The sequence below is a fragment of the Vipera berus genome (assembly GCF_964194415.1).
Source record: "Vipera berus genome assembly, chromosome: 3".
Taxonomy (NCBI): domain Eukaryota; kingdom Metazoa; phylum Chordata; class Lepidosauria; order Squamata; family Viperidae; genus Vipera; species Vipera berus.
The window spans coordinates 167,385,112-167,606,601 of NC_138204.1; the positions used below are offsets into that span (position 1 = coordinate 167,385,112).

The 221,490-nt window shown below is 39.4% G+C and overlaps 3 protein-coding genes across 20 annotated transcripts; 1 reads left to right on the plus strand and 2 right to left on the minus strand.

Annotated features, from left to right (window-relative positions):
• Positions 1-7,441: 7,441 nt before the first annotated feature.
• LPIN2 (lipin 2) lies at positions 7,442-62,524 on the plus strand. Of its 9 annotated transcripts, XM_081325140.1 has the most exons (23): positions 7,446-7,533; positions 18,056-18,253; positions 19,921-20,016; positions 21,309-21,610; positions 26,436-26,543; positions 29,771-29,897; positions 32,426-32,762; positions 34,124-34,223; positions 35,585-35,772; positions 38,285-38,378; positions 40,418-40,487; positions 41,643-41,732; positions 42,715-42,794; positions 44,866-45,010; positions 46,231-46,379; positions 46,638-46,724; positions 49,447-49,599; positions 51,869-51,983; positions 56,216-56,319; positions 58,682-58,863; positions 59,281-59,388; positions 59,757-59,873; positions 62,332-62,524. In XM_081325140.1, the coding sequence occupies exons 2-20, from the start codon at positions 18,065-18,067 to the stop codon at positions 58,824-58,826; spliced, it is 2,679 nt and encodes an 892-aa protein (XP_081181266.1). In that variant the 5' UTR covers positions 7,446-7,533; positions 18,056-18,064; the 3' UTR covers positions 58,827-58,863; positions 59,281-59,388; positions 59,757-59,873; positions 62,332-62,524. The 9 variants fall into 9 exon arrangements, with proteins under 9 accessions (XP_081181267.1, XP_081181273.1, XP_081181266.1 ...); XM_081325141.1 differs by lacking the exon at positions 59,757-59,873 and adding an exon at positions 9,711-9,943 and having other exon boundaries at positions 7,442-7,533; positions 58,682-59,388; XM_081325142.1 differs by lacking the exon at positions 59,757-59,873.
• Positions 55,130-102,828, minus strand: EMILIN2 (elastin microfibril interfacer 2). 3 transcript variants are annotated; one of them, XM_081325138.1, is made up of 9 exons: positions 102,331-102,828; positions 97,723-97,845; positions 84,852-85,027; positions 81,567-83,441; positions 75,011-75,481; positions 70,325-70,360; positions 69,469-69,597; positions 65,332-65,556; positions 55,130-55,996 (listed from the first exon to the last, which is right to left on the minus strand). In XM_081325138.1, exons 1-9 carry the CDS (start codon positions 102,444-102,446, stop codon positions 55,983-55,985), a joined length of 3,165 nt encoding a protein of 1,054 aa, XP_081181264.1. In that variant the 5' UTR covers positions 102,447-102,828; the 3' UTR covers positions 55,130-55,982. The 3 variants fall into 3 exon arrangements, with proteins under 3 accessions (XP_081181264.1, XP_081181263.1, XP_081181262.1); XM_081325137.1 differs by lacking the exon at positions 55,130-55,996 and having other exon boundaries at positions 62,662-65,556; positions 69,469-69,594; XM_081325136.1 differs by lacking the exon at positions 55,130-55,996 and having other exon boundaries at positions 62,662-65,556.
• Positions 102,829-116,362: 13,534 nt separating this feature from the next.
• SMCHD1 (structural maintenance of chromosomes flexible hinge domain containing 1) lies at positions 116,363-220,903 on the minus strand. Of its 8 annotated transcripts, none has more exons than XM_081325132.1 (48): positions 220,702-220,903; positions 207,279-207,354; positions 204,250-204,411; positions 203,515-203,597; positions 202,941-203,071; positions 201,484-201,598; positions 200,994-201,113; positions 200,630-200,793; positions 199,623-199,716; positions 198,152-198,353; positions 196,381-196,516; positions 196,112-196,295; positions 194,735-194,932; positions 193,227-193,340; positions 191,305-191,411; positions 190,495-190,577; positions 190,239-190,352; positions 185,559-185,636; positions 185,332-185,463; positions 180,777-180,921; positions 175,696-175,792; positions 175,149-175,221; positions 172,861-173,000; positions 172,438-172,572; positions 165,605-165,832; positions 162,812-162,960; positions 160,964-161,052; positions 160,346-160,464; positions 156,615-156,782; positions 154,749-154,874; positions 153,629-153,708; positions 151,373-151,530; positions 149,690-149,787; positions 148,917-148,978; positions 148,266-148,353; positions 145,809-145,940; positions 144,253-144,405; positions 143,353-143,479; positions 142,359-142,478; positions 140,358-140,443; positions 130,154-130,276; positions 128,901-129,091; positions 125,497-125,597; positions 124,274-124,344; positions 122,080-122,251; positions 121,028-121,186; positions 118,306-118,414; positions 116,363-116,701 (listed from the first exon to the last, which is right to left on the minus strand). In XM_081325132.1, exons 1-48 carry the CDS (start codon positions 220,864-220,866, stop codon positions 116,644-116,646), a joined length of 6,015 nt encoding a protein of 2,004 aa, XP_081181258.1. In that variant the 5' UTR covers positions 220,867-220,903; the 3' UTR covers positions 116,363-116,643. The 8 variants fall into 8 exon arrangements, 5 of the variants coding, with proteins under 5 accessions (XP_081181258.1, XP_081181259.1, XP_081181257.1 ...); XM_081325133.1 differs by having other exon boundaries at positions 121,088-121,186; positions 125,497-125,600; XM_081325131.1 differs by having other exon boundaries at positions 125,497-125,600.
• Positions 220,904-221,490: the final 587 nt, after the last annotated feature.

Genomic DNA, 221,490 nt, shown 5'->3' on the forward strand with positions numbered 1-221,490 from the left:
TCTGAGGGAATATCCACACGGGCCAGCTCATCCAACATCTCCTCTGACAATCCATCCTGGAAGGCATCCACAAGCGCAGCCTCATTCCAGGTGGAATGCTAGCTAAGCAGCTGAAAATCACTGATATAACCCTGTAGGGGGCATTGACCTTGCCTCAGAGCTTTCAAGCGTCGAGTAGCGGTCTGCGTCTTTATAGGGTCCTCATACATCAGACGCATATGATCACAAAACCCCACAAAGTTGTCCAACAATGGACTAGGTTGAGCCAGCAGAGGTGTGCCCCAACGAGCTGCATCACCAGAAAGAAGGCTTAACACAAACCCCACCTTATCCCGGTCAGTGGGGAAATCACCTGCTCTCACGCTGATAAAGAGCTGGCATTGTCCCAGGAAAGCAGGAAACAGTTCTGGATTGCCATTAAATTTATCCGGCATCACAACTTGGCATTTTCTCCTGGGTGGTGGTGATGGTGGGGGTGCAGCATGGACCTGAGCTTGCAATTGAGCCACCTGAGCTGCCAACAAAGCGAGTTGCTGGGTGAGCTGGGCATTCTCAGCACGTAGCTGCTCCATAATAATAATAAGGGGTGGGAGGCTGAAGGCAAACTGTTCTGTTCCAGCCTACTGCCGGCCCTGCAGAAATGTCAGGGACAACCCCTTTTCAAAAGTCAGTAGGCTGAAAGTAAGCCAGCCAAATTTATTTACACAAAGGAAACGAAACAGATCCTAAACAGAGCAAAACAAAATACTAACCATGACTAAATCAGAAGCTGTTCAAACGGTTGCCTTCAGCAACCAGCACCACCCACACATTCCCTTTTTAAACACAGTTTCAAGGCGTGGCTTCTCTTTGCCTCCTCCCGAGGTGCCTCATTGCCTTCCTTTGTTTACTCCTGCTTGTCTGCCTCCTGCTTCGGGCATCCTTGAACAAAGCCAGCTGTGAAACACCTTCATCCAAGCTTTCAGGCTCACACAGGTGGGTCTGAGGAAGAACCAGATGGGAGGGGCCTGGCTGAGAGCTCTGCGATGCCTCAGAACTTTCCTCTGCAGGCTCTCAAAACCCCTCCTCCTCCTCCTCCTCCTCAGAACTGTCCGATTCAGCTGCCGAACCCACAGGCTGACACTGAATCACAACAATATGTTTCCTGGTAAAATACAGGGGAAAATCCCATGGGTGGAAAATTCCACTTAGGGTTAGGGTTAGGTCACCATGAACTCATACAGGAAAATGGACATTGCCAACAAACCCTGAGTGCTTGGGTATGGTTAGGAGGGCACTAACTTTTCTAGGCTGCCCTATCTATGTTTCCTGGTAAAATACATGGGAAAATCACATGGGTGGAAAATTCCACTAAGGGTTAGGGTTAGGTCACCATGAACTCATACAGGAAAATGGACATCACCGACAAACTCGAAGTGCTTGGGTATGGTTAGGAGGGCACTTACCTTTGTAGGGTGCCCTATCTATGTTTCCTGGTAAGATACATAGCAAAATCCCATTGGCAGAAATTTTCACGTAGGGTTAGGGTTAGGTCACCATGATCTCATACAAGAAAATGGACATTGCCAACAAACCCGGAGTGCTTGGGTATGGTTAGGAGGGCACTTACCTTTGTAGGCTGCCCTATCTATGTTTCCTGGTAAAATACATGGGAAAATCACATAGGCGGAAAATTCCACTTAGGGTTAGGGTTAAGTCACCATGAACTCATACAGGAAAATGGACATCACTGACAAACTCGAAGTGCTTGGGTATGGTTAGAAGGGCACTTAACTTTCTAGGGTGCCCTATCTATGTTTCCTGGTAAACTACATGGAAAAGTCCCATTGGCAGAAAATTCCACTTAGGGTTAGGGTTAGGTCACCATGAACTCATTCAGGAAAATGGACATTGCGAACAAAATCAGAGTGCTTGGGTATGGTAAGGAGGGCACATACCTTTCTAGGCTGCCCTATCCATGTTTCCTACTAAAATACATGGAAAAATATCATTGGAGGAATATTCCACTTAGAATTAGGGTTAGGTCACCATGAACTCATACATGAAAATGGACATCGCCAACAAACTCGGAGTGCTTGCATATGGTTTGGAGGGCACATACTTTTCTAGGCTGTCCTATCTATGTTTCCTGGTAAAATACATGGGAAAATCGCATTGGTGGAAAATTCCACTTAATGTTAGGGTTAGGTCACCATGAACTCATACAGGAAAATGGACATCACTGACAAACTCGAAGTGCTTGGGTATGGTTAGGAGGGCACTTACCTTTCTAAGATGCCCTATCTATGTTTCCTGGTAAAATACATGGGAACATCCCATGGGCGGAAAATTCCACTTAGGGTTAGGGTTAGGTCACCATGAAGTCATACATGAAAATGGACATCACCAACAAACACGGAGTGCTTGGGTATGGTTTGAAGGGCAAATACCTTTCTTGGCTGTCCTATCTATGTTTCCTTTTAAAATACATGGGAAAATCCCATTGGCGGAAAATTCCACTTAGGGTTAGGGTTAGGTCACCATGAACTCATACAGGAAAATGGACATCGCCAACAAACTCGGAGTGCTGACATATGGTTAGGAGGGCACATACCTTTCTAGGGTGCCCTATCTATGTTTCCTGGTAAACTACATGGAAAAATCCCATTGGCGGAAAATTCCACTTAGGGTTAGGCTTTGGTCACTATGAACTCATATAGGAAAATGGACATCATCAACAAACCTGGAGTGCTTCGGTATGGTTAGGAGGGCACCTACCTTTTTATGCTGCCCTATCTATGTTTCCTACTAAAATACATGGGAAAATCCCATTGGTGGAAAATTCCACTTAGGGTTAGGGTTAAGTCACCATGAACTCATTCAGCAAAATGGACATCGCCAACAAACCCGGAGTGCTTGGGTATGGTTAGGAGAGCAGTTACCTTTCTAGGCTTCCCTATCTATATTTCCTGGTAAAGTATATGAAAAAGTCCCATTGGAGGAAAATTCCACTTAGGGTTAAGGTTAGGTCACCATGAACTCATACAGGAATATGGACATCCCCAGCAAACCCGGAGTGCTTGGGTCTGGTTAGGAGGGCACCTACCTTTCTAGGCTGCCCTATCTATGTTTCCTGGTAAAATACATGGGAAAATCCCATAGAGGAAAATTCAACTTAGTGTTAGGGTTAGGTCAACATGAACCCATACAGGAAAATGGACATCGCTAAGAAAATCGCAGTACTTGGGTATGATTAGGAGGGCACTTACCTTTCTAGGCTGACCTATCTATATTTCCTTGTAAAATACATGGAAAAGTCCCATTGGAAGAGAATTCCAGTTAGTGTTAGGGTTAGGTCACCATGAAACCATACTGCAAAATGGAGATCACCATTTTTATTTTCTTTTTGCACACGGTGGCGGAGGCCTGAAGCAAAAAGGTTTTATAAAACCCAGCTGAAGGACTAGGATTGGGGTGACAACATGTGTGGCAATAGAGAGGGCTCTGCATGCCACCTCTGGCACACGTGACATAGGTTCACCACCATGGCCCTAGTTTCAACAGCAGCCCATTCCTTGCCAGCCAAACCACAGTTGAACCTGAGCTAGAAATAAACAGGCTCAGTGATAATGTGAGACTGTAGGGCTAACCACCGAAACCATTTGTTAAAGTGTCTATAGGGACGCGGTGGCTCAGTGGGTTAGGACGCTGAGCTTGTCGATCAGATGGTTGGCAGTTTGACGGGTGAAATCCTGAGTGCCGTGTTACAGAGTAAGCGCCTGTTACCCGTCCGAGCTTCAGCCAACCTAGCAGTTCGAAAGCATTAAAAATGCAAGTAGAAAAATAGGGACCACTACGGTGGGAAGGTAACAGCGTTTCGTGCGCCTTTGGCGTCTAGTCATGCCTGCCACATGACCATGGAGACATCCTCGGACAAGCGCTGGCTCTTCAGCTTTGAAACAGAGATGAGCAGCGGCCCCTAGAGTTGGAAACAACGAGCACACATGTGCGGAGGAACCTTTACCTTTACCTTTTAAAGTGTCTACAATATGAAGCAAATTCTCATATACTGTACTGCCTATGCTTGTTGTTTAAAAAAGGTGCTGTACATAATAGACAGTAAAAAATGAGAGGTTTTGATGCAAAATATATGCGTCTGCATGTACATGTTTGCACAAACAGTACTATCAATTTGGCAGATTTCACCAGCGCAAAGATCTGTTTTAAGCATTATGGCTGTTGTTTTTTATTGAATATCAAGGATGTAATAATACTAAAAAATTACTAACACAGGTCTTGTGTGCCACAGTCTATTTTCATTTTTTAAAAAATAAGTGCCTTGAAATAAAGTGCACATCTAATCTCCGTTCTTTTGATTTTTTTAAAGCAAGGGTACATGTATTAAAATTTCATGAGTTAAAGCTAAAATCCTGGAAAATGACATAAGTCGTAGCTTTAAACATCCAGCTTTGGCATATACATGTTTTTAATCTGCATTTGGTGTTCAGCCATTGAGGAAGGCCTCTTTCAAAAGAGTTTTCTAAATGTATGAGAGCTACAAATTTATGCAATAATATGTGAAGTGCTTTACTGGCACCAGACAAAGATCCATAAAAAAAGGCACTACAGCAGTTCAGTCAATCAGTCTCAGAACTGGTACTGTATCTTTTTGTGTCTGTCTTATGTCAATAAACAATGACTGCATCCAAGAGGCTAAATGTTTTATTCATAATGCATACTTACATTTACTGCAGTATTTGCAATTGGAGTATCCGAAATGACAGGAATCAGAGACTGAAATATTCTCTACCATTTTTTTTCCTTTTTCAAAACTTTATAATCTCAAGGGCGCAAACAAGAGATCTCTTACTTTGGGGACTCTCTGTGGTTTTAAACTACTGTACTATGGCCACCAACATGAATATCATTGGATGAAAAGTGCTTTGGAAACTTCCTCAGAATGGCTCAAGCAAGCAGTTTTCCTTAAACCACTCCAGTTTTTTTTAAAAGATCAGTAATATGAATAGCCTGCTAGTGGCTATTTCTGTGCGCAAAAATATTTCATGATTTAAAATATTTTGAATCCATTTGAAATGAATGCAACATATGAGTAATAATTTACAACATTTACTGTTCACTAGGAATCTACAGAGTTGGTCACCATAACTGCTGCCATACTGACACACCAATCACTGAACTACATGTGACTTGCTTCTTTCACTTTCCTAATCATGAGTCATGTTGCTCTTCAGATTAGCAGTTCTTATTTTGTCTCCCTGGTATCTGTTTGGCCGTCTGTAAAAGAAGCTAATATATTTAAAATGTGTCTGAAATGTGTACTGCATTTATCCATCACTTCAGGATATTGAGTTTTTCTCAAAGCAGATGAAGTCACTATAACTTGTACTATATGTAGTGGTGTAGAGAAGAAAATGGTGTCTATCTTTCTATGAGATCATTAAACAATTAATATATAGAATATACATTCTGCTAGAATATCTTACTTCACCTAAAGAAGAAAGCCCAAATGATGAAATCTCAATCCTTTACCAGCTTCTAGGTTCCCTCTAAGAGGGTGCGATGACTCAATAGTTAAACACGCTGAATTTGTCAGCTGGAAAGGTGACAGCCTGGGTTCAAGATCTGAGCACTATGCGATGGAGTGAGCTCCCATCTTTGCCCCAGCTCCTGCCCACCTAAAAAGCATGCAAATGAGAATAGATAATTAAGTACCACTTTGGTGGGAAAATAACAGTGTTCCGTGTACCTCAGCGTATAGTCATGCTGGCCACATGACCATGGAAATGTCTTTGGACAACTCTGGCTCCTTCGGCTAAGAAATGAAGATGAGCACCACGCACTAGAGTCACACACAAATGGGCTTTATCTTTAGGTTTTCTATGGAACTAAATGTATTTCACTAGAAATAAAAAAACCCAACATAGTATTTTGATTCACACTTGTCTCAAGATAAATGAATCAAAGGTGATCTTAGGGATGTTTAGCTTCTTTCAACCCAATTCAATTTCTGATTACTCTCTAAATGTACAAGCAGAATAGAGGCTAAACTGTTTAATTAAACATACACACATACACACACTCTCTCTCTCCTGATGTTACCCTGGGTGTAACAATACAAACATTATTATATGCATTACATTATTTGATCTGCTCTAGTGCTATGAAGCCAGCTTGTACATCAAGATGTTACAAGCTGTGTATGCGAAATTATGTTTTTATCTTTCTATATACCCAGATGGATGTTGTTTTATGACAAGATATGTAATGTATCTCTAGTTAAGATTTGTAAAAAGTATAGCAGATGCCCAGTTTAATCACAAGTACTATGGTGGGATGCACAGACTTGATTCTCTGTCAAGATAGTACAGGTATCTCTGAAGAAGAAGCATCTCGAGGCAGATGGCACCACAGTCTAGTCCAGGGGGTAGGCAACCTCGGCTCTTTTATGACTCATGAACTTCAACTCCCAGAATTCCTTAGTCAGCATAGCTGGGAGTTGAAGTCCATGAGTCATAAAAGAGCCGAGGTTGCCTACCCCCTGGTCTAGTCCTTACACACAAGGACTTTTGAACTATGACAGAAAATCACAGACCTATTTGTCCCAAAGGTGGTTTTTCTAAAGGCAACTGGACTTTGTTTTTCCAGTTATGGAAACACAAGGGTCCAGTTGCCTTTCGAAAAAGCACCTTTGGGACAATCCTGACCTGTATTTGTAACATAGCAGGAATGTTCATTTACATGTAACGTTTATAACGACATCTTCGAGCGGAAGGGATCCTTGAACTCATGCCAAGCTCGGTGCCATCTACCAACCCTCTGTAACCAAGAGCTCGTGAGCCAAAAGCAGGGGTAGGCAACCTCGGCTCTTTTATGACTCCTGGACTTCAACTCCCAGAATTCCTGAGCCAGCTCAGGAATTCTGGGAGTTGAAGTCCAGGAGTCATAAAAGAGCCGAGGTTGCCTACCCCTGGCCAAAAGGAACCTTTCTCGAAAAAAGAAAAAGGAAGCTCCTCCCACTGGCTGCTATCACACCCACTAATTTAGACCGTGTCGCCAGACGTCGCCTCAAACTGCGAGGGTGGGTAGGGCGAACAACGTGGCCTTTCCCCTACCGTCACGTGTGATTCACCTCCACCTCCCCCGCCTCCCTCACACTGCGAACCGCCCCGTTGCTGTTTTAGCTTAGCCCAGGGGTAGGCAACCTCGGCTCTTTTATGACTCCTGGACTTCAACTCCCAGAATTCCTGAGCCAGCCAAGCTGGCTCAGGAATTCTGGGAGTTGAAGTCCAGGAGTCATAAAAGAGCCGAGGTTGCCTACCCCTGGCTTAGCCCCAACAGGAGGGGGAGGAGCGAGAATTTCCGCAGCGTTCTGTGCGTCACGGCTGCTTCTCCCCCTTTCACCCACCCCCTGCGAGTCCCGCGCTGGCTTGCCTGGCCAGCCCATTCGCTTCCATTTCACCGCCGCTGCCGCCGCTAACGGTCGCTTGGCTGCCGCGTCTTTCCCGGTTCCGTCCGGTTGAGAGGGAGAAAAAGGTAAGGGACGGGGGAGGTCCTGCTGCCCCTTGACGGGAACGCAACCTTGTGTGAGGTGGCTGGTTAAGCTGAGCGGGCTGGAGGGGCCGCATTCCTTTCTTTTCCGTTCCTCCCTGCCGCTCCGGGTCCTGTCCTGTCCTTGTCCTCCATCCTTTTCCTTACGGGCTGCCTCTTGGTCCCTTTCCTGGGCCAGCGTTCCTGTGAACCTGGCTAACTCACCCGGACGACCGTGAAGCCCTAATTAGATGTGTTTGTGCTGCTTCGGTCGTTTGCGTGAATTCATACCCGGGAGAAGTCATTCCCGACAAGTCTCCTTCAGCCCCCTCCGCCATCCCCACAGGCCAAGCGCTGGTTTTTCAGCCCGAGCAGGGAGAAGGCTTGGGTGGGATTTTCCCTCTGGGAGTGGGGAGGTGGTGGTGGGGAATTCTCCCCTCATCAGCACTGATGATGATACCTAGTGTGGGTAATGAAACGTCTGCAAGAAAACAAGCGAGCTCGGAGAGCCCCTAAGGACCCCTCATTTCAACCCTAAGCTATAAATATTCTCCTGTATGGATTCTTCCCTCTCCGTAAGCCAACTGGGAAAACTGGTACTCCTTAAGTGCCTGATTCCAAGCATGGCATCATCATAACCAGAATAATAATAATAATGGGGGGAAAGGAGGTAGAAGAACAATTGATAGAACTAAATGGTTGAAGTGCAGTTTTAATACAAAACAGAAGGATGCTTTGGGCATATGATTGAGACATCTCCCCTGTTCATACAGTATACAATGCACCTACTGTAATTAGCTCCTTATTGTCATCAGAGCAATGTTTTATCTTGCTATTGCTAAAACTGCTATTATTAAAGTTAAAAAGAACTACTATGGCTTTTCGATTTGTAGCAGCCTTTGGTGTCATCTTGGTTTCAAACAGGATTAAATCCCTCAGGATAATGTTGCGTTTTGAGGGTTTGTTACTTTTGCTTTCATTCTTGTCATCTGTCCTCCTTGCCCAGCTAGCTTCTGGATAGCCCAGTCTTTCATTAAAACAATGATAATGGTGCCTGTTGTGCTTGAAAACAGTTATATTTCATAGTGATAGTTGGGCTTAAAGTTTTCAGGTAATGGAAATGTAGAAACTAGAAAGTTTTATAAAACCAGCCTGCTATTACATGGCTAAGGAATTTATTGAGATTGGAGTAGTTTTTGTAAGGTATTTCTAGAACATCTAGAAACTAATCCGATGCTTGCATCAGTTTAATATAAAATCTGAAAATGGGAACCTAGGCTAATATTTGAAATACCGGTATATCATAATGTTTAACATCTAGTAGGGACTTTCATTTAGCAAATGTATGCTACACTTGGGCCATATCTTTGGGTACGTTTTCAAGCTTCATTCCAATTACAGAAAATGTTTTGCAAATTCAAGCATTAATGATCTATAATTATTTTTGTTGTTAATAACCATAATTTTTGTCTGTAGAATTTTCAGTATTTTTTTCAGACTTCACTAATACATTTTTAAGTTAAACTCTTTCCAGTACAGATACAAAAATGAATTTCAGAGGGTTAGATCAGACTTTCTCAGCGAGTGGAATGGTGGCCTAGAGGTGGACCTCTTACCTCACAATCAGGAGGCTCTGAGTTTGATTCTAGCGGAGCAGATCTCTCTCTCTCTCTTTCTCTCTCTCTCTCTCTGTCTATCTATCTCTATCACTATCCAGTGTAAGATTTTTTTAAAAAAAATAAAAGCTTTTCCTGCCATTTAAAGTAAGAATTATTTCAAAATATCCATTTGGCGTAAGATATAAAATCTTTTCCTTTCCAATTTGTAGAAAGCCGAAAAATTTACTTCCTTTAGTGCCAGAAATATAGTAAGAATCCTATTACAGGTAGTGCTTACTTAACAACCATTTGTTCAGTGACTGAAAAATATAGCAGCACTAAGTGAACAATACTGATGCCTTCAGCAACCTCAGTCAGCCCCTGCCACCACTCAGTCTGTACTTTAGCTTCAGTGGCACTGGGGCCTCCACTGAGGAGTGCTGCCTCAATCCAGTACAAAGTACCAGCCACCTCTGCCGCCCCTGCTGTGCCCAACTGACCTATGCCTATATGAGGCAGTGGCTGGCCATGCCAGACCTACTCCCCAAGCTGAGCAGGCTTTCAAAATTGTGTGTGTCCTTGCAGTGCTTTGGAAGGTTTCTGAGAAGGCTGCCTGTGATTTGGAGAATGGTGGGCATGGCCGCCTTGCGAGATTCCATACGGTCTCAGAAGCATTCGAAAGCATCACAAGAAGAGCACAGTTGATCTGAAGAATAGTCTACATGCCCTTGGGAAGAAGGCCCGGAATGGCCAGCAGCTACATCACATGGAGCCAGGGCTGATGCTCCTCATCAGCAGTGGAAGGAGGAAAACTGAAGGTCAGTTGGGATGGCAGGGACAGCAGAGTGCAGGACAATGAGGATGGCTGGGGCTTTGCACTGAGGTAGCTGGCTGCAGAGCAGCCCTCCTCAATGGACCAGTGGCGCTGGGGCTGAAATAGAAACTTGGGGTGGCAGTGGCTGTCTAAAGACTGCTTCAACCCCAGGGCCACTAGTGCTGCTACCACTACCAATGAGTGCTGCTGTGCATGGCGGCCAAAATAGCAGACATGGGGGAGAGATTGGTGAGGGGGGGGGAGTTCAAGAAAAGGCAGTCTCTTTATCAAGGTTGGGGACTCGGAAGAGACCAATCAGGAATGTCTTGCATCAGGGTGAATCCTTGCCTAATACTTGCTTGGTGGGATTTGGTTAATAATAGCAAAGGGACTGCTGAGATTTCTGTCACTAAGCAATGTAGACATGTGATGTGCTTTACAACTATATTGCTTAGCAACAGAATTTCAAGTCCCAGTTACTGTCGTAACCCAAGTACTAACTTATTCCATATGGCCTAGATTTAATTTTTGGACAAAAAAAGGACATCATCATCATCATCATCATCATTATTATTTTAGAACTGTAGGAAAAGTAGTTTTTCCCTCTCTTTTATTTTCTTTCCCCTTTCTCTTCATTTCTGTTTCATAGTTTTTATTGTTTTGTTCATCTATTATTTGTAATAAATGAAATGAAATGTAGTGGTTTGGTTGGCAACTGTTATTATTTGTATTGCTTTAATTATTTTTGTATTGGTTTAATAATTAATGAAAACCAGTTTGGTATATTGATTAAGACATCAGGTTAGAAGTCAGGAGATTATGAGTCAGTTTCACTTTATGTACAAATCTAGTTTGGTGACCTTGGGCCAGTCACTTTCTCTCTTCCCTAGGAAGGAGGCAATGGCAAATCACTTCAGAAATACCTTTCCAGGAAAACTGCAGGAAGTCGTCCAGGCAATTTCCAAAAATCAGACATGATTTAAAGGAAGATAATAATAATAATAAATAATAATAATAATGATGATGATGATGATGCTTTAACATTTTTAAGAAAGATAAGGAGATTGAATAAAGCGTTTCATTATGCTAATACACTGAAGCTTGACTTCTTTGAGATATTTAAATGTGTTTCTTGTTCAATAATTAAAAATGTATATACTCAGTTCAGTCAAGCCCAAATTCTGTTTTATGTATATTTTTGGGGAACAGTAATGAAATAGATTGTCACTACTTTTTTAAATTTATAATACAAGTGTCAGTTTCAATTTACTTTAAGGGAAATTGACATTATTTGGGAGAAAAAGTAGAGTGGTCAATACCAATACAATACCAATACTTGTGGCCACATTTGTACACATGGTTGTAGACAGCCACAATATATTGGATTAGATATAGCAGTACATCCTGTGCTTAGTTATGTAAAAAATAATTAAAGTAATACTATGATATAATGAGGACAGTACTACCAAGACAGTGGCATATTTGACAGAATAGATAAGCAATACATGGAGTAGTTTCTCTCTAGGGAATGTTTTTGTGAGTTTATCATATAATGACCTTGCTTCTCAGATCTTATGCTTGTACACAGTATCTTCCTTCCAGCTTTATATACATTCCTTGACCTTCTGTTTTATGGCTGAGTTGACAGAGTTCATGGTTTCTAAGTCCCTGGGTAGGTTACAAGGAATGGGGATATTTTAATTTGTTTTTGTTGTCCTAACTGTTGCACATTTTCTCCTTTATAATGTTATAACATAACTAGTGGCAACAGAAACATTTATCAGATCTACATAAAATAGTAAAGATGTGGATTTTTTAAAAATAAAATCTTGAATAATAAATATGTTGTGAAAGCATAGAACAGAAAGATGGCGGACGTGCGGGCGGCCGTGTGAGGTTGAGCTCTGCAGGTCCGAGAAGATAGGCGCCTTAGGAGCCCCTCAGGGCTTTTTCCTTTATGCCCTGGGTTGGGGGAAGGGTGGCAGCGATGAACTTTGCAATTGTCTAGGTTTTTTTTTACCAGCGTTTCGCAGGGCTGCCGGTTTTGTTATCTGCTCAGCTGCTCAGCTGCTCAGCTGGTCGTCGGGAGTTTCCGGCTATGTCGGGCGGTCTTGGCTTCTTCGGCAGCGTTTGGAGTTCCCGGCGGCTGGCGGCGGCGGTGCTGCGGCGGCGACGGAGCTGTTTGCGAGCTGCGTGGCCCGCCTTTTCTATCGTTTTCCTTTTAACTGGTCTGCCTCTGCCTTCTGCCTGCTTTTTGCTTGCATCAACGACGCTCTGGGATATCCTAATGGCGGCGGCGGCGGCGGCGGCGACGGCGTTGTTCCCGGGCCGTTTGCGGGCCACTTTACCATCGACTATTGTGGTCTGGCCTGCTTTCACCGAACCGTTTGCCCCGCTGCCCCCTGGGCCTTTTTGGCCCGTTTTTCATCGGCGGAGGCGGTGGCTTTCCCCGGATTGTTCCCGGCCTTGGTGGCGTTCCGGTGGCTACGGTGGCTACGGGGATGGCGGCGGCGGTGTCCATAGCGGCCCAGCGGCAGCGGCTTCGATGATTCAGCGATGGCGTTATGGCCGGTTTGCCGGCCCCCCGGTTGGTTCTGCATATCCCAGATGGGTTGGCACCCCCACTGCTTCTGATGGCCCTGAAGGTTCCTGGACTAGCCGGTGGATTCCGGTGGAGCCCAGTGGAGCCTTGTGGACTTGGGCCATTTTGAAGGACTTTGGAAGACCGGCGGGGAATTTAATAGACCTGGGGGAGCCAATCTTTGTTGACCACAGTCTGGAAGGCCCCAATAATTATGGAACTGAGGGCCTATGGACTGGTGGTCAGTTACAACCTCTAGGAATGACGGGACAACGGGGGACTTGGCTTTTACCAGAATTGACTATGATGGCTTGTTTTTGTTTTTACAATCGATTGCGCATTGCCCCTTATACCCCAAAGGACAGAGAACTCTGGGTATTAGCCATTGTGAGAGGATGGCCGAATTTACATCTGCTGCCCCTAGAGGTGAGAGCTCTATGGGGCAGGCCATACCCAGTGCGGTTGCTCCAGACTTCCACCCCCCCCGAGAACTGGCTCTGTGGCCGTAGTGAGAGGACGGTGGCAGGCCTGCCCGGGGGGTTTATCCAGCTGAGTGGCAGCGGCTGGACGGAGGCCTGGGACTCCCTCTCTGAATAGATCCTCCTTATGGACTATTATCTATGGACTGCCTGCGATCCGGACTGCTATTTATGCCTTCCTTTAAATATTCTTCCACGGACTTGTGCGCCCTCAGGGGTGCTCCCCTCTCCTGGGTGCGACCCGCCTTGCCAGCCGATTATAACCTCGAGGAAGGGCCCATTTATTGGGACCCTGAGAGTTGGCTGGGCACGGGTAGGGGCCTTCGACGTAGACCTAATAAGAGGCCCCTGATTATTTTTCTTTCAAAATTTTTTAGGGGGTTAGGGAGGCGGGAGGGTTCTTTTGGTTGTTTGGATAAGGGGGGCTATCCAACTACCGCTGTTCTGGCTAGGGCCGATGGAGATCGCAGGGGGGAGGAGCGGGGGTCGGTCACCTCCGGGGCTCCAGGGCTGGTCGTGGGGCTACCTATTCCCACGACATCAGGGAATGGCAGCAGATGTAGGAGCAGAGGGCCGTATCGATCTCAGGGAAGGCCTCTCCGCTGCTTACAAGCGGTGAGGCACTCCGACCCTCTGGCTCTACCCCAAGGTCCCGGGAGTGAGGGTGTGCAGCCCCCTGAGCTCCGGCTGGTGTATTTGAATGCCAGGTCCGTCTCTAAGAAGGCTCCTCTCGTTCGTGATCTGGTCGAGGGTGAGCAGGCGGACCTGGCTTGCATCACGGAGACTTGGTTGGGCCCAGAGGGCGGGATTCCTCTGGTTGACCTTTGCCCACCAGATTTCCGGGTGCTGCACCGGCCTCGGGCTCAGGGTAGGGGTGGGGGTGTGGCTGTTGTTATGAGGGAGACCTTGTGTCCGCGGGAGGCCACTGTTCCTCAGATAGTCGGGTGTGAGTCTCTCTTTTTGAGATGCGGCCCTGGTGCGCAGTTGGGCTTGCTGCTGGTGTACCTTTCGCCTAGTCACGCAGCAGCAGCCCTGCCTGAGCTGCTCGATGTCCTCTCTGGGTTGGTGATTGAGTTCCCGAAACTTATAGTTTTGGGGGACTTCAATCTACCATCGCTGGGAGGATCATCTGAGTTGGCTCGGGAGTTCATGGCTTCCATGACGGCCATGGACCTGACGCAAGTAATTTCGGGACCGACTCATGAGGGAGGCCACACCCTTGACCTAGTTTTTTTATCTGGACGGTGGTTAGATGATCTTGGTGGGGGCTCCCCAATTATTATGCCCCTGTCATGGACCGATCATCATCTCCTGCGGCTGGTCTTCCGTTTTGCCACCCCCCGCCGTGGGTGCTTGGAACCAATTAAATGGTACCGCCCCAGACGCTTAATGGATCCCCAGAGGTTCCAGGCAGCGCTGGGGTCCCCACCTGCCTCCCTTGCTCACAGCTCGGCAGATGCCTTAGTGGAAGCCTGGGAAAGGATGGCCACTGAGGCTCTTGACCGAGTTGTACCCCTGCGGCCCCTGACCCGGTGCAGATCCCGTCGAGCTCCATGGTTCTCTGCGGAGCTTCGGGAGATGAAGCGTCGGAGACGGGGCCTAGAGAGCGGTTGGAGGTCCAGCCGATCCGAATCCGACCGATTGCGACTAAGAGCCTACATTAGGTCTTATCTCGCTGCGATAAGGGAGGCGAGGTCTAACCACTTCGCCACCCTTATCGCGTCCGCAGATAATCGCCCGGCCGCCCTGTTTAGGGTGACTCGCTCCCTCCTAAATCAGGAGGTGAGGGAGGATCCCTTGCAGGGTCGTGCCGAGGAGTTTAACCAACATCTGTCGGACAAAATCGCTCGGATTCGGACCGGTCTGGACTCTGACTGGGCAGAGTCTGACGATCAGGACACTGGCGGTCTTGTCGATATCATCTGGGAGGAGTTTGATTCTGTGACTCCGGAGGAAGTGGACAGGATCATGGGGAGGCTGAGCACCACCACGTGTTTATTGGACCCGTGCCCTTCCTGGCTGGTCTATGCAGCCCGGGAGAGGACACGCAGCTGGTTCCAGGCAGTTATATCGGCTTCTCTGAGTGAGGGTTGCTTCCCCGCCGTCTTGAAAGAGGCGGTGGTGAGGCCTCTCCTCAAGAAGCCTGCCTTGGACCCAGCTGTATTAAACAACTTTCGTCCTGTCTCCAACCTTCGCTTTCTTGCGAAGGTTGTTGAGAGTGTGGTGGCGCATCAGCTCCCTCTGGTCCTGGATGAAGCGGATTATCTAGACCCGTACCAATCGGGTTTCAGGCCCGGGCACAGCACGGAGACGGCATTGGTCGCGCTGGTGAATGATCTCTGGAGGGCTCGGGACAGGGGATATTCCTCTGTTCTAGTCCTATTAGACCTCTCGGCGGCTTTCGATACCATCGACCATGGTATCTTGCTGCGGCGTCTCAGGGGATTGGGAGTGGGAGGCACAGTTTTACAGTGGTTCTCCTCCTATCTCCGGGGACGTTCGCAGTCGGTGTTGGCAGGAGGGCAGAGGTCGACCGCGAGGTCTCTCATTTGTGGAGTTCCTCAGGGGTCGGTCCTCTCGCCTCTCCTGTTCAACATCTACATGAAACCGCTGGGTGAGATCATTCGTGGCTTTGGAGTTGGGTATCATCAGTACGCTGATGATACCCAACTTTTCCTTTCGACCCCAAACCACCCCAGTGATGCCCTCAACGTGATGTCCCGGTGCCTGGAGGCGGTTCGGGTCTGGATGGGGAGGAACAGACTCCAGCTCAACCCCGACAAGACTGAGTGGCTCTGCATACCTTCATCCCGGGTTTATTCGGATGTTCCACCTTTGGCTATGGGGGGTGAACTATTACCCCCCGTAGATAGGGCTCGCAACTTGGGAGTCCTCCTAGATTCACGGCTCACCCTGGAAGACCATATAGGAGCTGTGACTAGGGGGGCCTTCGCCCAGGTTCGCCTGGTGCGCCAGTTGCGGCCCTATCTTAGCCGGGATGATTTGTGCACGGTCACTCATGCGCTCGTGTCCTCTCGTCTAGACTACTGCAACGCTCTCTACATGGGGCTGCCCTTGAGGACCACCCGGAAGCTCCAACTGGTACAGAATGCAGCCGCGAGAGTTGTGTTGGGAGTCTCCCGATACTCCCACGTTACACCGCTGCTCCGTGAGCTGCATTGGTTGCCAGTTGTCTTCCGGGTGAGATTCAAGGTACTGGTAACAGTGTTTAAAGCCCTTCATGGCATGGGGCCGGAGTACCTTAGGGAACATCTGCTGCCGGCATCAAGCTCCCTGCGCCCTGTGCGTTCCCACAGAGAGGGCCTCCTCAGGGTGCCACCGATCAGAGAATGTCGATTGGTGGTCCCCAGGGGGAGATCCTTCTCTGTGGGCGCTCCGGAGCTGTGGAATCAGCTACCGGTAGAGCTCCGGATGGCGCCCGATCTTCGCTCCTTTCGTCGCGATCTCAAGACGTTTCTGTTTGTTCAAGCCGGCCTAGCCTGATGGGGATTGGTGGGGTTTTTAGTCTTGTGTTTTAATTTTAACTTGGTGTTTTAGAACTTGATTCCAACTGTTTTAATATGGGCAATTATTTAATCTTGTTTTAACGTTTGTATTTAGTATTTTATTCTGCCCTGTGAACCGCCCTGAGTCCTCAGGGAGAAGGGCGGTATATAAATATTATTAAATTAAATTAAATTAAACAACTTATCACGTACTTCAATATTGTATGCCTTTAAATATTAACTAAAAGGGATTTTTTTGCCTATGCTGTGACTTCCATTTATTTTTAGCTATCACTGAAATAAAGCTCTAAGAAAACCTTGGTGAGAGCAGAGTCTGGGATGTGTGGGTGGATGCTGAGAGTCTGGATTCTGTGTTTTGTGGGAATGGAGTTGGAAGAGGGGGGGTTATTGAGTGGTGGTGGTTGCATTTAGGATGGCATGGTGGCTGCAAAATTGTCCAGATTGCCAAGAGCAGCTAGTGAATTGTTGGAGGTGACTGAAAGTAAACAGAGGTTGATGGAGAAGAGAAGACATTAGTAAGAGAGCACTTTCTCCAAGCCAATGGTTCTCAACCTTTTATTCACCATGGATATCCTTTAAACACCTTTTGTGGCGATGGACCATGGTCACAGATCACCAAGACTTAACTCAGGATTTAAATCATAACATTTCTTCCAAGTCTTCTTCAAGACCCTTTGTGATGACGTCGCGGTCCCCCAGGGTTAAGAATCACTGCTCTAAGCAGACCACAAGAATGAGAGCATGAGTGGAGCTGAGGATTTAGAAAAGATTTCATTAAATCAGGGTTGTGATGGGTCTATACTGGAGGCTACATGTTAGAACTGACATAACGTAGTCAAGTTGGTCTAGCAATTAAGGCACCTGGCTAGAAAACAGGAGACTGTGAATCCCACCTTAGACAAGAAAATCAACTGGGTGACTTTGAGCCACAGTGACTTTCTCAGCCAGTGTGTCATGTCAGGCTCAGATGAAAAGCCAGTAAATCAATTCCTTTAGCAACCAAATGAATATTTGATATTAAGGCTTTTAGTTGATCCTTGCCTAAAAAGATGCACAATAGTAATTATGCACCTGTGACTAATAAGGCTAAATGTATCATGCATAAGCAGAGAACTATGATCGTCTGCAGTTTCCTTAGTTTATAAACTGAGTGTTAATTTTGAGTTTCCACTTGAATCAGGTACATATAATATGTGTTTTGTGTAACTGTAATTTTTTTTTTGTTTAGAGCCCTATACATGTATTACCATTTTGCATTTCATTATAATGGTCTTGAACTTGTAAGATTTTTCAAAATTCTTAAATAATTGAAAGTGTACTTTTGACATTTTTGACAATACACATTACTTCTTTTACTCTGAAGTTATGATTAATCTTTTACTTTCAATGTCTTTCACATATAACCATAGATCACAATTATCAGATTAAATTAAAATTAAAATTTATGATAACATGATTGTGCACGTATTTTTTTTAATTTAAACTTCATTGTATTTGGAATAATATTTTCAATCAACATTTCTTTGTAGCCTTAAAATATGAATTATGTTGGACAGCTTGCTGGACTTCTGGTTACTATGAAGGAGTTGTATAAAGGCATTAATCAAGCTACACTTTCAGGATGTATTGATGTAGTTGTAGTTCGTCAACAAGATGGTACATATATGTGCTCACCATTCCATGTCCGATTTGGAAAACTTGGTGTCTTACGTTCAAAAGAGAAAGTGGTGAGTACCATGAATGTCAGAGACTAGGGAAACAAAATATTTTTCTTTTTTTGCCACATGTATGTACTTGTATGCTGTTCTTTGTGACACATGATTTTTCCAGATTCAGTAAATACTTGTAAGGTAGGATAGGGAGGAGAGATTTGCTATACAGTAGCAAAGTTTTGTTCAGTTACTCAGAATGGCCAAATAGAGGCCTTTATTAAGTCTGACCATAGAAAGTATAACAATAATAAAGGACATTAACAATAGCTATGTAATGATGTAACTGATGTGCTCCACAATCATAGCTATTAACAACTGCATCATGAGAATTAAAAAATGAGATATGATACTAAATGCAATTAAGCATATGTACACATGAGGAATGCAATCACATATCCCCATATAAATGTATAACAAAACAACCATTCTGAGATGTATAAAATTCTGGTTCTTCCATTTCAACAAAAATTTTAAAGCACTGGAAAGAATCAAGAATAGAATAAAGTGATTCAGAAAGTGGAACACTTTCCTAAAACAGGAATTCATGTGTTTTGGGACAGTAGCATTTAAAAAGAAATATAGACATTTATAGAATTATGTGGAAAGTAGAAACAATACATGTAATATTTGTAGCAATTTTCCAAAATTAGAATTTATATATTGTGTTGGAATCACTGTTTTCTTAATGAGATGGACACTGATTTAAGAGGAATCATTTTAAGAGCAAAAATAGATGTTAAATTGGCAGGAACCCTTTATTATTATTTATTTGTTTGATCTTTATGCATGCTTCACAGGTTATGGACAACATGAAAAAATCAAATCCTAATGTGGTTCCTAGAGAATATGACATCACATTTTGCAATTAAGATAAAAAAATGATTACCTAATTGCCAAATACAAAATATTTTCCTTTATTTTATTGCCACTTCTTTCCTTTGTTCCAGAAGGGGCAGTTGATGCTTTTCTTGGCATTGATATATATTGGAGATTTACGGTGTTGCTTTCATCTACCACCTAATATACATTTAGTAGAAGTCCAGTGACATCACTTACATCATTATGTCATAATTATGTCACATTTAATTCACATCATGATATAAATGAGGTAGATTACATAGTTTGTCTCAATGGTGTTATAATATCATAATGTCACTTGCCCATCGCTTACATCCCTATAGATATCCATGCTGCTAAGTCAGATGGATGAGTTGCTTTGTTGCTTGTAACTCATAACACATTGATAATTGTTTGAAGAATGGCAAACAAAAGTGAAAATATGGCTTTGCCAGCTAGCCTCCAGATCTGATGATAGTGAGGTGGGGTGAAGCCAGCAAAATGGCTGTACTGTTAGTGAGATTGATTGCAATCTCCCACAAATTATTTTTATGGTTTAAATAGTTTTGTATTATTTTAAACTTTTAAAATCACTATTGTGGTTATTTGGGGTTATTTGGGGTTATTTTGTTGTATTATTTGTATTTTAACTTAGTGCACCACTCAGAGATGAGCAGCTCTGTAAAGTTACCAAATAAATAAATAAACATGGTATAAACATAGTATATTGGTAATTTTTTTCTTTCAGTGATTTAGGTTAAAAAAAATAATATATTGATTAAATATAAACATACATTTTGACGTGTGTTTTTATTGCAGCAAGTGTTCTGTTGTATTTTTTCTAGATTGATATTGAAATTAATGGAGAAGCAGTTGATCTTCACATGAAACTGGGTGATAATGGAGAGGCCTTCTTTGTGCAGGAAACAGAAGAAAAATTTGTAAGTCATCTAGCAAATGTAGCTTTATTCCAATTCTAATATTTCGGCAGATGTTTGTATTTTATTTAGAAGAAACTGATTTTTTGCAAGCCAATGGAATATTTCAACCTTTATCTTTTATCATTTTCTTTCCTTTTAATTCCATCTCTAGCTTAATTTTTATTTTATTTTCCCCTCTCTTATTTATTTTTGTTCCTGGATGTTTTAAGTCTTCCATATATTTTCTCTCACACGCATAAAACATCAGATAACAATCAAAGAATATGCAGGAATACTAAAGATTATAACTCAAAGCAGCAATAAAAATATTAACACAAGACAGCAATTAAAAATATTCATGAATACAAGTAAACAGTAACACAAAGAAAGACTGTATGTTTTTATCAAGCGGCAATAAGACCGTCTCAGTTTCTGTTTCTCAATATTAACTGGATTGAGGATGAGAAATATCATCCCACTCTACACATCCCACTCTATTTTTTGTCAGTTCCAAAATAATAGAATAGGAGAAACCAATTATAATGATCTTGCTTTCTATTTTTTTAAAATGCACTTCCAAATAAAGCGAAAAGCGTTTCTTTGGATTTAGCAAAGCTAATTGTAGTTGTGGTATGCAAAATTGCTGAACCTTTGTCATGTTTAGCTTATGTAAATAAGGGTAATAGATAATGAAATACAACAGTGCATATAGATGGGGTACATGCATTCATCTACCATTTTCCTGCTGCGGCATCAAGGTAAGAAGAATTTTGAAACTTTCTTCTGTTTTTGCTTTTGTTTTTTTTATTCTGAATCCTACATAGTTTAATTTTAATCCTTTGTTTTAAACAAACCTATTTCAATCAAAATTTTATAAAAGTGGCTTGTTTTACCATACCATAATAATTAATGATTATTGAGGATTTGCATATAAAACTAAACATTGGTTAGAAAAATGTTCAGAGCTTTATCTCTTAGATCTGTTAGGCAACTATACCTTTCATTATGAGAAAAGAGAAAGTTGAGTATCCAAATCTTAGTGAATGTCAATACAAAACACATCTTCATTTGAATGTGGGTATGAACAGTTAACCTATGCATGTCCATCTTCCCATCTCTTAATATACGTGAATAATAATTTTAAAATGACTATCACAACTCAAACTTAAGTTTTTGCTGGACATCATAAAATATACTTCTATATCTGGTTTTTATTGTCTTCAGTGTTAATTTATGAGTTAAATATTGTAATAATTACGGTAGGTAACATATATATAATGTACAAAATTCACATTCACCTAATTGACTTTTAGGAAAATGTTCCGGCCTATCTGGCAACATCACCGATACCTACAGAAGATCAGTTCTTCAAAGGAAATGATGTCAATTTGATGAAGTCAGGTGAAAATGAAAAAATAGATTTAAGTTCAGAAATTCCACAAATTTTAGAAACAGAGCCTTTTTTCCCCTGTGGGTCAGTGAAGAAAAAAAAACGAAGAAAGAGAAAATGTAAACAAGATGTGAAAAAAGAAGAACAATTCTCTTCTCTTGGAACTGAGGAAATCTTTGAAATGGAAATAAGTTCAGATGATGACAGGTGTATTCTGCCTTTGAGGTAATTTTTTCAAAAAGTTCTGTTTAGTCAGACTGTCACATTGTTAAATGTTCAGTAATAATATTTCTTTTATATTATATAAAATCCTAAACTAAAAAAGTAACTTTTATTTTATAAATTCAATTATTAGAATACTGTTTAGGTGTTTAACTTATCTTTCAAAGTTCATATTCAAGGTAATATCTGTAATAATGACTTTAAAAGTAGCTAGTAGAGTAAGTAATAAGCAAGATTAAATACCAGTAGGTATGTTTGCTACAAAGCAGATTTTGTAACTCTGCTATATCAAGTAAAAAAGTAAGTTTGTAAGCCGCCCTGAGTCTTCGGAGAAGGGCGGGATATAAATGGAATTAAAATAAATAAATAAATTACTTTTTTATTATAAAATAAGAAAAATGAAAAGGTAATCTTTCTGTAAGGATACAACTTTAAATAATATATCTAGTTAATATTAAGTAACCATTTGTGGAGCTTTGTAAGGATTGTAATTGAAATCTAAAATTTCTATAAAGACTTTTATATTTACAGCAGTTAAGGTATAGATAGATTTTTTCTCCATACATTTTAGGATGTATTAATAATTATTTAAAAGCAGGCATATATATAGGCTATTTTTCCAGATCCACTAAGAAAACATACGTTTAAACACAAGCCAAGTAATTATAATACCCCCAAATATACATCATTCTATAGAGATCTTGCTATATAGACTTGAATGCGTATCAGGGACCAAAGACAATTAACTACCGTATATACTTGAGTATAAGCCGAATTTTTCAGCCCACTTTTTGGGCTGAAAAAATCCACTTCGGCTTATACTCCAGTGAACAAAAAAAAAGAACTTACCGAGGACTTGCGCGCGGCCGAGGCTTCGGTGCTTCCGGGATCGCGCACACCTCTCCCAAGCCGCCGCCGTCCAGAGACCTGCCGAAGTTTGGGGATGTTTGGGGAGGTGCGCGCGCACCTCCCCAAACCTCCCCAAACGTTGGCAGGTCTCCGGACCTCCGCGCCCTGCCTGCCTGCTTCTTTCCGCTGCCTGGCTGCCCTACGATGTAACCCGCTTCATGATAGAGTGCGACGCCTGCAAGGACTGGTTTCATGGCAGGTAACACAAAGCGGGTGGATCCGCGCTCTGCAAGCCCTTTAGCAGGATTTGCCTGCATGCCGGCGGAGGCTGGATCCGCCTTGTTCTCTCGTCTCAGCGGAGACTTGTTTCGGGGGATCCAGCCTCTGTCACACACACACACACACACACACACACACACACACAAGCGGCAAAAGCGGGGGGGGAGAGAGAGAAACGCCTTGTTCTCTCATCTCAGCGGAGACTTGTTTCGGGGGATCCAGCCTCTGTCACACACACACACACACACACAAGCGGCAAAAGCGGGGGGGGGAGAGAGAAACGCCTTGTTCTCTCGTCTCAGCGGAGACTTGTTTCGGGGGATCCAGCCTCTGTCACACACACACACACACACAAGCGGCAAAAGCGGGGGGGGGAGAGAGAAACGCCTTGTTCTCTCGTCTCAGCGGAGACTTGTTTCGGGGGATCCAGCCTCTGTCACACACACACACACACACAAGCGGCAAAAGCGGGGGAGGGAGAGAGAAACGCCTTGTTCTCTCGTCTCAGCGGAGACTTGTTTTGGGGGATCCAGCCTCTGTCACACACACACACACACACACACACACAAGCGGCAAAAGCGGGGGGAGAGAGAGAGAAACGCCTTGTTCTCTCGTCTCAGCGGAGACTTGTTTCGGGGGATCCAGCCTCTGTCACTGGGCAGCTGACAGAAAGGGGCGGCAGAAGCTGCATCCCCCGAAAGAAGTCTTCGCCGAGAAAATGGGCGCCGAGATTTTCTCGGCGAAGACTCACCTTCTCCTGTTCACCTTCAGCAGCTCCGCCAGGCCCGTCCAGTGCCCTGCTAGCAGAGCTTGACAAATGCAAAAGCTGCTTTGGTTAAACACTGGAAGGTTTAGTGATTAACCCACCCCACCCGGTCTTCTTGCTGTTTCTCCCCATCCTCACTCCTACCCACAGGGGCTCTCTGCCTCTTCTACTACTTCTTTTTCTTTCTTTCTTTTTTGCTGAGGTGTGCGTGTCTCTCTCTCTCTCTCTCTCTCTCTCTCTCTCTCTCTCTCTCTCTCTCTCTCTCTCTCTCTCTCTCTCTGTGGTGTGTTATCTCGAACCAGATGGGATGGCAAAGTCAAATGCAAATGGGGATCTTGCAGATCTTGCCCTGCCTTTCCCCACACGGTTACCTTCTGTTCTTGATGAGCTCACGAGTGCTCAAGGACAAAATAGGGCTGGGCAGAGCCGGCAGTTAAAAATAGGATGCAGATAAAAGGAAAGGTAAGGAGGGGTTCAGGTTGAGAGGAGAGGCTGCGTAGCCTTAGTGTAACTCCTGTGTGGGCTGACTGGGTTGCCTCCGATGGGCTCTGACAGTGGAACAGAATGGAATAGAAAATATGGAATGGATTGGAACAGAACATAGAACAGAACAGAACAGAACAGAACAGAATAGAATAGAATAGAATAGAATAGAATAGAATAGAATAGAAATATAGAAAGTGAATAGAATAGAATAGAATAGAATAGAATAGAATAGAATAGAATAGAATAGAATAGAATAGAATAGAAAAGAAATATAGAAAGTGAATAGAATAGAATAGAATAGAATAGAATAGAATAGAATAGAATAGAATAGAAATATAGAAAGTGAATAGAATAGAATAGAATAGAAATATAGAAAGTGAATAGAATAGAATAGAATAGAATAGAATAGAATAGAATAGAATAGAATAGAATAGAATAGAAATATAGAAAGTGAATGGAATAGAACAGAATAGAATAGAAATATAGAAAGTGAATAGAATAGAATAGAATAGAATAGAATAGAATAGAATAGAATAGAATAGAATAGAGAATGGTAATAAGAATAGAATGGAATAGAATAGAATAGAATAGAATAGAATAGAATAGAATAGAATAGAATAGAATAGAATAGAATAGAGAATGGTAATAAGAATAGAATGGAATGGAATAGAATAGAATAGAATAGAATAGAATAGAATAGAATAGAATAGAATAGAATAGAATAGAAATATAGAAATAGAATAGAATAGAATAGAATAGAATAGAATAGAATAGAATAGAAATATAGAAAGTGAATGGAATAGAATAGAATAGAATAGAATAGAATAGAATAGAAATATAGAAAGTGAATAGAATAGAATAGAATAGAATAGAATAGAATAGAAATATAGAAAGTGAATGGAATAGAATAGAATAGAAATATAGAAAGTGAATAGAATAGAATAGAGAATGGTAATAAGAATAGAATGGAATAGAATAGAATAGAATAGAATAGAAATATAGAAAGTGAATGGAATAGAATAGAATAGAATAGAATAGAATAGAATAGAATAGAATAGAAATATAGAAAGTGAATAGAATAGAATAGAATAGAATAGAAATATAGAAAGTGAATAGAATAGAATAGAATAGAATAGAATAGAGTAGAGTAGAGTAGAGTAGAGTAGAGTAGAGTAGAGTAGAGTAGAATAGAATAGAATAGAATAGAATAGAATAGAATAGAGTAGAATAGAATAGAATAGAGCTGGAAGGGACCTTGGAGGTCTTCTAGTCCAGCCCCTTGCTCAAGCAGGAGGACCTATACCAGTGGTGGTGAACCTATGGCACGCCTGCCAGAGGTGGCACTCAGAGCCCTCTCTGTTGGCACGTGCGCCACCACCGCTGCCAGCAGCAGGTCCTTGTCGGTTGGTGGACTGGAAGAAAAGGGAGGGGGAAGCATTTTACATGCGTGCATGCGTGCACGGGGCCATGAGCAGGCACATGCTGCAAAGGGGGCGGGGCTAGTGCCTGCGTGATACTCACTAGCCCAGCCCCGTTCTCACGTGGTGCGGTGCCTTGTATCTGCACCCTGCGGCGCGGCGGTTGGCGTTTTTGTGCCTTGCGGTACAGTGGCCCATTTTTTGCTCCCCCTTTTTTTTCGTGCCAGAGGCGGCACTCAGAGGCGCCTCCCTGTCCCCTCCCCCGAGGGCACCAGAATGCCGATGCTGCCTTGGCACTTTGTGATAAACAAGTGGGTTTTGGCTTGCGGTTTGGGCACTCGGTCTCTAAAAGTTTCGCCACCACTGACCGATACCATCTCAGACAGGTGAATGTCCAGTCTCTTCTTAAAAACCTCCAGTGATGGAGCACTCTTGATTTCTGGTGGCAAGCTGTTCCACTGGGCAGCTGAGAGAAAGGGGCGGCAGAAGCTGCATCCCCCGAAAGAAGTCTTTGCCGAGAAAATGGGCGCTGAGACGCCTCATTCTCTCGCTCAGCGGAGACTTCTTTCGCGAGATCCAGCCTCTTCCGTGCTGCACCGAGAGAACAGCAAGCCGCCCCATTCTCTCAGCGGAGCACTCCACCGCCCCATTCTCTCGGCGGCTTGCCACCCCGTTCTCTCATCTCAGCAGAGACGTCTTTCGGGGGATCCAGCCTCCAGCTGCTGCATTTCCCAGCCTCGGCTTATACTCGAGTCAATAACTTTTTCCAGTTTTGGGGGGTAAAATTGGGGGTCTCGGCTTATACTCGAGTCGGCTTATACTCAAGTATATACGGTAATCTTTCAAGCTTTGATCTGTTAAAAATTAAAACAATAGATACTTACCTGCTGATACTGGGATGAAAGTGTTTACCAGCTTACCCTTTTCCCCATGTGAATCTATATAGTAAAACAGATTGTTACGATAGTCCTTTAATGCTGTCATTCAATACTAAATAAAAGTACATCAATACATCAATTCTGTGTTACAGAAACCCTGCAGATTCTCCACCAAAGGTTGAAGAGTATAAAGATACATTGATTTACCCTTCAAAGGATGATTACCCTTTGTCAGATGGAGATTGGTCTGTTTCAGAGAGGTAAGTCATCTTCATGTACCGTATTTTCCGGCGTATAAGACGACTTTTGTACCCCTAAAAATCACCTCTAAAGTTGGGGGGTCGTCTTATATGCCGGGTCGCCTTATACGCCAGAAAATCAGTGGGTGGCGTCTGGCGGGAGCCGGCAGGGCAGTCCTGCGCACGCGCGCGCGCGCAGGACTTCCCTGCCGGCTCCCGTCCGACGCTGTTCCCTCTTCAGCGTCCGGCTACCCGGGGGGCCGGCGGGGGGCTGCGCAACGGCCAGCCGGCCGAGAGGAGATGGAAGCAGACCGGGTGAGCGGGGGCGGGGGAAGGGCAGGCTCGGTCCCCCGGGATCGCAACTCCGGAGCCTTGAGGGTTGGGCGGGTGGGTAGGGGGCTTCAGTCCCGAGTCCCACCCGGGAACGCAGGCAAAGTGGGGTAAACCCCTCTCGGGGGGAAGGGGAGGGATCTGCCCCCCTCCCTCTCTCCCTCCCCAGGCGCTGGATGGATTTCCAGCTCTGGCGATGCCCGGTCGCTTCAGCCGCGGAGGATGGGCAGGATGGAGTCTAAGAAGGGCAATTGGAAGCTGGCTTCCAAGTGGGGAGGATGGGGGTTGGAGTTTGGTGCAGTTGCCGGCCAGAGGGAAGAAAGCTGGCTTCCAAGTGGGGAGGATGGGTCTTGGAGCCTGGCGCTGTCGCCGGCAAGGGGGAAGAGAACCTGGCTTCAACGTGGGGATGATGGGACCTGGAGCCCTGCGCCGAAAGGGACTGCCGAATGCCAGGCAGACGCAAGCCCGGGCTCTGGAGAAGCAACGGAGGAGGAGGGAGGGGAGGAAGCCCCCCCTTCCCCGCCCCGGGTCTCGGCTGGGCTGGAAGGCTCCTGGCCTCGCTTGCCCCGCAAGACGAGCGCAGAGCTCTAGGGCGCGCTTCGCAAGCGCGGGGAGCGGACGGATTTCCCACCCACCCACCCCGGACCCGCCGCTGAGTCCCACGGCTTTCCTGGCACCGGCTTTCGGGCTAAGAGCGCCTGGCGAGCCTCTGGAGCGGAGGAGGAGAGATCGCGCTTAAAAGACTTACCGTAACAAGAACTTTCCACGACGGCTGCAAAGGGTTGCCGAGGACCGGGGCTGGGACGCCTTCTTTCCCCCCCCCTCCGGCGCCCTCCGGAGAGTTAGGACTACACGCGCGCACACGTAGGACTTCCCTGCCGGCTCCCGTCCGACGGGAGCCGGCAGGGAAGTCCTGCTCCCGTCCAATGCTGCGCTTCCGCCGGGCGGTGCTGGCCGAGACGAGCCAGCAGGCAGCCGCCGTGAGCGCGGCGCTGAGGGGCAGCGGCAGGACGGCCAGCAGCCCCACGCGCAGCAGCAGCTGCCGGCTCAGCAACAGGTCCGAGCGCAGGAGCCGCACCGCCAGGCTGCCCAGGGAAAAGCAGCCACACCGAGAGGCTGCACGCCCAGTCCAGGTCCATGAGGGGCAGGGCGGGAAGCCGGCTGGGAAGAGGGACCGGGAGCCTGGGCCGAGCGCGCCTCGGCCGACAGTGAGAGGCGGCGGGCGGAGCTGCCCCGCCCTGCGCCCAATGGGAAAAGTTCAAGGCCTGGGGGGGGAAGCAGGAGGGGCGCCGGCCGTGGCGGGGTGGCGGCTGCCCTCCGGCGCTGCCTGCCGCCCGGGAAACGCTGCGCCTCAGGGGCCGGCAGAAGCACGGGAGCAGCGGGAGGGCCGGCGGGGCCAGTCGGGAGGGAGGGAGCGCCCACCCGCCGCCAGGCCGTTCCAAGTTCCAGGAACTTCCTGGGACTTCTGGCGGGCCTGGCGCCCCTCTCGCCTGCAGACCACGCAGCGGCCCTCGCCAGCCGGCCTCGGCATGGCCGCCCCAAGCCCGCCTTTCCAGCCCATGTATTTTCCGGCGTATAAGACAAAAAACCTAGAAAATCTTCTTAAAAGTGGGGGGTCGTCTTATACGCCGGGTCGTCTTATACGCCGGAAAATACGGTATCATTCTTTTACGAAAATGGTATTAAAGGTTAAATATTTTTGACATTAAATTTGTAACTGTGAGCTGCCTCAACTTTTCAGTACTGTTAGGGATCATGCATTTTGACACATTACTGTTAAGATTCTTAAGATTCATTGTAGAAACTTTTATAACAAAGCATAATTGTTGGGCTTAATTAATTTAATCTATTTTAATTTTATACTATTTTTATATTGTATTTTATGTTGCCCTGTAAACCGCCCTGAGTCCTTCGGGAATAGGGCAGTATAAAAATTTAATTAAATAAAACAAATAAATAAAGTATTTTTAAATTTTTTTGGCACTTTTCACATATCCTTAAATTCTCTTACAATTCAACTTCCCCTTATATACCTATGTGTTACATTGCAATGCAGATATGAAAGGACATAGCATGTGTTGTGATATCAAGATGCATAGTCAACATTTTTGCATCATAATTAGATTATATGATTATATTCAAACTGTAGTTAGGGCACATCTCAAGGCACATTGATCTCTCTTTACTGCCCTTTTGAAATATGTGGAGAAAAGCAGAAAAGATTAGTATTGAGGAGATTGAAAGAGAGGCTGAGCAAAAGGGTAAAAGTTAATAATAACAGGAATCTAGCCAATCTCCCATATTCCTCCCAAAATAAGTTATATTTCAGTGTAAAGTATGTGTAATTTTCAGTCATACCAGTCAAATCAGTGATTTTTTTTAAAATTGCATTTTAATCTTTTTTATGTATGAAAAAAGAGTTCTGCATGCACTGGAAGTAAACTGCCTGTAAATTGAAATGAGGCTTATCTGCCAGACACTTACAAGTCTGAACTGTTAGTTGTGCTGGTAAAAAGATGTAAACTGGTTTTGAACATTTCATTTCATATAATTGAATTAATGCTAGTACAGTAGCCCTTGGTTTGAGAGAATTCTGGCTTCTGCAGATTTTGCTAAAATTCTGTTGAATATACTGCTTTGTTTCTATTTAAATCTGTTACACAATGATATTGGCAAGCGATTGTAGATAAAGCTGTTTTGGAATTCAAATATGCTTTTAGAGCATTTAATCTGAAAAGCAGCAAAACATAATAAAAAATTGAAAAAGATAAGCGTTCACACTGTCTGCTATGATTTTAGTTTAATTTCTTAGATCAGTCTAAACATCAGCTTGGCTTTCTGCTTTGCCACTGAATGTTAATTAGAGAACATTCCTTGTATAACCTTGTACAATAAATGTCTTTCCTTTGTTTTAACAGCCCTTTTAGCCAGCCCACTTGTCCTAAAAGTGATTCAGAACTGGAAGTTAAGCCTACAGAGAACTTACTTATTAGAGGAGAATCTCACATGGAATGGACATGGGGAGGCTTTCCTGCATCTACCAAGGTAAAATTCTTTGCATATCATTCTGTTTTCTGAAAACTCTTGATAATACAGTAGGAACATGTTTATCAGTAGTAATGTTATGAATAATTTTCTGGAGAAATACACGAAAGATACTGCTTCTTGTGGTTCAGTATAGCTCATTTTATAAAATAGTCAAAACATTTAAAGGAAATGTCTGGAAAAGTGTTAAGGTCAGTGCAACAACACCTCCCTGCCCTCAACGTTTGCTTTTGTGAGCAATTTGGATAATTCTACTGGTTATTGTAATGATTCTTGTTGATCTAAACCTTGAAATTTGATATCACTGATCTTTGTGACTAAGTAAACTTTGCAAATGTTTAATATAAGTAGCCATAAGCTCAGCAAGTAAAATAGTGCTAGAAGTGCTGATTTGTTTAACTTGCAGTTTTATACAGACACAATATATACCAGTTTCAAATTTTAGAATTTTATTTAGGCTTGCAGGGAATATTTTGCTTAGTGAAGTATTAAGCAGTGGTTTAAAAGTTATTGAAGTCTAACTTCATCAATAAAGCCTATTCAGCAAACACTAGCAAAGGCTTGATTTCATTTGAATTAGAATGCTACCAGTACACAAGTGTGAGCCACCTAGAGGATTCTGTATGAATTACCTATATTTTAGTTAAAGAACATGGTTTGTCAGGATCAAGCTACATCTTACTAAAATATGCAGCTGCTTCTCTGTGTAACTATAGAGCAGGGGTGTCGAACTGTTGGAAACCGCGCCTACCCCATTGACGGCAATGGAGAAAAACCTCTGATACGTTGCGCGACGTCACATGACGTCACGCGTTTGATATGTCTGCTATAGAGTAACTATAGTTACTCATTGTACTGTGTTCTATTAGTTTTATTAGTTACTCATTGATAAATATGTAAGGAATATACTATGGTCTTCTTACAGGAAGGGTAGGATATAAATATAAGAAGTAACCAACTATAGAGTAACAAGGTGGTGTTAGGCCACATATTTTCTGTCACTATATTTTTACAAATAAAGTTTTGTGAAAATAGAAATGGGATCTTGAAAGTTTGTTGCATGTGGTATAAACAATAAACATATTTGAGCATCTTATAGAAAGAGGGAATTTAAGGTACAGAATAGCTTATAAATCAGTAAAACACCAGGATTCAACATTTTACTTTCTGTTTTTGATATGAATATTGATGATAAATTCATGTATTGTTTTATTTGTGAATGATTTTTTTCTCATATAAATTGATGATATATAGATATTATATAAAAACTGTAAAACAAGTTAATGTAAACATTAAAATAATGTCTATATGGGCCTAGTAATGAGAAGTTTAACCATTTAAACTTGGGCTAATTGCAGAGACTCATAATTGCTGAAGTTTTCGTGTATTTGGTTTTTCCTACTTCAAATTATAGAAAGGGGTTTTTAAAATTCAAACTGACATGTAATCAGTATTAAATATTTTTACATTTAATATTGATTAAAAACAATATTTAATATTAAAACAATCTTACTTGCTTTTTAAGACATGAGTATAGATTATACATGTAAGAAACAATGGCTTGTAAGTTTCATGAAGCTGAGTTAAAGGACAAGCAGCTTGCACATTATTGCAAGTTTTTCCACTGATTAAATTTCCCATTTGCAGTATGGGAAAGATAGTTATATTTTTATCAGTAATTTGACTCTTCATATGAGATTGCCTCCTGCTCAGCCAATGCATTACCATAATATCTATTTCTGTAGTATCTATTTCAGAATCATGAAGAGGGAGAAACCTTTACTGAAAAATATATTGAAAGTGTGGAAATAAACATCATATCCAAATTGGGACAAACAAGATGTCTATACTTTCTATAACTTATTTTATGATAGATCATAAATAGATCATAAGCTGCATTGGCTTCCAGTTTTCTTCCGGGTGAGATTCAAGGTGTTAGTAATGACCTACAAAGCCCTACATGGCATGGGTCCGGAATACCTTGGGGAGCACCTGCAGCCGGCATCAACTTCCCTCCGCCCAGTACGCTCCCACAGAGAGGGCCTCCTCAGGGTGCCACCGGTCAAAGAATGCCGACTGGTGGCCCCCAGGGGGAGGGCGTTCTCTGTGGGCGCGCCGGATTTATGGAACCATCTTCCGGTTGAGCTCCGGATGGCACCTGATCTCCGCTCCTTCTGGCGCGATCTTAAAACCTACCTCTTTGAACAAGCTGGCCAGGCCTGATGGGATGGGGTCAGGTTTTATAAATTGATCTTAACCTTTTAATCTGTATTAATTTATTACGGGCATTGCTATTTAATTACTTTTTAATTTTTGTATCTTGCTTTTTATTATGTATTGCCCTGTTCACCGCCCTGAGTCCTTCGGGAGAAGGGCGGTATACAAATTAAATTAATAAATAAATAAATAAATAGTCAAATATCCTTCAAACTTTGCTAATTTATAGGTTTGATCAGTTCACACAGTTCTGAACTGAACAACACAGATGATGAATGACCATTTTAGAAAAAGGATGCTTTCCTTTTCAGATAAGCAAGAAGGAAAAACTGGAACATCTTAGAACAGCTACCATCACTCCATCAGAGAAGACTCATTTTAGGGTTATATCTAGCAATGATATAATTGAAGATGACATTCTGATGAATGATTCAGTTTGTACAGTTTTCAAACCGGAGCCAAGAACACATCCTCTACTTAAAGAGCTAGATATCAAAGACAGACTTGCTTCTGCAGTAACAGAGCCTGTTCTGGAAATTCTTGAGCATTCTCCTGTCTTAGATACTGATATACTCCCCAGCCCACTAGTGGAGTCACCATCAGAAATTAAGCCACAAACAAAGCTTGATTCTCCATCGAAGAAAAAAGGTATACACCTTTAACTAATTGCTTTGTAACATTTTGAAATGCTTTTCATTTTTCCTAGCTTTCAGATATATAACCAGTTTTGAGAGGTAAGTAACAAATGTATATGGTAGCTTTACTCGCAACCATTCCTTTAGATTAGGATAAAGAATAATTTGTATCTCAGATATGAGTATTTTGATTTCACATATAACATAGTGTAATTGTTTTTCTATAAACATTACAGAAGAAAATATTCATCTCCTTAGCCGTGGTAGCCATCTTGGTGCTAGTTGCACTAGTGTCCCCACAAATACTCATTAGTGGCCCTGTCCATATGTTTTAAGATACTTTTAGTTATAAAAATGTAAATAGGAAGCAGACCTACTACAGAGCTCCAACTAGTAGACAGTATTATCTTTATTTATAGTTATGCCTATGACTGGGATGGTAGAGATCATCATAGGGAGCTGTTTTGCTTTTCAGTGAATGAACCTTTTGTGACTGGTAATGGCAGCCATTTTGTAAGTTACCAGCATACTCATTTTGTTAGTATACGTAGTCCTAAACTTACAATCATAATTGCAACTTTCATTGCTAAGCAATGCAGTTATTAAGTTAATCATGCCAGATTTTACAGCTTTTTGCCATAGTCATTAAATGAATCTGGCTTCCCTGTTTACTTTGTCGGAAACTCCCCAGGAATGTTGTAAAAGGTGATCATATGATCCCAGGATGCTTCAAGCATTGTAAATACATTCCAGTTGCCAACTGCCAGAATTTTAAATGTCACTGCAGAGATAGTGCAACAATCTTAAGTGCAAGGACTAGTCATAAATAACTTCAAATGGTTATTAAAGGAAGGGTCATAAATCAAGGACTACTTGTATAATATGTGCTCTTAAAATTACAAATTTTAGAATTTTGTTTATCTGCCATATCTCTATGTCTCTCTTCTTAAGAAGCCTAAATAGAAGGAAGTCAGATTCTTTTTGAACAATATGGGATAGAATGCAACAGTATTGCCAGTAGAATAGAATATATGCAGCTCAGTTTGAACTGCAGTTGTTGTTGTTTGAACTTGGTTGTTTGCTTGCAGATGTTTCATTGCTTGCGGATGTTTTGTTACCAGACTAGGTAACATCTTCAAATATCTGCAAAGAAACAATCAAACTTGGAGGACTCCATATAAGAGGGTTTTCAGAGAAAAAATACCCCAGATCACGTGGAAACATGTTGCTTAGCTTGCTGGTTAACTTCTAATTGAGAAAACTTAACGGTAAAATATTTTTTTTTCTTACAGAAGCATTTCCCTTGAATTTCTTTTCCTACTGTATTTTTTAAGATTCCTCAGTTGGTCAATATAATACTTTTTTTCTTTTTAGGGATACATAAAAGAAGTCAGCACCAAGGACCTGATGACATATATTTGGATGATCTGAAGGCTCTAGAACCTGAGGTTGCTGCTCTTTATTTTCCCAAAAGGTATTTGACAAAAATATAAAAGGTATTTGATAAAAATATAAATATTGCAGTACACATTTCAGTAATGCTGTATATTTAATATCTCTTAAGAATATGTATGGAATCAAAGAGAAGTCTATGGGGATTCTCAGTCATCCAGGTCATAGTTATCTCAAAGGTGCTTTTTCATGAGGGAACTGGTCTTTGGTTGTCCAGTTGCCTTGTGAAAAAGCATCTTTGGGATCAAAGAGAAGCTTCCAAAGGCATTGTCAACTCTGTGATGTCTTAAACTGCTTAACTGCTCTCTTGAAGTAGCAGTGTATCTTTCACCTTGTTATTTTTCTTTTCAATAATATGCATCCTTTTTATAATTACCCTAATACATATGAATAAATCTTAAGCTAGTTTGAAAAATAAATTTTTAATTCATCATAGTTCCTCAGAGAAAAATTATTAGATATGGAGGGTGGGAATGTCCTCCCTGACTTTTTAATAATTGCATAGCTGACTGTGAGACTGCTATTCAGATACAGGTGATCTTACACATCCACTTGTTCACTAACTGTCCAAAGTTAGGTTGGTGATGAATGAGGACTTATGATGGGTCCATATACTTGCATCCATTGCAGCTTCCCTGTGGTCACATGATTGTGATTTGGGTGCTAGGCAACAGGCCTGCAATTATAACATTCCAATGTCATGGTGATCACATGATCACCATTTATGACTTTCATTGCTGGATTCCAACAAGAAAAGTGAATGAGGAAGCTGGCAAGAGATTGCAAGTGGTAATCATATGACTATGAGAGGCTGAAACCATGCAGCATTCTGCTAACAATGGCAACTCGGGGTGCTGGGATTGCCATCATAAGTTGAAGCAGTCATAATTGGGATTAATTAGGATAATTAGGATTGTGTCAGTTAGCAACACTGCTAACTCTATTCAGTCCCAATTATCATTGGTAAATGAGGATTATATATAATTCTACAACTCAAATAACTGAGAAAATAAAATACAATGGCAGTCTAGGTGCCATACGTGATAGGTGAGTGGTCACTCATAGCAAGAAGAGTTTGAGCAGATCATCCTTTGTTCTAATTGCATAAAATAATTTCTATGAACTTACAATGTAATGAACATCTAAATGATCTAAAATGGCTGTATAAATAACATTTAAGGTTTTTTTTTTGTTTTAGAACCGGTGTTTTTATTGTCAGTTTTGTATATTTATATATAAATAATTTTTATTTTAACTTTCATTGATTTTATTCTAATTTCTTTTATTGTGGTGAGCAGTAGTTGAGAGTCAGGCAGCATGCAAGTTTAATGAATGATTATTATTATTGTTATTGTTGTAAAAGGCTTCTTTTATGCTCTTTAGTGATTCTGATCCAGGTACTAGACAGTGGTTGGAGTCTGACACTTTCTCTGGTTCCCAGTCTCCACAATCAGTTGGAAGTGCTGCTGCAGACAGTGGTACTGACTGTATGTCTGATTCTGCAATGGACTTGCCTGATGTTACATTATCTCTTTGTGGAGGTCTTAGTGAAAATGGAGAGATATCTAAAGGTATATTTTTATCATGCTATTACTTATATAACTTGGCAAGATGAAATGAATACAAGAATCTAGAGTATGAAGCTACAAAAGTACCGTATTTTCCGGCGTATAAGACGACTGGGCGTATAAGACGACCCCCTACATTTCCTGTTAAATTATAGGGTTTGGGCTATACTCGCCGTATAAGACTACCCCTCTTCCAACGCACACCAAATAAAAATTAAAAAACATCAGATTTGATTTTAATATGGTAATTTTAATTCAAATGCTTATGACATGCAGGTGCTTAGTAGGAAAACTGTCACATAAGGCTGTTTGTCATCAAACATGTAAACATAAAACAGTGCAAGTGGATTAAAGAAGAAGAAGAAGAAGAAGAAGAAGAAGAAGAAGAAGAAGAAGAAGAAGAAGAAGAAGAAGAAGAAGAAGAAGAAGAAGAAGAAGAAGTAGTTGGAGGGGACCTTGGAGGTCATTTAGTCCAACCCCCTGCTAAGGCAGGAAACCCTATACCATTTCAGACAAATGGCTGTCCAGTCTCTTCTTAAAAACTTCCAGTGTTGGAGCATTCACCACTTCTGGAGGCAGGTTGTTTCACTGGTTAATTGTTCTAACTGTCAGGAAGTTTCTCCTTAGTTCTAGGTTGCTTCTCTCCTTGACTAGTTTCCATCCATTGCTTCTTGTCCTGCTTTCAGGTGCTTTGGAGAATAGCTTGGCTCCCTCTGCTTTGTGGCAGCCCCTGAGATATTGGATCACTGCTATCATGTCACCCCTCACCCTTCTCTTCGTTAAGCTACACATACCCAATTCCAGCAACCGTTCCCTATTTTCCTAATTCACTTTTTCACTTTTCCTAATTCACTCTAAAGCTTTCCCTGCGCAGAGCCTTAAATAACACCAGCTGCCTGCAGTTAGTGCAGGTTCGCATCCCACCAGGCTCAAGGTTGACTCAGCTTTCCATCCTTCCAAGGTAGGTAAAATGACCCAGATTGTTGGGGGCAATAAGCTGACTTTGTAATAATGCTGCTTGGGGGTGGTGGTGAAAGCCCTAATAAACAGGCATATGCACAGAATGAAGGCTATTGCTAAGCACATTGATTTGTGCTTTAAATTGTAAGCCACCCTGAGTCTTCGGAGAAGGGCAGGATATAAATGGGATTTAAAAAAAAAAAGACCAAATGGGAGATCCACTCCAGGTTTTCCAGCCAGCCCGCCCAGTTCCTGAGTCAAATGTGTCCTTAGAGCTAAGCCGCTGCTCTGGCTGCTGCCTTCCCCACCTGCCTTTCAAGTTGGGATATACTACAGCTGCTCTTCAACTTTAGAAGGAAAGTCGCCCAGAACCCAGCCTGTAAAAAATCACAGACTGCAGCTTCTTCTCCAATTGGTCCCGCTTTCCCTGCGCAGACTAAATGGGAGATCCGCTCCAGGTTTTCCAGCCAGCCCTGTCCCTAAATTTTCAGCACCCGGCGTATAAGACGACCCCTGACTTTTGAGAAGATTTTCATGGGTTAAAAAGTAGTCTTATACGCCGGAAACTACGGTATGCTACATGTAAGATAGAAGCTTTCTTTCTGAAGATTATTTCTATTGAGATGTGCAATGTGTAAAATGTCTAATTGTATCTACTACTGGAAGTGTTTTGTGTTGTTTATTTTCCTGTGACAGAAAACTTTAGAGTATATAGAAATAGAAATTTACCGTATTTATTTTTATTTAGTTTAATTATATGTTTATCCCTAATGTTCAGGGAGAGAATCCCCCTAACATATTATCCTTGTTTTTTTACCTTGAATGTTTTAGCCCTTATAATAGAAATGAGTGTTTTGTGGATTATGTTCCTATAGTTGGTGCAATGAATTGATGAATTGATACAAACAAGCTCTGCCATATATGGACAAAAGTTATGTCTTATTTGCTGCCAAATTTTTAAACATAGTAAGGTCATGTAAATCAGCGGTCCCAACCTGTCCAGCTGCATGGGATGGGATGGTTTCATGTGCATGCACATTGCTTGTGCAAATGGAGTTTTGCATGCTTGCCTTCCGCTTGTGCAGCTGGTTCCCAATGGGCCATGGACGGTAACACTCCATGGACTGGCGATTGGGAACCTCTAATATAAATAGTTACATACAGTTGCAAGAAATATATCAGCCTTTCTTTTACTTGCAGCTTTCTTCATTATTTTTATTCATTGTTTTAAAGGGTGGCATACATACTTTAACTATTTATTGTTATTAAATTGTTTTAGGTACTTTTTAGATTTATATGGTCTTATTCCCTACTATCTCCTTGAAGTAGTTAAAATATATAATGCTATAATGGAACATATATACTTCTCCCTGTACTAGAAAGTGCATGCAGCGGGTATAGACAGAGCATGACGAATGGAAATATACTCAACGGCACAATGAGCATAAATGTGGCAAAAAGAGCATAATTATATAAGAGGAGCTAAAGGAAGAGATTGTTCGTAAAGAAGATGAAACATGTTTCGTTCAATTGATGGAATATCTTTGCATTGCAGAAAAATTCATGGAACACATAATTACTTATCATGAATTTGCTGAAAATCCAAGTCTTATAGATAATCCTAACTTGGTAATAAAGATATACAACAGGTAATATTATCTAAGTCTTCTGTTGCTAAATTATTTTATTCTAATTTTACTGTATTGACAGATAATATGACTGGGTACTTATTGGATATTTATCCTTAAAGTAATTTAAAATTAAAGTTTAATTTTACTCAGAAAAGATAATGAGGCACTGTAGCAGTCTTACACAGTTAGTCCTCGAGTTACGAGTGTAATGGAGCCTGCCCATTCCACTCGTAAATCGAAAACTCATAGAGTGAATCTCATAAATTGAACGAGATCACTCCCTTGCTCGTTAAGACGCACGCAGCTTATTAAGAGCACATGAGGTATCTCAGGGTGGGGAAGGCTATGGGGCCCCTAAGTGATGGAACAGGCCCCCAGGGCCTCGCCAACAAACTAAGAAACCTCATGCTTCCCCCTCCCTTCCTGCCACACCGGAATCACTTACCTTGCAAAATCTGTCTCCTCTCTGCCACGATTTCTTTCCTTTGAGGGAGAGGAGAAAAGCTTGCAAATGCTTTTCTTGCTGACAGTGGGTGCCGTAATATCATGTGAGTTCAAACACCCATTCTTTGCAAAAGAGATTATGGAAGCTTCCATTCTCTGGGAGAGGAGGAGTGTTTGCCTCGTTTTCATGGCTATGGGGAAAAGCGTGGAATCGGACTCAACCGGGTGCATGAACCAATACCGTCCATGGCCCGGCTGAGCGGCTCGCTTGTGTGCACCGGACTTAGTTTGAGGACAGGAACAAAGCCTTCAAATGAGTGAGGAGGCATTGTGGGGTCAGGTCCCTTGCACCCGATCCAAGCCAGCAGTGGCGGCAACCACCTGAGAGGCCATGATCTCCTTTCCCAGCCGGCCACCCACCCTGCTCAACCTAGTCTTTGCCTGGCTGGGCGGCTGGTACAAATCCTCAACACTCTTCTCCTCCTCGTCCTTCTCACTCAAGTGGCATCAGGAGCTTGGGTTTCTCGGCTACGTCTGAGTGGAGGAAAGCAGAGGCACAACAGCAAGATTGCTCTCAAACAATAAGACCTGGGTGCGCTGCTTGCTTGTGTGCGCCAGCCTTATTGGAAGCAATCCTGCTGCTGCACCTCTAGCTTTCCTCTACTCAGATGGAGCCGAGAAACCCAAACCGCTGCAGCTAATAAACTTCTTATCCAAAGGGAGACCTTGGGGAAACTGGATTCTCCTTCTCTGAGTAAATGGGGTTGTTCAGAATGAAGCAAATCGCTTCCTTTTCAAATGCCACATAGGTGCACATAGACTTCTTATCCACATTTGCTGCGTTTCCAAGGCTCTCATAGGCACTCAAACACCTTTTATCTGAACAGAGATCTTGGGGAGATGGGGAGCTCCATCTGTGTACGAATGCAACACTTGAAAACTCAGCGAATTTGCTTTTTTCTGAACTGCCCATTTGCTCATAAAGGGAGAATCCAGTTTCCCCAAGGTCTCCCTTTGGATAAGAAGTTTATGTGTGCCTATCTGATATTTGAAAACGAAGCGATTTGCTTCATTTTGAACGGCCCCGTTTGCTCAGAGAAGGAGAATCCAGTTTCCCCAAGGTCTCCCTTTGAATAAGAAGTTTATTAACGTCAGCGGCTTGGGTTTCTCGGCTCCATCTGAATGAAGAAAAGCAGAGGCACAGCAGCAGGATTGCTGTCAATAAGGCCGGCGCACACAAGCAAGCAACGCATTTGCAAGCTTTTCTCCTCTCCCTCAAAGGAAAGAAACCACGGCAGAGAGGAGACAGATTTTGCAAGGTAAGTGACTCCGGTGCAGCAGGAAGGGAGGGGGCAGCAGTTGTGAGGAGGGGGGAGGAGAATAGGGTAAATACTGCAGAGCCTCTGCGGTCACTCATAAGGGCAAACAACTGCCGTGGTGCTACAATAGTCGTAATTTTGGGACTTGCTCGTAAGCACTATGGGGCGCTGATCACGTAACTTTGAACGAGCGTTAAGTGAATGCTCGTAACTCGGGGATTACCTGTACTTGCCAGAAATCAGCAGAGACTACAAGAAATAAAACATTTTGATAAACTGTTATGTTTACAATAGGTATTATAATTGGGCATTGGCTGCTCCCATGATTCTCAGCTTGCAAGTATTCCAGAAAAGCTTACCACAGGTAATTAAATGACAGTAAATATTCCATGACTATTCGCATTGTCAGAGATGCAGAGACATATCAAAGTTTTGCAACAAGAAAGTGTTCAGGAGGGACAATCTCTGACAGAAAACACACCCAAAGAGATATTCTGTGAAGGTAAAAATGCCAACTAAACAGTACTGGTGTGCATGATGTGATTAGAGACAGGTAAGGTGGGGATGAAATGTTGAGATACGAAGGCAAAAGGCAAGGGTATGGGTTATGACATTGTCCTTCACATTTTGTCATTGTTCAACAATGCAGTTTATTGGATGCCCATGTAAACAATATATGAAAGATAACCAAGGTTCAGTTCCATATTTATCTGTGAAACCCACAAGATGAGTTGTTCTCAGTCCAGACCACTTGAGAAAATGTTGTGAGTATAAAAATCTAAGGAGGCCTCATATAACCTGCTTTGAGCTGTTGTTACCACTGAAATATTATCATCCTCAAAATTGCAATCCCTTCTTCTGATATCATTTGAAAACAGCTTTACTTATAATTTGGAACTGCATTCATACATGCGCCCTAGGGTGGGATTTAAATATGTGAACAACTGGTGGACGCTGCTTCCGGAAGTCCATTCTGGGCCTGGGCAACAAAAAATTAGCTACTGGTTCTGCCAAAGTGGTGCAAACCGGCTGAATCCCACCACTGTTGTGCGCACATTAATGAATACATGGTGGAAGGTGTATGATATATTTAAATGAAGGCCTAGTTTTGGTATTGCCGTATTCATTGATAGATCTTTGCCCATTATTTTTATGAGGTTGGATAATTTTTCCCCAAGTTCTGAGTTGTAGAAGAATTTTTTATTTTCTTTTTTTTCCAGTGAGCTGGAATAATAATAATAATATGCAAATCAGAAAACATTATGAGAAATTAGTGTACATTGATATGACAGTGTCCTGCAATATACTGAAATGTGGCCAGGCAGAGGGAGGTGTTTCTCTTTTTCTAAGAAGGAGAAGAAAATCCATGAAGGTTATACAATTGTCCCCAAATTTAAGCATGAGAAGTAGAAAGTTTAATATAATCAAATAATGACCTTAAAATATATATATGCATGTACCATGTTATGTAGTATTGCAAAAAAGATGATATTGTGAATGTACATTAAAAATTCTTTAGACAACAATTGAATCCTGGATTAAAGATAAGATGCCGAAGAAGTCTGGAAGATGGTGGTTCTGGCGAAAAAAGGACAGCTTGATTAAACAGGTAAAAGAACACATTTGCTGTAAATCTGGATTAGTTTAGAGGTTATATCGTAAGCTGTATACTTCATACTTCAGAAATGTACTGTAGGTTAAACACATTCAGGTATGGAGTGAATTTTTATTTGTATAATTCACTTTGTGTCACTTGCATCACATATTCTAATATTAATTTAATGGAGTTTATCTTTAATTTTAAACTATTTGTCATTAAATATATTGGCTGCAGAGATCTGCTAGGTTTGGGAAGGTTAGAAGACAGTGATTTTATTAGTCACTTCAAACTGCTGACAATGTGACGCTTTGCAATATTAAAATCTATGTCAAGTTTAACTGAAACTGACAATTGCAAATTAGCTCAACATCAGAAATGCTACAGTGCATCTTTATTACATTCCCCCATCAACACTGTTTACTCCACATCTTCACATGTTATTGAATTTTTTCCTTTGGTGTTAGCAGTCTACAACTGTCAAGAAGGAAACTTTCAACATAATACCAGAAAAAGTAATACATTTTGAAAATGCATAAGGAATTGCAGGCATTCTTTTCTAAAGCTCCTAGTTGGGTCTTATTCATCAATTGTATTGCTTTAATTTTGACAGGTATATTTTATTTTAATGTAATTATTAACCCTACAACCAATACTGTAAGAATGCTATTTGTAATAATTCTGTTTTAGTAATGAAATCTATTCTGCCATATTGCTCTATTTTTCATATCAAACACCTTTTTTGTGTGTCTGTAAGTGTAATTAAAAATTTGTTGTATTCATGTGTGTTATTTATAACTTTGGAGTCTGCTCTATAAATGTTGCATCCTGTTCTTGGTTTAGGAGTGATGTTAAACAAATGATTAAATACAATAATTGATGCTATTACAACTTTTTACAGCTAGATTGATACGTATTTCCGAAATGCAAGTTATCTTTCTATTCAGGTGGCAATGCAAAATGATGTGGTCCTAACATACTCTTCTGATGCTAGCTTCCAGAAACAAAGGATGGGAAATCTGAGGCTCCAAAAGACAATCAATCAACAACTATAAAGGAACAACTTGAAAACCAGTATGTCACTTTGAAAATCAATTTGTGTTTAAAGAGAGTATCTTGCCTTTCTAGAAAATTGGATTTTTTAAATCCATAATGTTGTGATATTTTGGCAAGATTGTAGGTATTGATAGTGTCTTTGATAAAAAAAAGATTTTACCCTCAGTCTGTGGAATCTTCTAATAACACTTTTAAAATCCCTGTCCTGAACTCTGAAATGTGGTTATCAATTCTGAGCTACATAGATTAAGAAAATTTCATGACAATACTCCATCTTAATTATTTGCATTTAACAAGCATTTGACACATATCTCCCCTTGCTTCTCAGCTAACAAAGCGAGAGAGAGCCTGTGGCCTAGAGGTGAAAACAACTGCCTAATGTGCAATCAGCCCAGGTTCGAATCTCAGAAGGGTATGGCTGACTGATGAAAACTAATAAGTTTGAAATGCATATCAGTCTCCCTTACTTCTTTGTTAGCAATTTAAAATTTACACAAATATGAGCTGTCACCGGTGTGACTAAATATATATATACAGGGACGCGGTGGCTCAGTGGGTTAGGACGCTGAGCTTGTCGATCAGAAGGTCGGCAGTTTGGCGGGTCGAATCCTGAGTGCCGCGTAACAGAGTGAGCGCCTGTTACTTGTCCCAGCTTCTGCCCACCTAGCAGTTCGAAAGCACGTAAAAATGCAAGTAGAAAAATAGGGATCACTACGGTGGGAAGGTAACAGCGTTTCGTGCGCCTTTGGCGTCTAGTCATGCCGGCCACATGACCACGGAGACGTCCTCGGACAAGTGCTGGCTCTTCGGCTTTGAAACGGAGATGAGCACCGGCCCCTAGATTCGGAAACGACTAGCACGCGTGTGCGGGGGAACCTTTACCATATATATATATATATATATATATATATATATATATATATATATATATATATATATATATATATATATATATATATATATATATATATATATATATATATATATATATATATGTATGTATGTATGTATGTATGTATGTATGTATGTATGTATGTATGTATGTATGTATATAGAAGGTCGGCAGTTTGGCGGGTCGAATCCCGAGTGCCACGTAACAGAGTGAGCGCCTGTTACTCGTCCCAGCTTCTGACAACCTAGCAGTTCGAAAGCACGTAAAAATGCAAGTAGAAAAATAGGGACCACTGCGGTGGGAAGGTAACAGCGTTCCGTGCGCCTTTGGCGTCTAGTCATGCCAGCCACATGACCACGGAGACGTCCTCGGACAAGCGCTGGCTCTTCGGCTTTGAAACAGAGATGAGCACTGGCCCCTAGAGTCGGAAACGACTAGCATGCATGTGCGGGGGAACCTTTACCTTTACCTTTAACAATATATAAAAATATATAAAAATACAATAGAGCCACTGAACTCTGGGATAGAAAAATCTTTTTAATAACTATAACAGCTTTCGTCAATCCTCTGTTGACATCGTCAGAGTGGTAATCAGTGGTTAGAGAAACTTGCTTATATAGCTAGATGTTTAACGATCTAGCCATGGAGCACCGTCCACTCTCCCACAGTTGGCCATCCTATTCCTAATTGTGCCATATTGGCCGGTGTTTAACATTTTCCTTCCCCCCACCTGTCCCACCCGCCGGCTGCACTCATCCTGCCGCACCAGTGTCTTGTCCGGCATTTTCGTTAGATTGCCGTCTAGTCATATCCGGTAGCAGTCCTCCCCTGCGCATCCCATCTCGATCGTGCTGGTTTGCAGTCTTTCCCTTGATCCCGCAAAGGGCTGTGCTGGTATCCCCTTTTCTCTATTCACTGTGACCTGCCTTTCCATGGTTAAACATCCTGAATCTCCAGTGTTTCTATTCCTATTTCTCTAACCACCGATTACACTCTGATGATGTCAACAGAGGATTGACAAAAGATAAGTTACAGTTATTAAAAAGATTTTTCTATCCCAGAGTTCAATGGTTCTATTGTATTTAAATGAATATACCTAGGATTCAAGTTTTTGATACATATTACAAACTACCAGGTGCTATATTTAAATAAATCTCTGAAAGTCTGATATATCTTGGTATATCTATGTCATCTCAGGCCTCCAGATGATGAATCTTCTAGTGATGAAAGTTCCCAGGAACTGAAACAATCCTTAATGGCAGATCCCATTCCATTTGAACATTCAACCTCCGGGAACACAATGTCTTATAGAAAGTCACTTAGATTGTCTTCAGATCAAATTGTAAGTTGTTATTTTATTCCAACATTAAATATTTATTAATCTAGTTTAATAAAACCTAGCTAGAGTAGTTTTGATGAAACAAGTAGATCAGTGAAAAATTTCCACATTAGGTTACTGTTGAGATTGCAATTGAGATTTTTAAAATCTATTTGGATTTTGATCCTTAGATAGATTTGATAAGAACTATATTTCAAGCATCAATTTGTTTTTTAATTGGAAAATTTATAATAATGAATAATAGGAATTTAAAAGTATTTGGGATATTAATACATAATTAGTGGTGGGATTCAGCCGGTTTGCACCTCTTCGGCAGAACGGTAGCTAATATTTTGTTGCCCAGGCCAGAATGGACTTCTGGAAGCGACATCCACACAGAGAACCGGTTGTTCACATATTTGAATCCTACCACTGTACATAATGTATGGATTATTTTAAGGGGTGCGATGGGTCCACAGTTGAAAACACTGAGCTTGTTAGCTGGAAACCTGACAGCCCAGGTTTGAGACCCAAGTGCCACATGATGGGGTGAGCTCCCATTACTTGCCCCACCTCCTGCCCACCTAGTAGTTTGAAAGCATTCAAATACGAGTAAATAAATAGGTATCAGTTTGGTGGGAAAGTAACAATGTTCCATATGTCTCGGTATATAGTCATGTTGCCCACATGACAATGGGAATGTGTTTGACTTCCTTGGCAGGAAGATAATGGAGATAAGCACTGCCCCCTAGAGTCAGAAACAACTGGATAGGGGAAACCTTTATTATGAATTATTTCACAATATTTTAATGCTATTAATTATTACTTAATTAGTACTAATTAAGTAGTAAAATTCGCAATATCTCAATTTTGTCTCAATGTTATGCTGAGTGAATAAGTACAAAACTAGAAACAGTTTTTAAAAATATCTTGTACATCAGTCCACTTTTAATGTTCTTTTAGAGTTAAGACTGCCTTGCATCTTATTGTTCTGTTATTAAGGCTTGCACTGTTTGAAAAATAATGCTAACATAACTTCCAAAATCTTTAAAAGTTGGGTACATGTAGTCCTCATCTTACTAGGACAAAAAACATTGTAAAATGGGGCAAAACAACTGCCTCGTTTAGCAACAAATTTTGGGCTCAGTTGTGGTCATAAGTTGAGGACAATCTGAAATTTAAAATAATTTAGAAAGAAACTACGTTATTTTTAATTATCATGTTTACATCTTTTCATGTTAAAGGAGAAACTGAAGCTTAGAGATGGACCAAATGATGTTGTGTTCAGCATTACAACTCAGTATCAAGGAACTTGTCGTTGTGCTGGGACAATATATTTATGGAATTGGAATGACAAAATAATCATTTCTGATATTGATGGGACAATAACTAAGTAAGCTAAAATACAGTTTTCTTTTTGACAAAACTCTACAATGATGTTATCATTTAACTGCTTCCAAAAGATACACTTTGAATAATTGTAACTGAAAATAACTGCTTTTAAATCCTATTTTGTTTGCCCTCATTCTTTTAATTCTGTTCAAGCATTTGAAGTTACTTGACCTGCTGATTTAATCAGAAAAATAAATTCAGTTAAGAACTGGTAATATGAGTTAAGACCACTGATTGTTTTTATTTGTTTCTGGTTTAGATCTGATGCTTTAGGGCAGATTTTACCACAGCTTGGCAAAGATTGGACTCATCAGGGTATTGCAAAACTCTATCATTCTATTAATGAGTAAGTTATCCATGTTTGTAAAATAATTTGTGTTTGAGTTGTGTTGATAACCATTTCTATTCCATTTCTGTGTGCTAACATGGAAACTGAAAATTACATTTATTTATTTATTTATTTATTTATTTATTTATTTATTTATTTATTTAATACTATTTCTATACCGCCCTTCTCCCGAAGGACTCAGGGCGGTGAACAGGGCAAGAATAAAAATACAGATTACAAAAGTTAAAACAAGATTAAATAAATGCCCACATACTAAAATACATCTTTAAAACTCAATAAAATAACCATAACAACCCCCCCCCAATCCCTACATCAGGCCAGGCCAGCTTGTTCAAAAAAGTATGTTTTTAGCTCGCGGCGAAAGGAGCGAAGGTCGGGCGCCATCCGGAGCTCAACCGGTAGCTGATTCCATAGCTCCGGGGCGCCCACAGAGAAGGCTCTCCCCCTGGGGGCCACCAGTCGACATTCTCTGACCGGTGGCACCCTGAGGAGGCCCTCTCTGTGGGAACGCACAGGGCGGAGGGAAGTCGATGCCGGCAGCAGGTGTTCCCTCAGGTACTCCGGACCCCTGCCATGTAGGGCTTTGAATACCATTACTAGTACCTTGAATCTCACCCGGAAGGCAACCGGTAACCAATGCAGCTCGCGGAGCAGAGGTGTAACGTGGGAGTATCGGGAGACTCCCAACACAACTCTCGCGGCTGCATTCTGTACCAGTTGGAGCTTCCGGGTGGTCCTCAAGGGCAGCCCCATGTAGAGAGCGTTGCAGTAGTCTAGTCGAGAGGTCACGAGCGCATGAGTGACCGTGCATAGATCATCCCGGCTTAGATAGGGCCGCAACTGGCGCACCAGGTGAACCTGGGCGAAGGCCCCCCTAGTCACAGCTCCTATGTGGTCTTCCAGGGTGAGCCGTGAATCTAGGAGGACTCCCAAGTTGCGAGCCCTATCTACGGGGGGTAATAATTCGCCCCCCATAGCGAGAGGTGGAATGTCCGAATAAACCCGTGATGAAGGTATGCAAAGCCACTCGGTCTTGTCGGGGTTGAGTTGAAGTCTGTTCCTCCCCATCCAGACCCCCTAACATTTGTTGTTAGCTGTGAAGTCATGTCCGACCCATCGCGACCCTATGGACAATGTTCCTCCAAGCTTTCCTGTCCTCTACCATCTTCAAAAATTACATATGATACATTTATAATATATAAACAAGTAAATGCTACTTTGAATATCATATACCACAACATTATTGCAATATGCTGTAAAGCAGAAGTTGTCAAGACTTTTCTGATCCAGACTTCAGGGTGCAATCTCATTCATTTCATTCTTTCCTCATCCCAGAATTCTAACAATTGGAGTATCAGTATATTTTGAATGTATTTTGTAGACTTTCAGGAACTATGTTATATAGCCTTGCTGTGAATTCTGTGTGCAAGAATTTATAGCAAACATGAAAAAGAGAAGGCTTTTATATTCCTTTTTCTTTTTGAGTTAACTGGGGAGCAACATGATGTTTGATGAAAAAGTAGCTTCTGTAGAAATTTGAAAGAAAAGGCAACCTGAACAATAACAGGTTCAGTTTCTTGCAGCATTTCAGAATGAACATACATTATTTCAGAGTAAAATAAAGTAAGTAGTAGTAGTAGTAGGAAGGGACCTTGGAGGTCATCTAGTCCAACCCCTTGCTCAGGCAGGAAACCTTATACCATTTCAGGCAAATGGCTGTCCAGTCTCTTCTTAAAAACTTCCAGTGTTGGAGCATTCACCATTTCTGGAGGCAGGTTGTTCCACTGGTTAATTGTTCTGTCAGGAAGTTTCTCCTTAGCTCTAGGCTGCTTCTCTCCTTGACTAGTTTCCATCCGTTGCTTCTTGTCCTGCCTTCAGGTGCTTTGGAGAATAGCTTGACTCCCTCCTCTTTGTGGCAGCCCCTGAGATATTGGAACACTGCTATCATGTCACCCCTCACTCTTCTCTTCATTAAACTAGACATACCCAATTCCAGCAGCCGTTCCTTATATAGTTTAGTCTCCAGTCCCCTAATAATCTTTGCTTCTCTTCTCTGTACTCTTTCTAGAGTCTCAACATCTTTTTTACATCGTGGTGACCAAAACTGGATGCAGTATTCCAGGTGTGGCCTTACCAAGGCATTGTAAAGTGGTATTAATACTTCCCGTGATCTTGATCTATCCTTCTGTTAATGCAGCCTAGCACTGTGTTGGCTTTTTTGGCAGCTGCAGCACACTGCTGGCTCATATTGAAGTGATTGTCCACTAGGGCTCCAAGATCCCTCTCACAGTAACTACTATTGAGCAAAGTACCACCTATACTATACCTGTGCATTTGGTTTTTCCTGCCTAAATGTAGAACCTTACTTTTTTCACCATTGAATTTCATTTTGTTAGATAGAGCCCAGTGTTCAAGTCTGTCAAGATCCTCCTATATCTTAAGCCTATCTTCTGGAGTATTGGCTATTCCTGCCAGCTTGGTGTCGTCTGCAAATTTGATGAGTTCCCCATCTATCCCCTCATCCAAATCGTTGATGAATATGTTATTCAAAGATACCCATTTAATATAGTAAGCTAGTTTCTATATTACTGGTTAAAGGATTAAAAAAAGATTGCTTTATCTTTGCAACTACCCAATCATTACTAATCAAAGGAGGTTTTTTTTCTGGTCTACTTTATCACGTAAGATTGTCATATATTAACAAACCCTTTTTTCCTAGGAATGGCTACAAGTTTCTGTATTGTTCTGCTCGTGCAATTGGAATGGCAGATATGACAAGAGGATACTTACATTGGGTTAATGATAAAGGAACAATTTTACCCAAGGGTCCTTTGATGTTATCACCTAGCAGCTTGTTTTCTGCCTTCCATAGGTATGTAAGTGAAACACATCTTATTTCTGATCATTTACTGTTGTGCAATACAACTTTAGGAACTGCGAGAATTGCTTGTGTCATTTATCCTGGTATGAGCTTTCTGGTCTGGACTGAGGGTATTAATTGGGGTTTTAACTGGTTTTAACTAGGTTTTTTATATAGAAGGTTTAATATAATCATTTTAATTGTTTTAACTTTTGTAATTGTAGTATTGTTTCTTTTAAAAAACCTTGTGAACCGCCCTGAGTCCTACGGGAGAAGGGCGGTATATAAGTCTAATAAAACTAAACTAAACTAAACTATGATATAGTGGCATTATTTTAATGTGTGGTTTCAGTTACATATGTTGTTAGTTGCAAAGTCATGTCCAACCCATCGTGACCTCATGGACAATGTTCCTCCAGGCCTTCTTGTTCTCTACCATCCTCTGGAGTCCATTTAGTCTCACGCCTACTGCTTCAGTGACTCCATCCAGCCACCTCCTTCTCTGTCATTCAGTTGCATATACTTTATATTAAAACCCAGTTAGTCAGTCATGCTTTTAGGTTTGCAGGTAGTCCTTGACTTAATCATTCAGTGACTGTTTGAAATTACAACAGCACCGTACGAAGGAACTTACAGTCTGTGACTGAAGTTATGGCTGTTGCAGCACCCCTGCTGTTATATGATCAAAAGGAAGGTGCATGGCAGCCTTCCTGCATTTATGGCCGTAGGAGTGATGTGACTACCCCATTTCTATGCCATTTTGCCATTCTGCACTGTAGCACATCACTAATCTGCAGCACTGCCAGGGATGGGCTTAAAGTAAAGATCTGGGGTCTTCAGCAGCCTCAGCTAGCTGCCACTGCCCCTCAGGCTCCCCCGCCCCCCTGAGGTACCCGGCATTCCTTATCTGGGACTCTGGCCACTTAATAACCTGCAAAATTGCTTAGCAACCGCAAATGGGAATGCAATCATTGAATGATTGCAGTCGTTGAGCAAAACAATCACATGACATCCCACTTAATGAATGTTTCACTCAGTGATCCAGATTCTGGTCCCAATTGTGGTTGTAAGTTAGGGACTACCTGTATATTCATTTCTTTGCCTCACTTACTTACAATTGATGACTTATAAAGACTTACAGTATGTTTTAAACCATATGCTTGAAGCATATTTATTTTTTTCAGCAATCACTCTTTCCAAGGTCTTTGAATGGTTCAATAGCTTTTTTCGTATTTTCTTATTTTTCCCCATATCTATTTATTTTACTTACAAATATTTTTTCCATGAATTGCATTTATTTAGAATGTTCCATCATTTTTGCCAAACATGTGACTGATTCTTCCCTTATTACCATTCAAAGGAAAATAAGTCAGCTATCCATGTTTTCCTAATGACATCAGTTCATACTTTCTGATGTAATTTTAGTTCTTTCATTTATAATCCCATGATTCACCAATTCCATTCTACAAGCTCAAATCACCTTTAGTCAGATCAGTTGCATCCTTTCTCTTTTCTCTTAATTTATGAACAAAGCTACCATGCCAGTAGCTGACATAATAGAAGTTTGTAGATAATCATATGTTATGGGTGTCACCACAGATATTCAAATATTCTGAGTCTGAGTTACCATGGTTTCAATCTTTTGCATTATGATTAATATTGACATGGATTGGATATAGAATAGATTTCTAGGCTTAATTCTCACTTTGCTACTACTAGCATTTCCTGCTAATAACAGTACCAGTCAATTTTAGCACATTTTAGCCAGCATGCACAAACAAGAGTCAAAGTTCAATTTCATGCTAAACATGCTCATAAATAGTCTGTCCAAGCTCACATCTCTAGAGAATATCTTGGCAAGACAACATAAAATTATTTACATTTAACTAATGTACATATTTATTAATTCATTTGCCACTATTTCTGAAAGCTCTGAGCTGCTTACAAATAATATAAACTTTAAAAAATCAACAGCTAACAGTATCAACTTGAACTGTTTTGATGGATAGTAATTCTACCAACAGCATGCATTTCCATTGTTTCTGCCTTATGTTTAAATTAGTGATGCTGTTGGCTATTTTATGTGAAAAACATGCCTGTTCATTTACCATCTTTTTAAGTTACATTTATTTTCTTATAAATTTTCAAAAAATGTAAAGTGGTCCTAATATCACCTACAGAATATTTGTAACTTATTTAAAATAAAGAAAATTGTTTCTAAATTTCACAAGAAATTCTGACAGTAAATGGAACTAATCACATTTCGTATTTCTCCTTGTAGGGAAGTTATAGAAAAAAAGCCAGAGAAATTCAAAATTGAATGTTTAAATGATATTAAGAACTTATTTGCTCCATGTGAACAGCCTTTTTATGCAGCTTTTGGGAACAGACCTAATGTAAGTTACATCATCCTACAATTTGTTTCCTTTTGTATTAAACTATATTATTGAAATGAAATTATTAATTGTTATGAGACAGGTTCCTACTATGGAAGAATGCAAACTAGGCAATTTCCATTCTGTATCCAATGACTTTCCTCCGTCCTACAAATAATAATATACGAGTACCTCTCACTTAACAACCATTGTTTAGCAATTCTATGAAATTACAATGATGTTGAAAAAAGTGATATATGACTTTATTTGGACTTGTGACTATCGCTGCTTTCCATGGTCTTATGATTATCATTTGAGACCTTCCCAGCCAGCTTCCGACAAAGTCAATGGGAAAACTAGCAGAAGGTCACAAGTCTTGTCAGATGGGTGTATTTGTTTGAGGATTGCTGTCAGGACAGCTGTTGCTAAGTGAGGCTTACTGTGATTTTTTGCTTAACAACTGCTTCACTTAGTGACAGAGTTGCAGGTCACAATTAGTCTTTAATAAGTGAGGACTACCTGTAAAGTATAAGGGACGCGGTGGCTCAGTGGGTTAGGACGCTGAGCTTGTTGATCAGAAGGTTGGCAGTTTGGTGGGTCAAATCCCGAGTGCCACGTAACAGAGTGAGCGCCTGTTATTCATCCCAGCTTCTGCCAACCTAGCAGTTCGAAAGCACGTAAAAAATGCAAGTAGAAAAATAAGGACCACTATGGTGGGAAGGTAACAGCGTTCCATGCGCCTTTGGCGTCTAGTCATGCCGGCCACATGATCACGGAAACGTCCTCAGACAAGCGCTGGCTCTTCGGCTTTGAAACGGAGATAAGCACCAGCCCCTAGAGTCGGAAACGACTAGCACGCATGTGCGGGTGAACCTTTACCTTTACCTTTACTTTACCTGTAAAGTTAATTTGGTCTTAATTTTTCCATTAAATCTAGACTCTATAGCAGAGGTCATCAGCCTATGGACTGTGGCCCACTACCAGGACGTGGTTTCTTGGCCACCGAGCTGCATGAGTGGCTGGCCAGTGCATGTGTGCATGTGCTTGCCCCCCCCCTTTGTGCCACATTTGCATGTGTGCTCATGCACACATGAAGGTGCTTGTCTCTCCTTTTGCCACCGGGCCTCCAACCCAAAAAGGTTGGAGACCCCTGCTGTATAGCAATGAATTGCATCAATTCCTTATTTTTAGAACACAGATAGTTTTCAGAAATACATGACAAACTCATATTCTGGATCCATTTCTTAAAACCAGGACAGTAAGTGTTTTCTCAATTATGTAAAATTACTCTTTGCTGTGAGTTAAGTTCAATAGAACAAAAGGTTTTTATAAGATGACAAATTCCATGCTTGAAAATATAATTTAATATCACATTGAGCTGCTTAAGTATAATATTTCATTCCAAAAATGTAATGACATATATAGTAAGTTGAAGCCAAAACAAGGCTACAGCTGGACAAAATCTAATCAAATGAGCTAAAGAATCTTCAGATACTTTAAATCTATAGTATTATGTGTATTTTTTCTGTAAAATGTTTTCTTTTTGTCATGCTTATTTTATTTTAATCATGCCTAGTTTTTCTTCACTATATAGTCACTATCTTTTTTCACTGTTAATAATGTTATTTTATAAAATTAGTTACATCTGTCCTATATTTTATTTTCTGTGACTCATTAATTAAACTATATAGACACCTATCTACCAGAAGGTTCTTTTGATGGCGGACAAGAATAACATTTATAGATTATTGCAAATAAAAGTAACATTTTCTTTTTTAATTTTTTATTGATTTGTAAGAATTACAATCTTTAGTGCTTAGTAAACAACATGTCTTGGTTCAGATATTTAACATCTGTTCAGTACTACACAATCCTGTATTTTTTCCCTGATCCTCCTTCCTTCCCCATATTTTTTCCCCTCTTACAGTTACAATTTTTTGGTACTATTGATGTATACAGAGTTAGATATAAGCATCCTCATATTTTAGTAATATACAAATAACAATATCAATTCATAAATCAATATCCTTGTTAAGGCTTGATTTCCCATCAGTATTTGAAATATCTTTGTCAATTATAATTTTCTCAATATTAATTACATTTATATAGCTAAAGGTTTTATTCATACCAATCCTCTTATTTCTATATTTTCCATATCAAAAACAGAAAGAAAAAATATGCTATTTTAGTTCTAAATCTTATCTTTCATTATAAAAGACTAATTATTCCTAATGATTATTCATTCTTTTAATCTTATTCAAACAACTATTTAAACATATAATGCTTCCTCTAAAAGGTGAAATCTTCTGTTTTTTTTAAATCTGACTCTCGCTTGCTTTCTTTGCCAAGTAGCTTTCCAAGCCAGAGCAATTAGATTGCCTAGGAATTTTCTTTCTATTTTTGTGAAAATTGCTTGGCATGAGGAAGACAATTTAGGTAGGATATTTTTGGTGGGGGGAATTCTTCCCATTTATATTCCTTAACGAACACCTTAATTCTCTCTCAATTTCTCTTTTCATTCCTTGTCTCCCAAGTTGTGACATTTCCCCTAACAGCTCTATAGTCCATTTTTTAAAATCTTCTTCCTTGCCATCAGATGTATTTTGCAGACCTAAGGGGTAAAGGGTCTTTTGCATTTTCATTGTGATGGCTAAATCTTGCAGTATTTTGTTTGTATATGGTTGTTTATATTTTTCTTCTTTTATCTCTTCCGTCTCTAAACCATTTCCTCTGTTTTGTCTTCTGATTTCTGGTTTATTTGTTCATACTTTGTGGTTGTTATCTGGGAACTTTCTAGTTGTAGATTTAATTTGGAGAATTGTTTTTAGTCTCATGATTTCTTTTTATGTCCTTTTTGTACTGTATGCAACTTGTTTGGTAAATTAGTTGTAGCATAGAGTATATTTCCTTCTGAAAGGTGTTTGTTTTTCTTGAGGCATAGTTTTTGGAGATCCTCTAGTATCACGTCTCAGTAAGAGTAGATTAAAATTTCCTCTAGTTTTCTGGTCTTTATATGTAGCCTTTATAATCCAATAGATTCCAGAATATAGATTCAGTCCTGAAAGCAATATTTTATAGTGATCCTTTGTCTCAAGTATCCAAAAATTGTCAGTCAGGCAAGGTTGTAATTCACAATGTTCAAAGTGTTCAAAATGTTCAACCTCCCTGAAAACAGCTCAAAAGTCTCTCCCATCCAGACGTAGTCCAAGGTCAATTTTTTCTGTCCCACTAGCTCTTGAGGTTAAAAGTCCAAGCTCAGTAGGTATTTATAATCCAAGAAGGTTGGGGTGACAAGTATCCCAAAATATTTTCCTTTATTGCCAGCTGTTCTCCCAAGCTAGGAGTCACCAAGCAGCCAGAAAGCAAATTATAGTGATGTACACAAATTCACGACTAGATGCCATTCAAAGTCCATTTTCCACTCTTAAGTCACAGGATTGATTTTGATATTTTGCCTCATTTTTTAAAGAGAAAATCTTAATGGTTATCCTAGTTTTCAAATTTGTCAAAACTGTAGCTTTATGTAACTTCCACTTCAGTATTGTATTTTTCTGTCCCCCATAAAATTTGGAGGTTTTTAGCTTTTTGGGACCCTTTCCCAGGCAGTTCAGTTGTAAAATAGTAAAGAAAGGATCAATATTCTCACCCAGTTCCAAACATGCTGTTTACAATGTGTTAATTGGTGCTTTTTATTCTTTGGTTGTCAGCAGCTAATGGTCAGCCACAAGAATGTAGCCAGTCTTTCCCCTGCCGGTTTGGAGGGCTTTCCTTGGATCAAACGGAAAGACCACCGTCTCTCTGTGATCAACAAGGCACCCATCCTCTTCATCACCTCTTCAGGGTGACTTTAGGCTATTTTTAGCACCCCCAGCAGGGTAAAATTGGGCATGGAAGGCAGAGCCCTGCCTTCCTGCGTCCCGTCCCACCGCAACGCAAAACTGGAAGTCAAAAGTAACATTTTCCTAATCACATCCTTGTTTGGATTCAGGTCTTCAGCTGATAGTTGCTTTTCCAGTCAACTCATTTTTTCAACACTGAGCAAAGAAGATTGTCAGAAGATTGGGAGGGTAGAAATGTTAGAAATTAATATCTTTCAACAGTAATTAGTTAACTAACTTTTTTAAATTAACCAAATTTAGAACTCTGTCAAAATTATTGTGAGTGCCTATGTAATTTAGCATAATATTGATAAGTAATAAAATTGGTATCATCTCCTATGGACTGAAATACAATTAAGTTCTGTTTATCTGCAGGATGTCTATGCCTATGTGCAAGTTGGAGTTCCAGCCTGCAGAATATTTACAGTTAACCCCAAGGGTGAACTTATCCAGGAACAAACAAAAGGAAACAAGTCTTCGTAAGTATAGGATTTTAAAAACAGACTGGGCAAGATTACAATATTGTGTGAAGTCATGTTTGTTATTAAAATGTGTAATTGTAAATTGACTAATAGTTAAAGAACTGCATTTCTTTAATCTAGCGCAAAAGGGGTTATTAGAACTTTAATTTTGGAAAGTTTAATTGTCCAGGTGGATTTTAAATATGATTTTAGAATTAAATATTACAGTTATTATATCCTTCCCGTAGCAAAATGCTTTTGTCTTGATTTTATTTTTGAAAAATTACAGAACGAAGCAAAATATTCTTAACACTGAATATGTTGAAGGATATTTCTGTAGAATGGACCCAGAAGTTAATTTTAATAGTCTTTGCCTCTATGCATAATCTCAGTCTAAAAAGATATTATGGAAAAAGAACAAGTTTTACCTGGAAAAAAAATCAAGACTGAATTGAAAATGGATTTACAAATTACAGCAACAAGAATAACATGGAAAAAGATGTTACACTGGGCATACAAAAGAAATTGGCTGATGCCCTAATAACTAAAAGGGTTCTGGTTAAAACAACAAACCCAGAGAGTAACCTGGATTTTCTTATGTTGGATTTAAATTTGGGGAAAAAAGGCACAAAGAGAAAACAAAGTAGATATTCTGCCTTTGGTAATCCTTAATGGACTTTTGCTGATCAGGACTGAAATGAGACTTCAAGGATTTATTTATAGATAAGAGATTGGATATGGAAAGTACATAATTTGTTATACTTATTATTAAAATTATAATTATAAAGAGGAAAGTCATTTCCAGTCTTTTCTTAAAAACTTCCAATGTTGGAGCATTCACAGCTTCTGGAGGCAGGTTGTTCCACTGATTAATTGTTATTAACTACATGACTTTGAACCAAAAGAGATGCTTTCACCTGTGAGAAAACTAGGACATTCGTGCTTCTAATGACTGGTGCCTGGTTTGCTCAGGGTTTTTATTCTCTCTGCCCACTAGTTAGAATGTTGCTTTCCCTTTAACTCACGTCTGAACTCTTTCAGATGTTTTCTCTAAATTCACTAGATATCTGTGATAAATTTGTACATATCTACCTCATGGATGTTTCACCTTCTGATTAGCTTGAGCTCTAGGATTGTGAGCATTTGGAACTTTGGATTTGTCACGCCATGTTCATGGTGTTCACATATGTGCAAACAGACAATTCTGTTCACATACGTGCAAATAGACAATAAAATTTAACATTTGTTAGTGTTATTTTATTATGCCTGGTAGACTTGTAAAAAGCCAGAAAATGTAGGGTTGATGATGATACAAGAATTTTACAAATTGAAGTAACTATTTTTGCTGGGATTAATAACTAAACAAACAACTGGAGAAGAGCCACCGAAGAATATTATTATATATGAGTACTGCTGCAAGATTATTACAGGCACAAAATGGAAAGACTTTGAAATATAAGCAGTCCTCAACTTACAACTGTAATGGAGTTTGCCCATCAAAGTTCTGAGTCATGACAGTAGTGAAACGGGTTGGTCTGTAACTATTTTGTGTTGGTTAAGTGAATGTTATGGTTGCTAAAGCAAACCACTAGTTTGCTATGGGCATGGTTTTGCCAAAAATTGGAAATAAATGCTGGTTTTTAGCAAAACCATTGTAAAACATGGTCACGTGATCATGGGATGCTGCAAACAGTGGCTATGTTGCTGATCACCTGAAGTTTGGTCACAAGACTGTCAGAACTTTGAATCCAGGTCATAAGTATTCCAAGGTAAATAAATCTGTTGTAACTTTGAACAGTTGCTAAATGACTTGTCATAAATTGAGGACTAGCTGTACTTACAGTGGAGGAATGGTTGATGAAGATAATGAAACTAGCAAAGAAGGCAAAAGAAACTTGCTTGCTTACAGAAAATCAACTACTATTTTTCTTAGCGAATGGGCTAACATGGGCTTTTGGCTGACAAAAAGAAAAAAATAAATTTGCGATTTTTGGATTTGATCGTTAGAAAGAATAGATTATGGAAAGAAGGAAATTATGTACCCTTAGAGAAAGAGGATAAATATAAACCCATTTATAACTTCTGCTAAGAGGATTGAAAGCTGCTCTTTGTAAGTTTTCTTGTATATTTCTTCCTTTGTTTCTTCTTTTCTTTGCACTTTTTTCTTTTTCTGAGTTTTATATGTTTTTACAATTGTATTTATAACCTTCAGATGTACATTTATGAATTTAGCATTTGCTAAGTCTTGAATATCAGTGTTATCCTTTGCATAAGTACAATTAAACTTAGTGGGACAAGCTTCTTGAGAGTAAGTATATAAAATATTGTGCTATAAAATCAAGATAATGCATTAATATTTTTTAATTTGTTTTCTACACAGCTACTACAGATTAAATGAACTTGTGGAGCATTTGTTTCCACTAATTAATAAAGAACAGAGTTCTGCTTTTGTCTGCCCAGAATTCAGCTCCTTTTGCTACTGGAGAAAACTACTTCCTGAAGTGAATATGGAAGATTTAGCTTAAATAGCATTACTCATACACAGAGCTTCTTACTGGAGAGGTCATTATACCATTTTGGTACCATATGTCTTATTAAATGCAAGAAGAGCTATTGGTTGATACAAACTAGTGAAATGCAAAACTATTTCCTTTGTTCTTTACTCAAGCCCACTTTTTTTTAAAGATACTGGGAAAAATGAAGTAGCAAATTTTCAAATTCAGGAAAATGGATGAATTTAGCTTTTCATCTTCAAGTGTATATGAAATACAAAAAAATGTGGAACTCATAGCATTTCTGTTTGGTCTGCTATAAGAATTCTGGATAATACTCAAAATAGCTTTTAAGGTGTTTTAGATGCAACAACTGAGAATATCATGCAATTTTCTATGTGTGTCTTAAGAATGTAGTGGTTAATGGGTAAATCTAGAAAAATGAAATCAAAAGTAAAATGCTATTTTTAATTATGCATTTATGCAGGTTTGCCTTTAGCAGTTTGTTTAAATCCTACACAGTATGATAGACCTGCCTGAGCTTTTTACTTGCAGCACTTTCTTCTACTACCTGAAATTGAAAGTCTACAGAATGGTAAGAACTTTGCTGCAAAATGGGGGATTGTTGCCATTTCCTAATTCAGTTTAGTTTATGCATGATCGAAAAGTGACTAGGCAACACATACAGAAAATGTTCAGGAATAAACTTGTTTTCTAAATAAAAGGCAATACGTATAGTCAATTTTTAAAACTGGGACTGCTGCTTTGGTTTTCAGGACCTCTGCATCAGGGTTTTTCAATTTGATAGAAGGTGCAGGTCAGTGAATTATTTTGAAACAGCTGTAAATGTCACTTCTGATCAAATATTTTGTATTAGCTGCACAGTAAATCTAAAAAAATAACCAAAGTTCTGATTAAGTAGCAGTTGTCTTACATTCTTTCATTTGTTTTCCACTGCTGCAGGTTTTTACTCTTACATCCTAGCAAAATAATTTTAAAGACTATCAAAGTTTATCTCAGATTTTAAGAACAGATAGGCAAAACCTGTGAATGGGTGCTTTTCTCTGGACACTGAAACATGTAAATATATCAAACAATCAGGTCTGCTATTGATTTGAGTTCATGTTGCAGTAGTGTTTAGAAACAATGTTTCACAATATTAGGAGGAATGGCTTATTTTCTATTGGATTTGTATAGAAAATATATCTGGAAAAAATTGGAAATTTCAAGGTATGGCATTTTTTACTCTGTTTTAAGTGTACAGATTCTTAACACCAATGAAATAAACAGTGTTTGGGCTGCAGTGTAGTATAGTTGAAACAAATATACATCCTGTTGGAAGATTAACAATATTCTCAATGTATGCTAAAATTATATAATTCTGATTAGTCACTGCCAATTGTACTATATCAAATTCATTAGTGTATTATGTAATCACATTCATATTTGATAAAGCACTCTCTTAGATTAAAATTCAGTAAAACAGAAAAATTCCATTAACATCCTCAAAAGATGTGATATTTGTTCTACACTGCAGTGGTATTTAGTTTGCATTTTAGTAATGTTTTATAAGTTCATTTTGATAAAGTGAATCTCTAACAACATAATGAAGTCATCTGAAGTTATTTTTTTCTGTGATAAAGTGGCTGGTATGGGAAAAACCTATGGCTTATTTTTGAATATTGAGAATTGCCAAATTCCTTTTCAAGGAAGAATTCCATTACACAGTTTCATACATTCAGAATTCTGCTCTTTTCTTTGTTAAATTTATAAAGTGCTTGAGTCATCCTGATCTAAACATTACTTTTCATTGCAACAGGTATACAAGTCTTAACTTGGTGATTATTTATTATCTATTTAAATCTTTCTGGATAACATATTAGATAAGTACATATTAAGTTTGGATTTTGCCTGAGCTGGCCAGTGATTAACCTTTTCTCAGTATTCACTTTCTGATAGAGCTCATCTTTAATCTATTTCCTGGTATCAAATACTGATGAGTTGGGAAACAATCCTTGTACTGTTTCTGTTTTGGATCAGTACATGTAAGCTAATTCTTTCTGTGAAAGAAATGGACATTTATGTTTATTTACTATGTCAGTCTGTTTTTTTCAAGAGTAATTACTTTTACTTTAGGAATATAATTGCTGCACCGGTCAATTGGAATAAATTGGAATAAATAAATACTGCAATCTAAATGAGCTGAAAATCTTGATCTGAATCTCTGCAGATTTTTTTTTAAACAAACATAAAACAAGACCCAGAATGTTGGTGTTTTGTACTGTCAGACAAAGCTCAGTTTTCTTATTTATTTCTTTTCAGGCTGTCCAGAAGACAGTAAAAACGTATAAAAATGAATAGATAGGCTTTTTTAAAAAAAATGTTACTGTTAATGGTTGAAAAAATATGTCTTCATTTGGAAAATTAATATTTCACTAAAGTTCATAACTCAGAATTGGGTAACTCTAAATTCAATTCAATTAGTATGATGTATCATATATAGATTGGTTATTAGAATCTGTAAACTAAGGTCTTAAAATAATGCCAAATACAATAAAAATACCTGAAAACATAAGTTTTTTCTGACCTTGCAAGTACGAACGTTGGCAAAAATCTTGAGACTTTAAAAACAAGGTCTACATTTTATCAGTTCAGATTTTGAGAAAGAAGAAAACTTGAGAACATTCTTGTTAACTCTAGTTGGATTTTTGCTTTGATACAACATTGTTTACTTATTAATCAATAAACATTCCAGAACAGTGATTTTTGGTACAAACTGGATGTATTAGGAAAAATGTCATATCAAATTGTTTAATAAAGTTTATAGTAAAATTGCACCTAAGTGTCTTAGTGTTTCTATAGAAATGTTTATAGCATAAATAAATACATACAAATATTATGGGGATTAAAATTCAATTCTAAATGCAGGAGGAGAAACTATAGTGCCAAGTATTTTGGATAGGACAAGAGAATGAAAAATGAGTGTGTTAAAACCCATTTTGATGTTAATTTTGTTCTACTGAAGAACTAAATAAGAACAATACAGCTTTTGCCATTGTATAAAAATAGTTCACATTCTAGTGGTTGCACTTGTGGTTTGGTGCTATATTCTATAGCTTATACAGTTGTTTGGCAGTTGTAGTAATATTAGCAAAATTGTCAGTGTGCAATGGAAATATAAACACTGCCATCAGGATAAATAAAGTAATAATTTAATCCTTTGACAGTAAAACTACTGGAGGAAAGTAGGGGGGTGGGGGGAGAAGTACTGGGGAGAATCCAAAGAGCATGGTGCATACTTGGGATGCAAAATACTGAGTTGATATGAAAAAAGAATATAAGGACTAGAAATTGGAACAAAAATACTCCACCATTTCTACTGTTCTCCCACTTGAATGTTTTATTGCATATGCAATAAATATTTAGAATGTTTTTAACTGAGTCCAACAAGCATCAGTAAGAATTCAGCTATTATATGAAAATGTTTGAAAACTATGGTGAAAACCATATAAAGTGATTTGCCTTTGACCTTTCCTAGAAATGTGAACTGCATAAACCCCATAAAATATGAAGATAAACTCAAAGATGAAGCCAATTATTGGAGAAAAAAGGTGAAGTGACTGGACTTGACAAAGTTGGATGGTGAAAAAGAGATGGGAACTATTTCTTCATTAAAGTATACTGTATAATGCAGAAAATTTCCAATTGAAAATAAACACTTGATACTTAAACATTGCTCTACTTTTGAATACACTCATGGTAAAGGAACAACTGAACAATATGCAAAATCAGTTTTGTGGAAGACCAAATACAAATGGATACATTCTCATTTTGCTGAAATAGCTTATAAAATTGGAAAACATTCATGCAAAACCAAATCTGAAAATGACATACAGAATGTTGTGAATAACAATATATCAGGCACGAAAGACCAGGCCCACACATGAAGGTTCAATTAAAACTGATTTAGTGCAAAAAGCCTGTGCACAGGAATCTTGTCAACTAAGGGTTAACACCTGTTTAGTTAGATAAGGGTCAACAGCACTCAAGGGGGGATTGGATGTAGTTTTCTTGTGGTTATATAGGGATTCTAGGCAGATCACCCTTTTCACTCCACTCCAGGTCTGTCATCCCTTCTATAAGAAGTTATAGGCCCTTCTATTGAAAGCAATGATACATTAGCAGCCTGGACAAATAATACACTTTTGAGTTTTATTAACTAGTCCTAAAATGCTTGAAATATAGTTTCTAAATGTGAGAAGTAACTCCCAGGAGAGAGTTTTTCTAATTCTAAAAGCTGCTTTTTGCCTTCAAATATTAAAGAAACAAAGCACCCATTCACAATGATTAATTATAATAAAAATCTTTCTAAAATGTATAGCAATGTGGCCCTCTTAGGCCCTTATGATTGTCTGACAGCATTGTGTTATTTTTAAATAAATCTGAATAGATTAATTACTTTTTTTAGAAATTAAAATGACTAGCTTTGCATTCAAGTAGATCCAGGTGAAATGGTAAATCAAAGCAATCAAGATTGATTATGGGGTGGTGATAATTTTACTCGAGTGAACTGCAAAAGAACAATTTGGTACATGTTTTCATAAAATTCTGAAGAAAATAAGTGTTTCTAGTTTTGAGGATAGAAAACATTTTTCTGCATATCTATCAGTTCAAAAATGAGTTCATCTTTCAGGAGGAAGTTTGCTTTATGTTGCTTAGAAACATTTCTTCAGGGATGGCTCATGGAACAATGAAAGACATAACTATTTCTGAGACCTCAACAGGGAAGATTAATGAGAAATAATAAATCTAGCTCTTAGCATCATTCGTAACTTACAAAGTAGAAGAAATAAAGTGTTATTTGGCAGGCTGCTATTACCATAGTCTGCTCTAAGAGTACTCCTTACGAATGAATAATACTGTTTTGTGTTCTCTTGTGAGCTTGTAAATTATTAAAATGCTAAATAAAGAAGTCCTGGGGAAGAAAACAGTATTATAGAGATGAGACAGCTATGAAGACTGAAGTTCTTAATTTTAATCTTTCTTTTGTGTTATACTAGATATAGGCAATAAACATGTTACGATTCAAAATTGTGTTCTTTTAATTTTGTATGTTAAATAAGGCACAACTGAGCAGAGTCAGAGAAACTACTAAGCCACATTCCATTTATAATGGCTGTTTTCACATTGCAAAGCTATAAACTATAATTTACAAATTGTATGATTTGTGCAGTCATGCATGCAAACTTCTCAATTTTAGCCTTCACACGAGGGACAATACAACTCATTACACAGTTGTTGCAATGATCTAAATAGCTAACTCAGGAATAGAAAAATGGGTGTAAGCTGAATTTTAAAAGCCATCTGGAAGTATTCTGTTCACTTTCTGACAAAATACATTAAAAAAGAGAATAAGAGGTAGAAAAAAGATAGCCTTCTGCAGTTCTAGCTCTTACTGCATTCAGCATTGGGTATGGACCATGACAGATTATCCAAGATGAAGTGTCCTTGGAACAGAAATGAAGCTCCCATCCTTGAATGAGATAAGCAGCCTTCAAGCAACAGAATGCTTGTATTTTTTAAAATGCAAATGACCAAATCTTCATGAGAATTCTGGTGCATATATAAAGATTTCATGAAATGTGGCTATCACTCAAAATCTCGACCATTTTTAATTTTGGAAGGCAGTGATGGGTGCCCTTCACTAGATTTTCAGATTTTGTGATATAGCCAAGTGTCATGAAATCTGTTTGGGAATGAAGTCCCCTTTAAATCATATGCAAAGTATCCCTGTGATCTATACTACTAGTGTAAACTCCCAACAGCTAAAGGAAGCTAATAAAAATAATGCATGAGGAAGAGTTGCTAGAGACAATAAAAAGATATCAAAGATACTGTTTCATAAGAACAGTTGTATATATAAATCTGAATAAAGTTCCATTACATTATCATCATAGCTTTCTCAGATATTAGCAAATGTTGCAAAACATGTATTTTGAATATTTTGTAATGTGACTAAGTTATAGCTTCTCTTGGTATGCATATTTCTTTTCTTACATTCAGTTGTGTCCAGTTCTCAGAAATTGTTTGGATATGTGTCTGCAGTTTTCTTGGCAGGATTTTTCAGAAGTGCTTCTCCATTTCCTAGACTGGGAGAAAATGACTGGCCCAAAGTCATCCAGCTGGCTTTGTGTCTAAGATAGGAGAAGAACTCATGGTCTCCTGGTTTCTAGCCTGATGCCTTAACTACTACACCAAATTGGGTCTACACATAAATAACCATACTCTATAAATAAAAGAAATATGAGAAGGAAAATAAGATTCATATAGGGGCCAAATTATTGAAATGGAGAAAAATGGAAAGAGGAATATTAACACTTCTCAATTCATTATTTCCTTCAGGTTCAATTTTATCTATTTTCTGCTCAGGTCTAAGAAATTTCAGGGTATAGAAATACTCCACTGAATGTAGAATACATCTCATCAGAGTCTGTATAGGCTAACCTGCCCCCAGTAACTACAACGCTTACTTCTGCACCTGTTTTGAGGTGGAGAACAAGATGAAAAGCCCCAGTTCCACCACAAATCCGTTTTCCTGATCTTGGCTTGCGATATTCAGGTAGGTCCTTCTTGTAGCCAGCTGTGTGAAGCTGAGCAACACTTGAATTGGAGACCGACAGCATTGCTTCAATATATTCACCTCTCTCAGGCACTAGAACAGCTGTGATCAGATAACGACCTTCATATGGCGATGTAAAAACACCTGCAAAAAAAGTATCAGTAAATAACATCCTTTAAATCTTAAAACAGGACAAGTGCATATTTATTGGAGCATTTTTCAAGACAAAGAAACAAAACATTACAGTTTTACTGTGAAATTTTCATTGACCTACGTAGTAAAGCAGAGTTCTTCACATAATAGTTAGATTTCTTATTTATTAATTAAATAATAAATATGGCTGTCCACCTCAGAAATGACTGGGAAGCATTCAACAGTCAATCCAATAAAACAGTAAATATATAAAATGATCATTACTTAAAACATATAATTATTAAAACATTAAAACTATAAAAGAACATTAAACATTTAACATTAAAACTATAAAAGAACTATAACAAAATAATAAGATGGAGGGATGTTAAAAATGATGAGCCATCTCACAAGTTCATCCATCCCCTGATGTCCCTACACCTGCTGACATAATCTGACCTTGAGGGACTTTCAAAGGGATGAAAAGGCTGACCTCATTTCTGGAGTGAAGATTCCATGATGCAGGCACCTCTTGCCTAGAGCTCACCAAATGTAACTCCTTAGATGACAGAATGTGTAACATGTTTACTCTGTTGGATCCGATGGGATGGGCAGATTAAATCAGGAAGAAGTGTTCCCTCAAATAACTGATCTCATTTTATTTAGATCTTTAAAATACCAGACCCAGAAACAAACTGGTAACCAATGCAGCTCACACAGCAGAGGTGTAACGTGCAATCTACCAGAAGCTCACATAACTGCACACACCAGCTGCCCACTTTAAGGGCAGTCCCATCTACAGTGCATTGCAATAGTCCAACCGAGAGTTGACTTGGCATGAAGGGCTGTGAGTAGAGCCCCTTGATCCAGGAATAGATATGACTGTACAATATAAAGTTGTGTAAAGGCCCTCCTAACCATGATTGCCACCTGCTTCTTGAGCAGGAATTGTGGGTCCAGAAGATCCCTGATTGCACACAGGGTCTATTTGAGGCAATGTGATTCCATCTAGCATCAGATACTGTCTAGTCCTAAAATCAGATAGCCCCCCAAACCAAAGCCATTCAGTCTTGCTCTGTTGTTCACCATCCAGACCCTCACAGCCCCTAGACACTGGGATAGGGCATCCATAGCATCTCTTAATTCACCAGGAGCAGAGATGTACAATTGGGTATCATTAGCATATGGATGATACTTCATTCCATTGCGAGAAATGAGCTTACGCAGCAGTCTCATTTAGATGTTAAACAGGAGAGTGGAGACCACCTACTCCTGCATCACCCAACATAGGAAGGGGGCAAAGGTCAGGTCTCTTCTTCCCAATCACTACTAAATGAACTCAGCCCACAAAAAAGGTGAACAAGCACACTACCATGCCTCCCACTCCTAATCCTTTGAGTCGATGATATTGAAAGCCACTGAGAGGTCATATAAGGACGGACACCCAATCACTAGAGATCAGCCAAAAGTAGACCAATGCTGCTTGTGTTCCACATCCAGATCTGAAACCTGACTAAAAAAGATCCAGATAATCCATTTCAGTTAGGGTCCTCTGAAGTTGTTGTGCAACCACTTTCTAGACCACCTTTTCAAAAGGGAAGGTTAGATACTCGGTGAAAATCATCTGGTATTGAGGGGTTCAGCGATGGCTTCTTGAGAAGGCAGTGAACCAAGGCTTCCTTAAGAGAGGTAAAGAAACAACCCACTAGCCACCACTAGGATCCAGTCATGCAACACCCTGTGTGCTGCTTACCTCTGGTTCAACAAGTTCAAACCACTCCCAGATAACCATCCAAGATTCTATCTGAGCCATCTTTTCTGGACTTACAGTGCCAAGGTCTAACTGTGAGTGATCTGAGCAATTTTATCCAAAAGATGTTAAACAAATTGCTCTGCGCATCCTTGCAAAAAGTTCCCCAGGTCTTCTTTACTCGAGAACTTGTGTCACCTGAAACAGGGCTGTGGAACAGCAATCTATGGAAGCAATAAGGGTGCAGAAGTACTGCCATCCTTGCTGCAACAAGGTGGGCCTTAATTGTGGTTCTAATCCATGTTGGGTTGTGCTTAGTTTAGTGCCAGCAGTGCTCTACATGTCTCTTCTCCCATTTCATCTCAACTCTGCCATAAACCACAGGGAGTGATAGGATCCATGAGAATGGAGTTGTTGCATAGCATGATTCAATGCTTCAGCCATTCCTTTATTCCAAATGGCAACCAAGGTGTCAGGAGACTAAGCAGCAGATCAACAGGAATAACTTCCATCTTCTTCTGAAACCCCTCCAGGTCTATCAGTCACCAGGAGAGGATCAATCTAACGGTTCCAACCTCCCAGCAGTGGATCACAGCACCAGAGAGTCCCACAGTAATCAGGGCCTGATCTGACCATGACAAGGGGGACACTTAAAGCCCTCCCAATCAAAGGTCATGTGGAATCAATTACCGGTTGAGCTCCGGATGGCTCCTGACCTTCGCTCTTTCCGCCGTGATCTGAAAACTTACCTATTTGAACAAGCCGGCCTGGTCTAATGGGTTTGGGGTATTTTATTTAGTATTTTTAATTATTTATTGTAATGGGCTAGCTCTATTTAATCTTATTTTTAACTTTTGTATATTGTATTTTTATTGCCTGTACACCGCCCTGAGTCCTTTGGGAGAAGGGCGGTATAGAAATTAAATTAAAATAAAATAAATAAAATATTGCTCTGACAGAAACACCAGATCTAGTGTGCGATCACTGTCATGTCAGGCTCTGGAAGACATGGGGATAGGCCCTTATGATGGCCATGAACTGCTGAGCTACCTCAGACCACTCCCTGAGAAAGCAGATTGAAGACCCAAGTACATAAGTTTGGGGAACTCTATTGTCAACCCAGAGATGGAATCAAGAAGCCCAGGCAGGGAGGCTGGTACCACAGTAACAATCCCAACTGATCCCTAGAGCCCAACTGAATGTACAGGTTTCACATCCAGTGACCTGCAGAGCAGCACCTCTGAAGTTGAAAGCTGATATACACTGATGATGTTACCTAGTTTGCGTAATGAAATATCTACAAGAAAACAACCAAGCTCAAAGAGCACCAAGGACTCTTCCCTAGAGATGCAGGGTGGAAAAAGATCACCCATGTACTAAATGGAACCACAAGTACTGAATACTTCAGAACTGCTCATTCTGGCTAGTCCAGAATTTAAAATTATAGTCTTGACTTAATTTACTCTGAATTAACTTGGTTTGTTTATGCTTTGAATCCAGAAGAATTTAGGCCAATGAAACAGTACTACATGTATCAATTTGATGAGGCAAAAAAATTATACTGCACAGATACACTGCTTCTCATACTTAATGCAAATTAATTGGTTTAAATCAAGCTATTTCTGCATCACTTGCTTGTGTTATACTATATAACTGCAGACAGAAATAGAAAATATACAGCTTGAAGAAACTGAAACAGTTGAAAGTTTGTACAATAACCAATTGCATTGTAATAGCACAAATAAAATGAAAACAGAAAAAGCAGAAAATTGTTTTTCGCCCAGGAAATATTTTTCCAAACTTGGCTTAAGTCTGCTACTGATCTTTTCTGTGGAGAAAAGTTATATAAACTTGTGAAACAGCTACACCGCCCTACCCTTCAATCTGTAGCAGGCATTTGCAACAGAATAAACTTTGTGTGTAACGATATCAAAAACTAATCAGAACAGATAATGAGATGGTTTTCAGAGTCAACTGATAAGGAAACCCAAGTCAGATTCAGGCTGCAACTAGACTGCCTTGTTACTTTCTATTTTGAGTAACTTCCAGAAATATGGGAAAATATAAAGTATCAGAAAATTAAAGGTGAATAATCTAAATAATTGAAGTCTACTGTTATAATTTATTAACATTCCCAAGCAATTTCCAAGTTGTAGGCCAACCTTGTCCCTTACCTGTGTTAGGGTTATAATAATTTCCATCATTTACAAGGACTTTGTTAAAACGTATCACACCTACATCTTCAGGGAAAGGCTTCTTTGTGAGGCCAGCAGAGAACGACACCAAAGAAGTAAAAGCTCCTACTAAAATGGAAAAAATATAATTTGAATATGTTTAAGAAAAATATTAACACCAAACAGCACTGATTTTGTCTTACACCTATTTTCCCCCTAAAAATTGGAAAGTCCATAACTATATACAAACTTTGGATAATGCCAATCAAGTTTTGAGTGCCTGTTCAAGACATGAATCCAAAGATTCTAGGTACCGTCATTAGGATTAACAATGAGTTAACAAGGCTTTGATTTAGAAGATCTTGGTTTTATATGCTACACATTTCTGCACCTTTTAAAAATTCTATTTGCCGTTTTTTGCATGCTTAAACTCTCATTCACCCTTTTATGTGTGCAAAATGTATGACATACAAAAATTACATGTTTACCTATACAAAAAAAAATCACATTTTTTTTCGTTCATTCTTTCCCAAGCTGTTGTGCCACATATCCATTTTCAGCATTACTCGCTGAACTACAGGATAAAAAAGAATATTGCAAACTTTCTTTGTAAACAAAAAGGAAGCAATAAATAGGCATTTATTTTTCTCTTCACTTGCTTCCATTATCCTTAAGTAGAGTATGAGATCATTTCATATTTTGAAATTATGTTAAGAGATGATTTCTTTGTTTGTTAAGACAAGATTTCTTCAGATAAGATTTCCAAAAATACCATTTACAGTATAAATTGTTTCAAGATCTCAGCAAGTATAATTGGAAATTAGCTTCAAGAGATTAAGAGAAGCAACAACATTACCTTGTGGAGATGGAGATTTTGGTGGGTTTGGATAACCTATAAAATAAAAATAATATATATGTAAATATTTTAAAAACTATTATTCTCTTCTCTACCCATTTTACTAGTGCAGCCTTCAAATAATTTTAAGGAGTGGTCTTTTTAAACTCAGTGATTTGAGAACTGCTATCTGAAATGAAGAAGTTGGATTGCGGCAAAAATAACTTTTCCTTTTGCTCTAGAGCAGAAGTGCCCAACATTGGCAACTTTAAGACCTGTGGACTTCAATTCTGCAAATTCCCCACCTAGCCATTAAAGTTACCAAGGTTGGGTATCCTTGCTCTAAAGTAATTTCTCAGAGAAGAGAGGGGTGGGAGACAGAGTGAGAAAAATTCTATCCTTTCTCAGCAAAACAGCAATTAAGGACATAGTTAGCAGCTATTATCTTAACACCCCCACTCTAATTCCAAGACAAATGTGTCATGAATTGTTGGAAGAATTTCTGAGGTGGGGTTTTACTTCTGACTACTGAATTTCAAGTCTGGTCATTTTGTTAAGGAATTTGCACAATAATATTTAATACTTACTCTGTGAAAGCTAGTCAAATTTAGCATTAAGCCCTGCAAAAAAGTCATTTATGCAATTGAGTCCTTTGGGGTTTCAGCCGTGAATGGAAAAATAAATAAATTATAATTTATTAATACATTAATATTATAATTAGAGACCACTATTTATCCTGAACTAGTAGCAGGTAATAGCAGATTGTGTGTGCTGAAATCACGCTGCGCTTCTCTTTCTTACTGTTGATTAACCCCAAACTATCTACTTCTGAAGTACAGGAAGAATTAACTCCCTTCTTAACGGATTTAGACAAACTCCAGAATGGTATTTCAAAAACCTTAGTAATGTTCAGTCCCACTTTCTTTACATTCCATTTGTATCTATTACCTGTTTCAATCAGGGACTACAGTGATAATCTTGATAGTGAACTCAGCAGTTAAAGCTTACAAAACTGGGCTCCCAAATGATCACTAGAAAACTAGAGGGAGGATATAAGTGCCCTTAATGATCTTGAGATTTTCATATATATCCAAAAACAAATTCTTTAAATTAATAAGGTTGTTGTTGTTGTTAGCTGTAAAGTTGTGTCCGACCCATCGCAACCCCATGGACAACGTTCCACCAGGCCTTCCTGTCCTCTACCATCTTCTGGAGTCCATTTAAGCACACGCCTACTGCTTCAGTGACTCCATCCAGCCACCTCATTCTCTGTCGTCCCCTTCTTCTCTTGCCCTCAATCTTTCCCAGCATTAGGCTCTTCTCCAGTGAGTCCTTCCTTCTCATTAGATGGCCAAAGTATTTGAGTTTCAACTTCAGGATCTGGCCTTCTAAAGAGCAGACAGGGTTGATCTCCTCTAGGACTGACCGGTTTGATCGCCTTGCAGTCCAAGGGACTCGCAGGAGTCTTCTCCAGTACCATACTTCAAAGGCCTCAATTCTTTGGCGCTCAGCCTTTCTTATGGTCCAACTTTCACTGCCATACATTGCAACTGGGAAGACCATAGCCTTGACTATTCACACTTTTGTTGACAGGGTGATGTCTCTGCTTTTTAGTGTGCTGTCTAGATTTGCCATGGCTTTCCTCCCGAGGAGCAAGCATTTTTTTAATTTCTTGGCTACAGTCCCCAACTGCAGTGATCTTGGAGCCCAGGAAAATAAAATCTGTCACTACCTCCATTTCTTCCCCATCTATTTGCCAGGAATTGAGAGGGCCGGATGCCATGATCTTGGTTTTCTTAATGTTAAGTTTCAACCCAACCTTTGCACTCTCCTTCTTCACCTGCAACAAGAGGCTCTTTAGTTCCTCTTCACTTTCTGTCATTAGAGTGGTATCATCTGCATATTTTAGGTTGTTGATATTTCTTCCGGCAATCTTAATTCCAACTTTCGATTCATCTAGCCCTGCCTTTCTCACAATGTGCTCTGCATATAAGTTAAATAGGCAGGGCGACAGTATACAGCCTTGCCAGACTCCTTTCCCAATTTAGAACCAATCAGTGGTTCCGTGTCCAGTTCTCACTGTTGCTTCTTGACCCGCATATAGGTTTCTCAAGAGACAAATAAGATGGTCTGGTACTCTCATCTCTTTAAGAACTTGCCACAGTTTGTTATGATCCACACAATCAAAAGCTTTAGCATAGTCAATGAAGCAGAAGTAGATGTTTTTCTGGAACTCCCTAGCTTTCTCCATGATCCAGTGTATGTTGGCAATTTGATCTCTAGTTCCTCTGCCTCTTCGAAATCCTGCCTGTACTTCTGGTAATTCTCGATCCACATACTGCTGGAGTCTAGCTTGTAGGATTTTAAGCATAACTTTACTAGCATGTGAAATGAGTGCAATGGTGCAATAGTTTGAACATTCTTTGGCACTGCCTTTCTTTGGAATTGGAAAGGAAACTGATCTTTTCCACTGTTGAGTTTTCCAAATTTGCTGGCAAATTGAGTGTAACACTTTTACTGCATCGTCTTTTAAGATTTTGAATAGCTCAGCTGGAATACTGTCACCTCCACTAGCTTTGTTGTTGCTCAGTTTTTCTAAGGCCCACTTCACTTCACATTCTAGCATGTCTGGCTCGAGGTCAGTGACCACCTCATTGTTGATTTCAGGGATGTTAAACTCATTCTTGTATAGTTCTTCTGTGTAATTTTGCCACCTCTTCTTAATCTCTTCTGCCTCTGTTAGGTCCCTGCCATTTTGGTCCTTTATTTGCATGAAACATTCCCTTCATCTCTCCAATTTTCTTGAAGAGATCTCTGGTCCTCCCTATTCTATTGTTTTCTTCTATTTCTTTGCACTGTTCATTTAAGAAGGCATTCTTATCTCTTCTAGCTATTCTCTGGAATTCTGCATTCAATTGGGCGTATCTTTCTTTTTCTCCCTTGCCTTTCGCTTCCCTCCTTTCCTCAGCTATTTGCAAAGCTTCCTCAGCCATTTTGCTTTCTTGCATTTTTTTCTTTGGGATGGTTTTGGTTGCTACCTGTTGTACAATGTCGCGAACCTCTGTCCATAGTTCTTCAGGCACTCTGACTATCAGATCTAATTCCTTAAATCTATTTGTCACCTCTACTGTATATTCAACAGGGATATGATTTAATTCATACCTGAGTGGCCTAGTGCTTTTCCCTACTTTCTTCAGTTTAAGCCTAAATTTTGCAACGAGAAGCTCATGGTCTGAGCCACAGTCAGCTCCTGGTCTTGTTTTTACTGACTGTATAGAGCTTCTCCATCTTTGGCTGCAGAGCATATAGTCAATCTGATTTCTGTGTTGACCATCTGGTGATGTCCATGTGTAGAGCCGTCTCTTGGGTTGTTGGAAAAGAGTGTTTGCTATGACCATCGTATTCTCTTGACAAAATTCTATCAGCCTGTGCCCTGCTTCATTTTGTACTCCAAGGCCAAACTTGCCTGTTATTCTGGTTATCTTTTGGCTTCCTACTTTAGCATTCCAATCCCCCATGATGATAAGGACATCATTTTTTGGTGTTAGTTCTATAAGGTGCTGTAGGGCTTCATAGAACCAGTCAATTTCATCCTCTTCAGCAATGGTGGTTGGGGCACAGACTTGGACTACTGTGATATTGAATGGTTTGCCTTGGATTCGAACTGAGATCATTCTGTCATTTTGAGGATTGTATCCCAGTATTGCTTTTCCTACTCTTTTATTGACTATGAAGGCTATTCCATTTCTTCTGAGGGATTCTTGCCCGCAGTAGTATACCTGATGGTCATCTGAATTAAATTCACCCATTCCTGTCCATTTTAGTTCGCTGATACCTAAGATGTCGATGTTCAGTCTTGTCATCTCTTGTTTGACCACGTCCAGCTTTCCTTGATTCATGGATCTTACATTCCAGGTTCCTATGGAGAAAAAATCTTTACAGCATCGGACTTTCCTTTCACCACCAGACACATCCACAGCTGAGCGTCCTTTCGGCTTTGGCCCAGTCGCTTCATTCTTTCTGGCGCTACTAGTACTAGCCCTCTGCTCTTCCCCAGTAGCATATTGGACGCCTTCCGACCTGAGGGGCTCATCTTCCAGCGTCATATCGTTTTGCCTTTTGGTACTGTCCATAGGGTTTTCATGGCAAAGATACTGGAGTGGGTTGCCATTTCCTTCTCCAGTGGATCACGTTTTGTCAGAACTCTCTGCTATGACCTTTCCATCTTGGGTGGCCCTGCACGGCATAGCTCATAGCTTCATTGAATTATGCAACCCCCTTCGCCATGACAAGGCAGTAATCCATGAAGGGGAATTAATAAGGTAAACATCCCCAAAATGTCATAATGAGGACTGAGCTATGGAATGTTAAAAATAATTCAATATATAGCAAAGAAAAACAGAATGCAAAGCAAGCTGGCTGAAAACCTGAGTGAAAGCACTTATACTGGAAACCTTAGTCATATTACACACAAACACACACACACACACACACACACACACTTCAAGTCAAATATAAGTATGGCTTCCCATTTAACATCTTTTCTATGATAATATTGTCTATGTTTATCTATGCCTAATCAACACTGATGACATTCATTTCAATTTTTTTGTATAGTATCTGAACATCAAATTACAATGAGTATTAACTTGATTTCATCAGCGATTTGAAAGAACTGATCACAGTTAAAAATGCTGATTTCCTCACCTGGTGCCCCTGCATATCCTTCAGATACAAGCATGTTATTCTGGCCATCCTGCCCATTTATTATTTTAGGCAGTCCTTTTCTTGACCTTAGAAGTCTACCAGGAGGGCCTGCCTGTCCAGCTTCCATCAATAAACCACCTGATCCAGGCAAAGAAGAGAACCCTGGTTTTGATGGCTGCATCGGAATTCTGGAATCGGATGGCCGAAGAGGTATTCCTTGCAAGGGGGGCTGTATAATTATTTGTGGGCGTGATGGTTGCAGAGGTATTCTTAATTCTGGAATTTGTACTGATGTTTGGGGTTGTGATGGTTTCAGATACACCTCTGTTTGTGACTGTTCAGGAATCCTAGGGTGTGATGGCGCTGGAAATTTGTCTGGCTGAGATGACTGTAATGGTTTTCTTGGATCTGATTGCAGCTGAGGAATTTCTCCTTGCGGTTCCTTTGGTAGCAGCACTGATGGCTTTTCATCTAAAAATATATAGAGAATAGAAATTCTTCTGTATCAATAAAATTATAGATTATAATATTATAACAAAATCTATAACATTAACCTAATTATAATGCAGAATTGCAAGGCTGATCATATGCTTTTGTTTTATAATAAAAGGATCACATCAAGCAACCAATGAACCATATGTATTAAGCAAGAGATCTAGGATTTTTTTCAAATAGAAACCAGATACAACTGGTCCTTGGGTTGTGATGGCAATTGGGGCAGAATTAATGCCATTAAGCGATATGGTTGTAAAGTATGATGTCACATGAGCACACCAACAGCAATTCTGGCAGTCTTGGTTGCCTTCATAATCCCAGGACCATGTTTATCTTTATACAAGGACATCCCATGATCATGACATGGGAAGAGGCAGGAGTCCCAGGCTAGCAGGCTGGTAGACGAGAGCTAAGGGCAGGAACCAGAGAATATGAGTGGCTAGATGGGTGCCCCAGACAGGGGCTCGTGAGTGGGTGTATGAGTGTAGATTGGTGGGTGCATGGTAGGAGTGCAAGTGGAGAATATCTGTCAATCACAAGATCATCCATATGCTTTACAACCGGTGCAAATTTTTGCCTAAAAGCAAAGCTAATATTGTACTGTATAGAAGGTGGAAATAAAATCATAAATTATAGTCATATGATTTTTCACTTAACTACGTCGCTGTGCTTAATAACTGAAGGGGAAGTAAGGTAGTAAGCTCAGTTGTGGTCATATGATGCTTCCACTTAGTGACCACTTTGCTTAGCAACCACATTGTTGGACTGAATTGTTGGACTGAGCAAAGAGTACCTGTATGCTGCCGACATACTAATAAAAAATATCTTTAGCAGAATAGTTTCTGAACTATTCTTATAATCATCTATCAAATCTGCTCTGAGGACTCGAGGAACCTTCCTAAATAGCATTTGGGTAATGTCCAAAAGTTCAGAAAGGATATGAATAAGGAGGGCTATTAGATCAGGTTAGCAAAAATATATACCAACACTTAGATGGCAGAAATGAGTTAGTTTTCTGTATCTCTTTGTTGTCATCTATTGCAGTGATCCCCAACCTTTCTGGCATGGCAGCCCAGTGGGGGGGGAGGGAAGGGGATGGTCCTGTGTGAATGGTGGATGCTCATACACGCCTGCTGCTCACACAAATAGAGCTTCACACGTGAGTGTGAGCCCTCACCGCTCGCACAGGTGGAGGTCTGCATGAGCATGAGCGCCTGCTGCTCGTGCAAGTGGAGCTGCATGCAAGCCCCACCACTTTTGCAAGTGGAGCTGCACGCGTGTGCACACATTCACCTGCTTACGTGGCCTGATTCCAAGTGGGCCATGGCCCAGTAGTGGGTCACGGCTTGAGGGCTGGGGACTCCTGATTTATTGATCATCCAAATTTTGACAGCCCAAATATTGTAGTTCTACTAAGAAGATGCACTAGTTATTGAGGCAGAGTAATTAATGTAGTGACAGAACACAATTAATGTTGCTTGTTTCTGGGCAAGATCTGTTTAATTTGTACAAATTTTAACCTTGCATTTTATATTTAAATTTTATGTCATATAGTATGACTTATTTTAATTGTGATGCATCTGACATGAATAAACAATTATTAAGGCAACATGTAGTTATAAATTATTTTCTCTTTAAATATCTTTTTTCCTGTCTCCACTTAAATGACTTTTTTAAAGGAAGAGACATCAAGGCAAACTATTATAGATGTGTGCCCCTATTCTGTTTCTCTCACATATTTTTACTTGATTATATTTTCACCAGATCGAAGGATAACTTTTAAGTAGTCCTAAAGCTTCTCTAAGTTGTTCCAATCTTCATTATATATTCCCATTATAGACTTTGAAAGAGATACAAATTTAAAACTGCACATGCTTCCTTTGCGTCTAATACAGCAACTGGAAATTAGTTCTTATTTGTCTAATATAAGGAAAGGATGGACATGGGATGAGCTGCCATTCAATGTGCCAAGAAAAACAATCCACCCATGTGATTTTCACATCTGAAGGAAGGCATGATGTAATTCATAGCTGTGTATAAGAACAAGAGGTCAAGTCCTGCTTCCCTCAGTACAATTTCGAAAAGAAATATAAGACTTATTGAAGTAGGGAGAAAAATCTCCCAGAGTCTAGAGTAAAAGAGAGATCCATGTTACTGGTAAGCAAATGGAAAGATAAGACTCACATGATGCCAAGAAAGGAAGCTGAAGGAAAGTGAATTTTTAAAATGATATAAGTATGTTATTATATAATACTGAGGGCCAAAGTGCCTCTTAACATTACCGTTTATTTTTATCCCTCCTTTATTATTTTATAAGTAACTCAAGATGCGAACATATATACGGTAATATTCCTTCCTCTTCCTATTTTCCCCTGAACGGGTGGGCTGAGAGAGAGTGACTGTCGCAAAGTTACTCAGCTTTCCATTTTTCTTTGTACTTAGCATGTACATTATGTTCACAGGTTCATATTTACTTATTTTTATGAATTTTTAAAAGATATTTTCTTTGGCAAGGAAGAAATAAGGAAAATAAAAAGGAATCACAAATTCTTTTGTTCCAAGGATAATTACAAAATAGCATGAGTCAGGTTCCCTGGTCAGTAACAAGAAGCCTTACCAAATAGGCAGATGTATGCAGAATTATAAATATCAAATATTAAATTTAGAGATTAAATTTAAAGATGTATTTGCCTCTCCAGGAAGGATTGCTACTGACAAACAGCACTGAAAAACAGACAGGTACATACCCATCCATGCCACAACACTGCATTAAATGCTATTTTGGCCTTTTGGATGTCTAATATAGCCGCTTTATATCACACGCAGTTTCATTGAAAGGCCAAATGATAAAGCAGTCCCCATTTATAGGCAAAACATTTGCTAATAATCTAAAAAGGACAAAGCTTATTTCAGGTGTCAATCCAATTCCATAGCAAGCTCATTCTTGTGTGATGTTAAACAGCACACATCTATATGCAAAGCAGCTAGAAGTCAGTACTTACATACAAAATGCTTTATTTACACGATTAGCAGTTGATTAATACCTGTCATTCTCTACCAATTAATGCAAAATAACATTGGCTAAACAGTTAACAATTCTTTTATATAAAATATAGAAAAGCCATGATTTGTGCCTACAATTCTGAAATGAAACTTATTATAACTATCAAGGTATGCTTTCTCATGAAATGACTGATAACTTAAATACAATATATTTGTTAGGAACTGAAAACTGAAATAATACCATAAACCATATTTAAGTATCTGTAAATGTACTATGTGAACACAGCTTTTATACAAGCTTTGAGCCTAATACAGATAAAAAAATAAATATTGAGCTACACATGCCTTGTTTTCCTAGATAGGGAGGTTATATTTATACAGCTGTTTTGTATATTTGTATATTATGGGAACAACTGGAGAAATAACCATATTTAACTACATCTATCACACATTTTATATATTTTTAACATTATTTGAAAGCTGACATGATTTAATCCTTTTCTTCTGATATACTGAACATGAATTTCCATGTACAATCAGGCAACTATGGTATTGTGAATCCTTGCCATTAATTAATCCTATTTTAGTCGTTTCCCTAGCACTTTTGAGCAGAAATCCCATCTTATGGAAAATAAATTTGCTCCCAACCTAAAACTTCACATTATGAGCAGATTTTGTCATTCTAAGGATGCTTTCCATAATCAGCTGAATCATCTTTATGTGACCAAGCATCTCACTACCTTAAATGGAAGTGTTGACTAAGCAACCAAATAAGGCTTTGGTCCATGTTTTATACATACAGTCTATTCAACAATATTTATTAACTTGTCAACATATATTTGAGTTGAGTCATTTAAAATGTCCTTGGCTCTATTGTGCTTCAAATAAATAAAATAAATTATTAGAAGAACGAAATACACTTTGTAGCCTAGAGAAAAGAACTGCAGAGAATCAGAACCAGGAAGCAAGCGATGGAATTTTTTAATACAAGAAAATAAAAAAATTAAAATGTTGTACACTCACTTCTGAATATATGATATAAAAAGTATATGTAGATGGTCTGAAATACAATTTTTTAAATATTGAGTATATTATGTGATGAGAGTCAGTTTGTTGTAGTAATTAAAAGCACTTGATTAAAAGCCAGGACACTATGAGTTGTTGCCTTGCCTTATGTATGAAAGTCAACTGGATGATTATAGGCCAGTAACACACTATCAGTCCTGGGAAGAAAACAATGGTAAATCTCTTCCAAAAATGTTATCAAAATATTAGGAAGAAAATTGCACACATCTGCTCATTTAGTCTCCAAGTTCAAGACTGACTTGAAGGTACTGAAAAAATAACACACACATACACACACACACACACACTCACACACACACACACACACACACATGTTTGTTAAGCATTCAGAATACACTTGCTTTAGTCCCAGACACGGGACAAATCATATTTCCTGTTTCAGCCTAGCCCAAGGCCATCTACAGGCAGTGGCCACAGCAGTGGCAGCTCATATTTGTGTAAATTTTTTGGCTTGCTAACAAAGAATAAAGGGAGACCGATATGATCATTTCAAACTTATTTGTTCTCATCAGAAGGGTATGGCTGACTGATGAGAACAAATAAGTTTGAAATGATGATATCAGTCTCCCTTTATTCTTTGTTAGCAAGCCAAAAAATTTACATATATATATATATGTATGTATATATATATATATATATATATATATATATATATATATATATATATATATATATGTTTTCTGAGGTTTACCAACTTAATCCGAAGAGAGATACCCACAAAAACCCAAGACAGAGAACAAGAAAATGGCAAAGCCCTCCTCCCATACTTAAAAGGGACCACAGACAGAATCAGCAAGATCCTCCAAAAACACAACATCAAAACAGCATTCTACACAGACAGAAAAATATCCACCATCCTAAGAAACCCCAAAGACATAATTGGGTTAGAAAACCAAGGAGTATATGAAATCCCATGCACCACCTGCCCCACCACATACATCGGACAGACCAACAGAAGTATAAGTGCACGCATTGAAGAGTACAAAAACTCACTCAGAAAGGGAGAACAAACTTCATCCCTGGTCCAACACTTTGAAGCCACGGGACATGAAATTGATTTTTAAAAAACCAAAACTATTGCCAAAATTGAACATTTTAACAACAGAATAATCAGAGAAGCCATTGAGATAGAAAAACGCCCCCACAGCATGAACAAACGAGATGATACCTCTCGCCTAAAAACAACTGCCTAATGTGCAATCAGCCCAGGTTCGAATCTCAGAAGGGTATGGCTGACTGATGAGAACAAATAAGTTTGAAATGATCATATCGGTCTCCCTTTATTCTTTGTTAGCAAGCCAGAAAATTTACACACACACACACACACACACACATATATACATACTGTATATATAATTTATTTCTTTAGTGTTCACAAGCATTTTTGTGAGACATCTGCCCTATGATACTGATATTTATGAGACTGAACAGCTAACCGTTACTGCTTTCCAAATTTTAAGTTTTGAAGCGTATTTATAATTCTGGGCTGCAAAAATCTGTGGGAGTATTAGATGGTATCTAAGAGTTACAGTATTCTGTATCTCTCTGCTGCCATATCAAAGTCAACTGGGATTTTGCAGCTCCAGATATTTGCATTTTGTAATATATTTAAAGTTATAATGAAAACATAGTGACAGCATCTACCTAACCTTGAATTATTTGAACTACTTGGGAAGCCAAAGGTATTGCTGTGGGAAACATAAACATCTCCAAGAAGTCAATGGCAAACCGCTTCTGTATTATACTTCAAAGATTCATGTATGTAAAACAATGATATGAAATCTGGCACAAACTGGCATAATAGTGAAGGTTTGGACTTTGGCATTTATGCAAAACATAAGGGATAATTTGACATTTTGTTCTATTTCCTTTGTTTTCTAATAAAGTTGCCACTTAATTTTTAAAATATTTTAACAATATTAATTACATTTCTAATTAAAAATTAATCTACAGAAAAGGCAAGCCAACTTACGTATAGGAGGCTGAATTTTCTTCAGGTCCTGAAGGTCAATGGCAAATTTGTAGAACTGGCTATTGAACTGCTGGGTAAAATTTTTGAGGCTAAAAATATCTTTTGAATGGGATGTTACCGTTATGTTCATCTGATTGAAACAATTCCAAAGACTGGAGATGTGTCTATTTAATCCTTCCTTTATCCTTTGAAGACTGCTAGAGACAGAATCTAATTTATTGCAAGTTTTCTCAACATTTGATACTTTATCTGAGATGCCAGGTAATTTATCCCTACATTTGGTCAAATTAAAAAACTCTTCCCCATTCAACTTTTTCTTTTTGCTTAAATGATTGCAACAATTATTGTTTTGATGACTTGTTTGATTGTTCATAATTTTCTGTATTTCATCTGTTTTTCTGAGTAACTCAAGCTGTATCTTCCTATATGTAGAATTAACACCTAAAAGTTCATCTTTATAGCTGTTTAAGTCATTCTGAAGGTGTTTTACATTTTTATCAATAGCATTCAGACCAAACCGAACTATTCGCAGATCCCTATGAAGTTTATGAATGTCACGCTGAGTGCCTTTAATTAAACTGAACTTTTCACTGAAAGAGCTATTGAAAGATTTTAAAATATCAGAATTGTCTTTTGTTTTCAAAAATAATCGATCATATTTACTGTTAGCGTTTTCTATTCCTTTCTGAAGACTTTCCAAATACTGTGATAAAGACTGGCAAAAATCTTCAGTGTATTGTAATTTGTTCTTCATAAGATTAATCTCCAATACAATATGCTTATTTTCAGATTCTGAGTTGTTCCACAATCTTGATCCTTTAGTAGTATATATATCATCTGGACCGGTAACATTAGCAATATCTAGAATAGTAGAACCTAGTCTGCTTTCTATTGCTTGGAACTTTTTGTCAAATAAGTCCCTTACTTCATCTACTTTAGTAGCTATAACATTACGAAGAGTTTCCTCAATATAAAAGCAGTGTTCTTCAGCATTTTTCTCTGTAACATTAATCCTTGCTTCTATTTCCTCCCATTTTTCATCAAAGTTGTCTTCTGAATATGGAATGGAAATATGTTTTATTTCATTATCTATCCTGGCATTTAAAATTTTATTTGCTTCTGCAATTTTCTCTATCTTTTTATCCAAAGTGTTCATCTGTTCTGTAATATCATCGGTTTTAGCATCACTGCAGCATGGTTGGTTTAACGGTGCTTTGATAACATTCTGTAGATTTTGAATTTGTTTTCTTAGGTCATTTTCTTTTTCTGCAACAGATTCTCTTAGTCCTAAGAAATTGGCCTCATAATCATCACAGCGCTGTTGTATACCTATCAGCTTGTATTCACAGGAATTTTTCAGATCTGCCATTTTCTTCTCAAATCCTTCCAATATTTCCTGTCTCAGGGCTTCAAATTTGGCATCTATATATTCCTCATACAACTGATTGTTGGGCATTGTTATTACTGGTCCTTGGGCTGCTTCTTGGAGCTGTTTTAATTGCCCCTCATAGTCATTTACTTTCCCATTCTGTTGTTCCAACCTATTTATTTTGGCTTTCAAGTCATCCTTTACTTCATCTTCTTCAGATGTTAGGCTTTCTGTTCCAGATTTGTATGAGTCATTAGTGTTCAATGGATAAGTATTCGCTGTTTTTCCCTCCAAAGTACTGTCCAGCCCTGGATGGTCATGAAGATTATTCAACCAAGATATTACTCTCTCACTTGCAGATTCTTGCACGGTAACTTTTGGATTTTTATCCGTACTGATTATAGACTGAAGTTCTAGCACAGTCTGTGTAAGCCGGAATAATTCATCCTCCAGAAACTGTATTTTTTTATCTTGTAAATCTTCTTGTTTTTGCTTTGGTCTAGAATCTGTAGAGGAAAAGTGTGGCACTCTTTTAATTATATTTTTCAGTAGTGAACAATAAAAATGAGCACACTGAAAAAAATTGTTTACATACTCACATTTTTGCAACTTCAAACATTTCATTACTAAGAAACCACATAAAGAAAGGAGTCATAAGAAAATTTAAATCTATGCATCATGTTAGAAACTCAAAACCAACTAAGAGACTAATTTGAAAGGCAAAAAGAAAAATTTTCTCTTTAATAGTAACAGATTATTAATGGATATACAGAAAAATATGAGTTGAACAACACCTTATCATAGAAAACTTAATTTTTCTAAGATGGTTACATCAAAAATGCTGGGAAAATTATAAAAGACCCAGTAGAATCTTAGGAAACTGACTGAAATAAAAAAGGCAAAATAGTTATAGCTATTAAAAATAAGATATAGGTTGTCCTCACTTAATGAGTACAATTGGGATAAGCAGCTCCATCACTAAATGGCACATCATTAAGTGAAAGGTCATGTGACTGTGTTAGTTCTGCTGCAGTCATTATGTAAAGCACCTGTAGTTGTTAAGTGTGGCATCTGTGACTTGAAAGTGTACTGCTGGCTTGCTTGTAGGAAGCCGGCTGTGAAAGTTGCAAATGGCAATCACTGGACAGTGGGAATCTTGCAACCATTATAAGTTTAAGGATTGATCATAAAATACTTTTCTAGCATTGTCGTAAATTAAAACAGTTGCTGAACGCTGCAATTGTTAACCTAGAACTACCTGTATATAATCCCCAAAAGACATATACTTTCAATTTTTAAAATATTATTCAGATTTATGATATAAATTTGATAATGTATCTGATGAAAAATCTAAAGAATTTTAAAGCTAAAACTTGACCTTTCACAGCGGATACCTCATAATGTTTATTACTCTTTCTTTCGACTATGAATAAGATCAAAAGATATTTTTGAATATAAGTAATGGAATGGCTTTTCTGTGGAATGGTATAAAATATTTATTAATTCATGCCCTAAACTTAATCAGCTCTATAATCAAATTCTGTATGAATTTTGAAAATGAATTTTTTATTTCATTTAATGAAACATATATTGCAGTTATGCCAAAATCATAAAGATTATATGCCATGTGCTAATTATTGAACAATTTCATTGATTAATATAGATTTAAAAAACATAGCTACTAAATTTCAATTAGTGGTTAAGAATTGTCTATTGCCATGGGAAATGATTTTATTACATGCACAAGTAGAAATGATGTAGAAAATAACACATAAAATAATGTCGGAATAACCTACCTCACAGAGTTAACAGAACTAATAAATCTAGCTAGCATAGCAAAGCACATTAAACAATAAAAGGGTGGTGTAAAATTTAGCAAAAAGACCATGCAGATCAAGAGCTAAAGAAACATTTACCCAAGCTTGGCTTCATATCATTGGGTGGAAGTTCTGCTGGATAAGCTATTGATCTTGGCTTTTCTGCTACAGCCTCTTTGCAATCTATACCCATGTATCCAGGACAACATCTCCACTCTAATTCGGTTACCATCTTGTAGGTTAAAGTATATTTAGGCCTCAAACTTGTTCGATACCTGTAATTAATTAAAAGTAGCATGTTGAACTATCTTTACTGTTTTGTCCTTTCAGCAAACCATGTAAGCAGAATAAATACAATAATTAAAATTAAGAAACCTGAGTTTACTATCTTTTACTCATACCAAAATGTATTTATCATTCCTTAATGTAGATCAGGGGTGTCAAACTCGTAACATCACGTGACGTGTTATGACGTAGTGCAACTTTTTTGCCATTGCCGGCAATGGAGTGAGCGCGGTTTCGCTATGATGCATCCAGCCAGTGGGCTGGCAGTTTGACACCCCTGATGTAGATTGTGTAGCTTGTTTGTGGAATCAACTGCCAGAGAGCTGATGGCTTATCTTTTGCTGATTGTGTTCTTGCAAGGCCTTTATAGCCATCTGCTAGGGATGCTTTAATCTCGAGCCCTTTATTCATCAGATCTTGGACTTGATGGTTTAAATGGCCCTTCTATCTCTGTAATTATTTCAGGTGAACTCTGGCCTATGACTGCAACAAATCCATTTTCTTTCTTTTTTTGAGTGAAATGAAAATGTGAATTTTTACCACAAATGCAGTATGTATGAAGAAAATAGTGAACATAATTGTTTTCTTCAGAGACAGTGGTACACAGAGAGACACTTACACATTCATAGATGGATAGAGATAGTAGCAGCAGCATTCCAACTCATCTGAAGAGGCTCACTTAATAGAAAATAGCAAATACATTGTGATGCTGATAATGTATCACATGTTGTGCATGAACAAGCTTACAGGGATAACTGGAAACAGGAATGTGAACCTTTTAAAGGATATCAATTCCTTAACTGTTGAAAGAGTAGCCTCATTCATGTCTCCACATGTTGCAAAGGACCTGTTTGAATTATTTGTATGGATTTAAATCACACTGTTCTCAGAATACTGAACTCATGACTGGATTTTCAAACTAGCTTGACTACTGCATATGATAAAGGGATGAACACTGTCCTAAATCTTCAAAACATATGAAAAGGTTTTAAACTACTTTGTAAAATGGAAGTGGCTTGAAAGACAATTTGAATAATGAGACGTAGGATCCCATTTGACCTATATTACCCTATCAATCTAATCACTGCACATACAGGTAGTCCTCGACTAATGAACACAATTTAGCCCAACATTTCTCTTGCTAAGTGAAACATTTGTTAAGTGAGTTTTGCCCCATTCTACAACCTTTCTTGCTATAGTTGTTAAGTGAATCATTGCAATTGTTAAGTTAGCAATACGACTGTTATGTGAACCTGGCTTTCCCATTGTTTGTCAGAAGGTCATAAAAGGCGATCACATGACTGCAGGACACTGCAACTGTCATAAGTGTGAGTCAGTTGCCAAGCATCTGAATTTTGGTCATGTGACTATGGGGATGCTGCAATGGTCATGTGTGAAAAATGATTATAAATCACTTTCTTCCGTGCTGTTGTACCTTTGAACAGTCACTAAACAAACTGTTGCAAGTTGAGGACTATCTATATACTGTTTTGCAAATGTTAATGTTTACATGATCTAAGCTTATAATTTAAATATTAATATAATATTTAAAGTTGCCTTCAATATCAAATGAAACTTTTCCTTTTGAAAACTAAGGGACAAATCTTTGCAGCATTTTAGAAACAGCTTTGAACCTATGTGATTGCTAGTCGCATCGTTTTTTTCTGACTTTTCTGCATTATTTGAAAACAGGAAAATTCTATTTATGTACACTAAGCACAAGTCTTTAGTGCAAAACGCAAAAATAAATTCCAGTTATATAAAATGTTCTGTTATAAGCATTGCTAAGACATCTGAAAAACAATTTATTATTAATTAAATAAACAAATGGGGAAAATTATGTATAGAGCATGTTCATTCAGGAATAAATTCCAGTATCTGATACATACAAGACTAACTTTTAGCTGAAATGTAGAAATATGTAAACAATAGTTGTGGGGAAGGAGAACAAGGTGGAAAACCTAATATCCTGACCACCCACAGCTTTCTCCGTGTTCTCTTCTTACCCACAACATATACCCACTTATTATTGCACAAGTAATTTAGGTTACTTTTTAAAAAATTCTCTGAAGTGAATGGAATATGATGTTTGATTTAGAGGTTTAGAGAGATATCACTTACACTATTTAAGCTTGCATGGGCTTCATGCACATAAACTTGTTTCTATATTAAGACTTCGATATAAGGGATAAGAAAATTGATTAAAATTTTGTATAACGAAACTTTTAAAAAATTCAAAAAAATGTATAGTTACACTTATGCTTTAAATGATTTTTATTTTTTACATTGACTGTACAAGCGTCTACCAAAATTTGGAAAACTGATGTCTTAGTAGTATTGGGTGGTTTCCTTTTAGTGTGTTATATTAGTTCAAATGGATGGTTGGAAACTGAACTTTAAATAACTAAAAAAGCTATGAAATCCATTGTACCACTTGCTTTACCAGTGGAAAGTAACATATAATGTTGATAATGTTTCCCAAATGCTTATATTTTGATCTAAGTTTACAAATATCAATAAAACTGTTGCAATTTTAAAGTCTGTTCTTTTCATGTCTTTAACACACACACACACACTCATGAAAATCACTATCCTAACAAAACAACCTCAGTATATTTTTCTTAAGGATGATGTTTCACTCAGTACTTAGTCTACTGATTTATGGGGGTCAAAAGGTGAAATCTCTTGTTCCATGGAGGGAGGAGTCTCTTGGGGACAGGCTGGAATTGGGAGTAGTGGTAGAGTTTTCCTCATGGTCCACAGCTCCCTTGGTCCTTCCTTCCTCCAGAAAGAGGCCTACAGCTCCACAGTTCGGAGGAGGAGGAGGAGGAGGAGGAGGAGGAGGAGGAGGAGGAGGAGGAGGAGGAGGAGGCGGCTTCACCTAGGGCTCTCCTGAAGGTTGTGATGGGAGGGAAAATGGCACAAGCCTATATTTTATGTGAAAAGAGGAATGGACAGAGATGCCAGTTGGTGAGGCAGGGCTGGGTAGGAATGCCAATAATGGGAGGACCTCTTCCTCACCTGAGAGAGGGTGGAGAATAGGAAGTGGGGAGTCAGTTTTCCTTAGTTTTTTGTTCCCCCTTCCCCCAGCAAAGGCAGGAAGTTCTACAGGTCAGCTGAGGAGGAGGAGGAGGAAGAGGCTTCACTGGGACTCTCCTGAAGGTCATGAGGGGAGGGAAAATGGTGCATGCCTCTATTATATGTGGAAAGAATGACCTAATGGGCCATGGGCTATCTAATGCACACACACACACATTATTTCCTTGCATTCAGCCAAATAGCTCTACCCCTTATGGAGAAGAGAATCTTTTCCACATCAGTGCACAAATGGGCTTATTGCAGAACACAGTAGAAATGTGAAGTGTTATGTAACTGCTGAAAACAGAACCACTCCCTTATTGCTGAATCCACAGCAGTTAAAACATTCCCAAACCATGGAATCATATTTCCCATGAGATTTAACAAACTGTGTTTTTAACTATAAAGCATGAGAAACTAAAATCACACAAAGGCAAACATTGTACTATTTAAAGTGTTCCAATTATCCAGAGGATCAGGGGTACTTTTTAAAGCTTTTTTTCACAGAAGAGTTAAAGATCCCCTTTAAAGTCTATTGGGGATTTCCTAATTGTTTCCTTTAGAAACATATTGTGGTTTCTTAATTGTTAGTTTCTGTTGTGTATTTACTAATTGTTATTATAGTGAGTTAAACAGAAGTTACAAGGGCTGAGGTAAAACCGCGGCAGCTTTTGACAGCTGTCAAAAGCTGCCGGGCGAAACCGCGCAAGCGCCAACAATTGACAGTTCAACACGCGCTACAGATGACAGCTCCGAGCTGTCAAAACCGGACGGCTCCGATTGGCGGAGACTACGGCGCGGGAACAGTCTCACCCCTGATTGGTCAAGCCGCCGGCAGCTGTCAGTATAAATAGATGTCTTGTTCCCTTGTTCTTTGCCTGGTTCCGAATAAAAAGTTAAACTGTTAACTTGCTGTCTCGCCTGCTTCTTGAGTAAAGCACTGGCGACGAGGATGGGATGCTGCTTGCTTAGCTGAAGTCACTACCTAAGGGGAGAAGAGATTTTTTCCCTTAGCCGAGCTGGTCACTTGCTGAAGTCACTGGAAGTCAAACTTCCATTCAACGCAAGCAGCGGCACCTCAATTACAGACAGCATGACGAACCACGGCCACATTCGAGAATTCGATACCCGCCACCCAGAAGGCTGGGAATCGCATCTGGGCCAGGTAGAAGGGTACCTGGTAGTCAAGAAGATCACGGATGACCGGGCCAAGGCGGCCGCCCTCCTCTGGCTCAGCGGCCCCGCCGTTTATGATGCCGCTGTGGGGATCTTCACCCCGCAGCCGGTCGCCACCATCTCCTATGCAGACCTCACTGAGGGGCTGAGTAAATACTTCATGCCCCTCAAGTCAGAACTCTACTGGAGAGTGAACTTCGCTCGGAAACTCCAGCTTCCTGACGAGCCAGCAAATGACTTCATAACCAGGGTCAGACATGCCGCACGTCGGTGCCGGTTCCCGGATTTGGAAGACCGAATCCGGGACCAGATTGTCATAGGGCTCAAGGACGAACGGCTGAGGAAGAAGCTGATCGCCAAGCCTGAAATGACAATGACCGATGTGGCTAGGGAAGTCATCGCATACGAAGACTGCCACGGAGACGACCGACGGGTACCGGACAGCGGACCACGGGGGTCCGTGCACCAGGAAGACGGCAGGTTCAGCGGGTCTGAGGACGACGATGGCCCCACAGATATAGACGCGGTGCAACGGCGGTTCGAGAAACTGAGGATGCAACGCAACTACAAGGGGGGCCCTGCCAACAATCAGAGGGGGCCCAACTTCCCGACAAACAGGGCGAAGTGTGCCAGTTGCGGCGGAAGCCACCCTAGGGCAACGTGCCGGTTCCGCAGTGCCAAATGCCACGGGTGCGGGAAGACAGGCCACCTCAAAGCCGTGTGCCGCAGCCGGAGCCGGGAAAACCTGCACGACCTGGAGGTGACAGCCGAAGGTATGGCCCCATATACACTCAGAGCTAGGCACAGCCCCAGAACCCCAGTGTCTAATGTAAGGGGGAGGGCGGAGAAACATACAGTCCACAGCATTCTTAAGCCCAAAATCAAGGTGGACGTCCGGATTCATGGAATTCCCTGTGAGATGGAGGTGGACTCTGGGTCCTCCGTCTCACTAATCTCATGGCAAACGTACAGGGACATTTGTAACCGAAGTAGGAAAAGGCCCGCCCTTAGACCCACCAAACTCCGCCTAGCCGACTTCCAGAAAACGCCCATTAAACTCCGGGGAAAAGCTTCCGTCCCCGTAGAGTTCAAAAAATTTAAAGGATCCCTTCCTATTTTGGTGACCCAAGAAAACAGAATAAGCCTGCTAGGATTAGACTGGTTTGAGGCACTAGGAATAGCGTTGACAGGTGTCAACGCCATTCAGCTGTCAAAATTGGAATCCGTCTGCTGTCAATTCGCGGACGTTTTTGACAGCTCACTAGGGAAATACACGGGACCGCCCGTATCACTTAAACTGAACCCAAATGTGATGCCTGTCAGAATCAAGGCCAGAAGGGTTCCCTTCGCCTTGAGGGGAAAAATAGAAGCGGAGCTTGACAGATTAACAAACTTAGGGGTCCTCGAACCGGTAGAAGGGGCCGAGTGGGAGACACCCATAGTGACCCCTGTTAAACCAAACGGCCAAATTAGATTATGTGCCGATTATAAAGCGACCCTCAACCTCGCTTTAAACGCACATGCCTACCCGGTACCGGCTGTCAAAGACATCCTCGCGGCCATTAAGTCAGGCGCCATATTTGCCAAGTTAGACTTGGCGCAGGCGTATTTACAGTTGCCTGTCACCCCTGACACCGCTTTGGCTCAAACAATAGTCACCCACAAGGGAGCATTCAAAATTAACCGCCTTCAATTCGGCATCTCTGCAGCCCCGGGAATCTTCCAGGAAATCATGGAGAAAACACTTAAGGGAATTCCCGGGGTCTGCCCATATTTTGACGACGTCCTAATTGCAGGGGATTCAGAAAATGACCTGGCTGACAAACTAACTAAGGTACTCCTAAGGTTCAGGAAGGCCGGTCTCAAATTAAAAAGAGACAAATGCTCCATCGGGGTGCCCTCAACAGAGTTCTTAGGTTTTAAAATAGACGCTAAGGGAATTCACCCCACGGACACAAAAATTAAAGCTATCAAAACAGCACCGACCCCCAAAAACAAACAAGAACTTCAGGCTTTCTTAGGGTTAGTCAACTTTTACCACACCTTCCTACCGCATAAAGCCTCCATTGCAGAACCCTTACATAGATTATTAGACAAGGGCAAACCCTGGACGTGGACCCCTGAGCATGATAAAAGTTTTAACCTCCTAAAAAACTTACTCTCCAGCAGCACAACGGTAGCCCTGTTTAACGATCAGCTGCCCTTATGTCTCGCCTGCGATGCCTCCCCGTACGGCATCGGAGCGGTCCTAAGCCATTTAACTAAAGAAGGAATACAGACCCCTGTAGCGTTCTATTCGAGAACGCTGTCAAAACCTGAGCGGAATTACGCTCAAATCGATAAAGAGGCTCTAGCTATAGTGGCCAGCGTAAAAAAATTTCATGATTACCTGTATGGCCGACCATTTACTATTTATACTGATCATAAACCCCTGTTAGGACTCTTTACAGTAAACAGGCTAACGCCACAAATATTATCTCCCCGCATCCTGAGATGGTCTACATTTCTATCAGCCTATTCGTACAAACTAGAATACAGACCAGGGAAAACCATGGGCCATGCAGACGGCCTGAGCAGACTGCCGCAAACAACTGTTGACCCAGACCCAGCACCAGCTGGAAGAATACTGGCTATCTCTGAGCTGCCAGAATGCCCCTTATCTGTCAAAGATATCTCCGCAGCTACCGCGGCAGACAAAATCCTAGGCAGAGTCCTAGGATATGTCACAACGGGCTGGCAATATTCGCCCCAGGAACCACAATTCCAACCTTACTTCTTAAAACAAAAGGAATTATCCACCCATCAGGGATGTCTCTTATGGGGCAGCAGAGTAATCATCCCTGACAAACACAGACTTAAAGTACTACAGAGCCTCCACGAAGGGCACCCGGGCACCGTCAAAATGAAGGCTCTGGCCAGGAGCTATGTTTGGTGGCCGGGTATAGACAAACACATTGAGGCACACGTAGCTGGCTGCTATTCCTGCCAGCTAGTTAGAGCAGCCCAGCCACAGGCGTCCATACATAGATGGGAAACGACAAAGTCACCTTGGTCTCGCATTCATATAGATTATGCAGGTCCGTTCCAGGGACAATCATTCCTAATTGTCGTAGACAGCTTTTCAAAATGGCTAGAAGTGGCACCAGTAGCCAATACAACTTCCTCGGCCACTATACAAGTTTTAAGGGGATTATTCGCCACGCATGGCCTCCCTGATGTTATAGTTTCCGATAACGGCCCCCAATTTACCTCCTACGAATTCCAGAGTTTCACAACGGCGAACTCTATTAGGCACACCACCTCGGCTCCCTTTCACCCATCGTCGAACGGCTTGGCAGAGGTGATGGTAAAATCAACCAAGGAGGCACTGCGCAAGATCATCTCCGGCAACTGGCACCAAAGGCTGGCACAATTTCTTCTCTCCCAACACACCACGCCTTGCACAACTACCGGAAAGTCCCCAGCAGAGCTTCGCTGGGGCAAAAGATTGACCACCAGACTGGACCGTCTCCACCCAGACAGATCCCCTCCAGACCCAGAACTACCCCTCCATCATAGAACTCTCAACACTGGGCAAGCTGTCTGGGCTAGAAACTATGGGGGAGGGAACAAATGGACACAAGGGGTGGTCATCGAACAAACAGGCCCCTTATCATACATCATTGACATTGGACAAAATATACATATCCGCCGACACATAGACCAACTACGCCAACGCAGTCCTCAAAACATAGGGGGTAGGGGGGACGACGAAATACCGACAGAAGCACCGGCGCAAAGACTGGCACGTCAAGACTCCCCTGACCGGAACATACCATTTCAACACCCCACTCCAATCAACGCAGATCCAGCAGAGCCAAACCCCCCACCCCCGGAGCCAACCCAAGAAGCGCCAAAAGAACCAGAACATACTACCGAGACTACCCCCCGGCGCTCCGAGAGATTAAAGAAACCTCCCACATACCTGAAAGACTACGAATGGGGAAACCCAAAAAAGAAACAGTTGGGGTAAATTCAACTCAATCAGAGGGAGGGGGAAGGGGTGTTGTGTATTTACTAATTGTTATTATAGTGAGTTAAACAGAAGTTACAAGGGCTGAGGTAAAACCGCGGCAGCTTTTGACAGCTGTCAAAAGCTGCCGGGCGAAACCGCGCAAGCGCCAACAATTGACAGTTCAACACGCGCTACAGATGACAGCTCCGAGCTGTCAAAACCGGACGGCTCCGATTGGCGGAGACTACGGCGCGGGAACAGTCTCACCCCTGATTGGTCAAGCCGCCGGCAGCTGTCAGTATAAATAGATGTCTTGTTCCCTTGTTCTTTGCCTGGTTCCGAATAAAAAGTTAAACTGTTAACTTGCTGTCTCGCCTGCTTCTTGAGTAAAGCAGTTTCCTTTAGAAACATTCTGCGATAGTTTACAGGAGTGTTTGAAGTTATAACATCTACCACCTGTGTTTTTCATTGAGATCTAAGGTTTGTCTTGAAAAGATGCACTGCCTTCCTGAAATCAAATATAGTGGCATCAAGAGATGTGATAATACATATCTTGAGAACTTATCATATGAACAGAAAGTTCTGACTTTGTTTTCCAATGTATTGCTTTCTTTGTTCATTTTTTTAAAAATTGCAACATACACTAGGAGAGAAATGCTAGTAGTCAAGTTGTTGGGGAGGTTGCCTTTAATTTGGTTCCTGGGCTGGTCCCTTCAATTTTTTGGGCAAGGTTTTTGGAAAGTGGCTTGCCATTGTCTCCTTCCTTGAAATGAGAGAGTGACTGGCCCAAGGTCACCCGTTTGGGTGCATGCCTAAGGCAGGACTAGAATTCACTGTCTCCTGGCTTCTAGCCTGGTGCCTTAATTACTACACCAAGCAGGCTCTCCAGCCATTCTGTAGTATAATGAATATGTATGCTCTGTTTTTATGAACTTTGTATACTACAGTATTATAAATTATATAAAACTTATTCATAGAAAAATGTAGCTTTAAGTTTTTCAGAGGGTGTTTACAACATTACACAGTATTATCTTAGTAAAATACATGTGCCAGAATAAAAAGAAACCCATGGGGAAAAAAAACACTGGGCTCATTTTTTCTATTCTTTCTGCAATTTAGTTAAATAAGCCAATTAAATAACGTCAGGATTTATAACTGGCTTCAATCAGCTAATTTGGTCAAAACTTCCATTTCTGGCTTGTATATAATTTTAAAGCAGGAACTGACCAAAGGAAAACTGAATGTATTCACCCTTCCAGCTGCATGCAATGTGTTCAACCAACTTTCTGCCTGTGCAAGTAATGCTGTCTGCTAGTGAATTATCCTTCCTTTCTTCCAAAATAATCATGAATAAGAAGCAGAGCAATGAGCCTCTTCCTCTTCTTTGCATGCACTGAATTAACCTGAAGTTCTTTTGGGCAAGTTAACCCCTTATTCAAAAGGACACCATCTACTACATGAGAATGAGGGACCATAGCAAGCAAGTCATAAATATGCTAAAACAAAGCAGGGTCTGGAATATATATATTACATCCAGAGAGTATGGTCCATTTTTCAAAGCATATAAAGTCATATAATAAGGATTATGGGTCACCATGATGGAGAGAACATTAAGCCAGCAACACTAAGCCATTCAATTATACCGCTACATGAAGTTATTCATTGTGAAATTTTTATATTTGCACTCTATTATCATTTTAAACATTAACAGAGCATTATCCTCTTCTTTAAAACATCAAGTAACATTAAAGCTCAAATACAGATGTCTATGTTTCATTTGGACAAAAGGGAAACTAGTGTGAACTTCATGGTTAGTTGTGAATGATGCATAAGAGTATAAACCTCTGTGCAAATAAGATAAAAGAGGTGTGTTGTTGCTCTTTGTAGATAGAGATAAGTAATATTAGGTCAGAGGATGTAAGATGAAAAGTTCATTCCACCCAGCAATCTGGGATTTATAAACAAAAATCTCAAAAGACTGAAATACGTGTTTAAAATACTTTACATCTTCTGTCTTTTCAATACTTAATGCCTTAGTTACCCACCCAATGTAATTAATAAGCTAGAATATATAAAAAATCTATTCCTGGTTCTTTCTGGTACATTCTAGTACTTCTCCAACAATATTTTCTTGTGTGTATTTTAAAACATATTGGGCTATTTGAATGCATTATTAAAAATGATATAATTCTTCACCTATAAAGACAGAGATATGTTAGAAATTGATGCATACGTAATGCTGTTTGTTCAAATGTAACCCTTATCCAAGTTTGTTCATGTTCATGTAAGGCAGGGGTGTCAAACTCAATTTCATTGAGGGCCGCATCAGCATTGCGGTTGCCCTCAGGGGGCCGGGTGGGTATGGCCAGGGTGGGTGTGGCCTACTGGGTGGGCATGGCTAGAGTGCGTATGGCCTACTGGGTGGGCATGGCCAGCTCTACATCATTCGCATCAAGGGTGCCTATGGGGGCCTGGGCAGGAGTGGGACAGATCTGAGGGTCTCTGGCAGAAGGAGGGTCTCTGGGCCAAGGCAGTGGGGGCTGTTCCCTCACTGTTTCCAGGATGGCTTCGCGGGCCACATGAAACCACTTCGCGGGCCGGATCCGGCTCCCAGGCCTTGTGTTTGACATGTCTGATGTAAGGTAACATCTTAGCCTCAGGTATTCCTCCCTCCCCTTCTTTCCCTTTTATAAGCTAAAAAGGAAACTGGAGAGTTTTATTTCCACTTCTGAGTATGTAGCTTTACATTGTTTCAACCCAGTCAACAGAAAATTTCTTTTAAGTAGTACTGATTATGGTAAAAGTAATTTACAGAGGAAAAGACACAAAAGGAAAAAAAACCACAGGGAAAGAGCAGTGGTGGGATTCAGCCAGTTCGCACCAGTTCAGCAGAACCGGTAGCTAATTCTTTGTTGCCCAGGCCCAGAATGGACTTCCGGAAGCGGCATCCACACATAGAACTGGTTGTTCACATATTTGAATCCCACCCCTGGGAAAGAGTATATAATATATACCCTCCTTACATTCTTTTAGAATTCTCAAGCCGTAGTTGGACACATATTTTCGAGGTTAAAATGCACCTATGGTGATATCATGGGATTCATCAACCACAGCTGAACTTTTGTGTCTGGAGGCAGTTAGAGAAGCAAACAGGACAGTTAACACTTCTTCCCTACTTTTTCCAGGAACAACTCAGATACTTTGCCTTACCTGTTTGGCAAACAAATCCCCAAATCCTTAATTACAAGAGAGGCAACTGACATAAAGAAAAGACAGAGGGATCCTGTGCCTTCCATTAGTCACACTGCCACTTCCCTTGTCAGCAACAAGCTAGTTACAATCACATTTGCAATTCTGCTATTGCTTTAGATATAATTTTATATTTGAAATTCAGAATATTACAAAAATTGGGGTTAGTAGATTGAGAGCCAGACCAAGACTATGTACCATAGTCAAGACTCTTGGCATTGAAACAGTGTGATTTACTTGCTATACTTTCTCAAATATGGGAATAAAGTATCTTCTAAGTATTTCTCAATTTGAGAACAAAGTAATGGAATGGTTTCTGGTACTATATTTCATAGAAGATCCACTTGGACAGATGCAATGGCACCCACAGGATTATTCTGATGAAAACAATACCATGAAGTTTCACTACAAGTTCTGCCTCTTTTGAGCATGTGTTGTCACACATGCAAAAAAAGGGGGTGAGGCTTGTGTTATTATGTTGTTCACATCAGTCTGACATCCCTCCCCTGCCACTACTTCCAAATGGCTAGCTGTTGGTCAGATGGCTAGCTAAGATTTCTATTTTAACAACTCTTCCAATGGGTTTGTGGTTTCTATTTAATAAAAGTGTAACACTTTACATTCCAAAATATGTATTTCTGGATATCAAGGGAACACACATTTCAAACACAGACTAAAAATTATGGGTATATTTTGGCTTCATCCCAATTATTTCAAAGACTGCTAGTGATTTACAACAAAGTTTATGACTGCTCAGGATACCTGCAACCTGCAAATGAAAAACATAAAAGTCGAAGAATAAAATTGTTTCCACCAACAAGCGGTCACACAGATTGAACAGTAAACTGAACAAAACGCTAGGTACTAAATATGTAAACTCTGATTGAAGTATTATGAAAAAACTCTTATCTGGTATTAGTCTTAAATTAGTTATGTAATTATAACATTTGTGCAATTTCCTTCTTTAGTCTGAATAATGTAACAATAAATTGTTCAATGATTTATTGAGTCAACTTCTCTAATTTGCTTCAGCTGTCTTGGACTATAATATAAATATTTTATGCTGTAGTTTCAATTTTTTTAAAAAAAAATGGTACAGATCCTCATGATATGCTGCTTATGGCCATACTGCTTTGCTGAAAAAGATAATCAAATATTCTCCCATTCTAGATTGGTATTCTTACTTACACAGGAGCATGTGGGCAGGGTTCTTGGTTCCAAAGACATACATACTGAACTTGAACAAAACTTTCAGTGCCATCCAGCACAGAGCAGCTCACATTCTTGTTCACTACGTAGGCACACCAGTTTCTGTAGAGACAGAGAACAGAAAAGGCACACATTACAGTACATACTATTAAACTATTTGTCTAAATCAAATATGTAACATTGGTCAAATGTTTTACCCAAGAGAGAATCAAAGCAGAGAAGCAATTATTTTCTTCCACTTCCTACCACTGGTCCAACACATGAGGAACACAGAAGATCCTCTAGCTATAATGCATGTGTTCTTTTTGGATGCAAATATAGGAGTTAAATAAAATTCAGAGACTAACAGAATGTATGAGGATAAGAGCTCATTTTATGTATGTCTACTCAAATGCAAGATGAGCCATGTTCCCAGATAAGTAGACACAGAATTTGTGTTTTTGTATTTTGAGATACGGAGACATAAATCCCTCATTCCAAAATGCAAAAGAGACAGGATTCGTACACATTGTGCTAAATCATAATATGGTTTTACTTAAGGACTAATGTATTAAATAATGCAACGTTTATGTTTTATAAGCTGTGGCTGATTATCAGTGAGTCAAACAGTGTCTGTGGGGGTGAGAACAGGTGGAGTAATAATGATACAAATACATCACGATGCAAACTCTGCATGCCAAACAACTGTAGGAAACTAAATGAAAAAAGGCAAATATTTTAAGTACATAAATCAGATTTCAATACCTTTGTTTACTGTTTTGCTTGCTGGAATTAAATTTTCCTATTCTAATAGAACTCTATTCTTTTCTTTAAAGATTAAGTATTGCCATCTGTGTGGAATTTTGCTTAATAAAATTTTGAAACATTCAACTACAACAAAAAAACTTAAGTGTCAGGCTACTCTCAATAACAATAGCCCTGGAAAAAGCATGAACAGGCATTCAAGAATTCAAGTCTCCAAAACAGTAGATATATTTATTATTTTTAAAACAAATTATTTTTTGTAAACCAGGGATGTCCAGCTTTGCCAACGTTTAGACTTGTGGACTTCAGCTTTCAGAATTCCTCATCCAACTGGGAGTTGAAGTCCAAAAGTCTTGTTGTTGCCAAGATTGGACATCCCTGACTCGAACCATTGTGAAAGTTGTTAAGCAAATCACTGAGGTTGTTAAGTGAACCATGCTTCCCCTATTGACTTTGCTTGTTGGAAGTTAGCTGGGAAGATTATAAATGGTGATCATGTGACTCCAGAACAGTGCAAGTGTCATAAATACACACAAGTTGCCAAGCAAATTTTGATCACGTGACCATGGGGATGCTGCAATGGTCGTAAATGTGAAAACTGGTCATAAGTAACTTTTTTCAGTGCCATTCAGAAACTCTGAACTGTCACTAAACAAATGGTTGTAAGTAGAGGACTACATATAAATGTTATACAAAAATGGTAGGTTTCCAGTGCCTAGTAAAATGAGGACCCAGATTGTTGGGGGCAATTAAGCTGACTTTGTAATAATGCCGCTTGGGGTGTGTGTGAAAGCCCTAATAAGCAGGCATATACATAGAATGAAGGCTACTGCTAAGCTTGTAAGCCGCCCTGAGTCTTCGGAGAAGGCCGGGATATAAATGGAATTAAAATAAAAAATAAATAAATAAAGTGCTATCTAAAGTAATGTAGACTTTTCACACAACTTTTTATGTAAATGAGGAACAATAGACACAAAAGTGACATGGGGGGTAGCTCAACAATTACACCTGCCTACTTGGATGACCTCCTGCAAGAGAGACTACCAAAAAAATCTCATCCCCAACTGGAATACCATTTAGAAAGACAAAGTGAAACATAAATTTCTATTGAAATCATTACTTCAGATGTCAACACTATCTAGATGGAACGACAAAAATGTGATAAAATTAAAGAACACTTAATAAAGTCATCTAAGACAATGTTCACAAATTTGGTGTCTTTACAGTGTATGCTGTAAATCAGGCTGAGGATTATGGAAGCTATAGTTTCACATCTGGCGAATACCAAAATATGGAACACTGATATACATTTTCATTTGACTATGGGATATTAGCAAAACAGAGGCACCTAGTAAATTATGGCTTCTTCATGTAAGCATAGATAAAACATATCTTAATGCGTACAGTGTAACTGTGTACTTTTTTATCTTATACATCTGCACAGTACCATTTCCAACTGCTTTATCCTCACTCTACAACTCCCAGTAGCAAGAGGCATTCGGCTCTACTCAGGACTTTTCCCTGCTTGCACATAACCATGGCAGGACATACTCCATACTCTTTTTTCTGCTATTTTTTTGCCTATTACAAAAGAAGAGCCCTGGTGGTGCAGCAGTTAGAATGCAGGCAAACTCTGCCCACAGCCTGGAGTTCAATCCTGATGGGGCACTCAGACTTCCATCCTTCCGAGGTTGATAAAATGAGGACCTATATTTTGGGAGGCAATATCATGGCTTTGTAAACTGCTCAGAGAGTGCTGTAAAGCCCAATGGAGTGGTATATAAGCCTAAATGCCATTGATATTGCTAAATGCTAAGAGCGTATCTAGCACTCTCCATAGAAACAGTAGGAGAAAATAGACAAGTGTTTTACTGCCCTAAAACTACCTGTATATACTTGTTCCATTTGAGAATAGATACTTGCTTGAATTGTATTGTAACTTTTATTTTATTTATAATAAATACTCTTAAGAGCTCTTGGATTCTTGTTCCTTATTTCCAATCCAGATTGTAAAGAGGGAATAACAGAATAACACAGTTAGAAGGGACCTTTGAGGTCTTCTAATTCAACCCTTGCTCAAGCAGGAAACCCTATAACATTTCATACAAATGGTTGTCCAGTCTCTTCTTAAAAATTTCCAATGTTGGAGCATTCACAACTTCTGGAGGCACGTTGTTCCACTGATTATTGTTCAAACTGTCAGGAAATTTGTCCTTACTTCTAGATTGGTCCTCTCCTTGATTAGTTTCCATCCATTGCTTCTTGTCTTGCCTTCAAGTGCTTTGGAGAATAGGTTGACCCTCTCTTCTATGTGGCAGCCCCTCAAATATTGGAACACTGCTATCATATCACCCCTAGTCCTTTTTTTCATTAAACTAGAGATACACAGTTCCTGCAACTGTTCTTTGTATGTTTTATCATCTTTGTTGCTTTTCTTTGCACTCTTTCTAGAGTCTCAACATTTTCTTTATATTGTGGTGACCAAAACTGGATGCAGTACTCCAAGTGTGATAAATATTACATCCAGGGTGCTCATTCTGCTTTGGAACATGTTTAGTGCTGTCTGGGAATAGCACTAAATTCATGTTCAAAAGAACTCAAGTATTACTGATATCAATTGATGATTGGGCTCTCCTTGATTAACCAATGAAAAAAAATGCCATCTCTGGATGGCAAGATGGGTGACATATAAATTTAATAAATAAAGACAAGACACTTTGACAGCTAAACAAATAGTCTAAGCAATGTCAACATGTGTTTTCACCAAAGGGAAGACCAGCCTGATAGTATTCATACGCTATAGAAACAGCAGAGAATATTCTTTTGCTATCAGAAATAATAATCTCCAACTGACAAGAAGCACAATCTGAATTTAGATATCACATAGAGAATAAGTATTGGATTGTGTGCTGAAGAGTGCATACGCTGCATTCATTGCAATTGGTTCCACTGTTGTTTGTTTTTTGTTAGCCACTAGGGCTAAAATCATTTGTCCAGAAAATTTGGCCTGCCATAGATTGGTATGACATAAATTCATTGTATGTACATTGTATGTACATAAATTCATTGGAGCTGTCAGGTGTCAATCAATAATCCTAACCTTAAGTCATTGGTGGGCGGGCGGGGACAAAGCACAACAATGTCAAAATAAGCAGAAGTACCTGACTGGTACTGAAATTCAGTGGCAGGCGAACTGTTTTGGGTTGGCTAAAAAGGAACCAGAGCTCTAAATTCAGTCAAAGGCATGACACTGTACAAATATTCAAAAGGAAGAAATGAATCACAAAATAAACGTTGTAGAAGGAATCAGCCAATTCAAGTCGTACACGGAAACTCATGGAAGGCACGTGTGAACTCAGCCCAAGTTCTTTCAGAAGATGGCAGCTCCGGCAGGCCGTGCTTCCCAGCCCAGAAGGTGTAACTGACTACATGGATCAGGGAAGAGGTTCCCTAGGCTCGCCAATCCACCCATTCTCCATTTTGCCACCATTTGCTCCAAACTGGCAGGTTTGAGAATGTTGTGTAGTGGGTAGCTTAATACATAACAGAGAAGAGAGTATCAAACTCGCCTCTGACCTCGCCTCTTCCGACCTGTCAAGACCAGGGAGAAAAGCCGGGAGTCAGCGGGTATCCAAGAGACTGGGGAACTCCACCCGTCGACTCTGGGTTTTACATTGTTCACCCTGCAGCATTGCAAATGGCAGGGAAATAATCTGTGAGCCCCCAGAGGTCTCTGTACGCGGCCCAGAGGCAGACCTGAAATGTTCAAATAGTTTTCCCGAGGCCCGGAGAAGGGAAGGTGGATTGGGGAAAGCCGGGTCGGAGGGGCGGAAGGAGTCTTACTTGTTTCTGGCGCCCGAACGACCTGGAGCCGAGTGGGGGGAGACCAGACTGAGGCAGCCCCCGAGAGACAAGACGAGCGCCACAGCGCAGCCGAAGGGCTTCCCAAGCAGCTCCATTTCCGCTCGAACTGGCGCGCCACCCGCTCACTTGACTCGCGTGGGAAGCGACGAGGCGTGAAGATGCAGAGCCGCTGTGGTGGGATTCGCCTGCCCGCTGGCTACTCTGTTCGTCGCTTCTTACACGCCTTTTCTCTTCTCCCGCCACTTTTTTTTTTTTTTTTTTGCTTCACTTCGGTTCAGTTCTCCCGCTGAGATTTTCCACCGGCGCAAGAAATCCCACCGACTCTCCCTTCAGCCCGCTCGCTTCTTCCCTTCTTCTTCCTCCAAAGTTTCCGCCCTCCGGTTCGCACATCCTACCCGAAGGGTGGCTAGCCTCCATCTCCTCCTCCTCCTCCACCCCCCTTCTTCTCTGACCAAACAGCGTGCAACCCTTTCTCATTCTTGCTAAGCAGAAAGGCACAAATTGCTCTCGGCGTTCTTCTGAGAAGAGCGTGTGGAGAGTTGAGGAGAAACAGCGTGTGGTGGCCGTGAGAAACTAAGTGGTAGTGAAGGGTTTGAGACTGGTGCCTATTCCTGGCTCTTCGAGGAGTCACGCAAGCACCCCGGATGCCTCGCCTCCATCCCCTCGCTTACGGAGCCCTTTGTCAGGAGGCCTCTTTAATCTCTCTCTGCTGGGGAAAGCTTTGCGAGTTTCCGACCAGAAGGAGTTTTAGCTTCCAAACCGTCCCCTCCCTGGCCCTTTTCGTTCCATTCAGTTGAGGACTGGTTGAACCTTTTCCTTTTCCAAGAATACTCTTACACAATGCAGCAAACACGTCCAAAACAAGCGCTCAGTATGTTTAGGCACTTTAGTAAGCAGCTAGACAACCCCTGCCTCCTTGGGACATTGTTTCAGGATTTTGGACATATTCCGTAAGAAAGTCACTTCGAGATGCCTTGGCTCAAAAACTGTTGCCCCGTGATGCAGCATTTTCCCCATTTAAAGGTCATGAGTCATGACAATAAGTGTTTTAGTAGTACATAGATAGGCCAAAGAAAGTTCCTTATCCTTTAAAGGCATGCATATACTGCACACTTTATTTTGCTGTCATACCTTGAAGATACATCATGGTTCATTTCTTTAAAAAGTCTAATTATTGTAATAATCTGCAAACTTTTGCACAGTCACAAGACCTCTTACTTGAAGAAATCTCATTAATCATCTGCTTTTACATCAAAAACAAAGTTACTGAACAAAAGCATGCAAACTTGTCTAGCTGAATAAACTTAGAACTATATGCTTGTTGACAACAATTTGCAATAGCAATAGCAATATCACTTAGACTTATATACAAGTTCATAGTGCTTTACAGCCCTCTCTAAGCGGTTTACAGAGTCAGCATATTGCCCCCCAACAATCTGGGCCCTCATTTTACCGACCTCAGAAGGATGGAAGGCAGAATCAACCTTGAGTTGGTGAGAATTGAACTTCTGGCAGTTGGCAGAATTAGCCTGCAATATTGCATTCTAACCATTGCACCACCCTGGCTCTTCAAAACTTGAAATAAGTCATTAGTTCAGTATAACAGAACAATGTCCTTGAAGGAATGAAAATTACTACTTCGGATGTAGAAGATGTTTTGAATATAAATTAGGACACATTTGTACGTTGTGAGGAAATATTTGCTCCATGAAAAGCAATTACACATAGGCTCAATCTCAATAAATATTTGTTTTTATTAGTAATTTTAAAGCTAGTTTTTAATATACTTTGAAGAAAGAATTTAAGGTTTTCTACCAGTCATAGCAGAGAGTTCTGATAACACATGATCCACTGGAGAAGGAAATGGCAGGGACCTAACAGAGGCAGAAGAGATTAAGAAGAGATGGCAAAGTTACTCAGAACTATACAAGAATGAGCTTAACGTCCCTGATAACCACGATGAGATGGTCACTGACCTCGAGCCAGACATCCTAGAATGTGAAGTTAAGTGGGCCTTAGAAAAGCTGAGCAACAACAAAGCTAGTGGAGGTGACAGTATTCCAGCTGAGCTATTCATAATCTTAAAAGACGATGCAGTAAAAGTGTTACACTCAATTTGCCAGCAAATTTGGAAAACTCAACAGTGGCCACAGGATTGGAAAAGATCAGTTTACATTCCAATTCCAAAGAAAGGCAGTGCCAAAGAATGTTCAAACTATCACACCATTGCACTCATTTCACATGCTAGTAAAGTTATGCTTAAAATCCTACAAGCTAGACTCCAGCAGTATGTGGATTGAGAATTACCAGAAGTACAGGCAGGATTTTGAAGAGGCAGAGGAACTGGAGATCAAATTGCCAACATACGCTGGATCATGGAGAAAGCTAGGGAGTTCCAGAAAAACATCTACTTCTGCTTCATTGACTATGCTAAAGCCTTTGATTGTGTGGATCACTACAAACTGTGGCAAGTTCTTAAAGAGATGGGAGTACCAGACCATCTCATTTGTCTCTTGAGAAACCTATATGTGGGCCAAGAAGCAACAGTGAGAACTGGACACGGAAGCACTGATTGGTTCAAAATTGGGAAAGGAGTCTGGCAAGGCTGTATACTGTCGCCCTGCCTATTTAACTTATATGCAGAGCACATCATGAGAAAGGCAGGGCTAGATGAATCAAAAGTTGGAATTAAGATTGCCAGGAGAAATATCAACAACCTAAGATATGCAGATGATACCACTCTAATGGCAGAAAGTGAAGAGGAACTAAAGAGCCTCTTGTTGCGGGTGAAGAAGGAGAGTGCAAAAGTTGGGTTGAAACTTAACATTAAGAAAACCAAGATCATGGCATCCGGCCCTCTCAATTCCTGGCAAATAGATGGGGAAGAAATGGAGGTAGTGACAGATTTTATTTTCCTGGGCTCCAAGATCACTGCAGATGGGGACTGTAGCCAAGAAATGAAAAGACGCTTGCTCCACGGGAGGAAAGCCATGGCAAATCTAGACAGCACACTAAAAAGCAGAGATATCACCCTGTCAACAAAAGTGCGTATAGTCTAGGCTATGGTCTTCCCAGTTGCAATGTATGGCAGTGAAAGTTGTGTTCTGTACCAGCCTGCTACCGGCCTTGCAGAAAGGCAACCCCTGTACAAACGGCAGAGGCTGGAGAGCGTCTGAGGCTGGAAAATGTCTGCCAAGATTTATTACACAAACAAGCAACAAAACATGAAACAAGATACCGGAACTTTGATCCTCAAACGGAGCGGATGCTTTCAGCAACCAGCCCTTCCCCAAACACTCCCTTTATTAGAGTTCAGGGCGTGGCCTCCCTGTGCCTCCTTCCGAGGAGTCCCACAGCCTTTCTCTGCTTGTTCCTGCTTGACTGCCTCCTGCGTCGGGCGTCCTTGAACAGGGCCAGCTGTGGGTCATCATCATCCGCACTGTCGGGCTCGCGCAGCTGAGAAGAGGGGCCTGGCTGGGGGCTCTGCGAAGCCTCCAAGCCATCATCAGCAAGTTCGTCTTCAACACCCTCCTCCTCCCCCTCGTCTGAGTCATCCGAGTCATCCGACCCGGCTGCCGGACCCACAGGCTGACCCTGAATCACAACAAGTTGGACCATAAGAAAGGCTGAGTGCCAAAGAATTGAGGCCTTTGAACTATGGTGCTGGAGAAGACTCCTGCGAGTCCCTTGGACTGCAAGGTGATCCAACCGGTCAGTCCTAGAGGAGATCAAACCTGACTGCTCTTTAGAAGGCCAGATCCTGAAGCTAAAACTCAAATACTTTGGCCACCTAATGAGAAGGAAGGACTCACTGGAGAAGAGCCTAATGCTGGGAAAGATTGAGGGCAAGAGAAGAAGGGGACGACAGAGAATGAGGTGGCTGGATGGAGTCACTGAAGCAGTAGGCGTGAGCTTAAATGGACTCCAGAAGATGGTAGAGGATAGGAAGGCCTGGAGGAACGTTGTCCATGGGGTCGCAATGGGTCGGACACGACTTCGCAGCTAACAACAACGCCTTTAACTGAGTTAGAAGTTTTGATGAGGAAAATAGTGACAGCATAGGCTATAACAAATTGCAGAATGTGCATGTGTTTTTATTTTGAAAGGAAAAAAAATATGACAAATGTGTGAAATCTGGTAAATGGAATGGCATGCATATAATTAATAATACAATCTAGTACATCTTTAGGCAATATAATAGTATGTTCCCTAGAGTTCAATGGAGCTTACTTGATGGCAAGAATAGAACAGCATCATAGTGTCAATATGTTTTAAAATTATATCTTTAATAAATAGGAGGAAAGGAATGAGGAGTTAATGCTGATGTTACTAGCTTGAATAAGCAGTTTTCTAAAGTATTAATGTTTGAACATATGTACACAGAGCATAAACATGCTAGCCAAATTTCATAAATCATGACCAATAATACCAATACAGAATTACCAATAAGTGTAATACTGTACTTCTATTGAAGTTACATACTTGAATTCTTACTGACTTACTGACCAGTCATTCAGTGACTGTTGGGATAGTGCTGAGTGGTACATAATGCTTGTCCTTGAAGTTCCAGCCATCGCATCATCTTTGCACTCATGTGATCACTACTTGGGCTCTTGGCAAACAAAGTTAATGGGGAAATTGGCAAGGAAGGTCATAAGTCACTCAGATATGTCCCTCCAAATCTCCCAGCACATGGGCTCCACTGCACTATCCATCCCCTGGCTTCCCTGCTGCACCATCTATCACTGGTCTACCTAACCTTGGGCTTTGCTGCACCACCCATTCCCTGATCTTCCTATCCTTGCATCCCACTGAGCCATCCCCCTCCTGGCCTTCCTGTGCTTGTGCCCTGCCACAGCACCCCTCATCCCCAGCCTCACCCAACTCATGTAAGGCTTGTACCAGGGCCTCATCAATCTCCCCCCCCTGCAGCACTTCCATGCTCCTTACCTAGGCTCACTGCTGCTTCTCACTTCATGACTTGTGTGGCAACTAGCACTTGTTGCTAAGTGATACAGCTGTATGACGTTGCACTTTATGATCACACCATTTAACAATGGTAATTCCAGTCCGAATTGCCTTCAGAACCAGAAGACTACCTGATTCTTGATTCTTCAACAGCTGTATATAAACACACCTGTATTTCAAACGTCTAAATCAGACATGTCAAACACAAGGCCCGGGGGCCAGATCTGGCCTGTGAAGTGGTTTCATGTGGCCCACGAAGCCATCCTGGAAACAGTGAGGGAATGGCCCCCACTGCCTTGGCCCTGGCCCAGAGACCCCCCTCCTGCCAGAGACCCTCAGATCTGTCCCACTCCTGCCCAGGCCCCCATAGGCACCCTTGATGCCAACGATGTAGAGCTGGCCACGCCCACCCAGTAGGCCATACACACTCTAGCCATGCCCACCCAGCAGGCCACGCCCACCCTGGCCACACCCACCTGAGGGCAACTGCAATGCTGATGCGGCCCTCAATGAAATTGAGTTTGACACCCCTGGTCTAAATGGACCACAAAAAAGAGACAATGTAATTTCTCATTCCATCTTCAGATAGGAGGGTTGCATGTATGAACAGAGACACATCACAAGCTTTCACTATATAAACAAATGGGTGACATTAATTTGAGAGAGAGAGAGAGAGAGAGAGCGCTTGCAGCACCTCCTTGTACTTCTGCTGGATATAAGACCACCAGGCCTTCAAATTTGTCAAAATTTATCAGATGCCTCAGGATGAGACCATGCCTTAATAAGTTGTGTTAGATTAGCACAGGAACATTCTATTTTTAATTTACTATAATTCTCTTTTAAAGGTCCTGCAAACTATATTACTTATAACAGCTCAAAGAAATCAAGAATGAAAGGAAAGAAGGATTCTTGGTATGTTCCTTTACACATTTTTTCATCTCAGGCTGCCATTAAAAAGAACAGCTACTCGCCAAGTATGAATTTACTAGTTTTAAAACTTCTCTTTTCTTTCTCTAGCACCTCTAAAACATTACTCAGGGAAGTTTTTTTCCAGTTTCACATTTCCCTGGGATTTCTCAATGGGCTCTCATCCAAATGCTAAATAGGTCCAATCCTTCCTTAGCTTTTTTGAAATCACTCAAATGCTTCTATGACAAAGTAATTGCCAAAATAATGTGTTTGCTGAAGCTCTTTCTATGTTCAGTACTGAATGATTAAACATCAGTTGTGACTTGATCAAAATAACAGGAAATACTGTCATGCCTGTATATAGAAAACATTTGCCTTGATTTACTACCCCATCAAGTACAATCTGTTTTGAGTTGTGGTGAAAATTACATCCAAATTCCAATGATTCTAGATAGCAAGCTTTATTGTATAATCAAAATAGTAGAGAAAATTAATAGTGAAGTATCAATTTCTTTCTTGTAGTGGAAGTAATAGAGCTTTAAAACAATCAATTGTTTCATAAGGATTTTGTCCCCATTACTTAGGGCTATGAGGGAAACTAAACATTATTTTCTAAAATGTACCTATGCCCTCAACTTACGACTAATTTCTTTTCATTTCTTTGAAGTCGTCCCAAGATGTAAAAACACTTTCCATATGTAGTATAATGTTTGCTAGTTTTACTGTTACTATTGAACCAACAAGGATTTATTTGTTCCTTACAAACATAAATTTTAACATTAAAAGCTATCATGCAATTTGAGTGGAAACTTGAATTCAGAACATAATAAAATACAGATAATATTGTTAGTATTTAAATTTGTAAAACTGAGGAATACACAAAACCAAACATACTGGTAGTCCTTGTTTAGTAGCTGCATTTGTTTCAGTGACCACTCATAATTACAATTGTGCTGAAAAAGTAGCTTTATGATTAGCCCTTGCATTTATGACCTTTGCAGTTCTGTAAACCAAAGGAAAGCTGAACTTCAGGTAGTCCTCAGTTAATGAGTTGTTCAGCAACTATTCAAAGCTACAATGGTGCTAAAGGAGTGATGGTTAGCACCAGTCCTCAAGGTCTGGACATACCAACTCCTTTGCAGTCATATGATCACCATTTGGGAACTTGGGAGCTGATTCACAATGATTGCAGCATCCCGCAACGACATGATCACAACTTTTTGTTATCCTGCATTTGTTATTTTTATAAATAACTCAACAAGACGAACGTACATAATTCTACTTCCTTCTCCTATTTCCCTCTCAACAACAACCCTGTGGGTAGGTTGGGCTGAGAATGGTTGGTCCAAGATCACCCAGTTGGTTTTCATGTCTAAAGCAGGACTAGAATTTATAGTCTCCCGGTTTCTAAGCCAGCACCTTAACCAAACTTCCCTAGCACCCTCTGCACTCACACCACACCTCCCTGGCCACTTGCGCACCCTCTCCCACCTGCCACCAATCATCCCAAGACCCATTGCACTCATGCTGCACCTCCCCCATTACTTGCACACCCTCCCACCTGGTAGCAGCCACCTCAACCCCATTGTGCTTGTGCATGCCTCCCCAGCCATTCAGCAGTCCCACCTGACAGTAGTCGTTTACCTGCTTGCTGGCCTGTTTGCAGGTAACCTGGGACTTGCAGCTGGCTTGTCTGCCTGAATTTAGTTGTTGAAAACTGAGGTCTAGAGGGAGTACTTGCTTAATTTCCTACAATTTTTCACTTAATGACTGCATCGGGGACTACAGGGATTATGGATATTAAGCAATGTGGTCGGTCATCTGACATGTTGTAGTATTGCATCGGTTAGCAACAGAAATTCTGGTCCCAATTGCCATTTTAACTCCAGGACTACCTGTAAGGTCATCAGCACAACTGCAGTTCCACTTTGCGACCACTTTGCTTAACAACAGTCACTGAACATGGCATACCTCTACAGAAGAAAAACAGGAACTTTAATGGAAGACTGGGAAAAAGCTTGATACAGTAGAGCAATGTTTCTCTAAGCATGATCCAACGATATACAGGGGTTCCTCAGGATCCTCTTAAGCGTCCACAAAATCAAAATTATTTGCTAGCCTATATTAAAAAATATCTTAGAATCCCATCCATTGTGAGAAGCAGAAGTAGCAGCAAAAGCCACAACTTTAATTTTAAATATAATAATATTATTAGCTCTGGGGCGACCTCCATAATTTTTTAAAATGGGAAGTGGTTCTGAGAGAACCAAAACACCTGAAGGCTGGACAAGAAGCAATGGATGGAAACTAATCGAGGAGAGAACCAACCTAGAACTAAGAAGAAACTTCTTGACAGTTAGAACAATTAATCAGTGGAATGACTTGCCTTCAGAAGTTGTGGATGCTCCAACACTGGAGGTTTTTTTTTAAAAAAGACTGGACGACGATTTGTCTGAAATGGTATAGAGCAGGGATGTCAAACTCAATTTGAGGGCCGCATCAGAATTGCAGTTGCCCTCAAGGGGCCGGGTGGGTATGGCCAGGGTGGGCGTGGCCTACTGGGTGGGCGTGGCTAGAGTGCGTATGACCTACGCAACAAGGGTGCCTATGGGGGCCTGGGCAGGAGTGGGACAGATCTGAGGGTCTCTGGCAGAAGGAGGGTCTCTGGGCCAGGGCCAAGGCAGTGTGGGCCGTTCCCTCACTGTTTCCAGGATGGCTTCGTGGGCCACATGAAACCACTTCGCGGGCTGGATCCGGCCCCCGGGTCTTCTGTTTGACATGTCTGGTATAGAGTTTCCTGCTTGAGCAGGGGGTTGGACTAGAAGACCACCAAGATCTCTTCCAACTTTGTTACTCTGTTAAATACTTCAATAGAGCACCCTTCATAACCTTGTTAAGTTGCAGAATAGATTGCAAGCCTGGTTCCCAGAATACCAAACTGTTCTATTGTTTCTTTGTTTATATTAGCAACAGCCTCCATTTTCTATGAAATAATTAAAAAAAATAAGATGGTTACTTTGTATCTTGTCACTTTGTTATCATGCCAAGACATCGTTTTAAAGTTTTATTAAATAAAACTCAATTGTTTGTTTGTGCACTTTTTAAGCCATTATCTTTTGCTTACGAATGACTGGAATCACACAATGTGCTAATCAAATACAGTACCAAACAAATCTTAACTTATATTAACTTATAAATAAACTTATAATGGTTTATGACTTATAAACCATTCTAAGTTTCCAAATTTTATCACAAGTACCTCATTTATAGATGCAATTGCTTTAGTGGAGATACCTGCACAAATATCTGATGAAACCATATCATATATTAAGCCTTACATATTTACATAGCTGCCAAATTTCTAACTGCACTGTAAAGGAAAACACATCCATTGGCAGTAGCAAGGCTACAATAATTGCGTCATGTTGAATAGAAGTCTGGAGTATGGATTGCAGCCTTAAATGGCAAACTATCTTTGGAAAACAACTGTATCGACTTCATTACTCACCCTGAAATGTATGAGTGTTCAAAAATTTTTAGGTTTTCACTTTTAAGAATTCTCCCTCTAAATTCATATTTAATATGCCTGCTTAAAAACATTAAGTGCATTTCATGAGGAATAATAACAATGCGAAATTATAGATAGAAAACTAATATGTATAAATAGCTCCCTTTTAAGAGTTTTCCAGTAAAATTGGTCCTTTCCTGTAATCTCTGATCTGGTGGTAGAAATGATTAAAGAAAACCTATAACCTTTCTTTGAATCAATAATAATAATAATAATAATAATAATAATGATGATGATGATGATGATGATGAAGAAGAAGAAGAAGAAGAAGAAGAAGAAGAAGAAGAAGAAGAAGAAGAAGAAGAAGAAGAAGAAGAAGAAGAAGAAGAAGAAGAAGAAGAAGAAGAAGAAGAAGAAGTTGGAAGGGACCTTGGAGGTCATCTAGTCCAACCCCCTGCTCAGGCAGGAAACTCTATACCATTTCAGACAAGTGGTTGGCCAGTCTCTTCTTAAAAACTTCCAGTGTTGGAGCATTCACCACTTCTAGTATACTTCACACGCCTCAAAAAAAATCCCCTGAATTCAAAGACATATAATTCCAGATAGACGGCCTTAGTAGTACAAAAATTATTTCAACGTCGAGACTCCTACCACGATTTCTGTGTGCACTCTCAAATATTTTGCCATTTTAACTACATAATGCTTGGCTGCAATGTCTTAAACCAAAAGATTTTATTGCAGAATGTGGCCAGTATATGAATAATGTAAATTCATTCTTCCTTTAAATTAAACCAGAATCCTTCCTTGGTGTAAAAAAAAAAATCTACTGGAAGCACCAATCTTAAGCTGCTGCCTTAATGAGAGGGGGTGGCATTTAAGAGATAACAAGCATGGTCCAAAGATAGTCTTCAGACAGACAACAAAAACATGTAATTAAGTTTTTTGTTTAATGCTGCAATTTCAATCTTTAAATAAAAGAACTGCAACTTTTAAGAGCAGTTTCCTTTTTTGGTAACAGTGTTATAGTAAAAAGGTAACTTCTTCACATAAGATTCTGTGATGTGAACGCTTCACAACCAGATTTTGTGAACTGTTTTATGATTATTTAGTATTTTATATGTATTTATTATGTCTCCTTCAGTTTTTTATTTAGTATCTTAGGCTGAGGGTTTTTTTTACAATTGCAATCATTCTGATTAGATAAAAGAATAATATACAGACAAATGAATATTTATTTCAATTATCTATGGACCTCTTCTCAACCACTGAGAAAAATTAATGAGTTTTAAACAAAAGTCTTTCTTCCAAATACTCTTCAGAAAGTAGTTTGTTTCAAAAAGTTAATGAAGCAAGCAAGCAGTATATGATAATATCTCAGCCTAGCTTAATCTGTGTTGAACAAAAAGTATTTAAATTATTCTCTACATTTCAAAACCAATTATAGTTATGTTCTGAGGGAGAATAAAAAAACGGGAGGTAATTTTGTTCTGAGTTATTGAACAAGAATAGTTGTATCAGAATCAAATCAGGTCATTTTTTAAAAATTCTTTCACTTCTAGAACTGGGATTAACTAAACAATATTTTTTTCTAAAATTGTTCACTAGTTGTGAGCTTCCCAAAAACAAATAATTTTGTCATGTTAGCTGAAAAATCTCCCAACTAACTGGATAGGTGTATCATGCAAAGTCAAGTTTATTTAATCAGTTTGTTGAATAAATCATAATGTAATGTAAGTTTATGCCATAATCTATGATTTACAAAATATAATTGGCAGGCCTCATATAAATCTTCATCCAAAGCCATGTCTGAACAAGGCAATAAAGCCAAATTGTTTTTCAGTATTACTACAGACTGCATTTCTTGAGGGCAAAATTCTTAACAGTTCCTGAAGATTTTGTAGGACACATAATCAAGGGCCAAATTAGCAGAGATAACTAGCCAAATTCAGAGCCAATGTGAGTTGTTTGTGATGATTTTATGGGCTTAGAAAGCAAATCAAGATCCCAATGAAAAACCTAAACAGACATAAAAAGCCAGAGGCATTTTGAATGTTTAGGCACTACTGAAATAGTAACGTTAAGATTTTATAGAATGAAAGACTCAAAGAGTTGGAAGGGATCGTTTAGACCAGGGGTGTCAAACTCAATTTCATTGAAGGCCACATCAGCATTGCGGTTGCCCTCAGGGGGCCGGGTGGGTGTGGCCAGGGTGGGCATGACCTACTGGGTGGCCGTGGCTAGAGTGCATATGGCCTAGTGGGTGGGCGTGGCCAGCTCTACATCGTTGGCATCAAGGGTGCCTATGGGGGCCTGGGCAGGAATGGGACAGATCTGAGGGTCTCTGGCAGAAGGAGGGTCTCTGGGCCAGGGCCAAGGCAGTGGGGGCCGTTCCCTCACTGTTTCCAGGATGGCTTCACGGGCCACATGAAACCATTTCGCGGGCCGCATCTGGCCCCCGGGCCTTGTGTTTGACATGTCTGGTTTAGACGTTCTTCTGCTCAGTGCAGGAATTTTAGTCTCTAGTAGGTGTTTGAGAAGCACTACAATTTGGTTTGTTAGTTACCTCCATGTTCTGAAATGCTTTATTTCACTGAAGCAGAATTACCCAGTTTGCTTTGCCAAAACAGCCTTGGTGACTTCAGACCACCTCCTTTTAGTCTTCTCCCATATATAGTCTGTTGGCTTCCTCCTGAAGGAAAGTGCCCAGTCTGTGCTGATTCATAGGTGGAAACTTCTGTAGACAGCCTCAGAGTTATTTTCATCAATCATCAGATCAGAATGAATTGGAAAGAAGAAATCTAAGAGAATTTAGATTTCTGTAACAAACATAACATCCGGAGCAGAATATCTTTGCTGATTTCCAGGACTATTGTTCATGAATTTTTCAGAATAACACCTTTTTCTAATTTAATATGAACAAACAGTTAATATTATGATCCAATGTAGCACTGAATCCAGTCATTTTACCTCAATTTTGTACCAATTTACAGTGGTATACCACTGTATCACAGAAAATTGGTACACTTCTCAGAATTGCTAAGTGCAGTTGTAATTTCCCACTATTAAGTTCTTCAATTTAGAGTAAGGTTAATATTTGAACATTATAACTCCTGAAAAGTCAAACCAGTAATCTTTTTCATAATAATTAAATTGCCATGCAAGAGAATTCAGGGTTTTAAAGAAATATTATTAAATTTGACCTTTCCAAGGTAAGATGTTTGAAAAATATCTTTCAGCAGTAAAAGCTCAAAAACACCGATAGCATTTTCCTGTACAGTAAATCTCAAAGTTGGGGAGTACATGTGAGGTGCTGACTGAAGTGCCAATTTATGGGCTTCCCAATTGGCCAACTGTAGGGAGCGTTGTCAACTCATTAAGTTACTTGTTAGCTAGTGAAAGGACACTTGTGGGACCAAGTAAGAAGCTGTGTGGAAATTTTTCATGATTTTTGTTCTCTGCTCACATAATTATTTTTAACCCATTTTTATGTTCATATTTAGTTTCAGAAGAATACCCTCAAAGAAAGGGAAATAGGAAAATATATTCTTCCCCTGACTCAGATCAAAGCCTTAAATAGCTAGATAACTAATTTATATATTTATAGGATGCCCCAACCTGTGTGATTCTGAGTGGCCCCCCACAAACAGGAGAGCTCTTGCTGCACTAACTTCATACCAGTAAGGAACTTCTGAATCCTGTGTTTACACTTGATAACACCCCCAATCAGAAACAAAATTCAACAGTACCGGTATTTTTTTTTTAAATGCCACAATTTGTGGATGTTTTGATGAAAGACTAGGACCATAGTATTGGATACTTTACAAAATTAACTCCAAACTTTGCTGTCTGCTTTGCTTGCACAAGCTGAGTTGTACCTGAGTTGCTCTGATTGCCAAAGAAACTCTTTGGGAACCCCATACTTAATGTATTCTGTATATCTTTCTTTTTTGCATTTTCCACTTATCAGTATAAATGATAAGGATGTATTGTAACCCTAAAAAACCATAAAGTGCTTTAATTACATAATAAAAAGTTGTTTACCATAGCACTGAACAGCTGATAGAGAAAATGAGGATGAACAGACTTCAATGGCAATAGCAATAGCAGTTAGACTTATATACCGCTCCACAGTACTTTACAGCCCTCTCTAAACAGTTTACAGAGTCAGTATATTGCCCCCAACAATCTGGGCCACTTTACCGACCTCGGAAGGATGGAGGGCTGAGTCAACCTTTAGCTGATGAGAATCAAACTGCCAAACTCTGGCAATCAGCAGTCAGAATTAGCCTGCAATGCTCTATTCTAACCAATGTGCCACCAGGCTGTTCAAAAATTATTTCATTAAGTTATAAGTATTCACTAACTGGAGTCTCTTACTGCTACTGTATTAAACAATCAGTAAGGATGTAACATCAATTTCTCAATCTTAATTGCACACATAATCTTATTTCAGCATACTCTACAAATAGGAAAAGTATTTAGATGCTTTGCATGGCAGGGTATTATTACATTCAGTAATATGCTTTTTCAGTTAATAAATATCATTCCTGTATATGAATCATAATTCAGTTAAAAATGATAATTTGTTACACATTGATTAATTTAAATTATATTGTACTAGGAGAATGGTTGTCATTCCAAACTTTTATTGTCAAATTTGAAAATGTTCATATGTAGTAGAAGCATTGTTATATTTCTGTAACATATAATATGTTATATATATTATAGACTGATAAAAAACAAAGGTTATTCTGTTAAAAAATAACTCAACTCTTATTAAAAACATTTCTTTTATGAATATAAAAATATCAATGAAAGTAACATATATTTGTAGAATATACACATTTCAATATACAATTGTATTTTAACAAATATAATCTATGTCTTCTTTCTTTGGAGATAATTCATTAGTTGCTGTTTCCTATTCTTTTCTTCATAGGAGGAGCTGAATCCGATTCTTTTGAACTATGATTATATGAATAAATTAGTTTAAATATTATTAATAATTTAAATTTAGAATATTATATATGCTTTTTATAATAGAAATATAGTTTGTAAATCATAAATGCATATCATTTATGCCAATAACTATGATGAACAAATATATCTTTCAAGTTTAATCTGCAAATGACATTGATCCGATTAAACATTTTGTAAAGGAGAAAAATAAATAATAAAGTACATAAGATTTTATTTTTAAAAATAAGTAAAATTAACATGGATTCATTACATATTATTAGTCTTTATACTTTTTAGTATCTGTATATCCTACCATAGAACTTCATAGATCTAGATATAAACATACATCAAATTTGCAGGTTCACTTGTACAACCAACAAAGAATCTTAAAAAATACGAGGGCAATTCAGAAATAAATCTCCGTTTGGTTATCAATGACAGACACTCGCAGATACAGAACTTTTATTATACATATAAGAAAACTACAACATTACATTACTTTTTTACTTAATCGCCATTCAAAAATTGAGGCACTTAACGTCTTACAAAGTTTGAAATTCCTTAGTAGTAGTTGCTCGGTGCCAAATCTGGGCTATAGGGTGTGTGTGATCAAAAACATCCTAATGGAACTGCTTCAAAACCTCTTGGGTGTGTCATACTGGAAGTCAGCATGCCCTGGCGCTTGTTATGGATGGCTTGCCTGAGTTTTCGTAACATTTCACTGTAGACGTCTGAACTGAGGGTCAAACCACGCTCCATGAACTTCACTAGTGGTACTTCTTTGCCATCTTTGCATTTGGTGGGATTTTCTATGGCACCACTTCCGGTGTGGCGTTGGTTCACAATAATGCTAACCTGCACACTGCTAGATGCACCCAAGAACTTCTGAAGCAGTTCTGTTGGGATGTTTTTGATCATCCCCATATCCCAGATTTGGCGCCGAACGACTACTACTAAGGAATTTCAAAACTTGTAAGATGTTATGACAAGTGCCTCAATTTGAATGGCGATTATATCAAAAAGTAATGTAATGTTGTAGTTTTCTAATGTGTATAATAAAAGTTCTATATTTGCAAGTGTCGGTCATTGATAACCAAACAGACGTTTATTTCCGAATAAATACAGGCTGGATAAGGACTACTTCAGTACATAACTGCTGCTTTTCTAAGTTTCTAAAAAGAACATAAATTATTTTGGGGAGTCACTGTCACATATTATGAAGACTATATAGCTCTATTACAATTATCTTTTCAACATTAGAAGTTCTCGTTTACTTGTTATACTTCTGGAAGCCCATGATGGGCAAACTATGCTTTTGCATACCCATCTCAATGTCTACAAAATAATGATACAGGCAGTCCTTGACTTATGACTGCTCACTTAGAGGCCTTTTGAAGTTACCGTGGACTCTCCCCAAAAGCTGCTTGTGACCCAGTCCCAAAGTTTTGGCCCCTGCAGCATCCCCCTCAATTGTTTGCCCTTACGGGCAACTGCAGGGACAATGCAGCTCCCTTGCCTCTCTTCCCCCCATCCCCTCCACTGGATCCCCACAGGCATTGGGCCTGCTTTCCACTACCACCCAGCCCCAACCCCTGACCTGATAGACAAACCTGTATGAACGTTTTGTTTCTCTTCCTGTTTTTGAATGGCTTGGAGCCTCCGACAAATCAAGCTCTTCTGAGGGGAGTGATGATTTGTTGCATTGACTTGAGGTCATATCTATGTAGATAAAACTTACTTTTAATTTTAGAATTTATGATACTAGAGAGCTGCAAGTATCTGAGGGAGATGGGCAGTTCAAGAATAAATAGAATAGTGTGTATAAAGTTCTGCATATTCAAATATACCTGATTATGTACAACTGCACTTGATGCTAAAAGGTGGTATATTTATGTGAAACTGGCTTGGAAAATACCCCTTCATAAAATCAATCCATTACATTTATCTCTAACAACCGCGCCCAAGCTGGCCCATTCAGCTTTCTCCCTTCCCTGTCCTTTGTTCCTATTGAAATGATCATTCTGCATCATTTCATTTCCAATAAAGAAAAGATATGAGGTGGGAATTGCAGGCACCCCACTGGATCATGTAACTGTCAAGCAATAACATTAGATGTTAAGGTAAACAATGCCTCAGAGTCACTTGAAAAGCCCATACGTCGGAAACTTGACAGTAACACTTGTCAGGAAGTATTCACTTAACAATTGTTTTCAAACCGCTATCTCTTGAGTGTAAGCAGCATGGTGAATCGTAGAAATTGAAACAAGGCTTAGTTAGGCTCAAGCCCAGGCCCAGGGCACTGTCTTCCAGACTGCATGAGGAAGAGAACTGAACTTTGCCCTCTAAATTCCAATCAGCCTTGTGAATTCCCATCTCCGGTAGGCCTCGGTTCCTTATACCAGGGGTAGGCAACCTCGGCTCTTTTATGATTCGTGGACTTCAACTCCCAGAATTCCTCAGTCAGTGCTGACTGAGGAATTTTGGGAGTTGAAGTCCACGAGTCATAAAAGAGCTGAGGTTGCCTACCCCTGCCTTATACCATGCTGCTCTATCTTGCCTAGTAAGGTTTTCTGACACTGTTTGTGTTAATGTTTTACGAGTAGCCTTTGACCTTGCCAGCCTCAGAGACAGAGTGGAGGGTTAATTGTATTTTCCTTTATAACAATTTAATAGAAAAATTATATTACCCTTTTATGCATGTTTCCAGGTTAACTGTACATATACAAATAACTATGAAACTGTGACAATGACAGTTCAATATATTTGATTTCACCCAAATCCAATACATATTTTAAAGTAAATCTCTTGCACTGAAAACCCATTTTTTAAAATACAAAACTATTTTATGGATTATATGGTAAAATAATTATCTTCTAATACTACCAAAAAAGATGAACTATGGCTTTGATCCAAAGTTTTGTGGAACAAAAATAGTAAAACTATATGTTCCAGTAATTATTCTCCTCAATCTCAAAATCCTTCCACAAGTTTGGGAAAACACTCTGGCAAAAGTTAGAATATAATGGGAACTGGCAAAAAATATATTTTTTGCTTCCCTTCCTCTCCAAATATCTCCAAGGAGTCCTTAACTTATGGCAGCAATTGGGACTGGAATTTCTACTGCTGATGCAGTCATAAAATGTGACTCCATTGCTTAGTGACTGCAATCCTTGGAGTCCCAGTTGGTATTATTAATCAAATTCCATGGCTATCAGATGAACAATATCCTGTTGGTTTCCCTCAACCAAAGTTATAAAGTTATAAATCCCAAGCTGGCAGACCTGTAAATGGCTGCTATCAGGGGGTGCACGGGGATGCAGGGGAGGATTGGAGACAGTTTACAATGGTGTAGTGGAAGGACTCAGAAGAATGCAAGTGACTGTGCAGGAGGTGCAGCGCAGGTCCGAAAGGCTGCAAGGGCATGAGAGGTGCGGCTCAGGAAAAGTGCGAGAGAGTATGCAAGAGGTATGATGCAGGACGGAGACGGTATGCGAGTGGCCTGGGTGGCACAAGCACAGAGTGTCTGGGAAGGATGCATAAACTGGGAAGACTTACCCCATCACTTTCTAGGAAAGCCAGCAGGGAAGGTTGCAAATGATATTCTCATGATTATGGCATGCTACAACTAGCGATAAGTGCAAACTGGTTGCCAAGTATCCAAATCATGATCATGTGACCATGGACAGCCAGAACTTGAAGGATCAGTTGTTCAACACCACTGTTCAACAGTTGTTGAATGAATGGTTGTAGGTTGAGAACTACCTGTGATGCTCTCTTATCTAGAAGGACAGGAAGTCTTCAACTTACAACCACAAATTGGGCCCAAAATTTCTATTGCTAAAGAAATCAGTTGTTAAGTGAGTTTTGCTCCATTTTATGACATTTCTTGCCACAGTTGTTAAGTGAATCGCTGCAGTTGTTAAGTTGGTAACACAGTTGTTTATTGAATCTGGCTTTCCCATTGACTTTGCTTGTCAGACGGTCACAAAAGAGGATCCTGTGACCCTGGGACACTGCATCTGTCATAAATACATGCCAACTGCCAAGCATCCAAATTCTGATCATGTGACCATGGGATTGCTGCAACGGCCGTGTGAAAAATGATCATAAGTCACTTTATTTAGTGCTGTTGCAATTTTGAACGGTCACCAAACAAATGGCTGAGGAGTACCTATATATGAATAGAGGGTCCTTTTTGATTCATTAAAACTTGGGGCCTAATTATACATGACTTTATTATTTATGTTTAGAAATTTATACTCCATTATATTTGAAAATAAGGTGTGCCAAAATGCCTTTTAGTAATATATGTGTGTGTCAATACACACATACCTAATTTCTGCTCTATTAATGCAAGTCTCTGTTCCTGCTCAGCAAGCTCTTCTTTCTTACTCTGCGTTTCTGAAGTATTAATTGACTGTAGTTGTTCTTCAAGTTCAGTCTTTACTTTAGAATGTTGGAAAAATGCTGTACGGTACTGCTGAAGGAGTTCTAATATATAAAGAGAAAAGATTTATATGTTAATAAAATACAACACTATAATCTGTAATAGTAATTAGCAGAAACAGTGAAGTCACTATGCATTGTCGTTAAATAAAAAGTATGGAACAATGCTTGATGAATATTTTTTTTTTGCTAAATGTATACAAATTCAGTGTAAGAAAGTGCCTTATTTACCAGTGAGCTATCATGTGATGCTTGGATTCATTCTCCCCCTTCCTCCTTTAAATATAATTAAGCTAGAAATTCCTGCTTGAAGGAAGCTCATATCTTATAGGGCAGGGGTCTTCAAACTCGTCCCTTTTATGACTCATGGACTTCAACCCCCAGAATTCCTCAGCCAGGCACGCTGGCTGAGGAAAGTCCATGAGTCATAAAAGGGCTGAGTTTGAAGACCCCTGTTACAGAGAATGTGTGAAAGAGAGCAGGGTGGGGAGAGGGTGAAGTAACAATCGTAAAAACATCTTGTCCAAGACCTGGCACCTGACAAACCTTTCAACTTTAGATTTCAATAATTGTATATAATCCTTGTTGCTTTCTTAAAATGCTTTTCTAAAAGTAGAAAAAAAATCTGCTAAATTAAGAGCAGTGGACTTCTTATTCTATATCAATGCATAGCAAAAATCAAAATAATTTTGTTCACCTATGATACAATAAAATGTACATTACTCTATAATGGTTTGTTTTTTTAATAGCTGCAATGTGCGTCATACTGGAAGCCAGCTAAAAACCTCTATTTCATTAGCTTAATATATAACAAAAGTAGCAGTAATTCGTTAATCAATTTCTTAAAATCTAGCAGTAATTTTAATTGAATTCTTAAGGGAAACACTTAAGAAAATATTATGTAATAGCTGATTTCATTTATTAAACTCTGAATGCACCTATGTGTAGGTCGATAGCCTTGCAACGCGGTGGCAGAGGTGCTCCAAAAACCGTCCCCAGAAGCTTCTCTATAGGAGGGGCTTTATTCTGAAGGCCTCCAAACTTTCCATTATTGTGAATTCTGTACCCGTCTCTTGTTAATAAAGTTGGGCAACGCGTCATTTTCACAACCTATATATATATATAAAGAAAGAATCTACTATCAAAATTCAGTATTTTATTGTTCAAAAGTAACTCTGCAAGCTTTTTCTGTGATCCTGTTAGAACAAACGCAAGCTGTATTTTTTTTTTAAAAAAGAATTGCTACATAAATGATATAGGATGAAATAGGAGTCTCTGTATGAACTCACTGGGCCCTGTAAGAACTCTTCCTCTATTATATACTTTATACAAATCCTGTTTGATTTAAAAGAGAGGTGCAAAAGCATGCTCCATTACCACCAGCAGCCTTTTTCTGCATCTGCCCATTCTACAACCTTCAGAATGAGCATGACCTCCCACCCCTACCCCAAATATCAAACTTGTGGACTATATTTGAAGACAATAAGTAACCTGAACACCTTCTAACACTTTTGGTATTTGGGGAAGAAAAAATTGCCTTCCTCCTCCCACTTCTACAGTGCAGACACCTATTTTTCAGCTTCTTCCCTTCCAATCTCAGCTTCTGACAAGTCGGATTGGAAGCAGGCTATAGCTCTTTTTCCATGATCTTATCCTTTTTGTACACTAACCTTTCTGTTACATACAATGTGGAAATCTCACTCCAACTAACCAAGAGGCAAACCTATTCCTTCAGTCCTAAGCTTGGCCCTTCTCCTATAGCACATTGCAACCAGTCTAAGCACAAGGCACTTATAGTTGACAGTGAGGATAAGAATCCAAAGAATCTGAATTTCAACATGAATCCTGCATTCTTTTCAACATATTTTTATTCTTGAATTTGCTTCTCCCCTTATGCCAACTGTTTATAAAGGTTTCTCTTCAAATTTTCTGAGGAAGTGAAGCCTAGATGTACTATCTGTACTGAAAATACAAGAGCTCAACACTGGGTGGATTAAAAAATAAGCGTTTGGGAGGAAAGTTGGATGAAAAAAATGTGCTGAAAAGAACACATTTTACTGCAATAATTTATTTTAAATTAGGCTTGTTTCAGATTAGCTAAGATTCAGGTGAGCGTTTTTCTGTCAAGACTTAATTATGATAGGAACTGAAAGTCAAGTGGTCTCCCTTTTAATATCTAGGTAATCCTTGCTTAACAATGGTAATTCGGACCAGCAACTGTTGCTAAGCAATATAATTTTAAAGTGTAATGTCACATGACTATGTCAATTTATAATCTCAGTTGCTCTTTCATTAAGCAAAACCGCTTAGCCATAGCATACTATGTGATCTCTTGCTGGCTTCCCCACAGATTTTGCTTTTTGGAAGCTGGCAGTGAATATCACAAATGGTAAACGTGGGACTGCAGGGACGCTGTGACAGCTGCAACTACAAGGGCCCATCATAAGTACGCCAAGTTCAGCACCACTGTGGTCATGCAGTAAGGACAACATGTATTTGTTGATGATGCCCAATTGTACACTGTAATCCTAGAGAAGTCTTATCTCAGTATTTGATGGCTATTATTGTCTGGATAAAAAGTAAAGGTTTCCCGTCCAGTCATGTCCAACTCTAGGAAGCAGTGCTCATCTTAGTTTCTTAGCTGAGAGAACCACCGTTGTCCAAAAACATTTCCGTTGTCATGTGGCCAGCATGACTATAACTTGAGGTGCACAGAACGCCATTACCTTCCCACCAAAGTGGTACCTATTTATCTTCTTGCATTTACATGCTTTCAAACTGCTAGGTGAACAGGCGCTGAGGTAAGCAACAGGAGCTCACCCCGTCATGTGGCACTCAGGTCTCAAATCCGGGCTGTCAGTTTTCCAGCCAAGAATCTCTTTAACTACTGAGCCATCACACCCGATGGTCTTGACAGAACAGGCTTAACCTTAACAGGGAGCGTACATCATAGGAAGATCTACTACATAGTAGAAAATGGACATCACAAAATCAAACAAGCCCTTTAGGAAAGAAGGCCTTTATATGTTTGTGACTAAAATATAAATGGAGCTTGACTAACCCTTTTTCTTTTTCAGTCACTCTTATGTATATAAAGTAATAAACAAAGCACCTTACAATTGTAATACACACCTCTTTTCTGTAGTGAGTGGCAGCATTCAAATTGTCAATAATAATTGTATTACCCAAGAGCATCTCAAACACTGTAAAGATATATGAAATATTAATACAGTATTTAGAATATAAACCAATACATAAACTGGGGTTTCTATTCACACCTATTTATTGTGGAACATCAATAGTGAATACAATGTCAACATCTTGATAGTTAACAGAATTACCTCTAAATTAGAAAGAAATTTTGTCAAGATAATCCAGGGTAAGAACAACTGCACTATGTGTAATAAGCATTGGATTCGATAGAGACCCCTTTGATAAACTACAGGTATTCAGGAACTGAATATTTGTATGTAAATTGAAGGCATGCATGCATGTGTATACTCATTTTGTGCCTTGTTCTCTAGTTGCTACATTCCAAGATGTCAGCTATGCAAAATTATGTAATATTTCATGCAGAAGCGCATGTAAAAGGTCACATTTGGAAGTTTATATAAAGGAGGGGTTTTTCCCCAATTAAAGTGGGGAAAAGTGGTGCTACTAGCTATTAGGGATATGTAAGCCTCACTATAAGAGGAATGTTTCAGCAAATAAAGCCATTTCAGCAGAAGTTCAGTGGTATTAGGAAGTAAATCCTCTGAACTGGAAGGGATTTGAGGTGTTGGAAGCCTATTTGGTCTGAAATACCTTGAATCACTTCCATATTGGAAAATTTATAGGAATTGCCCATTGTCCAGAGCAACATAATCTGGAGGGGGAACAGGAAGTTTGTGCTCTGCTCTGATGTAAGCCTGAGTTAGTTTTTTTTGTTTTTCAGACTAACTTGTGTTTAAGATCTTAAGTAAAAAAAAAAAAAAGAAAAGGGAGAAGAGAATGTAATACGTTTCTTATAAGAAAGGTGGGATAAATTAAAATTATTTATTTAATGCTAAAGAGAAACTTGTCAGTAGCAGTTACTAATAGCCAGATGGCATTATTATTTGATGGAGAAGAAGACTTTCCAAAGAATCAGTTTCTTCAAGCTCTTTCAATTACCAGCCTGTCAGGTATTGAAAGTACAGAGACCCAAATTAAAGTTTACATTCAAACATGGAAACTCTCAGTTATTCAGTCTTATCCCAACCTCCCTCACAGACTTGTTTTGTGGGATTAAAATGAAGAGTGACACCCACATAAACTCATGAGCTCATAAAGAAGTGGAATAAAAACCTAACAAACATTCTTTCTATGGTATTTACCCATTTGGCAACTCTCCTTGTGCTCTGGAAATATTAGCAAGTTCCTAGCAAATACAGGATTTCCAATAGGATTGAAACAGTTTCTTTCATGAGGTAAAGGTCTGCTTAAAACAAAGATATTCTTTCGTTATTGACTTTTGTCAGATAAATACAAAAACATTTGGCAACCATTTAGATATTAGTGTTGACTGCTAGCATACTAAAGAGAAGTTTGCATTTTAAATGTTACAATATACTTTACCATGTACAGGATTTGAAACAGAATATGAGATAAATTCATTCTTTCAGAAGTAAATAACCATTAGGAACTTAGGAAAACAAATCGGCAGCTATTATTTAACTACTCAGATGTAATGGCTAAAGTCCTGAGCTAAACTGGGAGGCTATGAGTTCTAGTCCTTCCTTAGGCATGAAAGCTAGCTAGGTGACTTTTGGGAAGCCCACCCCACCCCACAGGATTGTTGTTGTCAGGGAAATTAGAAGTACAAACTATGTCTTGAGTTGACCAAAAATAAAGGCAGGGGGAAAAATCAATTAATAAATAAATAATTTTGTGCAGAGATGAAACCGAAAGTTTAGAGTTATTTGATGTACATGTAGCCCTTGAGTTACAAATGTAATGGAGCCTGCCCATTCCATTTGTAACTCAAGGATTCGTAGGAGTGAATGGCGTCCCTTGAATGCAATCACTCTGCTTTCATGCACTCATTCGTTAATCAAATGCGCAGATCATTAAGTGCAGTTAAGGTATTTCAGGGTGGGAAAGGCCATGGGAAGCTTAGTGATGGAACAGGCCCCCAAGGCCTCCTCGACCCACTGAGATACTCATACTTACCCCACTCCAATTCTGCCGTGCCGGACTCACTTTGCAAATATCTTTCTCCTCTCTGCCGTGGCCTTTGAGGGAGAGTCGGCCTGGAAATGCTTTTCGCGCCTAGAGTGAAAGGTTCTGGGGGTGGTGATGTCACACAACTTCAGCCACCCATTCTCTGCAAAAGAAGATAGTCGCCAGAAGCTTCCATTCTCTGAGGGGAAAGTGTTTGCTTCATTTGCCTGCCTGTGGGGCAAAGCGTCCCACAGGCATGCAAATGCAGCTTCCATTCTCCAGGGGAAAAGTGTTTGTGATACCTGTGTGCTGCTTCTCTCCCCACAAACTCCTTTCTGCCTCTGCCGTGGCAGCGATGCTACATGCTTGCTAAAATCCTTCTGCTGGGAATGGTGAGAGATTCCATTGGGTCCCTTCCAAGAGGTGAGATGGACGGCGCAGTCCCTGAGATCTCTCTGCCATCTCCTGTCTACCCACCCCTGCATGGGGAAGTCCCTTTCGAGGTTTCGTTCTTGCCCTCAAACAATAAGGCTGGTGCACATGAGTGAGCAGCACACCTGGGCCATGGACAACATTGGTTCCTGCACCCGGCCAATTCCGATTCCACGGCGACTCTCTGGGCTCCGGCCATGGGAGTGAGGTTATGAAAGAGCTCCGTCCCCAGTGGAAGGATTTTAGTGAGCGTGGACAGTCCCTGCCACAGTGTAAAGGAGTTTAGGAGGGAAGGAGCAGTAAACAGGCATTGCAAACACTTTCCCTCCCGGAGAATGGAAGCTTCGTTTGCTTGCCTATGGGAGACTTTGCCCCACAGGCATGCAAATGAAGCAAACACTTTTCCCTCGGAGAATGGAAGCTTCTGATGGCCATCCTCTTTTGCAGAGAATGGATGGCTGAAGCCGTGCGACATCATGGCCTGCAGAACCTTTCACTCTTGGAGCGAAAAGCTTTTGCAAGCTGGCTGGACCCTGGCAGTGACACAACTGGCTTGTAAATGCTTTTTGCGCTGGGAGGGAAATGTTCTGGGGGCCGTGATCTTGTGTGACTTCAGGTAGCCATTTTCTGCAAAAGCGGATGGGTGGCTGAAGTTGCGTTGATCACAGCCCCAGAACCTTTCACGCTTGGCGCAAAAAGCCTTCCCAGGCTGAGTCTCCTCTTCCTCAAAGGCAAATAAATCATGGCAGAGGGGAAACAGAACTTTGCAAGGCAAGTGATTCTGGCACGGCAGGATGGGAATGGGAAACAGTTGTGGGGAGGGGGATATAGGGTGAATGTTGCAGAGCCCCTGTGATCATTTGTAAGGACGAACAATGTTGTGCTGCAACATTCTTAATTTCGGGGCTTGCTTATAAACATTAAGGGGCACTTATCACGTAACTTCAAACATGCGCTAAGTGAATGTTTGTAACTTGGGGATTACCTGTATTTATAGATTTGAGGGAGTTTTAAAAGTAGGAATTTGGTTTCCACTAGGAGAGTTTTTATTGTCAAAATTCCTATGTGATAAAATGTTCAATGTAAATTTATAAAAATTATGAAATATATAGGTAATCCCCAGGTTGCAACAGCAATTAGGAATGGAATTTCTGACACTAAGCAATATAGTTGTAAAGCGCAAATATGGTATAAACATGATGTGTTTTAGGTAAAATTGTTCCCAGCTATCCTGGGATTTACATTTTAATAGCAAGTTTTTTTTAATGCACTCTGAAAGAGCCTTGTAGTGCACCCAGAAGCAAGTCCTTCATTTTATTTTCCTCTTTTTTTTCTTTTCCTGCTACACTCAAAATAAGGGACGCGGTGGCTCAGTGGGTTAGGATGCTGAGCTTGTTGATCAGAAGGTCGGCAGTTTGGCGGGTCGAATCCCGAGTGCCACATAACAGAGTGAGCACCTGTTACTCGTCCCAGCTTCTGCCAACCTAGCAGTTCAAAAGCACGTAAAAATGCAAGTAGAAAAATAGGGACCACTATGGTGGGAAGGTAACAGCGTTCTGTGCGCCTTTGGCGTCTAGTCTTGCTGGCCACATGACCAGAGAGACGTGCTCATCTCTGTGGTCATGTGGAGATGAGCACGGCCCCTAGAGTAGGAAACGACTAGCATGTATGTGTGGGGGAACTTTTACCTTTACCTTTACCCTCAAAATAACCTATATTTAAGAGGTCGAACCTGGACTGGAGAATAATACTATCTATCTTGCATTTTGTTAAGAAGTTGATTAGGCTACTAATCAATAATTCATGCTACTAAAATAAGATTTAATCATTTTTTATTATTCTAAAAACAGCCTGAAAAAGTAGAAATAAATTTCTGAGCTAGCACGCTTCCTGATCCCTTCTGACTCAGCTGTAGTTTTAAGCAAAAAAATAAACTAAAGTTGATAGAATCACAGAATTGGAAGGGACCATTTAAGCCAATCTCATTCTCAGTGCAGGAATACAAATTAATGATGTCCAATATTGTATATCACTTCCCATAACAGGGAAAAAAACTAGATAAAATAATCTAAAGATGTTAGAATTGTAATTATTACATTTGGAAGTAAAATATTAATTAAATTTGGAAAAGAAAACAAAACTTTACCTGTTCCAATCTAGAAAATCGTTCTTATAAATAGAATCAAGAGGCAACACTTGTTGTGTACCTCGAGTCTGATCAAAGATACGACATGCAGCAGCTGTTGTCAAAGTGACTATACAATCCATATGACTTGCCAAATGCCAGGAAATCACCTTTGCTACTTCATCGTCTTCAATCTCTGCTAAGTGTGAAATCTTGCACAAAAAATAAGCAATGAATTAAAAATTAAGGGTTATTTTGTATGTGTAAAAGTAAGAACTTAGCCTTCCCATGTGCTTAATCTATTTGAGAGATTATGCAATCCTGTTTTGAGGCTAAACTTTATACGCTAGATCTCCCAACATCAAGAAAGAAATCTCGGAAGCCTTTACTGAAGAAAATTCTGACTTACAACAAAAAGTTGCATTTAATAAAATGTAAAAAGAATTGGTTATTCACACTTACAATTATGCAGTTTTTACTTAAGTACTGTGAAAGAAAAGTGACATCTTTACTTATCACTTTTTCACACAAGCACACATAGAGCCTTCAAGTCAATAATGACTCCTGCAGCTGCCAGGACATCCCTACAGTTTTCTCAGCAAGATTTTGCCATTGCTTTGCTTCCTAGGGATAAGAAAGAATGACTGGCCCAGAGTCACCCAGCTGGCTTTGTACCTAAAGTAGGATTAATCTCCTGATTTCTACCCTGATGCCTCCACTAAACTGCTCGCTCCTATGATGGTATTATTACATATTAAAGCACACCTAATTAAAATATTGATAATAATACCCATTTCTGCTCTTTTCTTCATTTAGAATTGGCAGGCATGTATTATGATTCCCTAAAGCTGATAATATTGGGAAAAATAGTACTATTACTACTACTGCTACAACTACTGATAATAAAGCCTGAAAATATACAATAATGTGTATCTGAGAACAAAACCCACATCCCATACACATAGCATCACTGATGAGATTTAGATTTATCTGTATTTGTTGTTATGTTCACCAGCAACTCACTACTGCCTATTCTGTATTTGGGTTCTTATTGTATGTATTTCTATTTTTTCCAATTTCATCCATCCTGTTCTTTCAATAAAGCATTCAGATCTATGCACACACTATGCACTCTGCTTTATTGGAGGATAGGTGGGTTTGGCTGCATGTCAAGCTTCACACAGAGTAACGTGCAGTGAGGACAGAACAAAAGGAGAGAAAAATAAAAATAAAAAATATTAGTTTTTTTTAAAGAAAATTGAGAACAAACTGACCTTGCCCAAAATATCCTGATCACATTTGGGGTATTTGGAAAGTGTGCATATTCTTCTAGGTTGGTTCAATATTTCTTCCTTCTCAGCCTGCTTACGTATTATTGAGGATTGAATATGCTGCAGCTAAAAATTAAGACAGAATAACACTATGTACTATTATAGAAATGTACTTTACAACACATAGAAACAACTTACAAACATACAATTAATTTAAAGCTGTTATGACTTTTTATCTTACTTAAGCAAGCTTCCACTGGACAGTAGTAAAAATCACTGCTGTTTCTAAAAACAGCGAGGAAAAGTAGGAATTGATACTAAATATAGTTCACATTGATATTATTTTATCAACGAACTGGTAGCCATGGAATTGGGAATGTACTTCCCTTTTGCTTTTTAAACTACTCTTAGAAATTGGTTTTACATTCTGAAAATGAAATCAAAGTGTTAGATTCAATCAGATAAAGGAATTACAACAAAAAAGTCAAAAGCTGGAGCAAACCAAAATGTGCAAGGTGCATAAATAGACCATAATGAAAACAAATTACATGAGGTATTATTTATGATCTGTAAGTGAATCTAGGAATTCTTCCATCCTGGAATATAAGCAAATTACAGTATTAACACAGAAATAGGAAAGTTGCAATCTTATGTACGCTTACCTGAAACTAAACCCCACATTATATTTGACAATTATTTTTAAATTGATTTACATAGTGTACCTATTTTGATGGGTGAGTTGGTGCATTTAGGTCAGTGCTGACTTCTGCTAACTGTTTGGACAAGCCCTGCAGTTTTCTTAGCAAGTTTGTTACTGCTTGCTTCCTAGGACTGAGTGTGATTGGCCCAAACTCACCCAGCTGGCTTTGTGCATATGATGAGACTAGAACTAAGTCTCCCAGGTTCTAGCCTAATACCTTAAGCCAGGGGTCTTCAAACTTGGCAACTTTAAAGACTTGTGCACTTCAACTCCCAGAATTCTTCAGCCAGCCAGGAATTCTGGGAGTTGATATCCACAAGTCTTTTTTTTATTGAAAAGTTTTAAAATACAGTTTTCCTTTAAGAATCCCCCCTTCCCCCTCCCTCCTCCCCCCTCCCTACCTCCCCCCCTCCCCCCCTCCCCTCCTCCCCCCCTCCCCCCCTCCCCCCCGACTTCCCAGAGCTAAATACAAGGTATATATATAAAAAGCAATCATAAACAATCATATACTAACAATTATAAACTCTAAAATCCATCACTCTCTAGCTTATATAGGATAAAACAAATAATAATAATATTAGGTAAAGGTAAAGGTTCCCCCGCACATGCGTGCTAGTCGTTTCCGACTCTAGGGGCCGGTGCTCATCTCCGTTTCAAAGCCGAAGAGCCAGCGCTTGTCCGAGGACATCTCCGTGGTCATGTGGCCGGCATGACTAGACGCCAAAGGCGCACGGAACGCTGTTACCTTCCCACCGGAGTGGTCCCTATTTTTCTACTTGCATTTTTACGTGCTTTTGAACTGCTAGGTGAGCAGAAGCTGGGACGAGTAACAGGCGCTCACTCTGTTACGCGGCACTCGGGATTCGACCCGCCAAACTGCCGACCTTCTGATCGACAAGCTCAGCGTCCTAACCCACTGAGCCACCGCGTCCCTTATAATAATATTAAATATGTATAAAAAGAAACTAAGATAAGAAAAGAAAAGAAAAAAAAACGAAAGAAGACTTATTCAAATGCTACATAAAACTTCTTAACCCTATACTTGTTCTGGATAAAATCAATCCATTTTCTCCATTCCATAATATAGCGTTCTTGCGAATGATCTTTCAAATAGGCCGAAATCTTCGCCATCTCTGCCAGGTCGGAAACCTTTAAAGTCCACTCCTCTATGGTCGGCAATTCCTCTTTCTTCCAGTATTGGCCTATCAAAAGTCTTGCCGCCGTAATTAAATTCAACATCAACTTGGTGTCCACAACTGTGGCATCTGTAATTATTCCCAACAAAAAAAATTGCGGACAAAACTTTAACCTCTGTTTAAAAATCTTCTGCATGTTCCACCAGACTTTTATCCAAAAAGCCTTAACCTTTTTACAAGTCCACCACATGTGAAAATATGTTGCGTCTTCATCACCGCACCTCCAACATTTAGGCTGATAATTCGGATACATACTTGCAAGCTTTTTAGGATCTAAATGCCATCTATAAAACATTTTGTAAAAATTCTCTCTTAAATTTTGAGCTTGTGTAAATTTTACGTTCCTCACCCAAATCTTTTCCCACGTGTCCATTGTGATGACTTCCTGGATATTTTGGGCCCATTTTATCATACAATCCTTAACAAGCTCTGTTTCTGAGTCAATCTCTATCAATGCAAGATATATCCGTTTAATATGTGCTGGTCCCTGATTCCTAATTTGCTTTATCAAATTTTCATCAGTCATTGTAAATCCATTTTTCTGGTCTTCTTTCCACCTGGCCCGTAACTGAGTATATTGAAACCAATTTTGAACAACCTTCTCTTCTCGCAAGAAGCTATATGATTTCAAACACCAAACGTTTCTTTCCAAACTGAGAATCTCCTTGTACGTAGTCAGATCATGTTTAAAGCCAGCATGTATATTTTCTATTGCGTGTTTTGGAATTGCCCACAATGGTATCTTGCAACTTAACTTATGTCTGTACTTCTTCCAAACTCTCAGCAATGCCTGTCTTAAAATATGCACCCTAAACACGTTGTCTACCTTCTTATCATACAACAAATATGCATGCCAGCCAAACAACAAATCGTGGCCCTCAAGATTTAATAACCTCCCTTGCGTCAAATTAATCCAGTCACTTATTCCTACTAATGCAGCAGCTTCATAATATAATTTAAAATTAGGCAATTTAAGGCCACCTCTCTCACGAGTATCCTGCATAATCTTAAGTTTAACTCGTGGTTTTTTCCCTGCCCACACAAATTTATTGATACCTCGCTGCCATTCCTCCAGATTAGAGTTTTTCTTAAGAATCGGTATCATTTGAAATAAAAATAAAAATTTGGGCAGAACATTCATTTTTACTGCTGCAATCCGTCCCAACAAAGACAATTGCAATTTTTTCCAACTCTCCAATTCTTTTTGAATTTTCCCCCATAATTTTTCATAATTATTTTTATATAGCTTTGTATTAGAGGGCGACAAAATCACCCCCAAATATTTAACCCTTTTAACAATCTCAAATCCAGTTAATCCTTCTAAAAGGGCCTTTTGCGGTGTTGTCATATTTTTGGCCAAAATTTTTGTTTTTTGTACATTAACCTTAAATCCAGAAACCTTCCCATATTGTGTTATTATCTCCATCAGGTCCACAACAGAGTTCTCTGGCTGGGTCACTGTAACAACCAGATCGTCTGCGAATGCTCTCAATCTGTAGTCCTGATCTCCAATTTGAATCCCCTTAATTTTTTCCGAATTCCGAATTTTAACCAATAATATCTCTAATGTTAACACAAATAACAAGGGCGATAACGGACACCCTTGCCTTGTGCCCTTCTCAATATTACATACTTCTGTCAAGCTATTATTAACTATAATTCGGGCAGTTTGTTTTTGATATAATGCCCTAATCGGTTGTAAAAAATTTTCCCCAAAATCCATTTTATCTAAAACTTTCAACAAAAATTTCCAATTCAATTGATCAAAAGCTTTTTCAGCATCTAAAAAAATTAGCATCGCAGCAATCTGGTTGTTCCTTTCCAAAAACTCTAACACATCAACTATATGCCTCACATTATTTTTCATTTGCCTACCACTAATAAACCCTGTTTGATCCCCATGAATCACCTGTTGCAGAACCCTCATCAGTCTATTAGCCAAAACCTTAGCAAATATCTTGTAATCTGTGTTTAAAAGCGATATCGGTCTATAATTTTTAACTTGAGTAGCATCTTGGTCTTCCTTCGGAATCAAAGAGATAAAAGCTGTTCTCCAAGACGGTGGCACCTTTCCCCCCCTCTGGATTGTCTGGAACAGTTCCTTTAACGGTTTTATCATTTCTAATTGTAAATTTTTATAATAGGCCACAGTCAAGCCATCCGTACCTGGTGCTTTATCCACCTTCAATTCCTTAATTGCTGTAAAAATTTCTTCTTCTGTGATCAGTTGATTAATCCCTTCTTTTTGTACTTGCGTAAGAACCGGGATGCTAGCATTTTCCAAATATATATCAATGTCTTTTTCATTACCGTATATACTTGAGTATAAGCCGAATTTTTCAGCCCACTTTTTGGGCTGAAAAATTCCACTTCGGCTTATACTCCAGTCAACAAAAAAAACTTACCGAGGACTTGTGCGCGGCCGAGGTTTGGTGCTTCCGGGATCGCCCGCACCTCTCCCAAGCCACCGCCGTCCGAGACCTGCCGCAGCGGAAAGAAGCAGGCAGGCAGGGCGCGGAGGAACGGAGACTTGCCGACGTTTGGGGAGGTTTGGGCGCCTCCCCAAACCTCGGCAGGTCTCCGTTCCTCCGCGCAGACCTGCCGACGTTTGGGGAGGTTTGGGCGCCTCCCCAAACCTCCCCAAACGTCGGCAGGTCTCCGTTCCTCCTGCCGACCTTTGGGGAGGTTTGGGCGCCTCCCCAAACCTCCCCAAACCTCGGCAGGTCTCCGTTCCTCCTGCCGACCTTTGGGGAGGTTTGGGCGCCTCCCCAAACCTCGGCAGGTCTCCGTTCCTCCTGCCGACCTTTGGGGAGGTTTGGGCGCCTCCCCAAACCTCGGCAGGTCTCCGTTCCTCCTGCCGACCTTTGGGGAGGTTTGGGCGCCTCCCCAAACCTCGGCAGGTCTCCGTTCCTCCTGCCGACCTTTGGGGAGGTTTGGGCGCCTCCCCAAACCTCCCCAGGTCTCCGTTCCTCCTGCCGACCTTTGGGGAGGTTTGGGCGCCTCCCCAAACCTCGGCAGGTCTCCGTTCCTGTTTGGGGAGGTTTGGGCGCCTCCCCAAACCTCGGCAGGTCTCCGTTCCTCCGCGCAGACCTGCCGACCTTTGGGGAGGTTTGGGCGCCTCCCCAAACGTCCCCAAACCTCGGCAGGTCTCCGTTCCTGTTTGGGGAGGTTTGGGCGCCTCCCCAAACCTCCCCAAACCTCGGCAGGTCTCCGTTCCTCCGCGCAGACCTGCCGACCTTTGGGGAGGTTTGGGCGCCTCCCCAAACCTCGGCAGGTCTCCGTTCCTGTTTGGGGAGGTTTGGGCGCCTCCCCAAACCTCGGCAGGTCTCCGTTCCTCCGCGCAGACCTGCCGACCTTTGGGGAGGTTTGGGCGCCTCCCCAAACGTCCCCAAACCTCGGCAGGTCTCCGTTCCTGTTTGGGGAGGTTTGGGCGCCTCCCCAAACCTCCCCAAACCTCGGCAGGTCTCCGTTCCTCCGCGCAGACCTGCCGACCTTTGGGGAGGTTTGGGCGCCTCCCCAAACGTCCCCAAACCTCGGCAGGTCTCCGTTCCTGTTTGGGGAGGTTTGGGCGCCTCCCTAAACCTCCCCAAACCTCGGCAGGTCTCCGTTCCTCCGCGCAGACCTGCCGACCTTTGGGGAGGTTTGGGCGCCTCCCCAAACGTCCCCAAACCTCGGCAGGTCTCCGTTCCTGTTTGGGGAGGTTTGGGCGCCTCCCCAAACGTCCCCAAACCTCGGCAGGTCTCCGTTCCTCCGCGCAGACCTGCCGACCTTTGGGGAGGTTTGGGCGCCTCCCCAAACCTCCCCAAACCTCGGCAGGTCTCCGTTCTTCCTGCCGACCTTTGGGGAGGTTTGGGCGCCTCCCCAAACCTCCCCAAACGTCGGCAGGTCTGCGCGGAGGAACGGAGACCTGCCGAGGTTTGGGGAGGTTTGGGGAGGCGCCCAAACCTCCCCAAACAGGAACGGAGACCTGCCGAGGTTTGGGGAGGTTTGGGGAGGCGCCCAAACCTCCCCAAAGGTCGGCAGGTCTGCGCGGAGGAACGGAGACCTGCCGAGGTTTGGGGAGGTTTGGGGAGGCGCCCAAACCTCCCCAAACAGGAACGGAGACCTGCCGAGGTTTGGGGACGTTTGGGGAGGCGCCCAAACCTCCCCAAAGGTCGGCAGGTCTGCGCGGAGGAACGGAGACCTGCCGAGGTTTGGGGAGGTTTGGGGAGGCGCCCAAACCTCCCCAAACAGGAACGGAGACCTGCCGAGGTTTGGGGACGTTTGGGGAGGCGCCCAAACCTCCCCAAAGGTCGGCAGGTCTGCGCGGAGGAACGGAGACCTGCCGAGGTTTGGGGAGGTTTGGGGAGGCGCCCAAACCTCCCCAAACAGGAACGGAGACCTGCCGAGGTTTGGGGACGTTTGGGGAGGCGCCCAAACCTCCCCAAAGGTCGGCAGGTCTGCGCGGAGGAACGGAGACCTGCCGAGGTTTGGGGAGGTTTGGGGAGGCGCCCAAACCTCCCCAAACAGGAACGGAGACCTGCCGAGGTTTGGGGACGTTTGGGGAGGCGCCCAAACCTCCCCAAAGGTCGGCAGGTCTGCGCGGAGGAACGGAGACCTGCCGAGGTTTGGGGAGGTTTGGGGAGGCGCCCAAACCTCCCCAAACAGGAACGGAGACCTGCCGAGGTTTGGGGACGTTTGGGGAGGCGCCCAAACCTCCCCAAAGGTCGGCAGGTCTGCGCGGAGGAACGGAGACCTGCCGAGGTTTGGGGAGGTTTGGGGAGGCGCCCAAACCTCCCCAAACAGGAACGGAGACCTGCCGAGGTTTGGGGACGTTTGGGGAGGCGCCCAAACCTCCCCAAAGGTCGGCAGGTCTGCGCGGAGGAACGGAGACCTGCCGAGGTTTGGGGAGGCGCCCAAACCTCCCCAAACAGGAACGGAGACCTGCCGAGGTTTGGGGAGGTTTGGGGAGGCGCCCAAACCTCCCCAAACGTCGGCAGGTCTGCGCGGAGGAACGGAGACCTGCCGAGGTTTGGGGAGGTTTGGGGAGGCGCCCAAACCTCCCCAAACAGGAACGGAGACCTGCCGAGGTTTGGGGACGTTTGGGGAGGCGCCCAAACCTCCCCAAAGGTCGGCAGGTCTGCGCGGAGGAACGGAGACCTGCCGAGGTTTGGGGAGGTTTGGGGAGGCGCCCAAACCTCCCCAAACAGGAACGGAGACCTGCCGAGGTTTGGGGACGTTTGGGGAGGCGCCCAAACCTCCCCAAAGGTCGGCAGGTCTGCGCGGAGGAACGGAGACCTGCCGAGGTTTGGGGAGGTTTGGGGAGGCGCCCAAACCTCCCCAAACAGGAACGGAGACCTGCCGAGGTTTGGGGACGTTTGGGGAGGCGCCCAAACCTCCCCAAAGGTCGGCAGGTCTGCGCGGAGGAACGGAGACCTGCCGAGGTTTGGGGAGGTTTGGGGAGGCGCCCAAACCTCCCCAAACAGGAACGGAGACCTGCCGAGGTTTGGGGACGTTTGGGGAGGCGCCCAAACCTCCCCAAAGGTCGGCAGGTCTGCGCGGAGGAACGGAGACCTGCCGAGGTTTGGGGAGGTTTGGGGAGGCGCCCAAACCTCCCCAAACAGGAACGGAGACCTGCCGAGGTTTGGGGAGGTTTGGGGAGGCGCCCAAACCTCCCCAAACGTCGGCAGGTCTGCGCGGAGGAACGGAGACCTGCCGAGGTTTGGGGAGGTTTGGGGAGGCGCCCAAACCTCCCCAAACAGGAACGGAGACCTGCCGAGGTTTGGGGACGTTTGGGGAGGCGCCCAAACCTCCCCAAAGGTCGGCAGGTCTGCGCGGAGGAACGGAGACCTGCCGAGGTTTGGGGAGGCGCCCAAACCTCCCCAAAGGTCGGCAGGAGGAACGGAGACTTGCCGAGGTTTGGGGAGGTTTGGGGAGGTTTGGGGAGGCGCCCAAACCTCCCCAAAGGTCGGCAGGAGGAACGGAGACCTGCCGAGGTTTGGGGAGGTTTGGGGAGGCGCCCAAACCTCCCCAAAGGTCGGCAGGAGGAACGGAGACCTGCCGACGTTTGGGGAGGTTTGGGGAGGCGCCCAAACCTCCCCAAAGGTCGGCAGGAGGAACGGAGACCTGCCGACGAGCCGCGGCCACACAGGGTATTCCTGTGTATTCAGGCTTGCAGAACGGCGGATCGGCTTATACTCGAGTCAATAACTTTTTCCAGTTTTGGGGGGTGAAATTGGGGGTCTCGGCTTATACTCGAGTCGGCTTATACTCAAGTATATACGGTAATTTTCTCCTTAGCATATAATTTAGAATAAAAATCCACAAAAGCGTCCTTGATAAGGTCCTGTTGAAACACAACCCTTCCTTTATGCTCAATCTTGTCTATATTAGAAGCCCTTTGTTTTTTCCTCAATCTATAAGCTAACCATCTACCTGGTTTGTTAGCGTTACAAAAAGTATTATGCCTGGCAAACCGCAGATTGGTTGCCACTTGGTCAGCCATTAATTTATCAAATTGTCCTCTTAACAATTTAATAGCCTCCTTAGTCTTCACATCCTCTGAGTTCAAAATCAAAGCCTTTTCTTTTTCCTTTATTTCATTCTCCAGTTCTTTCCTCCTAGCTTCCACAGCACGTCTATGTTTGTTGTTCATATATATCAACACCCCTCTCATGTATGCCTTGCTAGCATCCCACACCATATCCATAGAAGTACCTTTGTTCATATTAATTTCAAAAAAATCCTTCATCCGCTGTTTGCATTCTTCCACATTTCTCTGATTTCTAAACAAATTCTCATTTACGCGCCACGAGCACCTGTCTCTTTTCTCCTTATCAATCTCTAACCACACTGGACTATGATCAGAGATAGTTCTTGCACAAATCTTCACCTTTTTAGTCCTCAAAAAAAAATCATTAGTCACCAAAATAAAATCAATCCTCGAAAAAGATTGATGTCTATCAGAATAAAAAGTATAATCCTTTTCCTGCAAGTATCTCTCGCGCCAAATATCTCGCAGTTCCAAGTCATCCTTCATTTCAAAAAAAGATTTAGGCAGTCTAGCATGACTTGGAATGCGCTTAAAAGCTCCAGCCTTATCCATCTGTACATCCATAACACCATTCCAGTCCCCCATAAAAATAAAAGATTTATAATCCAACTGGGTAAGCTTTGTATGAAGTAAACTAAAAAAGTCAGCCTGTTGTTGTTGTTGATTAGGGGCATACAGTCCAACTAGAAGCGTCTTTTTGCCTTCTAGCAGCAAGTCTATCAGTACGTATCTTCCATGCTTATCTGCTTCAATTAAGTCCGCTGTTATGGCACTTTTAATATAAACAACCACTCCATTTTTCTTATTCATTGCAGAGGCAACAAAGTGCGTACCCAGTCTTGAGTTCAATAAAAACTTTTGGTCCATAGCCCTAATATGCGTTTCTTGCAAACATATAACATCTATCTTGAATTGTTTTAAATATTGAAAAACTTTCTTTCTCTTCTGTGGTGAATTTAGTCCATTAACGTTCCAAGTCAAAAATTTAGTTGCCATGCATATCCTCCCAAAGCTCTTGAAGCACTGCTATCCACAAGTCTTAAAAAGTTGCCAAGTTTGAAGACTTCTGCCTTAAGCACTAACCAAACTGACCCTCTTGGATGAGCAGTCTAGTTTTAAAGATACAGTACTCTATCAAGGGCCAACAGACGTGCAACCTAACAGAGATAAGGTATTATGCTCTTTCCATATTCAGGTTAACTTCTTATTAAACACTGTTCTTTCATGTTAAATAATGTAAAGGTGGTCCTTAACTTTGTTGGTCCTTAGTTGAATAGTTCAAAGTTACAATGGACCTCCTTGACAGTAGTTATGATCCTGTTCTGAAGTTCCAATGGCTGGGCCCTTCCCGCAGGACCATGCCTGCACTTTGGGAGCCTGGCAACCACTTTGCATTTATGGCCATTGCAATCTCCCCAATCACATTACTGTGTTTTGTAACGTTTTTGCCCAAACCCAGTATTTATTTCCAATTTTTTGCAAACCCAGCTCATTACGAACCACTGGTTTGCTTTATGACCAGGGCATGCTTAATGACTGTGGTGGCCACTTTATGACTATGGCATTCATGTAATGACTGCTGCAAAAAAGGTCATAAAATGGGGTCGGCAATATGGGTGACGTGTCTTACAACTGTGTTGGGCAGTCAAGGACTACATGTATTAAAGTCAGGCCACTTTGTCTGTATAAAAGAACGAGAAGCCTATTATGTCTCTTCGGATATAATTACCCTACATGAAGGTTGTGATGGTTAAAAATGAATGAAAATTAAGACCATACCACATTGGCCTCAGGTATGTCAATCTGATGTGTTTTCAGTTTATGTTTGAGCTGTAACTTCTTTATTTTAGCTTCCTGTAGTTTGCCTGGAAAATAAATCAGCATAACAAGTTGGACTAAGTTGAGTTGAATTCGTTGCTTAGTGAAAGTAGCATCAGAGAAAAACTAAACTAATGTTTTTAAGCCAGAGGTTTAAAATGGAATTTTATTGCTTTTTTCAACATTAATGCAGGGACTCTTTAATCATATTTTTATTACTATTTTATTTAGATCTAAATTCATCACTTAAATGTTTTGCCCTTTATTTGCTACTTTAATGCATGCTGCAGTATGAGATGTTTATGTTGTTGGGAAATTGACCCTGAGAAATATTTCGCACATCATGGAGGCATAGCATTTAAAGTAATCACTAGAATGTAAACAGACTTAGATTAAGAAGGAGCAAATTTATAAGAAGCTGGAAAAATAACAGCCAGATATATTGTGAAAAACAGACATTTCACTCCCCCTACCCCAAAAGCTGTTTTTGTGTGTGCTTATGAGATGAACTGGCCATATCTATATTAGGTAGATGCTCAAATAAATTACACAGAGCAGCTACTGTGTTTAATAACAGTTCTAAAATTTACATGGAATATTACTACTGTGGAACTGAAGGATATTTTATTTTGTTGAATGCGAAGTTAGCCAGTGTGTCTACTGTTTTAGTTTGCATGCCCCCACTAAGAACATTTCTGAAATATTCCAGAGATGTTTTTTCAACACTGTATTTTACAAACCCTCAACTGATAATTCTTTTTCCTGGTTTGGGGGATCAACTGTGGTTCCTCAGTTAATCCAACTCCGACTTCATCATATTCAAGTAATTATCATTTTGGAATTTAAAAACAATAAATTAGCTAATTTTAGATGGTATGTGAATTTCATAAATCTAATGATATTACTTCATAACAGATCTTACTTTTGTGAAGTATTTTAAGAAGGATGAAAAAGAAAGGAATTATTTAATATTTTACTTATGGAATGTCTGTGGATTCATTATTCTGGTCTGGCATGGAAAAAGCAGCTACCAAGACTGAGCCACACAGAGCTGGGGATATTCCAGCTCTAACCTTGGATGGCAAAGCATTCCCCCTTTCTAGACTATCATGCAATCTGAAAGTCTTCCTGGATTCAGAGTTCCTACTTGAAGAGCAGGTGTCAGCTGTGGCCAGGAAGACCTTCAACTCTACCTAGTGTTCCAGTTGCGCCATTTCCTAGATTGGGGGCCCTCATGACCTAGTCACCTTACAGCTTGATTACTATTACTGCAACACATTCTATATGGGACAGTTTTTGAGGACCACCCAGAAGAAATAACTGAGTCAGACTGTTATCTATTTTTGAAAAACTTCTATAAGCATTATTAAAAAGAACTATACATATGCATCACTAATTTCAGAATAAGCAATTTTATGCAAAGAAAAAAAATAGAAGTGGTATAAATCAAACAAAACATACAGTAATATAAGTAATTTATACAAATATTATTCAGTATACCAATTCATTTATTTCTTTCCTTACTTCCACCACATCCATATACTGATTTATACATTGGTCTTCAAAAAGCCTGGTCTTTCCAAATTTGTCAAGATATTGTCTATACTTCCTAGTTGATGGGTTATGGGCAACAATATTTTGGTTTGGTAGGTGATCCTAGCTCCCATATAACTGTGTGACTGTCCTTCGGGTAAATCTGGGCTTTGGTTGCTCTTCAAGTAGGTACTATGACCAAAAACTAATGGTATCATCTTTGCAAGTAACAGATATACTGCATGTGTTGGGATATACGTAAGGGTGCAATCAACTTTAGAGCTTCTCTGTTGTACTAAAAACATATAAAAAACCTATACATAAAAATGTTCATTGATGAAACATGAAAATCAGTTACTTGAGAACAATGTGGCTTGTTTGATTTGCAAAATTATGTGTACGTGAATAGAATATCCTTATAGTACTTACATTTTATTTCAGCAATAAGCTGATCACTAACATCGAAATAATCTCTATATGTTTTTATTGACTGTGAAAGTATGTCTTTCTCTTTTGTAAGAATTGCCATCTGCTGTTGACTCTCATAATCTACAGATGAAAAAAATAATTCATTTTTTCCTTCAATAATAAACACACATACAATGAATTAACTAATGATGATAAACCTAAAGAAGATACAACAGAGTAAAAGAGTTGGAAGGGATTCAGGTGGTCTTCTAGCCTAATCCCCTGCTCAAGCAGGAGACCCTATGCCATTCTGGGCAAATTCCTCTCCAATCTCTTTTTAAAAGCCTCCAGTGATGGAACACCCACGACTTCTGAAAGCAAGTTGTCCCACTGGTTAATTGTTCTCACTGCCAGGAAATTTCTCCTTAGTTCTAAATTGGTTCTCTCCTTGATTAGTTTCCATCCATCCTGCTTTCTGGTGCTTTGGAAAATAGCTTGACCCCCTCTTCTTTGTGGCAACCCCTCAAATATTGGAACACTGCTATCATGTCATCCTTGGAACTTCTTTTCACTAGACTAGACATAACCAATCCCTGCAACCTTTCTTCATATGTTTTAGTCTCCAGCCCCTTGATCATCACTGTTGCTCTTCTCTGCACTTTTTCCAGAGTCTCAACACCCTTTTTACATTATGACGACCAAAACTGGATGCAATATTCCAAATGTGCTCTTACCAAGGCATTATAAAATGGTACTAATGCTTCACATGATCTTGATTCTATCCTTTTGTTAATGTAGCCTAGGATTGCATTGGCTTTTTTGGTGGCTGCAGTACACTGCTGGCTCATATTTAAGTGATTGACTACTAGGACTCCATCCCTCTCACAGGCACTACTATTGAGACTGGTTCCATCTACTCTATATCTGTACATTTGGTTCAGAAATAGTTTCTTAAACAGTATAGAGGAAAAAGATAAATTTTAGAAAATAAAAAGTTGGAATTAGTGAAACTCACCATTACAAAAAATAAAGGGTAAACAATAAGGTTGTAAATATTGTTTCGAAGTAGATATAACTGGCTCAAATACAAGCTTATACTTAGTTTTATGTCTTCCTGGACTATTTTCTGCTAGCACAAGATCCTGAAAAAGAACAGTGTGATCTGCATTATACATTTAAGACATATTTACCTAATATGAATATACATTTAATTAGTATATAACCCTAACCTTTATTAAATACTAACTGCAAAATGTTTTTCCAAAATAAACAGCACCTGTTATTAATAGCACGTTTTTAACAATAAGCAGCTGAAATTTATTATTACTCCCAATTTAAAAATAACCCAAAAGTAATGTCCTCAGAACCAGATATATACTATTCAGAAGAACAAAACCAAGAACCCCAAATATTGTTACAGGCAATCATTGACTGATAGGGACTGGAATTCCAATCCTAAATCATTATGGTTGTAAAGCAAATCATCCAATGATGAGAGCTGTTTTTACAAGCTTTTTCAGTGGCAATCATTCAGTAAATCATGCAGTCGGTAAGCAAATCCATTCTTCCAAATAGATAACATCATGAATTGTAACTGCAGGATATTACAACCAATCATAAATGTGACCCAGTTGCTAAGTACCCAAAATATGGTCATGTAACTGCAGGGGTGTATTGCATGATATTTTATGATGGCCCAAAGTCTTTACAGGTCATAAAGCACCCTTGCTGAGGCAGCTGTAACTCTGAATGGTGGTTAAGCAATAGAAGCATGTCCATTTACAACATTTTCTAAATTATAGAAAAATTAGGAAAAGAAAGGTAAATATTAAGAAAATAATATGCCCGTGAACATAGTAGACTGCTGATTTCCATTCCTAAACTATTAATTGGAAGATTATTTAAGGAGACTCACCTTAATTTCAACAATTCCTCCATGAAAACAAAATTCAACTGTACTTTTTTTACCCTGAAACAGGGGAATATCAATGTCTTTCTCAGTTGAACTTTCAATTTTTGCTACAATTTTTCCATGAAAATCAGTTCCGGTACGGTTTTTGTATTTATCCTTAAATTAAGAAGACACTTGAATTAGAACTGAATTTTTTAAAAAATGCTTAATACATATCTTAAAGCTCATATGAAATGTACCTACATTTGGGGTTTGTATTCAATTTGCTTATGGTACAATTTTTTGAATTTTATAGAACACCATTCAGACTGTTTGCAAAATCCTGAGTTTAACATGAAAATTATAATTTTTAAACCATTTTATTAAATTATTTAAAAGAAACAGACCAAATAAAAGAGGAGGTGGAGTTGCTCTCTCTATAAAAAATAACTACATCTCTACAGAAATAGAGCATAACAAACTGTCTTGAATGCATTTGGGTCAATATGAAAGGGGGAAAATGACATTGTCATAGGTGTATACCATAGGCCACCCAACCAAACAGAGAAAATAGATGAAGGCAAGACAAGAAGCAACGGTTGGAAATTAATCAGAGAGAAGCAACCTACAACAATTAATCAGTGAAACAACCTGCCTCCAGAATTTGTGAATGCTCCGACACTGGAAGTTTTAAAGAGACTGGACAGCCATTTTCTGAAATGGTATAGCATTTCCTGCCTGAGCAGGGGGTTGGACTGATGACCTTCAAGGTCCCTTCCAACTTTATTATTATTATTAAATATCATACTTAGAAAAATAAAAATAGAATCTAAATATAAAAAGGAAAAATAAAAAAGCAAAGCGCAGAAAAGGAAAAAAGTAGAATAAAGTAAATAACTTTCCTCTTAATCATCAAATTTACGAACAATTTTGGCAATGTACCACCATCTCTTAAAATACAACAAATGCTGTCTAGATTCCATAACTCATCTCTTAAATTTTGTAAAAAATCTTAAAGCCTCATTACTCATTCCTAGGCAGCAAAAGTCCATTTAGGACTGCAAAAATAACTGCATATTTATTTTGACCTTGATCAAATAAGCAAACTCTTCCCTGTTCTTTTAATAATCTTGGTTTTAATCCCTTTAAATAATGCCCTCGAACTTGATTTATTTTATCTTCTCTTTGTCTCCTCTCAGCAAATCCTTCAAAACTTTAACAAATCCTTTCAAATAATATTTTGCTTAAATGATGTAGGCTAACAAAAATGGATTTTTTTCTTCTTTCTCTCTATCTTGGTATCATATCTGTATGGAGCTGCAAAACAACACAACAATCTTTTTATAGAGATGTAAAATCTCTATAAAAAGCTCCTTAAAATGTCATAGTGATCATGAAGGTTTGGAAAATTCTAGTTGGTTCAGAAAGACTTGCTTAAAAACTTTTAACAAACTGACCTAGTTTGATTTTGGATTTTTCTGAATCTGATACAGATCTTGCCTGCTATTTGTATATGTGTGTGTGTGAGTGTGTGTGTGTATGTATAACTCCCATTTTAAACCACAATTCAGTTTAATCACCGTTACAATGAAAGTCAAGTTCTTGACAAGGGTCCGACTGTCAACCTCCTGAACATTAGAAACAGCAGGAGTATGTGGCAAAGTTTGTGGCTGCAACAGTGCTGGCTGATTTGGCACCACATCAATTATAATCTTGAGGGGGAAAAACACAAAATATAGAGACTTAATGTACAATATAGAAATTTATTAACAACATTAGCCTTAATTGTAGAAGTACCCATTCATATTCTTGTCATATTTCACTCCTTTCTAGTTTGGACCTATGAAGCAATTGGCAATGTATTACTACACTAGTATCACAGAATTTCTTCTCAAAAAGAGGTAATCATGCTTCAATAATATGCCTGAACTAGATCCTTTGAACTTTTAAAGTTTAATCCCACTTTGGTTAAAGGTGGTGTGGCAATTTTATGATTGTTACAATTCTATTTCATTATTGAAATTGTGCTGCTTGTTGTTTTGCTTAAAATACACTGTAACCTATTTTAGAATAAATGCTTCACAACGCTTAAGTAACTTAGTCTGAATTTATGTTTTGATTCTTTGCAGCTTTTTTAAAATCACAAAGCATATATCCCGGAAAATAGTGGCACAGTTGATTAATTCATCTCTAAATTTTATCACTGGCCATACAAAAGCAGCATGAACTAACTTCCCTCATTCAAATAATTTTCTGAGAATGTTATTAGCATTTATTCACTGTTTCACATGATAGCAATGGACTAGAAACATGCCCAGCTAAGAATTTATGACCTTCTGTGTAACTTATTGAAAACTACAGATAATCTTTGACAAGACTGGTTTCTTCGTTTAAAGTTTACAGAGTCAGCATATTGCCCTCAACAATCTGGGTCCTCATTTTACCGACCTCAGAAGGATGGAAGGCTGAGTCAACCTTGAGCAGGTGAGGATTGAACTGTTGAACTGCTGGCAACCGGCAGTCAGCAGAATTGGCCTGCAATGCTGCATTCTAACCACTGTGCTATCACGGCTCACCAAAACTACAGATTTACTTAATAGCCATTGTATTTAATTAATGCTCCAAAAAATATAACACTGGATTGATCACGAGATGATCTCTTAAGAATCGGCATGGTTACACCATAATTTGGGCCTTAACTACAGTTGTAAGTTGAGGGCTACGGTATCAACAAATAGACAAACACAGACACTAAATTATGTAAGGAATCTTATAGTGATTTCTATTTTCCCTATTCGCTTACACAGTCTTGCCCTCTGATAATGTCAACTGATAATGCTGGAAACAGGAGGACAATCCATATCAAGCCATAGAAAAATCCCAACTTCTTTACTTTGCCAGCCTAAATTCTCCAAATCCAACTGAAACAAGTCCTGATCCTTTGGCCCAGAATGCATGTGACACATATTTGCTAGAATTCAAACGTGTGCCAATAAAAGGCAGGGCCGGGAAGGGCGATAGCTGAATTAATACTTAGTGATTAAAATTAACTCTCTGCAAAACAAAAGGCCTTATTTACAAAATTAACAATCCCTATTTGCATATAGGAAATATTCTCTACACAATGAAGCTTATGGCACACCCCCTCATCACAGTATAAGAAAGGTCCAATTGGATAGTTCATGAGCAATTTTGTATTCAACTATGTGAAGCCAAGAGCCAGTAGTTCTCACAGAGCAAAGATATCAGTTATGTCAACAACTAACAACCTCTGTTTTAATATCATGTAATGCAGATAGAGAGGGAGGGGCAATAGGTTTAAACTGTTTCGAGTATAAGAGCCTTGGTGGAGCAGTGGGCTAATGCCTCCTTAAGTAACACCAGCTGCCTGCAATTAGTGCAGGTTCGCATCCCACCAGGCTCAAGGTTGACTCAGCCTTCCATCCTTCCGAGGTAGGTAAAATGAGGACCCAGATTGTTGGGGGCAATTAAGCTAACTTTGTAATAATGCCGCTTGGGGGGTGTATGAAAGCCCTAATAAGCAGGCATATACATAGAATGAAGGCTACTGCTAAGCTTGTAAGCCGCCCTGAGTCTTCGGAGAAGGGCGGGATATAAATGGAATTAAAATAAAAATAAAAAAAATAAACTGTCACTGATAGAGAACAATCAGCAGTTCTGTATGGCTTCATTACAGTTTTTGATAAAAAATTGAAACAAGTGGTACCATTGGATATCTGACAGCCAATTTTAAATCTAGCAGCCTCATTAAACAATGTAAAGTTGTTATTTATTATTATTATTATTTTTTAGCCCTGTCCTGGACCAAGAAATCTAATATCAGCAAAGATGTCAGTTGATTAGATGATTCTTCTGATACACTTTTTTAATTCTGAATCTAACAAAGATAAAATTTATTTATGCATGTTATAAAAATCAATGCAAAACTTATAGTTGGGCAAATTTTACTACATAAATAATAAAATAGAATTTTAAAAATGTAAAACACATTTTTACGTATTATTTCAAAAACTCACCTGTTTACTGTTAAGAACATTTGTTTTGTCAATTACAAATACAAAATGGATGCTGTATTTGCCCACTTTTACTGGAACTGTTTCATTCCTAAATTATAAACAGTAATGTTAGTATTTCTTTAAAATTTACAATACTTAAATTCTCAGTATTTTTCATTATTAAAGTAAAACATTGTTACTCTTTGAAACAAATGAACCAAAATCAATTTTTTGAAGTTAACTTTTTTATTATATATCTTATTCAGTCTGAAAATAAGAAATACTCAGACTGATTAGAAATAAATAAATGGAGTCCTCACATTTAATGTCTGTAATACTTGCTATACCCCATTCCTGAAATTGTCAGTTCTCAGCCCTTAAACTTTCTATTATGTCATTCGTGACATCAATATGCTTTAATTAATTAATCTCAAATAAAATTATATTTTTGCATGTATATTCTCAATTTTGAAACACTAGACACAGGTATTTAACAGACAACATATCAATACCTAGATAGGGAAAAAACATACCTGCAATATGAATTTCAACCTTAATAAAAAGAAATTATTGATATCAAACCAAACTATATTTTAAAACAAAGTTGATTATAGTTTTTTCTAAGCAACATTATATTAGAATTACTATAACACAACAACATTATTTGTTAACCTGACGGAAAAAAAGCCATCATCCTTGTCATTGCTTGCTTTGGTACATTCAAATGTTGCAAACTAAAAAAAAAGAAAAAAGATAGGGTTTTAGAGAAAGCCACATTATATATGTAGGCATTTAAAACTAATTTTATTAAATTAAGTTACTTTGAATCCCTGAAAATCTTAATAAAATGATAGACATTTTTAAAACGAGGAATCTAAAAAAAGAGTATATATAGTATAAATGAAGCTCATTGTTGTTGTTTTTACTTTTTAGCCAAAAACAAATCAAGGGACTATCTTAAAAAATCAAAGTTCAATGTTAATTATGTTGATATTTAGGTTTAAAAAAGTGTAAAATAAAATGCATACAGAACAAATCCATACAACTATTAAAATTAATGAGGATATAGCAATAGGAGAGGATAAACCATAGATACTAGTCAAACTTCTCGGTTGAATAAATTCGATAATTGGACTCCCCTACTAAAAAGTATTATATTTCAAACTCAAAAGCGCTTATAAAATTATCTCATGATCCAAGTAGATAATTGTGACGTGATTCTTCATGTAATCTCATCTCTAACCTCTTTGGGCTTTAAGTATAGTGAAACCAATGCATTGGAACCTTATGTATTACTGAACAAGGCAATAATGTGAAACATCTGATATGGTGGAAAAATAACATAGTTATCCATAAATTGATGGATGAGGTTAAATGGAACTAAATTTGCATGCTTACGTAAAGTATCTGTCTATCTGTTGCACATACTGTTTCCTGTTACTTACATCATCACTGTCTTTTTCCCTGATTTTCATACAAATCGTTCGTGGATTTATATTTTTAATATTGGTGCCATCTTCAGAAATAACACTAACCATGAAATCTGCATCAGGGAAAGAAATGTTTTTCGCACATGTTGCTAAACTTAATTTTCAAATTAAAACTCTGAAGTAAAATATTACTAGTCAGAAATACATGTCAAAGAATGTAAGAAACTAATATGGATACTATAATGATGTACATTCCATAAAATTGCATTACCATATTTCCAGACATTTAATGACATCACATCATAGCCAAGCATCTAGTGCCATAATCCAGAGTAACAATAACACTTAGACTTATATATATATGGCTTCAAAATAGCCGTCTCTAAGTGGTTTACCGAGTCATTGGTGCCAAAGCATCCAGTGGTTTAAAGCATCCAATGCCATGGCCCAGGATCATAGGACAAATACTTTTTATAGTGAACAGAAAGGAAAATACAATCAGGCTTCAAGACTGATGTCAGCACTTCAACCTAAACCAAACCATGAAACTGACTCCCCATTTTGACTGGAACTATATTTTACTGATAAAGGCTATAGCACAGGTGTCAAACTCGACTGCGTCACGTGACGTATTGTGACATATCATGACTTTTTTGCCTTTGTGGAGCCAGGGTGGGCGGAGCCTGTGCATGATGTATCCAGCCTGCAGGCCACCAGTTTGATACCCCTGGGCTATAGAAATAAAATTTTAAAGCCCATTTGCATCTTCTCTTTCTTCCCTCTTATATTCCTGAGTCAGACAATAGCCAATCTGAGTTTCTTTCTTAAGTCTTCTTTGATTTCTTGGGTTTAAAGCATACTGCTGTACAAGTTTTTGTAATTGTTGCTGAACAATTTCTCCAAAATTACCCCTGTGGTTCTCTACAAGGGATATGTTCATAAATCTTGGGCTTTGTTAGTAGCTAGTCATAAACTGGGCTACCAGTTGGATGCATAAATTCATTTGGATTGGAGATTTAGATCACTAAGAAATGACTACAGAAGCAAATAAAAACAATTGAATTGCTGAACAATTGCTGAACAAAACTGAAAAGAATAATAGTAAGTTACTTCCAAAAGTAATTAATAGACTAGAATAATTTTAACTTTGGTAGGATTACACTAAAGAAGAATGGAATATTAAGATATATTCCCAATGGAAGTATAATGGGAGAGTAATCTGTATTCTGCAAATTCAGTAAGGCAAGGTACAAATGGAGAAACAATATTCCTAATACCTACAGATAATTGCTTTTCAGAGTTTGGAGTCTTAGATTTGATATCGGATTATAAAGTGTTCTTAGCACTACTTCAATGTAGGTCTTGAAAATTCTTATTTCTTTCCATAGGCCTACCCCTAATCTTTTTATCATATTCAATACACTTTGTGCTGTGGACCAAAAAAAAAAGGTTTTTAAGCAGCCTAAATTCAGATAATTCAATATAACAGCATTTAGCACCAAGACACCAGCAGACTGCTATGTTAAGCTACAGAGAAACAGCCATTTTATAACCTAAAAATGACATAGACAGAGAAAACTATCTTTTAAAAGATGGCTCAAAATATTCTGTTGAAAAATAAATAAAAGATAAGAAAAAAGCATTCCAACTTTCTAATGGGTTATCCTTAGAAAATAAAAAAAATGTTAAAGCACTCACCAGGAAAAGTGTTTCCAGCAGTAAAGCTAGCATTCTCATCATATGTAATATTTAAACGTACAGGTTTCTCCGAGTCAGGTAAAACATTTATCTTGATCACTGGACTGCTTAGTGCACTCTCGTTATAGGAAGCCTTGAATTGCAAAGTGTATTCTCCCCTGAAATACCACAATAATTAAGCATTAATATAGTTCTACTGAACGGTTCAAAGTTTTAAATAGAAATATAGGAGTTCCAATGTACAGTAGTCTTTGATTTACAACCATTTTTTACAACTGGCACAATATTGCCATAGTCATGTGAACAATTTTTTGACACTTGGCAACTGGCATGTATTTACAATGGTAAAGGGCACCTGAATGACCTCTGCTGGGAGAGGGATGAGGCTAACTCATCATCCTTTCTTTTCTTGGCTTCTTGGCAGCCTTTGGTACCATCAACCATGGTATCATTCTGGACTGGATTCAGGGATTAGGGATAGGTGGGCCTGTATTGTGTTGATTCTCCTCTTCCTTCCCTGTGTCTGAAGCTCCTGGTCCTTGCTTTGCAGGATTCCACAGGGTTTGGTACTTTCCCCTCTCCTGTTTAACATCTACATAAAGCTGATGGGTGAGATCATTCATCACTATGGGGTAAGCGTCTTCAGTACACTGATGATATTCAGCTTAACATCTCTGTCCATAATAAACTAAAAGATGCTGTTGATGTTGTCACTTGATGACTGGAAGCTGTGAGGGTCTGGATGGGAGCAACAGGTTTCAGCTTAACTCTATTTACATTGAGTGGCTTTAGGTTTTGGGGACTTCTGGTTCTAGGGATTTATCATCTCTTGTTCTTATAATGCGGTGGCACAGCCCCAAACATTGTGTGCATTCTGGACATCCTCCTGAATTCCAGACTCCTGTTCAAAGAGGGCCTTTATGCAGTTTTGTGTTGGTTACCAGTAATACCATTTCTTGGACCAGGACACATTGTTCTCAGTCACTCACTCCCCAATTACCTACCAAATATTACTGTCACATGCGTTACATAGGACTGCCTTTAAAGTGTGTTTCCAGGTGCAATTCAAGGTGCTGAAAATGTCCTATAAAGACCTACATGGTAAGGAATCAGGGTATCTGAGGGAATTACACCTCCACTGTTATATCTACCTGTCTCACTGAATCTGAAGGAGGGGCATGTTACAGGTACTGTCTACTAAATAATTTCATCTGACAGGACTCGGAAAGAGATCCCTTTCTACCTTGCTACCTATCCTTTGAAATGTCATTCCCCAGAACTTAAGTTGGCCCCTACTCTATTGGCCCTTTTGAAAGCCCTAAAAGCATGGATATGGAACAATGTTTGAGAGTCTGGTGGCAGCGGTGAGCCTGTTTAATATACTGAATTGGATGTATTGATATTTAACCTATTGACTTTTTGTACTGAATTGAGTTTGTAATAATGATTTTAGTATGATTGTCTATTTTTTATTATACTTGCTGTTAATATATTGTGAGCTGTATTATATATGTGGTTTTGAAATGATCAAAAAGTTCAACCTGGGCTTCACATCTCACATTTTGCAACATCTGCTTTTTAAAGAAAATTTGTAAGGTTTTTAGCCATGTGATTTTATTTCTTTCAATCTTGTTTTTCTTGTGTGTTTCACTGTTGGTATTGTTCTTGTTTACCCTTATATCCCATTTATGGCATACACAGAATAATTTTTAAAATAAATACATAAATTCCTTCATAGCAGGAGTGTGTTTGTGTTTGTGTGTGTGTATTTGTTAGCAATCCAAAAAAAATTTACGCAAATAATGATTGTCGCAGTTGCGACTACCACCTGTAGACGGCCTGAGTTTGGGCTGATACAGGCAAAAAAAATTGGCCCGTATTTGGGGCAGCAAGGTGTTCAAAATACTCAAGACATATCTCCCCTGCCTCTTCCCTCCCTGATGCAGCTGACAAAGTGAGAAAGAGCCTGTGGCCTAGAGGTTAAAACAACTGCCTAATGTGCAATCAGCCCAGGTTCAAATGTCAGAAGGGTGTGGCTGACTGATGAGGACAAATAAGTTTGAAATGGCTATATCAGTCTCCCTTTAATTCTTTGTTAGCAATCCAAAAAAAGTTTACACAAATATATATATATATATATATATATATATATATATATATATATATATATATATATATATATATATATATATATATATATATATATATATATATATATAAATATATTCTGATCAATAGGAAGTTTCAGACACTTACTTAGGAGCATGAACAGTAAGACTTCCAAAGCTTGCTCTACCAGTTGTATCTGTTTCATGCAGCATATCTGGAGGAATAATCTGGAACAAATATTTTTTTATGAGAAAATATTGCTAAAGCTTACCAAATAACACTTTTTCCATATACAGTGTATTCTTAACTTCTCAGTAAAATGCAGTATTTTCGAGATGACTTGTTATGAACAAGTTCTATTGTTTTTTCCTTTATTTGTATCAGTTTTATATATTTGATATGCTCAATTGACTTAATCAATAAAGTTTTATCTATTGAGTCAAATAATTCTGCAGAAAGAAATAAGAGGTCATGGGAAATAAACTTTAGGACAATATATGGGCAATCAAACTCTATGGTTGCAGATGGAATGGGATAACTTGTCGTGGCCATCTTGTCCTGGCTGACTCACCCCAGTCAACTTGTTGCGGGACAATGTGATGCGGCCAACCCGCTTCATTGAAGAAATGGTGGAATAGAATAATTAAAGAAAGGATGATAAAGGAGGGACAAAACAAAATGTGAATGTCAAAAATTAAAATAATGTTGAAGAAACAATGGCAGATAACAGTACAGTTATCTTGTGTTATTTTGCAGCAAGTTGTGGTGAGTTGTCTGGGGTGAGACGGCTGCAGCAAGCTGGCCGTGGGGAGTCATCCTATGCCTGGTTCCAGAAGTTCCCTATTTCTGTAGAACCACAGTTTGTTGGTTCCAGCCTTTCTGTCATTAGAAGAGAGTGGAAGGACAACTAGCAACAGTATGTAAACTGAGGCTGTCAATTTCCTCCCTCTTCATTAAACTAAAGAACCTGCTGACTACAGTATAGATTGCAACAACACTATCTGGCACAATCTGGCACATATATTAATAAGAATAGTAATACAAGTATAAATTAACAATCTTCAAATGGCTATGTATCTATCCAAGGTATTCTGAATATGTTGTAAATATTTTGTATAATATTGTATGATAGGATCCCAAAATATTTAAAGCAAGTAAGAATTATTTTTAAGATAATTGTGTTTAAAGTTATAGAGTGCTCCCAAATGGAATAAAAATTCACTAAATGAATAAGGAAGTTGTAATGGGAAGACCAAGGTTCACTTACTTCTATATTCTTATCTCTTAAAAGTGTGATTTTGATATTAGATTCAGCAGATGGATTATTCCACTGATCACAGAGCTGGATTACAATAGCCTTTGGTAATTCTTTGCCATTAATTACAGATATAGGCTAGAAAAAAACCCAAAGATTATTATTTACAATTATGTAGAATACATACCGTAGATTCCGGCGTATAAGACTACTTTTTAACCCATGAAAATCTTCTCAAAAGTCAGGGGTCGTCTTATACGCCGGGTGCTGAAAATTTAGGGACAGGGCTGGCTGGAAAACCTGGAGCGGATCTTCCATTTAGTCTGCGCAGGGAAAGCGGGACCAATTGGAGTAGAAGCTGCAGTCTGTGATTTTTTACAGGCTGGGGTCTGGGCTTCTTTCCTTCTAAAGTTGAAGAGCAGCTGTAGGCAGGTGGGGAATGCAAGAGCAACTTGAAAGGCAGGTGGGGAATGCATAGCAGAGCAGCAGCTTAGATCTAAGGACACATTTGACTCAGGAACTGGGCGGGCTGGCTGGAAAACCTGGAGTGGATCTCCCATTTGGTCTTTTTTTTAAATCCCATTTATATCCCACCCTTCTCCGAAGACTCAGGGCGGCTTACAATTTAAAGCACAAATCAATGTGCTTAGCAATAGCCTTCATTCTATGTATATGCCTGCCTATTAGAGCTTTCACCCCCCCCCCCACAAGCAGCATTATTACAAAGTCAGCTTATTGCTCCCAACAATCTGAGTCCTCATTTTACCTACCTCGGAATGATGGAAGGCTGACTCAACCTTGAGCCTGGTGGGATGAGAACCTGCACTAATTGCAGGCAGCTGGGGTTACTTAAGGCTCTGCGCAGGGAAAGCTTTAGAGTGAATTAGGAAAAGTGAAAAAGTGAATTAGGAAAATAGGAAAAGGGTTGCTGGAATTGGGTACGTGTAGTTTAATGAAGAGAAGGGTGAGGGGTGACACGATAGCAGTGATCCAATATCTCAGGGGCTGCCACAAAGAAGAGGGAGCCAAGCTATTCTCCAAAGCACCTGAAAGCAGGACAAGAAGCAACGGATGGAAACTAGTCAAGGAGAGAAGCAACCTAGAACTAAGGAGAAACTTACTGACAGTTAGAACAATTAACCAGTGGAACAACCTGCCTCCAGAAGTGGTGAATGCTCCAACACTGGAAGTTTTTAAGAAGAGACTGGACAGCCATTTGTCTGAAATGGTATAGGGTTTCCTGCCTTAGCAGGGGGTTGGACTAGATGACCTCCAAGGTCCCTTCCAACAACAACTTCTTCTTCTTCTTCTTCTTCTTCTTCTTCTTCTTCTTATTATTATTATTATTATTATTATTATTATTATTATTATTATTATTATTATTATTATTATTAAGTTTAATCCACTTGCACTGTTTTATGTTTACATGTTTGATGACAAACAGCCTTATGTTTACAAGTGACAGTTTTCCTACTAAGTACCTGCATGTCATAAGCATTTGAATTAAAATTACCATATTAAAATCAAATCTGATGTTTTTAAATTTTTATTTGGTGTGCGTTGGAAGAGGGGTAGTCTTATACGGCGAGTATAGCCCAAACCCTATAATTTAACAGGAAATGTAGGGGGTCGTCTTATACGCCCAGTCGTCTTATACGCCGGAAAATACGGTAGCATGATGTACTATTTCATTAATTACTTGTAAATATAAATTCAAATTACATGTTTTGTTTCAGTGTTCACTTTTATACTTGATAATCTGTCAAGCTTTCAAGCATAATTAATAAACTCCTCACCTCTCAGGTTTTATAGATTTGCAAAACCAATTGTTAGCGTAGCATCATTTGGTTAGTATTATATCATATGGCATTGACTTACCTTCTCTGGTTCTATCCAATCCTGAAGAACTAATTTAGCTGGAGGGCCAGCAATCAATCTTAACTTTATGTAATCGGAGAAATCACGCCAAGCAACATGCAATTCTTTAACTTCTGGTTGGCCTGGTTCAAACTTAATTCCTTTGACAGAAATAGTTTGTGTATTTTGCTATAAAAATATGTAATAAGAGATAAAGAAAACTTAATAGGATTTTATGGGGGGAAATTAGCTGACTGTAAAAGCATAGCAAAAATATACATATTGCAGACTTCTGGTTTGCTGAAGCGTCAACTGCGGACGTTTGGAAGGCGAGCTCCATCTTCCACGTCCGATTTCACATTGCTGGGGGATCCTGGAAAGGGTTGAAAGTCGCCCTGTAGGGGTAACCAGCAAGGAGGGGATCCCGCTTGATCACAGGAGGGCGGTAGCCCTTCCGTTCAATTTGGCACAGCCCTATTAACCAGCGGACGAAAGACCAGCCATAGAAATATTGCTTGTCACCAGGCTGCAGACAGCCGAAGACAAACTTACTACCAGGCATCTATAAAGCAGTGCAGACGAGACTGGGTGAGATCTGAACCTCTCTTCAATCCCAACTATTTTTTCCACCTGTATAAACTGCTCAAAGTATTTTTCTCCCTGTGGAGAGAGGGAAGGGAAACTCTATCCCACTCGCTAATAACAGCGGCGACTGACTATCTAGGGGAGTTTAAAATGTTGAAACAATAACCTGATTTTAACAAGATTTCTATCTTTCCAAAACTTGAGGACTAAAAGACTTCCTATTCTTACTGAAGATTTGGGTTTTTATTTACAAAAAAGAAGTAAAATTGGAAAAAAAAGACTATAAAAATCTTGGTTTTAAAAAAATAGGCAACATCTTGTGGCTAAACCTGATATTACAATCTATTGTTGTCTAAAAGAGACTTGGCTTGCAGCCCAGACTATAGATAAATAACCTTGGTAATCAGCTGTGAGAAGCCCAGCTGTGTTCTATACGCAGTGATAAAATTATTTTCATTCTCTGACTATAAAGCTTTTAATTCACACTACTAAGAGAACATGGATGAAGATCAGGAACAGATTTTATTTATGTTGAAAGCAATTCATGAAACTATTCTTAAACCCACTGATGAAATAAGAGGCTACAGAAAAGAAGATGTCAGCCCAGATATACAAACCCAAACTTTGATTACAACCAAAGAATTAACTACACAGAATATAATAGATGAAGTGGAGCAATTAAATACTACGATAGAAGATTCAACTGATCAACAAACACAGTTAACAGAAAACTCAGAAAAGGGATTGACAACTTTGAAAATGGAAAAGACTTTCTATATAAATGAGAAGAACCTGAGGATCAAGAAGAACAACAGATCGAAGGGAAGATAAACATTTCAGGACAACTATGCCAAGAGAGAAAAATGACAGTTTGTTAGCCCCTTCAAAAAAATGGTGACTGGATGTCCCTTCTTATTTCAAATAATATATATAATAACAGAGGCAGATCTATATGATGATTTAAAAGCACGGATATGGAAGGCGAGCTGGCAAAGCAAGCAAGCTAGAATAAGGCTGAAGAAAATCGGGGCTTTGATTTATTAATAAGGATTAAAAGAATATACTCAATTTGTCACTATACATACTTTGAATACTAGATTTTGTTATGAACTGAGATAAAGAAAACTTTGGCTATCTGAAAATTTGGAAATATAAATATTAAAAGTTAAATCTGAATATTGATTTGTTTATAAAGGTTGAATGTAAAGCTAATTTATATATATATATATATATATATATATATATATATATATATATATATATATGTAGATCTAGAGTCTCGGGTTTCTTCCCGCGTTCCTTTCATCTTCAGAAAGTTGTGGCGACGTTTCGACGAAATCCCATCCGTCATCATCAGGCCGGAGTGTTCCTCCTGCTGCTTCCAGGAGCAAAGCAGCCACGCCTCCACCCAGTCGGAACACAGCCCCACCGGCAGTTGGAAGGAAAGGAACAGACAGACCACGCATTGCTCCTGAAAGCAGCAGGAGGAATACTCCGGCCTGATGATGACGGATGGGATTTCGTCGAAACGTCGCCACAACTTTCTGAAGATGAAAGGAACGCGGGAAGAAACCCGAGACTCTAGACCTACATATATATATATATATATATATATATATATATATATATATATATATATATATATATATATATATATATATATATATATATATGCTAAAATATATTGATAAATGTAATTAACATGTTTTTACTTAGCTGACAGAATAAAAACTACTAGTTTAAATAGACATTAAGAAAAAAAGAGAGGAAGTATTTGATGTTGAAACAAGAGAAAACTTGGTTACTAAACTTAAGATGTTTGGATATTAATAGAAAATAAGAACGTTATATCGTATTATTATTTAGTTGATGTAAAATGATGAGAAATAGAATATATTCAAATAGATGTGTATTCTGAATATTAGACTTTGTGATGTATTGTGATAATGGGAACTTTGGTTACTTAAAACTTGAAAATTATAAATATTAAATGTTAAGTTAAATATTAACGGGAAATTAAAAATTTGGGAAAACTAATTAGGACATTGTCTATAATGACTGAATGTTAAAATAATAAAGATATGTATAAGCCAAAAATTATTGATAAATGTAAGAATGTTATTTTTATTTAATTGATTTAATAAAAATTGTATTAGTTTAAACAGGAGACAATAAATACTAAGGGGAAAAGAGAGGAAAAATTCAATGTAGCAGCTTGAGACTTGTACTAAAGATACTTGTATGTCACTGTATTATTGATTAACCCAGCCGCCACGCTGCTTTCTAAATACTTAAATGTAAAATTAGAAAATCAATAAAACATTAAAAAAAGAATATACATATTGCATATTTCAGGCAAACTGAATGGAAATCTAATGCTAAATTTGGCCCAGGAATTTATGTATGTTGACAAAAGTTATAATCTGTTTCACAGATATTTGGATCAACGTCTAGTGACAAATATATCATTCTACATAAGGTGATGCTTAGGAGTTTGCGAATCCTTTTAAATATTCAGTATTTCTATATAAACGTGACCTAAAATGTGACTGGTTTTCTACAAAGTCCTAAAAGTAGATAAAGAGAACCCAATTAACACATTTGTTTAGGGAATAATAAAATAGTTTTCCTAGGACTGAAAAGGCATTCTAGCCATCTCTTAATATTCATGTAGCTGTAATAGACTTACAACCACAAATAGGATTAAAACCTCTGTTGTTCAGAGATGTGATCATTATGTGCGTCATCACATGATCAAGTGAGTTGTCACACCCATTTGATGAACTTTATAACTATTGTCTTTCAGCGAATCATAGTTGCTGTGTGAATCCAGTTTTTCCCTCATTGACTTTGCTTGTTGGAAGCTGGATGGGACAGTTACAAATGGTGATCAGGTGTTCCTGGAATACTGCAAATGTTATAAATGCATGCCGGCTGCATTTATGATCACATCACTACAGGGTGCTGTGAGTGTAAGGAACAGTTGCAAAATACTTTTTTCAGTATTGTCATAACTTAGAATGGCTGCTAAACGGATGGTTGTGGGTCAATAACTACTTGTAAGCTGCTTTAGGCATAGCGATATAAATCCTCTCCCTACTGCTTTAAAACAAAAAAAATATTTTAATGGATATAAATGCTATATAATGTGGGGCATTAAAAAATACCTGCCAAGAAGTTTTCAAATATGATTTATCCAGACCATTCCCAGAAATCTTCAAGTCAGCCATACAAGATGATGTCAGGGACTGAATCTGATTTCCATGCTGATCTGTAATCATTATCTCTTTTATATGAAAAAAGTACAAGTTATGAACATACTGTAGAACACATTAGAGGTACAAAACAGATTAAAATATTACCGCATTTATAATATGTTATTGCAAACTACATTCTACATAAAGCTTAAGTCCTCCTTGATGCTAAATACAACAGTAGTTTGATTTCATGCTTATTCAAGATCTGAAATGGGTTTAATGCTTGAGTCTATGCAAATAAAATTACAATGTAATATTGTATCTCATAGTCTAAATGTAATAGAAGTCTAGAATTTTACCCATTATGCCATTAATGCAAATCTAACAGCATTGAATCAAATCAGAATATGGGACAAATGTAAATGTAGATTTGCACAACAGGGACATATTCAACTCAAATCTCTTCTGAGAGCTGACTAAGTAAATAAAAGTAACAGGGCTGCAGCTGATGAATATATAAAGCTGCTGAAGATTGCCATGGTACTATCATGGTGTCAATTGAAAGTGTTAAGAGTTACACATACATACCAATTTCATCTTGCAGCTTTTCACCCATTTTTATTATATTTGATCCTTTAATTTTGCACTTGATAAGTTTTGGCTCATCAGCAAGCGGTCTAGTGAAATAAACAGTTGAGAGGTTAATATACTTATTTTAAGGAAGTAGTGATAAATTTCATATTATTCATACTTTGTACAATTTACTGGGACTTGGGCAGGGACATTTGCAGAAAGGGAGTGGAGGAGGGGGGGAAATGACAGAACATGTGTTGTGATGTTGTAATGCAAACTCCACTCCTTGTATACTTTGCATATGACACTCTGCTACAAATACAAAAGAACAGACCATGCATTCTGTTGTCATGATACATGTTGTTATTTTGGCATTATTGTAGCTACATGTAAGTTTTGAGCTTCTTCATCCCGAATAACTGCAAACATTATGATGGAGTAAATTACCTATAAATGTGGGGCTAATCCATAATCCTGTGTTTTCTGTCAAAGCATCTCTTTTCCTCCCTGAAGTGATCTTGTGGCGTGAGACCCCAAAAAGATTCTTGTGCTTTAAAAGTAGAACACTTTCTACTTATCAGACACAATGTTCCAAGCTACACTGATTGTCCCTCTGAACACTGATCTTTTTCCAGAGAAGACTGCAAACAGCAATCACATGATTGTGGAGGGCAGTTGGGCAACTGGTTGTAAATATGAGCAGGCTGCCAAGCACCCCAAATGTGGTGATGTGGGCAGGTGTGACATTTATATACCGTATTTTCCGGTGTATAAGACGACCCGGCGTATAAGACGACCCCCTACTTTTAAGAAGTTTTTCAAGGTTTTTTGTCTTATACGCCGGAAAATACTTACATGCCCTGCCCTCCCTGTCCGTCGCAGAGGAGGCGAAGGCCCGACTGGCCCCGCCGGCCCTCCCGCTGCTCCCGCGCTTCTGCCGGCCCCCGAGGCGCAGCGTTTCCCAGGCGGCAGGCAGCACCGGAGGGTAGCCGCCACCCCGCCACGGCCGGCGCCCCTCCTGCTTCCCCCCCAGGCCTTGAACTTCTCCCATTCGGCGCAGGGCAGGGCAGCTCCGCCCGCAGCCTTTTTCATGTGCCGCTTCCCTCTCATCGTCGGCCGAGGCGCGCTCGGCCCGGGCTCCCGGTCCCTCTTCCCGGCCGGCTTCCCGCCCTGCCCCTCATGGAGCTGGACTGGGCGTGCAGCCTCTCGGTGTGGCTGCTTTTCCTGGGCAGCCTGGCAGTGCGGCTCCTGCGCTCGGACCTGTTGCTGAGCCGGCGGCTGCTGCTGCGCGTGGGGCTGCTGGCCGTCCTGCAGGCGCTGGGCCGTCCTGCCACTGCTCCTCAGCGCCACGCTCACGGCGGCTGCCTGCTGGCTCGTCTCGGCCAGCACCGCCCAGCGGAAGCGCATCCCCGCGGGGGGAGAGCAGTGCTGGTGACAGGTGAGTCCGGCGGGCGCGAGGCCCTCCCCTCGGGCCAAGAGCCGACGGGCAGCGCCGCCTTCGCGTGGGGAGAGCCGCCCGACGCTCCCGCCCAGCCGTGTCCCAGAGCCGTGCCGGAAATATCTCAGTTGCGCGGGGCAGCCCGGCTTTGCAAGAACGGGGACGCTCGACTGATTTGTTTTTTTTCCCGGCGTATAAGACGACCCGGCATATAAGACGACCCCAACTTTTGAGAAGATTTTCATGGGTTAAAAAGTCGTCTTATACGCCGGAAAATACGGTATGTTAATATATAGAATGTCTTCTTAACATTCATACTGTATATCTGCATAAACAAAAGGCATAGTTGGCAATAACAGCATTTTGTCCAGCAGGAAAAGCTATAGTTTTATTACTGAAACATGATTGAAGAAAAAAGTACAAACCTGATCACAAATGAACTTGACAAAGACACATGCTCATCATTGAATGTAAGTAGACAACCGCTTTCATCTTCTACAGATGTTGGAACTTTCACATCAGGTAGCAATCCTTTGATCAGTTGTTTGCTATTAAACTTTGGACTCCAGCTTATCTAAGATAAAAAAATGCTTTTAATATTAGAAAAGTAACATTTTTCCCGTTCTTATGTATTTTTTACTAGAAATCCATGAACACCTGACTGTTAATGACTGAATTAAAACTGCTTCCATTTAATATAAGCAAATATATTTTATTGGGGCTATTTCTGAATATCCAAAAAATATGCACATTCAACTCTAAATAAGTGTAATGTTCCCAAACTAACGCTTTCATGGTAGGGCATAAATTTTTTTTGAAATAATTAACGAAAAGTATTTTTCAAGAAAGGTGAACCACTTCATAGTCCATGTGTTTCTTTAATATATTAATTAACGTCGTCTGTTCATAAAGTGTGCAAAAAATGTGCAAAAAAAATCATGTATACAAAATACAACCCCAGGTACAATGTATTGCAGTAATCCAAGTGAAAAATAACAAAAGGCATGAATGATTGTGAATGGCTACCACATGTTCTTCATGTAGAAACTGAGAGTTTAGGGAATTTCCAGGTTAGGGGTGCATGATGAAGGTGTAAGGATGTGAGTAGGTACATGCGGGTTCAAGGGAGACATGGTGAGGATCAGGGAAGGTGTGTAGGAGTGTGTAATGGCTAGAGTGGAACTGTTCTACCTGATCTCCAGTGGCCAATGGAGGAAGCAGTCTACCTGGCCTCTGGAAGCCAGGAAGGACTGATCTACCAAATATCTGGGTAGTGATGCAGCAACATGGCAGTGCTGAAGCAACCAAACTTTTGCCACATTTTAATCCCACGGAAGTCATGGATTCTGGATTTTGAATGCATTCTGTAAGTTAGCTCATCTGAGGAACCTTCATCCAAAAGTTGTTGACCTATGATGCACTGCTTCTCCCAGTTAAAGGCTAGTTGGTGGTATCAAGATCAGAAATGCAATTATGCTTCAGATCTGGAACTGATATCCTCTCAGTACCTGCTGATTGTGCCTTAAAGCTGAAGCTTTTGGAGGCTTACACAGATACCACAGAGACTCATAGAATTATGCATCCAAGGTCAAAAGGAGGGGAAAATTGCAACCATATAAGGAGATGGGGGAGGGGGGAATAGGCATCAGTTTTCCCTACTCATCCCACAAAGTAACATTGAAAACCTGCTAAGTTTGTTTCTGCTGAACTGCAGTAAATTGAAAAAAGGTTTGGCATAACTTCTGGAAAGGTATAGTTTGTTTTTGGACTTCAAAAAAGCATGTCTGTCTATCTATCTATCTATCTATCTATCTATCTATCTATCTATCTATCTATCTATCTATCTATCATCTATCTATCTATCTATCTATTTTTGGGACTTATATGCCGCCCTATCTCCCGAAGGACTCAGGGCGGCTAACAATAATAAAAACAACAATACAAAAGTTAAGAGAAATTAAATAAACAGCCCCAAAAATAAATTAACTAAACAATTAAAAATTAAAACATTTTAAAAACCCGTCATCAGTCCAGGTCAGCCTGATGAAAAAGGAAAGTTTTGAGGTCGCAGTGAAAGGACCAGAGATCTGGGGCCATCCGGAGCTCAAGGGGGAGTTGGTTCCACAGGGCTGGCACTCCCACAGAGAAGGCCCTCCCCCTGGGGGTCGCCAGCCGACATTGTCTAGCCGATGGCACCCTGAGGAGGCCCTCTCTGTGTGAGCGCACTGGGCAATGGGAAGTCGTCCCCGGCAGCAGACGGTCCTGCAAATATCCCGGGCCTAGGCCATGTAGGGCTTTAAAGGTAAGTACCAGCACCTTAAATCTCACCCGGAAGACAACTGGTAACCAATGCAGCTCACGCAGGAGGGGTGTAATATGGGAGTATCGGGATGCTCCCATCACTACCCGCGCGGCCGCATTCTGCACCAGCTGGAGCCTCCGGGTGGTCTTCAAGGGCAGCCCCATGTAGATAGCATTGCAGTAATCTATCCGGGAGGTAACGAGTGCATAAGTGACCGTACGTAGGGCATCTCGGTCCAGATAGGGGCGCAACTGGCGCACCAGGCGAACCTGGGCAAATGCTCCCCTGGCCACGACTCCAATATGATCTTCAAAACTGAGTCGTAAGTCCAGGAGGACGCCTAAATTGCGTGCCCTATCAACAGGAGGTAACACCTCTCCTCCCATAACCAAAGATGGAACCTCTTGGACAAGTCGAGATGCCAGTACATAAAGCCACTCAGTCTTGGCCGGGTTGAGCTGGAGCCTGTTCTTCCCCATCCAAATCTGTACCGCTTCCAGGCAACGGGATATCACATCGAGAGCATTGCTGGGTTGGTTCGGGGTGGAGATAAAAAGCTGGGTATCATCAGCATATTGATGATACCTCACCCCGAAAGCATATCCCTAATAGTCAGCATTTGATATTCTTTAAAGACTAGTTCTTCATATTCCATAGTAACATTTAAGAATGAGCATTTCAGAAATTTGAGAAAGTTCTATATGTGCGATAAAAAAGAGAACAAGCTGAGCTGCTATTTTTTTCTTTCCTCAAAGTTTCACAAATATTGATTCATTACAAAAAATATAGGCAGCCTAAGTGATTGTTCAACAATCTATTTTGCTTAGAAAATTTAGAGCTGTTAATTAAACAAATTAATAAGAACTTCTCTAGACACACTTCCATTATTACATTCACATGATACATCCATACTTACTTTAAATTTTTCAGCTAGAGCTGGAGTTATTATGATTTCTCTTTCTCCCTCATCATACATACGGAAGGTAAGATTTTTTAGCACATCACCTGCAACATGGTTAATTTCTTCCTGGTTTTTAATCTGAATAATTTTTTTTCCTTCAGTGCAATAAACCTGCAATCTTGCAGCACAGCTACTAGGAAGCAGTTTAATAATTTTGGATACTGGTGGCACATTTTTACAACTCTAACAATAAAAACAAAAAGAAATACAAGGAAAAAAATGACTTTTCAAAGCTGTACAACAATATTTTAGCTCATTAAACCTAATTAATAATAGTTATTACACTAGGAATATTTACAATGTATTTATTAAAATAAAATATAATTTAATATAAAATCTATATAATGTATCAAAATACAACTAAGAAACCACTACATTTTTTAAAATATGCTGTTCCTAACATAATAATGTTGACATCAGTTACAATTGCTATTTTCCCAAAGAAAAAATAATAAATTCTATTTTTTAAATAAAGATTAAGTTTTTATATAATATTTTATTAAAATTTAAAATTACAAAGATAAAAACTAATGCAATATATAAACAAGAAAAAATATAAAGTACAAAAACAAATACCCCCACACATGATATAAAAAGAATTAACTTCCTCTTTCATCCAAACAAATATAAACATTTTTAATAGCTTAATATCTATTTCAACCAAAACTCTCTTCATTTCATAACTCATCTTTTATCTATTGGCAAATAATAAAAATCTTTCAATCTTAATCAGCAAAAGTCCATGTCTAATATATATAAACAAATCTTTAAAACCTCATCATTCAAACATAATTAAGAAAAATTCCATTACTAGAAACAACAAACTGAAAATATTAATATTTAATCCCTTCAACTGATGTTCCACAAAGATTTATTATCTTCTGTTCATCTCTACTCAATTATCATATCATAGCTTATCATTTCTTCTAAAAATACAACAAAGCCTTCTTCTTCCTATATCTTCTCCATAAAAACAATTTTAATATCTCAATATTAAGTCCTAGTCAAGAAAAACCATTTAAAAGCTGTTAGAAAAGAGGTGAAACATATACTGCAGCTTAATCTTGATCTAATCGGCCCACTTTGTAAATCTTAAATTTTAGAGATCTGGATTATTCCTTTTAGGTAATGTCCAAATTGTTCGTTTCTTCTCTCTTTTGCTTTTTTCAGGAATTCTTTCAAGATAAAACCTCTCTTTTGCAAAGCAAAAGTAAGAAAGTTGTCCAAGTCACTTTTCTGAGTTAAGATATAGGTATCAAATTGAAACCTCAGCCAGTTTCATTAGTTGGTCTTATATAACATCTTATATAACATTCTCACATCCATTCATTTTAAATTCATATCTGATTTTTGGTTATATCCATTTCTATGTCTTCTTTTAAGACCATTTTTATTGTATCCAACAGTCTAAAGCAGGCATGTCAAACTGCCAGCCAGCAGTCCGGATGCGTCACACCAAAACTGCACCCACTCCACTGCCGGCAATGGGGGAAAAGTTGTGATACATCACGTGACGTTGCGAGTTTGACATGCCTGGTCTAAAGTTTAAGTTTACGTTTATTATATTTGTATACCGCCCTTCTCCCGAAGGACTCAGGGCGGTGAACAGGGCATATATAAAAATACAAAATACAAAAATTAAAAAGAGAATTAAATACGAGCCCGCACTAAAAACAGTAGAAAAATGTAAAAAATCCCCAATAAAAAACCCCAACGCATCCCCCATCAGGCCAGGCCGGCTTGTTCAAATAGGTAGGTCTTCAAGTCGCGTCGGAAGGAGCGAAGGTCAGGTGCCATCCGGAGCTCAACCGGCAGCTGATTCCATAAAGCCGGGGCACCCACAGAGAAGGCCCTCCCCCTGGGGGCCACCAGCCGACATTCTCTGACCGGTGGCACCCTGAGGAGGCCCTCTCTGTGGGAACGCACAGGGCAGAGGGAAGTTGACGCTGGCAGCAGGTGATACCCGAGGAACTCCGGACCCATGCCATGTAGGGCTTTAAAAACCATTACCAAAACCTTGAACCTCACCCGGAAGACAACTGGCAGCCAATGTAGCTCGCGGAGCAAAGGTGAAACATGGGAGTACCGGGAGACTCCCAAGACAACTCTCGCGGCTGCATTCTGTACCAGCTGGAGCCTCCGAGTGGTCTTCAAGGGAAGCCCCATGTAGAGAGTGTTGCAGTAGTCCAGACGAGAGGTCACGAGCGCATGAGTGACTGTACACAGGGCATCCCGGTCTAGATAGGGCCGCAACTGGCGCACCAGGCGAACCTGAGCGAAAGCCCCCCTAGTCACAGCCACTATATGATCTTCCAAAGTAAGCCGCGAATCTAGGAGGACTCCCAAGTTGCGAGCCCTATCTATGGGGGGTAAAAACTCACCCCCCATGGAAAGAAGTGGAATATTCTGAATATCCTGGGATGCCGGTATGCACAGCCACTCAGTCTTGTCGGGGTTGAGTTGAAGTCTGTTCCTCCCCATCCAGACCCGAACCGCCTCCAGGCAACGGGACATCACGTCGAGGGCATCACTGGGGTGGTTTGGGGTCGAAATGAAAAGCTGGGTATCATCAGCATACTGATGATACCCAACTCCAAAACCACGAATGATCTCACCCAGCGGTTTCATGTAGATGTTGAACAGGAGAGGCGAGAGGACCGACCCCTGAGGAACTCCACAAACGAGAGGCCTCGCGGTCGACCTCTGCCCCCCTGCCAACACCGACTGCGAGCGTCCCAGGAGATAGGAGAACCACTGAAGAACCGTGCCTCCCACTCCCAATCCCCTGAGGCGCCGCAGCAGGATACCATGGTCGATGGTATCGAAAGCCGCTGAGAGGTCTAATAGGACTAGGACAGAGGAATATCCCCTGTCGCGAGCCCTCCAGAGATCATTCACCAGCGCGACCAATGCCGTCTCCGTGCTGTACCCGGGCCTGAAGCCCGATTGGCACGGGTCTAGATAATCCACTTCATCCAGGACCAGAAGGAGCTGATGCGCCACCACACTCTCAACAACCTTCGCAAGAAAGCGAAGGTTGGAGACCGGACGAAAGTTATTTAGCACAGCCGGGTCCAAGGCAGGCTTCTTGAGGAGAGGTCTTACCACCACCTCTTTCAAGGCGGCGGGAAAACTACCCTCACTCAAAGAGGCAGATATAACCGCCTGGAACCAGCCTCGTGTCCCCTCCCGGGCTGCATAAACCAGCCAGGAAGGGCACGGGTCCAATAAACATGTGGTGGAGCTCAGCCTCCCCATAATCCTGTCCACTTCCTCCGGAGTTACAGGATCGAACTCCTCCCAGGTAACATTGACAAGACCGCTCGTGTCCTGATCGTCCGACGCTGCCCAGTCGGAGTCCAGACCGGTCCGAATCCGAGCGATTTTGTCCGACAGATGTTGACTAAACTCCTCGGCACGCCCCTGCAAGGGTTCCTCACTCACCTCCTGATTAAGGATGGAGCGGGTCACCCTAAACAGTGCAATTTGATGTAGCAGCGGGTCACCCTAAACAGTGCAATTTGATGTAGCAGCGGGTCACCCTAAACAGTGCAATTTGATGTAGCAGGCACCAGTGCAAATGTGCAATTTGATGTAGCAGGCACCAGTTGTTGTGTCTGGTCGGTTGGCGAGTGAACACGTGGAGCCGGACTGCGTTTAACTGTTTATTGATGATACACGTAGCCGAACTGGCCTTACCTGCCCTGCCGCCTGTATATATATATGCCCGGCGCGCCCGGCGCTGGCCAACCCGCAGGCTCAGGTTTCCCGTGCTCGCCCTGGCCACCCAACCCAGTGTCCAGGGATTCCCACCGCACGGTTGGGCCAATCAGGTGGCCGGACAGGTGTGTACCTAACACCCCTTTCCCCCCAATTGGATCTGTTATTGCCTTATGTAGTCTTTTAAGTATGCTGGGGCCTTGTGTGCCCTGCTAGGGTATCTCCCCGTAGGCCTGGCTGGTTCAGCCCCCTTTCCCTGGGACGGTCCTGGCGGCCCTGGCTGATGCCTCCCTTGCTCCTGCCCGGTTGACAGTAAGGATCCCGTGTGACCCCCTTGCCCACTGGTCGTGTTTGGCTCTGGTGTCCCTGGGTCGGTTGAGATTTCCCTGGGTCCTTCCGCCTCTGGCGCCCGAGTCTCAACACTTGTGTTGGCCTGTTGTGGGGTGATTGGGAATGTGGCTGTTCCCCAGTGTGAAGTGTCTAGTGGCTGCTGGGTTTGCTTATGAGTGGTGATTTCTGGGGCCCTCTTCCTTAGTTGGTCGATGTGCCTCCTGACCTGGCGGTTTCATGTAGATATTGAACAGGAGAGGCGAGAGGACCGACCCCTGAGGAACTCCACAAACGAGAGACCTCGGGGTCGACCTCTGCCCCCCTGCCAACACCGACTGTGAGCGTCCCAGGAGATAGGAGGAGAACCACTGAAAAACCGTGCCTCCCACTCCCAATCCCCTAAGACGCCGCAGCAGGATACCATGGTCGATGGTATCGAAAGCCGCTGAGAGGTCTAATAGGACTAGGACAGAGGAATGTCCCCTGTCCCAGGCCCTCCAGAGATCATTCACCAGAGCGACCAATGCCGTCTCCGTGCTGTACCCGGGCCTGAAACCCGATTGGCACGGGTCTAGATAATCCGCTTCATCCAGGACCAGCGGGAGCTGATGCGCCACCACACTCTCAACAACCTTCGCAAGAAAGCGAAGGTTGGAGACCGGACGAAAGTTATTTAACACAGCTGGGTCCAAGGCAGGCTTCTTGAGGAGAGGTCTCACCATCGCCTCCTTCAAGACGGCAGGGAAACTACCCTCACTCAAAGAGGCAGATATGACTGCCTGGAACCAGCCTCGTGTCCCCTCCCGAGCTGCATACACCAGCCAGGAAGGGCACGGGTCCAATAAACATGTGGTGGAGCTCAATCTCCCCATGATCCTGTCCACTTTCTCAGGGGTCACAGAATCAAACTCCTCCCAGATAACATCGACAAGACTGCCCGTGTCCTGATCATCAGACTCCGCCCAGCTGGGTACACTGTTGCCAAGTATCCTTGAATTCCGGGGTCAAAATATTTTTCTCCATTCTATATTAGTGGGAATTCTCTTTTAACTATAATCTTTAATTATTTCTAATTGCATCCATAACCAGTCTTCAAGTTCTCCTCTTTATGTTTTTCTCTCATCCAAATTTTCCAGGAAAGGATTTCTTACACTAAAACTTAGATCCTCATATAGTTTAATAGGATTTTATACAAACAACAAGCAATATTCTAACTTTTCCAAAGTCTTATTTCCACTCAATCTGGCCTCTTGGTCCAGTTAATGTTTCCCTAAAATCAACATTCTAATTGCCCTTTAACTGCTTAATTTCAAATTTTAAAAAAGTTTTTCTTTTAAACTTATATAAATTGTTCACTGCGGGTTGGAGAAATATCACCCAGTATAATAAAACTTATACTTCTGGAGGTTCTTAGTGTCCAAAAAGTAATTTATAAGCTACTTCCAATAAAAGTGATTTAGAAGAGTGGTGAACAAACACAGCATCCTTATAAAAGGCTCCAACCACAGCTTAGGCAAAACTGTCTCTTCTGACTCTTGGAGCTCTTAAACTTGCTGGAAAACTGCTAAAACTGCTAATTCGAGATTCAAGGTGCTGGTAATGACCTATAAAGCCCTAAATGGATTGGGTCTGGACTATCTAAGGGAACACCTGCTGCCGGCATCATCTTCCCATCGTCCTGTGCGCCCCAACAGGGAGGGCCTTCTCAGGGTACCGCCGGTTAATGAATGCCGGCGGGTTATTCCCAGGGGAAGGGTGTTCTCTGTGGGTGCGCCTGCCCTATGGAACCAACTACCCACAGAACTTAGGACTGCCCCCGACCTTCGCTCATTTCGCCAGGACCTGAAAACTTGGCTCTTCGATCTGTTTGGTCCAGACTGTGGGGTTGTTAATTTAACTGGGTTTTAGATTTACTCTTGGGGCTTGAATTTAATTTAATTGTTTTATTTGTTTTTAATTTTTTGTATTCATGGTTTTAACTGCCCTGTAAACCGCCCTGAGTCCTACGGGAATAGGGCAGTATACAAATCCAATAAAATAAATAAATAAATAAATAAATTACTGCCCTGTCACACGGAGCATCTTTAAGGAGTCTGTGGCTGATCCCAAGTTGTCTCTTTCTCCAGAGAGAAATTCAGGGAGCCAGTTCCTTTACCAACTTTACTTTCTACTGCAATCATCTGCTTGGCTAAAAGTGAAGCCATCTTAGTCTGCCATACTCCCCGAAACTCTCAAAATTACATTTCTTGGTTTTAGCCCTTCTTTTTGCTATGGTTGCAATGTTCATCCAATCTAATAAAGAGATTTAGCTATAAAAATCTTGCCTTATTAAATTTGCTGGTAAACTGAAATAATGTTCGACTGCAATTTACTAGCTGTTACTTCCTATTATAAAAGCCATGACTGACATGAAACTTGTAGAGATATGCTTGTACAAAATTAACTGACTTCAAGATTCAAGGATTTTTCTTTCGGCTGTTTCAGATGTTAATACGTCAGGGAGTAGTCTAAGAAATTACATATATTTGTTCCCCATGACTTTCATGTCTGAATATCACCTATAATCTTAAAAGAAATCAAAAGTTATATCCACACCAAAGACTATTTCATGCTTTATCAGCTTTTTTTTAAAAAAAACACCACCGCACTTAAGCCAAAAGCACTGACAGCAAACAGAGAAAAGAGTATGCAAGGGTTTCAGAGCTCTAGAGAGAAGAGGGAGACTATCTTTAACTTACTGGTATTTCAATTCTTGCTTTAAGTATTTGAACTTTCTTTATATTTTTAATGTGCAGAGCTGGTCCAGTTAATTCATTTTTGCCAGTACTGCTACAGTCTGCAGTATACACAGGAAGGCCTGGAACTCCTAAAAACTAATATAATCAATAATAATTTCAATTAAGGTTATGGCCCATTCATGTTACAAGATAGCATAAATGTCTTAGAACAAAATCTTAAGACAGACTACAAATATGATGAAGTAGCATTGGTTTATTCCTATAAAAAGGATGACATTCCTAATAAATACATATACTATCGGTTCTTAACATAAAACTCTAGCCAAAATGTCAACACCTACATGCTAGAGTTGAAATCACAGAATATTTCCATACTGTTATTTTCAGCAATATAAACAATTATATTTGACAGCCAATGCCTACCGTGCACTGAACATGTAGATTTGTTTGGGCTGTTATATTGCCTACTTCATCCAATACTTCAACATGCAAAGATAAAGCTGTTTTATTCTCAAGTGTCAAGACATCAGAATCTGTTTTTACATTTAGCTGCCAAGGAAGGCCTGTTGGAGGTCAGAAACTGACATTTAACTTGTTGCTACAAGCATTAAAAGAGTTACCTTGAGGTAAGATGGGTGGCGAATAAATAAATAATAAAAAATAAAATGTCAAAAAACAAACTAACAAGGAAACTTTGAAAATATTAATTTTTAAAATTATATTCAGGCCATAAACAATACAATATAACCTACAAACTATAGATATGCAAGCCAATGCAGTTAATCTATTTTTATTTGTCCAGTAATAATTTTTATATGATAACCTAAAGTTAAAAAGACATTTTACATTTTCTTTTTTATATATTTTAGTAATGTTTAAATTATATTTGGTGTTACTCTATTTTGCCAAAGCAAATTGGGGAGATGACTTTTTTTCCATTGCCATATACTTCAAAGCCATGAGAAAACAGTATAGAAATCGTTTTTTCTTTCATACTAACAAGTAAAACTGTAGGCTGTGAATTCTTGTTATATCCCACATCAGAGTTAAGAGGAAGGACACCAGGTAAACACATCTAAGCAATTAGCTTGTGGCAACAATAATTACAAAGTAGCCATACCAAGGCAGCAAGGTGAGTCCGGGGTCTACAAAAACCAGAGGTCTTCTGGGACAGGAGAGATGAGATCTCCAACTTTTCAACCTAGAGGTTTAGCTAAAACTGGGAATTGCAGAGGATGTTCTACTACACTCTGCTGCCTTTTTCATGCTATCAAATAGAATGGGACTATTAAGAACATCCCATACACAGTGCTTTGGAGGAAACATGAAAATTCCTAGGGTGTAAACCAGGAGTGTCAAACTCAATTTCATTGAGGGCCACATCAGCATTGCGGTTGCCCTCAGGGGGCTGGGTGGGTGTGGCCTGGGTGGGTGTGGCCTGGGTGGGTGTGGCCTGGGTGGGTGTGGCCTACTGGGTGGGCGTGGCTAGAGTGCGTATGGCCTACTGGGTGGGCGTGGCTAGAGTGCGTATGGCCTACTGAATGGGCATGGCCAGCTCTACATCGTTCGCATCAAGGGTGCCTATGGGGGCCTGGGCAGGAGTGGGACAGATCTGAGGGTCTCTGGCAATAGGAGGGTCTCTGGGCCAGGGCCAAGGCAGTGGGGGCCGTTCCCTCACTGTTTTCAGGATGGCTTTGCGGGCCACATGAAACCACTTTGCGGGCCGGATCCGGCCCCCGGGCCTTGTGTTTGACATGTCTGGTGTAAACTGTGCTAAAAGGTTAACTGTCCCCCCCACACCCTCATTCTCCCCCCAAAAGATGGCAGCAGTGGAAAAGCATTTAAGGTTTGGACATGTCCATGTAGTCACCAGGAGTCGGCCTCAGTGAAGGTACTTTTTTAAAAAATGTTTCTTACATCCAACATGAAAGAGCATGCTGTTCATTGGTATTGGTTCACTTCAAATGGTCATATAAAATAACTGGAACATTTTAGGGACCATTTGTAAATAAAAAGACCTCTTTTATTGAATGTTATCTATTCCAGTTTTTTAAAAAATTCTAATATGGTGTTTAAGCATCCCAGAGTTTTAAATGATTCAACATTTTCTAGTCCTTTCTCTCACAGTAAAACTGAACAAAGATAAGGCTTCTCATTGCACAGACAATGTCAAAGGCAATTTTTTCAAAAAGTGAAAAAGAATCTGAAGGTCTAAATCCAAAATACATGTGTGTGTGTGCGCGCACACGTGTGTGTAAGATCTAGTAAGTGTTGACTCCTAGCTTTTACCTGGACAAATCCCTGAGGTTTACTTGACAAAATTTAGGATTTTCTTTTTATCTCCTTCTTGAGTTGAAAAAGAGTGACTGGCTTTGTGCCCACAGCAGGATTAGAACTCACAGTCCGTCCATCAGTTTCTGCCTGATACCTTTAATACCATATCAAACTGACTCTCCTCTAAAACCCTTACATAATTTTTTTCCTGAAATATGACAAATTAGAACTCTCAATTTTTTCATATTCAATTTATTCTCTTGAAATTCAGTACAGCTCTTTGTACTATGTTCATGTTAATCAGCCAGGAAAACAAAACCACAGAAGTTGATCTGATCTATGCCAAAACTGGATTCTAATGTATCTAAAATGTACTTTGTATATCATTAATGTCATTTTCAACAGATGCTTTCATATATTTCAAATATTTTACTTACCTGGGAGAAGTTTAATTTTCAAAACTTGAGATTCTTCCTTTAGACCAGGAACAGTGATCTTTAGAATAAAATTCTATTGAAATGATAAGATATAATAGTAATAAAATATTTGCCTGTCTCAGGTCCTTGGGAAACATATGAAATCCAGTATAAATATTTAACTGATTATGCAGCCAACAACAATACAACTGTGTTTGACTATTTATTACTTAAAGTGAATATCGTTAAAAAGGCATTATGTAAGCATGTTCACATCTTTACTTGCAGTACATATTACTGAATACCCGCAACTATTGAATAGAGATTTTTTAGTTCCTTCCAAACTCTGCTTCAAATTATATTCAGATTATCCCATCATTTGAAAGGCATGCCACTACTTTGGATTCATAATTTATCAAAATTAGTTTAACTGAACAGGTATGCAAACAGCTTTAAATGCTTTAGTAACAGAATAAAAGGTTTGTTTTGATAGCTGCAAATTCTATTTTAAAACTACCCATTAATTAGATAATAAAAAATCATTTTGTATTGAAAAAGATTAGCTTACCTTGCCTTGGTAATTATTTACAAGGCCTTTAGCAATTATGCCTTTAATGACACAATTTGGTCTTCTTGTTATTTCTTCATACCGTAATGTTAGACCACTACGAAATAAAACTTAAAAATCAATGGAGATCAGTAACAGTTGCAATTTTAATTTTAGTTATCATTTATGAGATAAATGGTTATATTTCAGTAAGGATTTTTTCCCCTAATTCCTCTGAGAGACCAATCATGCTCTACCAGATAGCATGTGTGAGAGATATAGTCCTCACAATCTGTATGGTGTTATAGGCAATGAAAGGTAAAAATGAGAAAAAAGTGCTCTGGCTTTGTAATGGCTAGAAATTTTAACCCTTCAATTCCTCTTTTTGAGAAACAGACCAATCTCACAAGAAATAAACAAATAAAAGCTTTATATTAAAAGAAGATACTATAAAAACATATTAAATTTTAAACACTCAAAATGTAAACATTCAGTGTTGAATGATTGAGCTGCAATTTGATAAAAGAGGAAAAGAAAAATCTCATATGACAATATAATGTCTGAATAGACCACAAGATGGCAATAATACATTACAAATAGGATTTCTCTTAATTATACTTATTCTTGATTTATTTGGAGACTGAATTTGCCAAAGTGATTCTGTGTGGCTTAAGTCTTATTAGAATATTTTGTAAAGAAAAATGCTAAATCTTTCTGAAACACGACTGAAACATTCTTACGGTACTGGAGAAACATTCATATCATGTAACAGTGGGAAGGACCTTGGAGCTGTTCCCCCCCACTTCCCGGCATCAATTCATAATGCATGAGAGAAAGCAATGTAAACAACTCCTGTACTCTACCAACAAAAATAAATGGATAGAAAATACAAAATGATGGACAATGTACTGCTGGTATGATGTGCCCCTCAGGTCAGAAAGCACTCAACAGCCTACTGAGGAAGAGCTGAGGATTTTTTTCAGTACTCATGGTGTTATGATGTGGCTAGATTAAAGCCTTTGGGATGTTTAGTTCCATATAAGAAAAAAAAATCTGAAGTTACAAAGATACAATTGCAGTAGGAATGAAGAATTTGAAAAGCATGAACACAGAAAAGCTCAACACAGTGAAAGTTGAAATGAAATGACTATAAATTGATATCTTAGGTATCAGTGAATTCAGATGGACTGGGATGGGACACTTTCAGTCAGTTTTTAATCAGGACATGAAAAAAAGAGAAGAAATAGTGTTGCTTTTATAGTTACGAAGCATATAGCAAGAATAGTACTTAGCTATAGTACAGTCATTTCCGACTGAGTCGGAAATGACTAGCATGCATTTGCGGGGGAACCTTTACCTTTACCTATAGTACAGTCAATGACTGAATAATATTGGTTAGATTTCTAGGGCAATCTTTTAATGTAGCACAAACTTTAAAATAGCACTTAGACTTATATATAGCTCCACTGTGCTCTACAGCAGGGCTTTTCAACCTGTGGTACCTGTATCATCTATGGTACTTTGCTACGTGGCAGGTGGTACGCGACCATCCTAGAGAAGTGTAGCAGGAGAGGGGAATGAGCCAAAGCGACCCAAGCCTGAGGGAGAGGCAGCTGCAGGACTGTCTGGCCTTGGCCAGAAGCCCCAGCAGCTGGCAGGGCTCCAGCTGATTGGCTCCAACTGACTGGCACTTCCAGAAGCAATGTGAAGCTGGAGGTGAACTGAAGAAAAAGGGGGGGGAGAAGAGGAGAGCAATAAAAGGAGGTCGTTTGGGCGGGAAAGGGGGGAAAAAGATAACAGGGAAAGAGAAGGAGAGCTCAGCAGGCAGGGAGGAAACAGGGACAGAGAAGAAGCAGCAACTGTTGCTGGAAGAAAAGACCCCTTGGTTCGTTTTCTCCAGCCAGGAGAATGCAATCAGCGCTGATGAAATGAAAAGCCGAGAGACAAGCATGTTGGAAAGGAGGTGGGTTTATTTAGTTCTGGATCAGATGGCAGCTTGATTGGGTTATCATAAGGATTTTGTACAGTTTTTACAGCGTTTTGCAATTCAGAGGCTCCTTTGTGTGCTTTGGTTATTAGAATATTTTAGTCTGTATTTTAGGCCAGCAATGAGTCCAAAGTGTTGACTTCCGTAGGTTTAATCCCTTTAAACAAATGTAATTAGTTTTACCCCCTTACCTTGAGTCTTTTAGAAAGTTTTCTTTGAAGGTAAACAGGCTTAATTTAAGGTTAAAGCTTTTCGCAAATGCCGGAGCCTTTCAGTCTCGGATTGCAACTGTCAAGCCCGTAGCTCGACATTGATGGAAGGGGGGAGGGAGAAGACGAGGGAGGCCAGTGATGCCGCCAAACAGCTAAGTGGGTCTGTGACTGGGCTGATAAACAGCTGTTCAGTGAGAGAAGGCACTGGGGAGGGGAGCAACAGCAATGAAGACCACCAGGATGAGGTCAGTGGGGAGGCACTAGGAAGGAGGCCAGCGGAGGCGAGGACGGCGCCTGGGGAGAGGCTAGGACATCCTTACCTGACCTTTTGCCAGCTGCAGAGCCGCCGAACAGCTGAGTGGACGCCAAACAGCTGATCGGTGCAGGAGCGGCAACTGGCAGCACAAACAGCAGAACGGAATAGCAGAACAGAGAAAGGAGCTAGAGGCCTGCGTCACTGGTCATAACCCCAGCCACCGCATGCTGGTTAGGTGGGTGGGGAAACTGGTGGAGAGGAGTGTATGTAAGGTGCTGTGATTAAACGCTTGTCAGACCATTCTGGATTTTTGCCAGCCATCTTGACATCTACCACTTGTTTTCTGTGGGAACCAAGGGTTGGTAAGGACACTGACAGCAACATTGTGACATGTGACACACCTGAGGCAGCTTAAAGAAAAAAAATGGAGGTTATGTGTTTCTTTATTTTGTGAGCCTTTCTTCATTTACACTTGATTCCTGTGTTTTTAAGGGTACAGGGAAGGGACAGGGTGGTGGTGCATTGTTACTACACTGTGGAAAGAGCTCAGAAGGGACAAAGGAAGAAGGGCTGACCAGCTAGCTCAGGGGTCTACAAACTTAGCAACTTTAAGACCTGTGGACTTCAACATTCAGAATTCCTTAACCAGACTTGAGGGCTGAGGAATTCTGGGAGTTGAAGTCCACAAGTTTTAAAAGTGCCAAGTTTGAAGACCCCTGAAATTCCCCCCCTTTTTTAATCAAGTTTTTGACACCTTGCTAGGCACTGGTGGTACTCAAATATTGTCATGTCCTAAAAGTGAAAAGGTTGAAAATCCCTGCTCTACAGCTCTCTCTAAGCAGTTTACAGAGTTAGCATATTGCTCCCAACAATCTGGAAGGATGGAAGGCCGACTCAACCTTGAGCCTGTCAGAATCAAACTCCTGGCAGTGGGCAGAGTCAGCCTGCAGTACTGCATTCTAACCACTGTGCCACCAAGGCTCCTTAATATAATTATTTAAGTTTATCTTCCAACCACCAATGCAGAAGAGGAGATAGATTATTTACATGATGAAGTTCAATTTGATATCAATGGAACCTGCCAGCAAGATGTGTTGTGGCTGGTGACTAGTTGGAAACAGGAAAGAGGAAAATGTAGCCAGATTGTATGGCTTAGAAGACCAAAATGAAGCAGGAGACCATCTTATCAATTTCTGCATTTCTGTGATTTCATCATATTATTATTATTGTCAAACAACCAAAATGCCTCCATATATGGATATTCCCAGGTGGAGTACATAGAAATAAAATTGACTATATTACCGTTGAAAGGAGGTGAAGGAGCTCAATTACATCACCAAAAACATGACTGAGTACTAATCGTGGAACGTATCAGTAATTGCTCGTGTGCAAGTTCCAAGTGAAGTTAAAGAAGAAGAAAGCTGCTTAGGTTCCATAATATAATCTTGAACATATACCCACTATTCTAAAGGAGAAATTGCAAAGAAAGCAAAGAAATTGCTTTCAAATCCTGAATTTGATTGTTAGAGAACCAAATTATGGAATGAACTTAAAGAAGTTATTAAGAATGAATGTGAAAAGAGACTTCCCAAAATGAAGAGAAGAAAGCAATCAGAACAAACCATGGAAATTGCCAAGACAAGAAAAGCCAAAGCTAAGGTAAACAAACATCTCATGAACTTATCAAAGAATTTCAGAGAGCTATTAGAGAAGCAGTATTTAAATAATATTCATAAAGAAATTGAAGATGGAAGCAAATACAGAAAAACAAGTTCTTCAAAAGATCTCTGATCTCAGGAGGTATGCTATGCCAGTGGATAGACAGTAACCAATTCAAAGAAAATCAGAAGATGGAAAGAGTATACTGAAATGTCTCTCAGTAGAAAAGATTAATATCCAATATATCTTAGAAGATATTCCCTACCTACATGTACCTCTAAAACTAAAGAATGAAGTTAGCTCAGTATTCTGGTTATCAAGTCAGAAAGCTATATAGGAATATCCACTGAAATATGGCAAGCAACAGTCAAGGTTTTAACCAAGGTATGCCAGCAATCTGAGGAATGACACAGTGATCAATCAATAGGGAGACGCCAATCTACATTTTATAACACCCCCCCCCAGAAAACTCAACAGAATGTGCAAACCAACACACACACACACACACACACACACACACGTAAAATACTCCCAAATCTAGCTATTTATCTGTAATTGATTCAAGTTTTTTTTTAAAAAAAAGGGGGACAAGAACACAGGAGAAAAAGAAGAGGGAATTGTAGAAAACAAGATAAAAGAATCCTCAGCTGTTTGCGCTACAGAACAGTCACACATCATTGCATGATATCATCCATTCATACCTAAGAAAAACCTGTCACATCCATCATTTTATATATTCTCAATTTATTAAGAGGGCAGAAAAAATTAACTATGATAGAAGCATTTTCATTTCATTCCATTCCGTTCCACTCCCCTCCACTTTCCCTGTAATTTGCTGAAATGATATTTTAAAGGAAAATGTTCTAATTTTAGGACAACACAAGGCAAATAAATAGTTATGAAACACAAAATGCCCAGCATTCACACCAAATTACAGTCATAGAGCAATTTTTTCTCTATTTTATAAAAATGAGATGATAACTATTACCTTGCTTCAAGGCCTGGTACAAAATCTTCCGTCAGTTCAGTGGAATGTCCAAACTCATCCTGGACATCTAGAGGAATACTGAATGGATGCCCTATCCGAAATGGAGGGTCCAAAATACCTACTGAAAACTTCTGAGGTTTGCCTTCTGAGAAAAAGAAAAAAAAAGTCAACATCTTAGTTGAGATGGAATTTTTCAGTCATACCATTGATGGCTCTACTCACCTTCTGCTATCTTAATCAACTTTCAATTATAATTTTCTCATATATAAAATGAAGGAGAATTTCTGTTATCTGAATTAAAGGCTATTTCTATTTCATTAGGTAAATTTCGTGATGCGTATCTTTAGAAATACTTTGCGTCCTTTATATATAAGGCTTCAAGTGAGGACAAATATTGATCTGCACAGTGATTTTAAAAATAAAATTATTTTGGTAAAATGAAAATTGGGGTATAATTTGTAGCACTGTTTTGCCATCAACATATTGACTTAAATCTTTCATTTATTATATTATTGTAGAGTTTAATGGTAGCCAGTTATTAATCACAATTAAATAATCTCACGTGGATCAGCAAGCTACGATAGTTCTTTAACGATTTGGGGATATCTTACAATATCATATCTGCACTGATAACTCAGCATTCTTATCCTAGGTTAAAGTTAATACTGGGGCAAGTGTAAAGATGAATTGTGATGAACAGAACTGTACCCAAGAGTTGTGAAAAAACCCCAAATATTTTTGAATAGTACTGAATTTCAATGTCAACTTAATTGCCAAAATGTTTCCAATATTTATTAAGAAAGCACAAAAATGTAATGGAATGAATAATTTCTGATACTATTCAGTTTTTCTGGGGCTGCATTAAGATAATTCTCCAAATAATATAATAGAGAGTGACTCAAAGCTCACCTTGCACTTTGACAGTGTTCACATAGTATCATTTCTTTGTTAAATAACATTTACTCAGGTTAAATACCCTATGGTATTTTAAATATTGCAGTAATATATAAAATGATACATGAAATATATAATTATAAGTTGTTTAATGCAAACTATATGCAAGGATAATACATTTTAAATACTATAGTATATACTGATAGAATATTTACCGGTAGCAACATTTTATTTTTTTTTTTGTTTTATGAAACAGAAATAGACTGTCAGACTAAAACATGCACTTTAAATTGCACTGATTTTTTTTCTCCCTGGAATGAACTGAGATAAACAAAAATCTGATAATACTATATATATATAATTTAAGGGAATGAGAGTTTTAACTTTTAGAATTAATAGTACAAATGGAGGACAATACTATTTACATAATTATGCATATTCCTGAAAAGAACAAATCAATGCTAAAATATTCAGTTGGTCAGCTTTTCAAGTACTAATCCTATTTTTAGAGGCATTTCTAATATTTCTATGTTGCTTTTTCTTTAGAAAGTCAGTCTTTATAGCTAATAAAAAAAACGGCTTTTTTTCTCACAGAATGCTCAGAACGGCATTCCGGCACCTTTTTTTTGCACAAAAAAAAAGCTTTTGCACAAGTTGTGCTACTCCCCAAAAGACCCGGCCAGCAAACTTTGAACAGGCAAGTTGCCTCTAGCGAAGGAGAGTTGGCAGGAACTTTGCACCCCTCCCTGCTGCCCAACTACACCATCTCAAGTAGGTAAGTGAGGACAAGGAGTGGGAGGTGGGTTCTGCAAAGTCCATGTGGACTCCTTCCTTGTGCTCACCCGTGTCAGCCAGGCTGGTGGCCTACCCAATGCTGGACCTGCGCCCCCACTGCCACCTCATCCTGCGCACCTACATGGCCACCCTGGAGCGCCTGGCCCTCAACACGATACACACTTCCACTGTGTTCTGTTCCCTCACCTTTGTAGAAACGTGTGACTGCTGATTCCCAAGTTCTGGGGGGGGAAAAGATGAATCTCTAACCTTGCATGGCTAAATGTCAATTTCAACCTTAGCATCCAGCCTGCAGCAATGTCAAACCGTTGCGTTGTCAGAGCGTGACCTCAGTACCCTCTCGGGGTCTGTAATGGTGGTGGCTGCCATGAATTCCAACGAGGAGGCCGTTGCTATAGCAATTCCAAGCACACTAGTTCTTTCCTGGAATCATTTGCCTTTTCCACGCCCTCTCCAGTGAGGGGCCTTGACTTGGAAAGGCAGCCCCACTCTCGCGTCAGGAGAAGCGAGAAATAGATGCCTCCGCTTTCCCCCCGAAAGCAGGCATACCACTCAAAGCAGAAAAAGAGAAGAGAGGGAAATATTTGAATACCTTTTTCTTAATTGGCTTATACTCTTTGATTGCACTGTGCCCTGTTTGCAACTCTGCTACTTACTGAGAGAAAGTTGGTGAAATCGCTTCCCAGGGACACAAAAGGAGGAAAGATTGCTGAGAAGTGCACTTACCTGTATACTGGTATTGTGAAGATTCTGGATTTCCCTCTCAGCCTTCCTATCCTAGGAAGATCCAGAAGAGATTGACCAAAAAGTTCATCTCTGGTCTGAATTCCCATGCAGTGAAAAGGAGAGGGCTTGCAACTTCCACGTTTCCGCACACTGAGATAATCGACCACTTGCACAAATACAGAGCCTATCATGCTTATGGATTACTGATTCACATTTCCCATGGATTGTCTTCTGTCCATGGGAGGGAAGCTTGGTAGATTCTAAATTTCATAATTTTAGTTATTCCTTTGGCAGGGTATATATGAGAACAAGCTGCAAAGATCTTTAAAAACATGTTTCTCACACATTTATATTTTTGAATCATAAATATCTTTGTTCTTTTCAATGATCCATACTAATGCTTTAGAAATCTAATTTCCAGTTTTAGCTACAGTAAGCAAGGAAATTACACTAAAGCTAAATTTAACATTACTTGTTAAAGATATTTCAGAATTAGTATTCTTTCAGTCACAATCTTATTCCTATTCCACAATCTTATTCCTATTCAATTTAGCTGATTTTAAAATGCGATGTAAAATCATAAGCACATAAAAAAACAGAAGAAAAAGCTGCAAATTAACTCAACAGTTCTATGCTTAGCAACATTTCCATTTAATCAAAGTCCTTGCTCTTTCTAAATCTATTTCAGGGTTTACTTTCTATATATACACAAAAAATGGGAAATGAGTTTCTGGGCTGGTTCAAATTTTTATACATTCCAAAAATTATGTCACAAGTGATATATTTATAGGTATATAATTGACAGTACAATTGGCAGTGCAGACATGCCAAATGCTTCTAAAGTGAGAACCAAAATACATATATACACAATTTTTTTCCTCTAAATTTTCAGGTAATGTATCTGTTACATATAAATATAAAAGCATGATAGGCTCTGTATTTGTACAAGTGGCTGATTATCTCAGTGTCCAGAAACGTGGCTAACTACAACCAGAAGTTGCAAGTCCTCTCCTTTTCACTGCATGGGAATTCAGACCCGAGATGAACTTTTTGGTCAATCTCTGCTGGATCTTCCTAGTATAGGAAGGCTGAGAGAAATCCAGAATCTTCATAGTGCCAGTATACAGGTAAGCACACTTCTCAGCAATCTTTCCTCCTTTTGTGCCCCCAGGAAGCGATTTCACCAACTTTCTCTCAGTAAGCAGCGGAATTGCAAACAGGGCACAGTGCAACCAAAGAGTATAAGCCAATTAAGAAATAAATAAATATATAAAAAATTAGATAAATAAAAGACTAACAAGATGAGAGTTCCGGCACCTTTTTTTTTAAAAAAAAAAAAGCACTGATGAAAACAGTGTCTTTTTTTTCTCCACTGATTGAATTATTATTTGGAAAACTGCCTAAATACTTAGCTCATTTATATTTTAGTTAACATTTTCAAAAATGCTTTTAATATATTACAAGTAGTCCTCACTTAGTGGCCGAAGTTACACCAGACCTCCCTAGAGCTACTTACAATCCATTTTTGAAGTTCTGACAGCCCCAGCCCTCCCACAGCCAGGTGACAGCATTTTGGATGCTTGGCAACTGGCTTGCATTTATGACCATTTGCAGGGTCCTGTAGTCACATGGCTGCAATTTTCAGCATTTTTTTTGCCAGTTTCCAGCATTTAGTTCCGGGTTTTGCCCATTGCATATAATGGATTTTTTAAATGACCATGATGTTTGATTAATGACAGGCATAAAAATTTTGTAAAATCAGGCATGGTCAGGTGGTGATCCATTTAACAATTATCACAACTTACAACCTTAATTCTGGAGTCAATTACAGTTGTAAGTTGAAGATTACCTACTGTGCATCTGATTGTATAAAAAATATGAAATCTAATACAAGTAAACAGTAGATTTTAAAACAGAGTACATCAATTAAATTTATCTGTGTGTCCTTTCATTCTAGAATATAGTTTATATAATGTTCTAGAATATAAACTCAGCAAACTGCACTCCTTACTAGCATTGATATTGTTACGTAGTTTGGGTAATGAAATGTCTGCAAGAAAACAATCAAGCTCAGAGAGCACCAAGGACCCCTCATTTCAACCCTAAGCTACAAATATTCTCCTTTATTGGTAAAACTTACCTTTTACATGAAATTCAAATGTTTTAGATGGAAGACGAATTCCTGCATAAGTGTCTGTATAAGTGTCTGGATTACTTTCACTCATCACCACTTGCAGATTTAGCGTGTAGGTTCCAAGGTTAAAAATATTTCCTGTATATAATCAGACATAAATGTTAAATTTAAGATATCAAATATTATTAAACTGTGGGATATATCAAATAAACAAACAAACAAACCCCACTTACCCATTCTTTTAAACCAGTAAGGCCAGTTCCCTCCATGTTGACTGATATAACAAAAGAGTTCCTGATTTCCACTAGGAGCTTACAGAAAGAGAGAGACAAACATTTTATATATTTATTTTTTTATCAAAAAGCACAAAATCTTTGAACTCTGGGATAGATATAAAAAAGCTGTTTATTATTAAAATTATATATGTGTGTGTAAATTCAAATTTCTTTTTGCTGACAAAGAGTTAAAGATTTAAAATTTAAAATCTTTAACTCTTTGTCAGCAAAAAGAAATTTGTATACACACACACACACACACACACACACACACACACATTCCTTGATAAGATTAAAAATGCGAATCACAGGCATGTTAAAATTAACAAACTAAACGAACACTGGGATGGAATAAGAAAAACTAAAACAGTTTTTATTGCTAAAATATCAAGCTTTTGTTGGCTAACTACCAATGTCGTCAGGATGGAACGCTGGGGTGGGGAGATCGTGTTTATACTGTTGGTGTCTGCACTCTGCTCATGGAGCGCGTCACCGATCTGTTTGTTGAGGTCGGCCATATTTCTTTGAGTTGTCACGCATCCGTTTTTGGGGGATGTAGTTGTCTCTGGGTATCTGTTGTTAAAAGTGAATTGCTGATAGTTCCATGTGTTGTAGGGATAGCTCTAGTCATTGCCCACGTTCTCATACCAGAGGTCCTAAATTGTTGTTGCTCTTCTTCCCTGTGTTCTATATTGCAGAGTGGTTGTGTGTTGGTGCAATCTTGATTTTGATACAAAGTGTTCTGAACCAGCCTGCTACCGGCCTTGCAATAAGGCAAACCCCTGTTCAAACAGTAGAGACTGGAGAGCGTCTGAGGCTGGAAAGCGTCTGCCAAGATTTATTACTCAAACAACAGAACAAGAAACAAAACACTGGAACTTGAATCCTCAAACGGAAGGGTTGCTTTCAGCAACCAGCCCTTCCCCAAACACTCCTTTTATTTAGAGTTCAGGGCGTGGCCTCCCTGTGCCTCCTCCCGAGGAGTCCCACAGCCTTTCTCTGTTTGTTCCTGCTCGACTGCCTCCTGCGTCGGGCGTCCTTGAACAGGGCCAGCTGTGGGTCATCATCCTCCGCACTATCGGGCTCACGCAGCTGAGAAGAGGACCCCGGCTGGGGGCTCTGCGAAGCCTCCAAGCCATCATCAGCCAGTTCGTCTTCCACACCCTCCTCCTCCCCCTCATCTGAGTCATCCGAGACATCTGAGCCGGCTGCCGGACCCACAGGCTGGCCCTGAGTCACAACACAAAGAGGCACTCGGTGAATGCTTGCGCTGTTTGCCTTCACATCGCGCATGTCGTTCCTCTTCCCAATTCCTTAGTGCCTGGTATGCAGGGGGGAGGTCTATGTGCCAGTTGATAGAGGAGTGGTTTGAAAACCAAGCTTCCTTAAACAAGCGGCCGCCTTTAGTGTTGTCACTGGCAATTGCCTCAGTTCCTGTTAGATTAAAGACGTGGTTGTGTGTAGCGATATATATATAGTGTGTGTGTGTATCTGCCTGCCTATCTACAAAATTTTTCCAAATGCATTAGAATTATCTATAATTATCCGTAAGTATCTATACATTAATTACCTTACCTGCCTCCCAAGTATATTAGTTTTTCAGTTTATTTTTTTCTCCTATTAACTTTTCCTCAATCTATCACGTTTTAATTTTTGTAACTACATTAATGACATTAGTACATTCCTTATTTCATTTCAATATATAGTATAGTTGATTTAAAATACAAAAGAAACAAAATTCAGTACCAAATTGTAAAATTTACAACTGATTTTAATATATAGGTAGAAGTTATAATAGTGCTGAATGAATGGCATTTACAACTCTCAAAGTTGTGGCCATTGATTGCACTAGCCCTGCAGTCATGTGATCAAAATTTGGGCAATTGGCATCATGCTTTCATTCACAACTGAAAGGTGAGCTTCAATTCTCCCCCCCACACACACACACACATCTACCCCCATCTATGCTATTTGGTCACCCTGCACTTCACTGTCTCTGGCCAAGCACACCTTGCCAGCAGCAGGAGGAAGAAGATGGAGGTCAGCTGGGGATAGTGGATGCAACAGGGGTAGTGGGCTCAGGACAGCAGGGGAGGTAGAGTGCAGGGTGGCCAAAAGAGCAGATATGGGGAGATAGACAGATTAGTGGGGGGAGTTGAAATGGAAGCAAGCACACCAGGGTAGGAGAAACATGTATTCCTGGCCTAACGGCACAGTCCTGACCTAACAACTGCAACCAGGAGTACTGAAACTGCTATTGCTAAGCGGTGGGGTCTTGTCATGTTTTGTCCAATGACCATCACTTAGCAATGAAAATTCTAGTCCCAATTAAGGTTGTTAAGCAGGACTATCTGTAAGTTGGCTGAAATAAAACCAATTCAAACATTTAACAATAGAAAATGTAACCTATTTTCATTTAAGATTCAAAATAACATTTTTTTTTCTTAAAGTGCATTGAAAAGCAGCCATAGATTAATATTATCTTAGGAGGGAACTCCACTGAATAGGTAACATAACAGTGAAAGCCTTTTCTGTAGCATTTGTTAGTGTTTACTATTCTGAGTAGGAGGTTAGTAAACAAAGTTTCTGATATTTCTTAAAGCATGGGCTTGTTCCAAGGATAAATTGTTTTTCAGTTCAGTTTTTTTTAATCTGAGACATTTTTTTAATATTTAAAATATTTTTCTGGGGTAAGCTTTTACTTGCAAATAAGGAAGGGAAGGCAGGAACTAAAAACCAAAATGCAAAAAGAGAGGAAATGATATCCAAATGCTAATCAAGGAACAACCTGGTCTGGCATGATACATGAAGGTAGTATAAAAGGCAAACTCTTAACACTCATTTTCTAATTATCATTACTTTGACAACACAATATTATATGACAACATAAGAACATTCAAGATTTTTTTTAGATTTTTTTATTCTGCCTTTATTACTTTTATAAATAACTCAAGGCAGTAAACTCTTTTCTCCTCCTATTTCCCCCACAATAACAACCCTGTGAGGTAAGCTGGGGTTAGAGTGAGGGACTGGTCCAATCATCTAGCTCAGACGTCCCTAATCTTTTGGGCACCAGGGACCAGTTCCGTGGAGAGATGTTTTTCCGCAGACCGGAGGGTGCATGGTTTTGTGTGCTGCCTGCATCCCGCGGATAGGGCTTTGTTTGTTTGTGCGGACTGGTTGCTGGCATGCCATGGCCCAGTACTGGTCCACGGACTGGGGGTTGGGGACCCCTGACCTAGCTAGCTTTCATGCCTAAAGCAGAAATACTGAGTTTTCCAGTTTCTAGCTTGGTGCCTTCGCCACCAATTCTAAACTAATGTGTATTCATGGTGTCAAGAAGCAAAGCAAAACAGTTACAACTTGTAAAATATGTTTATGCATGTAGTTAGAACTTTTGTTTTCATAAAATATTGGCAAGTTTATAATTATAAAAAAAATCCACTTATTGAGACTTTGTGATAACATTGATCCTTGTGTGGTTGTGGGCTAAATTTCTTGAAACAATATATATTATCAGGGCTTTTTTTCTCATAGAATGATCAGAACGGAGTTCCGGCACCTGTTTTGGGATGGAACCTTGTAAGGTAGGCAAGGCAGGTTGTATGACATGTGTGAGTTCTGACACCTTTTTCTTTTACAAAAAAAGCACTGTATATTATACATGGCTGAAGGCAAGAAAATTGTAAAAACCTATCAAAGAAATACACTGCATAAGAGACTGTTATGCAAAATACTATGCAAACTACAAAATGTTATATAAATTAATATGTATACTTGCCTTCTTTTTTCAATCTGAACTATTTAAATCTGTTTGATGACTAACAGAGGTATCTATCCATGTAAATATGGTTAAACATAAAGTACTACTTAACTCTTAATTCCCCCCTTTTTAAAGGCAAAATTGTAATACCACACAAAACTTACTGCAATTTTTGCCTTCAAAAATGGAAATGGAAATGAATACAGGTAGTACTAGGCTTACAACTATTCATTTAGTAACTGTTTGAAGTTACAGCGGCACTGAAAAACTATGACTGTTTTTCACACTTACACCTGTTGCAGCAATCCCATGGTTACGTGATCAAAATTTGGATGCTTGGCAATTGGCTCATATTTATGACAGCTGTTTCCTGGGTCATGTGATCACCTTTTGTGACCTTCTGATAAGCAATGTCAATGGGGAAACCAAATTCACTTAACAACCATGTAATTAACTTAACAACTGCAGTGATTCACTTAATGTTGTTGGCAAGAAAGGTCATAAAAATTGGTAAAACTCACTTAACTGTTTCACTTAGCAACAGAAATTTTGGGCTCAATTGTGGTCATACGTCAAGATCTACCTGTATTTGTATATTATATCTGCGTATTGTTCATTATATTAAAATTCTAAGTCCTGCAAAAATTCTAAAGCATATTCTTTATTATTTATTTATTCCATTTATATGGCCACATACATGTAACTCTGGGTGGGAGTTGGGCTGCCACATACATACCTAAATAAGTGATAAAAATTCAAATTGTTTTGCACATTAGATTTACTGTTGTAGCATAGAGGCTACAATTTGAGCATCTTATTTTAATATATATTAATCCATTAAAATAATACAGGAAAAATATAACTTGCATGCTTACAGTGGAAAATAAGCTTAAGTTGCACAAATAATTTCTTTAATCCTCCATGATTTGGTCCTGGAAGTCTGTGCATAGGCTCGCCTTTTTTATTCAGTATTTCAATTTTTAGAACTCCTTAGGAAAAAAGAAAGCAAACAACATTCATGAAAAACAAATAAATTGAATGAGATTTTAAATTACTATCTGAAATAACAAGCAATCTACATATTTATGAGAGACAAGTTGAAATTAAGCTATTTCTGAAATTAATACTAACCTATTTTAAATCCTGCACACTTAATCTCATTTGGTAATAATTCATCTCCTTCAGGCCATGTTATTGACAAACTGTTAGGAAATCTAGCAAGAAAAGAAGTGTTAAAAGTCACTTTGGTGAAATAGTTACATAAATTGCATAAGTTGCATAAATAAATAAATAAATAAATAAAAACACAGAGGAATTAAATTAACGAGACAATGAAAATGCATCTAATTACATAGGTAATTTTCTTCTTTAAAAAAAACAAACAACATAGTAATTTGTTCAGCCACTGGATGCTATAGCAGTGTGTCAGTTCCAGGTGATCTCAAATAGACTAAAGTGAGTTAATGATTGGATGAGAAGGGATTGGGAAAATCTCAGGGTTACAGGTAAGACTGGGAAGTTGAAAAAAATCTGTTAGAAAGCAATGCTAAACTTATCTTTTATTGTCAAACAATTCTAATGGTCATGTCTGTATAGTCACAAGGAATCAAGTTTGACTCAAAGGAGTCTTTGGTTTAATATGTATTACTTAATTATTAATATTAATCTATTACTGATTACATAAAATCTTAGCAAGAATTATCGACCAAAATTCAAGAAAATGTCATGTAAAGTGGTGCTTGCTTCTACAAATGAAAAGTGTACCACGTGGGAGAAAATTTTTCCCCTCAAGAATATTATTTCAGATACAATCAAACTATGCAGCTTGTCAATTTTTGATGAATCAATTTTTAACATAAAATCAATTTTTAACATATTTTTATTTGTGATTACTTTTTATTTCCAAAATGACAACATTATTTATTAGCTATACAAACTTACCGAGCCATTTCTTCTTTAATATATTTTTTCTCTTCTGCTTCCGACACCGAACGATCAAGTTTACATATTGGAATGATCTTTATTTCATTGTACAATGCTTGAGGCTCCTGAAAATTAATATATTTATAGGGAAGTAGAAAATTACCAATATCTACATATATTTATGCATATCTTTTCTTATGAAGACTTTGAAATTTGAACATATCTAAGTAAACTATTATATTCCCCTGTAATTAAATGCAATATCAAAGATAGCATAAATTTTAAAATTCTCATTTTTAACTACTTGTAGTAAAAATTAAAACAACTAAGTCAATTTATTAGTGTATTTTCTAATAAATATTTACAGATTAAAACACTATGTATTAACTGAGGTCTTTGAACTATGGTGCTGGAGAAGACTCCTATGAATCCCTTGGACTGCAAGGCGATCAAACCGGTCAGTCCTAGAGGAGATCAACCCTGACTGCTCTTTAGAAGGCCAGATCCTGAAGCTAAAACTCAAATACTTTGGCCACCTAATGAGAAGGAAGGACTCACTGGAGAAGAGCCTAATGCTGGGAAAGGTTAAGGGCAAGAGAAGAAGGGGACGACAGAGAATGAGGTGGCTGGATGGAGTCACTGAAGCAGTAGGCATGAGCTTAAATGGACTCCAGAAGATGGTAGAGGACAGGAAGGCCTGGAGGAACGTTGTCCATGGGGTCGCAATGGGTCGGACATGACTTTGCAACTAACAACAACATTAACTGGGGAGACATTTTTAAAGTATTAATTTTATCTCACAACTTATGATTATAATTTTTATATTCTCTCTTTAAGAATTGATTAACATAATAAGCAATAAAAATTAACAAATATTTATCATGGCAAGCACCAAAGAACCATTTTGCTATCAAGTAACATTTTTTTTCTCTCTCACAAGAATTAGTTTTTAAAAAGCTGTTTGTTACCATAGGTATGTACTACTTAAAGCTCAGATATTTTTTGGAGTTATTTTATTTTATGAACATTTAATCTACAAACACCCCTCTTCCTTATATTTTTTTCAAGTTTCTCTTCCTAAATATCATTTTCTTGTTAAGCTTTGGATTATACCTGGCAACAATCTTATTGAAACTAACTGATTATTAGATAATATTACTGAAATAAATCTTCCCTTGTTTACTGTTTCTTCCACCTGCACTTCCTTCTGTACAGGTAGTCCGCAACTTTGATCATAATTGAGCCCAGAATTAGGATAATAAGTTTTTGCCGACATAAGTTGAGGCACCCACATGACCAGAAGTAATTTTCCAGCCTTTCCATTGCAGGAATCACATGACTATGAGATGTGCTATGGTTGTAATACACTAGCTAGATGGCAAATGCCTGAATTTTAATCACATGACCACAGAGATGCTGCCACAGCCATGAGAATGGGGACAGTTGTAAAGGTACTTTTTCAGTGCTGGCATAATCTCTAGCAATTGCTAAACAAGGCAGTTAGTTGGTAAGCAAAGACTACCTGCAATTTTAGTTTCTTCAATACTTGTACCATACAACTCCATATTGATTCTAGTATAATACACAACAAAAAGTTGTGGCATTTTAGAATTGGAATAGATAAATGTTTGATGAAAAAGGCTATTGATTCATGATGGCTAAGTCTTTATAACAGAGGCATTTATTTCTTAATATAGTTGCTTGGAAGTGGGTAAGTGGCAATTCATGGGAATAGAATGCTGTTTTACATAAACCAGGGGTTCTCAAACTTGGCCATTTTAAGACTTGTGGACTTCAACTCCCAGAATTCTGGGAGTTTGAGGACCCCTGACATAAACCTTTGATCCGATTCAGTACAGTTCTTACATTATATTTTTCCTATTCAGGTTTGAATCAAACATATAACTGGATTAATTTAAAACTTGAAGCTATTTACTTACCAAAGCTATCTCAACATTTCCACCAGTAGCATAGACATCTCCATCATGATGTCCATATAGATAAAAATATTGAATTCTTCCATGATACACAGGAGATGTTTTAATTGATCTCACCTAGCACATAAATAGCATTTACTTTTTACATAAAAATTTAACTTAATCCTAAAAATAATTTCTATATTGTTATCTTTGTCATAAATGTAAATAACAAATAAAAAAATTCATTAATATACTTTGGTTTATGATAACTTTTCAGCAATAATGTTTGGCAAAAATATTTTCTAATACAGTTCATAAAGTCTCCTCTTGGGCAATAATACAAAGCAGAGTTTGCTAGGGAGCAAATAGATTTAACAATAGGAAATTATAACTAATTGCTGTATTTAATCTTATTGTAATGGTTAGAAATGTGATTGTTTCCAAAAGAAAAAAGAAAAAAAAAAAAATTCCATTTCAGATTTTTTTAGGATTTTCTTTCCAGGATTTAAATGTTTGTAAACAATTTTCTGCATTTATATGACTAAAAACATGATCTGTTCCTCACACAAATCCTAATATTAAATAAAAAGAACTCAGCTAAATAAACAAAACCGAAAAAAAGCTTTCGTTTTAGTACAGTTTTTAATTATATTTTAATCTGTGTATTTTTTTAATTGTTTTGATTATTTTTTACTTGATTTACAACTTGTAAGCCACCCAGAGTCATCTTGCAGGGGAGATGTGCAGCATAAAAAATAAGTAAATAAAATGAATAAAAAATATCACACTTGAATTGCTAAGTAAAAGGCCAGTGTCTAGCAAATTTTTTATTTAGAAGTCTTCTGAGATCCATATAGACATTTTCCAAACTAATTATGGTAGAAATAGCTGTATCTCAGTTGTCTGGTATGCACTTATCTTGCAAGGAGTAACTAGTGGGGAACACGGTGCGGAAAATGGTAGAAAGCCAGGCAAATGTAAGTAGCAACCTCATTTTCATGTCTTCACATAACTAGACAATTTACAGCCACTATTAAAGCCAGCGCCTGTTACTTGTCCCAGCTTCTGCCAACCTAGCAGTTCGAAAGCACGTAAAAATGCAAGTAGAAAAATAGGGTCCACTACGGTGGGAAGGTAACAGCGTTCCGTGCGCCTTTGGCGTCTAGTCATGCCGGCCACATGACCACGGAGATGTCCTCAGACAAACGCTGGCTCTTCGGCTTTGAAATGGAGATGAACACCGGCCCCTAGAGTCGGAAACGACTAGCACGCATGTGCGGGGGAAACTTTACCTTTTACCTTTTTAAATCTTGTAATGGCAACACTTTTTAAAAAGCACCATGATATGCTCTCAAAAAAGGAAGTTAATATCTATTATTTCCATGCATGTAGCAAACTTTATCAATTTAAGAAATGATCTAACATTTTTAATTGACAAAGAAAATATAATTTTATTTATATTAGGTTATATAGAATTCACAGCCCATCAAATATACATTAAACAATCTTTTCAAAAGTAATTAACTTACCAACTGTCCAGCTTTATATATTTTTCCACCCCATTCAATTTCCAAATATTTAGTCCAAGGACTCTGCTTTCTTTTAGACCACTGACCAGCACGTGTAAGTATTTCTTTAAACTCAGTAAATTTGATTTCTTTATCATATTTTTCATGGCAATCCCTGAGCCAAAATGTAAATTCTCTATCAATGTTCACTCTATGTTCCTGTGGAAAGTTATGTATATGTATTACATGTACAGTTTTTTCAATTATTGAATGATTACTGTTGAACAAAGCTTACTCTTCTTGCATTATTTGTTGCAGCCTAAAATAACTGATGGGATAATTTATACCTTTCCCAATGTATATCTTAAAAGCCGTACTTATCATTCTAATCCTGTTTTTAAAAGGTGGTCAGGACAATAAAACTATAAAGGCAGTGACATGTCCATTGTGTCTGATTAGGAATTTTGATTTATATTTCCTCGTATCCATACAGGTAGTCCTCGACTTGCAGTAGTTTGTTTAGTGACCATTCAAAGTTACAACACCAAGGAAAAAAGTCAGTTAGGACTGTTTTCCACACTTCATTGTTGCAACATCCCCAGGATCATATGATCAAAATTCAGATGCTTGACAACTGACTCATATGTATGACGGTTGCAGAGTCCGAGGGACATGTGATCATCTTTTGCGATCTTCTGACAAGCAAAGTCAATGGGGAAGTCTGATTCACTTTACAGCCATGTTACTAACTTAACAACTGCAGTGATTCACTTAACAAGTCTGGCAAGAAAGGTGATAAAAAGGGGCAAAATTCACTTAACAACTATCTCGCATAGCAACAGAAATTTTGGGTTCAATTGTGGTTGTAAGCCAAGGATTACCTGTACTTAGTATTCCAAGTCTCAGAAATCATTACAACCCTCTTTTTGTTACACTCTACTCTTTTATATATATTTATAAAACATTAATGGAAGAGCATTCATCACTCAGTATTCTTGAGCAGTAGATTTGAAAACACGATAATGTGGTCCAATAATAATTTATCACCTTAATACTTTTTTCTGACATGATATTCTGAGCAAAGGCAGGAAGTTAGATAAATTTAACTTTAACTTGAAAAATGTAAAATTTTTAAATTTCACAATGCCGTGAACCAAACATCTTTGAGTATTGTGGCAAGAATAAGGATAAGTTGATGTATCATTTCTACTGAAATTATAAGAATGTTAGGGACCAAGTGCTTTATCAAGGTCCCTTCAAATCTCAGGCTGTCCTGAAACTGCAATAGATTGTATTTTCTTACTATATAAAAGCACAAACTGTGATAAAATTTATTAGATCTAATTATTTTCTAAAGGCGTGTATACAGTATTAGCAAACAAATCGATTAAATATTACCTGTCCCTTGACAATTCTTGTAAAAAGTGTATTTTTATCTTTTAACCTTAATTCCAAATCCGTGAAAGTCAGTTTGTTTGTGCTGACTTCAAACTTGTCATTTGTAAATAATACACCAGATATTCTGTTGTAGCATTCAGCTGGAACGAGCCCTTTCTTTTTAGGCAAAGCACACCATTCAAAACTTGGGAGAAAAAGACAACATTTAGAAACACAGAAAGAAAAATAGGTATCTATATGTATAAACTTTAGAACTAATACAAACTTACTTTGCCACAGTTGTATATGGGATTAATCTTCCATTCCAAAAACATTCAAAAATAGCTTTTTCCGCTCTGGCTCCTTTTTCTCTTGTATAATATTCCTCTTCTTCACCTTCTTCTTCATCATCAGCATCTTTGAATCCTAAATTTAAAAGTCATTTGAATATCATTGTATATAGAAATGCAAAATAGAAAAGTTTTCCAAATTATGGAAAACAATGGCAAATTGGATGCTCACTTAAAATTTCTCTTCAAAAATTGCTAGTGACATTAATTTCTAGTACAATCAAAGGAGAAGTTTATATATGAGAGTATTATATAACTCTATTTGGTTCCTATAATTAAATTGTGTATCTTAGCCAAGATTTTGGCTTGATAAAGTTGGGTACTCTTTCTTTAGAGTCCAATGTATTATTAAGCAAGTATCATACATGCACCAATAGTTGTGGCTGGCTGCTAAAAACTGTCAGCCTTGCAAGGTCTAGACAAGAAGCCCAAGCAGATGAACTAATCCTTCTTTATTGTAAGGTTACATTAACAGAATCTTGCCAAACTGAAATTATTTCTCTCCTTTTTCTTTTCTTTTTAGACTCTGGAAAATGGGGAGGAGTCCTTCTGAAATGCTTTGCGTGCACCTGTGGACTGAACTGCTTGACCATTATCTTGGCTGCAAGTCTGCCTCCTCATTCTCAATGCCATCACACCCTTACTATCACTGGAGGTTTTTTTTCTTTAAAATTGCAATCCCTCTGAACAAGGGATCTCTCTAAGAAGTTTGTTACCATCATCAAAAATTTTATTGATTTGGAGATTTCTCCCCCTCCCCTGCTCCTTTCTTGTCTGAATTCTTAGACTTAATGTGTATTCATTCTATTTAAAGGACAAAAAGAAATCTTGTTGTTAGCTGCGAAGTCGTGTCCGACCCATCGCGTCCCTATGAACAACGTTCCTCCAGGCCTTCCTGTCCTCTACCATCTTCTGGAGTCCATTTAGGCCTATGCCTACTGCTTCAGTGACTCCATCCAGCCACCTCATTCTCTGTCGTCCCCTTCTTCTATTGCCCTCAATCTTTCCCAGCATTAGGCTCTTCTCCAGTGAGTCCTTCCTTCTCATTAGGTGGCCAAAGTATTTGAGTTTTAAAAGAAACTCACCCATTCTCAATTTGGTTAGGTATAGATTTCTTTTCGGTTTTCTTTTTTTAAGCCGAAAAGAAATCTATACCTAACCAAATTGAGAACGGGTGAGCTAGCAGCTGAATCACAATTCATTCCATAAAATTGGTTTGAAATGTAGCTTATTAATCAATGATTCATGGAAAGTTACATAAATAGTTATAACTATCACACAAAAACCTTCACAGAAAAACAATCCTACTCCCACAACTGCCTATATATTTATTAAATTTATTTGCCACCCATCTTGCATTCATGTGACTCTGTAAGGCTTACAATCTGACAAAATAATGAAAAGTAACTTTAATTGTTTAAAATAGTAAGACAATGAATACATTAAAATAAAAAAAGAAATAGCTAAGATAGTGGCAGGTATACAATAGAGCGGAGGTTACTGGATTATTGAAGTAAAGATGGCACAATATATATTTAATATAGCTCCAGTGTATTCTTGAAACATAGTTGTCCTTCAATACAAGCATTTTACAATGTCCCCTAATGCTAGACTGTGTAATATTTAAAATCATGGGAACATGATCAAATTTATCATAATTATTAGTATGTGAATGAGAAATAACATTTCTCCCTAGCAATTACTCACTTACTTGAAGGATCTTCAGGATAGGTTTCTCTCTCATATAAGAAAGGATGGTAACGTATAATTCCTTCCACTATACCATCTCCTCCAACAAGAGCCTTGAACTCAAAACTATCTGCTGCTGTATTTATATATAAAGTCTGCATATCATCATCGATTTCTCTAAGATTCACAATCTGAGGTGTCTTCCCCTTTTCAAACAGTGAAATCTAAACAGATAACAAGTGTCAGTTTCTCTGTCTATGAATTTCTTTACAAAGGTATCACTAATAATAAAAAGCAAGAAAGATTAAATTAAATACCACAATTTATTTTTTTAAAATTGAATTTGATAACCAATATATCAAAGAAATGTTAGATAATTGTATATTTATGACATGTTATTAATGAACTGGATCCCCAAAAGGCACTTTTTAAAACATACAAGTACTACAGGTAGTGCTCAACTTACAACCACAATTAGGACTATAACTTCTGTTATTAAGTGATATGGTCATTAAGAGAACAGCACCCAGTTTTATGATCTTTTTTTGCCAGTTGTTAAGACTATCTGGCTTTTCCATTTACTTTGCTTGTTGGAAGCTCCCTGAAAACATCATAACTGGTGATTACATGACCCCAAGATACTGCAATTGTTTTAAATACATGCTGGTTGCCAAGTGCCTGAATTTTGATCATGTGACCACAAGGACACTACAATGGTTATCAAGTGTGAGGAGTGGTTATTATGTCACTTTTTTCAGTGCCACAAATGTGAATGGTCATTAAGTGAATGGTCATAAATTGAGAACTTTATGTACAAATGTCTTCAAACTCTGTTTTTTTATCATGACCAATAAACTGCATTTATAAGGCATAAGGTAAAGGTAAAGGTAAAGGTTCCCCCGCACATGCGTGCTAGTCGTTTCCGACTCTAGGGGCCGGTGCTCATCTCCGTTTCATAGCCGAAGAGCCAGCGTTTGTCCGAGGACGTCTCTGTGGTCATGTGGCCAGCATGACTAGACGCCAAAGGCGCACGGAATGCTGTTACCTTCCCACCGTAGTGGTCCCTATTTTTCTACTTGCATTTTTACGTGCTTTCGAACTGCTAGGTGGGCAGAAGCTGGGACGAGTAACAGGCGCTCACTCTGTTACGCGGCACTCGGGATTCGACCCGCTAAACTGCCGACCTTCTGATCGACAAGCTCAGCGTCCTAACCCACTGAGCCACCGCGTCCCTTTTATATACATGCGTCCCTTTTATATACACGCATATATTAACCCAAATTCTCAGACCCGGTTACAATAAAAAGAAAATATATTCCAAACATTGATTATATCCTAAATCAATGGAGGGATTTTGGAGGGATATATTGGTGCCTAGTCTATGGAGGAAGAGCATGAAAATGTTCCATTCATCGCTAATACTGCTTAAGGTTATATAGCACAAGTAAAATGAGTATATTCATTTATTTACTTCCAATATTGAAAGATCCTACCTCAATAACCAAATTATTGAAAACTTTTTTTTCTTTCCTTAGCAAATTAGTCCCGTTTCCGTTTGGTCCATGGATATAGTAATGATATATGTGTCTGTAATCATAAAATTCATTAACCAAACTGTAAAATAAGTAAGCACTGCAGGATTTTTTAAAAGGCCACAGAATACTTTAAAGATATAAAACAAAATACAACTTGTATCTAGAAGCCAGAAAGATAATATATAAATTCAAGGTTCCTGGCTGTTAATAAAAATATTCCCATTCCATTTCAACTAAAAGCAAAACAACACAGATAGAATAAAACAAAAACCTTCCTTCTATTATTTAATATTCTAGAACACTACATACTATATGATGCAGTTTCTAGGTTTAGAAGTAATAATAATAATAATAATAAGTTGGAAGGGACCTTGGAGGTCATCTAGTCCAACCCCCTGCTCAGGCAGGAAACCCTATACCATTTCAGACAAATGGCTGGCCAGTCTCTTCTTAAAAACTTCCAGTGTTGGAGCATTCACCACTTCTGGAGGCAGGTTGTTCCACTGGTTAGTTGTTCTAACTGTCAGGAAGTTTCTCCTTAGTTCTAGGTTGCTTCTCTCCTTGACTAGTTTCCATCCATTGCTTCTTGTCCTGCTTTCAGGTGCTTTGGAGAATAGCTTGACTCCCTCTTCTTTGTGGCAGCCCCTGAGATATTGGAACACTGCTATCATGTCACCCCTCACCCTTCTCTTCATTAAACTACACATACCCAATTCCAGCAACCGTTCCCTATATGTTTTAGCCTCCAGTCCCCCAATCATCTTTGTTGCTCTTCTCTGTACTCTTTCTAGAGTCTCGACATCTTTTTTACATCGTGGTGACCAAAACTGGATGCAGTATTCCAGGTGTGGCCTTACCAAGGCATTGTAAAGTGGTATTAGTACAGGGGAAAAGGTTCTAAGTATGATAAGATATAAGAATCATCAACCAACATACTTGAAAAGTAAGAGACATAAGATACTTACGTTAACTGTCTTGCCAAACTGTCAAAATTATTTTTCAGGTATTGCATATTTTCAGGCTTCATTCCAGTAATAACAACGGCAGTAAAACTTTCTTTGTCTTTCTCTTCCATAATAAGCTTGCACAGAAATCGCTCGTCATCAACTATGTGGGAAGAATCAGATACCTATTGGAATTTTTTTTAAAAAAATACATTAAATTAGACAAGGAATGATACTGAACTTTCACTCATTTTAAAATCAGGAAAATAAAGTTATGGGTTCTTAAAAATACATTAGTTTCCTAAATCCTACAAGCTTTTAAATGTGAAAAGACTGTTTCAAAGGTGGATATAATCCAATGATTAAAATACTACTATTGTTTTACCTTTCTATTTCTTATATATCCACTATATATAGGTTCTTTGTTTCTTTCTTTCTTTTCAAAATCTTCTTTTGAAAGGATAAGTTCATGAACATCTTGAGAATTTGCAGGTTTGCTTATCATCTAATAATTTTTTTTAAAAAAAAATACAGTTACATTGGAAGCAATTCTAGCAGCAACAATCAAGATACAGGAAATTTACATCACAAAATTGCATTGAAGATTATGTAATTTCTCAAATATAAAACACCTCAATATAAAAACATAGCAAGAGAAAGACTTATTGCCCTATACCAACCATACAGGTCTCACACAAATACAGCAGATATGTGATTTCATATCTGAAATCACTGAAATCTTCAAATCCTTCAACAAATACAGCCTACCAAATTTTGTCTTCCCCATGTATTCAAATCAGTTCCACTGAAGAATCAGGATCCTGTTAAGTCAATTATTAATCTAGGTTAATTAAGCAATATTAGGCGTTACTTACTCTAACAGTCTGTCCAACAAAAAACACAGCTTGTTTACCGCCAACCCCAAAATACGATATATCACTGTTTAAGCTGCGAGGTACTATTTGAGGATGTACATATCCTGAATGATCACTGATACAAAAAAAATGAATAGAAGAAAAAAAACTGTTACATGTACAGATGTTATTAAATGAAATTAAATACAATAATAATGACAATGCTTTGGAGTGATAAAACAGATATATAAATTTTGTGAAATATACTTTATCTACATTATAAAATACATTTACTATATATTTATAGAAATGTTCGGGAACATCACAGTACTTTATGGAAACAAAAAATGGAAGAATAAAAATCTTTTTAGCCTAAAGATATACTCTGTTATTATGCTTTGTCCAAAGTTGACAAGGGGCATGATTGATGATGTCACAACATAACCAGAGTGAGCTGGCAATTTTAAACTTTTATGCTTTGGGGACAGTTTATTGGCAAAATAGATGCTTTAACATATTCATTTTGCCTCTTAACCTCTCATGATAAAAAGTAACCAAATTTGTTTTTGTTAGGGATAAAACTTAAACCACACATTGCCCCCCCCCCACTCTGCAATCCTTTCCCTGCAAAAAGTCTGGGCAAACAATTTTGGTCCTTCTCATTGGTGAAGCCTTATGGATCATAAATAGAGTGCGGATTGATTCAAAAGTATAAGATAAACTCTGAAATATCAAAAAGTATTTGAACTTTCATTTGGATTTCTGAATGTTTAGAAATAACAGAAAAAGCTGGATCACAAACAAGTATTAGTAAACTCTGCTGTATTGTGTATGAGAAGGAATGACAGAATCTAGGGTTGGAGTTAAAAGGGGAATCAGCCTAGAATCCCTATGTAGCCACAAGCAGAATAGGTCCATTCCCCCCACCTTTGAATTCTGTGGACTCTTATCTAACTCCTAGCAGGTATTAACCATTAATTAAGAAGATATCTGGGCATAAGCTGTTTAGCAATAAATCAGTTTAATTGGATCTTCACATGTATACCTGGTCATTTGCACCTGACACTCTGAGACCATTCTTGAACTAAAAATTAAGCTAATCCACAATTAGCTGGGCATATGTTTCACAGATCTTTATTTTTTATTTTATTTATTAAATATGTTTGTCATCCATCTCACACGGTGACTCTGGGTAGCTTACAATGTTAAAAATAATAAAATAATACAAAAACATGTATATAATAAAAATAAAACACTATAAAATACAAATTATCTACTATAACTAAAGGATAGGATTACATTAGGTCTCAATAAAATATTTAGAGATTGCATCAATAGATATATTTGCAATTGCCACAAGAAATGTTCATTATCCCAAATTACTAGTCTATTATTGTAAGTGAAAATGTAATAAGTTGTGTATGATTCAACATGTACATTTAATATTTTAACATAAACTGAGATTAGAATGTTCCAACCTTTCTATATTGTCTTGTCGTCTAAACTTTGACAGTCGATACACAGCCCAATTGTTTAGTTGTTTAGAAGTCATGCCTCTTCCATTATCAATCACAGCAACAGCTGGTAATCCTTGAGTATCATCAAATAACTGTTACAGAAAAAACAGCAGGATATGAAAGCACAAGAATAAAATGAGTCTATAAAACATTTCAAAATTATTTGATATCTTAAAGGTAAAGTTCCCCCGCACTTGCGTGCTAGTCGTTTCAAACTCTAGGGGCCGGTGCTCATCGTTTCAAAGCCGAAGAGCCAGCACTTGTCCGAGGACGTCTCTGTGGTCATGTGGCCGGCATGACTAGACGCCAAAGGCGCACGGAACGCTGTTACCTTCCCACCGTAGTGGTCCCTATTTTTCTACTTGCATTTTTACATGCTTTCGAACTGCTAGGTTGGCAGAAGCTGGGACAAGTAACAGGCGCTCACTCTGTTACGCGGCACTCGGGATTCGACCCGCCAAACTGCCGACCTTCAGTTCGACAAGCTCAGCATCCTAACCCACTGAGCCACCACGTCCCTCTTTTGATATCTTACCAGTTTTAATTGTATGCACCGATCTCCAGAATTTTGAGAAGTAGCTGATAAGGAGTTATCAATCAATTCTGCAAGTGCAAATGCTAAATAAACAGAAAATGTTTCTATGAATTATCATTACTGAAAAGAAAAATTAAAATACAAATGTTTACTCTGCTTCCAAAAGAATATTTTTAATTAGACTAGAAATCTATGCATTTATATTTGAAATCATGTTCCTTGGGGACCCCTTTCCACTGTAAAGACTAAAAGAGGTAATAAATGCTACTGTATCTTTCACTGCATGAGAAAAGCCTATTTTTAAGTCTTCTGCCAAACTGTCTGATCACAGCAAATTTTACTTATTTATTATGCAACAGATAATGGGAATTCATCCCAGAGTTAGTGAAAAACACTGAAGATTTTCCCCACCCCAAATTCATAATTCCCTAATTGGAAATAGATGATGAATGAACTAGAAGTTAAACAGACTTGAAATAAATAAAACTGAATTTTTTAAAAACTGAAAACTGCAGGATGTGTCAAGTTTAGTAACTTATTTGACAAGGGTGGTCTAGCAAGATGACTTAACTATAATGAGAACAGAAAGAAATCTGCTCTTTCACGGAAAAAGAAAAACAAAACCTTCCATTCATTCTGCCATTTTAAAGGATAATATTTAAAATAATAGCACTTGATTAAAAATCAAAACACATTGCATTGACTTCCAGATATAGTTAATATTTAAATACTTACGAAGAGGATTTTGCCCTTCGCTGGCATAGTATTCATATATTCCACTTTTCACAAGTGTGTCATAATGTGGCAAAAACTCAATGCACTCCTTTGTTGCTGAAGTGAGCAACTGATCAACTCTCTGTAGTAAGTAGAGAGTCATCCCGTCTTTAACAATTTGATCTACAAGACACATATGGAACTTTAAATAAGAAAAATTTTATTTTCTGTACTAATTTCTTAAAATGTAAATGCTTGTTTCTAATACTGCTTTATAACTTGCCAGTTGCCCTATTGCCACATATTATTGCCTCACTCACATTTAAAGTGATCTCAATCACATTTTTCTCCTTCATTTCCAAAATTGCTTTCTGTTGTATCACCTTAAATGCAAGTACCGGTAGTTGTCAACTTACAACCATTCATTTAGTGACCGTACAAAGTTAAGAGTGGCACTGAAAAAAGTGACTGGCAACCGGTCCTTCCTCTTTTGACCATCACAGCACCCTCTCAAGTCACATGATCAACATTCGGCTGCTTGGCAACTGGCATGGATTTACAACAGTTGCAGCGTCCAAGTCATGTGATTGTCATTCATGATCTTCCCAGTTGGTGTTCAACAAGCAAAGTCAAATGGGGGAGGCCAGATTTGCTTAACAGCTACGATTCACTTAACAATTCCAATGAATCCTTTAACAACTATAGCAAAAAAGATTGTAAAATTGAGCACTCACTTAAGCACCATCTTGCTTAAGGATGGAAATTCTGGTCTCAAAAGAGCCTTGGTGGAGCAGTGGGCTAATGCCTCCTTAAGTAACACCAGCTGCCTGCAATTAGTGCAGGTTCGCGTCCCACCAGGCTCAAGGTTGACTCAGCCTTCCATCCTTCCGAGGTAGGTAAAATGAGGACCCAGATTGTTGGGGGCAATACGCTGACTTTGTAATAATGCCGCTTGGGGGGTGTATGAAAGCCCTAATAAGCAGGCATATACATAGAATGAAGGCTACTGCTAAGCTTGTAATTCGCCCTGAGTCTTCGGAGAAGGGCGGGATATAAATGGAATTTAAAAAAAAATGTGGTCATAAGCCGAGAACCAGGGCTTTTTTTGTCATAGAACGCCCAGAACGGAGTTCCGGCACCTTTTTTGGATGGAACCTTGTAGGGTAGGCAAGGCGGGTTGTATGACATGTGTGAGTTCCGGCACCTTTTTCTTTTATAAAAAAAGCACTGCCGAGGACTACCTGTATTCCTGCTCTTGGGATGAGCCCTTCAGCTACTAGGCTGATCTCTGCAATTCACCTGCTTTTTTGTCAGAAGGACGGGCCCTTCAATCTAAGCCAATGCTTACCACCCACTCTGGTATTTTCTGTACCTCCCATTAATAATAGAGTTTGCATAGCACTGTGGCTGTGATATTTGCTTAGCATGTAGAAGGTTGGCTGGTTCAAAACAAGGCAGATTTTTAATTATGCTGATAGTCCTTATTCCTGACCATTCATTCAGTGATTGTTGCGAATTACAACACTGGAAAAACAGATATAATGTGCAATTGGTCTTTGAAGTTTTGGCTGACATCTGATCGTGATTTTGGTGAATGGCATCCAGTACACATTTATGGAGGTTGCAACATCCCAGGTTAACATGATCCCCATTTGTGACCTTCAGAGGAAGCACTGTCAATGGGGAAAAGCTGGCAGGAAATCTCAAGTCGCAGTCACAGGATGTCATGCTTAACAACCAGCGGTGATTCATTTAATAATTGAAGCTGGAACTGAGAAACTGATGCTAAAAGTCAAGTGTGTAATAATCCATTTTACACTACATAGGTTATTGAAGATATTTTCAGTTGTGGATGGTAAGTGAAGGATATCTGTATATTGTTCTTTTCTTGAGCAGTTTTGGAAGTGTTTTTTTTTAAAGTGAAGGACTTTATAGTAAACTGTTTTACTTAACCTTTGTCACCTCTTCAAGATACTGTAGGCAAGGTCAGAAAACACAGCACGGATTTCAGGAATGCTACTCTATTCTTGGGTATAAACCAGTCTGCCCTCTCTTATTACTTTTGACCGAAATACTTTTGGTTATTTTCTCTTTTTCCCAAAACTGATATGTCTTTTATTTTCTTTTAATAATTATTGCATTCTTTTATCAAGATTACTTTTGTACTCTTCTACATTTTTAAAAAAAGCCAGGAGAAAAATACTATTTTATCTGGATTTTAATTGGCAATTTTCACTATGCTATTCTAGAATATCAAACATAATTCTAACATTATCTTTAAAATAAAAATTTATCTTGAGCCTTGAATAAATTCTTGTAAAGTTATTTTTAGACCATCCACTAAAATCATTTAAACAATTTATAGCCATTATTAATGATATTGGTCTATAATTCCTGGCCTAATGAAAGCTTATCTTTCTTAGTTATTAATCCTATATTTGTGTCTTTCCAAGTCTCAGACTCTAAAATCAATCCTGATGAAATACTTTTCGTACTGCCATGTTATCCATTAACAGAGTATCTCCCAGTTGAAGTTACAATATCTTTTTCTTTTCTAAACGATATGTTAATAGTTTCCCTGGTTTATTTGCAAATTCAGGTTTTTTTGCTTTGCATAATTCATTTTTATTTCCATTCTTTTACTGTTAACATTAGCAACTATTTTTGTAAAAGTTTAATTTGATAAAGAAACATTTAATTTCTTTGGGAATTTGTCATTTTTAAATCTCATTTTGAATTATGATATTGCATAATATCCTCTCATAAAAGCTTTATTTGCATCCCAAACCATTCCTGTCAATGCACATACTGAGATTTTTTTTAAAAAAATCTAATTTTCAATTCTCATACCATGATTATGAAATGTTTTGAAATCCTGATCATGTTCCATATTCTTAGTGTTTTTTAAGTTCAAAACCAAAACAATATTTTAAGAAAAATAGTAGTTGTTCCAAGACAAACATTGATGAAACATAATAGCAAAACTTAAATATTTAATTCATAGTACCTTGGTATAAAATTGATTTGTCATATAAATACAGTATACTTACCAAAGTTTTCACTTGTTATTTCTTTTCTAGCAGTTGTTGTGATAACAAAGGTTTCTCTGGCGGAAATACCAAATACCTATAAGTACAAGGTAAATCTCTAAGATTAATAGATAGATTGGGGTTCAGGTATTTAAAAACATTAAAGAATATCTTGTTGGAATCCTGATCCAATAAATATTTCCTGTAACAGCTTTTCAGATTTCTTTGGCTTAAGACCCAGATTCTACAGAGACAGATCTTCTGGTTATTTATAACTAATATCCAAAAAAGTCAATGTAAGCTTCTTTGATTATAGAAAAGCTTTTGATTGAATTGACTATGTCAAGCTATGGAATATCCTCAGGAATATAGAAATTCCAGAACATTTCATTATTCTGTAGAAATCTACACAAAGGACAAGTCAGAATCTAGAGAGAAAATGACAAAACATTTGACTCCAGGCAAAGAAGTGGGACAAGACTGTATGCTTTCTCTTTATTTATTCAATCTATACTCTGAATATATATTAAGAAAAACTGGATTACAAAATAAGCATGATTTTAAAATTGAAGGAAGAAACATCAATAGTTATTGCTACTGTATGCTGATGATGCTACTCTCATAGTTATTACTATCTCCTGGAGATCAATATATTTGAAACCCACATTAGATAACTATTATGGCAAATTAGAGAAATTACAGATGAATGAAAGAAACTATGTAAATATGTAATCTACAAAATCAACTGTGCTCTGTTGCAACATGTGGGACAAACATCACATCAATGAAAAACCAGGATCCATGAACACCAGCTGGCAGTCAAACACCACAATCCCAAATCCTTAAAGTCTACACACACCAACACCAAACAACAACAGTTCAATTGGAGCAACACAAAAATAATCAGCCACGCTATCACCCGCCACGCTCATCGAAGCCTGGCACTCCACAAGCATTAGAACCCGCATCTATCAGCTACTTTCAGTTCCCTATTTCTTACAGTTCCAGTCCTTACGTTCTAAATATATTTGAAACAAGCAAGCTTAGCAAAATCATATTAAGTAAAGTACATTTGCAGTTTTGATTACAAATAGGTCTTTCGGATTGTAAAACTGAGTATAGCACGAACTTTGGTTCAATACTTTTTCCTGAGGCCTGATTTAGTTCTCCTGGGCCTAAACTTTGCATATAAGAACAATAGCCAATATTTTCGTTTTCCACACTATAAAATAAGTAAGTTATAAAGAGCCTTGGTGGAGCAGTGGGCTAATGCCTCCTTAAGTAACACCAGCTGCCTGCAATTAGTGCAGGTTCGCATCCCACCAGGCTCAAGGTTGACTCAGCCTTCCATCCTTCCAAGGTAGGTAAAATGAGGACCCAGATTGTTGGGGGCAATAAGCTGACTTTGTAATAATGCCGCTTGGGGTGTGTGTGAAAGCCCTGATAAGCAGGCATATACATAGAATGAAGGCTACTGCTAAGCTTGTAAGCCGCCCTGAGTCTTCGGAGAAGGGCGGGATATAAATGGAATTTTAAAAAAAAGTAAAAATGACTTCTGGGTGGCAAGGCTCCGTTGATGGTGGTCATTTCGACCGTCAGCCCCATTGATTCCGTTTAAATCGTGAAAACAGCGACAATCAGCTGTTTCGCAGTTTGGGAACCCTCCCTCGGGAGAAGAGGGGAGGGTGAGCATTCAGGTAGAGGCAGAGCTCCCCTAGACCCCCAGAATGATTAATCTGGGAGCTGAAGGGTGAGAGCTCTGTCGGAGCCTGAATTTAACTCCGGACTCGGGGACTCCTCTGTTTTAAGGCTTTAGAACAGAGCAGGACACTGCAACCATCCCTGCATTCAATACTGAACTTTGGATTACTCGGACGCAGACAGAGCTGAGCAAGAGAATTTTGAAATAGCAAGTACATGATCTTTAACTCTGGGGTGCTACTTTTTTTTTTCTTCTCCAAAGTTTACTTTAAAAGAAAGGGAGGAAGATGGAGCCAGAATGAATTTTTAGAGAAAACGGGAAGTCCAAGGAGGAAGACAGAAAGTGGGTCTCTAAAAGCTGTAAAAGACTCTTTTTAAAACATTTGAAGCTGGTATAAAAGAGATTTAAAAGATTTTGAGATTTAAAAGGGAAGTAACAAAGTTGCAACTTGGGTTTCTAAGCTAAATTGCGACTTTCTTATAAGGATTGGGTGGAAAAGTGAAAGTGAAAAACGAAAGTTAATGGGTGTTAAAATGGCTTCTAAAGTGCCTAGAGCTCCCGTTTCCAGAAGTGCAGGGGCATCACCAGTTCAACAACAATCTGCACTTCAGACTTTGATGCCATCCCCCGCAGCACCCCCACCAACACTAACATTAAAAGATTTACAAGAGGCCTTAAAACTTCAATCTGAGCAAATGGCGGAGCTCATTAATGAGAAAAATAAGGAAATAAGAGAGGATATTTTACTGGCATTTCAGGGGTTGGCAGTTTGTATTGAGCGTTTGGATGAATGCGTGGAGGAAGTTAACAAAAGTAACTTGATACTGGAAGCTAAAATGTGTGAAGCTGAGAATAAAATGGATAAGATTGATGATGAGGTGGTAATGATACAATATAGAGACATGGAGTTTGCCTTGAGGATAAGAGGTCTGAAAGAAAACCCACAAGAAAACCTGGAAGAGATATTAGCAAAGGCTGTGGCGCCTATATTGTGATGGCGCGTTGAAGATTTTATAATGGAAATAGATAAAATATTTCGTGTCAACTCCTGGATTGCTAGGCAAAGAAATTTACCAAGAGATGTGGTTGCTTATTTTACAAAGAGAATGATCAGAAATGCGATTATTCAAGCTTTTTATCATAACAGATTTAAAGTGGCTGATCAAGAGATCTTAATTTTGAAAGAAATTCCACCAAGAATTTTGAGAAAAAGGAGTTTGTTTTCTTGGCAGATGAATTAAAAAAAACGACAGCTCCAGTTCAGATGGGAGATACCAACAGGGATAGTGGTGAATTATGCAGGTACAAGATATCGTCTTAATACAGTTCTGAAGGCACGAGATTTTTATTGTAACGTACTGAAAGCAGGTTCATCGCCACCCCCAGAATTTAAAAGAGGAAAGGAAGAAGGAGCACGACAGGCACAAATGGAAGGCATACAGCAAGGTGAAGAAATCACCTCGCTGATTGTAAAAGAAGTACAGCAAACTCTGGAAACTGCGCAACCCCTGGCACCATTAGAAGAACCAGAGTCAAAGAATGACACGGGCTGCAACCAGACGAAAGGAACAACAACAAGAACAACAGAAACAGTATCCTATAATCACAGCTCAAGAATCCATTAATAATGAAGCAGTGGGAGGAGCAAGACCAAAGAGGCAGGTGCTTATGGATCTGCAAGATACGCTCCGAAAGCTTCAAGTCGCAAAAGATGGCGACAAAGTTTCTAACATGGAATGTTAATGGTTTAAACTCTCCACAAAAGAGAAAGAAAATATTTCAGTGTTTAAAACAATTTAAAAATGATGTTATATGTTTGCAGGAAACGCATATTCGTGTACCAGATCAAAAATATTTGACAAATTCCAGATTGGGTATACAATTTACTGCATCTGCTCCAGACAAGAAAAATGGAGTAATTTATGTGAAGGACTTAACAGCTAATCTAATTGAAGCAGATAAACAAGGAAGATATATTATAATTGAACTTTTAATAGAAGGGAAGAAAACACTTTTAATTGGAATATATGCACCCAATCAACAGCAAGGAGAATTTTACAAACTTCTTCATAATAAAATAATTCAATGGGATTATAAATCGTGTATTTTAATGGGAGACTGGAATGGAGTGTTGGACACACAAAAAGATAAAAAGGACCTTTTAAAAGTACTCCAAATCATGCTAGATTGCCTAAATATTTTTTTGATATGAAAGATGATTTGGAACTGAGAGATGTCTGGAGAGAACAAAACATGGAAGAAAGGGATTTTACTTTTTTTTCTGATAGACATCAATCTTTTTCTAGGATTGATTTTGTACTAACTACTAATGATTTTTTTCCTAGGGTTAAGAAGATTAAGATATGTCCAAGAACTTTATCAGACCATAGTCCAGTATGGATGGAACTGGACCAGGGGAAGGGAGACAGGAGATCCTGGAGTTTAAATGAAAATTTGTTTAGATATGAGGAAAATGTGGAAGAATGTAAAAAACAAATGAAAGAATTTTTTACTATAAATATGCATAAGGGTACTCCAATTGAAATGGTTTGGGACGCAAGTAAAGCTTATATGAAAAGAGTTCTAATATATTTGAATAATAAACAGACGTAGATTGGAATATAAGCGTAAGGAGCTAGAGGAGGAAATAAAAATGAAAGAGAGGGCTTTTATTTTGAACCCATCTAACAAGAGGGTGAAAGAATCAATTAATTTGTTAAGAGGGCAGTTTAACATGCTGATGGCAGATCAAGTGGCAACCAATTTACGATATCCTAAACATAATACCTTTTACAATGCTAATAAGCCAGGTAGGTGGCTAGCTTATCTGTTAAGGAAAAAACAAAAATCACATAATATAGACAAAATAGTATATAAGGGTAAAGAGGTGTTTCAGCAAAATATTATTAAAAAGGTTTTTGTAGAATTTTATTCAAAATTATATGCTAGGGATACAATTCAAGGTTTAGCTATAGATAGATATTTACAAGAAGTGAATATCCCTATACTTACACAAGAGCAAAGGGAAGGGATGAATCAATTAATAACTGCTGAAGAAATTATTTTAGCAATTAAACAACTAAAAGTGGGTAAGGCACCTGGAACAGATGGTTTGACAGCTATTTATTATAAAAACTTACAATTAGAAATTGTGGAACCTTTAAAGGAGTTATTTAGAACAATTCAATATGGAGGAGAAGTGACTCCATCCTGGAAAACAGCTTTTATAACGTTGATTCCAAAGGAAGATCAAGATCTTACCCAATCTAAAAATTACAGACCAATATCGCTTTTAAATACTGATTATAAAATATTTGCAAAATTTTAGCAAACAGATTAATGCAGGTTTTGCAACAAATGATTCATAGTGACCAAACAGGATTCATAAGTGGTAGACAAATGAAATATAATGTGAGACATATTGTAAATTTATTAGAATATTTGGAAAGAAATAATCAAGTCCCCGCAGCGCTGATTTTTTTGGACACCGAAAAGGCATTTGATCAATTGAATTGGCAATTTTTATTTTTATTTTTTTTTTATTGAAAAGTTTTAACACACAATTTTTTCTTTAAAACCCCCCCTCCCCCTCCCTTCTCCCTCCCCCCTACCTCTCCCCCCTCCCCCCCTCCCCCCCCCCGACTTCCCAGAGCTAAATACAAGGTATATGTAAAAAAAAAACAATCATAAACAACCATATACTAACAACTATAAACTCTAAAATCCATCACTCTCTAGCTTATATAGGATAAAACAAACCTTAGTAATATTAAATATATATAAAGAAACTAAAATAAAAAAAGAAAAAAAGAAAGAAGACTTATTCAAATGCTACATGAAACTTCTTAACCCTATACTTGTTCTGGATAAACTCAATCCATTTTCTCCATTCCATAATATAGCGTTCTTGCGAGTGATCTTTCAAATAGGCCGAAATCTTCGCCATCTCTGCCAGGTCGGAAACCTTTAAAGTCCACTCTTCTATGGTCGGCAGTTCCTCTTTCTTCCAATACTGACCTATCAAAAGTCTTGCTGCCGTAATAAAATTCAACATCAACTTAGTGTCCACAACTGTAGCATCTGTAATTATTCCCAACAAAAAAAGTTGCGGACAAAACTTTATCCTCTGTTTAAAAATCTTCTGCATGTTCCACCAGACTTTTATCCAAAAAGCCTTAACCTTTTTACAAGTCCACCATATGTGAAAATATGTTGCGTCTTCGTCCCCGCACCTCCAACATTTAGACTGATAATTCGGATACATACTTGCAAGCTTTTTAGGATCTAAATGCCATCTATAAAACATTTTGTAAAAATTCTCTCTTAGATTTTGAGCTTGTGTAAATTTTACGTTCCTCACCCAAATCTTTTCCCACGTGTCCATTGTGATAACTTCCTGGATGTTTTGGGCCCATTTTATCATACAATCCTTAACAAGTTCTGTTTCTGAATCAATCTCTATCAACGCAAGATATATCCGCTTAATATGTGCTGGTCCCTGATTTCTAATTTGCTTTATCAAATTTTCATCAGTCATTGTAAAACCATTTTTCTGATCTTCTTTCCACCTGGCCCGTAACTGAGTATATTGAAACCAGTTTTGAACAACCTTCTCTTCTCGCAAGAGGCTATATTATTTCAAACACCAGACATTTCTTTCCAAACTTAGGATCTCCTTGTACGTAGTCACATCATGTTTGAAACCAGCATGTATATTTTCTATTGCGTGTTTTGGAATTGCCCACAGTGGTATCTTGCAATCTAACTTATGTCTATACTTCTTCCAGACTCTCAGCAATGCCTGTCTTAAAATATGCACTCTAAACACATTGACTACCTTCTTATCATACAACAAATATGCATGCCAGCCAAACAACAAATCATGGCCCTCAAGATTTAATAATCTCTCTTGTGTCAAATTAATCCAATCACTTATTCCTACTAATGCAGCAGCTTCATAATATAATTTAAAATTGGGCATTTTAAGCCCACCCCTCTCACGAGTATCCTGCATAATCTTAAGTTTAATTCGTGGCTTTTTCCCTGCCCACACAAATTTATTGATACCTCGCTGCCATTCCTCCAAATTAGAATCTTTCTTAAGAATCGGTATCATTTGAAATAAAAATAAAAATTTAGGCAGGACATTCATTTTCACTGCTGCAATCCGTCCCAACAAAGACAATTGCAATTTTTCCCAACTCTCCAATTCTTTTTGAATTTTCCCCCATAGTTTTTCATAATTATTTTTATATAACTTTGTATTAGAGGGCGACAAAAGCACCCCCAAATATTTAACCCTTTTAACAATCTCAAATCCAGTTAATCCTTCTAAGAGAGCCTTTTGCGAAACTGTCATATTTCTGGCCAAAATTTTGGTTTTCTGTATATTAACTTTAAATCCAGAAACCTTCCCATATTTATTTATTTATTTATTTATTTATTTGTTTTTATAAACCGCCCTTCTCCCGAGGGACTCGGGGCGGTGTACAGAATAAGGTAGGCATACAGAATGAACAATAGTGAAAACAAACAATAGTAAAATACAAGCTGGGACCCCAGATTAGAGCTATCAGGCCAGGCCAGACTGCTGGAACAGATAAGTTTTTAATTCGCGCCGGAAGGTGCGGAGGTCGGGGGCCATCCGGATTTCGGTTGGTAAGCTGTTCCAGAGGGCTGGCGCACCCACTGAGAATGCCCTCCCCCTGGGGGCCACCAGCCGACATTCCTTGAGCGGTGGCACCCTGAGGAGGCCCTCTCTGTGGGAGCGCACAGGACGGTGGGGTGCTGACATTGGCAGAAGGTGCTCCCGTAGGTAGTCCGGACCCATGCCATGTAGGGCTTTGTAAGTCATTGTTAGCACCTTGAACTTCACACGGAAGGCAACTGGAAGCCAGTGCAGTGCACGGAGGAGAGGTGTGATATGGGAGTATCGGGAGGCTCCCAAGAGTGTCCGTGCCGCTGCACTTTGCACCAGTTGAAGCTTCCGAGTGGATCTCAAGGGCAGCCCCAAGTAGAGAGCGTTACAGTAGTCTAGGCGAGAGGTCACAAGAGCATGGGTGACTGTACGTAAGGCATCCAGGTCCAGATAAGGCCGTAATTGGCGAACTAGTCGAACCCGGGAGAAGGCCCCCTTGGTCACAGCTCCTATGTGATCTTCCAGGGAGAGCTGCGAGTCAAGGAGGACACCCAGGTTGCGGGCCCTATCAACAGGGGGTAGTAACTTGTCCCCGATGTTAAGGGATGGGATGTTCTGAGTATCCTGGCTTGCCGGTACGTACAGCCATTCAGTCTTGTCCGGGTTCAGTTGAAGCCTGTTCCTCCCCATCCATTCCCGGACCGCTTTCAGGCAGCGAGACATCACGTCGAGGGCATCACTGATGTTGTTTGGAGTTGAGATGAAAAGCTGGGTGTCATCAGCATACTGATGGTACCCTACTCCAAAGCTGCGAATGATCCCGCCCAGCGGTTTCATGTAGATGTTGAACAGGAGAGGCGAGAGGACCGACCCCTGAGGGACTCCGCAAGCGAGAGGCCTCGGGGTCGACCTCTGTCCCCCTGCCAACACCGACTGCGAGCGACCCTGGAGAAAGGAGGAGAACCAACGCAGAACCGTGCCTCCCACTCCCAGTCCCCTGAGGCGTCGCAGCAAGATACCATGGTCGATGGTATCGAAAGCCGCCGAGAGGTCTAATAAGACTAGGACAGAGGAATGGCCCCTGTCCCGGGCTCTCCAGAGATCATTTATCAGAGCGACCAATGCCGTCTCCGTGCTGTAGCCCGGCCTGAAGCCCGATTGGTACGGGTCTAGATAAACCGCTTCATCCAGGATCTGAGGGAGTTGGTGCGCCACCACGCTCTCAACAACCTTCGCAAGGAAGCGAAGATTGGAGACTGGACGAAAGTTATTCAATGAGGATGGGTCCAAGGTGGGCTTCTTGAGGAGAGGCCTCACCACCGCCTCCTTCAAGGCGGTGGGGAAGTGACCCTCCCTCAGAGAAGCGGAGATGACCGCCAGGAACCAGCCTCGTGTCCCCTCTCGAGCTGCATATGCCAGATAATATTGTGTTATTATCTCCATCAGGTCCACAACAGAGTTCTCTGGCTGGGTCACTGTAACAACCAGATCATCTGCGAATGCTCTCAATCTATAATCCTGATCTCTAATTTGTATCCCCTTAATTTTTTTCCGAATTCCGTATTTTAACCAATAATATCTCTAATGTTAACACAAATAACAAGGGCGATAACGGACACCCTTGCCTTGTGCCCTTCTCAATATTACATGCTTCTGTCAAGCTATTATTAACTATAATTCGGGCAGTTTGTTTTTGATATAATGCCCTAATCGGTTGCACAAAATTTTCCCCAAAATCCATTTTGTCTAAAACTTTCAACAAAAATTGCCAATTCAATTGATCAAAAGCTTTTTCAGCATCTAAAAAAATTAGCGCCGCAGAGATCTGGTTGTTCCTTTCCAAAAACTCTAACACATCAACTATATGCCTCACATTATTTTTCATTTGCCTACCACTAATAAATCCCGTTTGGTCCCCATGAATCACCTGTTGCAGAACCCTCATCAGTCTATTAGCCAAAACCTTAGCAAATATCTTGTAATCTGTATTTAAAAGCGATATCGGTCTGTAATTTTTAACTTGAGTAACATCTTGGTCTTCCTTCGGAATCAAGGAAATAAAAGCTGTTCTCCAAGACGGTGGCACCTTTCCCCCCCTCTGGATTGTCTGGAACAGTTCCTTTAACGGTTTTATCATTTCTAATTGTAAATTTTTGTAATAGGCCGCAGTCAAACCATCCGTACCTGGTGCTTTATCCACCTTCAGTTCCTTAATTGCTGTAAAAATTTCTTCTTCTGTAATCAATTGATTAATCCCCTCTTTTTGTGCTTGCGTAAGAACCGGGATGCTAGCATTCTCCAAATATATATCAATGTCTTTTTCATTAATTTTCTCCTTAGCATATAATTTAGAATAAAAATCCACAAAAGCGTCCTTGATAAGGTCCTGTTGAAACACAACCCTTCCTTTATGCTCAATCTTATCTATATTAGAAGCCCTTTGTTTTTTCCTCAATCTATAAGCTAACCATCTACCTGGTTTATTAGCGTTGCAAAAAGTATTATGCCTGGCAAACCGCAGATTGGTTGCCACTTGGTCAGCCATTAATTTATCAAATTGTCCTTTTAACAGTTTAATAGCCTCCTTAGTCTTCACATCCTCTGAGTTCAAAATCAAAGCCTTTTCTTTTTCCTTTATTTCATTCTCCAGTTCTTTCCTCCTAGCTTCCACAGCACGTCTATGTTTATTATTCATATATATCAACACCCCTCTCATATAGGCCTTGCTAGCATCCCACACCATATCCATAGAGGTACCCTTATTCATAAATTGGCAATTTTTATTAAAAGTATTAGAGAAGATGGAGTTTGGGGATAAGTTTTTACAACCTATTAGGGCAATATATCAGAAACAAACAGCTCAAATAATAATTAATGGTAGTTTAACAGAAGCTTGCAAAATTGAAAAAGGTACAAGACAGGGATGTCCGTTGTCACCATTGCTGTTTGTTTTAACATTGGAAATATTACTGACTAAGATACGTGATTCAAATAAAATAAAGGGAATTAAAATAAAACATCAAGATTATAGATTAAGAGTGCTTGCGGACAACTTGGTTATTACATTAAGTCAACCGACTCAATCGGTTATAGATTTAATGGAAATAATTTTGCAATATGGACAAGTTTCTGGATTTAAGATAAATAGGCAAAAAACTAAAATATTGTCTAAAAATATGACTATAGAACAAAAGGAATCCCAAAAAAACTAACGGGATTTGAAATAGTTAAAAAATTAAATATTTGGGGGTATATATTACAGCTTCAAATGTGAAATTATATAAAAATAATTATGAATTGTTATGGCTAAAAACACAAAAAGAGTTAAGACAGTTGGAGAAAATTACAATTGTCTTTATTGGGAAGAATTGCAGCAGTGAAAATGAGTATTTTACCAAAATTTTTATTTCAAATGATACCTATACTTAAAAAAGATTCAAATTTGGAGGAATGGCAGAAAGGTATTAATAAATTTATTTGGGCAAGGAAAAGACCGAGAGTAAAACTTAAGATAATGCAAGATATACGTGAAAGAGGTGGTCTTAAAATGCCCAATTTTAAATTATATTACGATGCTGCGGCTTTATCGACAATTAGTAATTGGTTCAATTTAACAGAAGGAAGAATACTGAATATCGAGGGATGTGATTTATTATATGGTTGGCAAGCATATTTATTGTATGATAAAAAGGTGGATAATGTTTTTAAGACACATATATTAAGGTATGCCCTGTTGCGAGTCTGGAAAAAATATCAATATAAGTTAAATTATAAAATACCAATTTGGGCAATACCTAAACATGCGATAGAAAATATAAGTTTGGGATTCAAACATGATGTGATCACATATAAAGAAATTCTTAGATTGGAAAGGAATGTATGGCAACTAAAGCCATTCCATATTTTAAAAGAAGAAAAGATAGTACAAACTTGGTTTCAGTATGGGCAGATACAAGCTAGATGGAAAGAAGATCGGAAAATTGGTATTTCAATAACTGATGAAAATTTGGTAAAACAAATTAGAGATCAAAGTCAAGCGCATGTAAGAAGGATATATAACGCATTGATAGAAATAGATTCAGAAATGGAACTTGTTAAGGACTGTATGATAAAATGGGCCCAGAATATTCAGGAGCCAATAATGATGGATACTTGGGGAAAAATCTGGGTCAGAAATGTAAAATTTACACAGGCACAAAACTTAAGAGAGAACTTTTATAAAATGTTTTATAGATGGCATTTAGATCCCAAAAAATTAGCATATATGTATCCAAATTATCAACCTAAATGTTGGAGGTTCGGTTGTGACGATGCAACGTACTATCATATATGGTGGACTTGCAAAAAAGTTAAAGCTTTTTGGATTAAAATTTGGTGGAATATGCAGAAGATATTTAAGAAAAAGATAAGGTTTTCTCCGCAGTTATTTCTGTTGGGTATTATTACAGACTGTACTGTTATAGAAATTAAATTGATGTTGAATTTAATAACAGCAGCAAGACTTTTGGTATCGCAATATTGGACGAAGGAGGATCTGCCTACTATAGAAGAGGTTTCGAACCTAGCAGAAATGGCAAAAATTTCAGCTTATTTGAAAGACCACTTGCAACAAAGATACATTTCGGAATGGAGAAGATGGATTGATTACATTCAGAATAAATATGGGACTAAAAAGTTTCATTTAGCATATGAATGAGTATTAGAATTCAACAAGATGTATTATTATTTAGCTATGTTTAATGGGAGTTAAAGTGCGTTAGGATTTAAAGTGTATTCATAGATAGTTAGCATATTTTAGTTCAAGTTTGTTAGGGGCAATACCCTGTATTCAGCTCTGGGAAGTGGGGGGGGGTGGGGGGGGTAGGAAAGGGTGGGCTCTATGGGGAGGTGGGGGGAAGTGGGGGGGAGGGGAGGGAAGGTTTTTTTTAAAATGTACTGTAAAACTTTTCAATAAAAAAAGTAAAAATAATTAAAATATTAAAACACTAAAATTACCCAGATTATGGTTACAATTATAAAACTATGCTGAAAATTGCAGAAGAAAAAGTATTGTTAGTTGGCTGTAAGAAACATACGGGAACTATTATTTCTGTCAAGAGAGCCAGTTTGCTGTAGCAGTTAAGGAACCAAGCTAGAAACAAGAAACTACAAATCAAGCTAGAAACCGTGAGTTCTATTCCTGCCTCAGGCACAAAGTCAGCTGAGTAACTTTGGCCAATCATTCTCTCTCAGTCCTAGGAAGTGACAAATCACTTCTTGCCAAGAAAAAGAAAACTGCGGGGACTTAATTGACTCAATACTAAACTCAAAGTCATCTCCCAGAAAAATTCTGCCAAAAGACATGTTACAAAAGCCTGACTCACTTAGGTATCCAAGCGTCTGCATAAGTCATATTCACATATTCATATTCTGTAAAACTGCACAGATACAAGACCTATACACTCAATCTGCAGGAAGATTTCATTTTAGTTTTTCACAGTGTAGAGAGACTGAATCTGCTTCCTTACATTTAGGAATTTACTGAACCGGTTTTACCACGCGTGAGTAAACGTTTAAATACATATATGACTTATGCTACGACAGCTGAGCTAGGCTGTAACGAAACGGGGTTTTTTAATTGACATTTGCACGTCAGCTGTTTTAAATTATTACTTTTACTATTAAGAGCGTAAGGAGAACAAATTTTATTATCACGTGATGGAAAAAATACCGATGATTATACAATCAATACAACGATTTCCCCCCCTCCCCCAAACCCCCCCCCCTACACGCACACACCCAACCTAAGCAGCCTAATAGCACGCAGGAAGCATACGGTATTTCAAATTTATTTAGTAAACTGTTTCTTAAGTCATTACTGGGATCCAGGAAAAGAAAATACACAGCAGCTTCGCATATTCTTTCTGCTACCGCCGGCTTTCTAGCTTGACCGTTCGCTGTCCCTTTCCAAAAGCTCCTATTTTGCTTCCCGGTGCGCTGCGTGGCCCGGGCAAGCAGGCAGAAGAAAAGAAGCGCGAGGGTGGGGAGGACGCCGCCGGCGAAACCAGAGGCGCAGCTCCACGAACGACGGCGCATTTTAATTCGCCTCCCTCCCTTAACGTTACCTGGAGGACGGCCTTACGGAAACCCCCATAGTTTTCCTGATGACATTGAAGGGCTTTTGCGGCGCCATTTGACTGGTCCCGACGCCGGTCGTAAACGAAGACATTGAGGATTGCGCCGTCGGTGTTTTCCTTCGGCCGCTGCCATGTTGCGCCCTCGTCCGCCATCCTCGCCGGCCGCGCTACTGGCGGAACGCAGCAGATTGTTTCGTTTCATAGAGGAGAGGGACGGGGGGGGTGCCCCCTGGGGACAAAGAGGCGCGGCCTGCATAATATCGGAAAACGGGGGGGGAAGAGTGGGAGGAGCGAAGGAGGGCAGCTCAAACTAAACGGGCGAGGCGAAAAGGAAGATGAGCGGCGGGGAAACGAAGAAACGAAAGCGATCGCAGGAGTTTCGATTTTTGGGGGGGGGGCCGAAAACAGTGGTTGGAGAGGAGAAACAGCTGTTTTGTTCCGGAGTGAAACTTTCCCGCAAGTTTCACTCCGGAACAAAACAGCTGTTTCTCCTCTCCAACCACTGTTTTCGGCCCAAAAAAAAAAATCGAAACTCCTGCGATCACTTTCGTTTCTTCGTTTCCCCGTCGCTCCAAATAATTTTAAAAGCCTAATATTTTAAGGTGTGCAATTTGCCGGGGACAGGAGAATCTACCTTTAACATTTATTCTAAAATAGACCACATTATTTAGAGATTAAAAATGCTTATATGTTTCAGGATTAGCTTCATAGTAGTTTCACCAATTAGTGATAGGATAAGAAAAGTAACTTAAGAAGATTATTTCCCTACACAAGCAA

Bases quoted from the DNA above. Each gene is read 5' to 3' on its own strand.
- LPIN2 (XM_081325141.1), top strand. From the start codon at position 18,065: ATGAATTATGTTGGACAGCTTGCTGGACTTCTGGTTACTATGAAGGAG. The intron at 21,611-26,435 runs GTAATTTTTTCA...TCTGTGTTACAG, and splicing joins AGGTGTATTCTGCCTTTGAG to AAACCCTGCAGATTCTCCAC. The intron at 41,733-42,714 runs GTAAAAGAACAC...TTCTGATGCTAG, and splicing joins AGGACAGCTTGATTAAACAG to CTTCCAGAAACAAAGGATGG.
- EMILIN2 (XM_081325136.1), bottom strand. From the start codon at position 102,446: ATGGAGCTGCTTGGGAAGCCCTTCGGCTGCGCTGTGGCGCTCGTCTTG. The intron at 97,846-102,330 runs GTAAGACTCCTT...CTGTCTCTACAG, and splicing joins CGTTCGGGCGCCAGAAACAA to AAACTGGTGTGCCTACGTAG. The intron at 75,482-81,566 runs GTAAGTTGGCTT...ATATATTTTTAG, and splicing joins GAAAATTCAGCCTCCTATAC to ATGAAAAGCCATCAGTGCTG.
- SMCHD1 (XM_081325131.1), bottom strand. From the start codon at position 220,866: ATGGCGGACGAGGGCGCAACATGGCAGCGGCCGAAGGAAAACACCGAC. The intron at 201,114-201,483 runs GTAAGTAACGCC...AAAAATTATTAG, and splicing joins TTGTTGGACAGACTGTTAGA to ATGATAAGCAAACCTGCAAA. The intron at 142,479-143,352 runs GTGAGTTTCACT...TTTCATCTGTAG, and splicing joins ACCCTTTATTTTTTGTAATG to ATTATGAGAGTCAACAGCAG.